Source organism: Falco biarmicus, chromosome W (genome assembly GCF_023638135.1).
Source record: "Falco biarmicus isolate bFalBia1 chromosome W, bFalBia1.pri, whole genome shotgun sequence".
Lineage (NCBI taxonomy): Eukaryota > Metazoa > Chordata > Aves > Falconiformes > Falconidae > Falco > Falco biarmicus.
The window spans coordinates 17,755,592-18,012,793 of NC_079310.1; the positions used below are offsets into that span (position 1 = coordinate 17,755,592).

General features: G+C 37.7%; 1 protein-coding gene and 1 long non-coding RNA gene across 10 annotated transcripts; one reads left to right on the plus strand and one right to left on the minus strand.

The window, feature by feature from the left end:
• Positions 1-11,871: 11,871 nt before the first annotated feature.
• LOC130141959 (nipped-B-like protein) lies at positions 11,872-179,519 on the minus strand. Of its 9 annotated transcripts, none has more exons than XM_056323287.1 (48): positions 179,013-179,517; positions 125,905-126,014; positions 118,757-118,900; positions 115,790-115,955; positions 114,459-114,589; positions 108,963-109,062; positions 105,158-105,309; positions 103,935-104,095; positions 100,671-100,764; positions 88,725-89,357; positions 74,271-75,830; positions 59,314-59,496; positions 55,834-56,031; positions 55,616-55,687; positions 55,439-55,528; positions 54,204-54,307; positions 52,523-52,609; positions 50,078-50,309; positions 49,618-49,769; positions 49,160-49,240; positions 47,992-48,092; positions 44,089-44,227; positions 43,799-43,881; positions 42,641-42,773; positions 40,844-40,987; positions 37,012-37,101; positions 36,573-36,787; positions 36,370-36,472; positions 35,341-35,439; positions 35,092-35,238; positions 33,779-33,913; positions 32,245-32,343; positions 30,991-31,044; positions 29,698-29,806; positions 28,992-29,128; positions 25,999-26,139; positions 25,582-25,675; positions 25,027-25,181; positions 24,722-24,812; positions 21,041-21,214; positions 20,317-20,507; positions 19,427-19,534; positions 17,294-17,494; positions 16,751-16,897; positions 15,039-15,334; positions 14,552-14,726; positions 13,735-13,920; positions 11,872-13,181 (listed from the first exon to the last, which is right to left on the minus strand). In XM_056323287.1, exons 3-48 carry the CDS (start codon positions 118,818-118,820, stop codon positions 12,816-12,818), a joined length of 8,373 nt encoding a protein of 2,790 aa, XP_056179262.1. In that variant the 5' UTR covers positions 118,821-118,900; positions 125,905-126,014; positions 179,013-179,517; the 3' UTR covers positions 11,872-12,815. The 9 variants fall into 9 exon arrangements, with proteins under 9 accessions (XP_056179262.1, XP_056179260.1, XP_056179259.1 ...); XM_056323285.1 differs by lacking the exon at positions 125,905-126,014 and adding an exon at positions 176,045-176,163; XM_056323284.1 differs by lacking the exon at positions 125,905-126,014.
• A 118-nt stretch (positions 179,520-179,637) lies between these two features.
• Positions 179,638-195,365, plus strand: LOC130141999 (uncharacterized). Its single transcript, XR_008819246.1, has 3 exons — positions 179,638-180,223; positions 189,698-189,807; positions 195,249-195,365. It is a non-coding gene; the product is annotated as an uncharacterized LOC130141999 (long non-coding RNA).
• Positions 195,366-257,202: the final 61,837 nt, after the last annotated feature.

The window sequence follows — 257,202 nt, forward strand, 5'->3', positions numbered from 1 at the left end:
CTAAAAGGCTTGTAAGAACTGTATCAGACTCAGACTTTTTTTCTGATGATAGTTACAGCATCACAGTCATTAAATGTTAATGCATATGCTGTGATGCACAAAAATATTCAAAATAATCTAAAAAACTCTCCAGACAAGATTGGAGATAACAAACATGGTAGTTTGATAGCAGTTGAGTTATACAGGTTACCAAGACTGTACCTGCTCCCCTAAAGGGCCTTGTTTGTAAAGAATGCAGACCTTGATAGTAGATCTCTGATGATCAAAATGTTCACATAAGTTTAGGGGGGAGGAAATGCAGAAACAAGGTGTAAGAATTCCATTTATAAAAAGGATGTTGAAGATGTTTGAAGAACCTTTACAGTCTTTCATCACATATCTTATTTCTTAATACACACTTTACTGTTTGGGGTGGTGCAGCACTTGCTTGTTCCTTACTGAGGGGTTGCAGGAATAGGATGGCTCATCCACTTTCTTCAAGCAATGTACCGCCACGTGCTAAAAGAAGAAAAAATTGCAAATGAGCAGTTCATTTAATTTTAACAATGGCGAAGGAAATCCTTTCTTTAACTACTTCCTGATGCATATCATCACAAATCTGTAAAACAAGGGCAGAGACCTCCCAACCACAAGTTCAACGCTAACCTGCTTTGCCTGAGACATGATGGAAGCAGGTGCCTGGGCAGAGCTGCACTACAGAGTCACAGCAGTATGAAAAAAGCACTCCTACACATGGGAATAGGATTGTTAAGACCTTTCTTAACCCCCATGCTCTGACAGACTGAAGAGAAGTTTTTTTCTCTGATGTCTCTGTAAAGATTTTTAGTGGAAATGCAACTATAAATGTATTTACAAATCCCATATTACAATTTAGTTGCCTTATTTTCTTAACTTTTTGGGATCAAAGCTTTTTAAGTCTCTTTTGCAGAGTTGAAATAGAAGTTAATGCTCACACTGAAATGTGAAGGCTTAAGATTCTCAACAAACACCAACATCCAGAAACGGAAACTTTGGAAAACAACACGTTGGTGAATGCCATTTTCCTTCTTTATCCAGCTCACTTTCTTTCTTCCAATTTTGTTTTGAAGTCTACTTCACATTTGCCACCCCCCCACCCTCCCTTTTTTTTTTTTGTCATAGCCTCTTACCTGTTTACATGTGTTCTCCCCTTCACTTGCAGTCTGATATTCCTTTGACAGGTTTCCTCTAGCCTAAGTTTTCCTCTATAATTCTCCCCTCTGCTACTGTCCTCCAATGAGTTCTATAATTGCATATCTTGACAAAATACCTCTCCCTTCTTCTGCCAGTCAAGAAAAGCAACAATTTTCCTTCTTAATCAGATTCTCATGCAAATATGATTTCCACCTGGTAGTTTTCCAATAATCTGATGATTCTTTGGGGCCAGTGAGTATCTAGACCTATAATGATACAAGCAAGACTAAGTTCTGAGGGCAAGAAATAAGAAAGAGCAAAAGTAGGAGATCAAAGCCTAATAAAATCAGAGAAAAAAAAAAAAGAGCAAATGACAAACAATTCCAATAAACCATACATTGTATTTAATCATGTAATGGTCATATTTTTCCCAACCTCCCTCCAGACTTTTACCAGAAACTTGGTAACAGCACTACATGGATCTGTTATAAATTTTACAAGTTACCTGTTTCACACTTTTGTTTACAGGTATGTCTTTGTTACACATCAAATATAGAAATGCTCTTCAACACAGAAACAACAGGCAGAGAATCAAAATATAAAGTAAATTTCCTTGTAACAGCAATTTCCTCATTTGCTAGCACTCCTGGGAAGCAGAAAGTAAATATTTCTCACCTTTCTTGCCTTGATCAGCAATGTTACTTTGATCAGCAATAATTTGGCCTGCATTTGGAAAAGCTTGCACACAAATATTGCATTTAATAACCCATGTCTAATGAACTTTACATAAACATCAATGAATCCAGCCAGGAGTGGGAGAAGCACAGCCTGACACATATGCGCTCTCTCATGTAATTTCTAAGCACTGCAAAACCAAAGTGGATGGAAGAAAGAAACCCAAATTAATCCATTATGCTAACATCTACCTTTCATAAACAGGTAGACAGCTGTTGTAGTTTATGCCCGGCCGGCAACTAAAGTACCACACAGCTGCTTGCTCACTCCCCCCCACCTGCCAAAGGGTGGGGAGGAGATTTGTGAAAAAGGTAAAACTCGTGGGTTGAGATAAGAACAATTTAATAATTGAAATAAAATTAAATATAATAATAATAAAACCAACAACAACAACTGTAATGAAAAGGAGAGAGAGGAATAAAATCCAAAAGGAAAAAAATCAAGCAATGCATAATACAAATGCTCTGCCACCTGCTGACTGATGCCCAGCTAGTCCCTAAGCAGCGATTGGCAGGCCCTGGCCAATCCCCCCAGTTTATATACTCAGCATGACATTCTGTGGTATGGAATATCCCTTTGGCTAGTTTGGGTCACCTGTCCTGGCTGTGTCCATTCCCAATTTATTGTGCCCCAGTCATCTTACTGGCAGGGCCTAAGAAACTTTTGTAAAGTCCTTGACTTAGTATAAACATTATTTAGCAACAAATAAAACCATCATTGTATGTCAACTTTATTCTCATACTAAATCCAAACCACAGCATTCTACCAGCTACTGAAAGGAAAATTAGCTCTATCCCAGCCAAAATCAGGATAATAGCATTGCAATCTCTTTGAAATAATAACATCCCTCTTCATCCAAGAGTAATCCCCAATATACCCCAGGTGAGCCCTGTGTTAAAATTTGCTGTTAAGTGATCAGGAAAGCAATGTTTTAAAAATTGTATCATCATTTTGTTGTATGTTGTGCCAAATAAAAGTGATGCTTGTTTTCAAAAGGGAAGGAAGCAGAGCTGCTCCTTCCAATTAATGAAGGGTTCTGTTGTATCAAGAAAATACACAACCTATCTTTCATCAACTCCAACCTGAAGTAAAAAGTTTTGCTAATGCAACAGCTGATGATCACAACAACTTCAGGACACTTTGTTAGAATGAAAGGCTGCAAATGGAATGTCTTCCAGTTAAGTTGAAAGTAGTTTCCAACAAAGCCACCCTTGAACAAAGACCTCCACATAATGCTGTAAAATGCCACAAGATCTTTGACCAGACTTCTACTCACTAGGTAGACTCTGAGGTAAATGAGTAGAAGTCTGGTATGGGTTGATAGCCCATACCTGAGAAAGCTGTAGATGAAAGACTATGATGATTTTTTCTTTGCCTCCCAGAGTTGTGTTCTTAATGGTAAACTGCCAGGATACTAGGAGCAAAGACCAGTTGAGGGGAAAAACTGCCCACTATTTCACTTTCTTCAGGAAGGACAGCAAAAAGACCTTTCATAACTGGGATTTAATGAAAAAAGATGTACAAATTTATCTCTTGTGCTATGAGGCACATATCTCTTATAAAGGATCTTAAGAGCTTAGCCTTGGGTTTGTTTTGTTTTCATATGGTGACTTGTCATTTCTATTTTATTGAATGCAAAACAATCCAATGTTGTAATGCTCTGAACATAAGCTCTTTTCTGCAAAATGCAGCTAAGACAATCTCCCCCAGCCATGAGTTTCCACAGGTCATTGAGGAACTTTGGGAGAAGAAAAATATGTCCCAGTGATAAGTGGACAGAGAGGGATATAAACCACCATTTCTGTTATTCCCTAACTAGACTAGAGCAGGTTTCTGTAAAGTCAGAATCTTAAAAGGTGTTCATCATCAGCAAGTAAATGTGTGCAGGATCTTGTGTGATGGAGATGGACAATTTTTGCTTAGAAAATCAAGATGCATCCACCTCAGCAATGCTCTGCTAACAAAAATGTTTAGAATTGCCTTAAAACCCTTAACTGTGGGTAGGTGGTGACACTGGTCTTCCTGATGATTGAGATAACCTCTATAATGAAAATAGATTTCAAGTCAACATGGACACAGAAGTGTGATGCAAGGTCAAGGCATCCTTTTGAAGCCAAAAGGAGCTTTTTTTAACACATATGAACAGGTTGGATACTTTATCAGTTGGAGTATTTTGATATTCTGTTGATCATTCTTTTCTGAGAACAACAGTTGGGAGGCAACAGTAGGTGATGCTTTCACATGAGGCATGTCAAGAAAAATGCTCTTCAAAAAAAGTTTCTAGTGCCTCAGGAGCAAACAATGCTCCTCTATATTAAAAATTGTTATCTGTAAAAATATTGTCTTGTGAACCAGTTGAAATAATTCCTCTTTTTTTTCCTGAGAAATGCTGATGTACTTGGATTTCCCTCTGCTATCACACAAGCAAAGGGAGACAGTAGGAACATGGGATGCTGAGATGAATGTAAACACCTCTTCTTCTGACTTGTAACTGGAAAACTAGCAAGTAGGTTTTGGAAGATCTCTTAAAAGGCTTGGCAGAAGTTGTGTACTGGCTTTGGCTACAAGATGAAAGCAAAATAGGAACACTTCTGGCAAAGTCACCAACAGCATGATCCTCAGTGAGAGCAAATATCCCATTGGTCCTACTAGAAAAATTAACAGAGACATTGTCTATCTATGAAAAGAAGAGCAGAGTGCCACATGGCAGCTTGCAGTTGGCTGAACCTTGGACTGGAAAGGCTGACTCCAAATTCAATTTTATTGTACTCTTTGAAAGTGCCATCCATGGTTAGAGATCACCTCTTCCTTTTTCCAAGTGTCTGCTGGAGAGAGATGCAGAGGAAGGATTGAAGGGCAAAAATTAATACTAGCACAGAGTCCTGTTTTCATGAGAGAACTTCTGATTTATATGTCTGTTTTTAACCAAAAGGCTCTGTACATAAGCCAAATAGAGTATGTTATGAAACAGATCAGTTGCAGAAAGTTGCAAATATCAATTAGTTAAGAAAATACATATGGAAATACAGAGGAGGAAAATGTGGGAAATAATAGAATCTATATAATCTCATGTATACTCATTTAGAACAACCTAATAGAAAAATAACAAATGGAGAAAAAGTATTTTAAAAAGAAGGGTTGAATTTTTAGAATGGCTTAAGTGGCACAAGCTACAGCAATTTTTATTTTCTTAAAGCACAGCAACACTTTTTTGGAGTCCCACCTGAAGAAACCTAAATTTCCTTTAGCAATCTTGTAGTGAGACATTGTTGCGACGGAGGGAAGACACAGTCACTCAATATGAGAGATCAGCAGACTTCGTTTATTGTCCCTTACAGTCACCTTTTATGCCTTGTTATAATTAGCTCATACATATTACAAAAGTTAAGCTCATTATTGGTTAGTTGCCTAAATACCAAGCCCGCCCCTAGTTTCTCTTCTGTAGTTATCTGTTCCCACCTGCAACATTCTTTTCCCACCGCGATCTTCCTGTTATTGTGTAACAAGAACAGCCAAGGATAGTGTATTTTTGCTTTACTTCAGATAAGCTGAGAGCGATGTGCATTTTTGTCCAGCCAGCTGGACTATGTCTATGAGACCTTTTTCAGCTAGCCAGTTATCCACAAGACATTTCCATCTAACTCTGAGATTGAAATATCACAGCTTTAAGCATAAGATTATTTTATTGGGTTAAATCATATACATAGACTTAGAAACTTGAATTTAGATAACCTTTCTATAAGAATGACTGGTTGAAACAATTTTTTCTATATTTTGTACTTAATTCCACATATTTGATATCTTAATACATGTTTTTGTCTTTGGTGTCTTTGGTAGGTTCAGTCAGAAAGCTTAAAAAAAAAACCAAAAATGAATGTACAGAAAAAACTTTCTTCCAGGAAGTTTTTTTTTAAAAAAATCAACAAAAAAACAACAAAAAGAGACACCAAAAACAACACCCACAACCAACCAAAGAACCCCAAGGAAACAAAAGAATTAAAACAGAAAGAGGAAAAATATAAAGCTACAAAAGTAAGATGATACTATTTTGACAATCTTTATTCTTTAATATGATAACTTGATTATTAAGGGATTCAGTAATAAAGTGGTACTTAGTAGTCATTGGCTGTCTTTAGCTATACATCTTCAGAAAACGTGTCTCTGTCAGAGCTCTGGCTGAGATATTTAAACTAAGGGACTACTAAAGAGATGTCAAATTATGTGAAAAGGCAGCTTAAGATTCACGGGGCTAGCATCTATGTTTTATTTCCAAAAATCCTGCCACAGTAAATTGAAATAGGTATACTTCACAGGGAACATACAAGGAAAGGTAGGTGCATCTTGTGCTTCCCAGCTCCTCAAAGTTACACTCATACCTTCTGAAGATGAAAGAGTGTGTTTAGCTGTGGAACAAGCTACTTTTAAGATACTACACAGGCTTCAAGAAACTGTACTTGACATTGGAACATGTGCTGAAGTCTGCGCTACAATTTGTAAAATTTTTAAGAAAAAGGAACAAGTATTCATTAATAGCTACTACTCACAGAATAAATACAACCCCGAAACTTGTTTTTGAAATCACATTGCACCACTTTATGTAGGGCAGAATAGGTAAGGAATCAACAGACTACTCTGATCCTCAATTGGAATATTTTTAAATAAGCTAAAATAATGGAATGTGTTGTTTTTTTCCTGATGTATAAAGACACAACAAATAGAAGGAAGGTAAGATCAGAAAATAAAAAGTTGAAAAGGACCTTCTAAGAGAAATACATACCTTGTGATGACCAACTATATGCATCCTCCTAAAAGTATTTAATATGACATTTAAGGAAGTGGCCTGTTTGAGTGGGTTTCTCAGCCACCATTTAAAATTGAAGGTAGGAAAAAATTCCACTAACTATGGAACATCCAGTACTAATCAGGTGCCCAAAGAGTAGGTGTGTAGAAGGCTGTACATGGTTGGTCTGGAAAGTTTGGATCAGCTGACTTGAAGGCTGAACACAGACTTAGTGACAACTGCCCACAATTATTTCACATGGATTTCAATATGAAGGGAAGGAAAGGAATCCTCTCTCTCTCAAGTAGAATAATACCTTCAAAAGAAATTTGCTTTCTAGTTGAGAACATAATAGTCCCCTTTCCTTGTGGTGCTTTGGTTTTAAAATACTACTGATACTTTGAGAACATAGCAGACAGGCCTTTTGGAGGAATAAATTGAGGAATAAATAACTTAAGGAATAAATTTCTGCCTTTCCAGAAATCTCTGACAACTGGGCACATGTTTAATCATATAATCACAGATGCTGATTTTGAAAAAATGAGTTCTAAAACATTTTTTTATTAAAATTCTGAGTTTTCTGACCTGCTACTGAGCTGGTCACAACTGAGAATTTTATAAAATGTGCAACAGCTGTTAGATTGTTAGAAAATACCACTATGTGCATTTTTATTTTTTTTTCCAACCCGTACTTTTGGACAGCAAATAAAAAGAATTGATGAGGAGTGATCCAAATCACAGAGAACTTAGTATTACATGAATCTGACCTGCAGGTTTGAATGTAATTAAGTGGTACTGTTCAGAACTGTAGGGATGCATCAGACATGTTCAAGGCTGACCTTGAAGTTGAAAATCCATCTCCACACAGAACTCTTCAGAATCAAAAAAGTCTCATGAATTTGAAACAAATGCATTTTCTCAAAGAATTACACAGAGTATATTTAGTCTAAGCAGGAAGCACAAACCACTGAATTTCTCCTCTATGCACTTATTTCTGGCTTACAGCAATTTAAGTGCAGTTCAGGTTCTGTATTATTTCTGTACAAGCATAAACCCTAACAAGAGAACCAAACAAGTAAAAGTGATAGAAAGAAGGCTGTTATCCAAAGAAAGTGTAAGTCTTCAGTCTGTGCTTGTGAAGTCAAAATGAGAAATAAACAGATGATAACCTGTATGATTTCTCAAAACTAAATTAACTGTAGTGACAGACTTGGGTTGTTTCCAACAAATTTTGTAGCCCTCTATAATTGGGAAGAGTATTGCAAATAAGAGATAGGTAAAACAAATTCAGAAGTTATTTTGGGGGAAGGTGTAGAAGAATGAAGGCAGGTTAATTAGCATTGATAACATACAGCTGTGGTTGGCTTCAGGAGTGGTGGGTTGGTTGATGTAGATAAGGTGCAGCTGTGGCTGGTTCTGTTAAGTGGTTGAGAGCCAATGAAGAGAGAGCAGCTGAAGAAGAGGCAAGAGGAGAGAGGGCATGTGCTTTGGAGGAGGTGAGGAGAAAACAGCAGAGGGACTGGCATGAAGAGTGTGTTGGTATGAGATGGTAAAAAGACCTTGTTGCAGCTTGATAGTCTGGAGAGTGCTGTGACAGGAAGGGTAAGGAGGAAATACTTTGAAAATGAGCTGATTGACAAAAAAAAGCAGAGGGTGGGGTGGGGGTGGTTTACATCCAAACCTAGTAGTCAAAGAGGTGCCCTGTGTAATGTGGCTTAGTGCTTGCTCATAACTACAGCTTCCAAAAGACAAAGGCTACATTACAAATAACAGCAGCAGCAGTATCCTGTTTAATAGTCAGTCCTCGGGGGAGATAGGGGTGGAAAATCAGCTAAATCACTATTCTAGCTTTTAGGAACTAGAATACTTGTTTTCAAGATAATGTAGCCACATTGAAAGGCTCATTTTTATGTACAGAGATGGAGAAAAGCTCTTTTGAAGTCAAAACAAAAAATTTTTTTAAATAGTCATTGAAATACTTGCCACTCTGTGTCACAAACCATAACTGGGACAGTCAGTTATTTGGTAATGTACTTTCAAAAGGTGTGTTGTAGACTTCCTTGCCTGGACAGATGATGTCACACACTTCTTCAACCACTGCACTGGTATTTGGTTGCCCGAGCTATTGCTGTTCCTCGCAGGATAAACTCGTCCCTCCCACCAACCCTCATGTTAAGGATTTTTTTGAAGAGAATGTTTGGAAGAGACATTTAACATGGTAGCCGCAAGTAGCGCATACAGTTACATGTATACCAATAAAAAAACCCACAACCCTTTCTAATACAGAGAGCTCCAAAATTAGGTGGGAAACCACATTTGAACCATGTAGAAACTATGTAGTTTTCTGACATGTTGAACATAAACTGGCAAGAATTCTCTCAGAATAATTAAAAAAAGGGTTCCCTAGATGCCTTATAGGTGCCCAAGGCATAATTTGAGCATTGTGAGGATAATGAGAAAGTGAACAACAAAGTGCATGTACATTCTAGGACAAAAACTTGCAAGTTTCATTTTGGAATGGGCCAAACTAAATTCTTACAACATTTATTTTAAATACTTTCATGTTTATTTGTATATAACAATAACACCTTAATATTCTGTCAAAGAAGCATGAAATTTAAAACCTCACTACTTAATGTTAAGAACTCACCCTTTACAACTCAGTACTTTAATGATAAGATGTCTCTGAGGGATATGGAAATGCTTGTATGATTATGGTGTGTGTGCTGGTTTTGGGTGGGATAGAGTTCATTTTTTTCATAGTAGCTAGTATGGGGCTATGTTTTGGATTTGTGATGAAATACAGTGTTGATAATGCAGAGATGTTTTTGTTATTGTTGAGCAGTGCTTACACAGAGTCAAGGCCTTTTCTGCTCCTCACTCCACCCCACCAGCAAGTAGGCTGGAGGTGCACAAGAAGTTGGGAGGGGATGCAGTAGGGACAGCTGACCCCAACTGACCAAAGGGATATCACATACCATATGACATCATGCTCAGCAATATAAAGCTGGGGGAAGAAGAAGGGGGGATGTTCTGAGTCATGGCATTTGTCTTCCCGAGTAACCATTATGCGTGATGGAGCCCTGCTTTCCTGGGGATGGCCGAACACCTGGCTGCCCATGGGAGGTAGTGAATGAATTCCTTGTTTTGCTTGTGTGTGTGGCTTTTGCTGTACCTATTAGACTGTCTTTAGCTCAGTCCATGAATTTTCTCACTTCTACCCTTCTGATTCTATACCCCATCCCACTGTGAGGGGAGTGAGGAATCAGCTGCGTGGTGCTTAGTTGCCAGCTGGGGTTAAGCCATGACAGCATGGCTCTTTGGTGAGTGGAAGCAAACTTCTGCCTTGGGCTCTTGCTGTTTCTAGTGTATGAGACTTCTGAGTGTTGGCACATAACAAAAGCATTAGGTGTTTATTTGAGTCCAATTCCGTTAATATCTGTCTGGCGCTCAGAGTTAAAATGTGTTATCTTTACAGTAAGTATCAACTGAACTGATCCATTCATTATCCTGGATCATTATTAACACCTGCGTTTAGGCAGAACATCCTGCTGGTTAACTAGCACCCATGAGTCAGACTCAATTACAAATTTTTTTTTGTCATGAGCCACAAATACATTTAAGATCTACTTCAGTGCTACAAGGTATTTCATGTTAGAGCTAATATGTTGATCACAATCCAATTATTTCACAGTAACAGTATTTTCACTAGCGACACCACAACAGCAAAACAAAGGCTAAAGTTAGACTTAAATATTAAATAGCTTTTTAATGGCCACACCTTGTTAAAATACTTATGCTGAATATTGCCCATGACTACCTTTATAGATTTTAGAGTTGTTAATATAAGTAATAGAGAACTTAAAAAATATAAAAGGGCATTACTTAATAATTAAAAAAATACTTATTTGTAATTAAAGTTTTGACAAAAGTATTGTGACCTTTTATAGTGCATATAATGAAAATATTGAAGAATTAGTCTGTAATTTTACAGTACTGAAATGGAAGATTAAAAATAATTTATTTCTTTTATATTTAGATTGTGGAAGTGTCCATGTTTTCTTAAAGAGTACAATATGGTTAGTGTTAATTCTAAAAGCTTGACAACATCCCTTTGTTAGGTAAGCTACCGCGACAAGTTTCCATGTACAGAACTTGCAATCAAAGGGAGAGAGCAGTAAGAATAAAAAAATTCAGTAGTTATGTGTGGAAAAAAAAATACTACAAAGTTATGTCAATATAAAAAAATAAAATTCTGTTACTGTATCAATTACTGCACTGCAGCACTTATGTACACCCCCCCATTTTGGTTCCAGAGCTACAGGGGTGACTGCTTTTTCTACTTCTCCCTACTTTAAAAATACCTATCTTAGCACAAAATGTGGCTTTTTGTACAATGAAGAAAATACCATGAATGGTGAAAACAAAAAGGTGAGAAAATATTTGTCTTTATAAAAATTCCAGTGGTGAAACAGCAAAAAGGCATTTCCCATGGGAACAATTACTAACTAGATTCTGAGGAGTAGATTAATTAATTCATTCAGTTTAATGTTTTTTCTGTACATGAGTGTATTTTGGAATAATGTTACTATCCCTCACAAATCTAATAATGCATTAGAATTCTGCAAGCTAGTTTCATCAAAAGTCTCCTATCAATAAATTAAACTTGTAAAAGAAAATAAACATAAGAGAAAGTTTTACTTATTGAGGAACACCTGTTTTAGATAAACACATTTGAAAACATAGCAGGGTTTAATATTCCCCTAAAAAGTTTAGTAGTTTTAGATTTTCTGTTTGCAAATCTGCTGCTTTTGTTACTCTCTAGGAAGGCAGACTGCTTATGAAAGGCTTATGGTAAAGCAGTTGAAGCAAATGCTTCTGAAAGCTTTCAATAGCATTTTTTCAATTTACAAAATGTGAAATCATCTTTCAATTAGTAAAACAAAATAGGCTAATATACAAATGTTTTTTTAAAAAAATTCATTTGTGAAGGAATGTAACTTAATTACCCAGATTCATACCCATTCACTCTTCAGATAGTGGTAGCTATCTCCTTTTGACACAAGGCCTCTCTATATTAACCCAGAGAAATGCATGCATGGCCAGATAGCCCAGGCAGAATAGTCATTCAGTTTTCCCAAAATTTAAACTATCATAAATTACCATTTGGACAGCATTAGAAATAAATTGAAGCATACAAGGAATAAACTATAGTTTCTTTTTATATCAAAATGTACTCTTGAAAATGTGTTTGACACAGTGCTAAATCATATAGTTAATACTAAATATTGCAGGATACAATAAAACCCTGGAGTTAACTTGTGTTTACACCCTTTAAGGGATAAAAATAAAAAGATACCAATTATTCAGAAGTCAGCCTATACAAACTGTATAAACAATATTTTATGTCTTGTTTTGAAAACCACTAATATAGTAAATTTTACATAAAAGACTGAAGAATAATATAAATGGATTTAAACAGATCTTTACAATAAGAAATTCAAATGGAAACAGACAAGTAACAAAGTAGTAAAAAAATTTATTGCAGTATTCATTCCACCAGATTTGCTGGGGATCCCTTTTCTCATGTATTATTTTAGGGGTGACCCAATACATCAAAATCTACATTTACAAAAACTGCTCCTGCAAATAGGTCATAGATACTGCATGCTTTTTTCCTTCAACAGAATAAATTATATATCCAGGAGATTCTGCCATTTTACAGCCTGGAAAAACAATGCTTCCCTGGAAACTGGGCTAAGCTAAAGAAAGCCATCCGCTGCTAGGTTAAACTCCAAGAACACTTTATTAAGAACATTAACAGACTAATTTTCAACATTCACTTATTTTTTTAAACAGAAAGGTTTTTTTTTTTCCAAGATATAAACATTTTTTTGTTAAACTATAATACAGTGGGAGTAAAAATGAACTGAGAAGTTTCTGCTGCACAACAGCGAAGGAAGCTCCCACAGAAGTGTTTACCAAACATTTCCTTCTTTTTTCCTGCATCCCAGGTTCCATTCTTACTCTTCATTTAACTGATTTGTTTTTTGTGTGTGTGTGGTTTTTTTTTTTCCCCCATAAAGTTGATATTTCAAGTTTTCCTGTTATTTCAATTCCTGTAAATTTGGCTGCATGTACAAATTCATTAGCTGGAAGTTCCATCCTTGGCAGCATACAGCAATCGTAAAGTCTGTACAACTTTATTAGTCAGCTTATTAGCACTTGTTAGAGCAATTTTTTTGTATATTATGTCTGACTCTTTAATAGTGTCTACCCAAGGCACCAGTTTGCGGCCATCACGGCGCTTAGCCTCAGTCCAGGAGCCACTGTAGGAGCCTGCCATCCACTGAACACTGAAGCCATTGCTGGTTTTCTGTACTACTCTTGCAATTTGTGGTCGGTCTTTGTACTTTGGACAGCAAATAGCGATGACATCCATGACATCAACACTTTCATTCATCTGTGCTGCCAACTCCGTAGAGTCTGAATTTCGTTTTGACCTTCTCAATGACTAAAACATTGGGGGGGAAAAAAGACCAAGTGTTACACAAAAGAACTTTAGTGAAATTATTGCTTTTATTGCTTTTAATCCCTTGACGCCGGGAGTTGGGATTTCCCAGCACACATTCCATTGCCGGCAATGAGACGCACCGCCAGCGCCAAGGGGTTAACATATCCTTGTAAAACCACATACTCTTAATTTGTACCCGTGTCTTTATCTCTTATTGATATATAAAATTATATATACACATAAATCAAAGCTACATAAAAACTTGGCAACAATAAGAAGGATAACACATAGTACATTCCAAAGGAAAATTAATAAATTTTTATAGGGGATAAATCTCATTTTCTAGTTTGGTTGGTTTTTATTGTCTTTTCTGTTAAACTTTCTACAAAAGTTGTATAAATGGTTAAGTAGAGAATCTCTATCTACAAAATGCTTTCTTCCATGTAGATTACATTACTTGGTGTACATTTAATATAATAGACTGACATTTATAAGCACAAAAATAATTTTACGTAATACGCTGCGAAATACGTTGACTCCTCCTCCGCCTCACCCCTGAAGTGCCTCCTCCTCTATCCTCCCCATCACTTTCATCATCCTCTGTCTCAGCTGCATTGTTTTTAGGGCTGCCTCCTCCAAGCAGCGAGGTAATTGCTTTGTTCCGAGCATTTGTGCTAGCTGACACCTCTCCCTCTTCTTCCTCTTCATCAGGATCCAAATGTTCCATAAGGAGCTTGAACTATTAAAAAACCCAAAACACAGATCAGTCCACATTCTAAGTTTTAAAATAGGTATTCATATCACACTACATTAAATAACAAATGAAAAGATAAAGAAACAGAGTAAACCAAATGGCAGACAACTTACAAACTTCAACAGCTTGGGTTCTGTTCTACAAACTTTTTTAACTTTCATTTTCTAGTAGATATGCAAGAGGTTTCTTCCTGTGTTTCCAAAATTGCTCTAGTTAATATTTTAAAGAATTAGGGGGAGGAGAAATGTAAATACACTAGATCTGGTCTCTGTTCCTATGAGGGAAACAGGGATAAAGTGAACAAGTTACACAGTAGAGGTATACAAGATGGATACCAGAAATTAGAAGATACTCTGTAAAAAGCCAAAACCAGGACAAAGATTAATATCCTTTAGTTGAAATTCATTTTTATTGTATTTAAATTTATTAGAAGTCTTTGAAAGATAATCCTGCTAAACATCCTGAAAGGAAACTGAGTTTTCAGTATACCACATAAGATTACCAGGAACTTAACATTTTTAAATGTTCATCCAATACATCAGCATCTACTTTCAGTTTATAGTGTGTTACCTAGTTTGAAAGGATTTCAGATTTTCTGCAGCGCAACTTTACTCACATCTAAGTACTGTTTTACTATACTCCTCTTTACTTCTTCAGTGATCTTGGAATTAGCCATATCGCTCTGCAGAAAATCCAGAGTTTGTTTTGGATGGAAATGAACTCCTGTCTTCCTGTTTATCGCTTTATCATAAACTTTTGCAGATTCAGATGGAGAATATTTCTGAATTTTACTGTTTAAAAAAAACAGAAGAGAAGAGCTTTTAAGGAAAGTCCAAAGCAATTTCAAGGAAAAACTTTTAAAATCTTCAGTCTAAGTAGTTATATTTTAAGCATTCTGTATACAATGGACATCCTGGTAAGAAATAAAATCATTGCTTTTTCTAAGCCAAAGTTTCATTACATTCAACCTATTACATGTTTTTTCTCTTATACAATTCTATTGCTTAAACAACTATTAACAATCAACTTTAAAAAAACCCCACACAACAACTTCCAAACAACTGTCTAGATAACATGATGGCCTATTATCTAAATATCCTTACCTATCAGAGAATCCACAGAGGTTCTTTAAATGCTGTTTCAGCATCAAAAGTAATAATATGCCTTGGGAGACATTTGCAAATTCAATTAAAGGAGCTGAATTTTCTGGTAAACATTTCATCACAGAATTTATATCATTTTCTTCATCAGAATCTGAATCAGAGTCTACTCGTTTCCGTAACCTCCGAGGCTTAGAAGCTTCCTCCTCAATTTCGCTCTCGCTACCACTGTTACTGTCACTCTCGGTCTCCTCATCTGATGAAGGCTTTCTTTCCTTTTTTTTGTTTTTCACCATAGACTGTGAGACAGAGAAGTTAACACATATTCCAAAATTATGGTAAGTACCATCATGTACATTTCTAAAAAAAATCTTTCCAAAAATCATTATTGGCTTAAATTCAGTAGAATTTCCTGATCAATGTTATTAATTTGTAACTTGATATTGAAAGATTAAAATTATTTATGGCAAAAAGATGCTGAATTATAATCCAAGGCCCCCGAAAAAGTGATCCAAAGTCCACATTTTTTTGCAAGGTGGTTAAAGAAGGAACTGAAGCAGTAAGTACTCCACTGGCATGTTATTCTTAAAAGCACTGCTCAAGTTTGTTAGCAGAGACAGTAAAATGCAGTAGAAGGCCAAATACAATGAAACAGGAAGACAATTCCATTTTTGTTTCACCTGAATATAATTTTTTCATGTTACATATATTTCCATAAATACTTTGGTACAGACTAGTCCAAGCTGGTTTTAATCCTTGTCTCTGTTAAAATTCTATGACACTAATTGCACTGCTGACCAGAGAAACCCCCAAGTCATTATATACAGTATTACTAATAATCAGTTCTACTACTTATAAAGCTACAGAATTTCACACTTGTGTTATTACTGCACATAGTATGATTCCTCATAACACAGAACTTAAGATGTCCCAAATAGGATCTCATCCTCTATGTGCTGATGCTACACACTAGTCCCCCATCTGAATAACATGCTGTTTCTTTCTAGCAGATTAAAAACCTACTTTAGTAGGATGAGAATTCAAAGCAGTGTACTTTTCAGGTATCAACTCTGACTTGTACTTACTAGTCAGTCAGATTGGAAATTCTAGAAATGGATTTGTTTCCCAACAGTTTAGACCTTCTACTGTTAAAGTTGTCCAGGAAACAAAGACATTGAAGTCTTTAAGAAACAGAGGCCTTTTTCTTACAGGGTTGTGTACTGCCATAACAACAGATACTATACTGTTATTTGGGTTCTTATATGCTACATTAAGACATATTGCACACTTTTCTTGCAATAAACAACGCATATAAAATCTCCCAGATGACACATGTGCAACTGTCATCAGCTATTTGACAACAAAAGAAACAGCAAACTAGATTATTAAAATTAAACAATCAAACACAATAAACCAATATTTCACTATAATTCTGGGTTCATGTACTTCCCAGATGCATGCAATTAATATTAATTCCAATTAATTTGTCATTCTTTTTTAATAACATAAGCAGCAATGTAAGAAAAGTTTTTAATTAGTGTCTACCAGGTGCAGGCCAGAACAGAAAAGGTTGCTTGTTTTTTAACTACTGGTTACAAAGTAACACTACTGGTCCATATCATAATAATGGTACTGTATTAACTGAAAAATTGACCAAATTATAGAGAAGATATGTTGCTGCCATAATAAATATACTAAAATATAAATATACATACCTCTTTAAATGACTGTAGTAGGTTGCTACCAGAAACTGATAGTGTGATGTCTATATGATGCATTATAAACAGCGGCTCTTCCTGCGTTTGATAAGGAAAACAGGCTAGATTGTCTGCTATGTACAAGAGCATATTCACCTCTGTTTTCTGGAAGTTAAAAAAAAACCCAAAACTACATGTAAATATACATACAAATATCTTAGATTTATACACTTATCCCGTGTTCCTAACAGTCTAGAGCAAAAACATGATCACAAATTTTATTCTACATACCTCCCCAAACCTGCTCTAAACAACATGTATATATGCAAAATTTAGTCATACCTGAAGATACTTTTGCATTATTCTGTACCTTTCTGTACTCAGTTTGGATTGATTGGAAATAATGTAACAAATGCATTCTATTATATAGGTACAAAGCAAACCAAAGTACCTTAAGGAAATAAAGCTTTCAATAATTATGTCATAAAAATACACCGTAAAAGGAGAATTTAAACTTGTAATGCTGTATTTTATTTTTAAGTGAAGGAAAGTGATGCTTACTGCAGTATCATCAAAGAGGTTGAGTAAAGAAATTAGAAACGCTCGTCTGTGTTGACGGTTCCCTCGGATCATGGAGTATAGGTGTGAACACAATGCATTGGATGATTCATCATGTCTAAAACCTCTTACAGGATCCTTTGGGCAAGTATTGATTGCCTGTTGTACCTGATAAGACATCTTCATACCAGCCACTGCTTTCATCTGAAATAGAAAAGTATTTATTTAAACCATTGCTTTTAAACAGTAAAGCTGAAAGTGGAAAATTAAACAAATGCCTGTCAAAAGAAACTGTCAGCTCATGTTTTAGCTTACTTCCTTTTAAGTGGATGCTCATCTGAGGTTTAACTTTCAAACATGCACTGAGGTGGCACTACTACCTTTTGAGTTGGCAAACAAAGACAGAATTTGTGGCAAAGAGCAAAATGTCTTTCACCATAAATTCTGTTAGAACATATAGCTAATCTGTTTACCCACTGCAGCCAGGTATTCCAATTTAAACGATTTTCAAGAATACTGAAATGTTTTCATACACGAACAAAATATTTTACCAAATGTGTATGCTTGATGTCACTTGTGAAACCAACAACTGAGTCCATTAGTACAATAGGACTAAAAAACAGAAAGTGAGGGGTTTTTGCATATATTCTGTAATTTCCAGCTGATTTTACTTACGTCAAGGCTTCTGCTCTAGTTTCAGAACAAACAATCTCTAGCTAGGCTGCATATCCAACTCTCCTCATACCACCTCTGCTTCTGTTCAGTGTAGTTGTCTATTCATCTATACATTGTCCTAAATCCCATCTGCCTACCATAGCAAATTTCATATGCTAGCCTTCACCTACTGGATTAGGTATCTGTTTGGGTTCCACGAACAGTGCAGTGCTCCAATTTCAGTTGAATACAATCAGATTTAGGAAGTCCCACAATGTAGTACACATACTCAACCAAGACTGGGACCTGAAATAAGGAGAGGGTGCTGTAGCTCAATTTCAGATCTTAAGCAGAACTAATGGCACTGTGCCACAAACTCTACAAGTCTTCACTGTGCCCTCAGATTTTTCCTTTCAGCAAGATCCCTCAGTTCTTAACACCTTTCTATGCTTCTGCTTAGATTACAATTTATAAAACCTTGATGCCTTAATATTCTAATACATATACACCAAGGACCTCTACTTTTACAAGCTGTTCTTCTTCCCTAGTCTACTGACACAGGAAAATCATTGCTAAACATTATGAAACAGCTGTCCTTACCTCTTACCAAATAAATGCTCTTGTATACTATTCAGTGAACACAACACTACTGTGAATTAAAAATTAAAGGAATTTTTAGACTGGAAGAGATGCTTCAAATTATTATATACTTTCTATTTCTAAGAAGCAAAATCTCCAAACAGGGGAAAGAGTTGGGATCTTCATTACAGCTACTTATTGTTTATTTGTGTGCTGTTTTTTGGCTGGGATAGAGTTAGTTTTCTTCACAGTAGCTAGTATGGGGCTATGTTTTGGATTTGTGCTGAAAACAGTGTTGATAATGCAGAGATGTTTTAGTTATTGCTGAGCAGTGCTTACACAGAGTCAAGGCCTTTTCTGCTCCTCACCCCACTCCACCAGCAAGTAGGCTGGGGGTGCACAAGAAGTTGGGAGGGGGCACAGCTGGGAGAGCTGACCCCAGCTGACCAAAGGGATCACATACCATATGACATCATGCTCTGCAATATAAAACTGGGGGAAGAAGGAAGGCATGTTCAGAGTGATGGCGTTTGTCTTCCCGAGTAACCGTTATGCATGATGGAGCCCTGCTTTCCTGGAGATGGCTGAACACCTGCCTGCCCATGGGAAGTGGTGAATGAATCCCTTGTTTTGCTTTGCTTGCGTGCACAGCTCTTGTTGTACCTATTAAACTGTCTTTCTCTCAACCCATGAGTTTTCTCACTTTTACCCTTCTGATTCTCTCCCTCATCACACCAGGGCAGGGAGTGAACAAGTGGCTGTGTGGTGCTTAGTTGCTGACTGGGGTTAAACCATGAGAATTTGTTACTTTACATTCCTTTTCTGCAGCTGAGGTCTATTGAAGCGTTAAGTCACCCAAGAACATAACAGTATTTTGTAAAAGCATAAATTAGAATTACTTACGTGAATGAACCCAGCATATTTTTTGTCTATTTCCACCAACTGCTGGTCAGCTTTGTTTCGCATAGAGGGTTCTGGATCTGTGCCCATAGCAATTAAGTATGGCACACACTTGAAAAACAAATGAAATGATTATTCATTGTACTTCCTCTTTCTCACTCTTTGTTCTTCTATTACACTGTTCTTGTTATGTTCTGACTACTGCAGAAACTAGAATAGGAAGCTATATGCAACTTACTACCTGACTACTTTTTTGCAAGCAAACAGTACAAAAATACACAACAGACCAGCACTACAAACGATAGAAGTTGTATGAGGTTTCAGGTAGTATTTCCATTTCTCTAAAACTGTAAAATCAATTCACACTACAATGAAATACCATTAAAAAAAGAAAACACCACTTATGACTGAACATGCACAATGGCTGTGGTATAAACAAATAATTACAAAACTATTATGCAAGCAAAGAATAATGGAGATAACTGAAGTTCTGACATTGACTCTGAATTCCATAGTGTTTGGAGGACATGGGGATTGAGGCGGAGGCAGGCTGACACAGTTTTCAGGATGAAGAATCAAAGAAAATAGCTTGCCATACACCTGAAATTTATAAGTATAACAGAAATATGCTCCAATGTACATTTTTAAGTGCTCTTTAGGCACTGGCTGGGCTTTTACATCTTGATCTAAAGACAAGAAAATACAGCATTTGGAATCTCACTGGGTAAACAACATAAAATAGATTTCAAAATATGCTTTCTGTAAAGGCCCCTTGCTACAATATGAAATTACTATAACACAGCTGAAAGATAAAACTAGAAATGTATCTAGCAAGCATAAAAACCTCCGAAAACCTGAATAACAAAACCTTCCATCATAAAAGCCCACCATACCTGAACAGGATGGATGAGACCTTGGTTTAACGTCAGTGCAATGACATTTAGAGCAAAGTGGCGTACACTGGACTGAGTATGAAAGAAAGCCTCAAGGACCTGTTTGAGATATAGCTGCATGATGGAACTACTCATCCCTGAGGAAATATCACCCATTTCTTTTAGGTCTTCCTGCTTTGCTACTTTTTTCCCTGTAAAAAGGACAACAGCAATAGCACACTCAGCACAGTATAATCATTTACTTTGCCATTACTTGATGTGCACTCATCTTTAAGCTTATACAATACATACACATTCCAGTTGTCTTTAGAATGGGTTTATGATCTCATGAAACAGAGCAGTGATAGCAAATAGACTTCAAAAAACTAGAGACACTACTTTAAAGTCCTGTTCCTCAATAAAGATTTTAATTTTTAAAATATTTCTTATTTTGTATCTGCAAATTAACCTTACAGAAAATTTTGATAAAAACTATTACTACCATCATTACAGCAATTAGGCATTCTGGATTGCTTTCAGGATTTATACACCTTGAAAGTAAATAATAAGCTAAATTTCTCAATATACGTATGTACATAATGAATTTTTGAAAATTATTCTAGAGATACTTTGTGTACAATATTATTGATAACAATCTTATAGTGACTCAGTTCATGTATATAGTAACCGTATGCAAGAAAGTTAGGTTTTGCATGCCTCTAGCACAGAAGAACTCAACACTTACAGTCTCTGTCTGCCTGCTGCATACGTGTATCCTCCTCCTGCAAGTAGGTCTGGAGGTTTTTTAACACCTGGATTTTTAAGTTTACTGAACAGTTCTTATCTGAAAGAATGCTGTTGTACAGAGTCTTCACTTCCTGTTCAAACATTAAACTTGGGTGTTGTATAAATGCAAATCCTAAGGATGAAAAAATAGGAAGCATTCCACATTATTATCTAGAAATTGTATTTCTGCTTTTTAAGTCTTTCTTCAAAATAGAGGTATGAAGTTTATCTCCTCCCAACAGCATAGCTTTTCCTACTACAAGCAGTATTGCTTTTTCGTATGGACATTCTAAGCTTGTAAGGAGGGCTTATATAGCCACAACAGTTTTATTAGCTACGACAGTTCTATTAGCTATGACTCTGATAAAGATGGGGTGCCGACCCAGGGCAGTTGCACTAAGAAGAATTACACAGGTCTGGAGTTATGTCCAGTGTAATGGTCTGCATCTGAATGACTAGGAGATCTCCCAAAAGCAAGGGAGGAACATTGCTAAAAATTACCTATTGCTTTTCTAATACATTTTGAGAAAAACATTCTGTTCAAACTGTGAAGAGTTATTCATATGGAGGCAGAGCAAATGAGGAAAAATTGATAAATACCATGAGTATTAAAAAAATAAAATCTTAAAAGAAAAAAACACATAGTGAACACAGTAAAACAAAATTTATACCTCTTGCTGTCATTATTTATATACCTATTAAGATCTTCTCTTGAAAACTATCTGAAGCATTCCCAAGACTACATCTGTTGGAAGATACACACTATAGAACTGCTTTTAGCTGCATCCCTACCCTTGACAAAGAACTGGTTATTCTTAATCAGGGAAGTCTTTGCTTCATAAAAACTTTGATCTAAATTAGTGACAGTATATATAATTTTAGATCACATATGTAGATTTAGAAGCACTGCTGACATTCTTACAGTGTATCATAAAATAAACAGCAATGGGAACACAACTTCCCAATTTAAACTGTGTTTAACTACTTGATTCATTTTTTATTAAGACTGCGAGAAAAGCAGACACTAAGTATTTTTCACAGCCACAGAAAACTAAGATTCTGAATGAACACAGAAAACATAAACATAATAGAAGAATGGGGGAAAACAAAATAAAAGTATGCAAAAGCAATGTATAAAAGTGGCTGAACAAAAGGAAGACTGAATCAGGTTTTTAAAACTGGCTCTGTGCACACAGAAAAGACAACGTAGGTAAAGGCTAAGTCTAGGGCAAGACCTCAGTGTGTTTAAGATCTCATTTCAGTCTCAAAACAGGAATAGGAGAGAAGACAGGGGAGACTGAGGGGAGAGGTGAAAAAAATTAGTGATGCTCCTCTGAAGTATGTATAATTGTACACTCTATACAGGTGTATATTGATGTTTATAACTTGAACACCTCTAAGAAAATCCAACCCATTTCTTAAGGTTAATTTTAAAAATTAAAAGCATTTGCATGTATGTTTAACAATCCATAACTCTTCCCTTCTTTCATTCACTTAAGAGAGTCTAAAGCAGGAGTCCTCAAACTACGGCCCCCCAGGGTCCTCAATCCGGCCCCCGGTATTTACAGAACCCCCCCGCCAGGGGTTGGGGGGGGGGGGAACCAAGCAGCCGTAGATGACTGCCTGCCCCTTCATCCGCGCCGGCCCCCTGGTTAAAAAGTTTGAGGACCCCTGGTCTAAACCCACCAGTATTCTCAAGGAAATTCTTATTTTTTCCATCTCCTGTAAGCAGGGAAGAAATCTTACTTGGCATAAGAATTTGTCATAGGAGATGAAAAAAGGCATCTGCTGTGTTCTTTTAAGGACTGACTTCACATCTTGGGGCTGCCCTCACACCACTTCTCTTCATACCTTTGTTTTCACTCTCTTAAGAGTAAGCACTGAACTTGGGCGAGTAAGTCATTACCTATTAGATACTTATAGGTTTAGCTAAATTTACTAACAAAATTTTGTATCCTCAATCTGCCTTGCAAGTACACATCTAGAAGAGAAGCATAACCATAATTATTAAAGCTTATGGTTAAGCTTAATCCCTCAAGAGCAGTGACACATCCCAAAACAAAGGCTAAAACTGTTGAGTGTCCTTACTGAAAGGACACACTAATAATTACTGATAGGAAAGCACATGCTCTTCACATGATACCTTCACTGTATATACATGTTGAATTACCTTGTTAGTAATTTTCACCTTATTGCTGCACACAAATGTTGTATGTATTTGAAAACTTGGCTCAATTACCAGCCTGTAAGTTAGAACTTTGCACTGCCTACCACATCTCTGTACATCCAGCAGCAACCCTCAAAGTGCAACCACTACTTAGATGAGATTAATATATAACTGAAAATAGTTGTCTGAGGTTTCATTAAAATACAGACATGCTTATGGGCAGAGGAAAAAAAAAATATATATGAAGAATGCCTACTGATAGCCAGCCCTGTTTTCTCCTCTTCCCCCAAACTGATCACAGTTCAGTCTACAATTTAGAAACATTTTTGATAAATGCAACATTCTCAGCATCCATGAGTAAAGTAATTACGCCTATGGTTAGGAAGACAGTCCCTAACCAATGGGCAATATTCTGTAGAGGACAATTAAATTAGAATGGACTACAGTAAGCATTGTGCATCTTGATACAATGCCTAGAAAAACTTCCAGCTAGTCCAGAACACTGTAGCATTGCTCCTGCAACAGAGGCAACTCTAAAGCCATTAATCCCACTCAGCTGTCTGAAATTGTTTCCTCACAGAATATTAAACCAAGATTCAGTCTCTGTCCTTATCATTGGAGTCCTCCCTAGCTTGAGCTGAAGTAGGATATCTAAAAAACCATCTAAACAGCAATGTAAGGAGACAAATTCTTGTCCATAATTAATCCATACAACGCAACTCACATGTATGCGAGACAGCTTTTGACTAAGCCATAACCATGAACTGAACTCTTCCAGAAACCAAGGCCTATCTGCCCAAACAAGAGTCTCTCACATATACAGTTTTGGTCCTTGAGCAGAAGATGAATGTAATACAAACCACTCAATGGTATTTTATGCACTACTGCAAGTCACTGAGATACCACACTAATGCCTTCAGATAAAGAATCTATTTAAAACTGAAATACTACCAAATTCTCAAGCCAAACTGTAATATTTAGACTATGACATCATCTCAGTGCCTCCTGAAATTTCAGAGTATCCTCCAGTTGGTATAAACTGCCAGAATTCCCTTGACTCCTGTAGAATATCTGCCCCTACACTTAAAATTCTCAAAGTTTTTCCAGCATTTTTTCTAGTTATTCTTTAACCATACCCTGTGGACTGAAAAATGAGATTGAGTTACAACATACTTGCATGTGGGAAAAAAAATAACATCTCCATTACTTCGGAAATCTGATGCTTTTTAAGACTTGGTCACACATCAAAAAAGCATTAGCTGTCAAGAGCATCCAATCTGCTGCAGAATTATGCAACTTCAAAGTATCCCTCTGACTACATTTCTATAGCCAGTTCTCAAATAAGACATGCGGTGAACTTTGATTTAAAATCAAACAAACTCCCCTGCCACTACACAAATAAATGAATTCTTGCTGAAATGCATGGATTTTTACTATAGCAGAATAATAATAAAAACTATCAATATTTCTTACCAAGGCCAATAATGGCTTTTGTCTGTACTTCTTCATCTGAATGCTTTGTAAAATACATCAGCAGTTCAAGTACTTTATCCTTAATGTTAACCTGAGGAAATTAAAATTAAAATAACTATTTGAAGATGAAACAGATGTTTTTAATCTCTTATAAAAAGGAGAAAAACCATGTATTTACAAAAAGCTATATTGTACACATTATGAAAAAATACATAGCTTTGAGGGACTAGAAACAGTGTGCTTGCAAATCAAAGTGGATCATTTAATATACATAAGACACGGAGAGTAAATACAAGTTATTTTACCTTACTGTTGCCCTTAAAATCTTCCTGATCAAAATCAAAATGCCGACACAATGCTCCAACAGTGAAAAGTGATCTAAGGAGTGCTGGTTTATTGGCAGTAAGTACTGTACTGTTGGGGTCTTCTTGGTATTGACTTTTTAATTTCAAAAGTGCACCTACAATAAGATAAAAGTTTTGATCACAGTATTTAATCATGGCGCATCCCCAAGACAAGACTCACAACCAAAACTGAAGTGACAATTATTGTCACAGCGCTCTCCAAACTATCAAGCTGCAACAAGGTCTTTTACCATCTCATACCAACACACTCTTCATGCCAGTCCCTCTGCTGTTTTCTCCTCACCTCCTCCAAAGCACATGCCCTCTCTCCTCTTGCCTCTTCTTCAGCTGCTCTCTCTTCATTGGCTCTCAACCACTTAACAGAACCAGCCACAGCTGCACCTTATCTACATCGGCCAACCCACCGCCCCTGAAGCCAGCCCACAGTTGTATATTATCAATGCTAATTAACCCAGCTTCATTCCTCTACAAATTATATGTTGTGATTTTACTTACCATAGTATCTATTAAAACAGGCCCACACAAATTTATAGTTCTGGGTGACCTTGTTCACAACAGCCCCAAGACAGCTCACACAATGCTGAACAACCTAGGATCAAGAAAGAACAAATGAGTTCTATATTTAGAAGCTAAACCAGATTTTTGTTAAGTTATGTAGGAAAAAGCTATGTAGAACCAAAACTAAAGACCTAAAAGATGTAATGTCCATCTCCTAGACTGCTCTGAAAACCTGCCCAAACTTATACTTGTTAAAATATAACACCACATACAAACACCAGTAAACCAAAAGAACATTGATTTTTCATGGCTCAAAAGTTATTTTCATAATGAAGACAGACTTTCTTTAAGTCTAAACCGTGTATTTCATAATGTGAAATGGAATCAACTGAATAGCAGCAATTAAAAGCTTACCGTCATGCCATATTTGATGATAAGTTTCATGAGGTCTTCCTCAATAGTAGCAAGAAAGGTCTCACTTGGGTGCTCCATTAATGGAACTACAAGTTCTAATATTTTTGCAACATTGCAGATTACCATGAAATCATTCTGGGTCTGAAACAACAGTATTTATAGCACTTAACATTCCTGTCTGTGTTACCTATAAGCCAAGTATTATTATTATTATTCTTATGTAATTATATGTATTAACATTACATAATTAATATTAATACAATACAATTACATAATATTATACAATTATGTATGTTATGTAAGATATTTGGCAAAGATTTAAAAGAATATTTATGTAGTTTACATCTGCTTTTAAATTACATATTATTTTGAAAGCAAGTTCTTGTTCTCTACAGAACTTATAGAAAAAAAATAATCGGTAGAAGCAGAACTTCACCTCCCATCAAGGCTATTGCAGACCTGAAAACTTTTGGTCCTTATAATTTTTTTGAGTCCTACAACAATTCAAAAGGAACTCTTCCTGACACAAGGTGGTGCATCTCACCCCCTCCCCTGGGCCGCTATAGGATCTCAGGAATCCCCAATAGGCCTTAGCCTCTGCATAATGAGTTGGATGGATAAGCATCCCTTGATCATACTAGCAACTTTTTGCCTGGCTGAGGTGGAAAATGGCACTGACTGTATCAGAAACAATTCCTATCTGAATCATAACATCCCCTAACAAGTCTGGGAACATTCCTTATCTGAATCCAAGTGGTATGGTACCACTGTCACTGGAATTTTGAAAAATCCCAGGAATTACTGACTTGGATTGTGGCCAGGACAGAAAATTACTGTTGACTAAAGCCAATCATCTCTGAACCTATAAACAGTGGTCTTAGCGAGGCCCTTCTGAGCTCTCCTGGACCACAGTGGGCTGCAAACAGCATCTCCCTCTGAGTGGGACACCTCTCAGAGTTTGTAAACTCCAAGTTTGCAAAGTTAGGAGGACCACTGCCGAAAACTAACAACAGAGCCTGGGCTGATACCCCCACTCCTCGAGGCTCAACCCTTCACCCGCTGAGAAATGCAAAGGCATTCAATGTGAATATTTCACTGAACTCAAGGGGAACTTTTAATGGGTATACCTTTGTACATTTTTTTATATATATGTGTATATATATACACACACACATCTATTCCTTTGTGCATGTGTGTGTGAATTGATTTAGGTACCTCATAACAAGTATTGCCATTACAAATCCATAGTTAAAGCCACTTTTGTAATTTAAGCAAATCCTATTGATTCACTTTGTAAATGTTAAAAATAGTCAAAGGTTAAGTGCTGCTAGAATCTTATGATTGAACTTAAATTGTGAATAAACCTTAGACATCCTTTAGATATAAACCGTTGTCCAAGTCTGAGACTAGGACTGGATCTAGCCAAACCTAAGCTCTATCAAGGGTACACTTTGAATCTCGTGACTCAACAGGAGGGTCTCTCCTACCCTTTTACATCTTTAGTCTCCATGTAAAGCATTCCAGCTTAATTTTAATTTGATTCTTCTTTGTGTGATTTATCTCTGTAGTAAGTAGTAGAGTGAACCTTGTCACTGAACTTTGTGAAGTCTCACTCCCACAAATTCCTATTAAAACTATTTCACTAATAACTTTGATAATGATTCTTTAAGTGACCTAAACCATTCATAACACGTGCATGCTAGAGAACACACAACACCTGGCAACATGTATTGGCAACAAATGAAGTTGTGCTATGGCTGAATGTGGCTTAAACAAAATAAATAGTAATGTGGATGAATACAGAATTTACAATTAAAATGATTACTGATTTGCATTATCATGACTGTATATGTATTGTAAATGAAGAAGCTATGGAAAACATTTATATATTAAATATACATCTTGCTAGAAATTGACTTTTTTGACAAATCAAGCTCACTAATCACAATAGGATAATTCCCAAATGTTACTATCAAGCTATTTAACATATTTGAGCTGACAGTGGTAATTGTACAATTCATCTCTTAACTGTATAAGTACAAAACTTACGTAATGCACTAAAGAGATGTTGCAGCAAGTAAATAATTAGATAACCCTTTCCTATACTGTTTGATCAGAAGCAGCTCTAAAAGTCTGTTCTAGATGTGCCTAGAGAATGCTCCAGGGCTGAACCTGTAAAGTGCTAGGCTATACCTACAAGCTAAACCAATAACAAGTATTCTCAAGCCTGCCTTTCCCTGAGCATCTGACCTGATGTAACGGATTGCTGCCACCCACACAGCCAAGCTCTTCCTTGAGCCATGGCTGCATGATCCTGCCCTGCTCCTTCTGCTAGATCAGGGGTTCATCACAACCTTCACTGAGCCAACTGTGTTAATAGAAATGGCAGAAAGTGATGCAATATTTCAGAGGAGGGGGGGCGTTTTATCAGAGCAGGGGGTTAAGCATTATAGCTCTCTACCATTTTTGTGAGCTAAACTGTCTTACAGGGGAATACAAAAACACCAAAGCTAGGGAAGGGAGAGGTGAAATGCTGGAGAAGATAGAGCAGGATATTTTCCTTCTGATATATTTGCTATATGTTAGATCACTCTATCTTATGGAACCATACATTTAGTCTTAAGATTCATGTTAAATCTTAACTACTTTTAAGACTGTGACTATAAACCAAAACAATTTTAAGAAATTCTTTCATAACAGGTGAAAAACTAGGCTTTAGTCCTCAAGGGAAAGAGGCAGAACAGGTTTCAGTTTCATTTGACTGTAAAATGTGGAGGTAGAGGGTGAGGAACAGCATCTTAGAAGCTACAGAGCTCATCAAAAGAACCTAATATCTTCAGAAGATATGATGCTCAGGAAATAGAAACACAATTTTTATTTCTCTTTTCCTACCTTCATTTTCATCAAGCATATAAGAGAGCCAATTATTTCCTATCTTAATTATCGGGGGGGAGGGGAGGGGGAAGACTGATTTTCTAATTTTCTCTACTTACACTACATTTAGTAGTCAGGTATGGCTGCATGGTCATGGCATGTTTGACCATTAGCTGGGGCCTGATTTTGCTGAATAAGAACAAAGTGGTTATGCAAGCAACCAATCGACCAGAATTCACACCTTTGTTGTCAGAATCTGCAAAAAAATTAGAAAATACACAAAGTAATGTTTGAGCAATGAAAACATATGACCAAAACATCACATGAATATATCTTTCATAACTTATATTTCAAGACCAATACAGAATATTCTTATTAGATTAGATGCGATCACATACAAATGTTAACACATTACGTTCTCAAAATATGTGATATAAGAAGCATAGATGCTTCAAAGACATCACTAGTTTTTAAGCTACTTACTGTACACAGAAGAGTGGCCCAGCTAATGATTCTTATTACAACTGTAGAACGTATTAATGCAAATAAAGCTTGCCATGTTTGTTTTGGTTTTAGTGATCTAAAAGTTTGAACAATTTATTTTAAAAGTAGTTCTGTTATTGTGGTTAGCTAGGGAAAATTAGGGAAGCTTTATTATTGTACAGTGCTTAAAAGTTCACAATGAACTTAAATGCAAAAATTCATTACCATCAATTTCATAATAGGAATTCTGTAACAGTCACTTTTCACAATAGTAATTTGAACCACAACTGTTACAGTATCACATAAAATTCAAAGGAGCTACTGGGTTGTAAACAATATTACCTGATAAAGATTCCTCATATTTAAGAATGTGCTCAACTAAATTATCAACAAGTTGGGTACAGGCTTTCTTCACAGGTTTATATGAGGCATCCTCTTCTGACTTCAACAGCTATAGCAGATGAAACAGAAAATGATTTAGTATTAAGAGTGCATTCATTTATATTGGATACATGCTGGTTTTATAACAATTACTACAGATACACAAGGAATTTGCACTACAAAAGCAATTAACTTCTCCATAAAAGTTACGTGGTAAAGAAAAATTAAGGGAAGCAAAAAAAAATATAAAATCAAACCAAAATGCAAGATAAGTAAAGAAAAAATAACTGCAACAAAAAGACAAAAGAGAACAGAACAGTTCTACTGATTTTTGCATTGGGATGAAAGCTAACTTTGTGCTTAATGAAATAATGCAGAAAACAATAATGTAGTCATACTTGCCAGCAGTAACTAATAGGAGTTAGAAGGCTTTTTAAAACGCTTAGAAAAAAACAAAAAAAAGCAAATTCAAAAGGAACATTGTTTTTGACACTAAGCAAAAATATAAAACTAAGATGAAACATAGTTCTATGAACATTTCAATCAGTTCATTTAATTGAACCCATACTATAGCTTTTACTTCAGTGCAGGCATTGAGGCACTTTGGTTTACTTGGCTACCTATTTTCATGGCACTCTAGGCTAAAGTAAAATCTTTGGAGACCTCCAATTCCCCCATGCATGCTTTTGTTAATTTTTCTTGAAAATTAACAAGTGCATACAAATTGTAGAGGAGAAAAATAACACAGGCTGAGATATAAACAAAGCAAGCTCATTTATTAGAAAAATCAGAGTAAAATATAATGTAGAAGTAAGCTAAACTCTGAAGATTCACTGCTTCTATAAACTGCATAACAAATATATTTGACATGAAAATACACTTATCTACCATTAACACACACCCCCACAATACACTAGAGGCCTCATTTCAGAATTATCTTCGCTGTGGACTTAATGTTATGTCACTCGTTATTGAAGAGACCATGAAATTAAAAATAAAAATCCAAAAACTCTCCCCAAAACAAAAAGTGAATTATTTTTAAAACAGATCATATTGAAAGAAAGAAAGTAATGTTGGAGACAAAGAAAATTACACCAATGAAGATTTAAAAAAAGCTCAAATGTTTAAAGGGTATGAATTGAATTTGTCTACTGTAAAGGGCTGCTCTTATAGTCTCCCTTCAATGTGTTTTAGTACCAAAAGAAATGTTAAAATTCTTACAATTGCGCCATACATTCAAAATTCATTACTTACATTTTGAAGAAGCTGTTCAAACCAATCATACCCTGTATCTCTACAAGCTGCAACCTAAAAGTAGTTTTGGAATAAACTGGTTAAAAAATGCATCTGAAGAAAAATTACTTCAATACAGATGTCATCTTAAAAGATCAGTAAACATGCATAGATATATTTTCATATACATTCAGTACAATATCTTTGGAGATCAGAAACTGTCTTCTGCATTTGAAAAATAGTTCTCACCATTTAAGCAATCCCAGAATTTGTATCCCATACAACACAAGACCTATCCATTTTACTGGAGATTGTTGGCTCTAGCATAAACCAAATTTTGGTTTCATAGAACATTTTGTACTGATTAAAGCACAAATACAAGCCTGACATAAAAAATGAATGTGTGTATATATATGCATATACATGTTTTAATATAAACCAACTAAGTTTTCACTGGTATCGTATGTCAGGAACAGCTCACAGGTGCTCCAAAATAGAATTGGCTGGAGAACTGAGAATTAAGCTGAAGTCAAATCAACTGACTTCTCAGTCTGGAAAAACGCACGCTACACTACCATTTAGTAAAAATATTGAAAAGCATGATGGAGTTTAAACCCATAATTTTAAGTAGCGAAGTCACTACCTTTATTTGATATTTACACCTTGGTATAATTGATATTAAAATACCTTCTCAGCACAGTGGTTTTACACAACACGTTTTCACTATAAACGTATAAGCATTTTATTTTAAACAAGTGGGTTTTTTGAGACACGTTATTTAATTTGCTGCTCCTAAAAAGTAGATAAAATTATGCAGATACTAGTTTACCTTGAGTGAGAACATGACCCCTGTATTTACTAAAACAGTTTATTAATCTTTCAAAATAAATGTTATCAATTGAGGACATAATTTTTTTTTAAGAGACAACCTCTTAATTAGGCTTAACTATATGCTGCTACTAGCATTTCCTGGAAAATGTTAAATATAACAGAAATTTATTGTGTTTTAACTGAACAAGTGTTTTATATAACCTGAATATAACGTGGTCTCAGTTATGACTGCCAGCAGATTAGTGAGCATTTAAAGTTTCCTACAGCCTGTTCCATCAGATGAATAATTCTAGCATATGTTTCCTGACACTGAATAAAGAAAACCACCTGATAATCAAATTACTTGCATATTTTTTGTATTCTAAAAGACTAGGCAATATTTCAAAGATACTAAAAACATAATCAAATTTTACACACAACTTAATTCAAATTTGCTTAACATACCACGTCAGTGATGTTTAGTATTTTCCTGGTCATTGCTTCTTTATCATGGTGTGGAGTTGGAGTAAACCAGAGCTTCTGGAATGTCTCATTTACTAATTTCTGAAGGGGAAAAAAAAATAGCAGAAATACATAAGCTTATCTTGGCACATAAGTATTATTTCTAATACATCCATACAATAGATTTGTTGATGATACGTGCCATTTTGTAAGAAATTATTCAACGTAAGCGAGACTGTTTTAGAGAATGTTATCTGATACAGACTGAAATCTACTATTACAGCAGTTATATTGGCCTCTAAGCCAGCTTCACTAAAATGATCACTGGGAACTGATACTACAGAAAATTGAGTTACCACTTTTGTGCACTAACTTGCATTCCTTGGGAAAACACAGTACTGTGAGAAGCTGACAACCAAACACAAGATTATAAATTCTACAGCAGAATTAACAGCAACTGTAGATTACTTTGGCATTTTCAGAACAGCTGTGACAAGGTGGGAAAAAGAGAGAAGCCAAGTCTCCCTACCCAAGCATAGGAAGCCTGTTCCCTTCCAATGTTTTTGGATGGAGGAAAAGATGGAATAGAATGAAAGTGAACTAATTATTCCTGAATTACTTATAAAGCATATGGTTGTAAGAAGCTTTCCTCATCCATGGAGACATAAGAAAAAAAATAAAATACATTGCAGATACTGCCTCATCTTTCTGAGGTTGTTGGAAAGGTAAGGGAAAGGAGGAAAGCGAACAAAGTCATCCTCCTTTCCTAGCAGCACCTTGGATCCAGCTGTTCATCCATTTCTTGATTAACAGTCTTCTCAGAAAGCCACTTGGCATTAAGGTATCTCAAGTGGTAAAAACATATGCTGCAGCTTTAAAGTTGCAGATTTCAAATCCCACTGAAAGTGTGATACAGGTATATTCTTAATTACCCAGCAATTTTAAAAATTTTTGCCAAATCAAACATACATCAGTGTCAGGTTTATGTTTCAACACATAATCTTAGTTTTATTCCCTTCTGCATATACATTGCACAAAGAGTAGAATATGATCACATAAGCAACATTTTAGGGGGAATAACTGATTAATTAAACATTCAGAATTAATGCAAAATTAGCACAGATGAATACTTTATAATTTTTATACACAGAACTGGCAAATCTGGCATATACTAACATAAGGTACTTAATTTTTACTTAAATTTTGTTTGCAGAAAGGAGTTTTATATGCCAATTTCATTTGTTAGAAAAGAGAAGTGCCAGAGACAACACTTGTAAGAAAAAAACATCTCTAGACAATAACTTTTTAAAATCTTTTAGTTGTCAGAAAGAACTTGAAGAAAACAGAAGAAAAGAAAGAAAATCAAGTCAGCAATGTAGAAAGCTAAGATATTTGCTCTCAAAAAATAAAAATGAATAAAAATCATAAAGGTTACAAAGGAGCAATGAAATACTTTTTTGATTGTTTTTGTTTTTGGTCAAAATATAGAAACACATTATGACAATTAAAATCCTGAAGGATATATATATCATTCTACCTTAATGCCTTCTTCATCATTGACTCTCCGAATCATTTTCACACACATCTCTGTAATTTTGGGAAATGTTGGTTGTTCAATGCAGATATCCCTAAGTATCTTTATAACTCTTTTTCTGACACTGATACCAGTATCCTGTGAGGAGAAAAGCATTATGCTCTTGAAAACAAATCAGATATATTAATTAATTTATGTATTATATGAATTAATATTTGAAGATCACCCAATCTGACCGGCAAAACGTATTTAGAAAAGGCAGCTAAAATATTCTGGAGTGCATTTATACAAAAGGTAAGCACAGCTTGTACCACTTTATTTGCAGTAATTCTAAAGTTTCTGACTGAGTCCCCAGAACACCGAAATGCTTCCTCCATTTATACCCTCCCATTTAAGAGCTCATGATGGTGCAAATTTATAATTCTACTTCTTAATTCAAGAGCTTACAAGCTAGATGTGATGATGCTTTAGCTACTTTGTTGGAACACAAGACCCTTTGTAGATCTGGACTGTAATACTTCAAAAGCCTTTGGATAAAGCTTATGGATAAGCTACACGCAGCAAATCTTTTCCACTTTCCTAGGCTTCGTCTAAGGAGAAAGGAGTAGCAGCTTCATTTCATATTACCTTATTCAAAACCTGTTTAGTCTGAATGTCAGGATGAACAGCTTTATGCATGCTCATATGCACATCTCCAAAATCTTTCACAAATATGTTTTATCATGTAACTATAGCAAATGAGTAGTATTTGACTAAAAACCTGATGGATGCTAAAAGCTAGTGTTATCTTACAGTTAAATTAACATTGTATTTTATCTGAACATCCAGACAAAACCCACTTTTTATACAAAAACTATATTAAGAAGCCTTTAAAACATAGCACAGAAAACCAAAATAGTTGTATCTTTTTTTTTTTTCTTTTGGATTACAAATGGCAACTTTAGATTACTGTGTTGTAGGTATTTCTTCATCACCCACACTACTGAGCTGCCCTCAGTAACCCACATCTCAGACTTCAGAGATGTGGCAAAATTCCTCATTTCACTTAATTTGTGCCTTAATAAAGGAATCAAAAGGAATATAATCCTGGTTCTGATGCGTTACAACTTTCTATGTATGTTTACCTTTTGACATAACAAAGCCTCGCTGGAAACAAGTGATACACTTTACAAGATTGGTCTTGAAAGCATGATTAAAATAATAAGATATAATTTACTCTTCGGATCATTATTCCATATTATGAAACATAAAAATTCAGTTGAAAACAAATTTTCCAATGACACTTATTTTATCATAAATATCACAAGTCACCATACCAATATTCTTTCAATCAGCATGTCATAATACTGCTCAGCAAGCTGAGGACGACAGAGCACAAATCGGCCGAGCAGCTCCACAGCTGCTTCTCGTACACTAGTAGAGTTATCCATTAATCGTCCATGAACACCTCGTTGCATATCCAGCTAAAAAGAACAAATAAAGCACAGATCAAAAATGAGAAATAAAGATTTTTTCAAGCATGACAAAATAATGCATGTGCATTATGGACATTTCATTTTTTTTACCCTGGCTAGAATACTGGGGTCTACAGCAACAACCTCAGACAAACACTTCATGGCTTTTGTTCGAACAGCAATTGCATTTTCACCAAGTACACGCAGAATCTAATAAGGGAACAAAAACAAAGATTCAATTGCTTTGGGAAGGTAGCAAACAATGTTTAACAGGCAAAAATGTCGCAGAATAACATGCAAATGATTTAACTAAAATAATATCTTTCTACTAAAAATTGTATATATCTTCTCAGACAGTAAAAAGGTGCATGAAAGTGATGTTCCATGGCACTGATAACTGAGTGTGGATATTTACCAGGATTTGCTACATCTCTAAGACTGTCCCAAACAAGATTTACACAGGGTCCATATATTCACTTTAGAGTCACTTCAATTTTAAATTACTTTTGCCATTTGGTTGTGGCTTTCACCGTGGTTCTTTCAACAGGAGAGTTGGATTTGGGCACTATAATTTTAAGAATGGCTCTGTATGCAGATCAATATAAAGTAACACAAACTAAACTAAACTAGTACTGGAGTTCAAACATGTCACCATGCCAACTTGTTAGTGCTTTTCTCCCAGAAAAAGGAAAGAAACCACACTGGTCAAACAGCTTCCAAAGTGATAGTAACATGCACTGCAAGCAACTGACCAAGTTAGCTTGTATTTTCAAATCAAATTAATATCAATTTAATGAGTTAATATTACCAAATGAGCATGCATCTTGCAGAAACTGTAAAAAAGATGTCAACATTTTGTAATTATTCTTTTACTGTGTACATCTAACATAATGATTTTGCCATATACATACATGGACAAATAAAATAATGTATGTACAATATGACATATGAAATGCATGCAAGAAAAAGAAATATAAGCACTTATGTCATCAATACAGAATATGAAAGCATATATGGTGTTATCACGGCCTGTTAAATATCTGTGCTCAACAATGAACAGATATTGCACACTACGGCAAAAGTGTTTAGAATCAGAAACCAACTGTGTTTCACTCAACTAAGAATTCCAGCACAGTTTACCTGTGTCAAATAAATATCGAAGCTCTGGGCAAATGGCCTCATAGAGGCCAAGTAGCGAACAATCAAACATGCGTCTTCATAGTCCACAGTATCAGAATTCATCCTTCAACAAATACAATGTTTTAATTAGGACATGTTTATCTAAAATTATTAAAAATGTCAAATGTATGGTTAATAAAGAAATCAGTGGTGCTGAAACGTACTTTAATGTACTGAACTGAGATGGAGCAGTTTTAATAATGCTGCGAAGAAACATTTTGCGACTTTCTGCTCTATGCATGATTTGTCCTGTGGTCTCAACATCTTTTGCATGATGAGTTCCTTCAGATGAATCCTCATCCTTCTGAGATTTAATTGCTTTCTCTGTCTCCATAGTTGTATCACGGAACCACTGTGCTATATAAAACTTCCGAGAAAACTGGAGAAATACAGCAGGATACACAGAAACCAACAGATATAGAAGAGTGAAATTAACGGCTTTATAATGAGATTGAGTCTAATGCATCAATCATATTTTGGAAAACACAATCAACAGTATATGTTAGTGTGACAATTTAATTGAAGCACTAATATGCTTTTTATTCAGTACATGTTAATGAAATTATTTTTATATACACTTGACATCAGAAAGCTGAAATTTACCACTAATGATGCATCAGTTTCTGTGTTCTCATCTAGGTAATCTAGCAAAGCCTTTTGCAGCTGTTGAATTTCATCTCCTCCTCCTGAAACCTGTCAGAAATAGAAAGATAGCTATAAAATAGACTATTGCACAATGATAATTAGAATCTGAAAATCTGCATGTCCACATATAAAATACACTGAAGTTAATGTTCTGCAATTATCAATACAACTAATAATTTTTTAATCAATTACTTCTAAACTTTATACAGGCTAAACCAAATTAGACTGGCTCCAAAGTCTAAAAAAGATTAACAGCAGAATAAGACTGGTTTTAAAACAGACTGACTCATTTGATTAGTTTTCATTCTAGGATCTTGTGTGAAGACCCTCTGTCCCTGAGGAAAAAAGAAAGGCTGAAATCACATGTAGTAGACTGACACAAAGTTTAACCTATACAAGTCATTGTTAACTCTCTCACCAATATTAAATACTGAAACAGTGACTTCTCAGGTGAACAAGGGATAAAAGGCAAAAAAGGCAAATGAAAATAAATATGAAACACAGTCAACAGTAAAAACATATGGGAAACTTCAAAAAACCCCCACAACTTATCCCTCTGCAAAAATATCCGAGGGATAAAGCATCTATACAGAGAAAGTGCAGCAAGTATGCTCAATCCATCTAGGAAAGAACCTACAGAGGCTGTTCCCAAACACTCCTAAGCACTAAAGAATCATGCTCTCTGAGACTCAACTAAGTTTCTATCAGTCAAAAAGCTTCAGAACAAACACATATTTTATAAAAAATGCTACCTAGTGCATAAAGCCTATCTACAGAATAGGGTAATATTAATTTTCCTGTGAAGCACTTTTAAGATGCACAAAAAGGATTACAGATGAAATATTAATCTGAGAACTAGTTCTGGATACTATACATCAGGCTTGTAAATATCTAAACTGTATGAATGCTAAACCCAGAATGTATTATTTCCAAGAAGCTATTTTATAGGAAATATGTATATTCTGATCTCTTAAATAGTTCTAGCCTATGTAAATTGAACAATGATTTTGTATGTGATCATCAGACAATGTACTTCCCCCCATATAGAGGTTATAGAGAATAAATCAGTATCAATTAGCTTGTTAATAAATCAGAAATAAAATTTCTCAACACCTACAAGGCAGCATAAAACCAAGAACATAAACCACCTTTTTTCCTTAGTATTATACTAAAATATGCAGGTCCTTGCAATTGCTGATGCTACAGCAGAAAAAAGGATTTTTTTTCTTCCAAAATGAATGAGTTTAAGAATTCAAAACATGTTTACAGTGTACATAATACTAATACAGGTTTACTGATATAAATTTGTCACCCTAATATATGTGCAAATTGTGATTTGAACGTCTGACCTTAAGCTATGTTAAATTCTGTGGATAAGAGGCTGAAAAAAAAAGTTGCTTGATGAACCGTAACTGCCTATTTTCAAACAAGTAAGAAAAACTCAGAATAAACAAAAAGAAACTGTGAAGTCTGTAACAAAGCATATTCAATATTGATAATAAAAGTAGAAGAAAAATTTCTGGCTTAAACTTCTTCAGATACAAAACACTTTTCTTTTTCAGCAATAAAACTTCTATCTTAATTTCTGTATGAACAGCAGAGACTGAGAATCTTGTCACAAATGCAGCACATAATATAGCTTGCAAACATCAGCAAGCAGAAAAAGGTCCAGAAGATCGGCACATCAAGAGATAAACTAATGAAAAGCATGCACAAGTGTTCAAATCAATTTGACAATCTATGACAGATTTTATGAAAAAAAATCTACTGTTTAAAAAAACATCAAAAAAGAACAGATTTTCTCCTAAATCTAATTCTATGGTTCATGAGTCCAAACCACAGTAGACAGAGTTATAAGCATTCATCAATCATTGGGGAATATCCTGGCAATGATATCAGAGGGTAGAAGGAAATATCAAGTCTTAAGTATTCAACTCAGCAGGAAAGAAAAATCTGTAGAGGTATAAGTTAATTTCTGAATTAAAACAATAATTTAAGATCATTCCAATGACTAAAGCTGAATAAGTCTACCAATAGGGGATCTTATTTTCTTGCTATTTGAACAACAAAGTGAAGCTTAGCTGTCACGTAAACCTTTCCAAGTAGTTATTTGTTCTTAGGTTACAAATCATTTATAAACAATACACTGTCTACCCTGATGGTACTGTATAGTATACACCTTCCCTAATGTACAGATGGTACTATATACCATCACTGATGTTAAGCTTCCTGAGTAACTGAAAAAATGCCCACAGCAATTTTATTTTCTGCAGATGCCAATGCCTAATTACTGCCTGATCCTATAAAAAAACCAAAACAAATAGAAAAATTCAGGTCACCACTTTTTAGAATATCTTTCAATACTATTATATAACTTCTGGAGATAAGGAGAAAAGAATTCTTCGAAAATATTTCCCTACGAAGAAGTCTAATGTAGAATTGTCAAAATCACTGCCAACAGAGAATTATAACCCCTTAGCATACAGAAGTACAAATTATATTAAGGCATGGACATAAAGATTTGACACTATATGTAGTACAAAATTCTAAATGACAAAAGTTATGGGAAGTATCAGCCTCATAAAAGAGTAGATTAATTTTGATTCTTTCCTTGAATGCCTGTAAATTGCACAAGTTTTTCCTTCAACAAATTTGTAACAGTCGTTATAAAACACATATAATAGATATGGAGTCTTTTCAGGTAAATGAAAGGGAAATTAACTAGACTACTCAACTTCAGATCTAATCATGCTGAGAACAATTAGTAGTTTAGAAAGGAATGTATAGCATCCATAAGAAATGTGCAAGTCCACATTTTTAAAAGGACACATAAGTGCAGGAGGGGGCCTGGAAATCAGGACCATAAAGTGGCAATCAGTTAGCTGAGGGGAATGTGCTTGAGTTTGTCTAGACAACAATTAACATGATACAGAGCATAGGGGAGTGGGGGATGAATGGCGGATGGCGCCAAGAATGGCGCCAAGGAAAGATAACACCTTGCTGTTAATTGCTGGTAGTTAACCACCAATCAGGGATTGCCTAGTATGTAACGCTTAGCTTCAAGAACCAATCTGTTTAAAGTGTGCAGCTTCTGAGAACATATATAAACTCGTGATTGTGTACAATAAATCGACATCTTGCTTGCTACGTCCCGTCTCTTCATTCGCCGCACATAAGACCCAAGATTTTCTCATCATATTATGTACTGAAGAGAGCCCAAATGCATACATTGCTTTGTTAATTGCTGCCACTCTTGCAGATTGGGAGACATTTTGATAAGCAGCATTAGCAGAAATGCAAATATGCATTCTCTAACAAAAGATATTTGCAAGTTCAGTAAAAAACAAAACAAAACAACCCCAACCAATACCAGCTACATCACATAAAAACTAACCTTCCAAGCCTAACAGTTTAACTCTAAAGCTCATGTACGAGTGTCATAAGCTCAATTATCACTTTGCAATAGCAAATGCACATACATACACACACATATATATTTTTAAGGCCTCTTAAGATAGAATCCAACTATCGCTGTTATTTCCTCCATAATGTCACAAGAAAACAGGTTTTACCATTGTATTTAACCACTTAATATGATCACTAGGGAGACAGCGTAAGACAGACATGAATTAACAAATGTGATACTTATAAATTGAGTATATTTGATTCAGAAATCTGAACAGCAATGAAAATTCATTCTCCACAACACCAGTTTTTCACACATCTTTAAAATGTTCAAATTTTTAAATCGATACATCACAATCCAGTTGGCACAGGATCTCTCACACACCTGTTTAAGGATTCTGGCTATAGATCCTCGATCCATTTTGCTAGTGACTGCATCTTTCCTGAGTCTTGCAGCTACAGTTCCAAGATAGTCAAGTGATGCAACTCTTAATGCCATTTCTGTAGATTTGTTACTGAACTGGTGAACCTAAGAAAAGCAGAATAAACTGTTATAAAAAATTATTTATTTATGCAACTGAGTTTCTTTACACAGGACACTGCTTGACCTTATTAAAAATTCCACTTCTATGCTGCATAAAAATATAAAATTTACTATTATGTCACAGATACACGCCTTACTTTACATTAATGTTTTTGCCTTTATTGCGTTGGTCTCTCTACAAATATGCCTGTTATAGTTTTTCTAAAATATGTATTTTATAAAATAAACTGAACATCTAGTAGAGCAGATATCCTTTGCAGTAGCATAGATCTTAAGCACCATAATGCAACTTCCTCATTGATATATAGAAAAGTATAAAGCAAGCTACATTTTATGAGGAACAAGGCCACAAAAAATTTTTCAAGAAACAGCTCAAATTACTGTGTTAATTACATTGTAATACTGAAGAACAACTCTCAAAAAACATGTCAATGAAAAAACTCACATTCTGTAAAATGCCACATTCCATAAGTAAATGTGCTATTACTGGTAAAAGACCAAACTACTTAATTCTCAGGTTCTGTGCTAAAGGAATAGTCCAAAGAAGTATTTAACATGAATAATTACAGCTGTTAGTCTGACTTTATTCCCAATTAATAACTACACTTATTAGATGCTATACCAGGGGTCCTCAAACTACAGCTGTGGGCTGGATACGGCCCCCCAGGGTCCTCAATCCGGCCCCCAGTATTTACAGAACCCCCCCGGCAGGGGTTGGGGGGGGAAACCAAGCAGCCGCAGATGACTGCCTGCCCCTTCATCCGCACTGGCCCCCTGGTTAAAAAGTTTGAGGACCCCTGTGCTATACAATGGCATTTTTTAATGTGGGAAACATCATGGAATAGAAGTGGACTTCCATGAGAAACTGTATACATATGACCTTTACTAAGTTCCATATCAATGATCTTCTGACCTAAATTTTATTTTCTATGCATTACAGAATAATGATGCACGTGAGAAAATCCTAAGATGCTGCATGTGTGTGTCAGCAATCAAAAAGCATTCCTGTAATAGTCTGAGCTGATGTCCTGGTTTCAGCTGGGATAGAGTTAATTTTCTTAGTAGCTAGTACAGTGCTGTGTTTTGGATTTGGTGTGAGAACAATGTTGACAGCACACTGATGGACTTCTCAGTTCCTTGGGCCCTGCCAGCCAGAGGGCTGGAGGGGCACAGGAAATCAGGAGGGGACACAGCCAGGACAGGTGACCCAAGCTAGCCAAAGAGGTATTCCATACCATATGACGTCATGCTGAGTATATAAACTGGGGGAAGAAGAAGGAGGAAGGGGGGACATTTGGCATTATGGCATTTGTCTTCCCGAGTAACCGTTATGCGTGATGGAGCCCTGCTCTCCTGGGGATGGCTGAACCTGCCTGCCCATGGGAAGTGCTGAATGGATTCCTTGCTTTGCTTTGCTTGTGTGCATGGCTTTTGCTTTACCTATTAAATTGTTCTTATCTCAACCCTTGAGTTTTACATTCCTTTCCGATTCTCATCCCCATCCCTCTGGGTGAGGGGGAGTGAGCGAGCGGCTGAGTGGTACTTGGTTGCTGGCCAGGGTTAAACCACAACAGCTGAAATAAACAAGTTTCATTGTATTAAGAAATAATATAATAATTAAGAACAAGAATCCCTTACCAATAGCCTTCCTAATAAGCTAAGTAGCAACTCTGCAGCTGGCCATTCTGGTTTATTGACTGTGGAAAGAAGATCTTGAATGAAGTTCTCAAACAGTGGTCTGTAATCTTCTTCCCCTTGTTTACTGCCACACCTTTTTAAAAGTAAATACATTTTGTAAGTGAATTTAGAGCCATTTAAACTTTTCTTCTGATGCAGACAGAAGTAATCCTATGTTTAACCAGAAAACCAGTTTTATGCGATTCTAAAAAAATATCCAAAATATTAGCAGAAAAATTGTTTTTATCCATTTATGGACAAATAGTTTAAATAGTCATCACTCCAAGTTGCACTGTGAGTAAAGCAGCTAATCCAGGATAGCATAATTTTTCATAAGTTTTTTTTTTATTATTGCTTTGAGTTAAAGTCTGCATTAACTTGGATGGACATAGTAGGTAAAATTCTAAAGCTCAAGCCAGAGTGGGGTATTTAGGAGGTGGTGTGTCCTTAAACCTGGTCTGACTTATCTCAAAGTGATAAGACATCTTAGTATTATGCTCCACAAAAGTTTAAAATCAGAATGTAAAAAAATCAAAAGATAACATACCTAATAGTGTTTCACTTATATGTGGCATTCCTAACTTCAATGATAACAGAAGTATGCAGAGAGAAGGCTAGATGGCTTGTAAATGATTTCTACTGTTAAGCTGAAAGGCTAACATGATAAAAACCTCAGGACTTTATATTACAAGTCCTTTGGTTATTCAGGTGTACTTTCTTTCCCCTGTTGAGCTACTGATATTCCTAACTATCTAAATGAAAGTAATTTTAGGTTTTTTACATCTTTGTCATTCTGATGACTGAAAGAATCTGGTTTCATCACTTAAATATGTACTCATTCTGCTCTTCCATGCTTCAGATGAGTAAAAGACCCCTGATAAAATGATCCTACGTAAACTATCAGACAGATTCTTAAATGTGTAAAGAACTCTCTGCAGAATTTCTGTTCCATAAAAAACATTTGTCCAGACAGGTAGCTGTCCTAGGGATCTATACTGTTATAAGTAACTTTATTAGTAGGCATTTAGCATTACAAAGTGGTTTGATTTGTCTTAAGGTGTGACAGGTTTCATTTGGAGTTGGTTTCATCAATACACTAAAGAATGCAACAGTACTTACTTCTTAAGGAAAATAGAAAGGAAGTTCTGTGCTGTTCTCATGGCTGTTTCGTATGAGTTAGTAATTAGCACATCTTGATCCACCTAAAAATAACAAGATGTATTTGTCTAATATTTTAGCACACACAGAAATATGATTTCTAGATCAGCGCTTCTCAGTCATCAAATAATTACAGCAGACATAAAATTACAAAGCTTAATTACTAGAGCACCATCATAAAATATTATACCTACAAATTCATTCCTGCACACACACACAAAAATTTATAGCTCTCAAAAAAAAAATCTTACTTTTTTGTTTGATTCCTCCTCTGAATTAGAATCTTTTTCTGTTGATGGCAAATGCACCACACACTGAATAAGCTGCAGAACTAGTGCTGTTACCATCTGAATATACATAGGCTCTCCATCAGTGTCACTGCTGTTTAACCTGTTAATAAGAAAATACATCATTAACACTAAAACTAAACTAAAAAGACAAAACAAACCAAAATTTTTTGGTTCTAAATAACATCAGTCTAAAATTATTACCACAGCTAGAAAACTGTTTTCTAGACAGTTATCTAGTCATTTTCTTCCCTCGTATGCAGTGAAAGATTTGGTCTAACAAATCCAGCATTATTCTCAGGCCAAAGATGAATTGAAACAGCCCACAGATGGGCTATTAGAGTATCTCTGAAGTTCAGCAGCTGAAAAATCTACATAAATATTTAATAAATCAAACACCTACATGCTAAGGCACTTACTAATATGCTTATTATAATGCCATATCCATTTCCAAAACAACATTAAAAAAAATAGACTGAACTTGTCCTAACAGTATGTAAAATGTGCAGGACTTTTAAACAAGAGAAAATAGTGACCATGACCTGGACTGACTTCTACAAGAGTTACACCTATGGTAATATCAGGAAGCATAACAGACTATAAACTTCAATATGTAACAGTGTCTTTAAGCTGGTATGACCACAGAATCACAGAATGGTTGGGGTTGGAAGGGACCTCTGGAGACTATCTAGTCCAATCCCCTGCTAAAGCAGGTTCACCTAGAGCAGGTTGCACAGAATTGCATCCAGGTGGGTCTTGAATATCTCCAGAGAAGGAGACTCCACAACCTCTCTTGGCAGCCTGTTCCAGCACTCTGTCACCCTCAAAAACGTTTTTCCTCATACTCAGATGGAACTTCCTGTGTTGCAGTTTGTGCCTGTTGCCTCTTGTCCTGTCACTGGGCACCACTGAAAAGAGCCTGGCCCCATCCTCTTGACACTCGCCCTTAAGATATTTGTAGACATCGATAAGATCCCCTCTCAGTCTTCTCCAGGCTAAACAGGCCCAGCTCCCTCAGCCTTTCCTCATAAGGGAGATGCTCCAGTCCCCTCATCATCTTCATAGCCCTCTGCTGGACCTTCCCCAGTAGTTCCCTGTCTCTCTTGAACTGGGGAGCCCAGAACTGGACACAGTACTCCAGATGCAGCCTCACCAGGGCAGAGTAGAGGGGAAGGATAACCTCCCTCGACCTGCTGGCCACACTCCTCCTAATGTGTCCCAGGATCCCATTGGCCTTCTTGGCCACAAGGACACACGGGCAACTAGCTGTCCACCAGAACTCCCAGGTGCTTCTCTGCAGAGCTGCCTTCCAGCAGGTCAGCCCCAGCCTGTACTGGTGTGTGGTTGTTCCTCCCTAGGTGCAGGACCCTATACTTGCCTTTGTTGACCTTCATTCGGTTCCTCCCTGCCCAACTCTCTAGCCTGTCCAGGTCTCACTGAATGGCAGCACAGGCTTCTGGTGTGTCAGCCACTCCTCCCAGCTTTGTATCATCAGCAAACTTGCTGAGGGCACACTCTGTCCCTTCATCCAGGTCACTGGTGAATAAGTTATAACAAGACTGGACCCAGTACTGACCCCTGGGGAACACCGCTAGCTACAGGCCTCCAGCTAGACTCTGCGCTGCTGATCACAACCCTCTGAGCTCTGCCATTCAGCCACTTCTCCATCCACCTCACTGTCCACTCCTCTAACCTACGCTTCCTGAGCTTACCTATGAGGATGTTATGGGGGACAGTGTCAAAAGCCTTGCTGAGGTCAAGGTAGACAACATCTACTGCTCTCCCCTCATCAACCCAGCCAGTCATTCAGTCACAGAAGGCTATCAGGTTGGTCAGGCATAATTTCCCCTTGGTGAATCCATGTTGACTGTTCCTGATGACCTTCTTTTCCTCCACATGCTTAGAGATGATCACCTCCAGGATGAGCTGTCCCATCACCTTTCGAGGGATGGAGGTGAGGCTGACTGGTCTGTAGTTTCCTGGGTCCTCCTTCTTGACCTTTTTGAAGACAGGAGTGACCTTGGCTTTCCTCCAGTCCTCAGGCACCTCTCCTGTCCTCCTTGACCTTTCAAAGATGATGGAGAGTGGCTTGGCAATAACATCTGCCAGCTCCCTCAGCACTCAGGGGTGCATCCCATCAGGGCCCATGGATTTGTGGGTGTCAAGTTTGCTTTAAGTGATCTCTAATGCAATCCTCCTCGACCAAGGGAATTTCTTCCTTTCTCCAAACTTTCTCTTTTGCCTCCAGAGTCTGGGAAACCTGAGGGCCAGCCTTGGCAGTGAAGACTGAAGCAAAGGCGGCATTCAGTAACTCTGTGTCCTTCATCACTAGGGCACCCACCACATTCAGCAGCAGGCCCACATTTTCCCTAGTCATCCCTTTCCTGCTGATGTAACTGAAGAAGCCCTTCTTGTTGTCCTTGACATACCTTGCCAGATTTTTTTCTAAACAGACCTTAGCCTTCCTCATCACCTCCCTGCATGTTGTGACAACATTCCTATATTCCTCCCAAGTCGCCTGTCCCTTTTTCCACATTTCATAAACTTCCTTCTTCTGTTTGAGGTTTGCCAGAAGCTCCTTGCTCATGAATGAATACACTCTACTTCACATTTCTCCCTTTCCAAGTGATTTAACCTGACAAATAGTACAGCATTTACTACCCATACATACATCGATGCCATTTAAAGTTACCCTTAACAATATGAAAAGGTGATAATCTTTGATATCATTCTCCCCAAATTATCAAAATAATAACTGGGCACAAACCAGATTGCAAATATTATCTTTATGACGTTATCTTTGACTATTTTTACAGAGAAAATATTTTAATATCATATTTTAGGTAAGCTGTACCCTTCATGACTGTAGCCACAGACAGGGAATGTCTTTCAACAGACCAGAGCTAGGAAACTAAAGATAAACAGTGCAGTCATTGTGGCTTTGAGATTTCCATCTGCTAAAGGTCCTAATTCACAGAGGGTATCTACCATTTATGCTCCTATGCATATTACCTTCCTATTTGGTAGATCTCTGATGTCTATAATGAAAACAGTAAGAAATACTAGGAACAAGCACACATGTTAACATTAGGGTTGCTGAATTCAACTTCAAAGTTTCAGTGAATTTCTTTTCCTAGATATTTCCTGTTCATCCACCCTGGATCAGACAACCCATTTCATTGACAATTTGTCTGTCTGGGGAAAGATGTATGCAAGCAAGGAACAAAATCAATGCCAACAACAAATGTTTTAGAATAATTTAAAGTGTCCAACCTCAATTTTAACTGAAATCCAGTTCAGGTCAGGTTCTTTCTCAAATTGAACGTGAACCTATACTATTATTCAGAAGATGCACTGAAATCCACCTGAAGCACTTAAAAGACAGTTAAAGTAAACTGAGTAGTGCCTAAATGAAACTAATTCAAAGGAGTAATAGATTGATTTCCTGGAAAGTGTGCTCTGAGTATGTCCTCAAAGAAATTCAGCCAGAATTTTCCTATTAAGCTTTAGCAATGAAGAAATTGTATGAAATCCATATAAGCAGAACCAAAGAATTATCCAACAAAAAAACTTTGCATGCACACTAACATTAGGCTCATTTACATTTTTAGTGAGACAAATAAGATATTGAAATTATTTTTGTAAGCAGGCATAAATACGATGGCATAAGAAACAGTGATTATTACAAAATACATTTGTCAGGCAATTCTGCTCTCGCTGTAGAGGTTTTGAAATATCAACCTCTAACAAAGTGCAGCTTGTGGAGTCACAGATTTTTAAAAAAGTTAATACTGAAGCCTAAAATCCTACATCTACAAAAATGTAAATGCTACTGTCTACAAACTATCAATTTATGACAGAAATTACCTGAAGTTTCTCAAACTCCTCTTGCTAGTTGGTAGTCTTGCAAGGGAAGTGAAAATTTCTTCTAGTATTAACTGTCTATGTTTTTCATACCTGGAGAACACCTATTTAACAGTTATAGGATTGTTAAAAAATTATTTATTGTTACATACAATATTGCTTGTTAAAAATTATTAAAAAATAATATATAGAAATATACACTTTACATGACATTGAAATTATATTTGATGCATACCTTGGTTTTAATACATTGTTTTTTCAAAGCAAGCATTTCTTTATAAAATACATAAAAACTTTTTCAAATATGGATTTTTAAAAATCTTCAAACAGCAGAAATGTGTAATAGCTCTTAAATATACCATGTTTTAAAAATTTCTGCCAATGGTACAATACACTAAGAAAGTCAAACAGTGTAATGCTAAACTTTCAGACTCCAGTATAGAGCAAAACTCTGTGGTAACATAAATTAAGATGCACACATGTATGGTTTTAGAACACATCTGAGAAACCAGTTTTACCTCATAATCTAAAGTTTAATGTTTTCCTGACATGAAATATTCTTTCAATTTACACATCAGGATTGTAGAGTTTGCCTCTCCTTTTGTTTAGGTAGAATTACTTTTATAAATACTGGAGTACATCATCCTTACAAAGATGGAAAATTTCCACTTGAACAAGCGCATCTGTGTTGCACTGAAGTTTTCCTGAAATAATATTTTATCTGCCCCATGAGTTTTTCACATAGCCACCTCTTCTGAGGAAAAGGACTTCTTCTATTATATAAAAGTATCCTACTAGTTCTAAAGCTTATTCCATTGCATAAATTCAAATCTTAACAAAGGAAATAAGGAAAACCACATTGTTAAGATTTCTTAAGACAAGAAAGGACTGGTAAGAGGATGGGGTTTGTGTTTACACTTTAAAAAACATAAACAAAATTAAGTAAATTCCTTGGCTTAAGTAGGCTATTTCTTCCTATAGAGTCTCTGCAAATTGGAGCTCAGGTAGATTTAATACTGTTTCTAGATTATGATACCAAACTGTAAAAATATTGAAGAATAAAATTAGTTCTAAACTCCAATTCTCTACCAGCAAAAATACAGCTTATGTAAATGCCCTAGTAACTCTCAGAAGTACAGGAACATGAAACTGCAAATTAAAAATTACTTACTGCAGTCACTAATTTGATAGCACATAACTGTAGTTCACTGACATTTTCTACAAAGAAAGGTGTTATTCCCATGGATGATACCTATCAACAGAAAGAAGTTATTGTAAGTATATTTGACTAAAACTGATTTATGCAGTTTCACAAGTAGGTTATTCATTCAGCAGGTAAGGTATCCAATAATATGTATTACTTCATATTATTTGCAAATAAAGTTATTAAAGGATATTTAAATACAATCAGGTTAAACTTTTCTTAAGCGTACAACAAAAGCCATTAAAGATTTGAACATTAAATGTTCTTCTTCAGATTACATACTACACAACAAACTAATCACTGATGTTAATAATTCAAAATTTTGTACTGATTTCATACTTCATGTCATTGAGACAATCACACTTTACAGTCTCTGGGAAAAGAAAACCAAACATTTTCAGACAGAAATTCTTCTGATAACTTACCTGAAGAATAGTTGTATCTGTAAGAAGCTGTATCTCTAGCAACTCTGACAAACTACTGACAATGTCACAAACTTTGTTATACAGCATCACTATAACTCTTTGCTTGTGGGTGGAACACTTAGCACGTTTTGCTTTTGAACTTAAAACACCACCTAGAAAACAAAAAAAATCTTTAATATTTATTTTCAGTTTCACTTACATCAAATATTAAGAAAGATTATCATCTTCCTCAAAAAACGTCCCCAAAACAACTCCATGACAACAGCTTTGTAAATGTAATTGCTTACAGAAGAAAAAGCTATTTAGCAGAATCAGCTGAAAAGCAAAAATTTCATATTTTCATAATTGCTCTGAATTCTGAATCCAAAATTTTAAAAACCATTCTTGAAGTTGGACACCCATATCTGATGGTATGTATGTGACAACAAAATGCTAAATACAAAGCATTTAGCACACTAACCACCATGAGGATCCACTCTGTACACAGGATCATATTGAGGATAGAGAGTGTTCTGCAAATGAAATTTTGTGTATTGAATAACTCTTTCTATTACATCCTCAATATATACAGCCTTAGGCATATTTGGTGATGTCATAATATTGATAGCAGTTAGACAAGCATCAGCAGATTTTGTCACTCTTTCCATAATAAGATCTCTCCATAATCTCTCCTCATCTTCAGTGTCATTGTTCTGTAACAGGCAATAAAAAACAAGATAGTGTAAACAATAAGTCAAATTTCTATCCTTACCAAATAAAAGATAACAGTATTTTAATATATTTACATACACACACACACAAATACAACATTTATGATACAAAAATTGTTTTGGAAATCAACTAATGTTTGTTTTACTAGCAACAGATTTGTAACCCTAAGTTACAAGTCTTCAATATCTCACTGTATTCTTCTGGTAAAACACAAGGAAGCTTTCCAAGTATCACTGGGAAGCACTATGAAGGAAGACTGCCACATTCTCTACTTAATAATGATGTACCTTAATCAAAATCTAAACTCATTCATTTAGAGTTTTGTTCAGTGGCCTATGCACACCAGTTGCTGCTTTGATCAGTCTAATTTTTGCCGCTAGAGGGAATTCTTACACAAAAAGACTGTTAAGTCACACAAAACTCATGAGAATACAACTTTCTCCACAGACTGACTCATTTACTATCAATGGGTTTAAAACAAATATGACCATTTAGATTTAGCACAGGGTATAGAATCTCTGTATTTCTGTGTTTGTACAAGTTATAAAAACAAACATACATGAGGTTAATTATGACCACCCAGCACTACTGAAATATTGTAATAAACCTGTTAATAGCAAAACCAGATGGAATCTTTAATAACTTCTCTGGTACAGAGAAAAAGAATCTTTCCTGCCTGTATAACGGCACAGTTCAACACTTGGCTTTCCTTGTAAAAATAAGGGGTTGGTGAAACCATATCAACTTTTTCCCTTTGGGGTAAGAGAATCTAAAAATATCACAGTGCGTTATATATATGAGAGAGATTGATATTTGAAAAAATCAACATCAGGAGATCACTGTAAATTTCTTGCATAGAATGGCTTTAAATAATTTGTTCCTTACACAAAGGAGGCTTAAAAACCCCCAAAACTCAACACCCCAAAAAACCCCCACAAAACAAAACCCCAAGTAGTTTTAAATCTTTTCTATTTTTTTTTCCTTCATTAATCTTAGAAATAAAAAGAATATGCAAGTGCAATCTGCCTCTGAAAAATATCCTGACATGGAGGTAGGATATTTTCACTGCACTCAGAAAGTAGTAAGCTTACTCCTTAGCAGAGGCTTTCTTTGACATAATGACCTGAATGAATCATGTTTAATGGGTTTAATAAAAATCTAGAACTTGTTTGGTTAAAGATCGCTTCTTTTTTATTTGAAGCTTTGTCTCTGAATTGCAATCACTGGACAATTTCAGTAACTGCTTAATAATCTTGAGTTTAACTACAAAAAAGTTAAAGAAAAATACCCCTTTTGAGGCACTGGCATAAAGACTCAATCATATTGAATTAGAGCAGGTAAACCAGCACCTTCTTTTCACTTATTTTTCATACTGCCAAAGACATTCAGTACTGAAACTTTGAAAACCTAACAAACTATATAGATGAAAATATTTAGGTAGAGGTAATGTGTCTCTGGTTTTCATTTTCAAGTTCAAATTCTTCCTTTCCAATATACATAATTATTCTCTATTTCTGCAGATAAAGGTGTGGGTTTTTTCATTAAATTCAAGAACTCTATTCTTACTAAAATATTGTTTTGACTAGAAAGCATAGAAATAAATAAATATATACAATGCATAATATCACATTTCAGCCTCATAAAAAATCCAAATTCCCACGTAGTTTTAGAAATATCAGACCCCCCCCCCTAAAATTTTAAACTTCCTGTTAATTTTGTTTATGTTGATAACTTCAACTTTGCAGCATAAGAGCAGACCTAAATAAAGCACTAAGTTCTTAATGCTCAGAAGAATATGCTCTACATGAAAGCTGTAACACTTTTTCCATTGTGTAAGGGATCTTTTATGGACACGTAGAAAAGTAGCAAAGAAATGTCCAATGGTGCAAGTTATACCAGTTACCATTAATATTTCAGGATAAAACTATAACATTTAAAATTAAGTCAAAAGACAACTCAATTTCTCCCAATACATGTTATCTATCAGTACTATAGTAAAATATGTTTAGTACTGAAAAAATATAATCAATTGAATTTTACTTCAAATCTTAAAATTTGGCAATCTCTTAATGACATACACATTAAATCAGAAATTCCTTACACACAGAGTATTTGAAACTATCACTATATGGCACTTAAGTGAAGAAAACTGTATTCTACACAATGATGTGAAACGATGTAATTTGAAACTCACATGGTTAAGCAATGTAGAAAGCTTTGATCCATCTTGAATGTTCTTCTCCAAAATATTCAGGACTTTAACTGTTTTATCTGTGGATAGCTAAAACAAGAAACAAAACACATCAAACAACTCTAGGAATGCAATGGCTTCCAAGTTGCTGAAAAAAATGTCCATGAATGAAGGACAGAACATGTTATGTATTCTGACAAAATTAAATTGTAAGTAATCTGAGATAAGGACTGGATCTTGACTTGTATGGTTTCTGACACAGCATGACTGAGAATGCTGACAACAATTAAACTAGTGAAATATGTTTTAAGACTGCAATCAAACTATATTTCCAATCAGCAAAATCCCTATAAACGTATTTAAAACTGCATAGCTGTAATTAATGTTGTACAGTTATACACTTTTGCTTCTAGAAACAGAAATTTACCAAGTCCAAGTATCAATCACAAATTCTAACTGACCATATAGAGCTTTATTAAAAGAAAATCCAAATTCTATGGTCAAGCAGAAATAGAATTCCCTGATACCTGAATGCTCATAAAAAAGAAACATATTCTTAATAACTGTGTTAACTTTGAAAAACTAGCATGTTAAAAAATGTAACTCAAACTCACTTACTGATGTTCTACAGAATTATGATTAAATAATCTGTAGAATATGCTAAACTCCAGGAGAGTAAGTTTCATTCATCCAGATACATACTATTGGTGTTCACCTTTAGAAGCAACAAAACTCCGATTTTATGCATATATGTATGTACGTGTGTGAAAAAAACCCCAGGGGACAGACGTTAAGGGTGAGAACTATCAGGAAAGAGAAACACTCAGGCTGATAACACGTTACAAAGGAAGGTAGGGAGATCGAAGAAAATGCCAGGAAGAATATCTAAATCTTGGATTAAAGAAAACCCTTCAGAGTGATTTGTATAATAAGTGGCTTCACAGATACTTCATAAACATAGTAAGTGGTCGTGAGCAGGCAGAGTAAGAATTTAACACAGGACTGCCCAAAGCCAAGAGTTCTAGGAAGATAAGGAAAGCAAGAGCGTTGTTTCTAGAGGTGTGATACCAACAGTTTGTGCCAACAGAAAGTTCCCTTGAACTGAAGTCAGGAAGAGTACGGCAAAGAAACCACAATATGCAGACTACAGAAAATTACTCTTATTTTCACCTGGGGCATTAAATCTCCTAAGTTTGACAGTACTCTTTGGAGAGAGGAAGGAAGTAGGCAGTTCAGTGTGATGCTGGATGGACATCATATGTTTAGATTGCACTAACAGCATATATCAGAAAGGGTGGATTTTTTTACTTTGTCAGCAGGTTCTGTTTTACTGTGGTTGCTCAGCACTAGCAGTAAGAAGCAAAGGTTGATGTGCTTTTGTGAAAGTAGATTAATTATTTTAGATTTTACGGCTCAGACATGTGTTACCTATTAGCATATAGTGATCTGAGACAGCGTTAACACAGAGAAGGACCATTCAACAAAAATGTCTCAGCTTCAGAGACACTAACAGTTAAGATGCAGCAACTTTTTAAGCACTTCAGCTAGTCAGCAGAAGCACAACTGTTCACAGTACCTGTCACATGCACACCTGAAGAGGGTAGAATATTACAGAGGACACAAGATTTTGTATGTTTAAAAAAATTACATGTTCAAAAAGAGTTTAAAAACTATGAAGGTGTACCTTGTCCATAATGCCCATTGCCTTGATTTTTGCAGATTCACTACCCAACTCACTAAGCTGATGCTTTCCCAGTAGCAATTCCTGTGGAATCTCATCATCATCCCCTTTAAAAAAAAATTAAAACATTAACAATCATATTTCTAATAAGGCTTCAAGGCAACTAGTATTTTACTGTCAATATGAAAAAGCCAAGTGAAGAAAAAGAACTGATTTTCCAAATAGCTAGCATCTAATAGTTCCATCTAATGAAGACTCATGATGACAACTTTTGGTTGTGTTAAAATGACTACTTGTTAAATATGACTGAAATATAGAAAAATCCATTTATTGCAGCTCTTGTGCCATCACCCTCATTACAATAAAACAAATCTTAAATGACTGTAGTCCCAATTCAAAAGTTCAAATCTGGGGAAGGGCAACAGATGAAAAACACATAGAAAATTAAGTACCTTGGGATACACTGCATCTTAATCACATTTACCCTGACAAAAATGCCATGATGTTACAAGACATACAGAAAGAACTAATTACTTCACTTTTAAATCCAAGGTTGTAGACACCATTGCTGTAGTGTTTTGTTTACTATGCTCCTCCCCTTGTTCTAATTTTATGACAAAGATGATAGGAAAAAAATTAATGAATGATCCATTATCCATTTCAATAGAAAGTCATCTTGGTCAACCTGAACTAATTCATCAGACACTTATGCCAAACTGGCTTATTTTCCACTGAAATGGATAAGGAGCATACAGTGATTCAGTGCCTCATCCATCAGTGCATAAGCACTCTGCTGCTGAACTGAATAATCAAGCTCTGTTGGGACAAAGACACAACAGATGCAAAATGATGTTCCTTAAACATTACTGGCAAGAGAACCATCTTACATTAATTACTATTGTTTACAAAGATATGTTTGACAGAAGAGAACACCCTAATGACATCCCAAAGAGGTATCCTTTCCACTCCAGGGGACTATTATTTGTCTCATTGTGATTTATGTCCCTTTTGGATTCTGCAGGGAGGAAGAAGAAAGATGATCTTCCTGTAGCAGCAAGTGAAGTAGAAAGGTAAAGACCTCCACTCAAGGTAGAAGCCATATAAATGCAGCATACCGTAGCATGTATCACAGGCAATTAAATCACAAAGGAGGAAGTCTGAAAATACTGAGATGCAAATTTTTTTCTTTCTTGTGTTTTTAATTGGGGGAAGCATTTTGAAAATTTCTGACATATTACCAAAAGCTGTAAAATCCATGTCTTCTAAATTTTCCAAAATATTCTCTATTGAAGCAGTAAATCTTTTGAAAGTCGAAGAATCCATCATTTCTGGTGAAAAAAAATAAATGTATATATAATTATTTTATATACAAAACAGAAAATACAAACTGTAGAAAATAAATCTTCTAAAATTACCTTCAGGTGTTAGTTTAGGTTCATAAGCTTTCCTCTTCTTTTGTTTTTCTTTTTTCTTCATTTTTCTAGCCACTAATTAAGAGAATAAAGAATTGTTTACATTTCTTATGCTTATATTCAATACTGCAGGTAAAGACGTTTATTTTTAAATGTTTAACATATTTTTAAAAAATGCACTAGTATTATGGAAGAAAATAAAAAATTTAAAACAATGATACCCTCACTGAGACTAGGAGGAGGAGAATAATCATCGATATCAGAGTCATCGGGACTGCGATTACGGTAACGGCCACTACCAGAAGTCCTCCTTCCTTCATGATAATAACCACTTCTCCTATGGTCACCAGAACTTCTTCTGTCATGTTCTTCATACTCCCAAGCTTCATCTCTATCCTTTCTATGTCTTTTACGAGAATCTGGAAATGAAATGCATTTTCATTATAAGTACAAAATTTCTACTTTTAATAGCTCAAAATTATACATTTTCAAGTTAAACACTATTATATAGATGTTCTGTAAAACAAGTGAGTGCTCTAAAACTATCATATAAAATTCTGTTATAGCATTATTCTAACAATCTTTTGAATTACATGAAAACTGTGCCTGAAACTGGCAAAGACACCAGCAAACATTTAAAAATACAAATTTACAGGACGTTTGTCCTTTTAAACAAAGTCAGGGAAGTAGAAAAAAATCAAAATAAGTTTCATCCTTTCATAAGAGAACATTGAGATGATTTCTTCAGTTATCTAAATTGTGACTATTACTGGGTGTCCATGTTCTAGTTCAGTGATTGCTTTGCCCATCTAACACAGCAAGTTCCAATGAGACTTGGTAACCTAGTTGCTTAAAGATATTGTTTTGCCAAGACGACTAAAATTTTGTCTTGATATATATTGCAGGAAATTCAGTGTAAAGGAGAAAGCTGGAGTCACAATTTTGTGCCAGGCAGTGAGGATATACCACAGAAAGTTATTATAACCAGTTTTCAGTCAGGACCAAAAAGCCTTGCAGAACTAAATGTTGAAAAAACGGGATAAGTGTTCTATACAGAAACAGAAACTTGGGGGAAATAAAGGGGGGAGGAATGGAGAGTTCTTTGTTGTTTTCAAAGACAGTCTTGAAGGGAAGAGGGTGCTAAGATGTAATAGAAAAAGGATATGGAGGAGGGGGCAATTTCACCCATGAAAACAGCCAACTCTCCATTATCTAATGTAACAGGATAACTGGGTTAGCAGAGATGTCTAACATGGACTGTGCTGTGAAGATCAAAACGGCTCCAAAACATTACATTCTAGACTACCAGAGTTTATTATTCTTGTGAACTTGCATATAATAGCCCTGACATCTGTGTATCTTTACCAGTCTCCTGAAGTTTAGAGAGGTATGACTGTATATAGGGTGGTTTCTGAGCAAAATGGTTCCAAGCATTCAGACAGAACTGACAAATTCTTTCCACAACCCCAGTTTATTGAGAAGCATAGGAAACATACCAGGATATAGTTATACCTAGTATAGTACCAGGATACGGTTAATAGGCAGCCCAGGCTCAGAACTAATAAAAACAACATTGAACCTGTGGTGATACTAATGCTCTGCACTGCACCCTAGAGGGCTCCCACTTCTGAAAACACAGTGTGAAACTTCTGCACAGAGGTGGACCAAGTGTTTAAGGTAATAACTTAGTTCATGCTTTGAGCTCTTCTGCTTATGAATCAGACTTGCTTCTGGAGGCAGTACAGTCATGTTCATGAGGCCTGAGCTACTAACACTGTCAGTTCTAAAATGGTTGAGAGTTAACTGTGACTGAAGAGCGAGCTTTCTGGGATACACAAAGTGAGCATATTGGAGAAGTCAGTTGGGGGTTTATTGGAAAAGACTTTACATATCTTAACTGATTCTCTTCCTCCCATGAGGCAGTATTTTGTGGAGGTAGATGAAATCTGTCTCCACAGTTTACAAATCATCACTATTAATTTAAGCTCTGTAAGATGAATTCTGACCCCAGCTACATCTTCATGAGAAAAGTAACTTCCAATATAGCATTCCAGCATAAATTTAAATCCACTTGTTACAAATCTTTCATTCTCTTGATCATTTTGTCTCATTTTAACTCAGTTAAGTTCTACAGTATCCTTTAAGAAATATAATTTATTTTTAAACCAGATGTCCTCAATGAATTGTTTAGAATGATGGTCAGATCTCTTGAGTGGTTTAGTGAAACTGGAATCCCTTAAAGCATATAATTACTGAAAGTTTTCCTTAATTTGCTTTATTTCGCATCTAAGAATTTCAACAGTCACTGCGGCTAATAGGTAAATTAAGATCTCTAAGATTCCTGACAATCCTCTCCATTCCCAACCAACTTAAATAATTTTGCTTTACTTATTCTGTTTTTAATTCACTGTTCCATATTATTAACATCACAAACAGATGAAATGATATGGTAAACAGAGAATACAGCATTCAAAATGAAGCAAATCATCTGATTACAAGTTAGCTCAAGATCTCATACTCATGGTCAAAGCAGCATTATTCAGTTATATTTTAAATGAAAAACAAACAAACAAAAGGACATTCTTTTCTGCTTCTTTGATAAAGATCAGAGGTATCACTATTAAAATTTGTATGTCTATGTATATGCATTGCGTATTACTTGGATGAGAACTTGAAACATATTAAAAAAGCAGGACAAATAAATCGTTCTCTTTTGAACCCTAAGAAAGACTAGGAAGCTAAACATTATGTTTTACAACAGCTCAGTAAGATGTTTAGATAAGCAAAGGTGGAAGAGTCTAAACTTGGAAAAAAATCATTATAAGCAAGATGTCTTCTCAGGTTAACAGCGATTAGACACTTCTGTAGTTCTGCATAGGTAACAGCTAAGACGTTACTCAGACTGAACTGATTCACTCCATTTCAATGGAGTTTCTTTTCAGTGTTGGCTAACTGAACTACCATAGAGACAAACTAACTACACACTTATTTGCAAGTAGGAAATCCCTTCCTAACTTAGAGGCATATAACAATTTTTTCACACTTATGAACATTACCTTGACTGCACAGCAAAAGTCTAACTACAAGCTTCCTCTCTTCCTTTGAAATCACTCTTAATTCAGAAACAGTATCATCAGCAAATACTATTTTGTGAAACCACTAACAAAAATTCCAGTTTTCCAAGCAATATACCATGGAAATAATAGAAGAAGAAATATTTTAAGAAACTTCTAGGCACTAATATTCTTAATTTATCATGTTAGAAAAATTCAAGAGGGGTTCCTTTGCTTTTCTTATCAATAAAACTCAGAATAATGTAAAATGTATTTATTGAATTTTTTTCTTTGCATAGCTTTGTGTACAAGTTTTCTGAGCTGCTTTACAGGCTATTTTCTTTAATCTGACTGGCTAAAAATGTTTCATTGCACGACTAAAAAAAAATAAATCTAGGCAGTGGCTTCCCATAAGGTAATTAGGGAAAGAAATTTAACAACTAGCTGCTTTTCATCTTGAGTGACAAATTGAAATCAAGTAATTTTTCTTTTAAAAGAAAGAAAAAAGGTTCTTGGCCAAGTAGTTGTCTGGACAGCAAATTTGTTTTCATATGTTTTAGGGTAGCCAACAACAAAAAAGTATATCTTTTTGTAAAAACAAAATATTAGCTTTCTTTAGGAGTAGGAACAGAACAACGTACTACTTACATTCAAAAGCTTCTTCACTGCCATTGTCTTCATCAGAACTGATTTCAGCATATTTTGGTTTCTCATTAACTGTGCTACGTTTGCGCTTGTTCATTTTCACACGTTCACAAAGCGGCATGGTGGATTCAATTTCTGCCAGGAGCTCAGGAGGCAACTCCTTTAACACTGACTGATCTATGCTACCTATTAATGAAGAGCAAGAAGAGTAAATGTGAACCTGAAGATAATAATAAGGGCCCAAAACTACAGTCCTTTTCCCAGGAACTGCCTACAGTATATCCACTAATAAATAATACCACAGTTAGATATACTTGGATGTATTTGAAATCCCTTTCTAAAGTTGTGTTTATTGTTCACACTGCAATTAGAAATTAACATAATAAATTGTATACACATCTTCAAAAAAATACTTTTTCAGACATATAAGCAAATTCAAATTGGTGAATTTTCTTTGCTCTACTTGCACAAAATTTAGTCTTATTTCGGTTCATCCTCTGAATTCAATAGGCTTTCTAACAGTGTAAGTAAATTAAGGATTCATTATCCCTCATCAGCAGTTCTGTTTATTCTCATTCATATTATTTAGGGTATACAAGACAGCAATCTTCCCTTTTCCAGTAGGTAGAGAATCTGTGGCAGAATCTCTGGGGTCTTATCCCTAAATACAGACCAAATCATTGACATCCCAACCTCTGCCTCAGATTTTTTTCTTTCTTACCTCCTACTACTAGTGTTATAACACAACCCAAATTTTTGCTTGATATTGTTACAAAGCATAGTTGAAAGATTTTTATTTAATATAGACAAACAGCAAGCTAGACCACATCAAGTTTCTTTCCCACAGAGGTAAATAGATATCATCACACAATTCTCATCACATTTTGAAACTACAATTAGGCCCATATGTAGTCAGTATGAAGGAGATTTACAGTCAAAATATTTTACAAGTGACAAAAGGAAACCAAATTAATTCAGAAGTATTTCTTGGGGGTTTATTTGATGTCTTATCTTTATTTATCAAAGAATCTATTGCACAGATTTTAAGATTAATGGACTAAATTGTTAACCTTTTCCAACAACAGAACAAATGCCTTTGTCATAAGCACCTCTCCCTCCTTCCCAAGGCATACTATATTATTTAGATAGAGAGGAAATCACCTGCCAATTGCTACACACACACACACACACACACAAAATCTTCCAAGAAATCCTCTTCTGGATTTCCCATGTTCTAATCCAATCTTAAGTCTCCCCTCTCCTTTAAAACACTTTAACTGGAATTAGAAGAGCCTTAATATGAGAAAATAGTTTCCAGCAACAAAATTTTTAAAAAGTCTTATATATTACTGGTTTCACATATCTCTACATCCATATAAACTGCCTATAAGCAACAAAACTAATGATAAGAAAATTATTTTTCTATAATTCTCAGGTATGTTCAGCAAGTCATCTCATTTAAGTGCAATTTAAAAAAAAGATTTAACTTAAAATATTGGGCTTTACAAACTGAGATAAGGAAATATCTATAAAGTAAAACTGATGGCAAAAGTTGTCCTTGCTTCTCCCATGCTGTGGTCACTCATTTATTTGCTTTAAGTTACCATCCTTTGATAATCACCACCTGCCAATGTTATCTAAATTCTCAATAATGCTTTCAAAAATGCTAGAAAACATTTCACAGTCTGGTTTACCATGGTGCTGTGGAGTTATTATTCTTTGCAGGCTGGGCACTTGACTGAAGATTGGCAGAAGTATGACAGCAATACACACAGATCAGTTCCTCTGTGTGTACCACCAGCTGACTAGATGCCAGCCAGGTCTAATCTGGACGCTGCATAGCCACGTCTGAGCAGTGGTGTCCCCACACTAATACTCCATGTCTCTTTGTATGCCTATACAATGTCTGAAGAGAGTTAGCTTACATTCAGCCCCAGACTAGAGGAAAATTTGCACATACATGTCTTAAGACAATTTCCACAGATGAAATTGCTAGAGGGCCTTAGGTCCTGTTTTTTAAACACATATTCTCAATTTCATGCACTGTTGGTGATTTTATTGAAATCAGCAGGACAAAACACAGAACAAAACCAACAGCAAATCTGGCCAAAGACACTGCAAAAACCAGCTGCAAATAAAGGAGCAAAAGTTGCATTAAGATTCATACAGATGCTTAAAAGCTAGATGTGGTTACACAACAGGAGCATTTTCTACAAATAACTCTTTAAGCCTCTCCTAGTCTACAGTGAAAAGTAGATTTAAAACCAGAATAACTGGTAAGACAGATTGCTTGGAGAGGAAATCAGAAAAGGAAACAAAATCAGTAATGGATTGTATACTTAGCTTGGAAAGAGTTCCGTGACCAAATTCTAATTCAATTAAATTTCAAACTCAATTTCAAAATTATGAATGTTTCATGATGTAGTTTTAAAATTGTGATCATTGCTTTGAGGAACTGTTAGAACAGGATTTGTTCTTTATTTTCCTTATACTGTGCACAAAGAACATCTCAGTAAGATGAAAGGTGATATATTTTAAGTAAGAAAACCCTTTAAAAAAAAACCAAACAAGAAACAAAAATCTCAAGCTACTACTCTCCTACCTCCTAGGAATATCTATTCTTGCTTTCCTTATTGATTTTGTTCCTTGGGTAGAACACTACTCAATCATTAAAAATAAGTCAATTACCATAGTGTTAATTAGACATAAATGAAAAACTAATAATTTAAGTACTTGAAATATTTGGATAAATGACTATTTCCTTCTCAAAAATTCCAAGTTTTCTATGTTCTCCAATGCTAAATTCAACTAATACTTAAACTGCACTCTCTCCTGTTATAGATATTTCAGATGACAGTATAAGCTTCCCTCTTTTTCTTTTATTAGAGAATATGAAAAGCTTTCTTTATTCAAGAAGGGAATAGCAGAAAAGAGAACAAATAGAATTATTGTAAAGTGCTCTATAAGCCATCCATAAAGTTTCTGTTTCTGTCACATTGTTCCCTGGAACAAGTCTGCTGCATGCCCAGTTTCCTTAACTGCTGAGGACTGTAAATAACCAAATTAAAGAGTTTTACTCATGCCGTACAAAGGAGTTAAGCATGACTGCACATGTATGAACAATTCTGATATACATGGAAAAGGACTCCCCATCCTTTCTGAAGAATTTCAAGGATATTATATACTGTGAGACTCTATTCAAGAGCTTGTTAATATTTCTTTTACTTTATTACTTATGTTGAGTCAGAGCAACCCAATCTTCACTAGAAACATCTTACTAAATTCCTTTTTTATAGCTCCATATTTTATAATAAATGTACTATTTATTTTTTCAGGGTAGTAAAGAAATACTTAAGAGAATCCAGTTCACCATAAGAATCCAGTCAACATGGCAACAAACATTAGGTTACAAACCCTATACTAATGCGTTTTCAGTTTACAGGATAGTTTTCAAAAATGCTTAAAAAATACAGAACACAAAAACATTTGAAAGCATCTACAAAACCAGGTAAGATCACCTTCAATTTTTCAATTTCTTTGATAAGTTTACTAAGACCTGGTACCTACTTTCCTGCTTCCACTTGAATCAGTTACGTTCGATTCTAGTTTGCATGGATTTTTAAATAGCAAAGGAGAAAGTAACCTTACTAAAAAATTACTCCACAAGTTAATAAGATTGCCATAGCAAATCAAACTTTCTGAAAAACTGTCCTTGTCAACAGAATAACTCAATTTTTTTTGCAATGCATGTGATCAGCATATACAATATGCCTGAAATGGACTATAGGCGTCAGTGTTCTTCAGACATCACTTACACATATTCTCAAAGCTGCCACAACTATTAAAACAAACAAAAAGACATCACAAGAAAAGTGCCATCATAACCAAATCTTTGTTCCACTGTAAGGAATTACAATGCTGATAAACTCCACATTAGTGAAACTGAAGGGTGAGTCACAGAGTAGCTGTAAGAACAATTTTTCAACAATACATCTTGAAGAACTGCATACATGAACAACCACTTCTTCAGTGCTTTTCCAAACTTATGCAATGCTGTTCATGACTTACTAGTTGCTTGCTGGAGGAAGAACATATGCTTGGTTTTGTTTGATTGCCGTTACCAAAAGGTTTCTTAGAGAAGATATTCAAGAATCTTCAGCTGTTACTGAATATCCACTGACCATCAAGATACTTGTTTCTCACCAAGTAATTCTTGACAATACAATACAGTTAAAAAACAGCCAGAGAATCTTAGTCAGAAATTAATTAGTCTGTAAACCTCCTCCCATATTCTATTTTAATCTGGAAAGCTTTTCAAAGGGTTTTGCCATGTATAGTAGAAAGAGTTCTACAAATGCCTAGTGGATATAGTATTTCCCTTCTTCACGTATGGCTTAAAAGAAAAAGAATGGCAAGGCACAGATCTGATTCAAAGTTCAGCATCACTTTTTGTGCATAACTTGACAGGTGGTTTCAAGTTTGTAGAACAGCCTTTAGCTAATATTTACACAAATCTAATCTTTAGAAGGATCCAAAAATTACTTTGCCTTGAATCTGCAGGTCAAATAGATCTCCCTGATTCAGGCAGATGCATCCATCACCAGAATACCTTCAAGAGAGCTTGAACATAAAAAAAAAACCACCAAAAAATGTAACATCATTATGGACTTTTATTAGATCCATTCAATATGGACAGCACAACTATATTTTGACACAACAGTGTGCTCAAATTAGTTTCACCAGGCTTGATATGGTAACTTCAAACAAGCAGCTATGGAAAAGGGGATGATGCTTGCTGACGCTTAGGTCAGCTTTCCAAGATCAGAGAGGCTGTTCCTGCCATAAAATCAAAGCCAACACTAATAAACTCCGTTATCTTCTCAGCAATGATTTATCTTTACTTTTCAAACTATGGAAAACAGATGTATGGTTTACATTTTGGTGTAATTTTCTATTAACTAACAAGCCATCAAGATTCAAAAATGTTTAGAAACCTGAACTCCAATTTGCTACTTCCATAACTGTAAGAGACATTTAATACAGTGGAAACAATCCATATCAGTTTGCTTATATGGTTACTTTAAAATACTCATGACATCAAAATGGCCTGTTTGCATATACATCTATAGCAACAAATGAACAAGTGCTTGAAGAAAAACTGCCCTGAAGTTCTTTTCAAAACTAAGGTTTATGTTAATGAAGTCTTTTGCATAAATTAGCCTCCCATAAATATTGTCTTTTCCATTTCTGTGTGCTAATACTTTGTAATAAGCAAAACTGCAGTTAATGCAATTTCATACTAGTAATCTCTCTATACACCCTATATTTTAAAATGCAACTTTTTCCAAATATCAAGACATAGAAAAGAACACACAAGGGTCTAAGAGAGAACAGCACCACTTGTTTGGAGTAGGGATATGAATCTTAACTTTGCATTTCTCAGTGTTTAGAAATTTAAGTTTAGCCACTCCCCATATTCTAGAACTTCTACACTAATGAATTGCCACACATATTCATTTTGACATTAAATTTAAAAACTTAACAGATTACAGCTCAATTTTGCCCTCCTCCCTCACTCCTTTTTAAACACAGAAGAAATTAACTGCCTACTGGACTCTTCTTATTTTGCTGATGACTAGCATATCCAGTCTTACTGTTATTCTACAGAGGCCAAGCTCACCTTCCTTATATGTCCTCTCTGAGCATTTGATAGAGGATGTTCCAGTGGTTTCAGGTCTACCTCCCTTATGTATCACGAGCTTACTGTCTAGCTTTCTCAAGTAATGTTGGGTCACTGCTATAACTACACTGATAAAACCTCCTGTGTCAGACATATATACAGGAAGGAAAGCAGTTTCTTTCTGAATTAGCTCAAACAACATTCAAACTTTGTGATAAATCAAATAAAATACACACTCCGTAACAAGAGTGCCTTTTCTTGTTGTTGGATAGCCATGTCATTGTAAGTACAACAGCACAGACTCACAGCTTAATTCTACTACAACCACTCATGCAGATAAGGTTCTATTTCAGATTAAGAACTAAAAGAAAAAAAGAGGGAATAGAAGTACTTCCCTACTTTATAAAGATGCTTGGAAAATAAACACCCTTTTAAAACAGTTAAGTTCTGTTACAGTATAGCGCTCAGGCACTACAGTGCAACGGGCCACATGACTACCTGTGACTGATGAACAGCTTACTGGTTTGTCGTGGTTTAACCCTGGCTGGCAACCAAGCACCACGCAATCACTTGCTCACTCCCCCCTGGTGAGATGGGGGAGAGGATCAGAAGAGTAAAAGTGAGAAAACTCGAGGGTTGGAATAGACAGTTTAATAGGTAAAGCAAAAGCTGCACACGCAAGCAAAGCAAAGCAAAGGAAAGAATTCATTCAGCACTTCCCATGGGCAGGCAGGTGTTCAGCCATCCCCAGGAGAGCAGGGCTCCATCACGCATAACGGTTACTCGGGAAGACAAATGCCATAATGCCAAATGTCCCCCCTTCCTCCTTCTTCCCCCAGTTTATATACTCAGCATGACGTCATATGGTATGGAATACCTCTTTGGCTAGCTTGGGTCACCTGTCCTGGCCGTGTCCCCTCCCAATTTCCTGTGCCCCTCCAGGCCTCTTGCTGGTAGGGCCCAAGGAACTGAAAAGTCCTTGACTTAGTATAAACATCATCCAGCAACAACTAAAACCATCAGTGTCCTATCAACATTGTTCTCACACCAAATCCCAAACACAGCACTGTACTAGCTACTAAGAAGAAAATTAGTTCTATCCCAGCTGAAACCAGGACACAGTTAAAGCTGAAAATTTTCAGCTATCCTTTAATGTGCAAATTTAATTATATCCTTTCCACTGTACTCTTCCTTAAAATGCTCCAGTATGTTCTTTATATCCAAGTTCTTGGTGATCAGTCCCCTTGCCCACCAGCATCACACTCCTCCAAATAATTCTGTGCTCTGGAGAGTTTTAAGAATGGAAGGGGAAAGACAGAGAAATCACAATCCTTTCTTCAAAACTGAATTTAAGGTATGAGGCAAGTACATCTGCTCATAAGACAGAAGTTCCACTTTATCTCAATACCATATCATCAGCTGAAAAACACACCATCAAGATGAATACTGATGAAAATAATTTGAGTAGTCATCCATTTACTTCAGTGGCTTTCCTTTTTCCTCTTCCACTCTCTGCCTTAAAGCTTGTGGAAGGGTATACAGCTACATCCTATAAACAGGATATAACTCCCTATTGAGCCCCTTGGCCTCACCTTTTGACTACATCCATAAAGGGATAACTCCTGAGCTCAGCTCACACACATGCCTGAAAGGGCAGGAGACCAAGATCTGCTCACCACTGCATCCACAGGATTCTCTGCTGCAATGTATTTGGCAGAAGGGAGAGAAGTAGTGTTAGGAAGAAGTATGCCCTATATTGTTCCATAGAATCTGCTTAAACACATCTTTCAAAATCATTTTTCCTCATCTACCTCAATACTGGCATAAAGGCAAGGCTCTTGGCCTCGGGCTAAACAAAAGGAAAGGTTCAGGCTCCCTGGTTATATTCCAGTCCTTAGTTCTGGCCTTGAGAAATGGGACCCAGCCAGGTTGGTGGGTCAGAGAAGAACCTGGATACAGCAACTGAATAATTCCATGATGTAACAGGTCATCATTGCCCACAGCTAAGCAGCAGAGATTCAAAAAATATTTTAGAATAGCAGAAAATACTCTTAGAAGCAAGAAACATTTTTTGACAGAGGGAAGAGATTTCCAAAGAGCACCCCAAAGGATCCAGACAGAGAAGCAAGGAATATACCCAATGCACACTTTCCGAAGATGCCAAGAAGCATGAGAACTTACATTACATCAGTATCAATGATTCCCTCAAGCTATCCGATTGTTGCAGCAACTATAGCCACAAATTATTTTATTCCTTATTGCTATTCACTGACTTCGTCTTTATAAAAATCTATGAAAGGATAGAGCTGTCTAGTTTTGCAAGATACTTCACAAAAAATATAGCAGTACTTAGAGTAAAATGAAGCAAGATTAAGATTGGCAATTAAAATAAATGCAGTGCTGCACAAAGAATCTCACTTATGAATCAGTGTCAGGGGACTGCTTTTGGATTTCACTCTCATTCATTGCTTTTGAACATATGCATTGAAATTTAAGCCAACTCAGTTTACTGTATTAAAAAGGTAAGGTGTTTTGTACAGTTGCAAAACACAGCATGTAATTTTCTGTTAATAATGTTTGGAACCTGAAATTTATGACTGATGTATTTTCCCAGCCATGTATTCTGATTAATTTAAAAACTGAGCCATGGGGCCTCACATAAGAAAAAAGACCTTCATTAAATATAATCAAATTAAACCTCAATTTTTTCTTCTTATAAAAGAAAAACTCCTATATAATCAATACAACCACGATCTTTTCAGAAAACAAGCAAAAGAAATACTATGATTGATATCTGATTTATGACTATAGGCACATCAAGATCTGCTTTTACCTTGCTCTATAATGGAAAGATTCTCAGCCTTTACCACTGAAAATATCACATGAAGCTACTCTTGTTTTGCTTCTTCAAAGTAACTTAATTACATTAACAACAAGAACAAAAAAATGCTGATATTTTAGCTTTTAGTATAAAATACTACAGGAAAGTTGCTCAGAAGATAATTAAACAGTAAGTATATTTAAGGAACTTTTATTTGATGCAAACAACAGTTCAGTAATTTGAAGAATAAAAAAGGTCTCATCCTTTTATGTTCATTGGTAATATTTCTACGGAGCAAAAATAAATCACAAATTTCAAGTAAATAGTTTAAATTTTCTTATACAAAAAGTCACCTAAACCAGTTAAAAATGTCAAGCAACAGAAAAGTTCATTTACCAGAAGCAAACATGAGGCTTTCCCCTATTTGTATTCTGCCAAATTTACCCTTTGTATAGAAGAAAATTAAAACCAAAATTTTTGATCACATATTACTGCACATAAGCCAAGAAATAACATCCATATTTAGATACTTAGACACATGAACAGGTCTGCATTGCATATTGTAATGTCAGACAAATTGCTGGCCCACATTTTTACATATTGCAATGCACTGTCACAAAAATCATTTATGCAAAATAGCTTTAGCCTTTCCCACAAACAAGAGGAACCTGATCAAGCATCCAAGCCCACGAACCAAAGGCAGTTTCAGACTTTCAACAAATTGCTCTGAAAAATTAGGTAATACATTTCTATCACTTACACGTGCCAAAGTAATTTTTCAAAACTGAAGTAATTAAACGATGCACTCCTAAATTTGCAAACAGACAAAGCATACTTCAGATTAACCAAAGTACAATTAAACTAGTAGATTTGATCAAGTTTATTGTTGCTGCTAAGAACTAGATGTGGAACGCGTAAAGTTCACTCTTATTATCCAGAGAAGACTTAAGAACAACTGTGAGAAAGAGAATAAAAATATTTACCTTAGTAGCAAAGAAAAAAATAGGAAATAACTCAAGCAGCTTTGGGGCAAAGCAGTGTGCCGTAAACGTCTCCTATTGTACTGGTAACAGATCAACACAAGAAAGGACACCAGTGTGCAACTGCTGAATTCCTGATGTCTACTAATAGCAGCTTATCCAACATCTACTTCTGAAAAACTAACACCAAAAACTAAGGCCCCTGAGAATACATACAATGCCCACACACATCCCAACATACTTTTTGGGATAGGACATACACACCATGCCTAAAAAAAAATAATATATCCTTGCAAGTAGGAACAATCCATGCTAGAGAACCGAGATCTTCCTAGATTACTGGATTTAACTGGTTGTATACAGTTTGGTTTTGGCTTTTGACTAAACAATGCCTGGAATATTTTTCAAACTATGAACCTGTTCAGTCCAGAAAGGAGAAAAAAAATAATTAGGGCTAAATGGACAAAGTGTATATTAAAATGAATCCTCTGCAAATCCAACATATCTTTAAATACTTCTAACGCCACAAGGGACAGCCAGCTCCACTTCTAGACTAAGTTGAAAAGAGGTAGTCACTAATAAGTAAGAAAAGAGGAAAACCAGGAAGATTGTAGAATTCTCATGAAAGTGATGTTTTTTCTACAAATTCAGTTAAATTCAGTTTAAGAGAAGCTTTAAAGATTTCAGCTGAGAACCACCACAATAAACTCCTTGCTGTAAACCATGAAATATATCCTTTACTACTCTGAAATGTGGCTTAATTTACTAGAGAACTTCAGAGAAAGTTATAACATGCTTGATCCATCTGGCAGTGCATGCACATGCAAGATGTTTAGTGGGTTATTACTCTGACCTTCCCACACGCAAATGCAGTTGCTACCAGGAACTCTAAGACAGTGATTCCAAATTTCAGATTTGTGGAATTACAGACTTTCACATTGGTATCTTTTCAAAAGCACAATCTGTAATAAGCAAGCTGAGTTGCAGTCTTTTCCTGTCCAAAGGAAATATGCTTTTACTCCAGTTATTTCCTTGCAGCACAGCTGCTTGCCCCACTGATTTCAGTGAGTACAACAGTATGTCTGTTTCAGCATCAATAGATTGTTATTTCGGAAATAAATTTGAGCTGAACTCTTAAAGTTTTCTTGATGAGTTAATATCCATAAGCTATTTTTCTCAAAGGTTTGCCAATTTTGTCTTTGTAGAAGTCCTATACATGAAGAATTTAAATATATGCTTAAAATTTATACTACCGTTTTGTCTACAGTTTTCAGCTGTACCAAAAAAGTATTGGTGAGTAGCTCTGTGCTGCCCAGAAGACTGTGAGAAGCATCAGAAGCTGGTTCACTGAGCCAACACAATGTGAATACAGCTTTTCACCCTGGAATACACCCTTTCTCGTCACTCTTACCTAGAAGATGAGAACCTAATTGATTACTCTGCTTCACAAGTGATACTGTTTCCAGCAGTGCTAGAACTCAAAGATAGACCATCATGTTACACAAATGCCATGGAATTTTACATTGCTACAACCTACCACTGACTACAAATTACAGTTATAGGCTCTGAAAGTCATCTGGAATTAAAAACCAAACACACAAGCATAGAACACAGAAAAACTTAGAAGCATTGTTTTAACTCTACCACACAAAAAGATGATTAAGCAGCAGTAAATTTTTTAGTTGCACCTGTAAAAATATGAAGAGGACCTTTGAAGAAATGGCAAATCTTCACTCAAATTTCAGATCACAGCAGCATAGAACACAGTATATTTAGAAAGACTTGTAGTGAGCAATGAAAGCCTGTGTTTAAAGTTGTGTTGTACAGATAATGAAATCCTATAATAACAATTATACAATGAAGGAGTAGCATTCGGCATTAGATTCTGCAGTGAAATTACCACTACTTTTTTTTTAAACAATAAAGTCTTTTTAGGAGATATTTGAAGACCCAAAAGGTGTTTCTGTGCAAGACTTAAAAAACATGCACTCATTTGTCCTAGAACTAAAATCTGCATTATATGTGTGGTGCTTATTTTGGAAAACCAATTCTTCAAATATATTATAAATGACCTCAGACATCTCCTTAACACAGACAGTTACAGTTTCTCTCATTACTCATATCTGTTTCATACTTTAACAAAGTAAAATTTGTCTTGTTCAGAATGCAGTAACTGTAAAACTGGTAACAGCTCCCATCTCAACATAGCTGATCAGTATAGTTATAAGAAGCAGCAGAGAAGGTATTCACTGAAGCTCTGAAAAAAAGAAAAAAAAAAGGATAGCAAACATGACCTCCTCATAGCAGGCACAGACTCGAAGGGAAAAGCTTCATGGATTCCCTAACAACATACAGTGGCATTAAAACCAGAATAAAAGGCATTCACAGATGTTAGAACCAGAAGAAAAAAGTTTTACAATTCATTCTGACCTGGACAAAAAAGGCCACAAAATTTCACCATAAGATCCCTTAACAAAAATACTATGAAAATAACCTTCCATAAATTTCCTCTGAGCTAGAGTGTATCTTTCAGAAAAATGTTCAAGGATCAGGAGAGAGAAAAACGTTGCTTCTTCTTTGTTAATGCCAAAAGGGACTGTTGGGATGGTTCAATCTTAATTGCATACTATGGCTACCTCGTTCATATAATAGCTTAACAAAATTTCAAACCTATCCATAAAGTTTGATTAAAATGTTATTTTGGGTTTTTTTACAGTACAATGCAAGGCTTATCCACGTGTACAATAAAGGTATGATTTTAAAATTTAAAGTTTACTGAAACAATGTAAAAAGTTGTATAGACTTTCAGTATACATAACATTATTTTTAGCTTAAAACAAGTCAATTTTACTGAGCCCATAATGAATGGGCATTAGTGCCTTAAGACAGAATGACTATCTAAATGGTGTTTTGAACTAGTTGAACTAATCCTATTTTAAACTGGATTTCAGATAAGTCACAGCAATGATGTTGTATGTGACAAACCCAGGACATTTTCTTGGGAGAGGGATGTATGAGAAAGGAAAAGCAAAGGACAAGAAATACAAGGAGGTAAAAGAAGGAAAGATAAAGCAAAATATACTAAGCTACATGGAATAAGAGGGATGCAAGAAGTAGTGGAATAATGATGCTAAAAGGCAACACCAGAAAAGATTTGCTACAATCTATTAAGAAAGATAGGATGAACTAAAAGAATGTTTATAAAAATTACATCTCCTAGTGTATGAAAATGTTTATAACTAAAATTGGCACAGAGTAAAGCAGTGAATGCTATTTCTCTCAATTGGAGTGAGGACACTGTGGAAATGACATGAATATTTTCTATTATTAGTCAGTTGTTGAAAAATAGACTTTTGCTTATAAAGAGATATCTTTATGAATTATGAGCCTTTTAAAATACTGGAGTTCGCCTAACTATTTAGCATAAAATATCCTAGGAGGCAGGTTATCAGGAAGTTGGAGAAAAGGATGTAAAACTAAAAATACACATGAAAAATCCAAAGTTCAAAGACACTTTCTCTGAAACGTGCCTGGATGAACACTCAAAACTTGATTTGTAAGAGAAACATAGTTGCAATGCTATTCTTTCCACAAAACTTATTTCTGGTATTGTTATAAGAATCTTATTCTAGATACAATAGCAAAGAGACTGATATCAGATTCAAACATATTTTTTCTCCTGGAAAATATGTCCCAAGTTATTTTAGAATATGTAAGATACATATGATTTCAGAAAACACAAAATACACAAAAACATTGCAGAAAAGTTATAAACCGACTTTAAAATTAATGCACTGCTTGTGTGACAGCTACTAGAGTCATGCCAATCAGATAAGTGTCATTAAAACCTTTACACGTTACTAAAATATACTATATAAATAACCAAATACAATACAGACTACAAAAAAGTCTACTTCAGAAACATTTTAGAAAGCATACATGCACCGTATATGGCTCTCAGGGCTGTAAAAATTGCTAATTTTCTGCACATAGAATCGTGTGAATTCAAAGGCTATCCTTTTGAGACTAGAGCTGAATTCCATCAGAAAGTTTTCAGCATTCCCTATCAAGGACATAGAAGTTTCATCTGAAATCTTTAGAGTGAGCTGACAGCAAAGATGTCATAATTTTATGTCCTACTCTAGATACCTATTATTGATAGAAATGGAAATTTTGCCTGTTGTGAACCTCAAAAAAGGAGAGGGGAAATGTTCATATTTCCAGGATAAAAAAGGATATTTAACAAGGAGGCTAATAGCTTACAAATAAGCATTAGTCATCCTGAATTAAGTCTTTAAGAGTCAATACAATCAGGTTAGCAGATAGAGAAGAGACAGCACAATAAATTTGTTATACAGATATCAACTCTGTACACATGCACATAAACATAATTATATATTCACAAAGATGATTTCTACATCATTTCTTATTAGATCAGCTTTGTAAGAAAACACTTTAATCTTGATTTCACCAGCAATGACATACCTGGAACTGCATTCATAAATAATCCTGTATACAGCTGAAATCCTCTCCCCTGCCACTTTGTCTATTTTTGAGACATGACAGCTCTATAAACATAACTATGTAAGAAATTTAAATGCTAAACATTAAAAAAGGAACCCTGAACAGTCAGTAACATTGATTTCACAATGTGAAATTATCTACTTCAGTCTGAAACCAAAGAAGCCAAAATTATAGCACCAAGAAAAGCAATTTCTAGAAAAAGCGTTAAATCTGCAGAAGTGACAATCAATCAAATATCAAACCTACAAACTATTCTGAATAATTTCCTGTTCGTATTACTAATTTGAAAATACCAGCCCATTGTTTACCAGTTCATTTCCTCTTTCCACATGGAGACAACAATATCTGAATTCTCCTAAAGACAGAACCTTTTTGTAAGCCTATTGTCACACAGCCTAAAGTGTGGAGGCTTCCCAACAGAGTTGTATTTATAGTGTAAGAGGTAGATGGGACTTTATAACTGCCTTATTTCATCATGTCAAAACATCCCTTGGAAAAAACACATTTCATTTCCAATTAAAAATATAAAAGAATCTTAGGGCTTGTATACATAGTATTTCCCACCACTCCAGCTACAATGATTCATTTACAGTAGTACCAGTCCATATACAGACACACTTAAACCAGTTTGAATCACTCATATAGCAGTTATGTTTAACAAGATAAATTACCAGATTAAACTAATGTAGTTGAAGTACAGCTTAAGACTATTTAAGCATTCCCACATTAGGAACTTGCATTGGAGTAAAATCATTTCAGTTACACTGTAGCAATATTTCCAATAACAACAATCCCATAGACAAGTTTCACTTTATTCCCCAAAATAACCATATAAGGAAACATATAAGCTAACTATTAAACATTTGCATTTAATTTCTAACCACAGGAGTAGCAAATCTAAAAGAACAGGAGCATACAAGATATAATGCAATTAACATTAAAAAAAAAATCTTACCTTTATTAGATTTGGATGACTTGTTCTTGTTAGGTTTAAAACAAGAGACCCTTGATTTCTCTTCTCTATCCTTAATAAATTTCTGCACATCATCCAATGAAAGCTTTTGAAGGACAACTACAGGCTTAGCTCCTTTATTTAGATCTTCAACTAGCCCAATCTTCTCTACTTTGCCCTTCTGTTCACCTTTCAATTCAGTTTTCCTTGACTCCTGAGTGACATTGCCATCTTTATCACGCTTGATTTTTGGAATGACAAAATGTTTCAACGCACCAGATCTTGCCCCCAACAAATAACTGGGAAACTCTGCTTTATTGTCAGCATGTACTTTATTACTGTCTACTTTACTCTTATTACCATCTGTCCTTCGTTCATCCTTGCTGTTGGATGATTTAAACCCAGGTTTATCAGGTCTTGATTTACTAGAGTCTCCTTTACTTTCCTGTTTAATGCGAGGGCTGTCAGGTCTTGATTTCTGATCCCCAGAAGAAAACCTTTCCCTTGATTCACCAGACTCATGTCTATGTTTCCTTTCAAATTTCTCCATTTTTGAACCATCAGATTTAATACCATGTTTAGAATCATGTTCAGTTTTGGTTGAGGATCTCAAATATTCAGGCCTTCTAATCTTGGATGGATCTCCTCTGTATCTCTCCAACTCCTCCCTGTCCTCGGGTCTTTGTTTAAGGCTATCATGGTCACGCCTCAGTGTATCAGAAACTGAACGCCCATCAGGCCTTTGTTTTGTTGGATCAGATCTACTTTCAGATTTTATCCTTGAAGGATCAGATTTCACATCTAGTTTATGCCTAGATATTTCAATTTTCTTATCTGACAATGGCTTACTCAAGTCCCTCCTGTTATCATGTCTATGTTTCAGCATTTCAGGCCTGCCTTCACTCTTCTGTTTTGGTGTTTCAGGCCTGCCTTCACTCTTCTGTTTTGGTGTTTCAGGCCTGCCTTCACTCTTCTGTTTTGGCATTTCTGGCTTCTGCCTTATTTCCTGCTTGCCAGTATTTTGTTTTCCCTCATTTTGTTTCATCTCCATTTGCCTGCTCTCATTTTGTTTTGATTCTGTCTGTCTGTCCTCATTGTGTTTCACTTCCATTTGTCTGCTTTCATGTTTAGCTTCTAGCTGTTTGTTCTCATTGTGTTTACTTTCCAACCGCCTGCTCACATTTTGCTGAAATTCCATTGGTCTGTTTTCATTTTGCTGGATATCTGTCTTTTGACCCTCAAAGTCTGATGTTTTCCTAAAAATCTCAGGATGGTTTTCAGGTTTAAATTTAAGAACTCTAACAGTGTCTTCTTGGGAAACACACACAAACCCATCGTTATATTGCTTAATTTCTTCAGGTTTTTTGATGGTGTCCAAATCCTGAGTTACTGTTGCCTGAGAGTCTGCTCTTCCTGCTTGCTGCAGATCAATACTAACCATCAACGCTGGCCTCGCCCCATTTCCTGTAGAACCTGTCTCCTGAGAAGCTGATCTATTTCCTCCAGTAGCACCTCCAGCCTCCTGTGGTTTGTTTTCTTGTTTTCGCTTCTTCAGAGGCTTATCTGCAAATTAAAAGAGAAAAATCACAAATGCTATATATAAAAACAGGTAAATGTCCAAGCAAAAATGTCCATTGCCCTCCACCCTGACCAATTAATCCTCCTCAGCATGTATGTGCACACACAACAAAACTCACTGAATTTAAAAGAATAGAGCTTCTCTAACTAATACTTTTTAATGTATTCAGACTATCATTCATTGTCAGTCTACCACATGTGCCAATTAATCATTAAAAAATACCCTAAAAAACATATGAAATCAAAGTCCTATTAACATTCCCAAGAGAACCATCTATTAAAGCAGCTGCAATACATAACAACCAGAAAAAAAACCCCACCCAAACCAATTTACACTTGAAGGAAGTTTTGAGGAATACTACTATACAGATTCTCTTCTGCAGATTCAGCCTGCTTCATTATACATGAACTAAGCAAGGATCTGCAATGATTAAGACAAAGGTTCTCCCTTACTTGGTTCAGTGCATCAGTTGAACTTCACACATATTGTAGCCAGGGAACACAGGAACAACAATGATTAAAATAACTCCAACACTCCATGCTTCTATTTGAAACAAGGACTATATAAAGAGTTGGAGTCTATACCATAACACATATATATTAAGTGGGGGGCCACTGCACACTTAAAAGCTTGAGTATTTTCCCTTTGCAACCATAATGCTTTTCATGGATGAAATAAAAGGTTCAGTGATAATTTTATGTAGTGTCAAGAGTCTGCAATAACCCTTTCAGTTTACATTGAAAAAAAGAATCATTAAGAGTAGAATACAGAAAAATAAAAAGTGAGCCAACCACACACCCTGTAATTTGGTAGAATTCATAGAAACAAGAAGCACATGGAAATATCAAAAAGAGTATATTCTATTATTTTAAAATACAACCTATTTATACTGCCAACATGGTACTTTAAAATTAATTTCTGCCATGAAACTCAAAAGCCCTACCTGCACTAAGGCTTATATTCTCATTTCTCAACTACTGTTTTGCAATCTGTCAAAAAAACCCAATTATTTTCTCTGTAATCAGGGAATATGATTTTAAGTCTTAAGTAATAACCAAACACAGGTTGGAAATTCTATTGTAGATATGTCATCAAAACATCTAGACCACAAACGCAATATAAGAAAAATAACTTATTTTGTGCCTAGATTTGTGGTGGTTATCACCAGATGCAATGAGCCAGCTCTCTTTTTGGAAGCAGGGGAAGGGTAAAGGAGGATGCGATCAAGGAAAAGGGAATTAAACTCTAAGGAAAAAAAAAACACCCCAACCTCTCAAGTTGTAAACCAGAATTATAACATATGACTTTCAATTTCTTCTATACTTGTAGAAGATTCTTATACAGAAGAATTAAAACTTTGAAGGATCACCTCCAAAATTAACATTAGAACACAGTAACAAGTAGTAACATGGTCAATTCCAGTGATGTGAACAGATTTGTGCTTTCTTTCCATCATTTTCATTCTCAAATTTATTTGTATATCTCTAACTTCCTAAAACTCCAAAATTATGTACAACATTTAATGGCTAGAAGACAGTCAAGACAGATACCATAAACTTCATGCAGAAACTGGTCAACTGCAAATAAGGAATTTTGAAAAGTTCAACAAAAACCTGTAGGAATGCCTGCCAACTTTATGGTAGACATGTAAAGCAAAATACATTTGCTGAATCAAAGGTGCAGCTTTTTAGCATAGTGATATTTGCTTTTTCTGTACAACTACTATTGTTGGATTCATATGAGAACTTATATAGATTAACTTCCCTACACTACTTATTAAAACAAATGTATTTTTTTTAAACCTTCATGCAGTGACAAAAAATCTTTTTCTCACTGTGACTTAGAGGGCTTTGACCTCACTGAGTTTCACGACAGGTCTTAGGAATGGCCATGAAGTAGAAGCTTCCAGACTGATAGATTTCAAATTTGATATTTTTTTTAAACATATACACTAATAAACATACATACACACACATATCACTACCTTATTGCTCAATTAAAACACTTTAAATTTTGAAACACAAATTGAGAAACTTGTGTTCTTAGGAAAAAGTCAGTCAGCTTTTTAATTTTAACCTAGAAACATCAGTCACACTGGAAAAGTCCTGTAAAGTTCTGATGGTGGATCTAACAGTAGCCTTTAAGACATTACTGTTACCAGTTATCTACCCTATTCCTTTAACTGAGGTTATCTCCTCTAGCAGAAGGGAACACACATTCATATTTCCACAAGTGCATTTCAGTGTGCAGTGCATAAGCTTAAGGCACTAGTGAAGATGGTTTGCATTAACCTACCAGAATGAACAAGTCAGCTAAAGAGCCAAACAAATGTTTCCTTCTGCTACCCCTACTATAGGAGCAAGGCCAATGGCCAGGAGCTGTGATGCCTTAAACTGCTGTAGCTGGATCAACCAATACTCACCTTTCAGAGCCCTCGTGCTGAGGGCTCCAAGATTAAAAAACCAAAACAATTCAGGTAGGGTCAATTTTCTCTCTTGAACTTCCATAACTGACCAGGCTCAAAATTGCTGCTCTTCATCATCATCATCCAAAACGTCAAATTGTAAGTTGAGAACATATAAATAGATGATCACATCACAACTTGGGCATATTCCCTCTAAATACGGAGGTTTTGATGCATCTTCTTCATTTCTCTTGACAATCGAGTACTGATATTTTAAAGTAAATTATAGCCACAACCTGTTGACATCTTATCTGAGAAGAAAGGGATGCCTTCAAAGTTTAATTTTCCTAAATGGCAAGGTGATTCCAGATGGAGTTACAGATTACTCACAGATTTCTTCATATTTCCAGTGCCTCTTGATGGCAATCCACAGAACTAGACTTGATCTTTACTGGTTTACCTCTATGAGATTTCTGGATCTAGGACAAAAAAAGCTGGCCCAAGTATATGAAAATATCAGGTTGAACTAGGGCATTAAAGGTAGGATGAGTACACAGTACCACTATCTTCATCGAGTGTAATGGAAAAACTCCACTGAATAAGTACAAAAAATTTTTAGGTTGGCATCATAGCTGCAGAAATATGAAAGGTGAAAGACACCATTGGGCTTCAAGGGCTTTAACAAATCTTGAACTCACTTTGAACTAGATGAGAATAATCAATAGAGTATCAGACAAGTGAGGAAAGAGTAATTAACCTCTGATTACAGATGTCTTGGGTCTTCTCTTTTACAATCAAATATATGCAAGTTTGCATAAAACTGCCTTGTTAAGGCACGAGTCCCAAGACCCCTTAGAGTCTTAACGAACAGATGAACTTAGGAACTTTTACAATATCCATTCAAATCTTTCAAGGCACCAGTATCCAAGCTTCGTCCACTTCATTCCATAGATAGTAGAATTTCTTTTTATTATCAGGATATAGAACTTTGTCAAAATATCAGACTAATATTTTTCTTTCAAATCCTGCAGAATTAGGTTCAAAGCTTGCCACAGTTCTGAACAGGTAGGCTCACAAGCTCTTGAGACCAATAAAGCGTGATCAGGATCTTTTTGTTTCACTCTCTGTAACAGTTTTCGTAATAAAAAGGAATATTTAGTAAGCCACAGAAGAGCTTTCTGACTGTATTAGAGATCAGGTATCCAAGTTTGTTGTTTTCAGTTTCTTTTCTTTGTAGAAACATTATTCACTCCTCCTTCTCCCCCCCCCCCCCCCCCAAGAATGTAGATATATCCAAAACATATCTACATTTTGTTCAATTCCTTGAACAAATTTATGACAGTTCAGGGTACCATCTGATCCCAGTTATTCTCCTATGTATGCATTCTTTTGGCTTGGCAAATCTTCATGGATATTCTCTTTACATTGCAACATGCTCACCAAAAGGCAGTACCTTGGTACTCAAAGCAAGATCATAAGCTACCTTATTCTAAAAAATAGCAGAGATGTTCTGTCAAATTAAATGGGTCACTGTGGCACAAGAAAGAAAATATTACAGGAACCACAAGTTTGAAATGGAAATAAAGGTTAGCTGGATTTCCAAGCAGTTGTGTCTCACCTGTCCTGTTATGAACAGTATTCCTGGAGACAGGTTGTGGCCTTCATCTTTGGAAATATCTGTGTGTCAAAACAATGAGTACTTTCAGATTTAGAAATTAATTACCACAGAACCTTTGTGCAAAAACACATTGCACTGGAATAACCACAGATACCTTCAAAAACATTTCTGCTGAAACTGCAAGTCAATCGTGATTTGAAGAATATCCCTCCTGAAAACGGATATACTTGGAAGTTGAGTAAGTATTAGGGACAGCAGCTGGATGAGGGGAGCTGTATTAAAGAAGTATCTTCGTTCTTCCATTAAATCTGAAATCTTTCCAAAGCAGCAGCCAGAACACCACTAGTGCTGAAGTCTCCGATGTTACTGCTTTCTTGCAAACCCGATGATTGTCTCAAGTCCCAGATTAAACTCTTAAATTAAAACTCTTAAACTCTTAAAACCTATTAAATGAGTATAATAGGATGATAGCCTAAAACCTTCTAGAACTGCCTGTCCTAGCAAACTGAAACGGGCCTTTTGTAAATACCTGTGAAAAGGTAACAAGTCTAAGAACCACATGCATGGTTGCTGAGCTGTTTTAGCAAAATGGTAATACTCAACTCTATTAGCACTGTTTGACAGACTTTAAAATCCAGAGATTTCTGAATAATCTTGAATGATCTCGAAGACGCAACAGATAAATTACCATTTTCCCATTTTCACTTTGTAAGGGATTCAGTTGGAGACCTCATATCCAAGATGGCTAAATGTGAATGTACTGCTGTTCAGAACCACAAAAAAGATTGACCCCCTAATGCTTAATTCTGGATGAACCATTTTGATGACTCCAGTACAAACTTTCATTTTAAAGCACAACAATTAAGAGTTTAATATTTTAAAGCTCTAACACTCTTCAGAGATTATTGGGATATGCCTCTACACATTTGAAATATTGCTTGTTTGCATTATTTAAATCAGCAATGAATAAATCTATACCAAATATACCAGTCCTAAGCAGTTATTACTTATTGTCAAACCTTCCATTTTTGAACATCAAAGACAAGTCAGCCAGAGGCTAATTACAAGCTTATCTTATTTAAGCTATCAGTCAAGACTAGAAATTTTCAACAAATAACACTTAACCATACGCCTAAATAACAAATCTGTTTACTGACAACTGTTTTCTTTTCCTAGTTATTTTTCACAGATCTCTTCAAAGCTGTCCCAATCACCCTGCCCCCCCCCCCAACCGTGTTGTGTAGACCACAAGAATCTAACCCAATCAATATAAACTGGATACAAGGAAGATTTAAAATTACTTTAACGGTACTGATGGGTGACCTATCAATGAAATGAGGGCAAACATCCATTCTTATCTTTCTACTCTTTTGCGAACGTTCAGCATTACTGGCCATGGGAGTTTGCTCTCACCTGACCTCCCCCCAAAACCATATTTCAATAAGCAAAGAATTAAACAACCAAAGAGATCCCTTCCTATCAGTAGAAGAGATTCCCACAGCACTAGCTCCTCCCCTTGAAGGAGAGACTCAGGAAACAAAAGTAAAAATTTTAGTCTCACTGCATGCTCCCTTACAGAAGAAACTAAGTACAGTCAAGATCCTGATATAAGAAGCTTTATAGAACAGAAAATAATTCCAAAGGCTCCAAAGTAGAGACCAGAGGGTTTCCAGCTGCTGCAGTTCAGAGGAAGGCATTGCTGCGAATCTGAACAGTAACAGCTGCTGATTTTTAGCAATCTGTCAAGAGACTTTATCAAACTTCTGGTCACTATGCAAAAAAGAAAGCTCATCAGGAGGGATGTCCAAACTCATTCAGGAAAAATAAAACAACCAACAAAACCAAAAAGACTACAGGAGTCTCTGACATGCCTTAGGGTGTAGCAGAACTCAGAATCTTCATTTTGGTAAAGTTCTGCTTGCTTTCTTAAACAACGTAATCAGCATAACTGGAGAATGAAATATGATCTTACAAATTTTTCTATTTAAGGACGTTTGATAACTCATTATTCCCTGTCAACTACAGTAATACAAAAGAAATATTACACTAGAAAATAACAAGAATTTAACTACAGCAAATTATAATCAAGCATCTCTACTTGTTTAGATACTGGAAGCTGTAATTTAACCTCCATGATTTTAATATTGCTTTTACAAACAATATGATTTCAATTTATTTACAAGATAGATTCTTCTGACACAAATTCTGGGTTTTAACCACGATTGCTTTGTGAAGAATTATAGTTTTGTAAACTCAATTGTTAAAAATCTGAGCAAAACCTGAAATGCAATTACTTTTGAAATACACAGTGCAGCACTTAATTTCACAAGAAAAATGCAACACTAACAGTAGACAATGAAAATTATTTTATGTATCACAGATGAACGTATCAGATTAGTTTCAAAGTCATTTGTAGGAAAAACAAACTTTAGAAATAAGCAAATGACTTAGAAATTTATTGGTGAACACTTTTAACCTCCCTTCCAGGCATTGATTTCATTCTGACATCATATCTTGCATTCAAAAAATATCTTCAATTAACTAGATCCAGTAATGTTTATACGGGATGATAATAAAAAATCTGTGCCATCTTAGGTTGATGTTGGAGTGAACTTATGACTGTGAGCTATAGAAATGTCAGGCTTAAACTGTTAATAAGCTTTATTATACATGCTGTCTCTTTATCAAGTTTTAAATTCATTATAGAGAAGTGGCTTTCCCAGAGCAAAATAAAGTCATTACTGGTTAAGTAATGTAAATCCTCCCATCCATTTAACAGGCACAATCAACGGTATACGCTACATGCAAATTATATTTAATTTTCTAATCTTAGTTTACACAACAGCTAAAACCAAAATACACTTCTTCCCAGACTTCTGGATTTCAGTTTTCTACACCTGCTTACACGAGCAGGTTTCTGCACTACTCTATGTAAAGCACAAGCTGGGATAAATGTGGGAATTTGCCTTCATGTTACACAAGAGCACCAAAAGAAAGTAAACACCATTAAAAATACGTCTACTTTTTTTAAAAAAAATTTCACTCAATCGGTATTTTATTCTTTAAAAAAATATAAAAGAAACTATTTTTTCCTAGATAGATGGAAACATTGCAACACTATTGCAATTTCTCTAGGTAGAAGAATTTCTTCCCCTTTTCTTATAACACATCTGAACACATAAAAAAAAAAAAATCTATAGGAACTAGACCTTGCAAATCTGCTTTTTCTTGGGAAAGCTATGTAAGGTGCCAGTTTCATCCATTACATAACACTAAAACATGCAGACCTAATGAAATTTTGTACACACAAAATACACCATACCTGAATTTACACACTGTCCTACTACATAGATACACAATAATTTATATTTTACAGTGTCTCATTTTGTCTTCTGGTATTAGTGACTGCAATCTCTTGCAAGATTACTATACAAATGACTACACTCATATTTCCATTTTTAAATAAATAAAACCCCTATAACATATTTGGAAATGAATGGTAATATACTGGTCATAATTACACATTCTCTCATTTAATTCATTGGCTACATAAAATTAGATGTAAGCAAACTATTAATTCTTAATAGTGTTGTTCTGTTAGTCTCCTCTCTGGGAGACGGGTAATGGGGAGAAAGGGAGAGGAGCTGGATAAGAACATAAAAGGTAAGATAAAAAGTTTACTTACCTATAACTGTAGTTTTGACTTTTGCTCCAGCAGATTCACACTCGGGATGTGTGTGTCTGCTGCTATGGGCTTGGAATGAACTAAAAAAGGAAGCCCACAACAGGCATCCAAATGCCCCCTAACTAATCCAATTATTGGAAATAAAGTTATTACAGCTTCACTTCTTCCCAATTCAAAGAATCTACAGTAAGATTCCAAAGTGGGTAAAAATGGATCCTCAAAGGTAAAATATATAGGGTAAAAAAACCACAGAAATGAGTAGGTTTTTTCTCATTTAAAAAATGCTTCTAATGCTTTTAAGTTTGAAAAAAAATATTATCTTTCCAATTAAATGGTCAGCGATTAATGATTTCATGACTCTTCTCTCAAACTCCAGAGAACAGTGCCTTTTACAAGTAAAAGCAGAACTCCTTAATCTGTTAAGACAGCTTCATTACATAAAAGTGTCTTTGAAGTATCCTAAAATCTAACAGTGAACACACAATACTATGTATGGAAAAGCTCAAATTAAAGTTTAGCAAATCTGAATAACATAAATAACTAAAGCAATTTGAAAAAGAGTCTCTGAAAAAAGATGGGTTGCTTTCTGTTTTTTCAAGTAGTTTTCAAGGTTATCTTCCCTTTTCCCCTTTCTAGAAGACTTGGAGCTCCTTTTTACATTAATACCTTAAATATTTTTGATTCACAGTATTTGGGGTTTTTAGAAAAGCGTGAAAGATCTTGAGGTAGAAACCTTGAACCTGAAAATTAATTCAGTAGCACGTCTAAATCTTGATGAACAAGAAGAACTTAATGTAATTTCTGGGAAAGGTTTAGACTGAAAGTGACTGACTAGCTTTGAACTACTTGACTATAAACAAAAATAACTCACTTGTATCTGAACAGTGGCAAAGCATGAGTTAATACAAAGAACTGAGGTTAGCAAAATGAACTTTCTCCCTCAACACCTCCCCCCTGCAAGGAAAAAAAGATTCCCGAGAACAACAGAAATTCCTGGGACATAATTTTCTAAAACTCCACAGGATTTCCTGTACTTTCTTGGAGTAGTCAACTTCAGAATGTGAACTAAGCACAGCTCCAGTTAAGTGAACAAAATAGGTTCAGAATATGGGCCTCTGCTTGTTTTGAAAGCATTCAAGAGCACCAAGTAGTACAGAAAATGAGACTACTGACAGTGATTAGAGGAAAGTGTGCGTGAAGCTTCATTATTTCTAATTTCTTTAGAAAGGTATTCTGATGTACCTAAGCAGAGGATGGTTCACTTGTTGACTGTTGTGAAAAAAGATAATCCCTTTCTGTATTAACCCTTCCAAATCACTTTTTTTCAACTCAATCTGAGTACTGATAAACAATAGCTTGATCTGTGATATTACACATCCTTTCAAAAGAGAAGATATGATCTAGTATTGATTGACAACTTGTATCTGATGAGGGTATAGAGGCCATTATGAGGGAGGTTATGGGAACTGAAAACTTGAGGCTTGTCATGTTCCATGGACTTATTTGTTTGTTCTAAAGCTATTAAACATTAACAGATGTATTAGAATGTAACTTTTGGTGCAGAGTGCCTAGATCTCCAAAATCTCCAATTATTCCTTTCACTAACAGATACAGACAAATTACTTGCAAAATTAATCAATACAGAGAGACTTCCGTGATGGAAAAAGTAGAAGAGGAAACGGACTCTTGCCCTTCCACACAGAGGACAAGGACAAAACCAAGTTTTACAAATTTTACATATCTCTATCATGATGAAAAGACCATATAATCCACTTAATCAAAGATCCAAATAGACCAAAAAGAATTATAAAAACAGAGCTCTGAAAAGCACTTAGATATCAAGGTAAAAGGTCTGTATTATAACATTTCTCCTTATGCATATCTGATATATATTAGGTCAATTCTACCAGATTTGCATTAATGACTTTTGCACTAAGAATTCCTTTTTCAGAAAGCTAAAGCATGACAATCAGGTTTCAGAAAGATACACTGCTTTTCAAAGGCAGTGGCACTTCTGCAAAACCCTGTGTTAGTTCCACCTGTGGAATGAAGACTGCCTCCTACTGTGAGAGACTTTGTTTGGTGGAAGCTAAATATTTTAAGAGTTTTGTTAGAATTCGGAATTTATTACAGAAAGTACTATAATTTCCAAAGGACTCTAATCTTCATTTCCACCTGTACCAAACATTATAAAAGGACCTCAGCATTAAAAAAAAAAAAAAAAAAAAAAAGACCTTAGCATTGCCTTAGGCAAGTGTAGTAGTTGGGTAATTTTTAGCAAGAATCTCCCAAAAAACATTGCCTCTCCTCTGTAATAAACATTTCCACCACATTACTGGTTCCGATCCTCAGAAAGAACAAGTCATATCTATTCAAAGCCTTACTGTTAAAAAAGAAGCATCTGAAAACCTCTGATGAAGCATAGTACTGTAGATATTTCATGTCTAAAAAAAAGACAAAATGGACCACTAATCTTCTAGCAAAACCTGAGAACACAATTCTACTCAAAGTAATTTATGGAATACAACAATGCATGCCTATGCAGAAAGTGTAGTGTGACTGTAATATTTATTCCCATGCCTCAATTACAAAAGCAGCAAAGATGCTTTCATGCAGATTTTAGCATGTGCTAGCATCTAGAGCAGGGGTCCTCAAACTTTTTAACCAGGGGGCCGGCGCGGATGAAGGGGCAGACAGTCATCTACGGCTGCTTGGTTTCCCCCCCAACCCCTGGCGGGGGGGTTCTGTAAATACCGGGGGCTGGACTGAGGACCCTGGGGGGCTGTATCCAGCCCACGGGCCGTAGTTTGAGGACCCCTGGTCTAGTGTAAGATCTCTAGAGGGACACACGCTATGCACAGCATCAGCTAGCACTATAGGTCCTGTTCTAATTAGACCAAGTACATGCTACAATCACACTATTTTCTTGACATAATGTGATCTGAAGTTACAGTATATGTACTAAAATGCACAAATGCCAGGCTTTTGCATAAATACAGTAAGCAACTTCACAAAAATGAATTACATATTTAGGAGTTACTGAATATATTTCTAACAGACATATTGCCATAGGAACAATAAAGGAAGTTTCCCCCCCGCAGTCACACCAAACCAAACAGCTATAACTAGAACAATCCCAGATTTTATCAACTTGTAGACACAGTACAAACTTACAAGCAATGGCAAAAACATTACCAAAAAATAAGAACCATATTTCTCCAAGGTAATAGCTTTTCAGGAAATCTGTCCCAAGACTACTAAAAAGCCTTCTTACTCAATACTATTAATTCATGGGTGAAACCTCAGCAGCTAAAGTGAAAAGAGCTGCCACCTAGCACAGGGGCAACTTACCACCAGTGAATAAATGTTGATCATTTGCCCCAACAGAAGGCAGTAACTCTTGTACCTGATCCATAGCAACTGCAGAAACTCAGGAAGAACCGAGACATGGCAGAGGATGCAGGTAGAAGGGAAGCATAATGTTGGAAACCTTATTTGGCAAGATGGTTATTCAGCAGTAGTGAAAGGGAGAAATCACATTCTATAAAAATCACTCCTTTCCCCAAAAGAAACAAATCAGAGTGTGCCTATGGCTATATAATTATGGTAAATAAACTTCAAAACTAATGTTCAACATATCCTGAAAGCCAAAACAAAAGAGAAAATGTTTTAGTCTTGCTCCAAGTGTTTGAAGGGTGCTGTGTACCATCAAAAATACACTGCATTTTTTGAGATGCTTCTCAGCTAAATTGTGCTGGAGAATCTACTCAAAGTATGGGGATACAAGAGTAGCTTTTTAAGTAGTAGGAGACAAACCACAAGCTCTCCATAAATAAATTTAAAATTAGTGGAAGAGATGTAAACAAAGTAACAAATTCCACCATTTCATTATATTAAAATAAAAGGCAGTAGAGATCTCTTTTGAGGTGAGTACCCATTTTCTCTGTATATTCACAATGTTTTCTAACAAGACTTTAGTTAGTTACCAAATAAGAAATACCTAAAAAGTTAATCCTTTTAGTAATCGTAACAAGAATATTTACACACACAAACACAACAATCTTTCTTGCCATCTTTAAAACAGAAAAGAAATAATCTTTGAATAGGGAGAAAACCTGTACTCTCTCTGCTGGTTAAAGATCCAAGCCATATGTAAATTCAGTTGCCTCTACGCAAGTATGTCCAAAATTGACCATTTTTGCTTATGAACTTCCAAAATCAGAATCTGTGCCATTTTCCACTCTGCAAGATTTTTCTTGGGGGTATCTAATTAATTAGCATTATACTATAAAAGACTTTTTTTCCTCAGAAGTTAAAAACCGCAGAGGAAGCTTCTGAGAAACACTTACACATATCACTATCTACTTTATAAACCACATCTTATCTTCAAGATTTACATGTGGGTTTTGCATCCACTTTTGATATTTCTGAAGCCTAAGACCTTCAAACTAGTTAAAAGGACAAGAAAAAAAAAAAAAAAGAAAAACCAAAAAGAGGACAGATTCAATGAAAACAGTTAAGATAACCAGTACAGCTACTGAAGAGCAAACATTTCAGAGTCTCATCTGGTTCTGTGCTAGAGACCATATAGATATATGGCAGTTCTCTAAAACCTTGTAATGACTACATAATAATGAATATCCAGTTGAACAAACATTGGAGAGAACATAGTAGTATATATTACTCAATCATTACAGAGCCTTTAAAAGAATAGATGTGATTTTAGCCTAACACCACCTTCACATTAGTTTCAAATTGGGATATGAATAGAAATGGCATAAAAGAGTTTTCCTGTACATTTTTAAAATTAGGCAACATAGATAATTAATTAATAATTCAACTATCAAAACTTAGTACAAATTTTTACTTATGGCACTGCTACTACTCAAAATAAGAGTAGTTTAAAAAGAATTTTGAAACATAAGAACTTCAGTTTCTATCCATTAAGATCTCAAATAAAGAATATCAAATATTAAAAATAGGCATATATGAGACATTGCAATTCATTGTTGGAGAGAAATGGAGATGAATGTCATCAAATCACCTACACTGAGTAAACAGAATTGAACTATGTGATAACGACAGAAAGGTTTTTATATATATATATGGTTTATATGCATAAATATATTTATATAATATACATAGTGTATACACACACACAATTCTTTTACCTTTGTCTTGCACTTCTTTTGAAAATCGCTCCCTTTCAATAGCTGATTCACGCTCTATCCGCTCAATTTCAGCCAATGCATCCAATTCTACTTCATCATATGATGTTATAGTTCCTTGTTGCGAAACCTGTTGCTGTGTCTGTACCACAGGAGTTTGATGTTGTTTTGCAGCAACTGAAGTGTTCTGTTGTAAAACAGGCACTTGTTGTGCCTGAAGGAAAGCTGTCTGTTCGTGCTGCGGCAAACACTGAGCAGCGTTTAGTGGGTGGTTAACATCCTGTGGAGTAACGGGTGTTTTAGAAGACTGTCCTGGGTACTGCACATTAAAAGGAATATCACCCTCTGACACACTGCTGTTTTCCAAACCAGAAAGCATATCATCCTGCTGGTCCATATCCGAAGATCTTACACGAGAGAGTCTTAATGTAAGCTTAGTGGAGTCCTTGGAAGGAGAACTAATGATATCATACATTGCAGCTTTTTCAGTCTGGTCTTTTTCATCCTTGCCTAACTTCATTTTCTTTTGTTTCTTTTGCTTTCTTTCTGGAGAATCTAACAATATGTCTGGGGGAACATCTCTAGGTGATGAATAAGGTGGAGGCTGAGATTGTTGGATTAAAGGTTGTCTTGATCCTAGAATAATAATTCAGAAAAACTGAACAGTTATGTTGTTCCATGTTTATATAAAAATACACTAAATATAACCTACGTAATTTTAATATGTATTTGTATATTTATCTGAGTTCACAGAAGGTCTAAGTGAGATCGGTAGGAAGCACATCATTCCTAGATCAAGCTGTAATCCAGACAGTTGCAGAGTACTAGGAATTTTAGCTGTCCACTGCAGGTAAAGAAGGGATCATTTTAGAGAAAACAAAACCCCCACAACTAACAAAATAAAAAAATAAAAATAGTACCTGCAGGTTCAGAATATCAACTATTAGAAAATAGTCAATGAAAGCAAGTTGACTACAGAAAAAGGAAATATAAAAAAGATTCTTAATAAGGTCATGATGAAGACTTAATCATCAGTGTATAGGCATTAGCCATTTTAGCCACATATTTTTAAGTAATTAAAAATACATATATATTAAAAAAATCAAAACATACACAACCTCCTCAACTTTGATTCTGACAGTTCATTTTCAACTTTTTTTTATTTATAAACTCATTCCAACCTCCCCCACTCATTGCTATCTAAAAACCACCAATTGTCCTAGAGCATTTTTCTATCACTCTGTCTTATCTCCCCTCTTTTTTTTTTTCTTTTTTTAAACATATTAATTTTTACTTCTACATGCACCCATTTCAGGCTCTGAGTATATCTAGAGAAATTTTTAAAAGAGAACATTTTTTATTTAAAACATTCTCCAATTAATCACATGAATGTTTTTGTTCCTCAAATTAAACCAGCTCCCCATAACTGTTAGCCCAGAAAAGCTTTGAAAAACAGAGCTTTTCAACCGGTCCCAATTATAATTTTGAGCTATAATTTTTGGCTTAAAAAGACATACTGGTGTGTGGAAAAAAATAATAATAATAAAAAAAGCCTACTGGCTGGACCAATAGTGCCAACCTCCTCTTGTTCAAAGCAAACATTTATCTGATCCCATTCATCCACTGGGGAATACTGATCTTCAGAAAGCAGTGACTGAGATTATTATTAGTCATTCTGTTTTAGGTCATCATAGGTCAATACTTCTAACAACACTCAAAACCTAACTGGAATACAAGTCCCCATGTGCTTCATTCAAGATACACCACTAAACAAGAAAGCAGCTTTATTCTGAAGCTTAAATTTCTATCAGATATTTTAAGAAATATTAAGAATCATTAAGCAATATACTGACCTGTAGATGAAACAAAGAATGGATACTTCTAGTAAAACTTCAACTCAAATGAAATGTGTGCCTTTACTGATGACTACTTTGCACAGACTACTTATTTTCTTTCCCTAGTTCATTCTGTGAGAAATCCTATAATCCCTGTATGTAGAGCAGGGTATAAAATGGGTTTATCTTACCCTTTCTTGACCATCAGCAACAACTCCATCCATATTCTGCCAATAAAATCCACAAGGTTGGGAAGCCCTGTTTTGACTCATCCTGATTCTCAAGATCTTTTCACTATTCCATTTCCTCCCCTCAAATTAGATACCACGCTCAATCACTAGTACTGAAGACCCGGCCATACCCTATAAAGATTTCTCACATGCCTTCTACCAGAGGTTCCTATAACTGCGATATCCCCTCTACACACGCTAATTTCTCCTAATAACTATCTTTAGACAATAATTTATAAGACTGTCTCAGTGTAATGCATAGCAAAAACTGTTAGCTACTAATTTATTTTAAGGAAATGACTACCACTCACTGGAAATACAGTCTGCATTTTTATTTCTACAAATATTAGAGGCAGCTCAAAACTTTTCAAAGAGATCTTACTGACATTTTCGTCTTGAATTATCTCTTAACTGCATACTTCTTAAGTTGCAACAATAGAATATTTAATGTTTTTCACAGTTGCGCTTCAAATAGAGGGAAGAGATTTGATTCTCCCTTGTCCTAAACTTTTAAGTAAATTTGACAAAATTGTTCTGATTTGTATTCATTCGGTATTTCTCATGCTGAAAAATAACACTGCAGCAACAGATAAGGTGGGTTTTTTTTATCTTTGGGTAAACTGGAGGAAGTCAGAAGGATTTCAGCTCATTCCATTGAACGTACTTAGAGCCCAGTAAAAGAAAAAACAAAAGTTAAGATTTCCTCCTCAGCAGCAGCACCACAAATAGCTATTTGAAAGTATGTTCCTCCTGAAAGGAGTTGATAATAAGGCCTATAAGTTGCATTTTAAGAGTACATGTTCTGGCAATAACTTCACATATTTTCAAGATGTCTAATGATGGCTAAGCCTCTGGCAACAAAGGGGCTTAGAAGCTACAATACCTATACACTGAGGTGAAAAGAAATTGAAAAAGATGAAGCATCCTGTAACAGTTTAATTCTACCACAGACATTAACAGTTTTGAACAGGTATCCCACACTGAACATGTACCATGTTCTGCTGGATGCTTAGACTTCAGACATAACATCACCCATTATACAGAGAGAGTTGTGCCTATTACTGTTGAAGTCAGTCTGGAATATTTCCTATGGGAAAAGGCTTGAGCCTTGAGAACAAAGCTCTTACAAGACTTGCTGATAACAGAAAAAATGTTTTTTATGGAAAGAATACACAGACAGACAAAACATGATCTGTTTGCTTAACTAGTCAAGATTCCAAGGTTGAAAAGTTTTGTTCTACAAAATGCTGTCAATATAGTAAATCATACAGTGATCTTCAGAAATTATCTTTGGGAATGAACTGAATTTCAGAATACTCTTTTAGAACAGAGAAATATGTAGACAGATTTTGAGTCTAAATCTAGAACTGTGCGGTAATTCAGGAAAAAATAACTGACTTTCTGTAGTTGATCTTCCACAGTATCAGTAAAATAACTGTCCAAACTCTTTGTATGGCAGGGATATGTAAAACTTGTGAGATAAAAAGTGATTCTCTACTGATTTGAGAAGGTCATTGTATCATTACTGAACAGGAAACACTGATGATCATCCAGATAATGCCAAATGTAGTCACGATGCAGGTAACATCATAGGAAATAAGGCCTCTACAGAGAACAAACACACCCATTAACAAGACCTCCACAATCTTTCATTAACAGTCATCCTGACCACCTATGATAATCCTGGAACTAGTTCTCTATACCAATTAGTTTTCCTACTGATTCCTAATAGTAGATGGCACTGAGTACAGAAGTTTTATCAACTGCTGTAGCAATTCTTAAACATTATTTTTTCTGTAACTCTTGACTGATTTCTTATCGTATCCTTTATAATGCAAACTATAACATGCATTGCATTGACAGTAAGTTAGCCTTCTTAAAAACATATAGTTTCAAAAAAACTTCCTGTTTACAATGGAATAGCTTCGCTTGCTCATTGTACATCAGTAACTCAGGTAGCAAACAAATAAGCTTCTGTCCAGGAGATTGCACATATCAACAACATCTAAATCTTACAGCTTCTGTCTGCACACTTTATAACTTTGCCACAATACTCTGCGCAGAGCTGTAAGAGAAACCCCTCCTTACCCTCTCAGATACCTTTACAGAATAGCTATGAGGCCCTGGGTATGGTAGACAAAACATATAATGAGATAGAAGGAACCTATGCAAATACTCTCACCAAGATCAGATCAACCAACCCCTTGCAACAAGACCTGCATAAAGACTAGTGCTGAAAAGAAACAACAGCAAGTTATGGTCATTAGTGACTCCCTCCTATGCAGAACAAAAGCACCCATTGCAGACTGGACCCTTTTTTCAGGGAAGTTTTCTGCCTCCCTGGGGCCTGAATTAGGGATGTCACAAGATGACTGAAGAGATTAGTACAGCCTTCGAACTATTACCTACTCCTGCTCTTTCATGTGTGTACTGATGATGTCACAACAAAAAGTCTAAAGTCAATCAAAAGAGATTACAGGGCCCTGAGAAAAATGCTAAAAAAATCAGGAGCACAAGTAGTGTTTTCCTTGATCCTCCCAATACTGGGGAAAGACCATGACTGCAGGAACAGTGACTTTTCATTTGCAGATACTGAAAGTGTAGGGGACCAGCTGTATCAGTTGAATTTTCACAAGTCCATGGGGCCTGATGGGATTCATCCCAGAGTACTGAAGAAGCTAGCAGAAGTTATGACAGGACCCCTCTCAATCATCTGCCAAAGGTCTTGGTAGTCTGGGGAGGTCCCCGCTGACTGGAAGCTAGCCAACGTTATTCCAATTTACAAGAAGGCTACATCTGGCTGGCGACCAGTCATGAGCAGTGTTCCTCAGGGCTCAATTCTAGGGCCAGCTCTGTTCAATATATTTATCAGTGATCTGAATGCAGGAGTTGAATGCACCGTTAGCAAGTTTGCTGATGATACAGAACTGGGAGGTGCTGTTGACTCTCTCAAAGGACAAGAGGCCTTGCAGGGGGATCTGGATAGATTGGAACATTCGGCAAACATAAGTGGCATGAAATTTAACAAGTCCAAATGCCAGATTCTGCACCTGGGATGGAGTAACACTAGGCACAAGTATAAATTGGGAAAGGAGTGGTTGGAGAGCAGCCCTGCAGAAAGGGATCTAGGGATGGTGGTTGGCAGTAGGCTCAATATGAGTCAGCAGTGTGCCCTGGCAGCCAAGAGGGAAAACCACATTCTGGGGTGCATCAAACACAGCATAACCAGCCAGTCAAAAGAGGTGATTATCCTGCTGTATTCATCATTGGTGCGGCCTCACCTTGAGTACTGTGTGCAGTTCAGGGCCACACAATTGAAGAAGGATACAAATGTACTTGAATCCGTCCAGAGGAAGGCAACAAAGGTGGTGAAAGGGCTGGAAGGCATGTCCTATGAGGAGCGGCTAAGGACTTTGGGCTTGTCTAGTTTGGAGAAAAGGAGGCTGAGGGGTGACCTCATTGCTCTCTACAGCTTCCTGAGGAGGGGAAGTGGAGAGGGAGGTGCTGAGCTCTTCTCCCTGGGATCCAGTGATAGCATGCATGGGAATGGTTCAAAGCTGCAAGAGGGGAGGTTCAGACTTGACATTAGGAAGCATGTCTTAACCGTGAAGGTGGTCAGACACTGGAACAGGCTTCCTAGAGAGGTGGTTGATGCCCCAAGCCTGTCAGTGTTCAAGAGGTATTTGGACAATGCCCTTAACATGCTTTAACTTTTGGTCAGCCCTGAATTGGTCAGGCAGTTGAACCAGATGATTGTTGTAGGTCCCTTTCCAATTGAAATATTCTATTCTACTCACATCTTATTTAAACATTCATGATACTTTCTCTGAGCCTCTTCAGAGCAAAGACCACTCGCCTTTTAAAGCTGATGCACTGAAGTCCCACCACTGGTCACATTCTTTGTTGTGTTCCACATGGTTAAAAAACAACTATTAATGTTACCAGGTACTTAGGATTCACATATTTTAAAGAATTGTTCATTTTCCACTTGCACAATAACGACGAGTTCAAAAGGGTCACTTGAAATAGTATCTCCATATTCCTTTAAATCCCTTGCAAGTAAAGGTTCCCAGATCTCAAAAGAAAGTCTTTAACCCATGCTACATGCTCTTTTGCACGAAGTATTGATCCCTATGCATGAAAGCTGGAAAAATACTACTAGTGAACAAATGAAGACTGATGGGTAATACTTGGTTCATAGCACACTGTAGAGAAACATCAGGAACATTCAAGTGCTATGCCTTTTTAAATCTATAGCAAAGTGATCCTTGAGACCATTATTTAAGTGGGTATCAAACTATTGTTCATCAAACCTGGACACAGCATTCCAGACTTTTTACTGAAATTATTTTTTGAAAGAGAGGCTTTAATGAATGCATATTTTCTATGTGTGGATTATCAGACTTCACATCTGAGTAATTATTCTGAAAATAAGTCCTTGAAGGCAGAAGATGGAGAAGACTACTAGAGTATCCATACTGCACTCATACTGATGTTTGTCTGGAAAAAGCTGAGAACCTGGTGATGCCAGATCCTGAGGAACATTCACACACTATTGCCAAATATTTTAAGAGGCCACAAGTTAAAATGTGTAAATGGAGAAGTCTTTTTTTATTATTTATTTAGTATGATCCTATTTACTACCTTCACATAAATCAAGTGTTTTCATGAAAATGGGATCAGACAAATTCACCCTGGAACCCTGGCTAAAGCTATCTTAGAATTGATAAGAATAATTTCAAGAATCTGTGTCTACAGCAGATTCAAAAAGGGAGAACTAGTCCCTTTAAAAGGATGATAAAGGACTGCCCAGAGTATTATATATAGTCTGTATGATTTAAGTACATACTAGAAGAACAATTTCTCTATAATGATTAAGATATAACAAAGAGGTAGTATTCCAAAGTGATTTTGTTAAGAATATGCATCATCAAATCAAAACAATTTTATTCTGTAAAGCAATAGGTCTTGTGGATTAAGGAGAACTGAGTGTTATGCCTGGACTATAGCATGGCTTTTTATATAGCTTCTCATAACAATTTCATTAACAAGCTGAGAAAGTATGGTCTAGGCAAAAATACCACAAGATTGCAGTATACCCTGTTGCAAAACTGTGTTCAGAGTATCAGTTGTTCTTGGTAAAAATGGATGAACGGAACATAGGTGAACAAGTGCAGCTTTCCAGAGCACTGTCTTGAGGATAGTAGTATAAAATATTTATCATTAATAACCTTTCATGTAACAGAATTAGAGAGTATTTTATTAATCTAAAGATCATAATGAGCTTTTGGTGTCAAGTGTTTGAGACCCACAACTGCTTTTAAAAAAATGAATCAAAATTTACAGTTTTTTTCACTAACTGGAATAACCTTCTGAAACAAAAAATATTCAGTAAGCAGCAGCACAAACTTTTTATTCAGCTGAGAAAGAGCAATTGTAACAACACGAGAGGAAGATAGATAAGCTCTATAGAAAGACAGCAATATGTTTATAACAGCTTGCAACACAAATCTAAGTTATCACCAAACAGCAGCTACATTCATATATGACAGTAGTATAATACAAGGTCACCTACAGTACTTTTCTGACTACTCATCCTTCTAAGTCTTCAAATAGTTGTATCACAACTTCAGGCCGTACAACATCAAGACAAATGCAGACCAATTAGAATTCAAATAAAAACAGAGACAAAAAAAAGCTCAGAAATTATTACTTATGTAAAGATGATAGAAAGAAACCATGCTGTTCAGTCTGTAGAAAGATTAGTGCAAGACACAATAACATTCTTTGATATGTGACTGCTATAAATAAAAATAAATAAATTGTGAATTGTTCTTCCTTGCCCACTGGAAAGAAGTCAAATAGTGTCATGTCTAACTGCAACAAAAATTATTCAGGCTAAGCATCAGAAGAAAAGCTTTCTAGCACTAAGAATGTGAACAGGTTGCATGGCAAGAGTAAGGAAACTCGATTACTGACATTTTAACAACAACAAAAAAAAGATGGCAGTTATTGGGATACTGGTACAGCTCATCCAACATGAGGGTAAGAAGATGGGAAGCCCCCAAGCCATTTCCTGCTGTATTTTCTAAAATCACAGAATCTTCCTCTGGAAATCTTCCCAAGTTTTGTACTAGATATAAAGAAATTATTACTTATTTTGATTAACAAACTATATTGACATTCATTTTCAAAGAGCATAGCTTAAAATTCAAACTTAAAAGGAATAGCATATGAGACAAAGAACATACATTTAGGAGGTTTTTCAGGACAGATTGTATTCACTTTCCACATACTCTTTCAATAATTTTCAGGGAAGAGTCCCACCATTTTTCTCCAGAGCTTCAAATGCCTCATGAAAAACCTAAGCTAGAACAGCCAAAGCTGAGAACTGCTGTATTCAGAAGAATCCCTGCATAAAAAGTTAAGACTTGAAGAAAGAAAAAGGAATTAATGTTTATTTTGGCCCTGTCAGAAAATATTTTGGAATAAATTTCTTCCACCTTTCTTTTGAAGGAGAGAGGGTGAGATGATAATTTTTCTTAACAAGTACCTTTGAAAGCACTGAAGTTTGTACTACAGATTTGAGAAGATTCCTAATTCTTCTTACTACCCTCTATATGTTCAAAGACCAAGTGTAGAAGAATGTCTCTGGAGGAGTCCTATAAATTCCTAAGAACATAAAAGTAATCTTTCCAAATTATTCAGAAAATAATCAAGTACCCATTAACAATCTCCGGAGGGAATATAACTTATTCTGGAAAAGAGTGCAAAATTATATGGTATCCTAAGGGTTATCGCTATTCCTTACAGATGTTTTCCCAGGAGTTTAGGAAACTATAGAAACAGGACTGTAAATATATGAAACACTTCTATTTGGAAAGCAATGGACTAAAAACATTGTGGAAGACTTTCCTTTCTCCATCTTTAGAAGTTGTCCTAAGTTAAAAAAACAATCATCTGATTCCATAGTGGGAAAGTAGAACAAATAGATAAAGGATTTTGATGAGTAATTGATCTTGGATAATGGATACCACAGAATATTTTGAGCTAAACAGAAGGAAAATACTTCATGTTAATTCTTCATAGATGAATTCATAGACATGTATTTTCTACGAAAGCCGATGAAGTAACAGATGACAACATGAAAGCAAAGCCACTATTCTGTTTGCATAGCTAAAAATATAAAATTTATATAAAAAAGAAAGGATAAAGACCAGCCTTATGGAAAAAACTTCAGCTGCCCTGGTACCTTTACTGGAACAGAAGCAAGGCAAAAATTTCTGTAACAGAGAAATTTTACTCCACTGAGTGAATAACAAACCAAAAGAACAAATATAATTTCTGTCATCTCTCAAATATTTGTCTGAGTTGCAAACAAAACTACTTCTTCCTCATTCAGATTCTGTCAATCAGACAGCTATCATTCAATCTTAAAGTAATTCAAGGCTGTACAATCACATTCTCCAAGTCTCCAGAAGTCCTTGCTACTTCCATGTCAGAAGTACAGAAACACAGTCTGTACCCATACCTTCGGTAATTGCCTCACATTTCTATGTTATATAAGAAAACTTAGATATTATAACATCCTTCTTGTGACCTTTCTCTGGATTGGTGATGTCTAGTGCCATTCTTTCTGTCCTCCCAAATAATTAAATATTTTGCCAAATTTTATTATCAAAGTTTGCAACTTGTCATCCAAACTTTCAAGGTCTAATAAGAGTAGCAACAAAAAGCTCAGTGTAGATACTTGCTGTTTGTTCACCACTGGAAAATTTATCAGCTTAACCAATTGCTTTCACTCCAAATCATAGGCCAAAAACTGTCAGGGATCACATATTCTAAGTAACACTGTAATTATCTACACCTCTTCAATATATTTCTAAAATGCAAGATTAGTGGAAGTAAATGTCTGGCAAGATTCTTGCAGTATCAAGAAATGGTTCTCTCAGTCAGAGTTCATTAATATCTTTAAGAAGGCAAAATGGTAGCACCATTAGTAACAGTATTTCAGTTGTGTGCTTTATCAATGAGAAAAGTAAGGCTAACATACAGGTAAATAAATCAAAAAACTCCTCTTTGTGCTAATGTTGAAATGTTACAATCCAAATTGTACAATCACAGATTGTTTTCAGTTTCTGAAAAGGTATCCCTTCAAAATGGGTTCTGAGACAACCAATTGAAACAGCAGCAACTTTAACCAAAAAAATAATTAAAATATTCTTCTGGCTGAAGTGGTAATCATATATGAGTGGAAGTAGCTTAGATTCACAATGCTGTTAAACTAATAAGCTCAACAAACATGGATTTTGTGTACTGAGTTAAAGACAACCAACCACATTTAGTCTTCGCCATTTAGACAAGTCTTACAAACAAGTCCTTTAGCACAAAGCCTCCTAAAATACTGATGCTGTTGGCATGCTATACATGTCCTTCTCGCTTGCATTTGAGTCACATTTCTTCTATCACCATTGAACACAGTATATGCCTACAGAAGATGAACCACTTACATCATTTAGCAGTCACAGGATCGCAGGATAATTCAGTTAAGAAGGGACCCTCAGGAGATCTTTAGCTGATCCTCACACTCAAAAAGCAGGGTGAACAAGGCCACATTATGCAGGGCTTTATCTAGCTTGGTCTTGAAAACCTCCAAGGAGGGAAAATGTACAGATTCTCTGGGCTTTTCCAATGTTTGACTGCCCTGATAGCAAAAAAGTTTTTCCTTATACCTAGTCAGAACTTCCCATTTCAAGTCCAGTCTCTCATCCTTCCTGTACAACACTATAAAAAGCCTGACTCAAGTGTTCCTGATAATCTCCTCATAGGTATGAGGAGACTGCTTTATGGTCATGTCTGTCCATTGTGTGTCATCCCATCCATCCTGCTGCCCCCCCCCCCCCCCCCCCTTTTATCCAGGCTGCACAAACCAAATACACTCACCTTCTCTAGAATCTCCCCCATCTCCTGTTCTACCTCTCCACCTAACCCAGGGGTCCTCAAACTACGGCCGCAGGCTGGATACGGCCCCCCAGGGTCCTCAATCCAGCCCCCAGTATTTACGGAACCCCCCCGCCGGGGGTTGGGGGGGGAAACCAAGCAGCCACAGATGACTGCCTGCCCCTTCATCCGTGCCGGCCTCCTGACCTAACCTGACCATCGAGAAAGACTTTATTTTGTTTCAGGACTAAAGAGAAGAAAGTACTGTTGCATCTTTTGACTACTGTCATGTAAATACATAAACACTGAAAACCTAAACTAACAGGAATATGCCCAAACCCCTACCTTGCTAAGTCTCATGTATCTCAGTCATTGCTTCTTAGGGATAATATTAAAAACAGCAGTATACATTCCAGATTTTAGCATAAAGAATTATTTTCTCAGTGGACTGACAGTTCACCCTATTCCTTCTGCACAGCTAAGGTTTTCAGGCTTCATTTACGCTACATCTATTGTATTAATTAAACTACTTTTATTTTCCCATTCTTGAAATTTGATGATTGCAATCAAGACAAACATTGCATTTTAAAACACTTTTGAGCTGGTTAAGCGTTTATTACTCATAATGCCGCCTTTAAACCATTTCTTATATAGAGCAACTGAAACCATTCTTATAAAGAATTTAATCCTCATACTGAAAAGGATTTAAATTTTTACTGTCATGCATGAATTTGAGCTTTGTTTTGAAGTATGATTAATCAATTTTTGGACCTTCAGAAATTTCTTCTGGATCAGGGCTCAAAATAATTTTGTAACCAAAACTTAATGACATACTATTTAGTACTACAGGAATACACAAGTTGGGAGAAATAAATACCTCTGTAAACTCTCTGTTCTTTGAAATTGGAAAAAAAATACATTGATATGTATGACTGCTAGACTACCTTTAAGTGTTCCGTCGCTTCCAGTTGGAGAACAGACTGACTGTGGTGACCTCAAGGAAAAAGATGCAGCATTCCTTATTGAAGGATCACCATCCTAAAGTGACAATGATAAAAAAATAACATTATGAACATGAATACTTGATAAAGACTGAAATTAGTACGTATACTGATAAAATGGACTGAATAAAGAAGCATACAACAAATATTAGAAAAATAATTATTTATATTAAAATCTTTGTAATTTAGACTGCTATTAGACTATTATATAGGCAACATTCCAGAGCACAGCCTTAAGAAGAATCTAGAATCAGAACATGCACACAAAAATAAATCTAGGTCTTCTAGCTAAATAAGCTCTTTTGGTCAACATTAAGATTCCATTTAGATTTTTTGCTATATGCACTCATAGTAAAGAGCTGAAAAACAGGAAAATGAACTCTATACAATACCAACTGGAAAAAATTGAGTATAAAAAGTAGGTTGTTTTTTTTTAAAACAAACTCGCCATTTTTTCACTTAACCTACCCTTAAAGTTTATTAGAATGCTATCTTACAGTTAAGTAAACTAAGACTTTGTATTTATAACCTCCAGCATACACACATCAGGACTGAACAAAATCTGTAGCACCCCCATTGCAGCAGCTGAGAAAAGTGGATGGCAATTACACACTCCCTCTGACAATGTTCAAACGGCCAATTTCCACATGCACAGCAGTAGACTAGCTACCATACACGTTATACCTTGTGAAGGTGTAGTTCATATTACTTAGGAAAAAGGAAAAAAGTTTTATATTTATGGACTGAAGGTGCTTACAAGGTAAATAATATAAATCCATAAGAAACCACATTTCATCATCCATAGGCACTTACAAAACAATTCTATTTGATTGGGGGTTTTCCCCTCCCACAGCAAAATGAATCTAAAACTCATGCTGTGCTATTAATTACACTTATTTTTGCAACAGCACTTGCAAAAAGACTTATTGCCTCACATGAGGAAAGCCTCATGCGCAAAGAAATATAACATTCAGATTCAATGCAATAAAAAGAACTATACCTTAAACGCACATGTGTTTTATTATTGCAAGTCAAAATGAATTAATTTCCTGATGTATGAGTTACTCATTTATTTAGTACATTGAAATTATGGAGCTATTTTTTTTTTTCAAAACTGACTTATCTTTGAATTGTAATAAATCTCAAAACCCCAAAAAATGGGGGGGGAGCTTAGTAACTTCTGAACATATATGTTTTATTAGGATGGGCGAGGTCCTCTACCCATGATTACCAAGGACACAGGCAAAGGCACCTTTTGTTAGATTAACTAAACAGACTATCTAGGTAGATGATCTATGATCTTTCAGGTACACATGCCATTCCTACCGTAGCTGACAAATTTTCAGAAGTACTCATTTACTGTCTCCTAGTTCAGAACTTCTAATAATGAAATGTAGGCATGTAGGCACGAACTTATATTCTAGGAATGTTTTCAAGTTTATCAAAAAATGGGTATATGTGCAGTGAGCCTTCAAGGGTATATACTTGCTGATTTTGTAAAATAATATATTGCAAATACACAATATCCTGTAACTATTCATAATTTTTAAAGCAAAAAATTCCTAAGAAAAATATTAAACATTTTAAGTTTTATGATATAATAATCCTCATTCATAGCTATCTATGCCAAAAGTGACATTGCTTCTGAAAAGGATGCAGCTTTATGTTTAAGCTTATTATTCACACATAGATGCAAAACTTTAATTAATCCAAATTATTCAAACTGTTTTCTCCATGATAGCTATTAAAATCAGCTTTAAAAGGTGTAATTACTTTTTACATTCAGTATTTCTCCAATCAAACCAAACAATGATGGCATGTTTTATGTTTTCATAGTCTGCCAGTTTTGAATGAGCTTCATTTTTAAGTTCTCATGAACTAGGATGTGGTTGCAATGTTTGGATCACAAAATTAGGGGTGAATATTTTTAAATACTTCCTCTTTAAACACTGTGAAATAAATTATCCTAATACTAAAGTTTTCCAAAAATCTTGTCTTAAAAACCCCCAAGATTCTCTTGAAAGTGTACCTTTAACATAGCTGGGGGATATAACATGTACACTTAGTGCCAAGAAAAGCTTCTTATTTAGAAGAATTAGCATTGCTGAAGCAGAGACTGAGAAAAACATCTGATGATTGTGTATTATGATAGATTCCTTCATTACAAAGCTTTCTTAAGATACTACTTCTTAGCTAATATTTTTAATGAGAATAATTCTTGCATAAAAAAAAAAGATGACTAATAAAACTAATAACGCTCTTGGAGTTCCAGTGTATTAATCCTGGTAAGGGATTTAGGGAGTCTGGTGTTAACAGTACACCTGTGGAATACAACACTTCATTTTTGCTTCCACAAGCTAATTTAGGATGACACACACACATGAAAAAAAGGCCTGCTTGCCAGCAGGTTTTAATGAAGTTTTATAACTACTGTTATGCCTACTGTTGTAGGCACCACTATGACTACGCTGTTCAAAGAGCTAAAGTCAAAAAATAAAAATGAAAATTAAGTGCTCTCCCCTTTAGAGCTGTTAGGAGACTATGTGCCAAACTTGTAAAGAATCCCAATATGCTTCATTCACAGGGTGTGATGCTCATTAAGAAGAAAATTAAGAAGTTCACAAAGCTGTAGGAGAAAGTTGCTGGTTTTTTCCTTTAGAATCAAGATTCCAGAAAGAATTTTTCCGACATGAACTAATCACTATGAAAAAATCATCTTATAAAGAAACCAGGCCATAAAAGCACATAATAAACCAGTAATAAACAGCATCAAAAGGAATTTTTGCCTTCAACAACACTACTATATTACCCAATAGGTTATTCAAATATGTCAAGTCTAATTGACAGTTATGGTAATCTTCATAAAGACAACTATATACCTCTTTAGAATCTAGTATTGTTTGCATCAACATATTGCTACAATAATTGCAGAGACACTACCATTTCTTTAAAATAAACTGAAATATGAGTAAAACTTTTTTACTTTTCATAATTTCATCAGAATCAATGTTACAAACTGTTCCAAAGAGAGATCTAGAAAAAAAAAACAAAACTCACACATTAAAGTCGCACAGTTGAGTATACACATCTGAAACCTAAATATATTTTCAGTGGTTTTATTCATCAACAACATAGTAAAATATCTGACTTCTAAAACAGCTAAACACATATTTGCTTTATCATCATAAACTGGTCTAGGTAACATACATCACTACTTAGCCTGTTCACCATCTGTAGGTAGTCTTCATTTGAGTCATGTCTAGAATTATCAGTATGATGATTAGCTGAATTTCCAGACAACTGACTTGAAACTTTATTTTCATGGAGATTCCTCATCCCAGCTGTGACAATGGGACTGGATACTGAAGCTGAAAAAAACAAAACAAAAAACCCTCAAACCTATATTGATATAATCACACATTTGTTAACTCTGAAAAATTTCACAGAAAACATCATAAGAATGGATATTAACGACTTGGATGTAAGAGGTCTGGAATCTGAACAGGAATCCAACTGTCTTGATTGAATTCTTTTGCCACAAATACCTTGAATAAAATTAGATATCTAAGATTTTAATTTTAGAGGGGATTTAAAACCTAAATTCCATGTACAGATTAGCCAAGGTTCTCTCCATGTCTATCCTAATTACAGTCAGTATCATATTCTTATAGCTTACAGAAAACTTTATTTTCCTCTATATAATTTGTATTTGCTACTCTTAGTAACTTCCAAGTTATTCATGAGACACACAACATTATATACAAAATAGCTATATAAATTCTAAGCACATTGCTAAACTTTAAAAACAGATGACTTAAAAGAATCCAATGAGAATTCCACTTACAAAAAAAAAATAAGCCTAGATATGTAATAGTGTTTATGTTGATCAAAACTGTTTTTACAAAAGGGAAGAACAAAGAAATCCATTCATTCTGAAGGTCATCTTTGCCAGTTACTAGCATACTTTGAGCATAATTCTAGCCAACATTGTCTAGTCTATACTACAAAGGTTTGGTAAGGCTAAATAAGATGGCAGCAAATCTTACATTACACTGGCAAAAATTAGGTTTTTACTAGTACAGATAAACAATTGCCATAGCTAACAAATAAAAGATTTTGGTTTGGTTTTATTTTTCTATTGTCATGTATATGTAACAACTATGCAAAATCAGTTTACATAGGGGAGGAGCAGTGTAACATAAACCTATATTTCACTATTTCTTCTTCCCTTTTTTTTTTAAAAAAAAAGTATACACTACCACTCTGTACAATTTGGAAAACAAAGCTTAAACATACCCCCAAAATTCCCTATCAACTCATGATTTGCATTAAGCATGTGACTCCTTCAAAGAAATTAGAGCTATGAAACATGCACATGAAGGTAAAGCTGACATGAGATAGGAGAATAAAAACAAACATCATAGACTCACCTTGCTGCATCTGAGGATGGGGTGTATAACTTGGAGGATGTGAATATGGCATATATCCTGCAGGACTTTGAGGAGCATATGGACTAGGCACTGGACTGTTCTGCTGTGCCAAAAATCTGTTACCAGAGCTTGTCTGTGGTGGCACAAACCGGCTAAAAGTAAAATTTTAGAAGTTTTTAAAAGTTGGAAATTTAGACAAATTTCTTATTTCTTTCGGAATATTATACCTGTGGAACATTGTAACTCCTGTGAGAGACAAAATTTGAACACAATCAAGAAACCCCTTCAAAACCAATATTTTAAGCTGTCAATACCTTCCAAACTTCAATTATTACTTCAGAACCACAGCTTGGGTACTGCATTAGTAAAAGTAAAGAACAGAATAAAAAGCATTCATAAGACCTCCACCTAGGGAAACAATAACAAATAATTATTAAAGTAAGATCTGCAGATTTACTAAAACAAGATATGCAATTTCCAAAAGTTAGTCCTAGAAGTTTGAATGAAAGTGACATCTAAGGTTTAATTATCATGTAACAACTAGCTCGCTAGGATTAACAAGAAGCCATCTACTCTAAATATGATTTTTCCAGTAAGATTTCAAAGAACTTCATCTAACAGAACTATATTGCTAAGATACAGGAATGTGATAGGCGGTCAGGTAGGACCTGACCCAAAGTCCACTGAATACAAATTATTCTTTCACTGGCTTTATCTTAGACTTATCCTAAAGATAGGAAGCCATAAAAATAAAACAGGTGTAGAGGGATTTTTAAAGGACCGAGGACATATGTTACCATTGTCCAGGTTGGACAACCCAGGCCTGTTAGTTGAAGCTGCAGAGCAGCTTTGAAGTGTCCTGGGAACAAGCAGCGTGAGAAAGAAAACAAGCTGTTTCAGAGTAAGATTGGGAAGAGACTAAAACGATTTGTTTAAAACTATTTGGCTGTAGCCAAAAAAAAAAAAAAATATATTGTGGAAATTGCAGGAGTAAACATGTTTGAGTGGTGAACTTGGTTTATGGTCTTGATGAATTTTTTACCCATTGGCCAAAGTATTTTTGACATCTTGCCTAGGACAAACATATGGGTGACATGGGCAAATATCACGGGAGTAACAGACTTTTGTCTAAGTCTGCAACAGGCAGACAACCCCTTTAGAACTTGTTTAATTGGTATTCCCCTGCAAGAGAATGAAACAAAAGTTGATGGGTTTTGGAATGTTAAAACAGTGGATCCGACTTCCAATCAGAATGGTACATGTATGAGTCCAAATGGGCAATATGTTTGGCCTTCTATGCGTAATGCAGCGTGGCAGAAGACGGTTATTGAGAATTTAAATCAGCCACATCATTTACCTTTGCAGGAGCTAGTCCTATTGGCTAGCGTTGTACCTGTTGAATATGTTAATGTAACTGCAACTGGTATGGCAGACTGTACCCACATGTCATCACCACTTCAGCCCGTGAATGGCACTGGAGTAATTTGGTTTGGTGACCCGTGGCAGTTATGGCTAACACGTCCAGGTGAACGGGGGTTTTATACAGGGTTTCAAAATCTAACCGGTTCACCTATTTGGTGAGAATTGAAAACTGGGGGTTTCCATATAGATGTATCAGGGGTTATCAGTTGCCACCAGGAGTCTTTCTGATATGTGGGGACAGAGCGTGGCCAGGGATTCCTTTGTATCCTGTTGGTGGACCATGTTATTTAGGGCGTTTGACTTTGTTTGCTCCACATATGAAAGACTTATTGAAATTGACTCAACAATCTCACAGATCACGGAGGACACTGCGCACCTTTGATGAAACATGTAATGACCGAGTCTATCTACATTCCGTAACAGCAAATGTCCTAGCCTCCATATTTATGCCGGGGGCAATGGCAGCATCAAATGCTAAGAATATACGAAGGTTAGCGTGCTGGGGAGAGAAACAATTTAATCTTACGTCAAAGATTTTAAAGTTCATTATTGCTTGATGTAGATAATGTTAGGCATGATACGTTACAGAACAGAGCTGCAATAGATTTTTTTGTTATTAGCACATGGACACGGTTGTGAGGATTTTGAAGGGATGTGTTTTGTGAACCTTTCCGATCATTCCATATCGATGCACAAGAAGTTGTCACAACTGCAGGGAAACATGAAGCTTATTCTTGCTGATGACAATCCCTTCGATGAATGGTTGAGAGGATTGGGCATAACAGGATGGTTAAAGACATTATTGATGGAAGGAATATGCTTTGTTATAATCATTGTTGCAATGTTTTTAATTTTTTAGCTGTTTATTTTCTTGTGTGAAGAAAGGTTTAATATCTATTGTGAATCAGACATGGGTTGTCCAAAAAGAAAAAGGATGATAGGTAGAGGGATTTTTAAAGGCCCAAGGACATATGTTACCATTGTCCGGGTTGGACAACTCAGGCCTGTTAGTTGAAGCTGCAGAGCAACTTTGAATTGTCCTGGGAACAAGCAGTGTGAGAAAGAAAACAAGCTGTGCACAAACAAGAAGCCAGGTGCAGAGCAAGTCCTGGGAACTGCGAAATCAACACACTCTCATCGGCACACTCTGATAAGACACCTGCAGCATGCTCACCGATCAGTGACACGGACCCCCACGTGGCCAGAGACTTTTATCCAATCACCTTTGTGTAAAGTCTTGTGAGCGGTCGGTTTAAGTTATAAATATGACCTGTTTGTTTAATAAAGTGAGCACGGCATGTAGCCATATTGGTGTGATTGTCGTGACTTGGCCGACCCTCTTCGAATAGGCTTGTGACGATAAATGTACATTATAACCTACATTCTTATATGAGCTTTTAAAAATAAAAATAAACCAAATACTTCAGAAAGTACAATATATGCTTTCACAACCCTCAGTTCTAGATAGCAACTCTGTGAAGGTAAGCTTCCATAGAAAGAAATAGCAAAGTATATGTATATAACACAAGGATTTCAAGACGACTTAGCACATTGTAATATTCACAATTGAAAAAAAACCACCCACCTTCTTCAATATCACTTTTAGATATAAAAGTAAGAAAGCGTACTTTTTTGTGCAGATACCAAGCATTTCATTTGCCAAGACAATTACACTAACTTGAAGTGAAAAAAGTTTATTTTAATAATGATATCTAATAACTGGAGATGAAATCTGTTAAAGCCCAGTAATTGGGTTGAAACTACATGCAGAACTCTTTCCTTTAGTCCAGAGTTTTTTATTATATTTAAATAGGCCTGGATTATAGGTACATCTTAATTGCCAACACTCAAAGTTTAAAATAGAATCAGAAAGTTGATGAGGAAGCTGCTGGAACTGTGGCCCAAATTACTGGGCCTATGGTTCTCTGAGTGGCCTATTGTATAACTGTTACAGCAGTACTCCATGCTTTTACAAGCCTTCTTTCCCACCCTCCTGTCACATTGGTACTGTTATACATGCTGGAACACAGCCTCTTCTCTCCTATCTTCCCGCCACCAGACTCAGCCTCTGCCACAGGTAAAGAACAGCTAGAGGGGTGGCAGGAGGCAGGGGGATTCCTTAAGTAGGAAAGAAAGTTTGACAAAAATTATGTGAAGGAGAGAGAGCAGGGAATCATGACTAGTCAGAACACAAAGATTAACTTGCTAACAAAAAGATGTTTCTTTGGCAGCTGAAGAAACTCACCCTGCTGTCAGACAAATGCAAAATTTGTCTTGACACCGATCATCTTCCATTCACATACTTGCAACAAGAATTGACTATCATTGTAGGAAGAATTTGCAGTTCGCTGCCCATCCCACCCCATTTGAAAGAAAACATTACCTGGAAGGGCTATGTGAGATAGTGGTTTGTTGATAACTGGAAGATGCAGGACTACCTCGCATGGAATTCTGAGAAATATTAAACTGGGACATCATCATCCCTATTAAGAAGAAGATAGCAGCATTACTTTACACGCACTTCCTTTTTAATCAATGAAGTCTCTTATTTCAGAAATTATTATATACAAGGAAATTATAAACTTTACAGACATTAACATCTTCTACCTACAACTGTTAGAAAACATTAAAAAAAGATGAAGTCCATGTAAAGTGTCCATTTTACACCATGACATAAAAAGAGTGTTCCCTAAAGCAGTATTAATTCAGTTATAAATATCAACAGTAGTTCCTTTCTCTGTTCCTTAGCCAAAAACCTGCTAGTAAACAGAAACATTTCATAACAGGATGTATACTTTTACACCTCAGACTGGTGTGTACAATACTCATCATGCCAATAAGTAAAAGATTTGAAAACTTCACAAGTCAGAAGAACACAGAAAACTTATCTCCCATTTTAGAGCAAGTACAGAAAACAATCATCTCAGACTGCATGGTTGAAGATATTTTCCCTGCTCCAATAATGCCTTAGTGGTTCCTTTCTACCTAGGGAGGACAGCTTTCTATTCAACCTCCACCAAGCTTATAAGGAATGTTATCAAAGAAGGTGCTAAAATATTTTCAATTGCAAAGAACCACCAATATCCCACCTGTAGACTCCCAACAGCCTGTAGATTCCCACAATCAGCCTTTGGAAATTCAGGAGTTTTATTAGATGGCAAGCCACAAGTACCAATATGCTTGAAACTAACTTACATCTTTATTAGGGATAATTTAAAGGAATCTTTTTTTTTTTTCCTTCCTCTTTGATACATGTATAAAGAATTTCCTAACCACCACATGACACTGGAAGTTGAAGAGGTGCAGGTACACAAAAACTTATATGACTTTTAACCAGGTGATTTTAATGACAGAGTTGAATGTCTTGCAACTAAAACAGCATCAGAATTCATGTGCGCACTGCAGCCTGGGAAGCCATAGCAAGTGATCCACAGCCATGGGTAAAAGCACATCAGTAATGCAAATATTTTAAACCAAAGGTTAGATAGAAGGCTGACAGTAATCCCCAATCCAGAGTGTTTGGGAGCCATCAGTCCTTTAATTACTATCACTGATTTCAATTACTGCAATATTCACACAAGCAAAGCTAGTTTCAGAAATCCTCCCTCTCTTTCCCTCTCCCCAGCAGGTAAGAGATGGGATAATCCCCCAGGAATGCAGCCATTACTACCTCCCTGTAGGTATGAAGTGCTGCTTTCCAAGTACATTAGCACAGGAAAACTAGCCCAGAGCAGGCGTAAAAGTCCCATGTTGTGATGGGGAGGAATCAAATCAGAGACCTCCATAGTTCAGTACAGAGGAAAATTCATTGTCACAAACAACAGAAGAGGACTCCTCAACTCCTGCAAAATTTGTTTAAATGAACACTTTTGCCTTGCATAGAAGGCAAGTGAGGAGGAAACTCCAGGGGTTTTGTGTTGGAGGCACCACCTGGCATGCCCACTGTCTGCTCGCCTCTTAGTCACTCTCGTCACAACTAGGTAGTAGTTAGTCAAACTACTAGCCCTTATCATTCATGTACAGAAAGCTGACAGAATGTGCCCATATGAGTATGAAAAAACACACACACCCCAAAAAAAAAAAACAACACAAAAAGCCCCCACCACAACAGTGTCTCCAAAGTTTCAAGACAGATAACAAGTCTGCCTAGTAACAATGTAACAATGTAATGAGGAAGGTGTAAAAATAAGCCCCAAACATTTAGTCTAAAAAGGAGCTGAAAATAGTCTGAGGCCATTAATGTCAAAATATCTTTTTGTACGTTTTTTACGTTGTTGTCATATCACTAAGCAGCAGACTTATGGCTCCACTGTACATTTCCATACCTTAAAATACTTAAGGATTTCTTTTAAATGCAACTTTAATTTTGATTGTTGGTAATGTTCAGTTTTGAGAGAACATCATCCTAATAATAATATTCCTAGAATTAGTTTCCTTAACACATACTCCCAGTCTTGACTATAATTTATTTTTGCTTGGAAAAAAGCAACACACATAAATCTATTTTAGCATTCCTACTAAATGCCAAAGAACAAACCACGTGAAAGCACAGCTCAGGATCACAGAAAGTCCTGTATGGTTAAACTGTATTACAGCATCACACATGCTTAAGCTAGGACTGCTCACCAACAGGTTATTTTTCAGTTAAATATACACTCTTATTGAAAGCATACATCTACAAAGTTTTTCCCTTTTACAGACATGTACACTTGAATGCTTGTATAAATGAAAAAAATTATTGAAGTAATTGATGTTTATGGAAAGATGTATAAGATTTTAATCCTCAAAAAATGCACAAGTTGCAATAAAGTGAATTTTAAGTCTTTTCTGCACCCTAAGCTATGCTATGAATACTAACCTATTGCAATACATTATTTTAGCTGATCTTCCAACACATATCTGCTGAAAGCCAAAGCCAAAGTGTTGAGAGAGAAAAGAGGAAAAAATATTATGAAAAACTAAATAATATCTTAATTTTAAATAAAGAAATCCACTTCACTCATACACTATAAGATGCAAGACAGATGTAGTTGAAAGATGGCACCCAGAACTTCCTCTATCATCTGATGAAAAAAGTCTAAAATAAAACTAATATGCTGCCCTTGTACAAAGTTAGGCCTGATGCCTGGTGATGTGATTCAGTCTGTTCAGACAACCCAGTAACAGAAAACGGTCTGAAAAAATCTAACTAAAAATCTAATCTGTATGAAGACTGTTTCAACAATGTGACTATTATCAAAAGACAGGGAATAATACTTTGAACACAGCTGCTACATTACCTGAAATGAAATATGCCAGCAATTTTTTGGAAGTGGAGGTGGCAGGGGAGGGTGTGAGCCCAGGACACAAAGAAGCATCCACATAATACATCTTTCTTGTACTATTTGTTCATCATAACTAAAACCAATTCTCACTCTAAACTTAATGATGAGCTACAAATCAATATGATCTTGGGAAAAAAAGAAAAACATCAGCACAGCATTCTGCTTGTGCTTTACCTTATATTCACAACTATCCAAAACATAACATTTAGCTTTCTAAAGATGCCTTTATTTCCGGACAAACTGTACTGTACCAAAAATTTTTTCCACGTTTAATGTAATTCTTTAGTCAGATGGTCTTTCTGTTCTTATATTAGAAAAGACAACTGGGAGAAATGAATATGAGTTCAGTTCGTCCATACTAATGCTGGAACTCAAGGGATCATGGTGCAGGGGCCCACCCCAGGCTGAGTCCCACAGGGGGTCCCCGCTGCCTTCATTCCTTCTCAATTCTGGGCATTACAGAAATACTGGATCACAGTACCCAGCACTGAATTCACTACATGCTGGACTCAAAAAAACACAGAAGGACAAAATTCAGAAGGAAGACAGTAAGGAAAGCAGAAGAGATTAATTTGAAATACTAGAATAGAGTCTAAATTTCATTCTTCTAGCTGGCAAAATGCATTACATAAGTTTTCTACCAAACCCCCAATTGTTCTACAAATCATGACTCTATAGATATTACAAAATCTGCTCAGAAAGCAGAAGAAAACCCAAATTTTTCTGCCAGAACACATCAGTATATCCCCCATTGGCCTTGGGGGTCTGAATGGGATGGATTAACAGCTAATAAGGCCACCACAATTTGCCAGTATCTAGCTTCAAAATCTTCCTATTTCCAGGTAAGAGCCTTTTTCCATAGAAAGTAAAGTCACACTTTGCCTAGCTTTTCCAAACATTCATTCCAGGGTTGTCTTCCTCTCAAAATACTTGGTCTACAGCTATGCTTTTCCCCCACCCCCCTTTCTTTCAATTTTTCTGATTTCACATTTACATTGCAATGTTTGCACTGGTACAAGTATTCAGAATTACGTAAACCAATGTTAAATAGTCAAGGAAGTTTTAAAGTCTGATCTCTTCTGGTTCTCTGAAACCACTTTAATAACTTTATTAAAATTACATCAACTATTCTTTTAATTTTCCTGTTGAATTGTTTTTATTTCTATACTAGCACCTTCCTTCAAGCATAGGCCAAAGCACATTTATTAAAGACAGAAGTGTTTTTATTTCATTAAGGATTATTTTTAACCTATTGAATCAAGCTGTAAAGTCTTTCCCCTCTGAAGCACAGAATTCACAAAAATTAGAAAGAAATTAACTCACTTTACCTTCTTTCTTTCAAAAGCCTCTGCTGGAACAATAATTTCAAAAACAATGTCTCCCTTTTGCACTTGCAAAAAAATATTTTACTCTACAAAACTGGTGGAAAACTCCGATTCAAGTGTATGTTCTTTGTGGAATCACTCTGCAAAAACTGGCAGGACAGTCACAACTCTTCCCACAGCTGGAAAAATCATACTCTGTCATGGCTACCACCAAATCTAGAATCTAGAGACTGTTTTCAGAGCTTAAATTTCAGTATATATGTATCAATGAGCTAAAAAATATTTAGCACTGCATTTTATTTTTTCATTCCAGGAAATTTCTGCATTCTTTCAAGGAAGATTATGTGTTCTGTCCTTAGCAAGTTCTTTTCAAATATTGTATGGCTTTTTACTCACTAGCCTAGGTGAACAAACTTAATAATCTCATTTTATTATTTTTCCCCTCCAAAACCACCCTACGCTTTCTATCCCCTGTGGACTCTGGTAACACTTCTATCTATATCTCTACAATACTAGCAAAACTTAATCTTCACACTGCGAAAACAGTAGAAATTCTCTTACTCATTTCATAGTTTAGTATTTAAAGAAAAGATTTCAGGTGCATATAAGAAATCTCCAGATCTACAAGTAGAATCTGATTAATCCTTTGCTCAGTCTCTCTCATTCTCCAGTTTTGCTATCCAGCAGTATATCTCCCTGAACCTCAGAAAAGAATCAGCTATTGAAACAGTAAAATCTGCATGACATCACAAATTGCTGAGGAATGGCAAGGAGGAGCTGTTAAGTATGGTTCATTCAACCTTATTCCTTAACCCAGAACTATTAAGAACTCGCACTACAATGATATGCTATAATTGTACAGATTTTCAGTAAGATCAAGACATATTTTCCCAACTTCAATTATTTACTAAGACAAACATATGAACCTAGCCATAAAGAAATTCAAATTAATTTACTTTAAAATAAAATCCAATCACTCATCCTAGAAATTAAATTTTGTAGTGAAATTAAATATTATTTTTTACCAAAATACCCAGTAGATTTTATTTCTATGCTAATTCTAATGTAATCACTCTTAGAAGATGTCAACATACATAGCTTTACGTCACTATCAAATACAAGGTAAGGCATAATCACAGTTGTGCTCCATATATATTTGTGGTTAGTATCAGTCCCCTAAACTTATAGAACAACATAAAAGACAATCAATAAATAATCAAAAATCCTTACCACTTTGTACTCCATATCTGTTTTGCATGCTTTTCTCCCTGAAAACATTAGGATTCCTTGTCAGGATAGCCTGCAGCAAAACTGGTATATCTCCCTCTGGATCATCACTGCCAAGGTTATCTTTTAGTTCTCTGGAATTGTGGAAGCAAGCAAATAAAGAAGCAAATGCATTTTCAAGTTTTAAGAAACCATGAGTCAAATAAAAAAAAAACACCAACAAACCCAAACCAAACAAAAAAACACCTGACCGAAACCAAACCAAACTACAATTTACTGTTAAAATATAGAAAAAACAAAGTCTGCAAAGTCCTGTTCCCTGATTCTATTCCCTCCCCCTCCTCCCCCCATTTAAGGAATGGAAAATAGGTATTCCTACTAGCCTTCAAAATTATTTTCTGTTAGTAAGCACTTAATTATAATATTCTGAAACTGACAGCCATGTATATATATAAGTTTTTTATGCCTACTTTTGCATCATGATATTCTCCATAAAAGAAAAATGCTTTGGCATTACTGTAGGTGTGAAAATAAGATATGCATGAATGTATAACATTCAGGTTGCAGCCCAACACTTTGAGAATCTTCTATTTTAAAAAGAAAATTTGGCATATCTTTGACATAATGGTATTCCCTTTGAACCATCAAAAATGTAATGGATTTCCATAAATGCATCCACGCTTTCACTTATTGTTTGCTTTGAGGTCTTTTAAAAGCTACTTCCATTTAATCAAAACAATTGATTGTAACATGTAGGAAAAAGACAGGGCTGTCAACATAAGACAATTCAAAGGACATCAGGGAAAAATGGAGGAAAAAAATCCCAACAAAACCTACACCAAAAAAACCCCCACAAAACCCCAAAATATATATTAACAAAAAGAGACTACATGAGCATACTTTTTGGCTCAAATCTTAAGTTCAATATCTAATCAGAACTGACATGGGTCTTATGTGGGTGTCTCAAAAAAGTATCTTTTTGTGGAATACTGGGTATATAATTTGTCTATGTGCACTATTATCCACAGTCAAACACAAATTACTATTGCACAATCAATACCACAAAGTCTGCATTCCTAACTAGCAAGAAAGGAACAAGCAGTAGATCTATTAAAAAAAAAGTTTAATTATGCATAAGGGCTGTCGGACAACTACCACCACTCTGACTGAAACAATTGACTCTTATACAGCAGTAATCTGCTAAACTAGTCTAATAAAAAAACCCTGCACATTCTACTTTTCAGATTTGTACAAATACCCTTCTCAATTAGGTTCATTTTAATTTCAAGGAATAAGGATGTTGATCTGATATAGTTGAAGTTCAAAATACATACATATGATCTGTTGACACCTGATTGAGACTGTGGACAAGCTGTGAAACCAGATTTTCATCCCTGCAAGTCAGAAGGCAGTTCACCTCTTCAGCTATCCGTCCATTGAAAAGCAGGCTTTTTGTTGTTGTAGCAGGTAAAGGTGATGGAAGAGGCAGCTGGTTCAAAACTGTTATCAGAAAACAGAAAGGAGTTCAGAATCATTTCATGAAACACAAGCATACAAAGATGGACACCTTACTCCCTCATGTGATTAAGAAGAAAACCTGACAGCTACATTTGAAATACAGGAAATATTTCTGGATTTCTTTTAAATCATGAACACACACACACACACACACACAAAGGCTGGACTCTTTTAAACAAAGTAATACAGTCAAGTCCATAAGTTATATTACTATAAATATTTAACTGTGCTAAGGCAAGTGTTACGAATAAAAACATACTTTTGAACATTCCAGAAAACTGAGTTATTTAACGTTATGGCAGCTTTCTCTTGGAGCTGAAAGCATTGATAAATGGAAGGAATGAAATGCAAAATCCTTGTAGCTGCATGTAGTACTGTAAGTGTATTTATCATATACTTTAAGTTTTCTACTCTGACCATCGTATTTAATTAGTGATCCCATTTTGTATGGTGAGGGTAGATTAAAAAAAAAAACCAACAAAAAAAACACACAATAAAAAACCCCACAAACAAAACCAACCCTCCCCCCCAACAAAACAATAAAAATACACCAAAAAATCTAAACAACCCAACAACCAATTTAAGTCACTAATTAAATTCTCAGTTTATTCTTCTCTTGTTGTATTCGTTTTTACGTAAGTAGTCTTCTCAAGAAAAGACTAATATTGTTGGTTGGAATGATTACTACAGCATCAATTCAGTCAATATACCTATTCACAAATCTCAGCAAAAAGATTTAATGAAAACACCTATCACAATATTTCAGATTATAAATGAGCATAATATACTTTCAGAGGACATTCTTAGGTCTACAGGCATAACAAGGAAGTGTACCGAATAAGAAGCCTTGACGAGATGATTTGTCAGGGCTAAAGAGACAAGAGCGAGTCAGAAGAGGCCAAAAAGCCTGCTACATAGGAAAGATACTTTCATGGGCCCATGAAAACAAGCTGACTCTGACTTCAAGTTCCCAGGCTAATTACATTAGTTGATTGAATATCTTCAGAAAAAAAAGCAGCTGTGAAATACTCTCTTGGCTCTTTTATATTTTGCAATACTTAAAAAATAAAGGGGGGGGGGGGGGGCGGAAAATTCCAGGTTTTTTCCTCCTCTATACAATGTATATCATTAATGTATTTAAAAATAAACTGAAATTCAAATAGAAGCATATAATATATTAAAATAGCTAGCCTAGCTTTCATTACTTTCATTAGATTACCTTGAATGTGCCTTGAAACTTGGAAAAATTTGCAAGATCAACAAAACATATTTATTAAAACAGTATAAATTCAGCTAGTTAACTGAGCCTACTACTCTACTGCCTCTACTCATTGTGTCCTCCATGTTTTTAGGGCAACAGGACTTGTCCATTCCAGTACCTTCTTTTCACAGAGAGAGAAATAAGGTGAAGCAGTGATGAGCCTTTCTCTTTCACCTACTTCTGAGTTTCTAAACATCAGATAAATACAACAGATAAAGAAGCAAATGTACCTAATACAAGAACTAATCCCACCAAAGGTAGTTCAGTGTTTCAAAAAACTCTTTTCACCAGGAGTCTGACCAGTTACTTCTAGTTAAGTATTTTGAGTTCTTTAGAACCTTACCTGCAAATACTTAGTGCTGGAAAACTGCCCATTCCCAGAAACTTATGATTTGCATCCTGATGGCCCATTATTAGACACACATAATGATACATATATACACATGTAAATATATAAGCAGCATTTTCCAATTTAATATTTCAGAATACCAGAAAGACATAAAAAATTGGGTTTTTTTTCCTCTTGAATACATCTGCTTTTTTACTGTAGCCAATTAAATTCAATTGCTGGGTATATACTTTCAGTGTCTCTTGGAAAGTCTCCAAATTTCAACAGTATAATAATAAAAACAAGAGCTCAGAAGAATCACTCTGTTTACTAAGTCCAATTATCCTCAGACAGACAACTGAGCTATAAACTCTTGCTTACACTTTATAAACAGGATGCATCTTTGTCCCAGCTTCTTTTATTGGAGTGGCTGTTCTAGGATCTCATTATAGTAATGATAACTCTTCTCTTAATTTCCACGAGATATTTATTTTTGGTCAGATTATAACCATTTGGTTTTCATCAGTATCAGCTTTTTATTTAAATAGTTCTCCTTTCCTTGTATTATGTCTTCCTGACATATTTAAAGACAGTGCACACACCTCATCTGCTCCTTTTGTAGGCTGAACAGCCAAGAAAGAAGCCACATAAGTTCAGCTACTTATTTCCATTCTAGCAGCCATTCTTTGCACCTATTAGAGCAACTTTTTGTACTTTGTCCAAAACTAAGGAACAAGGTTTCAAGTATATTCAGCATATTCCACAACTCTCTCTAGCTGAACATCAGTCTAATCTTCTCTCTCTCTTCAGTGAAGACAATGAAATGCATGTTTTAGAGAAATATTTTATCGTGTATATGTTTTTCTTTATTTGTGGGATATCCAGATATGTTACTGAATGATATTCCAAATAAACAATGAATTCCTATATTTTATGTTTTGGGTTTACTTAAGGGTTGTTTGGGTTTTTTTAATCTACATTTTGTTTCATATTTAAATAAGCATATTTTGTTTGAATATATTTTTCAAATTTGAGCAATGACAAAATTAACATTTTTGATACCAAATCTGATTTTGAACAGATTTACTTTTAAAGACTTTAAAAATAAAACTATTTTTAGTATTTTGGAAATGCAGATATTTACTGAAGAGGTAGAAGGGAACACAGCAAAGACAAAATAAGAGGAGTACTTACGGTCTGTAAGACTAGCAATCCCTGCAAGAGTAGTGATGGGAACATGAGGCATATCCCCATTCATCCTGAAGTTCTGGGATGGTAGCGCCTACACAAATATTTTAGTTCAGGTGCCAGCTATCATTACTTCCCATCTCCCAAGCACTAAAAAAAAAGAACCAAAACAAAACACAAAAAAAACACACAACACAAAACCAAATTAAAATTCTTGGCTTACTTAAAAGAATTTTAAATTCAATAACATAAATGAAACACAGACCATAACCTCAGCTGCATACTGAGTAAATTTTGTCAAAAGTGGGTAGAACAATGTAGAATTTAAATATCAAATTGCATTAAGCAATCAGAAGGCAAGCTTTTGGTCTCAGAGGCAGAGCCCTTCACCAAAAGAGATGCAAGATAAGGCAATCAATAGAAAATTTACTGAGGTTATATGGCACCAACTCAAAAACTGGTAACAAAACTTTTGTCGGTTCATACTGCAGTGGTCAGCTCTTAATCCATAACCAGTTAAAGTAATTAGCTGCTATATTCACTTCCCAGCTTTGGAGAAGGAAATATTTTTCATATAAGAAGCTAGCAAAACCAAAAGGAATAATTTACAGATGCAAAAGTTAAGTATTACACAAAGCAACAAATACATCAATCTTAGTATATTTTAAAAGTAGTAACTATTTTAAAATGTATCTGAAAATATCTCTTTAAACACACTCTCATCAAACCACTACCAGGAACTGTTTCACCCACTCCACAGAAAGAAAAGGTTTAGTCACCACTGAACTAGTTCATTTATTTCCTGTAAAACAGCACAGTTTATATTCATCTACTGAAAAAGAATTTGTTAATCCAGTTTTCACTAACTATAAAAGATCTCAATTGTAAGGAAGTCAACACTATTAAAAAATAAAAAAATAAAACCAACCAAAACAAACCCTCACCAAAAACTCCCCCCAAAAGATCATCACAATAATTTCAACTGCAGTTCCAAAACAACAAAAATTTACATAGATCACAACATTACAATCAACTATCATTATACTAACAAAATGACAGAAATTGAGCATGATCTTTTCTGAGAACAAACAAAATACAGGAAAGGAACTTGACATATATAAATTTACCTATTATAGACAGGCTCCTGTGTTAACATTTTGCAAAATAGTAAAAAGACCTTCCGTCAGCATTTATGTTGTCTACTGAAGACTCTGAAATCGTGATTTGCTTGCACTTACTTTACAATTCAACATTTTTGCAAATTACATATACAATACATATCAAAAGATCACTGTCATTGCCTTAGTAACTTTTATCTCATTCTTTCTTATGCCACATCAATAACAATATATAGGACACCACTGCTAACATATATTTACAGATTCCAAGCAAGACAAGGAAACAAAGTTTTCATGAACCACTGAAGTTCACTTTTGAAAGTTTCCCTATCTACATACATACAACTAAATTCTTGGGGGGGGGGGGGGGGGGGGGGGGAAGATGGCGGACACAGAGGGAGACAACTAAGCTTTCCAAGATGGGACGTGGTTGCTCTCTCTAAGGCAGTCAAAAAAGGTTACAAAAGAAAAATGCTACAGGGCAATGCTAACACAAAAATAAATGAAGGCCATGAACGCAAGGAAGAAGAAAATCAGAACAGAGCTTCCCACCATCAGAGCACCCGCTTTCTGGAACAGCCTTCCATTAGGAGTAGCAGCATAGATAAGCAACACCATTACTTTAAAAATAGATCATACAGATGTTACAGAAGGCACAGGATGTGGTTGCCTGCACCAGCTGGGAACCAAAGCACAGTGATTTAAGTCTGTTTCTTACACTAGGAAATTTTTGTAAGTATGATGATGTGGGTAAACAAATGAGAGTAAACAAAAGACAAAGAGACTGATGAAATTAAGCGATGGGACTAGTTTGTACAATAAACACAAAATGAAAAAAAGTACATGGAAATATACAGGTCCAAATATTACATCTGTTGTGTATTGAGAGGAAAACTGCATCTGTCATACAACTAGCAAATGAGGTGGAATTCAATTCCAGAACTAGAGACTGAGGTCCAGTGAAACTAGAAATAGAATTTGATGTCACTGAAAACATTACTAAACTCACTCATTCAGGGAATTCAAAATATCAAGCAGTTTGGGGGAAAAAAATGACAGCTCCAGACAAGATACATTCTTTCATACAAAACATCAGAACAGCATGCATCAATTAACGGCTTCACTGACAGACAATTTTTCTTGTGTTTTAGCTTTGTTTTTTCATTCAACTGTAATGAATTAAAAGTAATACATTGTAGCAGCTCACAATTAGTCAAGAGGAATAAACATTTATCAGTATTTACAAAATGTTACATTATCAGCTTTGTACAGTAGCTATTACCAATACAGCATTTCTACCTCTAGGTTGAAAAAAAAGACTTAGCTAACATTGCTAACTGAATTAAGAAAATCAAAGAACTGCTGCATTGGAAAGCTTTTAAGGAATGTAAAATATAACAGTTCAAATGGAGAAGTAAAAATACAATTTACATATACACAGAGGAGGTCTTGCATATTCAGTATTTATGTATTTAAACTCTTACTGCTTTATAAGAAACAATGCATATTGTAAAAGATAAACCAGGGACGAAGAAACTACAGCACACAAAGGAAATGATAGAAAAAAACCACTAGTAAAAGGAAAACAGTGAAAGACAGTCTATTCAAGGGAGGAAAGATGGTGTGAGGTGCTGGACTGTTGCATCTTGAAGACAGTTCTGATTCTATCACTGCTGCCCTGGTAGAGTTTCATCAAAATTCATTCCTCATTAATGTGGCAATTGGAAGGAAGTCAGGTTCAGATCTCCAAATTCAGAATGGCACAGACAAGCACCACAAGGCACCCAGTGCAATGATGGGCATATGGAAATAATAATGTACAATACTGTATAACAATTAACATCACACAATTCCATTAATTGGCTATTTTCGCCCAGAATCAAATCCCCTTGAGGCACACATCTAATTTCCCCATCCTCCCGTGTTACCTACCAAGCACTCCCACATCCTTAAGCAAAAGTCATCCCATAAATGGGTTTACCTTTGCCTGAGGCAGAAATAACCCAGACCCTTCCCCAGAATATTTTTAATGTGCACTACAGAAACTTTATCCCCTTCTGCAGTACATATAATCTTTGACTGGGCAGGGCCAGCTCAGCTGGCAGATCCTCTGGAGTTGACTAACAAGGTGGCTTTTCCTAAATATGTATCCCAATGCTTGAAAGTTCCACCACCCGTTGCTTTCAGTGTAGTCTTTAACAGTCCGTTACATCGTTCAATTTTCCCAGAGGCAGGTGCATGACAGGGGATGTGATATACCCACTCAATGCCATGCTCTTTGGCCCAGGTGTCTATGAGATTGTTTCCTAAATGAGTTCTGTTGTCTAATTCAATTATTTCTGGGGTGCCATGTTGCCACAAGACCTGTATTTCAAGGCCCAGGAGAGTGTTTTGGGCAGTGGCATGGGATATGTTTCCAACCATCCAAGGGTTGTTTCCACCATTGTAAGCACATGGTGCTTGCCTTGGCGGGTCTGTGGGAGTGTGATATAGTCAATCTGCCAGGGCTCCCCAGATTTATATTTCCGCCATCGTCCTCCATACCAGAGAGGCTTTAACCGCTTGGCTTGCTTAACTGCAGCACGTTTCACATTCATGGATTACCTGTGTGATAGTTTCCATGGTCAAGTCCACCCCTTGATCCCAGGCCCATCTATATGTTGCATCTTGTCCTTGATGGCCTGAGGTGTCATGTGCCCACCAGGCTATGAATAAATCACCCTTATATTGCCAATCCAAATCTACCTGAGCCACTTCAGTCCTAGCTGTTTAATCTACCTGCTGGTTGTTTTGCTATTCTTCAGTGGCCTGACTCTTGGGTACATGAGCATCTACATGACTTACCTTTAAAACCAAGTTCACCACCCAAGCAGCAATATCTTGCCACAATGCAGCAGCCCAGATGGCCTTGCCTCTGCATTGCCAATTACTCTGCTTCCATTGCCGTAACCACCCCCACAGGGCATTTGCCACCATCCATGACTGAGTACAAAGGTAAAGCATTGGCCATCTTTCTCATTCTGCAACGTCTAAAGCCAGCTGGATAGCTTTCACTTCTGCAAACTGGCTCGATTCACCTTCTCCTTCAGCAGTTTCTGCGACTTGTCGTAGGGGACTCCATACAGCCACTTTCCACCTCCGATGCTTTCCTACAATACGGCAGGACCCATCAGTAAACAAGGCATATTGCTTACCATGTTCTGGCAGTTCATTATACAAAGGGGCTTCTTCAGCACATGCCACCTCTTCCTCTGGTGACATCCAAAAATCTTTACCTTCTGGCCAGTCCATAATAATTTCCAAAACTCCTGGGGGATTGGGGTTTCCTATCCATTCTTGTGTAATCAGTGAGATCCACTTACTCCATGTAGCATCAGTTGTGTGATGTGTAGAAGAAACCCTCCCTTTAAACATCCAGCCCAGCACTGGTAACCAGGGTGCCAAGAACTACTGCTTGAACTATCTCCTGTTTAATCTGTTCAAAGGCTTGTGGTTGCTCAGGGCCCCATTGGAAATCATTCTTCTTCCGGGTCGCTTGACAGAGACAGCTTACAATCAGACTGTAGTTTGGAATGTGCATTCTCCAATAACCCACAATGCCTAAGAAAGCCTGAGTTTCTTTCTTATAAGTTGGCAGAGACAGGGCTGTTATTTTGTTGATCACATCCATTGGGATTGCATGACGTCCATCTTGCCATTTTATTCCCAAAAGCTGGATCTCCTGTGCAGGTCCCTTGACCTTACTTTGGTTTATGGCAAAACCGGCTTTCAGAAGGATTTGGACTATTTTCTCCTCTTTCTCAAAAACAACTTCTGCTGTATCACCCCATACGATGATGTCATCAATGTATTGCAGATGTTCTGGAGCTCCACCCTGTTCTAGTGCGGCCTGGATCAGTCCATGGCAGATGGCAGGGCTGTGTTTCCACCCCTGGGGCAGTCGATTCCAGGTGTATTGCATGCCTCTCCAAGTGAAGGCAAACTGCGGCCTGCACTCCGCAGCCAAAGGGATTGAGGAAAACACATTTGCAATATCAGTGGTGGCATACCACTTGGCTGCCTTTGTTTGCAGCTCATATTGAAGTTCTAGCATGTCTGCTACAGCAGCAAGCAAAGGTGGCGTGACTTCATTCAGGCTACGATAGCCCACTGTTAGTCTCCATTCTCCATTAGACTTTCGCACTGGCCATATGGGGCTATCAAAGGGTGAGGGGGTCCTGCTGATCACTCCTTGGCTATCCAGTCAATGAATCAGCTTACGGATGGGAATCAGGGAGTTGCAATTGGTGCAATATTGCCAATGGTGCACTGTTGTGTACAGTGATCAGCACCTGTTGTTCTCTGACCTTCAGCAACCCCACAACAGAAGGGTCCTCTGAAAGACCAGGCAAGGTAGACAGTTGCTTAATTTCCCCCCAGCCCCAAGGCAGCTATACCAAAGGCCCACCGGTACCCTTCTGGGTCCTTGAAATACCCTCTCCTAAGATAGTCTATGCCAGGGATGCACAGAGCCTCTGGGCCAGTCACAATGGGGTGCTTTTCCCACTCATTCCCAGTCAGGCTTATTTCAGCCTCCAGTACAGTTAGCCGTTGAGATCCCCCGTCACTCCAGAAAAACTAATGGGTTCCACCCATGTATAGCTTGATAGCATTAGAATACACTGTGCACAAGTATGTACTTGTACTCCTCTGGACCTGACGTGCCAGGCTATCAAATCCACACAGTCCAGTAAACCTGGTTGTCCCTCTCTTCCACCTGGCTGGAGGCAGGGCCCCTCTAGTCCTGGTCATAGGATTCCCTACCACAGCAGCAAGCAGTGCAGAGGGGCCATCACGTGGAGCAGTTGCAGTCCAGCCCATTTGCGTCTTGTGAAAACAGATTAGAGCCCCTTCTCACAGGATCAGGAGTAACGTCATCCCTTCCATTCTGTCTGGGAAACTGCCCATTGGAGACTGGAGCAGCAGCCTTCCTGGAAGACTCCCTATTTGTGATTGGTTTTCCTTGTAATTCACGTACCTGTGGCCTCCAGGACTGAGGTAGGTTTTCCATCTCACCTCCTCATGTCCCCTCCACGGTCCCACAGGTAAAACCACAGGGTACCCTGTAGTGTGTACCTCCTATGTTCTCCCTCTCCAGCAGAAGGGCGCTTACTGTTAATAGCCGAGATATAGGTCCCTACAGGTGGGGAGTAGGATCTATCCTTGTTGAGTTGCTGGACCAGTTCCTGGACAGCCCAGATGAGGGAGGTAGAGATGTTATTTTCATATGCCCAGAATCGGTGAGCCATTTCATCCGCTGTCAGTGGCGCTGCATCTCTCCAGCTCATTACTGCCAATGAGTTGATATATATGACGATGGCGCACTCCATAGAAAATTCTGCCACACGGGTCACGTGCACGGGACTTTGTCAGGATCTGTGGGTAACTGTGCGTTGTCCTGGTCATAATAAATCATCTCTTTCATGGCTAGCTCCCTCAGGTACTGGATATCTCTATTGCAGTCCACTTGCCTGGGCAACATCTAATATCCTCCTTTTATTTTTTTAAAAGCATCCTATTAAATAGAATACTTTAAATACAGTTATGTTTTATTTAGATTATGAAATCTTTGGTTAGAATGAAAATACTTTAAAAAGTGGGTTTAATTTCTTATATGTTAAGTAGGATTGTATTGATATAACTGCAGCACCACGATCAAAGTTGATTTCTGCAGCTGCAAAAGGCAAACCAGTACAACTCATTTATTAGCTACTTTATAATTTAGGTAAGCAGTGGACTTTTTTTAAAACAGCAAACATGCCAGTATAAATTTAAGAAGCCTTGCCTCATAGCCAGTTTCAAGCTTCCACATTTTGCAATAAACCACTTTTCTTGGTAGATACTACATTAAGCTCTTCTAGTAATCAGTCCATAAACTGTCCAAAAATAAAATAATAAAATATTTAATGAGGGAGAGAGGCAGAAAGAGAATGAATTAATATCCTCTAGTTCTCATTCAAATAAGATACTGTGACTGAGTACATCATACAGACTTACCCACAAGAGGGCAGATTTCTGGTTTTCATACCAGAGCTGCAAGTTTGATACAGTGACAGTACTTGTGTTACAAGTTTCCAGAACAAAATGCTTTAATACCTAAAAAAATACTAAGAAAGGAGATATGGTTGCCAAAACATAATCTAACACTTAATTTACATGGAAAAAAAGAAGCATACACATTCACAATATAAAGCACCTTAATACTAATTCAATCTCAGAAAAAGTCAGTACTGGAAGTGAACAGTAATTAAATCACTGATGCAGCTGCCTAAGGTGAAAATAGTGATGTATGAGTAACTTGAACAACTGGGGGGGGACACACATCAGAAAAGCAGAAGACTCATTGTTAACGATAAAAGCCCATGAAAACACATCAGCATTTATAAAACCAGTAAAGTTCACAGCATATAAAGAATAGTTTCACCGTCTACAATAATGGCTACAAAAAAATATGTTTGAAAATAGAGATAAAGAAATCCCAGAAGCATAAAACCAGATGAAATTCAGTGTACTAGTGAAATCCATATGTTTGGTTCATAAAGTGACCAGCCAGCAGAATCCGAGTGATGCTGACAAAGCAAGTGAAAAATTTAAAATTTTGAGATAATAATTATTTAGTATGATTCTTAAACCAGTATTAGCATGATGCGTTTTCCTAAAACTATTCCAATAGTAGCTGCTCAAATCACTACAAACTACAACCACTGTAAGAAAAGAAACCTTAGTGAAAAGTACTGTAACTGGGCCAAGTATAAGTTGCTTCTGAATATGAAGCAACCTTTAGAAAAAAAAGTTTTAGAGCAACCAGCTTCTTCCTCTGTGGATACTGCTGCATTCCTTTGGTCTCTGCTGTTTTGATGGTTTATTCGGTAACCATGACACTGATGCCTCTGTTGCCCATGTGTTAGTAGTGGCAATGACACCACAGTAAATATCAAGAGAAACCCCAGTAAAGGTGATGAAAGCATACACAGTACGAGATGTCTGTGGATTCAAGGAAAGATGCCCCCTACTGCAGGAGCACACACAGTTTTCTACCACAGTAAACTAACATAAAGCATAATTGTGCTTTGCACCTGTCATAAGTCTTCCTGAGGGAGGAAAGGAATTGATGCAATCAGACCATCACAAAAAAAAAAAAAAAAAAAAAAAAAACACAACACACAACACACCAAAAAATACCCCAAAACCAAACCAACCAAAAAAAAAAAAAAAAAAAGAAAACCACCACACCACCACTACATCAACAAAAAACATCACACACGCACACAACAAAAAACCCAAAACAAAGAAAAAAAAAAAACCAGACTAAGCCATGTGCAGAAAGCAGATACCTACAGGTAGTATGCAGCTTCCCTGATCTATACCACATGAATGTCTAGCAGGAAATGTTTACCTTTCTTGCTACCTTTCAATCATAAACCATGAAAATTCATTAGAACACAGTTTCCTGAAAAGAAGGAATAGGTCCCCAAGTCCCCAACACTATTAGTACCTTTTCTTTTAAAGCCATTTCCATCTCGTAAGCACAGGAAGCTCTTCCTTTTTATTTTATATAAAAATTAAAAAGCACTTATAAAACAGCGTTCTCTACTTAAAAATTAACATCTCAAATGTTTAATTCAGGTGCCTAAGCACTAAGAACTCTTAAAATGTGGCCATATCAAGTCCTTCATACACAAAAGACATTTAAGCATCCAATAAAAGCCTATCCATTAGGGCAACAGTGTCCCAAAAGTTTGCAGAAAACCAAATTATATTTACAAAGTGTTGCAATGATCAACAAGTGGAGATTATTTCAGCCAGAGAGGAAAATGCAAATCTCAGAATTACTGATTTTCAAGGAAAATGCCCAATGCATCAATAAAATTGGAAGCAGTCATGATATTAAAGCATAGCAGAGAAAATCAAATATAAAGGGAAAACCTCAAGCTATTTCAGTAGTTCATACATTTATTTGCCATCTGTGCTACATATTCCACATGCAACTTCTATTGCAACAAAGAAAGTACATTCATAATTATGGTCTTTTTGGTGAGCACAGCCCTTTTGCTTGCTCAGGCACACAAGCAGTGGCTGATATTACAGTTCATTTTATTGGAAGAAAATAGCTAAGAGATGTGTAGAAGAGCAACAGCAATTAAAAGGGTTTGGTAGGTCAGCTCTGTCAAATGGAGAGCACTTTAGGTTGCAACACATCTTTGTTAACAAAATAGTTGTGACAGGTATGAGAAAGGAAGTAGTAACTTCTGGGGTTTTTTTTTAACTGTTTCTTGAATGTCTCATTCATGTTAGCTGGTAGTAGTGTTACCCTTTTCTAAAAACAACTGTGTACTAACATTACTTATATTTTAAAGACTTCTCTTTAATTAGGTTGACTCTTAACCAGGCTGAAAACTTAGTGACTAAACACTAGACCAAAATCTATTTAAATTCAGGAGTCTTTTCCAACTTTTAATCTTGCACTTCTGTCCTTTAACTCTCTCAGATGATTCATAACCTTTATAAAACAAAACTGGGAAGAAATATAGCTCTTGAGGCAGTAGCTGATTTTGCACAAGTCTTGCAGTCACACTATTTTTGCCTCTTTTTTGTCTTTGAAAAACAATTAAAATACCTCTAAGCTTCTCTAATACACACTAAGAAAACAGATGCACAACTATAACATTTCTTTAGAGATCCACAATAAATGCCAATGGAAAACTGTATATAAACAAATTTAGTGTGTTACATTTCAAAAGCAGCTCACTGCCTTTTTATATTGGAATTAATATTGATCTGTGATATATTATTCCATTTTGTCCTAATCTTGTTGCCTGTTCTTCAACTTAAGGTCCATGCACATCTAAGAGAGATGCTGTACAGCACTGTAGGTGGTTAAGATGCTTTTCTTCTGGATTGGTGTATTATTCCCCCTCATCCCCTCACCATGATTATGTAATTCCTCCATCCAAAGGCTCTAGACAGCCCTCTGTAACATACCTAGTTTCCTCCCCTCACATCAAATCCACTCCCACACCTCTGAGCTGCTAGATAGAAGAGAGACAGCAGATGCTGCAGCCACTTACTCAATGGGGACATGAGCATCTCCTCTATCCAACAACAAATTGTCACAAACTAAATGGTTGAGACTTTCACCCCCTGTAAAATAACTGAAATTAGCTGTTATTTCCAAAATTATTAGACAGACTTACAGATAAACAAGTGCCATGATCATTAGACAGAAAATCATCAAATAAATCAATGTTTTTACTATGTACAGAAACATATAGTTTTGTTTGTACTGCCCTATTGTACACATTTGCATAATTACTGGTAATGCAATTATTTTTGTAATTTTATAGCATTCACTACCCAAATTTATTCTGTTTGGTTCATTTTACAAGAGGTAGTTTATATTGCTCATACAACATACAGGTAACATATACTCTCTCTAAAGGAAAGTATGCTGACATTATTTTTAAAAAAATCCCAAAATAATCAATGGAATTTAACATTTTAATTAAGTTTACTAACATCTTGCAAAACCATACTGCTTGGAAAGATTAAACACGAGCAAAAGTAACTTTGAAAAAATGTAGTGTTAGTGTCTAAAATAAAGTAATTGTGTAAGATACTTCAAACATGAAAAAATTCATCTCTTGATAACTGATTTTAGTTAGCATTTATATTCTAAAATTCAGGAGATCACATAAAATATTTCATGCACTATCCTATTTAGCAATCCTAAAAATGTAGGAGTTCCATGACTTTGTGACTACAAAAGTATGATTAGTATCAGAAGTCCCTGACTCTTTACTTTATAGAATTTTATTTTTTTCTGTTATCTTCCAGGTAGTCATTCCCATTAACATTATAAATAAAGATATTATCAACAAGCATGTAAAACAATATCACTAGTCATCCAAGATATTCCTTTTTTCCAACTGCGCACACAGTCTGGTGACTAAAGGCTTTTCAACATATAAATATTAAAGTCAGCTAAACTTTTGGAGCACAGTGAACTCAAAGACATAGTGTAGGAAACAAATGGAGACTACAGCTGGGAAACCACACATATTCAAAGTTATTAATAAACCCTGAAGCATACAGTACACAACATCTAGAGGTATTATGTTGGAACTAATGTTAAAAAAGTTCAAATGATGACCATCTCACCACAAGCAACTAGGGCTAGATGGCAACAATCAGGTCTGGGGAAGGATTCATACAATTACTTAGGAAAGTGTCCTATGCCATACTGAACTTCTGCTGCTACTGCTGGTTCTCCCACCATCTGCAGCACAAATGTGATAATAATTTATTAAGCTCGCAAACCATGCTGAAAAGAGGGACGCTTCCAAAAAAAACATTTCTCTAAAGCAGTATTCTCTTTCACCTTACTGGTAATCTTCCATATTCTACTCTTGACAGGCTGCAGATGTCACAAATCTAAACCAAAGCTACCTGGCAATTGCAATTGGTTTGCAAAGCTGCTCAGAGGCTATGATCACTTCAGTCAAGCTTAAACTTCCCAACTTTCAAATTTTCCAAAATTACCAGTGTCACAGCATAAACAAATGTTCCATCAATAACAATGAGATGGCATCTCAAAATTATGATGGCCATACACAAAAAGGCTTGGGGATTTTTGACATTTGATCTGTCCATGTTTAACACTCAGCTCACCTCCACTGGATACTGCAGGAATAATTCTACAAGACATCAAGCCCAGCAGCAATACAAAGGAATATGGAATAGCTGTTTAACAGTGAAAGCATTGTTGAAGTAATAATTTGGAGCAAAACAGCAGCTAAAAATTTGTGTGGAAAGGACTACCACAAACCAGTTAGTAGAAAGCAAGTACAATGAAGAACATTACTTTGAAGAAAATATCTTTATGCATAGAAATTCCCTAAAACACTAATCTGTTGGTTTGGGGGGGGTGGGGGGGTGTGTTTTTTGTGTTGGTTGGTGGTTTTGTTTTGTGGTTGTTTTTTTTAAACACAGATTTAACCATCTCAAATCAGGTGGACATTTTCTTCAAATTAGAGTTCAACACAATTGAATTTTAGTGGGATAAAACCAACTGAATTCAAGCTACTAATTCTGAATGAGAATATCAATTCAAGTGTTTAATGTAGCTCAACTAAACCACTTTAAATTCAGTTCTTTAATTTACATTAAAAGCTTTAAGTACCTTTACATAGACAAGGTTTGAGTAATCCCTTTATTCCTAATTACTTGGACAAAGTCAGTCACACATCTTGAAAGAGTTCAGCTGAACACAAATAATATGCCTGTGATCTAGCTTCAATTTTGATTTTCCAAGAAAAAGGGAAAATTTCAGGTACAACATTGGAAGTTTCTATCTTAACTTCTGGTATAAACTTATCAATCAGAATAAAAGTGGGTAGAACAAATAAAAGAAAACAGAAGATTTGTTATGACATTTCAAGATTGATCCATTGTTAATCTAGAGGGAGAACAATGTGAAAACCAAGGCATATCACTGGAGATCAAGTAAAAACACTGCAGGTCATATAAAGAGATTAGATTGTGGATGATCAATACTAGAAATTATTTTCACTGAAAAGAGCAAAGCAGGACCAGAATCCATGACACAAAAAGGTTAGAAACCTTCCCACTGAGGAACTGTGCTAAAAAGTTTTCACTTCATTTGCAGACTATTTTGAAAAAACACAGAACAGGGCACTTCTATAATGGCTACCTCCTCCTTCCATAGCAATTCCAGAAGGCATAAGGTTAGAGGAGACAAAGGCAGCCAAAGAGCTTATAGAACAGTCTACAAAACACTGTGATTACCAACCAAACAAGTTATCCTTCACTGCCCTTTTTCCCCCATCCAAGATTATTTGTTGGGTTTTTTTTAAAATTTCATGCCTTTTTATTCTAGTCTGGTTTTGTTCTGTTCCTTTAGGACTATATTTTGCCAGCCGTCTTTCACAATCCCCAATTACGGGGCTGAGTCACAGAGTTATAGAAAGCAGCAGCTCAGTCCCTCAGACAGGAGGGCATGCACACACATGCATGTGCACATATAGAGACTGGGGAAGAAGACGGAAGAATGAGTTTAGATACATGCAATCAGTAACTACAACTGGGAATCCTGTCCTCTTATAAAATAGGGCTTCTGATGACTCAGTGGACAGCACAAAGACAAATGAGTCAAAAAGAACAGTTACATTTCCCAAAACTTTTACAAACACAGCTTTTAGGTGACTGAAGGCACAACACACAACTTTACTTTTTCCTGACCTGCCTTTCTCCTGCTCCAACTACTTATAATTTTCCTCATGTCCATGATTATTAATCTCATTTCTCCATAAAACATGGTCTGCCCATGCAGATACTTATGTAGAGCTCTCCTTTTCCGTATGCAACACAAGGAACAGCAGAAAACAAGTCACTTGAATTTCGACAGGTCTAAAAATTACCATTAAGCTAACACCGCAACTCTTCTCCACTGCACTGAACAATGTCTTTTAGTACCAATGAGGTAGTCTGTAGCAACAAATACTAAAGACATTGCATATACTCGTTTTCCCTTCTCTCCCCCTCCCTTTGAGGGTGAAGGAAGGAATAGAGGACTACTAACACGCACATGCATCCATGATTTTGCATATCTCACTACTTTTCTCCCCTCCCCCCCCCAAAAAAAAATAATCACAGAATGGTTGAGGTAGGAAGTAACCTCTGGATGTCATCTTGTCCAACCTCCTGCTTAAGCAGGGACACCAAGATCAGGCTGCCCAGAAACTGGGGAAAAAAAATAATAAAATAAAAAAACCCTGTGTACTCAAACTGACTACATATTTTCTTTAGCAGTAATCTTTATTATACACGACATATAACTACCTGACTTGCTCTATAACAAAATTAATCCAAAGACAATTCAGCTGTTTAGACAACATACTTTATTAAACTGAGGAAGAAAGTATTTCCCAAAATCTGAGGCTCCCTATTCCAAAGATAAAAGTGTAAACAAGCCACTGAGCAACATTACATCAACAAAAAATTTTCAACAGTTGCAGAATATTTTTTCAACTCCTCCTCTAAAAGTAGAGATTTTCTCCATTTTAAAGAAAAATATGAGACTTTTAGATTACAAAGACCCCAAGAAAAGCTGCATCTAACATCTCTAATCTAGACATTGACAATAACAAAGCAAAAACTTTCCCTGAAGTTCACCACACTAACCTTTTTAGACCAAGTTACAATTAACATGTAATCACATTCCAAGAATACATAAAGTTATAAATTATTACAAGGTAAAAAAGCATCAGTAATCCAGAAATTGCACTAAATTCTGCAAAAAAATCTACACTCAAGTTTACTTGTTTCCCAAAGGTATTCCACGTTGTAGTTTTTACTTTGGGCTTTTATTCCTATTTATGTATTACTTTGATGGAAGACAGAAGGAAGAGAGTTGACATGTACAGAGAACAGTTATATTTAAAAAAAAAAAAAATCCCTTTTACTGTAAGAAAGAACAAAACCAAAAAAACTAACACAAACCAGCAGAAGGTTTTTAAATGTATCTTGCAAAAAGAAACAGGTAACTCAACGTCTCCAACTGGAATGGTCTTTTTAAACAAAATTAGAAGTATCCATAATAATAGGCATTTCTTCCTATGTGGTCAGTGGAAACAACAAAGTCATCACTATTCTATTCACACATTCATGGAACTTGAAAAGATTCAGCTTCCAGCTTTAAGTGCCAGTACTCAATATGAGCCACAGGCTACCTATTCTTGCTTTGAGAAATATGCAGACCTTTGGTTAAATAAACTCTCTGCAACCAGATTAAGTGGATGAACTGGAAACACTGGATCCAAGTATCAAACTTTTCTACTTCCTCAATTAGACTGTAGCTACAGTTTAGAACAACCACTACAGTTATTCAACCAGGATGAAAACCAAGTATGTTAATCCCTAAAGAATACATCTCCAGCCAAAGCCATGCCCTTTCTAATTGGAGAAGAAAAAAAAAAGAAAAAAATACTAAAATAGTTGTGTACTATACTAAATTGTCAGTCTGCATAACAATAGTTAAAATATAGAAAACTTCTGTTTTGTTAATTTTTTAATATACCTGCAGAGTTTTACTTATGATTAAACTACCCTGAATAGTACTACAAAGCTGAGCCTTAAACATAATGTGACATTACCATTACAAGATGCTATCAATCACTATTTAATCAAAGCTAACTACTTCATCTGCTATTTCCATTGTACTTTCCTCCTGTTTCTCTTCTTTTGGAGAATATGCAATACAGTTTGCAAACATGAAATTAGAATAAAAGTAGTAAAATCTTAACAATGCCCACAACTTTGCTATGAACGGTAAGAGAAATTAAGAGCACCAATAAGACTGAACCATCTCCAATGAGGTGCACCGTTTGATAAAGATGAAAATCTACCTGTTAATAAGATTTCTCCTTTTCTGGTGACCCTTCTCTAAGATCAAAAAATACAATGCCTTTGAACTGCTGAAGCAGCCATTAACACTCAACATACAGATTCCCAAGCAAAATGTTTGCTTCTCAAGCCTTAAAGGAACAAAACATTTTGGCCAATTGCTCAATTGTTCCAAAGTACCTTTTACTGCATTGTGACACATCTGAAACTTCTTTGTTGGTTTCAAAGCAATGGTCACCGCTTTTGCAACTATTTTAGAAATGTATGTGGCTGCTTGTAATTACCATCTGACTTCCTTTACTGGCTTCCCTCAATTCAATTCAGTCTTCCAGCAGGACTTTGCAAGCAAGTACCTTCTCCCAAGGGAAATTATCGTTATCTGTCACACAAAACTTGAGAGTGCATGATCCAAAGCTTGAATGATAGTGAAAAGTGCATCCTAGTTTTAAATAAATAAATAAATAAGTATCAACAACTAAAAAAACCCCAATCAACAACAAAAAAACCACACATACACAAAACCAACTTCTTAAGATATTGGTTCTCAGAAATACCTTTACTAAACTTCAGTTCCTCTTGGAAGAAAGTTTTTCAGAATCACTCCTCACCACAGATTTTGAAACTAGAAGGAAAAAAGACTGGGACTTGCTATGCTCTTGAGCTGATTCCAAGTTCTTAGAGTAGAAGGCAAATTTTGGTATCTAGCTTTCACAAAGCATGCAAAACCTCTTATGCAAGTGCTATTTCAGTGTCCAGGATATTATGTCAGACAAGCAATCTTGGAAAGCTGTAAGCAGTCAATTGTTCCCATAAAATGTTCATTATGATTTCCTACCTCTTTTGAAGTAAATTTAGTAAGAAAGACCAAACTGCTTATTATAACATAATAGACAAAAATGGTTTCCAATATTAAAAGAAAGTTGAATTCCACTGCATATCATACAAGAATAAACTCTAGCTGGAAATCAATTTGAGATAATAATTTGAGGAAACTGGAAAGGTTCACACTATGAGTCTCCAAAATGATAATTCCCTCTGTAGTCATTTAGGGCATAGCTCTACTTTGAAAAGCATTTAGGAGACCTAGCTTATCTTCTTTTTTTCCCCAAACCAAGAATGACTATTACTTACTATATCAGTAAGTAAAGAAAATTAGAGAGCATAGCCCTTTATAGAGCAGATTTTCATCAAATATTAAGCTCCAATGAAATATAATAACACAAGTTTCAGTAGTTCAATAGCAATGGGGGGTTTTAGCATTGCAACTTTTCTCAGTTTTCATAGAATCATAGTGTGATTTAGGTTGGAAGGGACCTTAAAGATCATCTAGTTCCAACCTCCTGCCATCAGCAGGCACACCTTCCACTAGACCAGGTTGCTCAAAGCCACATCCAACCTGGCCTTGAACACTTCCAGGGATGGGGCATCTACAACTTCTCTGGGCAACCTGTTCCAGCATCTCACCACCCTCACAGTAAAGAATTTCTTCCTAATATCTCATCTAAATCTACTCTCTTTCAGTTTAAACCCATCACCCCTTGTCCTATTGCTACAGGCCCTACTAAAAAGTCTGTCCCCATCTTTCTTATAAGCCCCCTTTAAGTATTGAAAGGCTCCATGGAGCCTTCTCTTCTTCAGGATGAAGCAGCCCAACTTTCTCAGCCTGTCTTCATAGGAGAGGTGCTCCAGCCCTCTGATCATCTTTGTGGCCCTCCTCTGGACTTGCTCCAGCAGGTACACGTCCTTCTTATGTTGCGGGCCCCAAAGCTGAACACAGTACTCCAGGTGGAGTCTCATGAGAACAGAGTACAGGGAGAAAGTCACCTCCCTCAACCTGCTGGCCATGCTTCTTTTGATGCAACCCAGGATACAGTTGGCTTTCTGGGCTGCAAGCAAACATTATCAAGCCAATGTTGAGCTTTTCATCCACCAGTAATCCCAAATCCTCCTCCTCAGGGCTGCTCTCAATCCATTCTCTGCCCAGCCTGTATTGATACTGGGGGTTACCCTGACCCAGGTGCAGGACCTTGCACTTGGCCCTGTTGAACCTCATGAGATTCACATGGGCCCACCTCTCTAGCCTGTCAAGGTCCCTCTGGATGGCATCCCTTCCCTCCAGCATGTCGACTGCACCACTCAGCTCGTTGTCATTGGCAAACTTGCTGAGGGTGCACTCGATCCCACTGTCCACATCCCCGACAAAGATGTTGAACAGCACCGGTCCCAGTACAGAACCCTGAGGAATGCCGCTCATCACCAGTCTCCGCTTGGACACTGAGCTGTTGACCACAACTTTTCAAGTGCAACCATCCATCCAATTCCTTATTCACCGAGTGGTCCACCCATCAAATCCATGTCTCTCCAGTTTAGAGACAAGGATGTCATGCAGGACAGTATCAAAAGCTTTGCACAAGTCCAGGTAGATGACATCGGTCACTCTTCCCTCATCTGTCAATGCTGTAACCCCATCATAGAAGGTCACCAAATTTGTCAGGCAAGATTTGCCCTTAGTGAAGCCATGTTGACTGTCGCCAATCACCTCCTTATTTTCCGTGTGCCATAACATAGTTTCCAGGAGGATATGCTCCATGATCTTGCCGGGCACAGAAGTAAGACTGACTGGTCTGTAGTTTCCCAGGTCTTCCTTATTTCCCTTTTAAAAATGGGGGTTACGTTTCTCCTTTCTATTCCATGTGAATTTCACCGGACTGCCACGACTTTTCAAATAAGATGGAGTGCGGCTTAGCCACTTCATCCGCCAGTTCCCTCAGGACTCATGGATGCATCTCATCAGGTCCCATGTTTTTTTCCTCTGTGGCAGAAAGCAGTTATCACAATTTCCACTAAAAGATCTAAAAACTTTCAAGTTGATTCTTTAAATCAAAATCTCATTAAAGCAACTTTTGATAGATGCTATTGACTCAGCAGGATTCAATGGAAACAGGCGGTCAGCAACAATTTAATTATGATGATAAGAATATTCTTTGTAATAATGTGGTTTATATGCTCACACTGCACAAGCAGCTCTAAAGCAGAAACAGACAAAACCAAGCCCCCAATAACTTATTGAATACCTAATGGCTTTCCAAGGAAAAATAAGGAGTGAAAAAGACATTTTTAATTAGTAAAATCAGCACATATGAAAGGACATAATTTTTTTTAAAAAACACCACATCCCATAAAGCTTCCTATATATGTTAACACAAGAGCCTTAAAAGTAAAGGGGTAATAAAGTATCTAGGCAATAAATTGTCATTTCTGAAATGTATGTGGGACAAGACGCAGATTTTGCATTTCCTAGAAGTAAAATATATGTGAAAGATAAGTTATTGAAATCAGGAAGTAATGCCATAAAAGAATTCTGTAATAGATAGCTGGCAAGTGCCAGCTGTAACATGTACAACATGAGTATGTTTTTCTTTAAGGGAGTTACATATGAAAAAAAAAATATCATAGAATGGTTAAGGTTGGAAGGGACGTCTGGAGGCCATCTAGTCTTATCCCCCTCCTCAGAGCAGGGTCAGCTACAGCAGGTTGCTCAGGGCTGTCTCCTGTTAGATTTTTAATAACTCCAAGCATGGAAACTCCACAATCCCCTATATTCCAATATTTGACCACCCTTAGAGCCAAACAGCTTCTTGTCTAAATGGGATTTCTTGCATTTCAGTTTTACAGAATCATAGAATCATTTAGGTTGGAAAAGAACTTTGAGATCATAAAGTGCAACTGTTAACCCAGGACTGTCAAGGCCATTGCTAAACCATGTCCCTAAGCACCACACCTACATGTTTTTTAAACGCCTCCAGGGATGGTGATTCCACCACCTCCCTGGGCAGCCTGTTCCAGTGCTTGACCACCCTTTCAGGGAACACATTTTTCCTTATATTCAGTCTAAATCTCTCCTGGCGTAACTTGAGGTAGTTTCCTCTTGTCCTGTCATTTGTTATCTGGGAGAAGAGACCGACCCTCACCTGCCTGAAACCTCCTTTCAGGTAGCTGTAGAGAACAATTAAGGTCCCCCCTGAGCATCCTCTTCTCCAGACCAAACAACCCCAGTTCCCTCAGCCGCTCCTCATGACACTTGTGCTCCAGACCCTTCACCAGCTTCGTTGCCCTTCTCTGGGCACACTCCAGCACCTCTACATCCCCCTTGACGTGAGGGGCCCAAAACTGAACACAGTATTCAAGGTGGGGCCTCACCAGTGCCCAGTACAGGCGGACAATCACTTCCCTTGTCCTGATGGCCACACTGTTTCTGATAGCATGCTGGTGTGTACTGGCCTCCTTGGCCACCTGGGCACACTGCTGGCTCATGTTCAGCCAGGTGTCAATCAGCACCCCCAGGTCCTGTTCTGCCAGGCAGCTTTCCAGCTATTCTTCCCCAAGCCTGTAGCATTGCGTGGGGTTGTGGCCCAAGTGCAGGACCCAGCACTTCTTGTTGAACCTCATAAAACTGGCCTCAGCCCATCAATCCAGCCTGTCCAGCTCCCTCCATAGAGGCCACTGTCTCTTGCCCTGCTACTGGACACCACTGAGAAGAGTCTGGTTCCATCTTCTTTACTGCCTTCCCATTGGGTATCTTATCAACACATTGATAGCGTCCCCCTGAACCATCTCTGCCCCAGCTCTCTCAGCCTCTCCTCAAATACTAAATGCTCCGATCCCTTAACAATCTTCATGGCCCTTTGTTGGACTCGCTTTAGTATGTCCATGTTTGTCTTGTGCTGGGGAGCCCAGAACTGAACCCAGCACTCCAGATGTGTCTTATCACTCACAAATGGAACAGAAGAATTACCTCCGTTGACCTCCTGGCAACACTATTCTTATTGAAGCACGGGATTCTATTTGCTACCCTTTGCAACAGGGAACATTGCTGGCTTATGTTCAACCCTATATCCACAAGGACCCCCAGGTCCTTTTTTGCCAACCTGCTTCTCAGCTGGTTGTCCCCCAGGCTGTACTGTTGCATGGAGTTATCCACCTCCGGGGTGCAGAAATTGGTACCTCCCTTTGTTGAACTGACTGATGTTTCCATGTGCCCAGTTCTCCAGCATGTTGAGGTCCCTCTGAATAGCAGCACACTGATCTGGTGTATCAGCACTCCTCCCCATTTTGTCAGCAAACTTGCTGAGTGCACTCTGTCCCATCATCCAGATCATTAATGAAGATGCTAAACAGTCCTGGCCCCGGTGTCAACCTGACTGGCTTCCAGCTGCACTTCATGCCACTGTTAACAATGATTCGAGTCCAGCAGTTCAGCTAGTTTTTGATCCACCTCACTGTCCACTTATCTAATCTGTACTTTATTGATTTGTCTACGAGGATGTTATGGAATACAGTGTTGAAAGCCTTATTAAAGTAAAACATGAACATGCCCTCATCCATCCACGCTGCTAGTCATCTCATCATAAAAGGTTATCAGGCTTATTAAGCATGATCTCCCCTCCACAAATCTATGCTGACTACTCCTGATCACTTTCCTGTGCTCCATGTGTTTGGAAGCAGTTTGCAGGATTACTTGATGCAACAACTTCCCAGGGATCGAGGTGAGGTTGATTGGCTTTTAATTTTCCAGATCCTCCCTCTTGCCCTTCCTGAAATACGGGCGACATTCATTTTCAGTTCTCTGATGCCTCCCTCTATCACCTTGATCTTTCAAAGACTATTGAGAGTAGCCTCACAACAACATTGGCCATATCCCTCAGCACTCATGAATGCATCTCACCAGATTGCATGGACTTGTGCATGTCCAGTTTGTTTAAATGTTCCCTAGCATGATCCTCCTTGACCAAGGGTAAGTCTTCATTGCTTTGGACTTTCCCACTAGCCTCAGTGCCTGGGATTCCTGCAGGCCAGTCTTACCAGTTAAGACTAAAGTGAAGAAAACAGTGAGTACTTCATCCTCTTTCACGTCCTTTGTCACCAGGTCCCTATTCCCATTCAGCAGTGGGGCCTCATTTTCCTTTATCTTCTTTTTGCTGCTGATGTACTTGTAGAAACCCTTCTTGTTGCCCTCAGTTTCACAACACAGCTCCAAATAGGATGAGGCTTCTCTAACCCCATCCCTGCATGCTCAGGCATCCCTGCATGCTCTTAGGTCACCTGATCCTGCTTACACTTCTGTATTTCCTTTTTATATTTGAGTTTTTGTCAGGTCTCCATGCAGACCTCCTGCTACCTTTGCTTGACTTCCTGCATGTCAGGATGGACCATTTTTGAGCTGGGAAAAGGTGATCCTTGAAAAATCAACCATCTTTCCTGGATCTCTCTTCTCTCCAGGGCTGTACCCCAAGAGATTATTCCAAGCAGAGCCCTGAACAAGCCAAAGTCTGCTCTCCTAAGTCCATGGTTACAATCTTGCTATTTGCCTTGCTCACTTCCTCTCAGGATCCTGAACTCCACCATCTCATATTGCTGCAGCCAAGCCTGCCCTAACCTATATCCCCAACCAGTTCTCCCTTGTTTGTAAATACAAGGTCCAACACAGCATTTCGCTCATCAGCTAGTCAGTCACCTGTGTCTGGAAGTTGTCAGTAAACTGTAGAAACCTCCTGAATTACTTGTGCCCTACTATGGTGTCCCTCCAGGAGATACCAGGGTGGTAAAGTCCTCCACGAAGACCAGGGCCTAGGAATGCAAGAATTCTTCTAGTTGTCTAAAGGATTCCTCAACTAGTACTTCTTCCTGACTTTTTAAATCCAAGAATTACGTAGACATGAAAAAGCATTACTACAGATGGTGATATTGAGTGTATAACTTACAACAGATGTCAAATTGTATCTAGAATGACCTGTAAGAGACTTTATAATAGAAACGGGTGATGAAGAAGAGGGAGGCAGTTAAATTAAATCCTAGATTCTATGCATAATATAAAACATCTAAATATATTTATAGCCTTTAAATAAGAACAGCACTGATGAGTCCTGTACAGAAATATCAGGAAATTGAAAACATCTCCAGGTACAGAAGAATTTAGATTACTATCTGAATTTCACACCATCATTAGTCTTGACAAGAACTGTAAGAGTTTCCCACTTAGCACATTTTATTGTCAAATATAGGAGCCCATCCAAAATACAGGAGCTGTTTCAAGCAGTGTGATTAACGACAAGGATTTGGTGGCATTCGTCTGATAGTTTTGAGAGGACTCAAAGATCAAACTGAAAAGTGCAAGTGATCAAGAACAGGTCTCTTAAGGGATGCATAGCGGTCAAAACTGCATAGCTCTTTCAAAAAGGCACTAAATGACCTTCTGAATTTTATACTCCCAAGTCCTACTTTCAGTATCTGAAAAAGTAGTTTAAATGCCCATTAAACCATAAAACCAATAAATATGCAACTAGGATATTAAGAAACCAAGCTCCACAAAACTCATGAAGAATTCAAGTCATGGCATTTTAACTTCAAGAATTATGTAAGCATGAGAAGTATGATTACAGATAGTGCTTGTGAATATATCATTTACATACAACTGATTTCAAATGATTTCTAGAACAATCTGTAAGAGACTTTGTAATAGAAACTGGTGACCAGCAAAGGGAGACAAATAAAAGCTGATTAAGGCACAAAAACTGAAGAAAGAGCAAATGATCAGAGCTTAGCAGACACTCATCAGGAACTCAGCAATACTTTTAAAGGCATTATCAAAACCTGCCACACATTGCTGAAAGAAAGCTTAGAAATAACTAGATTAATAGGATATGGAAAACTTAGAATAATTAAAACTCTCATTGTATGTACAAAGAGGAGCTTCACAGTGTGACTTTGCAAATTAGGCCCAGTCCTGGGGCCCTTTGTACTGATAAGGTGGACCTGGGATGCTCTGTGTGCCGATAAGATGACACTCGCATGCGAACATCTGTGCCTTGAGATAGGAAAACTGGTTCTGTCCTGGTTAGTGGTTTGGAAGAAACTCAAGACACGACTGAGTCTGCGCAAAGAGTGAAGGTGAAAAGTTCAGAGCGAGGGAGACTACTAAGCCTTCATCCTCAACGACCCCCACAACCACCACCAGGAGACAGTGCGCAAGCGCAAACAGGAGGAAACTTATGTTAATGACTTCTCGGTAGACTAATTATCCTAGCCCAACCTATTCTCGGGCATCTATTGAATATGTATGAATGTATACTTTAAATCACATGTGCACAAAGTCGGGGCAGCAGGTGCTTTTGGAATTATCCACCCTGATGCCCGCCAGTGAATTAAACATACCTGCTTTATAACCTATCCTGAGTTATTCTGCATGTCATTGCTACCTTTACTACATCATTCAATATTAAACGTCTTTCCAAAACTAGAAAACTAGCAGAATAAGAGATGGAGATCAATACAAAAGAATAATAAAAGTCAGAAGGACTCTAAGTTATTTCTATAAACTAATGTTTAGGGGGTTAAAGTGAGGAAGAAATGGCCTATCCTTCACTGATAAATTTTATGTTTCCCTCTTTCATGGTCCACTGCTGAAGATTGCAGAACTTCCCAATCTGTCTTTAACTAGTACCAATAAATACAAACTAGGGAAGAGAAATACATCATGACAAAATGTTTCATTTTTTTTAAAAAGAGCAAATAAGTTGTCAGAAAGTAATGTTTTCATCCAATTACTTCTTTAATCAGCATTTAAGCTTTTAGCTATAAAAAGCAGCATGATTTCCTACTTCAACTTCTGTTAAGAGCACATTTTTTTTTACATATTTTATATCGGTTCACTGACAGAATACATCAGTAAAATCTGCACCTTTACTAGGACCACCGAGAAAACAACATACATATATGAATTCATAAGAAATGTGTCTGCAAAAGTTTCTAGTGCATACTCCATCTTAGTAAACTACATGACAAATTAATATCTCCTTATCTGAAATACTGCTTTCCATTTGGAAATCTAATTGCACAAAGCAAAGAAAGAAAAAGGCCAAAATAAACAGTTATAACCATAAGGAGAAATTTAGTATAGATAGAGAGTGTGTCGCTAAATAAGCCTTTGCAGAGGTAACCACTTAGATAAAAAGTGAAACGCAGCTGGGAATTGCAATATGCTTATTCCATAAGAAGAAAAAGGCTTAATTAAAAGGGTTAAAAGCTAATAGTGTTGCCTTGATTCATTATTAAACTAGAAAAGCAAATATTACATATTACTGAATTAAAGGAACCAAGAATAAAAAGGTCATATAGTTGCATTTAAAGTTGTAATTTTTTTAGTGTTATTTCACATAATTTCATTTCAAGAATTACTAGATCATAAATTCATTGTTAAATGACTGCTAGGGTACAGCAACATATTACAACAAATTTTTAAAACTTGAAGGATAAATACATACTGAAATACTCCACCCCCAAAATAGAAACTTCCACCTTCCCTGAAAATTATTTTAAAAAAATGTCTCTTGAACAATCAGCTGTAATAGGAACAGATTCACTGGTCCACAGAATAATTTCGGTATAGCTGCTAGAACTACTCACCACTAGTCAGGACCTTTCATAACTGTCTAACACACACTTCAGCAGCAAAGTAGTAGCGAGGGTAGTACTCTTACAGAAAAGAGCCAGAAAATAAGTTTAAAAACTGAAAAAAAAAAAAACCAAAACCCCAACCCTACAAGAATACCCTACCATCCATCACCTCTTTATCTGCTGTTTTATACTTGCATCCCCAATTGTTTAATATCTTGTTCTACTAATAATTATCTGTTTCTATAGATAATACTGCCTGTATGGTAACGCTATCAGAAAGAAATTATGAGACAAATTAAAATAGTACATGGAATAAACTACGTGGCTTCTTCTGAGGTAGACAACCATTGTATCATTATAGCTATTACAGGAGCTAAACTTGATGACCTGGGTAACCCCCACCCAATCCTATATCACCCTAATTTCTTGGAGAAATTACAGGGGGCAAAAGATATTTTTCCTTGACTAATCATAACAAATCACACAGTCGTCATACAAATCAACATTTTAAAGGCAACTTTAAGAATGTCTCTCTGTCCTCCACCCCTGTTTCAAGTATGAAACTTGCATACCGTATACGGATTTTCCAAACATCCATGAGGGACAGGGAAAGCATTGTGAATGATAACAGCAGCCTAGCAGGATTATGTAATGCAAAAGGTTATAGGGAACACTGCTATACCAGGGATCAGAGTATATTCAGAAAAGCACAGGATGCTGTAGGGCTCTGTTGGGTGCACACTACCAGAGAGCAATAAAATTCAGAATTTCCATGTTGCATGCTAAAGATGCGTGAAAATCATATTCACGCTCCCCCATCTACTGCCACCACACACACCCCAATAAAAGGTTTTCAACCTCACATTTAGAGTGCACTGAATCACAGAACTAAACATATATAGCTGGAATAAATGAAGTCACTAACATCTATATGCAGGGTTAGACATCAAGAGCTTTAGATATTCTATCCCTTCCAGTACAGGAGGATTTTTGATGGAGAGGTGGAAAGGCTTTACCTATATACATGAACACTCTAGAGTAGCATTTGAGCTGGAATTGTATCTGCCCATTGTATCTGTGTACTGACTATTGGAGAATGCATGCTTACACGACCAGCTTGAGGTTTTGCTTACACATATTTTCCACAAAGGGCTTAGTTTTGCAGGAAGAAAAATTAAAAAAAAAAAAAAACAAAAAAAAAAAACCACACCCCAAAAGACAACACAGCACCAAAAAGGGCTCAGTTCCTTCCTAGTGACCTGAAAGTGGCGACTCCTCACACTAAGCAATCCACCCAGTATCACCCGAATAGGAGTCTACACGTCTAACCTCCAACCAAAGGGTTAGCTATCTCATTTAAATTGCTAAAGTTTTGTTTCTACTGTAGATTTTAAAAAAAAAAAATATTAAAAAAATCTAAACTAAAACTTAAAATCTAAACCCTTAGAAGAGGTAATATTTTAAACAGTCAAAACAAATCCGTAGCAGGGGAAAAAAAAAACAAAACACCAAAAACAAAGAGTGCAAATAGCAACTGGAATAATGAACCTCTCTGCAACTAAATGACTGTTACTTAGGAAATGCTTGAAAGTTTCAGATATTGTTATGAGGTGAGCTCATGCCTTCTAAACCTGCATCTAATGAAGAGCCTCAAACTGCCTCATCTTTTGGGGACTTCTGGCATTGATTTCAGAAATGGAAATGGGTATATGACAAGGGATAATTGTTTTAAACCAAAAGAGGACAGATTCAGACTAGATATAAGGAAGACATTTTTTTACAAGGGTGGTGAAACACTGGAACAGGTTGCCCAGAGAGGTGATAGATGCCCCATCCCTGGAAAGATTCAAGGTAGGGTTGGATGGGGCTCTGAGCAACCTGATCTAGTTGAAGATGTCCCTGCTCATGGCGGGGGGGGTGGGTGGACTAGAAGATCTTTAAGGTCCCTTACAAACCAAACCATTCTGTGAATCTATTATTATATAGAGATAGTGATGGAAGACATGCATTCACCATCAGTTTTTCATATTAATTATTTTTATTTAACTTCAGAAGTTAACTGGAATCATGCTAATTTCTTCCTGTGTTCTTCTCTCAAAAGTGTTGCAACCCTGTGTTAGATAAAACCGCATGAGAATAAGCTAAGCGTAGGCCATGACAAAACACATGTTACCTAAACTATATTCAGCTGAAGTTTTTTCTGGCCAACAACTACAGAGAAAATGAGCTTCTTTCCAGAAGCCACTACCATGTTGACATCAAATGATTAAGGGAATGATTAATAAAATCAAATGTATTGTTAGAAGTTTGACTTTAGGACAATTGAAACTAATGAGTTGTTAATGGTTAATTCAAGATATAAGTATATCCTGCTAAGCGCTTCGTTAAGCACCAATAAATCCATTGTCCAAAAGAGCAACTTCAAAAGAAAGCACCCCTACAAGACAGATGAGCTGACTGGAAGTCGACCATGAGGAATGAGCTCAGCAAAAACTAGGGGAAAGGTAATTCCAGAGGGAGATCGTGACCACCACTCAAGAAATCCCCCCAGACCCAAAAAGAAGTTGAGACCGAGTATGTGAACTAATTAACGAGTATGTGAACTAATTAACGTGAGAAGAGAGAGAATTACTTGACAAATAGGAAACCGAATGCTAAGTAATGAAGGAGTTTAGTAACTTGTAACCAATGAAGGCTGATGTCTTTGCTTGCTGAACTGTATAAATAGTGTAAAGTTTAGACAATTGGGGAGCTAGGCATTTGTGGGTGACCACCTAGCTCCCTACTTTGTGCAAATTAGAATAAAGAAACAAATACCTTGACTAGGTGTGCGAATTGGCACTACACACAGAGTAACAAGTCTGCCTAAGGGACAACAATGTCACTACAAACACACTTGCATAGGTCCATGTAAGCCTATTAAAAACATCTCTACACATATACAGCATAACATCTTCCAGCAACTATCTTCCCTTCCTTGTGCCTGTACCGCACATCACAGCTCTTCAAAACATCAGCATGTGACTGAGGGAAAATATTCACATACACTTTCTATAGTTCTGATTCAGAAAACTTGATGACTCCAAATGATTTTTTTTAATTAAGACTTTAGATAAAGAGATAAGCAAAAAAATTGCAGTAGGTATCATAGAGGAAAGAAAACTGTCTCCTAAATACAATCTAAGGTGTCTTCAAATGCACATAGAAAGTATTCTAAAAGAAAATAACCCATTACAAGGTGTAGTCTTCTACTTCTGTCAGTTCATGAAGTTCTACTTGACTTCAAAGTTCTCACAATTTCCTTTTTTGTTAAAGAATGACATCACAATTACCAGACATAATCCAGAGGCATCCAGGCTTAGTATGTATTCTTCCTTTGCTCTACACAGGGAATCAACAATGCAAACTTCGTCAAGATAGCAAAGCCACATATATAAAAGAACATGTAGTGAGCAGAAACACTATCTACAAAGGCTTGCCATAAGGAGACTAGGAGAAAAAAAAAAGCATAAAGCAAAAAAGGAATCAAAGCCACTATTTTAAATTTTAAAATTCCTACTTAATCCATCTAAAACAGGAATTTTTGCTTAAAGAGAGATGGTATTTAGTTGGTGAACTACTACAGTTTCTTAATTGTTGAACAAAATTTAATGGGTAATCTGAAAGAAGTAACAGTAACCTTTTAAAGATCATTTGAAAAAAATAATTCATCCATGATTCATCTGATAAAGAATGTCTTATAAGAGGGGAAACTGAGTGCCTCCTCAGGTTTGATGCTGATCAACTTGTAGAATGAAGCTTACTATATCTTTCAGGTATCAATTATCTACAGATTAACAAAGTGTTAAACCCTTCCATCATCTTCTGAAGAGATAATCCCCAGAATCTTGTTTTAATAAATGCCTATCCTAAAAATCACAGCACTGGCTCCTTCTCTGGGTATGGGTAAAGCCATCAAATATAGTTTAAATGGGTTTAAAAATAAATAAATGTTTGTACGTATTAAGTTGTCAAGATAAAAACCTGCATGATTCTCTGACACTTATTTTGCACACTGTCTACTGGTTTCAATTATAATTCTGTCTCAGTAAGTGAAACAAATACTGGCCCATGCAAAACTGAAACATATGATAGTTCTGTGGTTGTATAGTTTTGTTTCAGGGTTAAGCTAACTACTCAGTAATCCAAGATTAAATTTTAAATGATAGCTACAGAGCTTCTGCATGCAAAGAATTATACTCTCAACTGCTGAACTGCTGCTTTGTACTACCTGTACAGATACTGAGACAAACTAATATTTTCTTTTTACCTGTGGAAAAAACTGAATATTATACAAGTTATTCTGTGTTCAGCAATACTTTGCACAATTTGTAAGAAACTACAGCACTGACCAATAACCAACACAGACTGATAATTTTGTTTTTCCTCTTTACCAGATGTTTGAGGACTAAACAAAAAGCAATCAAACTTTTAGACCCTATAACGCTGGTTCTCATTTGTCCCTCTTAGCTTTCACAATTGTTGCAGCTACTTCTAAAGGCCTATCCCCTCAGCTCCATCTCTGTAGACTGAATTTTGTTTCCATGTAGAAACTCCCTCAAGAAGCAACTGTTATTATCTTGAGAATGTTTGGTTTAGTTTTGCACACACTTCTTTCGTTTTAAAAGATTTTAGTAACTTTAAATAAATTTTAAGTAAACCAGTAACATAATATTTTAAAACAGTAAATAATATAACATTTAAAGACAATAAATCAAGTAAACTAGATTTAATCCTCTCACCATCTCACGTTGGGCGCCAAAACAGGACTGTTGTGGTTTAACCCCAGCTAGCGACTAAGCACCACACAGCCACTTGCTCTCTCACTCCCCCCTTGCTCTGAGGGATGAGGAGGAGAATTGGGGGGGGCGAGAAGGCAAAACTCATGGGTTGAGATAAAAAACGAAGTTACTTGGTCTGGATTGCTCATAATATGTCCATTTTCTTCTAGCCACTCCACAGAGAAGAATAAAATCCAAAGAGGGAAAAAAAAACCAAAAAAACCCATAAGTGATGTGCAATACAACTGCTCGCCACCCACTGACTGATGCCCAGCCAGTCCCCAAGCAGCATTCGGCAGGCCCCGGCCAACTCCCCCCAGTTTATATACTGAGCATGGCATTCTATGGTATGGAATTTCCCTTTGGCTGTTTTGGGTCAGCTGTCCTGGCTATGCTCCCTCCAGCTTCTTGTGCCACTCCAGCCCTCTCACTGGCAGGGCCTGAGAAACTGAAAAGTCCTTGACTTAGTATAAACATTACCTAGCAGCAACTAAAAACATCAGTGTCCTATCAACATTATTCTCATACTAAATCCAAAAGACAGCACTGCACCAGCTACCGAGAAGAAAAAATACTCTATCCTAGCTGAAACTAGGACACCAAGGAAACTAATGCAACTCAAGATTTTACAAGCTGGGAGGAATTTATGGTGGAAAAAAAAATAAATAAAAAGACTAAACATGCATGCTTTGACTATACAATTAGAAGTCATTGGCAATAGAAATTTTCAGTCCATATCCCAGACAGAATAAAAACTATTAGAAGTTATATATATGATCAAAGCAGTTTAGGGTATCAGTAAAACATACAAAGTCATGCTACCCAGATTATTATTTTTTAAAAAATATGAGTTCGTAACATTGTTGCAATTTAAATTTTCTAAGATAACTAAAGAAAGATTTTAAGAATATAGCGCAGCATTATCACATTGGAAATGGAAACACAATGCAGCATTTCCAATTCTACCTTACACGACAGCTAAAGCAGATTTAAACCATGGATGGCACGGATAATAATGACAGTGGTGAGTATCTACCAAGGATTCTTGAAGATTTTTAATGTGAGGGGAGCTACTGCTGGAGAACCCACAGTTTAAGACACCTGCTCCTCCTCAACGTCAGCTATTGTACTCCTCCATTGTACAGTCAACTCATCTTTCAACCTTCACCTTAGAAGTGCCACAAAATTCACTTTTGCTCAAGCAGAGTGCTGGGAAGTTTTTAACATAATGAAAACCTGAAGCACTTGCTTTTTGCAACAAACTACACACAGAGTAGGAGAGAAAGACAGGCAAGTCAAGGCAGTTTACCTCATAAATAACCCTTTGCTATCAATGAAAACTGATAGTACTCACTTCCACAGGTATAAAGGAGAATGGACTTTTTATAATTGTAATACCCATTTAAAGAGTTTAATACAAAAAGTCATGAATTTGAGCAGAACTCTGTAAAAGAAGTAACCAGAATAATGGAAATGAATGTCTTCATAATTTGGGTCAGAAATGTTTCTCCATTATAGACTCAATTTTATTCCAGACTAGAAGGGATTTTTTTATTTATTTTTTTTTTTTTTTTAGATTTTTAGGAAGAAAGCATATAAGAATTTAAAAACTGTATTTCAGCTCTGTAAAACTGCTTTAGGTGGGGAGGAGGGAACACATGACTGTTTTGCTATTTAAGTGTACCTCCTGGTAACAAAGTAGCCTAAAAGTGCAAGGTTTGCCCTCTCAAAGTGGTGTCCCGGTATTGCTAGAACAGTTTAAAACCATCTAACACTTAAGCCTGTAATCTGACAATCCTGGCACACTTCATAGAGTCCAAATATTTTGCCAGGGATGGAAAAAAGCAAGGCATTATCATCAGAAGCCTATGACCCAAAGACAGAGTCTGCTTCTCTCCCTGGTACTGGGAGATACAAAGAATAAAACAAGCTGTTCCACACGCAGCCGAACTAAGGAGAACTTGTTTCATGCAGCTTTGTACCTTACCTTCACACTAATTTGAACGTCACCCTTTAACCCTTATCTATCTAGAGATACTATATATAGACACACAACATCCTACTCCTAATTCGGTGCTACATGGATGCTGGTCAATGCTATAAAACATTATAACTGATTTCTTTCTAAGATAACAGGGCAGAGAAGGACTAATTAGGGCTTATACCACATTCAGCCAAGACAGTCTTCATGAAGTCTGCAATAACAAATTGTCTTAAGACTTGCACCCCTCTTCCAGATACAGCTGATAATGGCAGAGAAGGTTCAGAATTTGGTACGATTGTTTCTGTAAGAAATCAAGCTAAAGAATCACACAGTACTCATGATCTTTAAGGGACATTGATAGATAGGGAAATACTACAGAAAGTGGCATGCAATAGTCAGCAAGTTGAACATACCAGCAATTTAACTCAGTGGTGACTTATCAAAACCCTGATTCAAAAGAACAGGGCTCATGATGAAATGCTCTTGCAATTTAGCAAGTCATGAAAATGAAGGTGGTATAACCAATAGTAACCTAAAATGTTGAAGTAATATAATTAAAGTCTCATTCAACCCCTATTCATTTGTAGCTTTACTTCACGGATACAACTGAATCTGCTTGCATGAACTTCTAAATTTTGCAAACCTAGAAATTTTGTTGTTTCACATGAATTTTATAAACTTCAAGAACTTAAGTATTTATCTTTTTGTAACTGCCAGACTTAAAAGTTTTTCTTCCAAACCAGTTCCAAGTAATTTCCAACTAATCAAAAAAACTTGGTGGGGAGGGAGCATAACAGAAGCAGTTAATACTTCAAAGTTTTCATGCTTTTTCTACTGCCAGGGGCAGAAATTGTGTACTGCTGACTACATATGGTTCATACAAATTGAGTAATACTATCTGAAACTTTCATTATACTAACACCATGTAAAGAATAACAATACAGCCAAGTATCATGATGCTATTCACTCTATTTAGGAAGTTGTTGGGATGGAATTGGAGAAGTGTCTTCCACTCCTCAGCCGAGGAGCTCTGACCTTGCTGGGGAAAGAAAGGAAGATTCATCAACAAATCCTTTGCCTTTGTTATAGGACTACAGTCCAAGGTGGCAATAAAACTAGTGTTCTCCGATTTTCATAGAATATAGGTTTCTCTATCATAAACAACCCATTCTTTAGCTCCCAGCATTTGGACTAAAATCATAGCAAAAGAATGGGGCTCCAAATTGAGCTAGAAAGACTGTGGTTCCTTTTTTGGCTATCAATTCATTTGCTGTATGATTTTTGACCTAGTCAAATTCACCTCTTGGTGCTTCAATTTTTCTTCTGTCTTTATCCCTTTTATCTACATTTCTTCAAATTTGAACAGAAACAGAACGGCACACCTGTTCAAGGCTCTAGGCACTTCTGCCATAAGTTAAACAGGAAACAGAACACTGAACAGCCTCCCTCATCCCCTCTACACACATTTCTAAAACCTATCACGGTCATTCACAAAAGCATTCACAAACAAATGTCCCCTCTGAAAAGTCATGAGGGCAGACAAACTATTTTGGACTAGAAATGGAACAGACAAGCCTATTCCTTTGAAAGAAAGAAATGCACCTTAGCAACAAAAATAGTTTTTGGTAAAGAGAACAAATAATACAATATGCATTTAGAAAGTAAGTTTTCCAAAGCAGGGTCTTAACTACATTTTTGTGAATCACATAGCACAATGCCATTCTCTTATCTCAAACAAATAGCTCCTATAGCAGTATGATTACAATCAACACCACCATTTATTGTGTTCTTTTCAAAGAAAAAGCAACATGCAAAGCAAGCAGGTTTGTCTTTTCAAGTGTCCACCTAGAACCCCAACATCAAATCAGGTTCTTCCTTTCAAGCACACTTCTTTAGGTTCTGCATTACACTTGCACAAATCCCTCAATGAAAACAGTTCAACACTATAAATGTTTGTTTCATTTCCACCATAAGATATCCAAAAACCTTAATCTTATTAGCACCAATGGTTTTACATATGAATAGTAAATTCAAATTGAGCAAAGAGAGGGGAACAACTTTATCTCATTTTCTAGTAAGAGCAATGACTCTACATTCCCAAGAGAAAAGAACAGAAACTGTAGCTATCAATGTAAAAATATAATGTTCAGAATACAATTTAGAAATTCATCTGAATAAATTAGTTACTTTATAAAGTTCCTTTTCAAAGAGGTACAGCCTAAAACTACCAGGAGCTGGAGGTGTAACAGTAATTCCCTCACACTGAATAAGGCTAAATATATCAGTTCTGTAATGTAATTTTCAGGTTCTTGTAACTTTCATTATTTACAGATTTTATCATTTTCACATTAAATACATAAGAAATTATTAAACAATTTATCACACTTTATCAATAATATCACATAAAGTATTTCAAGCATTTAATAATTTCATCAACTTCTCTTCCTTAACTAGTTAAGCATTTTGCCTTCATCATTCTTATTGGAAGGTAATTCTGTTATCTTTCTTCTGCATTTTAGAGCTTTATATCAATTTCCAGACTAGAATTATTCAGACTCAGCTTATATTCCCTTTTTCTTCCATCATCTTTGCCTGTAGTTCCTCTCCTTTACAAATGTGAGCCCTTCCAGAATATTTAGAGAACTCATTTGTACTATCCCTCAGCAACCCCCTAAGGATGGAGCTGTAGAACACAAGCAGTTCACAGATTTGACAAATTTAACAGCAGGAGCATCACTACAAAAAAAACCTAAAAAAACAAAAACATACACCCCAAGAAAACCTAAAAAATAAAAACTACCCAACACCCCCCCCTTTCCCACCCCCCACAAAAAAAACAAACAGGAAAAAACCCAAAAAACATCCAAATCCCCACAAAAAAAAAATAATCAAAAACCAAAAACAACCCACCACCACCAAACATGGTCACAAGCTCATCTTCAGAATTGTTGTACGAATAGATGAAATAGAGTATCACTCAGTAAACACTCAGCTAATTAGACAGAAGCCACGTAAACAAATTAGTTCAGACTGCTGCACAGTAAGTTATTTTGTAAGAGGAAACTCAGCATAAGTTTTCCCAATCTTCTAACCTCTACATTTGATACCATTTGATTATTTTTTTTCCTGAGCACAAAGGAACCACACACAGATGTCATCTCATGCATATACTCTGATATTTAAATATCTCTACACAGATATATCTCTCCTGATTGATTCAAAAACCACATATGCTTTTTAATAGTCTCATTTTACTGATGACTAACTAGGTATTTTGTAATAATATTAATATACATGGATCTTAGCTTTTCACCTGGGTATGACAGAGGAAGCGTATCTGCTTAAAGCAGAAATTGTATAATAAATCTCTAAATGTATCAATATTTGGCACTTAAATTTCATTCTACTTCTATTTCTGCCGCTTTCAAGTAATCAATTTTTTCCTGACAAGTATTCCCATCCTTCCTTGAACTGACAATAGCTAGCAAATTTAAATCCTCAAGCGATATATTTTTTTTTTAAACTGGATTTATTAATAAGCCATGAATAAACAGCTTTTAGATCCATCTTCAGAACTTGTATTTACTATTAACAATCTTTTAACATTTAAGACTTTTTTTTTTACAATAAGAGTGCATTCCTTCTTGCACTTACCTACAAAATGAGATCCTATACCAGCATCTAATTTTTCAGTAGTTAAGACAATAATATAATTTGATCTTTTCTAAAGAACATTTTAAGTATCACTACTGTGAAAGAATACAGTTAAAGCTATAGAACAGTCTCTATCCACAAAAAAAGTCCATCCATAGGAAAAGATGATAAAGAATAAAAATTTTACTTAGTAATTGAACTTGTAATTATGATTGGCTTGAGTAACACCTCTGTACAAGATACTTCAGTACAACTATCCCCACTCTTTCTTTCATCATTTAAACATAGAATTTCAAAAACTGGATATGGAAATACAGTACATTAGATACAGAAATTTGAAAATACATTTTAAAAACTACCTTTTAGATAAACATCTTAGTCTAACAAATATTTCATTTCATTAAATCCACAAGGTACCATATAACTCATCTTAGACGGCAGTTATTCTCCTAAACATTGTGCTTAAATGAAACTATGTTCACACTTGGATTATACTGAATATGTCAGCCAGGTAAGATTTAACTGGTCCTGTATTTTAACACTGCTTTCTCTCAATAACTCCTGTTGCTACACAAGCATAGATAATCATAAACAGAAGTTAACCACAAAATCATAGATCTATGTAGGCTTAGAGGGATCTCTGGACCAACCCTCTCCTCAAAGTAGGAGTAACTTGAAAGTTATATCAAGTTTCTAAAGGCCTTACCAGTCAAGTTCTTAATATCTCCAAGGATGGAGATTCATTGTGAATTTTTTCTCCCTTAAATCCAATCAGTATTTCCCTTACTGCAACAGCAGCTGTTGCTTCTTTTGTTGTGCACCTCAAAGAAGCCTGTCTTAATCTTCTATATAAACACTCATTAGCTAAAGGCAGCATTTCAATCCCTCTTAGCTTTCTCTTCACCAGAGTAAACAAACCCAGCTACCTTAGATTCTTCTACATATCATGCTCCAGTCCCCTAACAATCTTAGTGGCCGTCTGTCACACTCCCTCCAGTTTGTCAGCGTTTGGTTTTGTGCCTTTTTTTTAAAAAAAAAAAAAAAAAAATATGAGTGTCATTTACGTTCTGGTTTCAGATCAATTTTGTCCTCACAGGCAACAGCATACTTTGTTGTTACGACTGTCTTCTACGCATTCCGAGCCCACCTTTTCATTAATCTTGTCCCTTCAACCAGCTTCCATTTCTACCCCACTATGTTACAGCTAGAAGACTTTGCAGGTTTTTTTCCTCACTTGATGTTACATATCACTTACACACTTTGTCTCACAACATGCTCCATTCCATCTCCTCCATACTGACAAATAAGGCCAGCTCCCTCTACCATTAGGCCTCTTCACACTGACAGAACAAAGCCTTTAGGTGTTTTCCGTATACAAAGTACATTTCCTAGATTAACCACAAGTCCTTTGCATTCTCCACCCTGAAATCTCTTGTGAACAAAATTCTCCTTGAAAAGCATGGAAAACTTGTTGATTGTCATACACAAAGTAAAACTTGTATATCCTTATGTATATAAGATTGTAAACATAACTGTATTTATCTACTTCATGTACCCACAAATTATCCTATCTTTCCGGAAACTGAAAGGCTATTGCAACTTCTAGTTTAGAAGGCAGCTACACAGCTAAGGTAATGAGCTACACTCACCATTTTTGAAAACTGCTTATTTCAGGAATGGATTTCATTATTTTCCTGATGAAATCACTGAATGAGTTTTAGTTTGGTACAAGAACCGTAGTCATCAAGATTTTCTCTATCCACATATTGCCAGTATTCTGGCTTAGGGCTGCTCTTCAGGCTACTGTGCATCAGCTCAACTATGGTAACTGCATATGACTTCCTGCAGCTTTGCAAACAATATCTAGTAAAAGTGCAAATATGCCTCTGTCAATATACAAAAACATTATGCTAGCATACTTTGACAGTGGAAGTTTAGTCCTAGAAAACATCTGCCTTATACATCAGGAAGCTATTTCATTTACTTTTACATTAACATGGTAATTTTGATAAAATATTATAGAATCATAAAATATCTCAAGTTGGAAGGAACCTATAAGAATCAATCATCAAGTCCAGCTCCCTGCTCCTCGCAGGGCTACCCAAAATTAAGCCATATGATTAAGAGCATCGTCCAGATGCTCCTTGAACTCTGACAGGCTTGGAACTGTGACCACTTCCCTGGGGAGCCTGTTCCAGTGACCAACCACCCTCTCAATGAAGAACCTTTTCTTAGTGTCCAATCTGAACTTCCCCTGACGCAGCTTCATTCCATTTCCTCGTGTCCTATTGCTGGTCACCAGAGAGAGGAGATCAGCACCTCCCCCTCTGCTGTCCCCCTTGAGGAAGTTGTAGACTGCGAAGAGGTCACCCCTCAGCCTTCTCTAAGCTGAACAAGCCAAGTGACCTCAGCCACTCCTCATAAGTCTTGCCCTCGAGGCCTTTCACCATCTTGGTCACCCTGCTCTGGACACACTCTAGCAATTTGTTGTCCTTCTTATACTGAGGCACCCAAAACTGCACACAGTACTCGAGGTGGGGCCGCACCAGTGCGGTGTAGATTGGGACAATCACCTCCCTTGACTGGCTAGCTATGCTGTGCTCAATGCACCCCAGGGCACGGTTGGCCCTTTTGGCTGCCAGGGCACACTGTTGACTCATATTCAACTTGCCATCAACCCAAACCCCCAGATCTCTTTCTGCAGGACTGTTCTCCAGCCTCTTGTCCAACAATTTGTATGTACAACCAGGATTACCTCATGCCAGGTGGAGAATCCAGCACTTGCTCTTGTTAAATTTCACACGGTTGGTGATTGCCCAGCTCTCTAGTCTATCCAGATCTCTCTGTAAGGCCTCTCTACCCTTGAGGGAGTCCACAGCACCTCCTAGTTTAGTATTGTCAGCAAACTTACTTAATGTACATTTGACTCCTGAGTCCAGATCATTTATGAAAACATTAAAAAGCACTGGCCCTAAAATACATACCTTACATTTTAAGTTTGGATTAAATATGAGATGCAGGTGTCTGAATCACCCCACTGTTATTTTTAATTTAGACCACTCACAATATAAATTAAAATTGTATTATGTACATAAACAGAAAAACTAGAGCAAAAAGTAGCATGATCAGTTGACAAAAGTTAATCCCATGACTTTCTCTTAAGTTAATGCATCAGGAAACTGGAGGACTAAATAGAAATTAATATATTAAAAAAAAAATAAGTACAGGACAACCCAAGAATCAGAGATACCGAGTGAAAGTAATAGCACTAAAGGTGCTGACATAAAGCACAGGGTAAAGTTCCATGTAACAGCTGAACTGTTTCAGTGGCTCACTGTCACTGAAAGCTATTGCTCCCACAACACTCTCCAATTCATTATTCATTTCAATGAGAAAGGATGATAAGTTAACAAATAGGAGGATAAGAATGAGATGACCTAATCTTATCCTGAAAGAAGGCACTCAAGAAGAAATCTATATTTTAAGTTTCTAATGCAATTAAGAGTTGGATTGAGAAACAGGAGAGAAGCACTAATCATTTCTTTATCTCCCTTTGCTGCCTCCTGTGTGTTTTCAACCACTAAAACAAAATCAAATATGCCTCCTTTCCTACTACTGTTGCTACTGGCAACTTTTCAAAAACATTATTTTGCAAAAATCTTCCCTCAAATTCAAGTATTTATATCTTACTGCTTTCCTTTCCTCTCAGTTCAACTCATTAGCCAGGTTTCCTTCCACGCTGTCCCCATTGCTTCATGCAAAGATCAAGAAAAACTATTACTACTGAAACAGCAAGAAAAAACAGGATTAATCCTGCTCCTTTTGCTCCCTCAGGACAGGAGGGCAACACTGTAGTGTATTCAATATAAGTATTAGTAGAAAGAGTGGCGAGAAAAGTGCTTTGAGAGCACTGATGTGCTGAATTCTTCTGTCCAGCCTGTCAATATTTCCAAATTCTTAAATATTACACAGTTAATTTAAACTTGAGATGTGTACATGACCCCAGATGTATATGGGCAAAAAGCTACAAAGAAAAAAAATTACAGAGAAAGGTCATGGAAACTTTATCATCAATGATAAAGATTACCATCTTAACAAAAGGCCTCTCATCTCCAACTACTACAGAGACTATCTGGTGATCTGAAGTAAATAATTTTTTTTGTTTCACCTGTTGCTATCATCTTATCAAGAGTTGGTCACTTCAAAACACTCACATCCAAATGTTTAGTCCACTGTTAAACACCCTATTGGTCCCACGTACCAGAAAAAAGCCTTCAGCTATTCTAGACCAATCCTAGGGTTACCTGTACCTCTAGCAGGATAATTATATAATGACAAGCATCAATATGTCAAAAATCACGTGCAAGAACAATGTAAAATAAGCTGGATTTAAAATAACACTATATATGATATCCACATCAAAATAAACACATACAATTACTATTAACATCCGCTATTCTAATTGACTTAAGTCACTGAAGGCTTTCTAACATGCTGTTCTGCAGAATTCACAAAAATCTTACCTTACACCTTTTGCAATACAGCAGCATAACACTAGCAAACTCTGACCATTTTCACTGGTACTACTGTAGAGAAAAGACATTTAAGGCCTCACCAAGTTACTACAATTTCTATTTTTATACTGGACAAGTTACCCATGGTAGCCTCTGGAGAGCCAAACTAACATACTCAAATTCCAGCTGATGTTTCAACTTGCCAACAAACTCATAGCAGCTCATTGGAAGTTTTGCTCTACTGAATAGACTGAGGGAAAACAACTTACAGCTGACCTCTAAAACATCTATATATATATATATGTAGATAGTTAACCCATTATGTAACATTGTTTAGACAGCACTCAATATATAGCATTACTTTGAATTTAATCCTCACTGTCCACTGAAAATAGCTCATTTTGTACAGGTTCCTATTTCAGATATTAAGGGCGAGGTCTTCTCTAACTTGAATTCTATTTAGTGGACAGCTTGACCTTCAACTCCAAATTATGCATCCATGCCTTCAAAGCAGTAACAGCTTCTGGTTGAAGCTTCAGGAATACTTTGGCAATGCCTCCAACACTGTCAGATAATAACCTTCAAAAAGCTTAATGACCCAAGATGATTTATGATTAATGAACAGCAGCACTAATAAATGCTAGAAAATAAGTAGCCCTTTTATAAAGGGGCCCAGGCTTAAGTAGCAGTATTTCTCAGAAATATATATGGGTCTTGTAGACCTGTTCACTGGCCTGTCAAGGAGCAGAAAGTTGTCTGGGTTCTAAAAGGTAGTAGGCAAAGATGTTTCATCAACATAACTTGTGGTGGACAGGGAGAGACATTTGTCATTAATCCCCAGGTAGTTCTTTCCAGCTTTTAGCAAAAAAAAATTATACTTGAATTCTGTACATGCCTTATTCCTTGTTCACAATGACAACATCCTTAAACCACATTCTCCATCTTTTTGGAAATTACCATCACAAGATTAAATGTATGATCAAATTTACTAAAGAACAAGCATTTTCAAATTCCCTCATTTCTAATACAGTTTGGTTTTGTTGCTTTTCTTCCCCTTGATTACAAAGGGATAATTTTGAACAGAACATGCAATCTGAAAGTTGTAATACTAAAATATGAAAAAAACTTTGATTCTTACCATTCATTAAAGAAAAAAAATAGAAGAGAAATATTGTACATGAAAAATGTCATGGTATTAAAAATTCTAAGTGCATCGAGTAACAGCAAAATACTGGAAACAATTCTTAAAGCAAGGTTCTCCCAAGCCAATAAGGGGAAGCCTTAGAGGAAAAGACATCACCATCTTAATCAGGGCAGTAAAAGACAAAAAAACCCCAACACACACAAAAAAAGGAAATGTAAACATAAGAATGACAGGAAAAGCCAGGGAGGTATGCTAAATAATTAATATACATACATAAAGGAAAACTTAATATTTCAAGGTTTGGGGCTGGTTGTCTGTTTACTCTTATACTTTTTTTTTTTCCTTCACAGAATTTTCCTTATATTCTCCATCCAAAATTGTCAAAGCCATAAGCCACACTAGTGTCAGAAATAAGAATAACTATTTCAAGTAAACAATGTATTCCTAGGTTTGTCACTCCACACAAATAGCTAAGTGATACCACTTTTAACAAATGACAGAGAAATCTGAATTGAGTGACTGCACTCTAACTTGAAAGACAGCAGCCTGTCCACACTAAAAATTACCATTTAATTAAACATCATTAGCAGACATCACTCAAAATAGGCTCATGTTCTAAATAGGAAGGGAGAAATATATCATCCAGAATGGATTCTTCAGTCAATATGTAAGGAATGCATGCAGCAGCACTATGACAGATTTTTAATCTACTTTCTAAAGAATGTCCTTTCCAGGGATATAAATTAAATGGCAGCGTTAAGGAGGGTTCTTAACACAAAAAGTAAATAAAACTGGATAGAGAGGTTTCATTAATCAATTTTAAATAAAAGCATTTTTCCTTACTTTTCCAGTTCTAGAGAGCCAGAAGATCATAGCCCTGTATATCAACTATTTCTCACTACAATTCAAAAGTTTTGAATATACTAAATTTATACAATATGAAAAACTTTCAAAACTCCTGCTCTACCTACTGTGGAAAAAGCATTACTGTTCAGGTAAACAAATTGACTAAACAAAGTAACTACTCAATAATTTAGGATAGGGTGTGCACCAACTAAGCATGGTCACCCTGTACTGGTTCTGGCTGGGTTAGAGTTAATTTTCTTCATTGTAGCTTGTATGGGGCCATGTTTTGGATTTGTGCTGAATACACTGTTGATAACACACCAATGTTTTCATTACTGCTGAATAGTGCTTAGACTGAAGGTCTTTTCTTTCTGCTCCTCGCACTGCCCCACCAGCAAGTAGACTGGTGGTGCACAGAAGTTGTGAGGCGACACAGCTGGGACAGCTGACCCCAACTGACCGAAGGGATGTTCCATACCGTATGACATCATGCTCAGCAATACAAGGGGGGAGATTGGCAGGGGGCCACTGCTTAGGGACCGGCTGGGCATCGGATGGGTCAGTTAGTGGTGAGCAAAAGCTTACATTAATGGGTTTTATGCTCTCCAAGTACATATACTACTTTTTTTAGGCTTAAGGAAATTTAGACATAGCAGTCTTGAAGATAGAAAGCTGTAAAACCATGCAACCGCTGCCCTGTCATATGAACCTGACAAAACAAGCACAATAGGTAGGTTTAGAGATGACAGGTTGTCATGGTTTAACACCAGCCAGAAACTAAATACCATTTAAGTACTCATTTACTCACTCTCCCTTCCCCCCCAACCCCCGAAGAGGCATTGAGAGAAGAATTAGGAAAAGGTAAAACCCATGGGTTGAGATAAGAACAGTTAATAACTGAAATAAGGTATATTATTTTAATAATAGTCATGAAAAGGGAGATAACAAAAACAGAGGAATAAACCCCATGAAAAACAAGTGACACACAATACTATTGCTCACCACCTGCTGACAGATACCCAGCCGGTCCCCCAGAAGCAATCAGCCCCCTCCCTGCAATTTATACACTGAACATGACATTCTATGGTATGGAATATTCCTTTAGCTAATTCAGGTCAGCTGTCCTGCCTACGCTCCCTCCAAGCTTCTTGTACACCTGCTCATTAGCACATCACAGGAAACTGAAGAGTCATTGATTTAGAGTAAGCACTGCTCAGCAACAACTAAAACATCAGTGTGTTATCAACATTATTCTCATACTAAAACCAAAACACAGCACTGTACCAGATACTAAGAATAAAAATAACTCTATCCCAGCTGAAACCAGGACAGTAGCCACCACTTATTCCATCCCATTTACATCATGTTCAAGTCCCACACTTTCCAATACATCCCATCCAAACAACATCACCTTCCATGACATTTGATATAAACACACAGATATTATTCCCTTACTCTACAGGCCATCCCTACAAAATGCCCGTTAAGTACATTTAGCCTCGAACTTTGGGCTCCATCTGTAGTAAACAGTCATTCAGAACAGTTCTGATTCCACCAAACCTGCACTTTCCCAGTTTCATCAAAGTTCATTCTTTATTAATCTGGGTGATTTTTACTGTAACACCCTTGATATTGCATATATCTGCACAGAAGTAACAACATACATTCTTATATAGCAACTAAAACCACACAACTTAACTCTTGGGCTATTCTCACTCAAAATCAAATCCCCTTGAGGTACACATCAGACTTCCCCACCCTCCAGCATTACCCACCAAGTGCGTCCAGACCCTTAAGTAAAAGCAATCTGATGAATGCCCTTGCCTTTGCCAGAGGCAGGAATAGCACAAATGTTTCCCAACCATAATTTTTTACATCCACTACAGGAACTTTATCCCCTTCTACAGCACATAATATTTTTAATTGGGCAGGGCCAGGTCAACTGGCAAGAGCCTCTGGTGTTGACTAAAGACGTGGCTTTTGCTAAATGTGTATCCCAATGTTTGACAGTCCCACTACCCATTGCTTTCAGTGTAGTCTTTAGCAGTCCATTACATCACTCAATTTTCCCAGAGTCTGGTGGATGATGGGGAATGTGACATATCCACAATGCAGCAGCCCAGATGGCCTTGCCTCTGCATTGCCAATTACTCTGCTTCCATTGCCGTAACCACCCCCACAGGGCATTTGCCACCATCCATGACTGAGTACAAAGGTAAAGCATTGGCCATCTTTCTCATTCTGCAACGTCTAAAGCCAGCTGGATAGCTTTCACTTCTGCAAACTGGCTCGATTCACCTTCTCCTTCAGCAGTTTCTGCGACTTGTCGTAGGGGACTCCATACAGCCACTTTCCACCTCCGATGCTTTCCTACAATACGGCAGGACCCATCAGTAAACAAGGCATATTGCTTACCATGTTCTGGCAGTTCATTATACAAAGGGGCTTCTTCAGCACATGCCACCTCTTCCTCTGGTGACATCCAAAAATCTTTACCTTCTGGCCAGTCCATAATAATTTCCAAAACTCCTGGGGGATTGGGGTTTCCTATCCATTCTTGTGTAATCAGTGAGATCCACTTACTCCATGTAGCATCAGTTGTGTGATGTGTAGAAGAAACCCTCCCTTTAAACATCCAGCCCAGCACTGGTAACCAGGGTGCCAAGAACTACTGCTTGAACTATCTCCTGTTTAATCTGTTCAAAGGCTTGTGGTTGCTCAGGGCCCCATTGGAAATCATTCTTCTTCCGGGTCGCTTGACAGAGACAGCTTACAATCAGACTGTAGTTTGGAATGTGCATTCTCCAATAACCCACAATGCCTAAGAAAGCCTGAGTTTCTTTCTTATAAGTTGGCAGAGACAGGGCTGTTATTTTGTTGATCACATCCATTGGGATTGCATGACGTCCATCTTGCCATTTTATTCCCAAAAGCTGGATCTCCTGTGCAGGTCCCTTGACCTTACTTTGGTTTATGGCAAAACCGGCTTTCAGAAGGATTTGGACTATTTTCTCCTCTTTCTCAAAAACAACTTCTGCTGTATCACCCCATACGATGATGTCATCAATGTATTGCAGATGTTCTGGAGCTCCACCCTGTTCTAGTGCGGCCTGGATCAGTCCATGGCAGATGGCAGGGCTGTGTTTCCACCCCTGGGGCAGTCGATTCCAGGTGTATTGCATGCCTCTCCAAGTGAAGGCAAACTGCGGCCTGCACTCCGCAGCCAAAGGGATTGAGGAAAACACATTTGCAATATCAGTGGTGGCATACCACTTGGCTGCCTTTGTTTGCAGCTCATATTGAAGTTCTAGCATGTCTGCTACAGCAGCAAGCAAAGGTGGCGTGACTTCATTCAGGCTACGATAGCCCACTGTTAGTCTCCATTCTCCATTAGACTTTCGCACTGGCCATATGGGGCTATCAAAGGGTGAGGGGGTCCTGCTGATCACTCCTTGGCTATCCAGTCAATGAATCAGCTTACGGATGGGAATCAGGGAGTTGCAATTGGTGCAATATTGCCAATGGTGCACTGTTGTGTACAGTGATCAGCACCTGTTGTTCTCTGACCTTCAGCAACCCCACAACAGAAGGGTCCTCTGAAAGACCAGGCAAGGTAGACAGTTGCTTAATTTCCCCCCAGCCCCAAGGCAGCTATACCAAAGGCCCACCGGTACCCTTCTGGGTCCTTGAAATACCCTCTCCTAAGATAGTCTATGCCAGGGATGCACAGAGCCTCTGGGCCAGTCACAATGGGGTGCTTTTCCCACTCATTCCCAGTCAGGCTTATTTCAGCCTCCAGTACAGTTAGCCGTTGAGATCCCCCGTCACTCCAGAAAAACTAATGGGTTCCACCCATGTATAGCTTGATAGCATTAGAATACACTGTGCACAAGTATGTACTTGTACTCCTCTGGACCTGACGTGCCAGGCTATCAAATCCACACAGTCCAGTAAACCTGGTTGTCCCTCTCTTCCACCTGGCTGGAGGCAGGGCCCCTCTAGTCCTGGTCATAGGATTCCCTACCACAGCAGCAAGCAGTGCAGAGGGGCCATCACGTGGAGCAGTTGCAGTCCAGCCCATTTGCGTCTTGTGAAAACAGATTAGAGCCCCTTCTCACAGGATCAGGAGTAACGTCATCCCTTCCATTCTGTCTGGGAAACTGCCCATTGGAGACTGGAGCAGCAGCCTTCCTGGAAGACTCCCTATTTGTGATTGGTTTTCCTTGTAATTCACGTACCTGTGGCCTCCAGGACTGAGGTAGGTTTTCCATCTCACCTCCTCATGTCCCCTCCACGGTCCCACAGGTAAAACCACAGGGTACCCTGTAGTGTGTACCTCCTATGTTCTCCCTCTCCAGCAGAAGGGCGCTTACTGTTAATAGCCGAGATATAGGTCCCTACAGGTGGGGAGTAGGATCTATCCTTGTTGAGTTGCTGGACCAGTTCCTGGACAGCCCAGATGAGGGAGGTAGAGATGTTATTTTCATATGCCCAGAATCGGTGAGCCATTTCATCCGCTGTCAGTGGCGCTGCATCTCTCCAGCTCATTACTGCCAATGAGTTGATATATATGACGATGGCGCACTCCATAGAAAATTCTGCCACACGGGTCACGTGCACGGGACTTTGTCAGGATCTGTGGGTAACTGTGCGTTGTCCTGGTCATAATAAATCATCTCTTTCATGGCTAGCTCCCTCAGGTACTGGATATCTCTATTGCAGTCCACTTGCCTGGGCAACATCTAATATCCTCCTTGAAGGCATACCTTTCCTTTCAGGCTTGACAGGAGTCACCTCCAAAGACTGAGGACTTGTGCCCCTCTTCCAGTGGCCTTGTCAATGCCCCCTTCTCTAGAAAAGTGATCCCAGCTGCTTGGCTTCCCTACCTTCCAATTCCAATCTATTAGTCCCATTATCCCAGCATCGAAGCAGTCGGGTGATAACGTGCTCACCTGGATGACGTCTAAAATCTTTTTGCCTATCCGACAGCTCATTCAGGGATAGGGATCGAGTGGTTACCTCTTGTTCTGGCTCTTCCTCCTGTTCCTATGATGGCCCCTGCTTCGCCCTCCTTTACTTAATGAGCTTGACTTTTGTGTCCATTTCTTCTTGTGTATAGGGGCGACTGATACTTACATGGGTTGGTCCTCTGGTTCAGGTGCATCACCCATCACAGGGGGTTGGGAGCAGCCACACTGCCTGTTAGCTGGGTCCGAGTAGTCTCAAATTGTTGCTTAACCCTAAACAAGACCTGAACAACATTCATGTTTCATAGCTACAGGACCATACTGGTTTCAATATCCCAAGGATATTCAAAATTCTCAGATACTTCTGTGATTAGACTGGAGTAGAAGGGGGAGATGTCTCTTCCGTCAGTTGGCTCTCCAAGGAGGAAAGACGAAAAGCATAATTATTAATCGTTCACATTAGATGACTCCCAAAGTACAGAGGTGACAGCAATGCTGAGTACACAGACCAGATTTGTCTTGCAACCAGCAATTCTATCATAAGTCTGTGTTACACAGTATAACAAAATGATAACCTTAGCCCAGCCCTCAGAGGTGATAAAGAACACAACAGGAACATATACTCCAAGTAAGGTGTTACCCATCATAACTCTGAGAACAAGCAAAACAACTCTGAGAGCAAATAAGTCAACCTACAGATGTTCTGCTTACCTTCTATGTACTTTATTCTCCGGGCACTTCAAATTACTACCGTCTTCTTTTCCTAAGAATCTAAAACTCACTGCTGTGGAAGAGGGGGCTAATTATAGCCATCAATTACTCTGAGGCTTTAATACAAAGCTTTCTACTGCAGAATTCAGACAGCACTATTGTCCCTGCTGTTGCTAAGGCAAAGTTGAACTGTGGCCCATATGCTACAAATACATTAACAGCCACAACTTGACCATGCCAATAAACCAAATCAGTAAAACTGAAGACTAGATTACTCAAGTCATGCTTAATTTTTTAGTTTTAATAGAATGTACACAACTGCATGCTGAGCACTTGATTTCTGTAATTTCTTCAACTGCAACAATTTGCAATGAAGTATCCCTGTTTGCTAGCAAAGGGATGGATTTTAAAATGCAGGAAAGTTATATTTGAAGTGTCACAAAGTTTTAAAGATTTTGAAAAAACATAAAACCCCACTGAAATGGGATTATCATTACTATATATTTTAATTACTTAAAAATTAAACATTTCAAAATATCCTAAGTGTTATATATTTCAGGTCATCCTGTTATGAGCAAAACAGTTATAGCCGTTTGCCTACCATCATTCACCGACATGAAAATGAGTATGTACAAAGATGTGAAACACAGCACTGATATATATGTGCGTATGTATATATATATAAAAAAAAAAACACAGAGCAGTACCTCCAAGGGAAAACTAAAGCTTATCTTTGCAGTCTTCCCTGGGATGCAAGTGATATACAACCACCTTTTAGAGAGGTAGCTCAATCTTTCTAGTGTGAAACATTACCATTATTTCACAAGTCAGGCTCATTTGGGAGAAGATTCTCAGTAGCTTTGCTACTGTAGAAGGAATAAAATCAACTTGCTTTTTTTCCAAATTGTAAATTACCACAAAGGAGACCCAGAGACTACACATCTTTATGGGAATATTCTGGCAATACAGAATCATTAAAAATGAAGCATGATACCCTTCTAGTTTCTATTCATATGCCATTCAAACAGAGACCAGAAGCAACAGAAATAGATCAAGCCTCAACTACCTTAAACTTGCATCAAGACTGATACATACACTCAAGTAGCAATAAGGAGTAGCTAGTTTTCAGTTCCCTGTATTTCCTTTTTTCATTTGACTCTGAGGCACCTATATGGGTAGGGGCACTATCTTTTGCTAACTATTCACCCAGGCTTTCAAACTACTGGATTCCTGTCCTGTTTTCCTGTCCTGTTTTCCAATAGCATAATATCTAACTTACCACCAGCCTCTGTGATAAAACATACAACAGAAGAGCAACTAAGTAGCAGCAATAAGGAAAAGATCTGTTCCTGTAACAACAGGCTGTTTACCTCCTCAAAAAAAAAAAAAAAAAAGTCTTTACATTAAACTCACAGGACATGATCCAGGGACACATCTCAATTCATAATCCTTTTTTTCTCCTTAGCAGTTGCCATGGGAGACCATAAATTAAAGCAGAACCACAAGTAGCCCTCCCAGGCCACACATTTGACATAACTGTCTGCATGCTTTAGCACACATGATCATATTTATATCCAAGACAAATTTATACTGATAGTATTCTGTATAGTACTGAACTGCTATTTCACATTATCCAATATTCATTTACATTTGTCTTTTCCAGGTTTGTATTACAAAGAACTTGAGCTCCCCCCACTGCTAATTATTCCTAATGTTTACTCACAGCAAACATCCTTTTCTAGATCTTCTTGGCTGTCAAGTAGGTGTTTCTTATTTCTAAAAGTTTTTAAGGCAAGTTTTCAAACATGACTGTCATTTCAGTGAAAAAGTATCTGGATTGTTACCCAATCATTCATTCATATATAAAATATATATGCACCTTTTACACAGATAATAAAAATTATCTCAAGTTATCTGAAGCTAATTAACATCAACATATCACTGATGGAGTATATTCATAAGCTACATGATCACTGAATTTATTAAACTATTGTTCAGAATTCAGAAAGTTATTGGAAAGAAATCACAAGTTGAAGCCTACCACTACATCTTGGCAATTAGCACTCCAGGCCACAACCCACCCCACCCCACAAAATACAAACATCTAACTCACAACAATTCATAAAATGCTTAACAATAATTTGGGTTTTCTCATAATCAACCACAAGAACAATGCTAAGTAACCATGACAGAATCATTAAATCTTGACAGGGTAAATCTAATCCACAAAATTATTATATATTATTTAAAGAAAAACAAAAATGCTTCTTAGTCTCGTGTGCACCATTTTATAAACACTGAGTTCAGTGAATAAATATTTTACTATATTTTAATGCCCTAAGATTTACAGACTAACCTAGAGTCCAACTGAAATTCCAACTTATTTCAGGAAGCAAATATGTTGGTATATATCAGTTTCAAGTAATTATACCTATGTAAACCCACTGAAGGCAATGCATTTGCAGAAGTATAATTTTAAAGCACTAACACACAACTCCACTAATGAACCTGTATGCAACTTTATTTACAGAACATTTGTCATAGCCACGCACATGAAACTAAACAGAATTCTTTGCCAAGGTAAAATCATTTTACTAATAAAGCCTCTAAGGTCTGTACAGCAAATTTAACTTTTTATCAGTGACTATAGAAATAGCATCAGTTTAAACTACATCCATCTTCTAATTTCTCTGTGGTTTTCATTACAAAATAGCATAAGCATGTAAGCTTCGTGGTCATAAAACAGATGAGGGTTTTTTGTTCTTAAAATAGTTATCTGCTTATATCTATAACAAGCTTTATGATATCTTGTAACAGGATGTCAAAATTCGTGTATTTTACAATGAGGTATTTTACCCCTTTTTATTGTCCTTCCCAAAACATTTGTTCAAATTTACACTTATATCAGTAATTAGGTGCAGGTAGAAGACCTTCAACATTTTTGATTCAGACAATATCATTCTCTCCCAAAATTCACATAGGGTTACACAGAGTCTCAGCCACATTTGGGCAAGTTGATTAGCCCAGACTCTCAAGTTACAGTGCATCAGCTGACTTGCAATAATTGCACACATACACTTAGCCTGTGAAAAATGCAAACTGATTCAGCCTGCCTTAGCCAGCAGTGAAACATGGTTAAATTAAATCAAGTTATGTACAATTGCCACCAGCTACCTATCTACAATTGAGCATTCACTGTAGCTGAGCATGCAATAACTTGTTGAGTCCTGGCAATTTGGAGTTATGTTGAATCCTCATAAGTCCATCTACAGAGCTTTCTATAAGACTTTTGATAAATAATTAGCCAATAGATGCGATTAAGAATTTGCTTAATCCCATGATATCATGTCTACTTTGAGCCTAGAAAAAGGATTTGTCAAGAATAATCAAACAGAATAGGAATTCTCTCTTTCTGTAAATGAAGTCTACTAATTCAATATAATTATTTAACATGTCACTAAATTAAATAAGTAGCTTTCATTATTCTTCCTCCAAAATGCAGGCTAAGATTACAGTGTGATATGAAAACTGAAAATATTTACCTTGCAGTATTATGATGGCTTGTTCATATAATGATATTTAGAAAGTTATAGTTTAAAAAATTTTGTCTGTATTTTAGAAATTGCAATAGAAATGGTATATTTTCCATAGTAGAATTATTAAACATTACATCACGCTAGATCGAACCAGAAAGAATTACTACAGTGAGTAAATATGCAGAGCCATAACTCTAAATAGTCTTTTATAAGCAACCTTAAAGTGCAGTGTGTTCCTACAACTAAGCCATTAGCCACCCAAATTATCAGCAGGAAAGTTCACCTACAGCTTTGCTTCAGTGTATGCCAGAACTGCCACAACTGCCACTATTTTTGTAGAACTAAGCAGCTCAACACCTGTTTTAAACCTAAGCCTGAGCAAGATCCTCAGAGTAGGAAAGTCCAGTCATATACACATGCTTTGAACATGCCTAACACACAAAACTGAGTACTTCACACTGCATACTAGCTGCTGCCTCTATTCCATCACTCAAAATCTCAGCAGGACAGAGGAAGGGCACTTGCTCAGGATATCAGACACCCAGATTCTAACATCCTCCTCAGTAGCAGGAGGTTCAAACATGCATTTGTCACTATCCATTAGAGTCCTTGATTGGCTCTAAGATTTTTACAGGGTAGCAAGCATTCCCTTCTCTTGTTGAAGGAGTACTACATAACATTGCAAAGAGAATTAATTAGAACGGGGAAAAAAACCTGAAAGATAGAATATGATTATCAAATAATTTAAACTCTCTTTCAGGAGGTAAAAATTTCTTCAATGTTTTCTATTGACTAACCAATATGGATCACTTACTGAGCACCACAGGAGTTGTGAGTTCCATTTTGCATACTCACACATCTCAAACTAGCGATTAACACTTAGGGGCTGACCTGTTCAACAGCAGTATCACAACAATGAAGTCCCTTTTTGATCTCACTCCAATTCCTTTTTTATTACGTAGAAATCAAGATTACAAATTTTAGTTACTGCACTGTGACAGCTGGTTTACAAGGCAATGCCTAAAACAATATATTAAATGCATTTCCATATGTTAAAATTCATATAATTTAAAATTATGTTGAAGATCTGACTTTTTAAAAGCCCTCTAAAACAGAGCATTCAACATAGAAAAAGTAATGTTTGAGTATTTGTTGATACCAAATTTTCTGTGTATCAACTCAAAGCTTTCTAGACTTCTACCAGAAATTCCATACCCCCGGCTGAAAAATCACATTTGCAAAGTCAACCAAAACTTAATAAAGATCCCTTGCACTCAAGAATTCTGACACAGTCTTTGGATTATATAATTGCGTAACATTCTCCTCTCACCCCTGGGCCCAATCTTCATTCAGCCTACAGGAAGGATCTGCTCTGGAAACGAATCAGAGGCTATTCATAAGGCTGTATGGTCTGTTGTATACATGACTCTCCAACTTCAAGTAAAAATGAAAGAGAAGCATGAAGTGAAAGAGGCTGCATATGAGATAGCAGGAAACAAAAATGCCGCTCTTGGGAATCTGATTCTATTTCTATTACTATATTTCTGTGTTCCTTTCTTCCTGCATGCTCTGAAGCCAAATTTGAAGAAGCACTGATTAGTCATTTATAACCAAATTAACAAAATCTGTTATATTATCATCACACACATTATGATAGAAAAAAAGTCAAGTTAATTTAAAATTCAAGCCCTACAGTTGCTCCAGTTGGACTTCCAAAGTTATAAAGACTAATTTTGCATCTCAGTTCCCAACCTGCATGATTACATACTCTCCCTCAAAAATATTAAACAAGCAAGTATTTGTGAAGCATTCCAATATCATAATACACATCACAGAAAAGCCCATGAGGAAATTAAGAATTCTGTCTCTGGAGCAGGGTTTAATGATGTGAAGTGATTAAGGTACACATTGAACACCAAAGAGAAACCAAAATATCTAATCATAAAAGACAGGACTGGAAGTAATCTCAAGAGTCTATCCCTTTCCCCAAGGCAGGATCAACAATATCTAAAGCTAATCCTAGGATGTGTTAGTATAACCTGGTTTTTTGTATTTGGGGGTGTGTGTGTGTGGAGTTGGGTTTTTTTGTTTGGTTGATTTTATAATTTTTTTTTTTAAATCTCTATTCATTCCACATAGTCAGTGAAATAGGCATCCTGCTGTAGGAAGAAACAGTGACAGAGTTAAAGACTACCACAATGCATCCACAAAGATGCCAAATGCAGACTACACAAGTAATCTGAACTACAGAATTCCCTACAGCAGGGGTCCTCAAACTTTTTAACCAGGGGGCCAGGGCGGATGAAGGGGCAGGCAGTCATCTACGGCTGCTTGGTTTCCCCCACCAACCCCCAGCGGGGGGGTTCTGTAAATACCGGGGGCCGGGTTGAGGACCCTGGGGGGCTGTATCCAGCCCACGGGCCGTAGTTTGAGGACCCCTGCCCTACAGTTTGCTCTCACAAGTACAAGTATTCCACATTTCTGAGCTTTTTTTTTTTTAACTATGCGATTTCCTGGGTGAGTGGGGAAGACAATTCAAACAACAAAATCCTGTGTGTGAAATAATGCTTCTTTGCCCAGCCAATCCTTGTTTCGTACAAATGGCTTGAGAAGCCATTTGTTCTTCCCCTCTCTGGTCTCTCTCAGTACATACTTCCCACCCATTCCCATGCCTAAACTGTTTCCCTTGACTGCACACCCAATTCCAGAGTACCTTTCTGTCTCAGTTTCTTGCTAAGGCTGTTTCACAGCTCTTCCTGTATTCTTCACTAAGGACACTTATCTGCCCCACCAGCTCTGTTATCCAGTCCTCTCAGTTCAGCCATTACTTCCTTAGGAACTCCAAGCTCCTACCCTCCTCCAAATTCCTGCCCTTCAAATTCCCATTCCCTCCCCATTTGTATAAGTCTGGTTCCAGTCCACCACTCTTCTCCATGTGCTCACCCTTCCAGCCATCTGCAACCTCAGTTCTTGTCTTTTCCACATTCAAATGAATCGGCACGGTGGATAAACAGGGAATGGACACCAGAGAACTAAGAGTCTGTACCACATCTCGCTGCTTAGAACCACACTTATTAGGAAGGTTCTGTTGCACATGAAAATTTTTTCAACTTTAATGTCTACAATCAGATAAGTCAGCTACTTTTTCACCAAGTTATATACATCACCTATACAAAACAAGCAGGGAGCAACATGCATTCTTGAAGTTGACTAACAATTCTGTTAAGCAACTGAAGTGTTGCTTATAACTGCCAAATTTTAATAGGATACACTTAAGCTTTTCTATGTTAAAGATTATACCTCAACAAGAGTTTTTAAGGAACCTGCCAAGAGGAATCAATCATCACCGAGAATGCTAGTAGAAGAAAATTCATTTCCTATTATTTAAAAAAAATAAAAAAGCAAGCTTATTTTTACAGAAAACTTTATCACAAGGAAAGAAAGAAAGAAAGAAAAATTCTACCTGTTCCGTAACATACCCACAGCCTCTGGGTCATGCCTAGAGCATAGGATTAGAACATAAAAAGCCATACAGGGGAAGAAAAGCTCAAGAACCTCTCTACCTGATACAGATCAGGCATTTGAACCTGGACTTCTGATATCCCAAAAGCAATGTTCTGGCTAGGAACACACTTACTACACCTCTGAACAGTCTTGCTTTCTTAACAGCTGTACAGCAGCTGGACAACAGACTGACATCACAGTTAAATGGTCTGACACCTAGGTTGCAGAGGTTTCCATTCAACCAGTTTACGTCAACTATAACAATCATCAATTTAAGAGGCAGAGTTTTATCCCTAACAGCCAATAACCAATGCTTAGGATACTTTCCAGGGTTACTAGATCCTGCTGGAAGTTAACAGAGTAATATTTCGAATCTGTCTCCAATATTGTAGACAAACCATTTAATTACTTGCAGGATTTGGGTTATTATCTAGTTGTCTCTGTTCTTCCTTATAAATTTTAAGAGATTTTGATTTCTTCCTAATATGGAGGATGATTCTTTTTGATTTTTCAGGACAGGAAATCTATTCTTGTCCAGCTCTCAGCATAATCAAGACAGCTGAAACTGAACAGATGCTTAAGGCCATCAGCAAACCCCCATTCTATACTACTTAGGAATCCACCATGAGAAACAATGAGCCCAGTACGTTGAAATGCAGGGCGCTCAACCACAAATCAAGTCAAAACAATGTTATGAACTTTTAAGTGCTGTAAAGTAACTTGAAAAATCTCAAGAATAAAGCATGTCAAATTACACAAGATTTATAAGCAATTTACAAACTCACTATTTGACTCACTTTCAGTCTTCCATCTGTAAAATGGAAATAACATTTTACAGACGTACAAAAAAAAAAATCTCTAATGTCTGTGAAGTGCAGGTATGTATTTTGAGATAATTCCAACAAATGAATAGATGAAAACACTTCAGCATTCCTGAAAGATATGGATGGTATACAGTAGATAAAGCAGTAAGCTGCACACTGAATGACAAAGAAAAACAAATATATCAGCTAGGCTATATCAGTATACCAGTCAGCTACTATTTCCCAGGCACTGAATTGGGGCCACGAGGGTAAGGGGGAAATACAGTAGTGTAGTTAAAGGCCCAGCATATGGAGAAGAGGGCTGGATTACACTCTTTCCTGCAATCTCAGTCTGCTGTTTCCTTATCCAAGTCCCTGACATTGCAGCCTAGTGTTTTCTAACAGTGTTCCTGTAAAATGCATTGCATGTCTACACATACACACTCCCAAAAGAAACAAAGTGCTTCAAATCAAGCCACAGCAATAATCTTTATATGGGTAGATATTTTCATTTTTCAGAATTTTGAGATCTCCAATTGGAAAACCACTTAGAGCCAACTGATACACATATTAAAAGCAATAAAAATAAAATTTTCTAGAATTTTTCCCTGACTTAAATATGAAAAATGTTCTTCAGTGTTTATTTGTATGAACTAAGTAGTCACCTTCAAGTACGTATCAACAACTGTGTTCAATTTGACTGGAATTCTTTTTAGTTTCTACATACAGTTGAGCCAAAATCCTTTCTCCTCTCCCTTTTGCTAGTGAGATTTTTCCGTAGTGAAAAGTAGGGACAGGAAGTGAGACACAAATCATAGGTCCCCCACAATCTCCTCAAACACAATTTCTTCACTCCTGGTGTGCAGTAGATATCAATATAAAGCATTCCTCTCCCATGTACTTCGGAGGTCAGAATCAGCCATAAAGCGTGCATGTAACACTAATAAACTTAAACCACAAATATAGATGAATTATATTAGAAGTTTTTAGCATACAAGCCTTTAACAGTTGTAATTTCAAAAGGTCTTCCTTTTTTGATTATTAAAAAGGATCATTATTAACAATAATACACACATAACCAATTTCAAGCATTTCCTTGTAGGCATCTCTGTGCAACTGAGTGCTCATTACTGCTAATGATTCAAAATCAGAAGCTAACTTAACCTGTACTACTTCTAATAAAGGCATATGAAAGACTGAAAAAAAGCAGTATCATCTTGAAATGGACAGTTTTTTCAAGTGTTAAATATTTCTAGTGAAATATTTTGTGACCCTAAATAGTTGTTCTAACACTGGATAATCCACCACAAACCTACCAGACACCAAACTAAATATCAAAACTCATTTTTCCAATTAAGTATGCTCATAATTGTTGTCAAAATGTCCACACATCAATGAATATTATGTACTCAGAAAGCAGAAATTTCTGAATGTGAATACTTAATTTTTCCTACATATAGATATAAAGAATAGAAGTATATTTTTCCTTCTAGTTACTAGCAATTGTCCACTAACTTTGCATTTCTTGTGCAACAGGATGTAAATGTTAATATAAATTTAATATCATTAACAATTTTTATTATAATACATACATAAAACTGTAACAGGAAATTTGGTATACCAACTCCTGGCTCAAATCAATTCAGACTGACTATCTTTCATCTAGTATCCTTCAAAATATAGTTTATATTATAGAGGAATATATACATGAAAAATTTAGAATTAAGGCTGTATTACCTTAAATCATCATATAAATACAACAAAAAACCATAGTCATTACCTTGGGTTAGAACCATCTATTGCCTTGATTCTGCAAGTCATATGAACATTAACATACATAGTCTCAAACATGCAATGAGGTTGCACCAGGGTACATGTACTCTTATGTAGAACAGGGATCTGTAAATGGGTTTAAGTGGTTAATTTTGCTTCTCTGATCCTGTTCTGTTCCCCCTATAAGTGTAAAAAATGTTTTTTAAAAAAGTATAAACAGTTTTAAAAGATAGCAAAGGCTAAAAAAAAAAGAAATAAAACCTGTACACAGGAAAAATTCAATATATACAAGGTAGTCAAAAGCACAAAATAAAAGATAACAAGAAGAAAATATTTTCCTCTTCCAGTTAAAATAATTGTTACAACTAATGCCTCAAGAATAATTTTTTATTTCTAGAACATGAATAAAATAACTACATCCTCCTTAAGCAGCTAGCTCTTGTGATAAACAAGTGGACCAGTATAAACTAAAGGGGTGGAGCGTAAGGAAAAAAAAAAGAAAAAAAAAGAACGAAAGTCCTGCTTCACACACACACACTCTTAAATGTGCTAAAAATACAGTCTAAACCAAAAGTCATCTTATAAACGTTTCCACATTAAGTATTTCTGTATGCTAAATATAATTTTCAAGATAAATTTACAACTACATAAACTGTGATAATTGATAATGCAACTAATTCAGGATTAACCACATGGCTCTGAAGAACAAAATCAAAAAAACTCATTACAAATAAGCAGCATCTTAAGTTTCCCTCTATAAATACACCTATTTTTCATACCAAAAAAAGTGCATGCTTTCTCGATTTAAAGGGGGGGAATTAAAAAAAAAAAAAAAAAGAACATGTTGTAAACACAATCCTGGCAAGATAAACTTGACAGGAACTGCATAACTACAGTAGCTTATTTCCTGCTTTTATGTGGTATGTTTAAAGCAAACCCCCTTATATGAAAAATAAGTCAGGGAAGTTCACTACTGTTAGCTTAAACCCATTTTTGTTAAAATGAGAGCAGTTTTACACAGACGACAAAAGAAACGCTAGAGTTCACGTCACTTCCTGATGATAAAAACTACCCAAGAACTACAACTACTTCTGCACAGCCCTTTCCTGTAAAGCAGAGTTACACTGGGCCTCTACGAATGCTACGGACCAAAAGAAAACAGCAATTCAGCTACACGCAGAGATAGGGACAGTTAGAGACAACTAACAGCTCCCTCTGCAATTCACAAAGTTTAAGGTAAAAAGCTGCTTTTTCGAAGCCTAAATGGTTCCTCTCCACGCACATAGGCCTGAGGCCCTGTTGCAAACAGTGTCTAACAGGACCAGGCAGCACAAAGGCAGGAATGGGAGGTTAGTGGGAGGGAGGGAGGCCGGGATTGGGGCTCAGCAGGATCTTCAGGCTTTTTAAAATTCAAACTGCTCCCTGACCAATACAAATCACCAACACACTACTGACTGCTACACGGATTTACAGCATTAAAAATACACTTCTATGTGACAGCTATATTAACTTCCGAGTTAATATTCAGAGGGCACTCTGAGATATGATAGCACAGTTTATAAGACTCTAAACAAAATATACCAGAAAGTTACTTTATTAGATACATTAACCACTTATTACAACAGATCTACCTGCAGAACCAAAAAGCCTACTGAAAAAGACAAATTATGTAGTTTCCTTTCTATATGAAAGAAGAAACTTAGTATCTTAAAATTTCACTCAATTATGTAGCTTCTGTAGGCATATTTTTATTAGTTCACAGGGTGTTTGTTTTAAAGCGACCCCCATTTTTAATAACACTCTCTACCTCTACCACACGGTAAACCCAAGATTTACTTTACTGTAAATTAGCTACCATTTAAAGACCTGACACTTAATCAACCATCATTTACAAAACACATTTGACCTGTTAAAATGACACCTAACTACATATTCAAATATCATGCACACAAACAGCTAATAACAAGCTCAGGATAATAATAAGCTCAGTGATACGGCCTGACAAGAAAGGATGACACTTTTTAAGATTCCTCACTTTTCACTTAATTTACTCTTGATTCTCAAGTACTTAGGGTAAGATCTCATCTTCACCTTGGTCCCTGAAATATCATAAACATCACACTTTACACACGATCCCCTCTCCCCTTTTCTGTTTGTTAAGAGTATAAAATAGTATTTCATCTGAATTCAGTACATATTCCTGTAACATATACAGCACATGAAAACCAGGATTGTGTGGAGTACCTGACACAATATGCTTGCCTATCTGTATTTCCTGGGTCTGCAGGTGTCTGTGTTGTCAATCATTCCATAAGCACTAGTTTTATGCTATAAATATATTAAGTGATTAACACATTAATCAATCGCTATATTAGTTAAAGATTAAAGCTCTGCACGTTATAAATCCATGTGCATTCGAACTTTTGAATGTTCAGAACAGAGTTGGTAAAAAAGCAACAGTAAAGAGAGGTGGTATTTCAGTTTCTGGGTATTTACATTGTTTCTCTTCCCCTATTCCTCCACTTTACTCCTCCACTTCAGAGGGCCGTCTGAGCTAGGACTTTCTTTCCTTGCCCTGGGGAAGCTGTAAATATGACAAAAGGATCAGTGCACGTTTGCGGCTAATTGTATTGTTTCCTCCTCCTGCTCCTCTCCGGGTTGAGGCCTACTACTGAGAAGCCGCTTCGCCTTTCTAATCCCCGAGCTGGAGTAAAGGCGCTGGCCGGCGGGCCTGCGCTCTCTACTGGGCCTAGGCTTCCCGGCAGCCCGGGAAGAACCAATCTCCTCCACCAAACCCGAGCGAGCAGGAAGGAGGGCTGCGAAATAAACACCTCTGGTTGCCACTCATTCTCCTCTACCCCAGATAACAGCTAATCCCCTCCGCTCCCGGCAGTGCTGGGCCGTCTGGATTGGGAGGCCCAGCCCGCTGCTGGAGAGGGCAGGGAGGAGAAGGGGAGACAAGGAAGGGGGATTACCTGAGCAAATCGGCGTTTGAATCCAACGAGAATGCGAAAGAAGGGGAGAGAAATCCGCCCCCTCCCTCCTTAGAGGAGCTGCCGCCGCTGCTAGGCCGCCGCCGCGGAGCAGGAGGAGGAGGAGGAGGGGAGATAATATAACAACAATAATCCGGGCCGGGAGGGGGGCTGGTTCCTCTTCCGTCTCCTCCTCGGTGCAGCAAACATGTAGAGCCGGGAGGTGAGCAGACGAAACAAATCCCTTCCCCCTGAGCCTGCTTCACAACATCAACATGAGCTGGACCGAACCGGTTCCGAGACACACTCCAAGCCGCAGGGAGGTAGCCAAGAGGAGGGGAGCTGCCAAGGGGCCGCCGTTCCCTCCGTATATGCGAGCGTAGGAGGGTGGGGGAGGTAGCAGCCTGGGCACAGTGAGTTGATACCAAGCGGGGTTAAGTGCAGGGGGTAGGGTGGGGAGAAGAGAGGGAGAAGAAGGAGAAAAAGAAGGAACAGGAGAAAGGAAAGGAAAGGATCCTCTGTGTGTGCCTCTCGCTCCCTTCTCAGAACAAAATGCCGACCGGAAGTGCCGCTGCAGGAATGACTCCCTCCACCGGCGCCAAACACCAACAGCCTCCCCCTTCCCTCCGCTACTCTCTTCTCACTCGCTCAACCAGTGTTGCTTCCGCTGTTGCTACTGCTCTGCTCCACGTCGTTCCCCTCCCAGCTCTGCTGCAGCTGGAGTAGATCTCTTCGCCTCGCCGCAGCGGGTACAACCAAGGCTCCGCTACATGGCTTCCCCACCCCTTCGGCTGCTGCTTGAGTTTGTCTTCCCCCCCCCCCCCCCCGTGTGGAAGAAGACTGGAGTTTATGCTTAGGCCTGCGCTGAAAGGAAGGCAGCCAGTGATTTGTAATGAAGTAACCATTGAAAAAAGCACGTGTTTTGGGCTTTATTTTTGCCTTCCTTAAGGATGGTGGGGAGGAGAACTAAAAAATGCCGTCTTGCAGGAGGCAGACTTAAAAAAAGCATCTTAAAATGAACCCACAAAGGTGGCAGTCCTGTCGTCTCGTGTGTCCATCCTCCCGCCCCAGCGGGTGAGATGTGTCAGACCCGGCTGGACACTTGCTGGAGTTAGTGTTACTGCTAATGTCCATCTCTGCGGGTGTAAATAGGCCGCGTCGCAGGAACTGAAACACCCGATGCTGGAAACGTTGCTGGGGCGAGGAATCTCCAGGTGGGCGTACCGAAACGAGCATGGGGGGGAATGCTGATATTTAAATTCGGGGCCCTTTGCTGGAGGCTGGTGCTCTCCACCACCACCGCTAGATTTACTGGAAATATTTTAATTTTGGGTTGTGATGGAGTGTTTGATGAAAGTGAATGTCCTAGTCTGAAAGATTTTCTGATTTTCCTCTGTGTAGGTAAACTGTGAATAATAATAGAATGGGATAATATCATTTATATCTGATGAATCAACTATGTATTTTCCTATTTATATAGTTTTGCTCCTCAGTACTTGGACAAAAATCCTTTGATTTTCAGAGGAAGCCTTCCTTGTCTGTGGACTTCAGGATTCAGCCATACATTTGGACACAGCCAGCTTTAAATATTCTGTAACATATAAACACACCCTTTCAGCTTTGGATGGATATTATTTGCACAGAGGGATAATATCTCACACCAATGCACTTGAATTTTTCCAAGTCTTAGGATTTCCTGAATAGTTCTCTGTCTTTAATACAGATTTAAAATGCCTTTCTCAAGCTTAAAAGACTATTAAATTTATAATGTTGGATGAATCAAAGTTCATTTTACAAGTGTATGTGGTTTTGTTTGAAAGTACAGAAATGAAGACAGCACTGGAGAATATGGTAATTCAGTACTGGAAATACAAATATTTAATGGGTACATGCTCATGTAAGTTTAATGGAGACAGAGTAAACTGGGCTCTGAAATAAATGTATTATATACCTTTGTTCCAAGTTCATATAAAAGGTTTATTCATTCACAACTTAATTATTCATTTGAAATAGATATTGGTGTAGTAAACTAAGTATGTTCATAAGTCTTTGTGCTTAATTTAATACAGTGCAACTCTGTAAGTCAAGGGGGAAATATTTATCTTCTTTTGGTAACAAACTAAAGTTTAATAAACTACCTATTTAAGAATTCACATACGCATATTTATGTGGACATGTACACCTATGAATTCAAAGGAAAATATGATTCAAAAATGACAAAGTTGGTCTAGGAATACTACTTCAGTCTACTTCTGATTGTTACCAATTCATGTTGATGGAGTCTTCATGTGATTTTAGTAACTTATTTATATAGTGATTTTTTTCTTAATTGGTGATTTAGGGTGTAAATAAAATGTAAATACTGAAATTTTGCTTTTCAAATGCCATGTGTCTTCCATATGAAATATGGTTTAGCCAGTACAAACATCATGGTAAGACACAACACATATTTGACTACTTTGTTTCTGTTGGAATTTTCCAGTGAGAATGTCACTGGACCATTTTATGCTTTTAAAATCCCATTCAACTAAAAGAATTTGTAGAAATGGCTGTTTTGTCTGAGTACTATGATGTTTTACCTGCACAAGAAAACAACTAATTTAAGTCATTAGTTGTTTTAGAAGGTGTTGTAACACACATGAGCAAATCAGGACATTTTTTTAAGGGAAATTAAATACTTAAATATGTTTTATTCCATTAGATATTACTGTAATCTACTTTTTTAAAGGAAAGTGCAAATTCTTCAGTTGCATTCAGACAAGTGGTTCCTTGTATTCCTTTTGTCTTCAAAGGTCTACTAACAAAGATTTATTGCAGAATGAAAACTCACTATGTTCCTAAAAAGATATTTTAGTATGCATGGGGTTCATCTTGTTATGCCTGAAATGCCCAGAAAAAGGGATAAAAACAAGTATTTCATAATATTACTGGAAAGCATATCAAAAGATAATTTAAATCTTATGTCTGTTCCAGATCTTAGTCATGGGGTAGAGGTGGTCCTAATCTGTATGGGAGGAGTTATGCAGTCATACAACCATGACTGTGGCACACTTAAGGAGCATATGCTGCACTAAACAAAGCTGATGGCTATGCAAATGCAAAGCTCTCTGAATTCCCCTGATAAATCCACGCCTATGTAGCCCTGAAAATGAACTGCAAGATTCAGGGTAAAGCTTTAGAACCTAATCCTGCTCCCTTTGATGTCAAGGGAGAATGTTTCTTTTGCCCTAAACAAATGACTGGGCTCCCATAAATCTAAGGTGTTTGCACAGTCAGTTATTCTGAGACTAATTTCTTGTTCTTCAAAGAATCAATAATTCAGTAGTTTTAGTGTAACTTTAAAAGGCAGGAATTGGAGATCTCCATGCAGACAGTACTGGTTTTAAAATGTATTTCTCAAGCAATTTTCACAAAAAAATACGTTGTTGTAGGTACCTCTCTTGCTGCTGTTTGAAACTGTGTACTGAGATAAAAAGCTTTCTAGTTATACAATATGCATGTATACACTGTTGAAAATACTGGAGGCCTCTTTGCCCTTTTCATTCTGATGTTAATTTCCCTGACAGCTACATGTTGTCATTTAGCTTCATAAATTCTGGACAGCATGTAATATTACTGTAAAAACACACCTGACACCAATGTTTTCTTAGCGGTTGCTTGTTGTCATTAATTTTTTTTCTATAGAATGAATGAAAAATGTATTGTGCTTTTCCATTTTTGATTCTGTAAGGGCTGGTATAACATAAAGGTGCTTGTCATTTTAAGTTGTTAATGGGATGAACAAACATTGTTATATTTACCTGTTAGTAATTTACAGGTAGTATGTATTTCTGGGCAGAATTTTAAATAAATGTGATGTCTCAGTAAAATATTTAGAAATTAGCATTATGATGGTGTTGCGACGGAGGGAAGACACAGTCACTCAATATGAGTGATCAGCAGACTTCGTTTATTGTCTCTTACAGTCACCTTTTATGCCTTGTTATAATTAGCTCATACATATTACAAAAGTTAAGCTCATTATTGGTTAGTTGCCTAAATACCAAGCCCGCCCCTAGTTTCTCTTCTGTAGTTTTCTGTTCCCACCTGCAACATTCTTTTCCCACCGAAATCTTCCTGTTATTGTGTAACAAGGACAGCCAAAGACAGTGTATTTTGCTTTACTTCAGATAAGCTGAGAGCGATGTGCATTTTTGTCCAGCCAGCTGGACTATGTCTATGTGACCCTTTTCAGCTAGCCAGTTATCCACAATTCCCCCATCTTTATTTTGGGCGACATGGGCCTGGTTGACCATTTTCAATAACAGCGTTTTAACACAGGAAAATACACAGCCAACTTATAAAATCTCAGTTCAGAAGTATAATTCCTGAAATACTTGAAAAATAAAGTTAGCTTGAAGCTTTAATTTAGATGCTCTTTCTGTTCCAGTGATATAAAAAGTTTAAAAACTTCAAAGGTAATTTTAAAGTTCTGAACATGGACTAATGCAAGCTCAAAACCCCAAAAGAAACCAAACTGATGTTTGACTAGGAATATTTGCAAATATTTTAGTGGAAAATCCCTGACCATTAACAATTTTCTGTCCAAATAACAACTACCCTTATGCAACCAACCAGTCCCTACATTTTCTGAAGAATACCTCATTGATATCAAAGAATTAACAAAGGGGAAAAATTAGTTCTAAGCTATATACATTCATAAGGGGATTTTTCAATAGTTACGTACAGATTTACACACTAAGCCATAATGGCTTGTAGGTGATACACACAAGAAGAGTACGTTGCTTATCTGTCTGAATGTCTATGCTAAATTTGACAACTGTGCCACAAGCCAAGCCTACATGGGTGCTGTGTGTTATGCACGTTCCTTAACAAACAGAAGTATAATAGACAAATTCCCAAGATCTAGTCCCCAACCTAATTATATTATTTTGTAGCCAATTAAGGAAAATAACACAAATGTGCATATCTACATGTGCACACACCTTTTAGTTCAGAACCAATCTGTGATAAAAGGCCTTAGCCTTATGGCATCATCGAATCTTAACGAGTACAGTAATTAAAAATGCAGTCTTACTGTAAGTGCGATTTATGCTGACATTCCCTCAAATGCTACACGTGAGTATTTCTCACTCAACTGCCTCAAGTTAAAATAGTAGTATTTGTTAATATGTATTAAAAAATCATTAATTCTCTACAATAGCAGTTGACTTCCATAACACTATGTAAGCAAAAGAGGCTTAAGATGGGTTTTCTGAATACTAACAATTTATTTTAGACTGTCTAAACTCAGCCCTTGAAAGATTTCACTCTGCCAGACGTAGAAACACTGTTGCACTCCAGTTGTGATATCCCTTTTCCCAAGTTGTCACATGCACATCTCGCTCAAGCAACATTATTGTTAAAGTTTCTCTCTGCTACATAAAAGCATGTTGCACTTGTAGATATAAAAGACAGCACCCTTACTTAGATTATTACCTTATTACCTCATAACTCTTAGTATACCTTGTATCTCTGATTTCATCACTTCAAAAATTCACCAGAAGCAGATAAAACCACAGCCTCAGACTAAACTACACCTTAACTGCTGATTCAAATAAAGGCATTCTCTTCAGATATGCCTAATGCTTACAAATAATTTTGGCTGGTTTTGATCAAAAAACTATTATTACAATAATGATCAAAAATAATAATCCCGTTTGCAAAATGCCTTTAAGCCAGCCTCCTAGTCCCAACCAATTTCCACATTCAGAATACAGCATAAATACAGAATACAGCATAAATTATCTCCATCAAGGCAAAAAGGCTTCTCGTTAAACACAGAGATGTTTGCTAGTTCAAGGCAGAAACCCATTTCTTGTAGGGGACATCTGAAGCACCTTTTTTTTTTTTGGTAGGTTTGTAATGAATTCCGTATTTTTCCTTGAGAAGCTTAAGCTGTGCCTCTTGTTTCAGGAGTGTTTCCAACTCTGAGTTGTCGACTAGGTCCGTATTTCCCAAACATATCATACATTTCCTCCGCTGTGATTTTATACGGCAGGTTCCGAATATAAAGGGTCCGATTGATCCCTTGGGACAGCCGGATGTTAGCTCGCTTGGCCGCTTGCATCGCCATGGCGCCGATCGGAGGGGGGGGGGGGGGATGGTGCCGCCTTGGAGAGAAACCGCGGCCGGGAAGGGGCCTGCCGGGCCGCGCGCCGCCGCTCGCCGCTGCCGCGGGGGACCCAGATGCTATCCCATACGCTAATAACCCGAGGAATTCCTTTTTACAATCTATGTCCCGAACGCTCCGCTTTTCTAAAAAGCATATGAGCGAATCGTACGTCGCTTGTCTCTCCATACCTTCGTCAGCGCTGTTGCAGCCTTTGCGAGACTTCGGCGACGCGTGGCCGGCGGGACCCTCTGTAGGTGCTCCCGGGCGCGGGGACTGTGCCCTTCCGCCTCCTGCGCTGCTTTCAGGACCGGTACCCGAATCTCCGTCGAACCGTGGCTCGCAGGTTCAGCCCTCTCTAGGGTCCCTGTTCGGGCGCCATTTGTCGCGACGGAGGGAAGACACAGTCGCTCAATATGAGTGATCAGCAGACTTCGTTTATTGTGCCTTTTATGCCTTGTTATAATTAGCTCATACATATTACAAAAGTTAAGCTCATTATTGGTTAGTTGCCTAAATATCAAGCCTGCCCCTAGTTTCTCTTCTGTAGTTTTCTGTTCCCACCTGCAACATTCTTTTCCCACCGAAATCTTCCTGTTATTGTGTAACAAGGACAGCCAAAGACAGTGTATTTTGCTTTACTTCAGATAAGCTGAGCGCGATGTGCATTTTTGTCCAGCCAGCTGGACTATGTCTATGAGACCTTTTTCAGCTAGCCAGTTATCCACCTGATGGTATATTTTTAATTTTTAAAAAAATAATTGAAAGTAACTCAGCTTATTATCTGAATGTAATATAGTAATGCAATCATATAGCTATCATCCTAAATTTAATTATTCAAATGATTGGGAGTCTGGTGTTAAGGCTGAACTACAACAGCGAGTAGGAAGAATGTAATGCTGAATGCTGTATGGCAGGTAAGATAAAGTTATGCTCTTTGCATTGACTTTAGTTCAAAGGAGTAAATAATAGCACCATGCAATTAATTCACTATGGAATATTCATTGTGAGAAGTAAGCAACCTAATATCAGATGAGGCCTTCAGTGGTACAGGTAAAATAAAAAACTAAGGAAGCCTGCATATTGAGTAGTAAAATATTTGTATAGGTACTTGCTCTAAGTTTAGAACTTGATGGTGACTACTGATTTTATTTTATTTTTTTTTCTGGTAAGACAGATGGAGGTTTGTGTTTGTTGGTTTGGGTGTTTTATTCTAATTATTTAGCATAATTTACCAACAAGAATTTCATATGGAATGAAATAATACTATTTCATCTTTTAATTTTTTCTTAAGTGACAAACTTGCACTGTCTCTACTGTGTTAAGAATATGCTTCTGTTTCTATGAAGAAGGGATATGGATTCTATGGCAAATATGTCTTTTAAAATGTATACTTGTTATATATGGAGGAAAAATATTGAAGACAAAGCTCTAGTATTTTCATTTGAATGTTACAGTCAGTTTTTGATTATGCAAGGCAAAAATTTAAAACACAGATAATATATGTAATTTAGATTATAAAATATAGATAACAATAAAATACATTATATAACAGAAAAAGAGGTCAGTGATAGAATACTCTGCTGGACAAGTAGATTGTCCCAGTATTGTTAGGGCTGTAAGAACAGACATAATAACAGTTATTTTTGTAGGGAAGATAAATGATCAGTTATACATTGTCATTGAAAGAAATCTGAAATCTGGCTAAAGATGCTCTTTAGGCTCTTTTCTGTGGATTCACTATTGGTGAACTTCAGAAAGAAAGCAGGTACCGTTCCTGCTATAACTTCCTGAACTTCCCACAATTTTTTTTTTCTTTAATCTGAGCCTCATATGACTTTATCCTCTCAAAAGTCTTTTTTTGGACGGGCACTGGGAAAGCAACTTACCATCATGTTTTATAACAGAGATATAGAACTGCATGTCAGTTACATAACAAATCCTGTGCAATTTCATACAAGAGATGTGAGGGCTGCTATGGATTATTTTGAGAGATTACGATAAACACATTCAGGCATTTAATTTTTTTTTTTAACTTTTTAAGGTGTAAAGGTAAATTGATGCAGTTTCATGGGCCAGCAAGTTAATGTGGACATTCATCTTCTGACAAAGGACAGAAATTAAAAATTGGCCTGATGGACTGTTGTATTTGGTGCAAGCTGAAAGCCACACTTTTATGGATTAAAGAAATCTGAGAACATCATATCATGCTTAAAATGCCTTGCCATGCCCTTTTTAACGATCTTGCCAGTAAAAAATGATTTGAGACAGAGAGATGATTATCTAAATCATGTATGTTAAAAGCTTCTTGGGCTTAGGCCTTTAAAAACTGCTTCTTTGAAAGAAAGCAGAACTTTTCCATTCTTCAGATACTGAAGTGTTATCCATATCAGCCAAAAGATTCAATGGCTACATATAAGCTATTAGGTTAAACATGTCTGGGATTGTTCTCTGGCACTGAGATTGGTAACCATACAATGTTTTATGCCTTTATTATTAAACCCTTTTATTCTTCAAAACAGGATAGTCACATGCATCTACTGCCCATTGGGAATGGTTCCTGACTCACACTAACTCCCAAACCGTGCCCAGGAATTGTTTAGGAAAGTACTAGCTGGCATGCTTTTAGCCTGTGCCAAGGTCTGTTCGAACATTTTAATACACAGTTTTTAGACAAATTATTTCCAGTGCCTGTGAATGTTTTATGGTGGTTTCATTTACATTGCATTTTATAGATACACCTAATGCAGTCTCCTTGGAGCAATTAGCCAAAAGGAAGGTAAGAAAGAGAGAACTGTGGTCCTCTACCTAGAGATAAATCACATTCATATTTCCAATTAATTCTTTATTGAAGCAATTAATCACCTATTTTTTTTATCCAGAAACCTGACAAAAGAATGTTGATTGGAATTTGGCTATCAAGTTAGATTTTTGTTCATATGAAGACATTTTAGAAAGTCCTTTATGGTGGCTAAAACAGCCTTCTAACTTGCAACAGATGTCCCTCTTTCTTTTAGACATCCTTATGAAAAAAAAATTATAGTGAGAAAAGGAACAGGAAGCATACATTGTGCAATAAAATTAAATAAACACAAGTAACTTTTGCACTCCTTTAAATTATGGCTAACATAATGAAAATAATTTCTAAAATGTAATTTATTTTAAGATAAAAATGGAAAAGGAGTAAGGATAAATAAAACATCTTATCTTGTTGTTACGGTAACCTGGGATAGTTTCTTTCTCCCCATAGGAGTATGTAGAGTCCCAAGCACATTTTATTTCATTGTCACGGTAACCCAGGATAGTTTGCTTACCCACCCCACCCATCTGCACATACCCCTGCATGGGTGCCAATGAGGGTGGCTAGCTGCAGATCTCAGAATTCAAACACCACCCGCATTACATCAGCTACTTTGCTAATAAGCAAAACAAGTGTCCTGGTTTCAGCTGGGATGGAGTTAATTTTCTTCTTAGTAGCTAGTACAGTGCTGTGTTTTGGCTCTTGGTATATAAACTTGGAGGGTTAACTGGGGGGGATTGTTGCTCAGGGACTGGCTGGGCATTGGTCAGCAGGTGGTGAGCAGTTGTACTGTGCATTGCTTGTTTTCCTTTCTCCCTTTTCCTTTGCGTTTTACCCTTCCCCCCCCTTTTCCGTTATAATTGTTATTATTGTTCTTTTTTTTGTTCTGTTAAAATTATAAAATTGTTCTTATCTCAACCCTCAAGTTTTACATTCCTTTCTGATTCTCTTCCCCACCCCTCCGGGTGGGGGGGAGTGAGCAAGTGGCTGTGTGATGCTTGGTTGTCGGTTGGGGTTAAACCACGGTAACAAGACATTGCATATATATGATATGCTAATAAGCACACGTTTTATTATCCACCCCTGAGGTGCTTTTCCTTTGAGCTTCACTTCCTAGTAGGGCTCCACTGCATAGGGTCCTTATTTGATTAGTGATGGTGTCCCAGGGGCTCCCACAGTGGTAACCATACACTTTCATTAAAGCCAAAGTTTTCAGTTGCTGAGTGTTGTGCCTCATCCCTGAGGGATCTGCACCTGCTTTTTGCTCATAACACCATAACTTTAAAATCAAGTCAAAATGATCTATTTATGAAAAATGTCCTTTTCTGCATCATGATATATTTAAATTCTAGTTTTTTGTAGAGGAATGAAGCTGGGTTAATTAACATTGATAACATACAGTTGTGGGCTGGCTTCAGGGGTGTGTGTGTGAGAGAGAGAGAGAGACCTGGATGAGGAGAGAGGAGGAGAAGGCAGCAGAGGCAAGAAGCTGAGGGACTGGCCTGAAGAGTATGAAGAAACAGCATGAACAGTAGATGGACCTTAGAAACCTTGTGGGGGATTGGTGGCTGTGCCGGGGCAAGGTGTGCTAACTACTTATTGAAGTTAACTTGGTATGTGATGGTAAAAGACCTTGTTGCAGCTGGCTAGTTTTGAGAGTGCTGCAAAAGTTTTTGATGTTTAAATTTCTTTATTTGTTCTCCCGCTGTTTTAAAATACCTATATGACTTCCCTCAGGTTCCTTAAATGTAATTCATCTTTGAAGAGAAGAACAGCATAGAAAATCTTGTCCTAAGATTTGGAGAAATAACGGGATTAAGCATGAGCAGTTTTCTTAAAGGTTATAGGTAAGCGGAAATTGTTTACAAATCTTGACTATAATGAAAGAACACTAGCATGCACAGCGTTGTTAATTAATGTTAATTTATAGGTTTTAGTTACTATTGAACATTTTGTAGGTTTGCCAACTTTATCTACTGTATTCCCAGTAAAGATTGCATTCCAGTGCAAGTACTGATATGAAAGACAATATAGTCACTCTCTTAAGGAGGCTGTAATATGTATACCTGTGCTTTTGGTAGTATGTTTTCCATGCAGAGTTCAATGTATTAAGATGGTCTCTTAGCCATAATGTTAGATAAAACATATTACAGCTAATTATCATAGACAGTGCTTCTTAAAATTGCTAAAAAATTAAAATTGCTTAAAAGTAGTTAAACTTTCTGGAACAAGAACAGCCTCCACGAGAACATGGGTACATGTCACCACCCAAAAAAAGGCACATATGGGCAGCACATATTTTATTGAATATTTTGAAGTTAGATGTGTGAGAAAAAAAACCCAAAAATGCCATAGGAACAGATGCAGAGAAGGCACAGAAACTCATACACAGGTCTGAGCAATCACTGGGAGCATAGCTCTAAGGAAAATGGAGCAAGAGAGATTCAAGATGACTGTCAAGCAAAAAGGACTTGAGACTGAGTGAAATTTTCCCATGGTTTCAGAGGAAAAGAATGTATGCACAATCATTAGAAATAGAGTGCATCAAAATATCTGATGCCATCATATATTTTTTCTGACAGAGGCAATCCACTAGCCATTCAAGTCAAAGCACATAAGAATACGTTTCCATTTTTAAAGACAGTTGCCTTCTAAATAGATCCATAAATTACAATAACCTGGCAGCACTCAAAATATGAATTTTCCTGACAGGATAATATATGCATATGCCCCTTTAAATATTTTTTTAATACTTTCATTTGCTAGAGTTTCCTGAAGTTACTAGTTACTTTCATACCTTCCATGGTTCCACTGCTGTTTCCCCTCATTTCCAGACTACACTAGTGATTGCTCTCTTCTGGTCAAAGCGCTTGTTTCTCTTGCATTTTCTTGGGTAATATTTATATTTTCTCTGCCATTAGACTGTGTTTTCCCTAATGTTTTAGATTGTTTCCTTCTCACTTGCTTCCAAATATAGAGGCAGCATATAAAAGCCCTTACTTGCCTTCTTTTCCTATTTTGACTGTTCTTCATTGGCAAAAATAATCCAAAATATAAATCTCTACCTGTTCCTCTTAAAGAATCCACTGGCTTAAAAAAGGTTCTCTCTATAAGCAATGATCTTGCTGTTTTATTTTTTCTTGTAATAATGTTTACAAACTAGTCAAATGCCCATAGAGGCAAAAGAATAATTTATTATGTCTTTGAGTAGGTGTTTTGCTGACTGACTGGCTACCAAGCAAAAATGGATTCCAAATCAAATATAAAAATAAATGTAGTTTATTATATTGTAATATAATAAAGGAAGATAGTATGCAATATGATAAAAGGAAACAGTACTAGTTATTATGCACAATATGATAGAAGAGCAATATGAGCAAAGCATCACATCCTTACTGCAAAGCATTACAGCGATTAAGAAAAGGATACATGGCCAATTACCACCTTAATAACATCATCCTGACCCCCACTTTGGCTGGGAAGCCCCATTGCAGCCAGTGCCAGGAGTCTCTTGGTAACTGGGAAGTTCCTATATGGTGCATCCACCTGTAGATGAGGCTTCTGGCCCAGTCCTGGAGCTTGCCCGCCTTTATACTCAGCAAAAAAAAAAAAAAACAACCCAGCTTACATACCTAGCGTTTGCAAACTTTTAAGTTTAGGCTAAGTGCAGGTGTACGCTATCTCATGATCCATAAGGTCCACACACATCAGGGACATTGGCCAGACATCCAAGCGTGGTTGAGTTACTGTCATGACACAGCTGCACACAGTATTTTTTGTCTGGATGGTCCTGCTCACATCCTGCCTGTTCAGGGGGCTTAGGACAAGCACCACCTGTTGGATCCATTAAATGTGATTTATAGTTGCCCTTGAACTCACTGTCCAAGTTAAACAATTCCTAATTAAATACATGATCAAAGACTTTTTCATAAGCAGTAATCAATCATTATTTAATAAACTTTCATCGCAGAAGGTGAATGTAAAATTTGTTTTGGTGGATATCCTATTTTAATACTATAGAAAAGGTATTTGTGTTGAATAACATTTGGATAAAAAAGTCAGTTAAATAAGGAATACTCTTGGTAAAGAGATTAATTGTAAAACCCATGCTATAAAATTGATGTTTAAAATATAGTGTACCATAAGAAATACTTATATGAAAATATTGTTTCAGAAAAATTGTTATATATGTGCAGACTTGAAAATATGATCTTTCAATTTTCAGTTTTTTCACAGCTAATTTCAGAAACTTCATTTAGACTATAGAGTGTAAATGTTTCATTTCTTTTTTTTTAATTTAAAATATAAATGTGCTGTGTTTATGACTGACTGTTAAGAGCTTAGCATATTACTTATGCTATGAAAACTTGGATGTTTCCATGTAATCTTCAGAAGTACTAAAGTTGACTGTCTAGTCTAGGGGCATGTTGAGTTGTACAGGCTATGTATTTTGATGTTAACATCATCTGAGTTTTCCTTAATAATGCAGTTTCATGAAAAATTGGTCATCTAAACAAGTACTAATAGAAGTTTGGGGATTTTGTTTTGCTTTTAAAATCTAGATTAATAAAGGTAAATGTAGCTTTTTCTAGTCCATTTAAATTTTGAATGCAAGGCATTGGTCTTTATTTTACAGTTAGTCACATCATAATCTTATAGTCCCCTTATTTTCTAAATCTTCTCATTAATACCAGCTAGAGCTTGAAAAGAGAAAAACGCTTAGTGTCCCTATATTGTTGATGATTAACTCAAAAATATAACATGGTCTATAGGGGCAGGAGTGTCACATATTTTATAGCCTGTGAGGCTTTGTTTCATTATCATGAACATTGTGTTACACAGCACTCTGATGACCTTCATAGTGTTATGAAGTTAGTATAAAACTGCATAACTGTTGAACATTCACAATCTATCAAACTGATTATCCTTAGCAGTTAGTTACATCTTTTTTCCTCCTTCTCACTCCTTTAATAATCTTCCCTCCCAACAATAAAAACAAATGTGTATTTTTAAATGAAGATTTTTCTTACAAGGCCTTGTAACAGCTTTGCCCTCTTCTAAAAGCAGTTCAGAGATGTCTATATGACTTATTTATGGCTGATGCTCTTCACATGTAATAAATATAATTTCTCTGATTCCCCAAAATTTCATTTGAAATGCTATATACTGATGCCGAAATGCTATATACTGATGCCAAAATGCCTGAAATCAAAAATTTCACATGTAATTTCAGGGAAGTTATAGACCTGTAATAATCAGGCTATAGGAATACAACTACATGTTTCAGTAGCTGTAGAATAATAACTAATTATTGCCTTTAGGAATGTTTTCTTTTCATCTGCAAAAATTTAAAGGACAAATTCTTACAACCATGTATGTGCCAAGCAAAAAGTTGTGGTACTATTAATCTAATAGGTTTCATCCAGCATACATACTTCCCTTTGGCTGCAAAAGCATATGGCAACTTTTTCTTAATTAAATACTATGTTTGGTTATTTGTTAATGTAGAGCTCAAGAAAGGTTCAGGATTGCTTAGTGCACTGAAGTCCTTATTTATCCACAAAAAAACCCCCCACAAATAGTGCCAGAACAATGATTAATGCAGACTTCCTGGTGATGTTTCACTGGTGTGCCCCAGAGGGATCACAGTTGTTATAATGTAGTTCAATCTCTTCTTTCTCTTTAGTATATGGAGTCTCCATACATACCATGTTATCACAGTATTATTGCTTATACTACTCAGGTACTTAGGTGTAATTGGGTAGTCAATAAATGTTCTTATTAATTATATAGAAGAAACTATCACATTAAAAAAATTAATTGGACTTTCCAAAGACAATACCCCTCCTATTCACCTCATTTTATGCTCCTAATTTGTTTATTCTGTGTGGTTTTGGTTTGCTTTTAAGTTTCAGAGTTTCTCAGAGGAAGTGAGACTGGCATTTTAAAGTTGCTTGGGAAGCACTGCACATGCTTATGATTCTACAGAAATATTTTTAGTATGATGGAAAGCTCTCATGTTTATCACTGATAGCTGCTCCTACACCAGCTACTTCATGAACATTTTAAGTGCCCTCAGTTTCTTGTCATCTAGGTGCAGATCAAAGAACCCAGTTCCTCACTTTCTTGAGAAATTTTTATTATGGGCCTCTAAATCAAAGACACCACAGTATAATCACTTAATAGCAAAAAGTATTTTTTGTATACACTGACATTTTAAATTATTCTTAAAGAACACAATATATCAAATACTCCAATACATTAGTGTAATCAGATGCCTGGAGAAGTACTCAATGGCTGAGCATGTTCCTGAGAACTGCCTGTGGTGGGTCTCACCCAGCCTCCGGTTCTTTAAAACGCTTTGTATGAAATCTGGTCGAGTTACTTGCATTTATGCTCAGGACTTCCGTTAGCCAAGCCTATTTGTTACACCTACTGAGCAGATTTTGGCTCAGTACGTCAGATTATGACTGAAGAAGTCACTGGACTCTTAACTGAGCGGCAGCCCGGGCTGACCCCGTGGTGGCCGCTGCCTGCGCCTTTGTCACTCCAAACCCCACCTCCCATCGCTGCTTCCCTGCTCTCCCTTTTTTCTCTCCTCCCAGTCCTGCTCATATAAATGAGACTGTTATGAGCAGCCACAGCGCCAGTGAGGAGGGAAACACTGGTGATGCTGGAAGGAGAAATAAAAGTGGATCTAAAAGCTCCTAAAACACCCAGCCAACCCCAAACACGCTACCGGAGTGCCACCTCGCCTCCTCCCTCAAACCAGGCGCCTGAGTGGAACTTGCCCACGCAGGAGAAAGGAGAGAGGTGCCCTCAAGATTTTACCTCAGGTTCACCTCTTTTAATTCATAGATCTCCTCCTCATGCTTTATAATGACTGTTTATCGCTCTCCTTTTGAAATTTTATCTTTAATTTTATAGCGAATAATTAATAGCATGGAAGTAGATTTCCCCCTCTCCAGGTAATGGAACAGTCCGCTGGGTTCCTCGGCACCGACACTCAACTTTTAATTCCTTTTCTGCCAAATCCCAATCCTCCCTTGTAGAAGGTTCTTTCTTTCAGAGACTTGGATCCTGCCTCAAGCTCTGTCACACTTAAACATCACAGACAGGTCAAGGTTGTAGGAACTTTCGCATATGGGCAGTGTAAAAACTCAAGATGGACTTAAATGCCATCAGGTAAAGTCATCCATTGTGTTTTCTTCTTAATAAGTGTTGTGGAGATATGTATCAATGCTTAAGTATTGATTGGGTGAACGGATTTTTTTCTTTCTTTTTTAAGTTTTGAAGTGGAAAACTTTGTTGACCCTGTGGCATACCTGCCACCCCAGATCAGCAATCTCCTCATCCCTTGAGGACATACGTTGCCCTCGGTCAGCGGAAAACATTTGCTCCTTTCAGAAACATTTTTTTCTTCCTCTTGAGCAATAACTGGAGACATGGATGTGTCCTGACCTGAGAACTGGGGTCCTAACCTCCATTTCTCAATTTAAGCACTTAAGTGTATGGTAAGATGTTATAGGTTTTGATATACGGTCTTTCTCAGTTAGAATTGCAGAGGAATTAAAGAAAACTGTAGTAAATGTACTTACTTTTTAAAATAATATAATGTGAGGGGTCATTTAGATAAAATTTTCTGTTTCTTCAACTAATCCTCCATTTCTCTATTCCTGCTTCCCCTCAACTTCAAGTGGTAGTTCAATCCCTCAGAAAACTTCAGTTATTCTAAATAAGGCATATAAAAAATTATCAACTTTTCAGTTCTCAGCCTCTTCAGTTTATTGGCTGTACTGAATTCTAAAAACCCTGTTTCCCTTCCTCGGATTGTCTCCTGGGTTCATAGCACTGGAGATCTGTAATTTTCCCTGACCTTAATGGCTGCAATTAAATGTTTCTCTTTCAGTATTTTCCCTCTCTGACATCTTTGCTGGAACAAGGTTCCTTCTTTGGACCACTCTTTTTCTTCCCATTCTCTTTTGTTCTCTAATTCCTAAAGGATACTGTTCTGAACCATACTGAACTGTACAGTAAGAGACATTTACATTTTGTAGGAAGAAAGGGAGGTATATAGCTTAAAGTAAATGCAGAAGAAAACTGTTGCTTTTACTCCAAGTTATTAAGGTTATTAGGCATGTCTTGGTAGCAGGGAACATGTGGAAAGAGTTCTGGTAGAAGTTCTGCAAGAAGTTCGTGTCACCTGTGCTAGTGCAGGAGAGCTTTTTCTAGAAGCCTCTTAAGTTGTATGAGTGGATGTATGAATTGCAGTTCTTAGAGTGCTTAAGGCCATGCAAGGTGAGTTACTTCTACTGGTGTCTGACAATTCATGAATGCTGGTATTACATTTCCTATAACAAACTAGGCATTAGAATATTTAAATTTATTACAGCTGTATAACTTCTTGTTTGAAAAGTGTTTTGCACATTTGGTTTATATTTCAACATTAGGCCTAGTTTTCTAATCTAGAAAGCACACATGGTATACAATTGCAAACATAACCCTTAAAAGTAAAAAGAGAAAGAAACCATTTTGCAAAATAACAATAAATTGCAAGATTTTGTTTAATACAACACATATAAGAAATGTCTACTTTTGCTTAGAGAATTTGTGCAAGTTTTAAATAAAAGGGTAAACAAGGGTACTGTATTCACTCAGTAAATGTTGTTGTTTGGTTCTCTTCAGTCAAATGTAGAGCTTTCCTTTTCATATGAGGAAGTGTTGGGAGCACTGGGGACTTTTGAAGTTCTGGTTGATTCCATTGACCTCCTGTTCTCCTCTCCAGTTAGACTCTAGAAAGGACGACTTTTCTCTCACACTACAGCCTCACAGATGGCTATGATTCTGGGGGGTGGGGGTGGGGGGGGTGGGGGGGTGTGTGTGTGAGAGAGAGAGAGAAAATCTACAGCTTGTTTTTCTTCCTTCAGAAATAAACGACAATAATATAAAACCAGTCTTTCAGAACACCCATAAACCTTTTCTTGTAAAAGGTACCTTGGCCACCTTTGGCCTTGGTTGATATTTAAGGTTGCAAAAAAGCATTGGTATGGACAGTGCTTTAAACTGAATTCCCCTCATGGCATCTGTCAGCTTCTGCCTAGTTTTCATGTCAAGAAATTCAGTGTTAGGATTATATTTACAAGAAATTTAGGTATGGAAATACATAGCTAGGTCAGAAAAGTAACTCTAAACTCTATATTGACACATGAAGAGAGAAATGACACCCTTTAATAGTTTAAATCTAGTTTGGAAGCACATACACTAAAATATCCTAGCCCATGTAAAATTTTCTGAATTATTACCATGTCCCTCTAATGTCTCTGAAAATATCAATAAATCTTTTAAATTTTAGCCCTATTTGATATAAAATTTGTCCTGACATCCATTTTTTTCTTTACCACTTTGTTAGAGTTATTGCTTTAAAGCTGCAAAAAGGGAAATAAGTGTTACAAATCTTCCCCTGTTCTTTGAATTTTTATCCCAAAGACATGTTTTTCCATAGTGTCTTACTCTTGTCCTTGTTTCAGGGGTTGAGCAAATTATGTCCAGTTGTTTTATTTCCCTAAAATAATCATGCCAGTTTTGTGGCTTGTTATTTTACAAGAAACCTCAATTATTTGTTGTAAATGTTTACTCTCAATAATAGCTAGGGAAGTTTCTAATTTTTAATCTCCATGCATGGAATTTATGGCATTCAAAAATACTCTGCTTCTGTCCAAAATGGTAAGAGGTTAAAAAAGGTGATGTACTCAGAGCTGTTGGGCTGGATTTTTTTAACATCTCTGATCTAATGTTCAGTTCAGTCTCCTATCTGAGAGTTATTTGATGTCAGGATATCAAGATTCAGATAAAGCAGGTAATGTGAAATCCATCAGTTAGGGCATTCTGTCAAGAACCTGATTTCATACTTATGAAGTTCAGATAAGTTATGTGCACGTCTGTGGAAAGACAGGAACTGTGCGTATTTCCAAGCACTGTTCACAGGAGCAGAGTCAATAGAAGGTAATCGCTCCAACTGCCAGCCCACAGCCACTGCACGGCCCTCCAGCACTTCCTGTTTCTTTCCCACTAGATGGTGATAGAGGAAAAGCTCCGGCTTCCCTATTTGAGGGACAGCAGGTTAATCTCTGGGCTAGCAAAAAGCAATACACTCACTCATGCATGGTCTCTTAGATATAAGCGGACAGTTAAAAATACTTTCAAACAAATTTCTTTCCTGTTTTGAGGAAGTGCAGTCTATGATGAGATTATAAAGAAGGATGAGCTTGCTCAAGAGAGAGGAGGTATTTGAGTCTGAATAATAAAATAATGTGTAGATATGTGTGGTGATAATACTAATGTGCAAAACTTATTAGGACACTTTGGAGGAAGATATATTTTAGAAATTTGACATTCTAAATGGCATCAATCATAATCTTTTGCCTAACTAAAAAATAATGGTTTAATTCAGCACAGCAATCTATCAATCCATACAGCATGAATGATTGTGTGGAAGGGCCTTAGTTATGTCAGAGAGAGCAGTGTGTGGAACTGCTTGTTGTACGTGGACTTAGGTATGTAAAGACAGAAGCAGAAACTGAAGCTATGAATATATTTAGAAAGACAGGTATTTATAACAAAAAATGCATGGTATAAACATTAGGAAGCTGGATGTTACAGAGCTGTGAGAAAGTAATGGTACATATGGAAAGTAACTGGTAGCAATTCAAAGCCTTACGCTTCTTTCTCACATGTGGAACTTCAGTTTCTTTAAAATAGACAAAAATCCTCTTCACTTGAGCAGTTTTAGAAGTGTAGGCTGCATATAAAAGATTTACTCCACAGCTCTTATTCCCCAGTAGTTTTCCTCCTTCCTCTGGTCCTCTACATGTTATCTACATGCTTACTCTCAAGGCCTGGTACTTCTAAAAGGCTGTTGGTTATCTGAGGTGCAGGCTACACCCCTAAAAATATAATATGGTATATAGGAGCACTGAATAATAAAATTAGTTTGGAAAGCTTGGGTTTTGGGCCAGAAAGATAATCTTGCATCTAAGTAAATCATCTAAGTAGAGGAGAAATCTTTAAATATAGGCTGAAATTTGGAACTTATCCTAGTCAAAAGGCACTTTCACCATGGTTGTCTTCTGAGACAAGGATATAATTCTTAACATTTTCTGAAAAAATAAATCTGAGAAATTTTATAAGCCACGGGCAAGAACATCTGAGATGTTACTCTGCAGTAGTTCAGTGTCTCTAAAATAGGGAGTCAGGTTTTATTCCTACTTTGATTTGCTCTGGTTGAAAAAGAAATCTGAATCCTGTCAACCAAATGATGGAGACATTAATTTCCCTTTCTATCTCATAAGGCCTCATGAATAGCTAATATTTATGCTGTTACATCTGTGGTTTATATAATATTTCTGTTTATAATATTGTTTGTAGCAATATATACTAAATTTGTAAAATAGTTTAAGCTTGAACTGAATATTTTAATAATTAAACAATAGGTAACGCTAAATTCGACATGCCATGCAACTTAAAAAAATTAAAAGTAGAGAGAAAACTAGAATTAACTATATGCCACAAAGTTACTATTTTTGTGGTATTGTAATCACTTAAAATTAGGTTATCTGAAAGACTTGTTTAGAAAGTAGAACAGACTTTATAATATCTTAGTTTTCATTATCTTGCCTACAGAAAAATTAAAAACATCTGAAAAGGTTCTACAGAAATGTTTACACTTTCATCATACTGTTATCTGAAAATCAGTGCATTTATAATTTCAGAATTGGGCATACACACAGAATTACTGCTATTTTAATTAATGTTTTCTATGGATAACACTTTATCTGTGATTCTAACCCAGACTGTAAAAGGTTCATTAATTATTAGTAAGTTAGAAGTTTATATGGAGAGGCTAAATTAATTGCTCAGAGTTGATAACTAATCAAACAATAGCTTTACTCCCTGCACTGGAAAATTTAAACTGGGCTTTGCAGTTCCTTGTCAGCATCTAGTTTTTTCTGAAATATTAGCAATTGTTGAAAACATCCTGGTACAAGTTGTTGCTATCAGAAATAGGCAGGAAGTGAGACACTTTAGGAACGAAGAGATTTGCCAGTATGGATTGTTTTATGTTTATTAACATCAGGTACCAACACATCCTGTCTGAACCTTACCAGTTCAGACCACCCTTTTGACTTCCTTGAGGAGGTGCCTTGATGTTATCCTTCATCCCATCCTACCATATCTCTTATGATTGTAAATATGTTCTCTTCACAACTTTGACAACTATTACCTCATTTTTACAGGCAGTAAAATGCCTTTTTCTAGAGAAATCTACAAGCATTTATTAGTATTGCCCTGAGCAGGACCAGATGACATGGTGATAACACCTACATCCTTCCTCCACTGTTAGAAACACCAATAGAGCTGCATTAGTGGAAGGAAAACAACAAACAATCAAAAAATCCCATACAGACATTTATTTAAGGTTGTGGCATATATTTGCTGGAATTTCTATGTACAATTTCATTTCCCCTCTTACCTTGACTGATAGCTACTGATGTCAGCTACTGCAGAATGGTCCTGTCCACCTTCTTACTCTGGGAACAGGTATATTTTTAGCACACTTTTCTAATGCCCTACTTAGTTCCCACAGTCATTTCTGTTTCTAATCCAAAGGTTTTTTTCATTTTTACAATATGCTATAGTCTTTCATTTGAGAAATAGTAATTCAAGAAACTGCTAGATACCCTCCATTAAAAAAAAACAGGTAAAATTAACATTCCACAGTCTTATCACTGAACGATTTTTGGAACCACAGTTTTAGACATCAGATTTTCAAATTTGAAACAGACAATGTAGCAAAAAAAGTGGAAAAGCAGATAAGTTAACAAAGTGGTAAAGCAACAGTATTTTAAAAAGCAATGTTGAGCAAATAAGTGGGTTTTCCATCTTTTAATTGTGTTACCTGCTGCCAAATTTGAGCTTGTGCCAGGAGCTAGCTGACATTTGAAAATATATTTGGTATCATGTAAGAAAAGGTATAGGAGTATTCTGTATATTAAGAATGAGGGAGAGTTGGATCTGGGAACACCATGTGTAATGGAAAAATTAAGAACTGAGATATACCTAGAGTGGTCCAAAAGAATTGTGAAACATGATTTGTCTCTAAAAAGCCAAGTTCACGCTTCCCCCTATGCCAATATTTATCCACATGTCCATTATTTGTATGTTTTAGTATTGTTTCTACCAATTTGCCTTCTGTGAACATCAGACTTTCTAGGCTGTGGTTCCAGATGTACTGGGAAAATCATTAATAATAATTTTATCTGATGATGATTGTGTTGTGATATGGAATTATGTGAGTTTTACAAGATGAAAAAAGAAAAAATGTTTAGAACTTAATCTTGAAATAAAGCAGGTAACAATTTCAATTACAGTGATGAAAATAATGACTGTACACAAAATTTTACAGAAATGCACTGAGAACCAAGCCTTAGTGAACTGCATTTAGTGGCAAACTTATTAATCAACACAATGTTTAAAATTGTGGTTATGTATCATGACAGGTATAAATACTGCCACTCAGAACTAATAACCAGTTTATGCTCTTCTATAATGTGATTTAAGTTCTGATTTTTAAGATTGGCAAATGCGAATTGTACTTTCTTAATGAGTTCTTACCAATTCCATAAATATAACTATGAATTACTTTTTCTCATACTGTGGCTATTCTGTTTTACATATAGCTATTTGTATGAATGAACAAGTTCCCTGTCATGTTTCTTTCATAATCATTTTTTAAAATCAATTAATAGAATCTAATAATATATTGATTATACGGTGATAAACATACACATATTCTTTATTTCCATTTTGAACCAAATCACTTATTTACTAGTACTTTTGGGTACCCTTGAAGTACTAAATTTTTCCATTAAAAAAGAAATGGATTGCACTGCAGATAGAGATGTCTGTAAAATAACTGTCATAGCCTCTCTGTGATCCTGCTGAACTGGCCACTGGAGAGAGGACATCCATTGTTTCAGACCCAGTCGCTGTTGTCTGTTGTACAGTGTTACTGTAAAGCTTGGAATTTTCTTCCCAGCAGCATTTTGGCTTGGGCAATTTCAAAAATCTGGGACCTACATAATATCGGATTTCTACTACATTGAGCTTTGTGAATGAGAGCCACATTCATGCTACAGTGATTCACTTGTGTCTCATTTTCAACCCTTTATGTGTGTCGTGGTTTAACCCCGACTGGCAACCAAGCACCACGCAGCTGCTTGCTCACTCCCCCCCACCCAGAGGGATGGGAAAGAGGATCGGAAAGGAATGTAAAACTCCAGGGTTGAGATAAGAACAATTTATTTGGTAAAGCAAAAGCCATGCATGCAAGCAAAACAAAGCAATGAATTCATTCACCACTTCCCATGGGCAGGCAGGTGTTCGGCCATCCCCAGGAAAGCAGGGCTCCGTCACATGTAACAGTTACTCGGGAAGACAAATGCCATAATGCCAAATGTCCCCACCTTCCTTCTTCTTCCCCCAGTTTATATACTCAGCGTGACGTCATATGGTATGGAATACCTCTTTGGCTAGCTTGGGTCACCTGTCCTGGCTGTGTCCCCTCCCAGTGTCCTGTGCCTCCCGAGCCCTCTGGCTGGCAGGGCCCAAGAAACTGAAAAGTCCTTGACTCTAGTACAAACATTGCCCAGCAACAACTAAAAACATCAGTATCCCATCAGCATTGTTCTCCCATCACAGCCAAAACACAGTACTGCGCTAACTACCAAGAAGAAAATTAACTCTATCCCAGCCGAAACCAGGACAATGTTTCTTCTAGTCCTTTAAAATTAGATTCCCCTCTGTCCTTTCATTGCTTCGTGCCACTATTGGCACTATGAACATCTCTTCCTTAACTCATGGGGTCTGGCTGTCTCATTCCTTTCAGCTAATTTCCAGTTTTCTAGGCTGAAGTATAGAATCTCTTTTCTAATCCTCATTCTTGATCATTAAAAATTCTAGCAAGTTTGTATGAAAGCGTATTCATGTTGTTGTTTATAACAGTTTGTCGTGGTTTAACCCTAACCAGTATTTAAGTACCATGCAGCTATTCACTCACTCCCCCCTCACCTAGAGGGATGAGGAGAATTGGAAAGGAATGTAAAAATCAAGGGTTGAGGTCAGAACAATTTAATAATTGAAATTGAATAAAAATGAAAGAAAAATAATAACAATAATAGTTATAATAAGAAGGGAGGTGAAAAATAAAATCTAGAGGGAAAGGAAGAAAGAAAACAAGTGATGCACAAATGCAACTGCTCACCACCTGCTGACCGATGCCCAGCCAGTCCCCGAGCAACAATCTGCCCTCCCTGGCTAAACCCCCAGATATATATACCAAGCATGACATCCCATGGTATGGAATACCTCTTTGGTTAGTTCAGATCAGTTGACCTGGCTGTGTCCCCTCCCAATTCCTTGTGCCCCTCCAGCCCTCTGGCTGGCAAGGCCTGAGAAACTGAAAAGTCCTTGACTTAGTATAAACATCACCCAGCAACAACTAAAAACATCAGTGTGCTATCAACATTGTTCTCACATCAGAGCCAAAACACAGCACTGTACTAGCTCCTAAGAAGAAAATTAACTCCATCCGAGCTGAAACCAGGACACAGTTACTTGTTAGTACAGAACACCAGCAATCTTTACTGACAAATATGAAAGTGAGAGAACAACTCCCTCACCCAAAATAGTTTACAGTTTAGATACACAGTCAAGTGAAAAAGGACTAAATGAGAAAGAATGGGAAAGTAGAACAACTGAGCAGTTCAGTTAAATTCTTATGTGTTTGTTCCCTGTTTTTTCTTTGTAGGTTTTTCTTGTTTGGTTGCGGGGTTTTTTTGTTTTGAGGTTTTTTGCTTAGAAGATTAAAAATACAGAGTATTTCGTTTTCTCTTACTAGTTTGTGAACATTTCTTTGTGAGGGGATCTGACATATGTGGGCCTTTAAGGCTATAATCAAGATATTAAAGAGGAAAAAAATCCTCTTTTTTCTATTGGAGAATTTAAAAGGTTTATGTAGCAAAAGAGAATCAAATATATTTAGCAAGCTTTTATTTTGATTTTGGAGGACTATAATCTATTGATGTTAGCACCCCAGACAAATCTTATTTCTACAGACTATTAGAACATTCAAACTTGGGAGGGGAGCAACAGTTACTTTAGTGTTCACTATGAGATTTTAATTTTTCAAGTAAACTTACTCTTTCAAATATCTTTTTTAGGATTCTTGTACACTCCTAAATTATGTCAGTGTAGTAGCATAGGGATGTGGCAATGCGGAAGATCACATGTAGTGACAGAAATGTAGGAACTAAGTAGAAAACCGCCCACGAAGGGGCTGGCTCTGCTACTAGTATATAAGTGCCTGTGTCTTTCAAAAAACTGCCATTTTGCCTTCCTCTCTATGAGAGTCTGAGTGCTGATGGTCCCTCAGGTGCTGCGCTGAGGTTTGGACATGTCATGAGCTACAACAAGTGGTGACCCCGACGTGATCCTGGGAGGCAGCGCGCTGGACGACGCTGGACCTCCGGAGGGGCGATGAAGCTGGAAAAAGATGTTGATGTTGATTTCGTGGTACGGGTATTGAAAAAATGGGTGAAGGAGGCGGGGGGAAAATGCCCGTGGAAAGATATAACGGAAATCATCCTATGGATGAAGGGCAGAGGGTTGATTGTTAACCCGCAAGATATTATGCATTGTGAACTGTGGGAAAATTTTGAACAAGAAATTTGGGAATCTGAGAAAATGGGCACGATGGTGTGGGGTTCAACCTGGGGTAAGATATGTCGTGCTATGAACAAAAAATGTGAAGGGGCTCAAATATGGGCTGCGGCAGGAGCATCTGTATTTGGTACGGAGCGTCCTCGGCTCCCGGGAATAAATCAGGAAGCGCAGGTGGGCACTTCATTAGCAGGGGACTCTAAACCTCCTAGTCCTCCTCCTAGTCCACCGGGTAATTTACCGGACAGTCCACTGTCACAAAGAAAGGCGGGATGCTATCCGGTAGAAGATAAGAATGCAAAGTGGGATCAAAAGAACTTATACCCAACAGATGACCTGGCAAATTTACTGCGGAGATTAAAAGTTGAGGAACAAAAACTACAGGAAAGGGATAAGGCAAAAGAAAGTAGTGTGCGGGAGGCTATTAGGCAAGGCGAAGACAGATTGCGCAGAATAGACAAAGCAGGGGACAACACCCAAACATGGCGCTGGCGAGAACAGCCGCCGAGTTATTTGGACGTGCCAACCCTCCCTTCATCTAGTTCAGATGAAGAGGAGGATTCAAAAAACTGTGATAACGCAGCCAGCAATGAACTACCTGATGCAGACTGGTTGCCTAAATACATCAGCCCAATGGGGGGAGGAAATTGTAGAATTGTACGGAACAGAGACAGTGGGTTGTTTTGACATTGATGTGCAGTTTTGGCCTTGCTTTGATGATGTGCAGCTGAGATCCTGTAGCAAAGAGTTAAATAACTCTGGGGGAGTATGAGAAGAAACTAGGATGAGACAGAAACAAAGGAGGAATGTGATCTCACCTCTAGAAGATAAGGAAACAGCATGAACAGTAGAGAGTAGCCTGTAGTGAACAGCGCTAAGGAAAGCATTGTATGAATTTGGCTGTTAACTCAAACTGTATTCATAAGCAGCTTGCTGAGTTGAGAAAAAATGTACAGGTCATAAAGATTGAGAACGGGTTAACGGACTGGCTACAGAGTTTAGGAATTACTGGATGGTTAAAAGATTTGTTTCTGCATGGGATAACGGTATTAATTGCCATTGTAATCTTTTTAATAATATTGGGCTGTGTGTGGAATTGCTTTATGAGAATTATGAACATAATAATAAAAGGGGTCTGGATCGCTCAAAAACAAAAAGGGGGATTTGTGGAATGGCTGGAAGACAACGGACATATCACGAGCAATCCAGACCAAGTAACTGTGTTGTAATAGCAGGCCGAGCAGGCCGAAACTGTAACAAGCTGCAAGTGTTGTGAAGGACATATGCAAGGCCAAGGGAGACAAAGAAACTGTATTCGCAGAGAGATAAGAGAGTTGGACAGAAAGAAGAGAAAGAACAGGATGCCTGCACAAGGGGGGAGCAGCGTGTGGGCGCCGCACCGGGACCAATCATAGGGGAGATGGAAGCGTGTGAACGAGTAGTTTTAACCTATCACCTTTTAAATAACAAAGCCTGCGTAGCGTGTGTATTTTTAGCTGGGGGTATAAATTGGTGTGAGTCTATTAATAAAGTGGCACTAACTCAAAAAAAAAAAAAAAAAGGGGAATTAAGGGAATGACCCCAGAGGCACGATTAGAGAAAGCATGTTATGTTTTGAACTTTCTGAAAATCTCTGTCGACCATGTGGTGCCTCCCACTGTGCGACATTTTGTGTCAATTGGTGACAAGCAGCAAAAGTATGAAGGTGTTTTAGCACGCATGAAAGACCTTCGTACCGGGCATTGGTCAGGACCGCATGAATTGTTAACTTGGGGGAGAGGTTATGCTTGTGTTTCTACAGATGGAAGGTCCGTGATGGATACCTGCTTGCTGTGTGCGGCCTGAGCTTAGTGTGCCGGATCGTGGGAGCGCTGCTGCCGCCAGTCAACCCAACAACTAATGTGTGGCCTCCTTACTGAACCAGTCCTTGTTTGGTGTGCCCTTCCTTGAAACTGACTTGCAGACAATGTTGCAAAAAAGTGAATGTATGTGGGGAATGAAGAATCTTACTGAAAGTCTTGGTATTTTCGATAATTGATTACCTCTGTATAATGTTAACCCAAAAGAAGTTGATATTGTTTGCACTTTAAATGTTGATAGTTGTCTTTATGTAGATGCTAATGTAGTGGAAAGCTATGATGGGACCATGACACCCACATAAGTCAACACGTGAACATGCTGATAAGCATAATGCATTTAAACGCAGTATAACTTTGGATGAAGCATGTAATGATGTAGTTGATTTATGGAACTGATGGGAACGTATTGCAGCGGTTCTTCTCTTATCCAAACTAACAACAGGGAAAGCATTAAAGAGTTAAATCACCTTGTTTGTTAGGCAGTTAAGAATGTGAGTCAAATTTGCCACCATTATATACAAAACAGAGCAACTATTGGCTTTTTGTTGTTGGTTCAAGGACATGGCTGTGAGGATTTTGATGGTATGTGCTGCGTGGATTTTAGGCGCCCCATTGCAGCAACATGTTAACAAAATCTGAGAAAATGTCAGCCTTTTGGGCATCCGTTCACTCAATTGGCAGTATTGTTTGTTTGCCTTGGTTGCTGTCATGTTTGCAAGGGCCCTGCAGAACATGACAAACCTGGTACTAGCTGGTCAAAAAACAAAAAGGGGGAATTGTTGGGGTCTGCAGTGGGTCTGCAGACAAGTTAGTTGAGTTCAAAGACAGCCACAAATTGTCAGTTATGTAAACAGGATGTGAAGAATCGGAACTTAGAACCGCAGCATACAGGCACCTACAGCAACAGCAAATAGCAAGCAAGAAGGACACAAAAACGTATCAGGGTCTAACACCTGCACTGTCTAAGATATATAAATAGTTTGTATAATCAATAAAGGCCATTTTGTCTGAAAGAAAAAAAAAAAAAGTTCACATCCACGCGGGACTTGTTTACGTTAACCTTCGCCCTGTGTTCAAGTTCTATATTGATGGTGTTGCCTCCTGGCCATTTACGGCCTCCTTCAGGTTTTGCACTCCGTGCACACGTGCCCCCACCACCCCCCATGCGTTCATTTTCTGGCTGGTAGCTTCAGGATTTAAATTAATGACGTGCAATATCTTGTCAAATGACCGGTGGGCATGAATGCCAGCAGAAATGCCAGAGGAGCAACGTTTGACCGATTGATGGGCACAGGAGCCTTTGCGACACAGCAGGCACAAACACACTTTGCGTGGCAGAATACTATGAGCAACAACACAGGCTGCGAAATCTGCATTTGTTGTGGTGAGTCAATACGAGCGCGCAAAAGAACCATGGATGACCATTAAACAAAAGTTAAATGAACCATTTTTAGATTTTGCAGACAGGCTTCAGCGGGCGATAGCTAATTCTAACCTGCCACCAGCTACTCATGATGCGGTATTGACAGAGGCTTTGTGTAGTAATGCTAACCCGATTGCACAAGGTATTTTGCAGACTCTGTCATCGTCGACACTGTTACCTCGTTTATTGCGAACAGTTGCACTTCAGGAGAAAGCAGGTCCATCAGGAACACCAACCCCGCTGGTGCAAGTCGTAACCACATAGACGTGTCATCACTGTGGACAACCTGGTCACATTAAACGGAAAAGGAGGGATCTGAAGTTTTTAGCACTGCTACTGGTTTGCGTGTCCTTGGTCAACGGTGATCGCCCGTACAACTGGACACTGATACAACTTCAAGAATCGCAAATACTACAATCTATAGTGACTCCGGGTGCTCCCTCCTTCAATGTCACGGTCTGTCAGCTGATGGGCCCAGATCTACTGGATGGTTGGCGAGCCCCGAACTGTGCTAGTAACAGTAGCAGATGGGACATTGGGGGTAGGAATACATATTGGTGCCCAAGTTCAAATCCCGGTAGGAGTTATTATAATTCCCCTGGTTATTTTTATTGTGCCTACTGGGGCTGCGAAACTATTGCCATGGTGTGGACCCCGAGTCAACCTGATAGATTTCTTATGGTAACGTGGGGTCCCTTTGGCTGTAAGACCCCTTCTAAAACTGATGGTGGGACGGTATGGCACTGTGGGAATTGTAGGTACCTCTAGATAAACGTCACTAACCCGTCCGATCTAGCTTGGTTTATTGGCAAAACTTGGGGAGTAATGCTTTGGACATTAGGTACTGATAGGGACACCCTTATTAAAATCACAAAAGAAACCTCACAGTACACCCCTCAACCTCAACCCCTAGGCCCCAACGTAGTAATCTCATGGCTTCTACCCCCACAGACCCGCGCCCCTGACTCAACTTCCAAAGCGATTAAAGGTACAATTCGTGTCCCTCAAAGGACTCATACCGAAAGCCCTGACCCTTATCCCCTTTGGTCCATGATGTAGACGATGTATTTCACCTTGAATGAATCTAATCCAAACCTAACTAACCCCTGTTGGTTCTGCTATGACAGCAAACCCCCGTTTTATGAAGGTATTGCTTGGAATGGCACCTATAATTTCTCTACGGTGGATAACCCCGGTTCATGTAAGTGGGAGACATCTAATATTGGCCTCATGATGTTAGCGATTGGGGGGGGGGGGGGAACCTGTCTGGGCCGGGTGAAAAGAAGCTGGGTCTCGTTGTGTGCTTATAACATCTCAACAGTCCTTTAGTGGAAACGTCAAATGGGTTATTCCCGGAGAAGGAGGGTGGTGGATTTGTTCCAGGAAGGGCCTCGTACCGTGTGTTATCACTTGAACCTTTTAATAACATCACTGATTTTTGTATCCAAGTCTTAGTTATGCCAAGGATTCTGTATCATCCCTCGGAGGACATATATGCACACTGGGAAAAACAACCACCACCTGTCCGGGTCAAGAGGGAGCCGATAACGTGCATAATGGTCGCAACCCTCATGGCACTTGGAATCACCGGAACGGCGACTGGCGCCAACTCCCTAGTTCAACAACGGAACGGCTGGACCTCCTTGCATGCAGCAGTTGATGAGGATTTAGAAAGACTTGAACGATCTATCTCGGCCCTAGAGAAATGCCTATCCTCATTATCAGAGGTGGTCCTACAGAATAGGCGGGGCCTAGACCTTCTTTTCTTACAACAAGGAGGCCTTTGTGCAGCCCTACAGGAAGAGTGCTGTTTTATGCGGACCACATGGGCATAGTTAGAGATTCACTAGTGAAATTGCGTGAGGGTTTGTTACAGCGTAAACGAGAACATGAGGCACAGCAAGCATGGTATGAAACCTGGTTTAATCAATCACCCTGGCTAACTGTTGGAAGAAGGGTTTGCCGGAGTCAAGAAGACGCTCAATATGAGTTATGCATCTTGCTCAACTTTATTAGTTTCTAACACTACTTATATAGAACCGATGCACATGCATATTCGTAAAGCAGAAATATAATTGGTTAGTAGTCTCTAAACGCACGCGGTTCTCACACCCCTAATTATCATGACTAAAATAAGCATTCTATCCATGTAGCTAATTGTGTTGCTATGCTTCAGCCTTGTAGTTTGTTACTCCCTATATTCCCATACCGCTCCCTATCTTTCTTGGCCCTGCACCTGCTTTCCCAGCAGCTGTATCTTGTTACAGCCACGGCCTGTTGGCACAACATAATTATTCAGTCTCAGGATTCAAGAATAGCTCAAGGCTACCTTTCTTGTTAACTTCAGCACAGCAACTTCAGCACAATTCTAATTGCAGGCCTATTCTAATACCAGGCCTGGATTGTGCAGATCTTCAGAGATTCTAAGGCCACGCTTCTGCAGCCATTCTTCTACAATTCCCCCTTTTTTCTTTTGCAGAAGCCAGGCCTGATTGGTTATGTTAAAAACTACTCTCTTTAAACAAGAAAAACACAGCTAAAAACTAAAAGCATCACAATAATGATTATAACAAAGCGTATTCCTTCCATCAATAACGTCTTTAACCATCCTGTTATGCCCAATCCTCTCAACCATTCATCAAAGGGATTATCATCAGCAAGAATATGCTTCATGTTTCCCTGCAGTTGTGGCAACTTCTCGTGGATAGATATGGAATGATCGGAAAGGTTCACACAACACATCCCTTCAAAATCCTCACAACCGTGTCCATGTGCTAATAACAAAAAATCTATTGCAGCTCTGTTCTGTAACGTATCATGCCTAACACTATCTACATCAAGCGATAAAGATCTTAAAATCTGTGATGTAAGATTAAATTGCTTCTCTCTCCAACACGCTAACCTTCGTATATTCTTAGTGTTTAATGCAGTCATTGCTCCCGGCATAAATATGGAGGCTAGGACATTTGCTGTTACAGACTGCAGATCGACTCAGTCATTACATGTTTCATCAAAGGTGTGCAGTGCCCCCCGTGATCTGTGAGATTGTTGAGTCAATTTTAATAAGTCTTTCATATGTGGAGCAAACAAAGTCAAATGCCCTAAATAACACGGTCCACCAACAGGATACAAAGGAATCCCTGGCCACGCTCTGTCCCCACATATCAGAAAGACTCCTGGTGGCAACTGATAACCCCTGATACATCTATATGGAAACCCCCAGTTTTCAATTCTCCCCAAATAGGTGAACCGGTTAGATTTTGAAACCCTGTATAAAACCCCCGTTCACCTGGACGTGTTAGCCATAACTGCCACAGGTCACCAAACCAAATTACTCCAGTGCCATTCACGGGTTGAAGTGGTGATGACATGTGGGTACAGTCTGCCATACCAGTTGCAGTTACATTAACATATTCAACAGGTACAACGCTAGCCAATAGGTCTAACTCCTGCAAAGGTAAATGATGCGGCTGATTTAAATTCTCAATAACCGTCTTCTGCCACGCTGCATTACGCACAGAAGGCCAAACATATTGCCCATTCAGACTCATACATTTACCATTCTGATTGGAAGTCAGATTCACTGTTTTAACATTCCAAAACCCATCAACATTTGTTTCATTCTCTTGCAGGGGAATACCAATTAAACAAGTTCTAAAGGGGTTGTCTGCCTGTTGCAGACTTAAACAAAAGTCTGTTACTCCCGTGATATTTGCCCACGTCACCCATATGTTTGACCTAGGCAAGATGTCAAAAATATTTTGGCCAATGGGTAAAAAATTCAAGACCGTAAACCAAGTCCACATGTTTACTCTTGCAATTTCCACCTTTTTTTTTTTGTTTTTGGGGGTTTTTTGGGGGTTTTTGTTTGGGGTTTTTTTGTTTACATTCCACCCCACAAATCTGTGCTTTCACAGATTCTGATGATGTGTACTGTCTCCAATCAGCATGGTATTACACTAGTCGTATGCTTTCTCTTGCTTCATGCCCGGTTACCAATCAAACACATACACTCTTTACTCCATTTACATTTTAGCTTTGGCTTACAGAACCGTTTTACCCCACATAGCATACACTGGCACAATACCCGCGGGTTACATCCCTTACAACATAGACAGTTTATTCCGTCTGCTCGCTCTGAGTCTTCTCTTCCATCTTCTGATCTGGAAATACAGGTCGCACAAACTTGCTAGGGACCCATATTGGTCCTTTATCTGTGGAGATACAAAAATAACCTCTACCGATAAATAACACCGGATTAGGTCCTTCCCATACACCTGAAGCCATATTTTTATACAGAACATTCAAACCAGGAACTGTAGTTGTTTGGTTCCCTCACGCTGTTTGGTGATGTATAACAACAGGTGGTCCCTCTCTGTCCTCCGTAAGGGAGAGATAGTTTAAGGTAAACAACACCTTAGTCAACCGTTTAGTTACATCTGTGTCCTGCGATACTTTCTGTCTCTGAAGATAATCCTTCAGGGTACGGTTTGCCCTTTCAACAACTGCTTGCCCCGTTGGGGAGTGAGGAATCCCTTTAACGTGTTTAATTCCCCAAGCTGTCATAAACGTAGCGACCCGTTGACTACTATACGCTGGACCATTGTCTGTCTTTATTTCTACAGGTCCTCCCATGACAGCAAACCAAGACATTAAGTGTCTCTCCACATGTAATGCCTTTTCACCGGTTTGTGCAGTGGCCCATATAAAATGAGAATAGGTGTCAGTTGTGACATGCACATACTTAAGCTTCCCAAAGTCAGGTACATGTGTTACATCCATTTGCCAAACCTGAAGTGCCTTCAGACCTTTTGGGTTAGTGCCCACCCCTAAACCAGGTCCATGATGACTACATTGAGGACAGGAGGGAACAATACCCTTTGCATCTGCTATGGGTATTTGATACTGTCGATGTAAAGACTTTGCATTTTGATGAAACATCTCATGGCTGTTACGAGCTTTTTCGAACTTATTTGTTGGAGGAGTTATTGCCAGACAGCTGACTGCTTCATCAGCTCTAGCATTACCTTCGCCCAAACCAACGGTCCACTGATGACTTCTAATATGCATAATACAAATTCATGTTTTCTCTGTCGAAGAGTACTACGCAGTTGTAGATACATTTCACCAAGATGTTGGTCCTTTGTCTCTCTCAACAAGGCATCTTCAATGCGCTGTACTACACCAACTACGTACAATGAGTCTGATACTATGTTTACAGGTGTATTGTTCCAGCTTCCCAATGCCCAACACACTGTTTTCAGTTCTAAGGTTTGAAGGTTGTCCCGTGGTTCACCGGTGATCACGTGTTTCTGCCACTGATTATCGGATTGCCAAACACACGCAGCCTTCTTCATCTTTCGTCCTGCATCTGTGAACACCGTTGGCCCTTCAACAGGTCTTTTTGAGCATAACGGTCTCGCAATCCACTGGTAATGTTCTAACATTTTCCAGAGAGGTCCTTTTGGCCGGTTGTTGTGTACAACACCTGTATAGCCCATCAAGGCTCCCTGTATGGCTGTTGAATGTCTCAGGAGCCACTCATAATCATCACCACGGACTGGAATACTGATATCTGCCAGTTCAGTCCCATCAATTTCAACAATCCTGTCTCTTCCTTTTCTCACCAAGGCCGCTACTGCTTCAGGATGACTTAAAATATGATGTCTTGGTTGCAATGGCAAAAACAACCGCTCTAAAACGATCGCCGTATTTTCCCCCATTTTCTTTTGCCATTGCAAAATAAGGGCAAAAGGTGAAGTGGCAACATTACAAACCAAAAAAGATAACGGATGATTCGCCATTTGGCGACCACACTGTTACCGAAATCTCGGAATGAAGAACTTATCGACACCAATGTGATGTAGATAAGCCGACACTTCTTTATTGACGGCCGGGTGCGTGAGTGAGTCCTCTCACGATCAACACACACCAGGTCCCATAATCAGATTCCATATATAGAACTTATTCATACATATTCATTAAATATTCATACATAATCATAACATTTCCCATAAATCATTAACATATTCTCCTCCCATATCCGATTCTGCACAATAAAGCTTAGAAAGATCTAGAAATGGGTCTGGGGTACGATTTGGGTAGGTGGTATATGAGTCGGTGGTCGCGATCTCCCCCTGCCGGAATTACCTTTTACTAAAGTTCACGGTTTCTTGGCAGGTAACTACAAGCTGTTCCAGTCGATTCTCCCCAGTTTCCATTAATCCTACATTCTGACATCTCAATATACTTTCTATATACAGAAGACTAGTTAGATACAAAGAAACCCTTCAAACCCTAAATTATTACTTAAGTTTCAACAATGATTCCAACCCATTCTTCTGGCCTTAGTACAAAATGTACAAAGGGTCTCACAACTGCTTTTACTAAATAATCATAACTTTCTTCAAAATATATTTTTATCCTCCTATATTTCTATTCTATAAAATAACCCTATAAAATAAGATAATCAAACAAATAAAATCAATTGATTTCAACTTTTTAACAAATTGACAACATTTCCCCCCTTTGAAAGTGTTGAAAACCATTATTTCAATACTTTCACACTATTTACATGTCATTTGTTTCAACATATTTTGGTGGTGGGCTGTGTCTTGGTGGACTACTAGGCACTTCTCTCATAATCATACGATTGACAGCAATCCTATTGATAAACTGCTTTTTCAAACATACATATACTAACATGATCATCAAAAAGACAATCAATAACAAAAACAAAGTTTTGATTATGGATTGTATCCAAGAGCTCAAGTTCCATCCTAATTTGTTAAAATTTTCCCAAGCCAATCTTCTGACATATCCTTTTGAATTGTTTCAGTTTCTTTTTCAATTTTCCTAATAGGTCTAGATCATGTTCCACATCCTGAGTGACATTTGGAATGTGGACACAACAGTGGTCCAGTTTATCCTTGAGCTACCCACATACTCCATGTTCTTTAAATAGGAACATATCTAGTGCCATTCTATTTTATAAAGTCATTCTGGAGGTCGCCTGTAATTATATGTTCAATTCCTTAAACCCCTTTTTAGTAACGTTTGCTAATTTTTCTACTTGACCAGTTAACTTATAAAGCCATGCTCTGTTTCTATATAAAGCTATAAGATTTAAAAATGATTCAAGTGCCCAACCAGTTTTCACTCCTATAAATGGTTCATTCCAAATATCATCATTTATCTCAGATCTCTTTATTCGTTTCAATTCTAAATTCTCTAAGGATCCTTTAAATGGTGATTTCTTCCAAATTGGACACAATGTTGACATGCCTAAAATAATTTGTTTCACTTTACCATCTAATAATAGATGAGTTGTCCAGGTTCCATCACTCAATGCCCAAATTAAATGTCCAAGACTTTGAATAGTAGCTTTTCTGCAACTAAACAAAGTTCCTCTTCTGACTGTAAAAGTGCTGGTTAAATTGTGAGTATTCTTAAGACCTCGACAAAAACAACCATATTTCAAAACAACAGCCAACAGAGGAATTCTTTGGATTATTAAGTCTGCATTACTGCAATCATATACTTTTTCACATTTCCACCATGGCATTATTTTATCTTCCTTCTCTCCCAATGAAGTTGACCTATCATTGACCCAGGGTAATACTGAAAAAACTTTTCCCTCCCATATAAAACACCAAGGAGTTTCTGCCATATACTGAAAATGGGAATATAAGGTCATAGACCAAACTGAATCCCAAACTATTTCCTTTTCCTGTAGGGTTCGATTCTTTTTCTCACATTTCGTCTCGGTTACCCATACACTGGTGTTTGTTGTAGCCATTTTAGGATAATAACACCATCCTTTGTTCCCTACATCTCCCTCTAATCCCGGTTTAGCTACAAATCGTCCTTTACATTCCCACATAGTTGAATATACTGGTGATTCTTCTCCAACTTTAACCTTTTGCAATTCCCAAGTTTCCTAGGTTCTTGTTTACAATCCATCGTCTCATTTTCATATTCTAATTTGGTCATATTCATGGTTAAGATTCCTCATGGAATAGATTCACCTACTGCCCTCGGTATTGGTAAACAAGCAGTGATCTGCGTGACGTTTTGTAAATTGGCAAATTCTTTAATCAGTCCTACCATCAAATTTTCCTCAGCCATTTGTTTGGAAATGTCAATCATTTGTTCTGTTTCTACTTGTCTTTTGTTCCTGTCCACCAAGTCAGCCCATGATCCTGTCAACACAATCAACCAACATAAAATCCACAAAACAATTATGATCTGATACAAAAAATTAGACATGTTTCAAAGTCAATTTTAAAGTCTTTGGGTCACGGTTGATAATCTTCCATGGAACAGGTGCTTTCTTCACTCGGGTATAATGGATCCAAGCTTCCGACTCTGCTATTCTGATAGCTGTAAAAGTGGTTAACAGTACTTGGAAAGGTCCTTTCCAACGTTCCTGCAAAGGTTCAGAGGTCCAGGTTTTCACATAGACATAGTCCCCTGGTTGGAAATCATACACTGAATTTTCCTAGAATAAAGTCTATTCCAAATTACTACACTCCAAATTGCAGCCAAAGTTTTCCTTAAAAAAAGCAAATAGTTATACACATCTTGTTTTCCTTTTACATATATGTTTAGATTTGGTTCTGGAGACTCATGTTTTTCCATATAATAATTCATAAAAACTGACTGAGGTTCCACTCTTTGGCTATACCCTGATTCATAATAATGCCAATAAAAGCACCTGAGGCCACTTTAAACTGGTTTCTTGACAAATTTTACTTATTTGTCGTTTCAAAGTTTGATTCATCCTTTCCGCTTTCCCACTAGATTGTGGTCTCCAAGACGCATGTAAATCCCAATTAATACCCAATACTTTGCTAACACTTTGGACTACTTCAGCAACAAAGTGTGGACCTCTGTCAGAGGAAATTCCAATAGGAACTCCAAATCTCGGAATTATTTCCTGTAATAACCACTTCACCACCTCTTTTGCTTGTGTAGTGCGACAGGGAAGGGCTTCTGGCCATCCTGTAAAAGTATCAACCCCTACCAGAATGTACCGATACCCATTTTGTCTGGGTAATTCTGAAAAATCTACTTGCCAATAATCTCCAGGTTCTACACCAGATTTCAGTCTACCCATTTGAACCCTTTTCTTAATCATTGGATTATTTTTCAAACATACTTCCCACTTTGCAGTTATCATTTTAGCTATTCCCAACATCTTAACTGATACCACTTGTTTTCGTAAGGATGTTACTAAAGCTTCTGCCCCCCAGTGACATTCTTGGTGCTTTGTTTGAATTATCTCTCTCATTAAAAGAGGTGGAATTACTACCTGTCCATTAGGAGTTATCCACCATCCAGCTAAGTTTTTCTTAGCATTTAATAACTGACCTAATTTGTCATCTTCCTCTGAATATCTCGGTTTTTCCCTAGGAAGGGTTACTGTTTTAAAAAAAATTATTGCCATTTGCGATGCTTGTTTCTTTGCTACCTTTTTTGCTGTTTTATCAGCTAAATTATTTCCAACTATTCTTTTTATATTTCCAATCTAATGTGCTTTACAGTGCATGATTGCTACTTGACCCGGCTTTTGAACTGCTTGCAATAATCATAAAATTTCTGTTTGATGCTTAATGTTTGATCCCTGAGAGGACAATAACCCCCTCTCTTTCCACAAAGCTCCATGGACATGCACTACCCCAAAGGCATATTTTGAATCAGTCCAGATATTTACTCTCTTGTCTTTGCTTAGTTCTAAGGCTCGAATTAAAGCGATGAGTTCCGCCTTTTGGGCTGATGTGGTACTCGCCAATGCTCCTGCTTCTATAACTGTAGTCTCTGTTGTTACCGCATATCCAGCGTATGGGACTCCTTGTTCCATAAAGCTGCTTCCATCAGTATACAATTCCCAGTCTGGTCGCTCCAATGGCACATCCTTCAGATCTTCACGACTGGAATAAACATACTCGATGGTAGTCAAGCAATCATGTTCCAGTCGTCCTTCTTCCTGTATGGAACTTAAAAACACTGCAGGATTTACCAGGTTAGTTGTCTTTAGAATCACATCATCTTGTTCAGTCAATACCACCTGGTATTTCATCATTCGGCTGGGGGACAGCCAATGTCCCCCCTTCTGTTCTAGGACAGTTATCACCATGTGTGGGACATAGACTGTTATTGTTCTTCCCAAAGTCAATTTCCGAGCTTCTTGTATGAGCATCACTGTTGCGGCCAGTGCTCGAAGGCAGTTTGGCCACCCTTTACTCACTGTGTCCAGTTGTTTAGAGAAATATCCGACTGGTCGTTTCCAGCTTCCTATCCTCTGGGTTAACACGCCCAGTGCAAGGTGTTGTCTTTCATGTACAAACAGCTGGAAATCTTTGGTTAGATCCGGCAGTCCCAAGGCAGGTGCAGACATTAAGGCACGTTTCAACTCTACAAAAGCCTTTTGTTGTTGTGGGCCCCATACAAAGGGAGAATTCTTTTGGGCCTCGTACAGCGGTTTAGCTATTAGCCCATAGTTCATGATCCAAAGGCGACACCACCCAGTCATTCCCAGAAATGCTCTGAGTTCATGAATATTTCTCGGCTCAGGTATACTACAAATAGCTTCTTTGCGATCTTTTCCTAATTGCCGTTGTCCTTTTGAAATCTCAAAGCCCAGATATATCACAGTTTGGCAGGCTATCTGGGCTTTCTTCCTGGACACTTTGTATCCATTTAGTCCCGGGAAATTCAAGAGATCAATAGTCACCTGTATACAGGTAAGTCTTTCTTCTGCAACAATCAATATGTCATCCACATATTGTAAGAGTAAATGCCCAGGTCTTGATTTATCCTGTTTCCAGATTTCAAGTTCTTTAGCTAATTGATTTCCAAAACTAGTTGGACTGTTTTTAAATCCTTGGGGTAATCTAGTCCATGTCAGCTGCATCTTTCGCCCGGTTTGAGGATTTTCCCATTCAAAAGCAAACAGTTTTCTGGTTTCCTTTTCCAAAGGTATACAAAAGAAAGCATCTTTTAAATCAAGCACTGTAAACCACTGATAATTCTCCCTTAACGCTGTTAACAGTGTATAAGGGTTTGCTACTACAGGATAAATATCCTTAACTATTTGATTTACTGCTCTCAAGTCTTGTACCAGTCTATATTCACCCGAAGGTTTTCTGACTGGTAAAATAGGAGTATTATACTCAGATTCACATTCTTCCAAAATTTTATACTCCAAAAAAATTTATCAATCAACTTCTTTAATTCCTTTCTCACTTCTGGTTTAATTGGATATTGTTTAATTCTCACTGTTCCTGCGCCTTCCTTCAAATCTATTTTAACCGGTTCTGCTAGTTTCGATTTACCAGGAATATTTGTTTCCCATACAGTAGGGATCACTGCCAAATCCACCTCCGGTGGAATTTCTTGTTCCTTTACCTTTTCTTGTATCATCAGGATTTCTCCCGGTTTTGACTCAGGAATTTTCAAGAAAAGTTCTCCTTCGTCAAAACAATCTGTACATTTAATTTGGATAACAAATCTCTTCCTAAGAAGGGTATCGGACATTCTGGTACATACAAAAATTCATGTGTAATTATCTTATTTCCAAATTTCAAATCCAGGGGTTGCAAGAATGGCCTGTTTTTGTTCCAAGTTTTCCTTTACAGGTATTTAATAAAAAAAAATGTTGCTCCTGTATCCACTCCCAACCTCACAATTTAAACAACATTTTTTCCACTTTCTTATTATCAAAAGTTATAGCCATTACCAAATTATCTCTAATAGTTAGCTTACATTCATCCTGCCAATCCTTTCTTTGTCTTAAATAAAAAACAAATCCACATCTGGCATTTTATTCCATTTCCCTTCTCTTTTACAATACAGCATTAACTACAAAATAGTGTTATAATTCAGTGTCCCATTCGTGGGCCACTTTTCCTGATCATCCAATATATACAAAGGCCACCAATTATTACAATACTCAAATTATTACAATACTCAATCATCTGGCTCTTTTACAGATCAACCTATAAATTTCCCCAATGTGCCAATAAACATCCCAAAAAAGAATTTTTCGGGATTTTATCATTTAACACAAGATTACCCAAGCTTTTACTTTTAAACAACCGAGTTAACTTAGATGCCATGATATGATCTCTTCCGTACAATACACAATTATTCAACTCTGTCACTCCGATCCGCGGATACACACTCCACACTCGCTTTCATGCTCAATTGCACGTCTCACCCTTACAGCCACACTCACACTTTCCCACAGTTACTTTAAACAAACATATAACACAATATTATACCTCTTAATTTTCTTCTTAATACACAAACACAAAACAACAAAAACAAAAGCTTCTTCTAACTTCTTGTTAGAGGCACTACCTTAGAGAACACTATAGCATATAGTTTCTCTTGTTTCCACTTTTGTCCAACCCTGCAATAGCTTTCGCTTATGTCTTACGGGCAGACGCCTAGGCTTCCACTTCCACAAGGATCCTTTTAGTCCAACCCTGCGCAGCTTTCACCGCGTCTGACAGGCAGACTTACTCAGTGAGACTCAAACTCACTGGTGGGTCTCCAACCCACTCCTTACCATACACTTATTATAGTGGGACTCCTACCCACTTCCTCTAGTGCACTTACTTACTACAATCAAAAAAAGAAGTGTCTTACCAAATATCCAGGGAACGTCGTGAAGAGCCTTACGGATCGGGGATCGATGGGTGTCCCCGAGAAATCCTTGGTGCCGGCTGGAACCGATCAGGTCCCCGACTCCTCCGGTCTCCTTCAGCGAGGTCCCATCTGGGTCGCCAAAACTGTTACCGAAATCTCGGAATGAAGAACTTATCGACACCAATGTGATGTAGATAAGCCAACACTTCTTTATTGACGGCCGGGTGCGTGAGCGAGTCCTCTCACGATCAACACACACCAGGTCCCAAAATCAGATTCCATATATAGAACTTATTCATACATATTCATTAAATATTCATACATAATCATAACATTTCCCATAAATCATTAACATATTCTCCTCCCATATCCGATTCTGCACAATAAAGCTTAGAAAGATCTAGAAATGGGTCTGGGGTACGATTTGGGTAGGTGGTATATGAGTCGGTGGTCGCGATCTCCCCCTGCCGGAATTACCTTTTACTAAAGTTCACGGTTTCTTGGCAGGTAACTACAAGCTGTTCCAGTCGATTCTCCCCAGTTTCCATTAATCCTACATTCTGACATCTCAATATACTTTCTATATACAGAAGACTAGTTAGATACAAAGAAACCCTTCAAACCCTAAATTATTACTTAAGTTTCAACAATGATTCCAACCCATTCTTCTGGCCTTAGTACAAAATGTACAAAGGGTCTCACAACTGCTTTTACTAAATAATCATAACTTTCTTCAAAATATATTTTTATCCTCCTATATTTCTATTCTATAAAATAACCCTATAAAATAAGATAATCAAACAAATAAAATCAATTGATTTCAACTTTTTAACAAATCGACAACACCAGCAAGTCTGAATCTTGCGGGACACAACTTTCAGGGCAGCCCGCTGTTCTGGTGAACAAGTTTGAGGACTGTTGGCTTTGGTGCCATGCAACCAGGATTGGAACAGTTGCAAATCATCGTTAGTGAGTCTCTTTGTGTGTCATTAGGGTGTAAGGGAATCGTGAAAAAGACAGAACAGTCTTTCAAGTCTATCACAACAATTTGCCAAATCTGTGGGATCATCATAAAAGGTGGAAGAGCAGGTTGCAACACTCCCATCGCTAAAATCTGATCATTAATCTTCCATAAATCATGTCCCAGTTATGTGCATCAAGATTATTAATCAGTACTGGACAAGCTAACCAGCTAATCACCTGCCAATCACCCTCCAAAATAGCATCACAAATAACACCAGATCAACACTGTAGAATTGGATCTTTTCTAGCGGTCAGCATCGGTGGGGTAGTTGGGCTAACTGGAGGAACTACAGTAATCGAAGTAGTAGGCAGGTTCATTTCAACTCCCTTTTCCAGTTTTCTTAATTTATCTGTTACCTCCTGTAAGGATTTCTCTGTAGTGTTTATCACAAGGTTTCTCCCTGCCTTCCTCCTCAAATTCGTGCGATGATGTTTCAGGAAGAGGAAGATATGGCATCGGATGGTGCTTTTGCCCCCCCTGATTTGACCTACGAGCTGTCGCCACCCTCCGTTTTGGCCTTGCTCCACCCACAGCTCCGATTGGTGCAGCAGGACTCGCTGCTCCTCCTTCCTGGGGAGGCTCAATCGCCTCTTCCGGGTCTGGCTCAGTTACAACAGACCCCCGAGGAGTAACTTTCGGTTTGTCCGCTGTCTTTTCTAAAAACTCCTGTACTGCTGAGCACGCAGAGGCTGACATACCCTTCAAAGGACGAGTATGCCCAACTCCGAAAAATTTAGCCAAGACAGAAGGCTTAGGTGAATCACCCTTCAGCTCTATTAGCTTTTCTACCACATCTCCCCCCAACGCTTCTATAGCTGCTGCCGCTACTTTCTTTTCTGCCTTTATAGTTTCCAGAGTGTTAATTATAGACCGCCACGTAGCTTCTAACGCTTTAGCCTCTTTGCCTTCTTTACCTCCCTCAATCGTAGTATCCCAGAGGCAATTTCCCACTTCTCTCTTTTCCGTAGTACTAAAAAATAATGTGGGCCCGGGAATCTTATCCTTTTTTCCTGCCCAGCGATTTAAAGCCTCCACTTCTGTTTCTTTAGTGCTCTCACCTCTCTTAAAGAGGATACTAGTTAAAAGTTTAATTGTCGCGTCTAATTCCATTGCAGTCTGCAGGAGCGGGCTGGAAACTAGGACCACGCGTGGCAATCAGTTAGCTGAGGGGAATGTGCTCGAGCTTGTCTAGACAACAATTAACATGATGAGGCATGTTTGCAGAGCACAGGGGAGTGGGAGATGGATGGCGCCAAGGAAAGGCAACACCTTGCGGTTAATTGCTGGTAGTTAACCACCAATCAGGGATTGCCTAGGATGCAATGCTTAGCTTCAAGAACCAATCTGTTTAAAACGCGCAGCTTCTGAAAGTGTATAAAAACGCGTGCTTCTGTACAATAAATTGACATTTGCTTGCATCAAGCTGCGTCCTGTCTCTTCATTCGCCGCAAATTGGTGACCCCGACGTGATGCGTTTAAGGATCTAACGTGAAGGGCTCTCGAATCGCCTATCTGAGCGACATGCAGCGAATCCCACAGAACTTTGAATGATCTGCTGAAAGGAAGCAGGAGCTGGCCATAAATCCCTCCGGAGTTGAGAGGTGAGCTGTGGGAAATCCGTAATGGGGAATCAGGCTTCGTCCCCAGAAAGAGACGTATATGGACTCATAAAGGGTCTTCTAGTCAGATCAGGGAGTCCGTGCCTCAGTCTCCTCAAATGGTGACCCCTGTGGTGGTGTTCCCAAGCCTTGGAAGAATAAGGACGGAAAAAAGACAGCTCGTGGAAGAGGGCTGCGTTCCGGAGGAGACGGCTTGGCTGAACGATCGTCTTGCTGTCTGGACCAGGCGGACAACCTAAACCCCCAGGATAACGCCTGTATTTATCGAGACAGGTGAGCAGCCAAGAAACTTTAGAGACTTTGAAAGAATGAAAGTGTGTACATACAGCAGCCAATTGTATGATGCTGCCGCGGAGGGGAACTCCGTGTCGGGAATGCATTTAACATCTTGGTGGCAAATTCTGACTACTCTTTGCCAAGTGTGGACTAATTCTACTAACGGTGCTAAACCAGAGGAGGCTGTAAATTCCACCGACAGCGCGACTCTTCTCAAGACACCGTCAGCGATGGCGATTCCGTCCACACCTCCTCTGCCCCCAAAGCTTCTGTCACTGATTGCAGCGACCCTCACAACACAGGACCAAGTACGGGAACAGGACAACTCGGACAATGATTCCATTGACACTGATAAACCTTTTGATCCAGGTCCTATAGATCTGGAAAAGGAGCTAGACCTTTCCCCCACCCCCTCGTCTCTCCTGATGCATTGATTGTATTTTTGGGGAGGGTGAAAGGGAGTCTGAGGGATTGGTGACAGGAATGCAAGTGGGAAACACTTCAGTGATGGGTTTTGGGAGTCGCTAGGGCATGTTCAGTATTTTGTCAGACAAATCAACCTGCAGAGTGGCAGCCTGTGCAATACAAGGCTGTTACAGAGTTAAGCAAAGCAGTGCGGGAAGGGAGGATTCATAATACATTTGCTATGTCCCTTCTTGAAGTGATGGCAGAGCCTTATACACTCACACTGCATGATTGGAAGTTATTGCTTTGTATGGTACTAACTGATACAGTATATGATGTGGTTATCTGATTTTTGTGAGCTATGTGTAGTGGCCTTGACTGAAAACCTTAATCGGGGAATTGCTGTTAACTATGAGCAGTTAGCTGGAGCAATTAACTGTGCCGATTCTGTGACTCAGGCAAGGTATCCCAGGGACAACTGTTTGCAAATGAATGAGATGGCTATTAAGGCAGTCAGGATGCAAGAGTCTTGCCACAGTCTTGCAGGGTCCTAGAGAGTCACTAATTTTAATACTAACTTTATTGATTGGCTTCAGAATATTTTGCAACAAGTCAAACTTCAGGTAGCTCAAGGGTTGCTTTTAAAACAACTAGCTGTGATAATGTCAATGAAAATTGTAAACGGGCAACTTTCACAATCGCAACCCCAACATGTGTCAAATGATTGTAACGCAGAACTCACAGCAGACTGTAATTCTCAGGCTGAGTTCTGGAATGCAGCATAACACATTTTTGCTTCTTTAATCTCTTCTGTAAGAATAGTACACGCTCTTAACTTGCTTAGTAAATTAGGCTGCTAGCTTGCTAAACAAAGTAATACTACAAATACTGTTCTTTTTTTTCTGGCTTATTAACAGATGTTGATTCTGTCCATCATATGTTGCTACAGAACCGAGTTGCTATTGATTTTTATTATTAGCACAGGGACACAAGTGTGAAGACTTTGATAGGATGTGTTACGTGAATCTGAGTGACCACTGTGAATTAATTTACAAAAGTATACAAAACTCAAAAGCCTTAAAACAAAGATCTGCAACAGAGCCAGGGGCGGGATGCCTTTGGTCTCTTCTCACAGCTGGGAAACTTTGGGCCATGACTCAAAAGTATTACAGGATTTATTATAATTATCTTTAACCACCTTATTGATGTTTGCCTTATGTCTCCCATACCTTTTTTTCCTGTATTCAGTGTTAAGTTGATTGTAACATAAATCAGGTCATGGTCACCCAGCTACACACAACCTTTGCCTTGTCGCAATTAACAAGCAAAAAAGAGGAGGATAGAGAATGTCTGAAGAGAGATGTAGGAGAGGAAACTGGAGAATATTTGACCTAACAAGAGATGAGAGAACAGCTGGGTATTGTGAAGGAGACTAGGAAAGATAAACATGGTTATCTAGTGTTTAATAGGTGTCTGCATGCTTGTAGTGATATATAGCTATGTAACTACATGAACGATTTCTGCCCTGAGCCTGGTGGAGCATACAGCTGCGGTTTGTGTCCTGGCTCAGAGATGTAAATAGGGGCTTCTCTGTTATGGTAAAAGTGTTTCTCTTTGCATAAAAAAGAGAGGGAATGAAGGTGTGAGAAACTATGGACTAGGGTATTGTTTATTAAGATTTATGTTAAGCCCAATGTAAAGGTCGGACAGCAAAAGATATGAAATCGCTTATGCAAACTAAAACAGCCACCAGATACCGCTTGTGCAAGATAAGATAACCACCAGATGTCCAGGAACCGACAGAAACAGGACAAACAACCCCATATAAGGACATATGAGTGAGGGGTCAACTATGGGACAAAGGAGGAAGACTTCTTACTTCGGCCTCAACGACCACCAGGAGGCAGAAAACGACCCCCTAACAACAACTGAAGCATGCGCAGAGTACCTCCACTACTTCATGAACACGGAAGTAAAGATGTATAAAAAGGGACTGTTTGAACTGCTCAGTACGGCAGTTGGCGGAGCGCAGACTCCCCTGCCGTCCAGCGCTGGTTTTGCTCATATTCTACTTGCTATAATTAATAAAATTTAATTGGATTATGATCCGTTGTGGTCTCAATTTATAACAATTCCTGGTGCCGTGACTCGGATAAGGAACGGTGGGCTTCCGTCCTCCGGGGAGGCGCCCCGCGACAATCCGCGGCCCCGCGACCGACAGCCTACCTCAACCTTACCGACGAACCTAAATTCTAGAATAATGAGCAAAGGAGAAACCGGTAAAATCCCATAAAATTCTGTGCACGGGAGTCCGGACGAAGACGCAGGACGCGTAAGTATATTGCGAATTTGTTCGCGGGTTTGCCGTTCGGGCGGGATTGGGTTTCCTGGAATATAACGAGTGAGAGGTTCGATATACTGAACCAAGCGAGTGTGGACTCTTAAGTACTGCGTCTCCCATCTCCCGTGAGGGACTGGGCCAGGAACAAGGGGAGCGAGTGAGTGTATGTTTGTGGATATTCCAGAAGATGGGGGCGAAGGGCAGCAAGCCTTCGACTCCCATGGGAAGGGTACCCACTGTACCTAAGAATACCCCTCTGGCATATATCTTAGACAATTGGAGATATTTCCCTGGAACCCTAGGGAAAGATAAGCAGAAGATGATAGAATATTGTACTAAGATATGGGGAGGGAAGAAGATTTCTAAAAATGTCTTTTGGCCAGTCTATGGGTCAGAAGAAGATTGGGTAAGACAGCAATTAAACCTCTGGGTTAATAATAAAAAAAAAAAAACCTTAACCCGGAGGAGAGTCAATATGCGGAAGTGTGGCTAGAAAGACCAGGAGCTAGACTTTACCCGCTGAATGAAGTAAAAATTAAACAAAGGAAAAAGAAGGAAGAGTTAGACGAAACCCTTCTAACCCCCCCTCCTTACATTCCTCCTCCTGCTCCCGCAGCCCCTCCAGAGGTCCCCAGAGCGCCCACTCCCCCACCAGAGTCGGAACAAGGGTCTCCCCCTCCTCCTAGACACGTAACTAGAAGTCAAAAAGGGGCAGCTCAGATATACCCCCTAAGGGTAATACCCATGGGGGGACCTCAACCTGTGATTGGATATATTTCCGTACCCCTAAACTCGGCTGACCTACGAGATTTTAAAAGAATCGAGATGGGAAACTTAATTGAGGACCCACTCGGAGTGGCAGAAAGATTAAATCAATTTTTGGGACCAAACCTTTATACTTGGGATGAGATGTAATCTATCCTTGGTCAATTATTTACTACCGAGGAAAGAGATATGATTAGACAAGCAGGAATGAGACTGTGGGATGCTCAACATGCCCAGGGACCTCAAGCAGATATTAAATGGCCACTTCAAAAACCTAATTGGGATAATCAGGATCCGGTGCATAGAACTCATATGCAGGACCTGAGAACTATAGTAATTCAGGGGATTAGAGAAGCAGTACCCCGTGGCCAGCATATCAATAAAGCATTTAATGAAATGCAAAAGAAAGATGAAAGCCCTACTGAGTGGCTGGAACGACTGAGGAAAGCCCTTCAGCTGTACTCTGGGGTAAATCCAGACAACCCTTTAGGGTAAGCACTCCTCAAAACTCAGTTTGTGGCAAAATCATGGGAAGATATCAGAAAGAAGATTGAAAAGTTAGAAGACTGGCAGAATAGAGGGTTGGATGAATTATTGAGGGAAGCTCAGAAAGTCTACGTAAGGCGGGAAGAAGAGAGCAGCAAGCGACAAGTAAAAATGATGGTAGCAGCGGTCAGAGAGGATCGCAAAGGGCGGACTGGTGAACACAGGTCTGCTGGAACGAAACAAGGGAACATAGTAGTAAAGAAGGAACAGGGATGTTGTTTTTACTGTGGAAAGAAGGGACATATAAAGAAGAATTGCAGAGAAAGGATCAGGGATGAGGAAATATTGAAAATGGAATAGGAGAGTCAGGGGCTTTATATCTTAGGGGACCGGAGTCATCATGAGCCCTTGATAAAATTAAAAATAGGTCCCCATAAACAAGGGTTCACCCTTTTAGTAGACACTGGAGCTGAGAAATCGACTATTAGGCAAATACCTGAGGGATGTAAAGCTTCCCCTGAAAAAAAGTACAAGTAATTGGGGCAAAAGGAGAACCCTTTAAAGTAAGCAAAATCAAAAATGTGGTATTCGAAACTGAAAATAAATTTGGAATGGGTGAACTCTTGCTCGTCCCTGAAGCAGAATTTAATCTGTTAGGACGAGATTTAATTGTTGAATTGCAATTAGAAATTAAAATAAAAAATCAAGAGCTAACGGTGTCTGCTTATCCTTTGACCGTGGATGATCAAAAACAAATTAACCCCGATGTCTGGTACTCTCCGGACACAATTAGTAGACTGGAAATCCCACCGATTAAAATCCAAATTTCCGAACCCCACATACCTGTGAGGGTAAGGCAATATCCCATAACCCTAGAAGGACGGAGAGGATTAAAACCAGAAATTGATCGATTGTTAGCACAAGGAATCTTAGAGCCTTGTATGTCACCCTTTAACACTCCCATTCTGCCTGTAAAGAAACCAAATGGGAAATACCGGCTCGTACATGATTTAAGGGAAATAAACAAAAGAACTATCACCCGGTTCCCTGTAGTAGCAAATCCATACACACTGCTAAGCAAGCTAGGACCCCATAACTCCTGGTATAGTGTGGCTGATTTAAAGGATGCCTTTTGGGCCTGTCCACTGGCAGAAGAATGCCGTGATTATTTTGCCTTTGAATGGGAAGACATAGAGACAGGCCGTAGACAGCAATTGAGATGGACCGTGCTCCCCCAAGGGTTCACTGAGTCCCCTAATCTGTTTGGACAGGCCCTGGAAGAGCTCTTAAAAGAATACCAGGTACAAACGGGAAACGTGCTGTTACAGTATGTAGATGATCTGCTCATAGCAGGGAATAATAAGGAGGATGTAAAAAAAGAAAGCATTCGACTCCTAAACTTTCTTGCACAAAAGGGACTACGGGTATCACAAGAAAAGTTACAATTTGTGGAGGAAAAAGTGAAATGTTCGGGGCATTATTTGTTTAACGGCAAGAAGATATTGGATCCAGAGCGCATTAAAGGAATTCTGGAATTACCTATGCCTGTCACTAAGAGGCAAATTCGGCAGGCATTAGGGCTATTTGGGTATTGTAGGCAATGGATAGAGAACTACAGCTTTAAAGTTAAATTCTTATATGAACAACTGTCTAAAGACAAAATACCCAAGTGGACCCCTCAGGATCAAGAGCAGTTTGCCAGTCTCAAAAGGGAGCTAAGTCAAGCACCGGTTTTAAGTCTCCCAGATTTAAAGCGGCCATTCCATTTATTCGTTAACATACATGAAGGAACAGCATTCGGAGTATTAACTCAGGAATGGGCCGGACAAAAGAAACCGGTGGCATACTTATCAAAGCTGTGGGACCCTGTGAGCAGGGGATGGCCGAGTTGTTTACAAATCATTGTTGCTGCTGCCTTATTACTTGAAGAAACGAATCGTATTACCTTTAATGGAGAAGTTGTCCTATATGCGCCTCATAATATAAGGGGGGTGCTTCAACAAAAAGCAGAAAAATGGCTTACAGATAGCCGACTATTAAAGTATGAGGGAATACTCATAGAATCTCCAAAACTATCCCTAAGGACTATCGGAGCGGTTAACCCTGCAGAATTTCTATACCCAGGGGAAAGTACTGAGTTAGTACATGATTGTCTTCAAACGATTGAACAACAAACACGAATTCGACCAGACCTAGAAGAAGAGGAATTACAACATGGAGAAATATTTTTCATAGATGGGTCATCTCGAATAGTGGAAGAAACAGCTGTCCGGACTGCTGAGCGTGGATGGAGTCATGCCAGTCGCATTAAAGGCCCAGTGACGAGACCCCACTGGAAAGTAATCAGTACTCCAGGTGACACCAAGATAACCCTGAAAAGATAACGTAATGATAGAGACTTTATTTGATTATTTTGCCGCATTACCTTTTGGTATAAAGTGTGTATTGCTGTTTATATTTGCTATAATTATTTCTTTTTTATCTATTATATATGGAAGCGTACAAAGTGTGTTGAAGGAAATTGCTAAACTTATGCAACCACACAATATTGAATATAGAAGATATGCTGATGTAAATAATATATGTACTCTAGATATACGAATTAGGTGTAATAATTTGAACTGCAATTGTTATCCATTTGCTTGTTTCAGGTGTAAGGTATGCCAGGATAAATGGTGGACACACTGTGAATGTAGATACCCTCCGATAGGAGTTTACACACAGTGTTGGAAAAATCCAAAGAACTCTCACTGAGTGGAAATTAAAACAATTAGAGTCTAAACAAGAAATTATTTGAGAATCCCATGAGTGGTGGGAAATTTTTGCCAAAGGAATAAACCCTCAATATTATTGTTACCACTCCAACGAACCAGTCCCCTTTATAGCTGAAATCTTGGCTATAAAGTGCAGAAGGGAAGTACTAACCGTGTTTTGCTTTGCCCCATTAGTTAAAGCTGCAAAGTGGGAAGCCTATGTAAACAGGCAGAAAGCCCGAAACAGCTGTTCTCCTGAAGAATTCCCTTGCTGCCGAGAAGATGGTACACCCCGTGGCTCGAAGCAACCGAGTCGACGGGCAAGGCAGAGGAGAAACAAACTGTGGAGAAAAGAACCAGAACAATGGGACACAAAAGCAACAATGGCCGAACTTCCCCAGGACTGGTAAAAATATACTTAAATTGGCAAAATTGACAGACACCCTTTTTCCTGTTATGCCGTTAGTTCTGTTATTGATAATAACCCAAGCAGATGGAAACCCTCATGAGCCAATGAGCTGGAAATTATTGCAATTAGATACAAGCCAAGTCGTTGGTGAATTTCAAGGACCTGGCAGCCCAACATTCAACGTAACTCCATGTCAACTAATCGGGCAATTCACTCCTGTATGCAAAAGACAAGGATGGCAAGGTAATAAAAGTTCAACTTATTTTTGTCCTGCCTCTAATCCAGGGAAAGAATACTGTAATTACCCTGGACATTATTATTGCGCATACTGGGGATGTGAAACAATGGCCCTAGAATGGGGAATTAATAATGATAAATATTTGAAAATTAGTTGGGGACCCCAAGGCTGTAACCCACCTTCATATACTTACAATGGATATATATTAGGGGGACAATACTCGTCAAACTGTCAATATCTGGAAATAAATATATCAAGTCCTACAGATGATAGTTGGTTAGTAGGAAAGATGTGGGGAGTTAGAATCAGAGAACCAGGGCCAGACCGAGGGGGTTTTATTAAAGTAATAAAGGAAAAGCTTCCACACGATCCCTTACCAGTAGGACCAAACCTGGTCCTGAATCCACCCACTTCCTCTGAAAAAAGGTTGCCCCCGTAATTGTTGTAACCCCTTCTCCAGACTCCCTTTCGGAAACAACTAATGACACTGTGACTGAATTTTCTTTATCCAGGGATCTAGAGTTGTCAGAATCCAAAAACCCCTTATGGAATCTAATGCAAGCCTCTTATCGTGCCCTTAATGAAAGCAAACCAAATTTAACTGAGGAATGCTGGTTATGTTATAATGTTAAACCACCATATTTTGAGGCAATTGGAAAACCAGGTAGGATTCAATGGTCTAATGGTTCAAATCCACGAGAATGCCCATGGGATGACCAGAGGAACCATACACAAGGAATTACTATTCAATTAGTAACAGGTCAAGGAAAATGTATAGGTACAGTGCCCGAAAAGTATCAGCCTTTGTGCAACCGAACAGTCACTAACACCAATATAGAGAAACACAAGAATCAAGCTGACAAATGGGCTATCCCGACACCAGGAGCTAAATGGGTTTGTTCAGACATTGGAGTAACGCCTTGCCTATCCCTAAACGTGTTTAATCAATCTCAGTTTTGTGTACAGGTGATTATTGTTCCTCGTCTGATCTATCACACCTCCGAGGAGGTGTTACGCCACTTTGAAGAAGACCTGAATAGACAAAAACGAGAGCCAATTACAGTGGTAACCCTAGCTACACTGCTGATAGCGGGCGGAGTTGGAGCAGGTACAGGCATAGCCTCCCTAGTAAAAGGTCAGGAATTACAAAGTTTGCAGATGGCTGTAGATGAGGATTTAGCAAAAATAGAACAATCTATCCAAAATTTAGCCACTTCAGTAAAGTCTTTATCAGAAGTAGTGCTGCAAAATAGAAGAGGATTAGATCTATTGTTCTTAAAGGAAGGAGGGTTATGTGTAGCTCTCAATGAAGAATGTTGTTCTTTTGCTGACCATACGGGAGTAGTCCAGGACACCATGTCTGAACTCCGGAAAAGGTTAGATCAACGTAAGAAGGATCGTGAGGCGGGCAGGTCATGGTATGAAAACTGGTTTAATGTTTCACCTTGGCTAACCACTTTGTTGTCCGCTTTAGCAGGACCGCTTATCATGTTGATTTTGGGACTTATATTTGGGCCTTGTATATTACGCTATATTTTACACTTTATTAAAGAACGGTTTGACATAGCTAAACTGCTTATTTTAACTACGAGGTCTGGGGCAAAATATAAGAGTGTATCTATTAATGAGGATGAAGATTGTTGTGAATGCGTTATGCCACGTGAGAACTATGCCTATTGTAATTGTGAGGTATTACCTTGTGAGTGTTATGATAAATGTTGGGATTGTGGAAAAAGGTTTGCTTGCAGTGCCGAGAATGAAAGTAGCGTCTAATAAACAATAATAGGATAAAAAGAAAAAGGGGGGATTGTGAGAAACTATGGACTAGGGTATTGTTTATTAAGATTTATGTTAAGCCCAATGTAAAGGTCGGACAGCAAAAGATATGAAATCGCTTATGCAAACTAAAACAGCCACCAGATACCGCTTGTGCAAGATAAGATAACCACCAGATGTCCAGGAACCGACAGAAACAGGACAAACAACCCCATATAAGGACATATGAGTGAGGGGTCAACTATGGGACAAAGGAGGAAGACTTCTTACTTCGGCCTCAACGACCACCAGGAGGCAGAAAACGACCCCCTAACAACAACTGAAGCATGCGCAGAGTACCTCCACTACTTCATGAACACAGAAGTAAAGATGTATAAAAAGGGACTGTTTGAACTGCTCAGTACGGCAGTTGGCGGAGCGCAGACTCCCCTGCCGTCCAGCGCTGGTTTTGCTCATATTCTACTTGCTATAATTAATAAAATTTAATTGGATTATGATCCGTTGTGGTCTCAATTTATAACAAAGGGAATGACCCCAGAGGTATGTTCAGAGAAGGCATGCGATGTTTCGAACTTTTTGACTGAACCAGTTCTTGTTTGGTGTGCCCTTCCACCTATGTATAATGTTAATCTAAAAGAAGCTGATATTGTTTACACTTTGTCGATAATTGTCTTTCTGTAGATGCTAATGTAGTAGGAGGCTATGATGGGAACGTGTCGCAGCGGTTCTTCTCTTATCCGGAGTAACAGCAGGGAAAGCATTAAAGAGTTAAATCACCTTGTTTGTTAGGCAGTTAAGAATGTGGGTCAAAATTGCCACTGCTTTTTGTTGTTGGTTCAAGGACATGGCTGTGAGGATTTTGATGGTATGTGCTGCGTGGATTTTAGGCGCCCCATTGCAGCAACATGTTAACAAAATCTGAGAAAATTTCAGCCTTTTTGGCATCCATTCACTCAATTGGCAGTATTGTTTGTTTGCCTTGGTTGCTGTCATGTTTGCAAGGGCCCTGCAGAACATGGCAAACCTGGTACTAGCTGTTCAAAAACAAAAAGGGGAAATTGTAAAACTGTACGGAACAAAGACAGTGGGTTATTTTGACATTGATAATATGTCTTAGTTGGTTTTTTATTTGTTCTATTACTTGTGCCTTGTTTTTGCTCGGTTTCAGGGGTTCTTTTGTGCAACAGGAAGGGGGAGATGCAGGAGCGGGCTGGAAACTAGGACCACGCATGGCAATCAGTTAGCTGAGGGGAATGTGCTCGAGCTTGTCTAGACAACAATTAACATGATGGGGCATGTTTGCAGAGCACGGGGGAGTGGGAGACGGATGGCGCCAAGGATGGCGCCAAGGAAAGGTAACCCCTTGCTGTTAATTGCTGGTAGTTAACCACCAATCAGGGATTGCCTAGTATGCAGTGCTTAGCTTCAAGAACCAATCTGTTTAAAACGCGCAGCTTCTGAAAGTGTATAAAAACGCGTGCTTCTGTACAATAAATTGACATTTGCTTGCATCAAGCTGCGTCCCGTCTCTTCATTCGCCGCAGCAGTCTTCCTTAGTGCTCCCCCCTCTCTCAGAGAGGGTATCGGCGGAGAGCCCTGCCACGTCTTTTTTGTCGCGCTCTTCCTTAGTGCTATCCCCTCTCTCAGTGAGGATATCAGTGGAGAGCCCTGCCGCGTTTTATTTGACGCAGTCTTACCTCCGGCGGAGGTGCGATCTGCAGCTCTACACCGAACTATGGACTCCGCTTTTCTCCTTCCAGGTTCCGCCCGCTTCCGACCTCCAGCTCCCAAATTGAACAACTTCCCTTCAGGTCCGATGCACGGAGACTTCCACATTTAAGCGAACAGCATTTAAGTGAACAGCATTTAAGCGAATAAATGTGTCCCTGTTTGGGTACCAGACAAAGAGGGTCCCCTGTGGAGAGTCGACCAAGTCACGATAATCACATCAATATGGCTACATGTCACGCTCACTTTATTAAACAAACAGGTCATAATTATAACTTAAACTGACCGCTCACACGACTTTACACACAGGTGATTGGATAAAAGTCTCTGGCCACGTGGGGGTCCGCGTCGCTGATCGGTGAGCATGCTGCAGGTGCCTGATCAGAGTGTGCCGATGAGAGTGTGTTGATTCCGCCATTCCCATGACTTGCTCTGCACCTGGCTTCTTGTTTGTGCACAGCTTGTTTTCTTTCTCACACTGCTTGTTCCCAGGACAATTCAAAGTTGCTCTGCAGTTTCAACTAACAGGCCTGGGTTGTCCAACCCGGACAATGGTAACATATGTCCTCTGTCCTTTAAAAATCCCTCTACATCACAGGAAAGGGTAAAAACAGTTTACAATTGTCTTAAAGCATCATATGCAGCCTGTGCTATGCTCCAAATGGATAAGACTGCAGATACTAGGTCCATGGCCAGGACATATCCAAAAATGTTTCAATTTAGGGTAGTTTCCATACCAAGACTTTTATGTAATCACATCAAAATAATGAAGTAAGCTCCCCCCCACTAAAATCTCAGGGAAAGTTAATGGTGCAAAGACTGCCTGCTCTCCTGCAAAGATGAATCACTCAGTGGGCATAGTACAGCCTCATCTGGACCAAAGAAGTTTAATCTACATACTGCATGCCTGCAGTGATGAACAGCCCTCAGAATTTGGAAGAACTATGTGGTGTGTCTTACCCAGGAAAAAGGCTTATTATAAAATTGGGTTGTTACATTTTAGTAGCTGCTACAGAGAGTGTGATTCCACTCTGATCAACAAAAATGCTTATTAAATGATAACATAGTGCTTTAATTTCTGTTTCACTGGCTATAAGTGCATATCCTGCTAGGGAATCTTATAGATTGAAATGTGGATTTTCAGATAAATTTCTTGCTCACAATTCTGTGACTATATCATTTTCCTAAGTTTCCCTAGGACTCTGAGTAATTATTGCTTCAGATGTACTGTACTATTATTACCAGATCATATTATTTACCTCCTAAAATGTTCATAAATGATTCATTGAACAAGACATAAAAATATATTAAAATGAACAATACATGAAAATAACATTCAAATTAAGTTGCACTTTCCACAAAAGATACATTCTAATTTGTATCAGTAAGTTAAATATTGTACTAAAACAGTAATTAAAGGAAATCTCAGAAAGAAACAATGAGCTTAAAAGGTTTTCATGTTTAGCTGTAAATGATCTTAAGGGGAATTAAATGAAAGCATAAGAAGTCTTTTGAAATTGTACCAGACAGTCCATTCATTGTACCTGATATTTTAGAATTGCAGGTCTATAATAGAGCTTCAAAATATTTTCTTTCCGAAGGTAACAACATCATAATAATATAAATATATTTTCACGCTGTGATAGGTATTTGGTGGTAGGCTAATAATGACATTGCCATAGCTTGACCTTTTCCTGGCATTATTGAGCTGTTGAAAAATTTTGCATCTAAGATTTGCATCAGACATTTTCTCATTTTGAAAATGTTCTATTACCCTTAATAATTTATTTATTTATTTACATGGATGATTTGGTTTAGTGTTACAGGTTTTCCATGTTTAAAAAAACATGCTAATATTTTGAGCTGTTTGGAAGCCTAGTCAGTAAAGTACCCTTTTGTTCAGTGAGAACAAAAACAAAATAAGCAGATAAAAACTAACTGTCCAAGATTAATTAAATTCAATTTAATAGGAATAGGACTGAGTTTGTTTTATTTACAAACTACCATGTCAAATAATCTCTTCTAGTATGGTATACTTACACAAAAAGTATCAAAATAAAGAGGTGAAGCTGGAAATCTTATTACTTAATCAAGATTATGATCTGTTTGTCCTAACAGTGATTTCATAGGATAAATTTCATAATTGAAATATGAATATAGAATGGTAAACCTTATTAGGAAGAACAGACGGAAGAAGAGGAATAAGATATTATCCCATATATTGAGGGATACATGCTTGCTCTGAGAGGCAGAATCTGTCAGGAGATAAACCTGTTCAAAGTCCATAGTGGCAATAAAAGGGAAGAATAACAAAGGTGCTTTCATGGTTAGCCCAATATAGAACATCAATCCAAAGTGATGAGATAATTTCAGACTAGGCTTAACTTTGGTAGAAGTACAGTATGTAGCAGGATGCAAAGTATGAACAAGTTATTGGAATGTATTGGCCAGATTTTTGTTTCAGACAGTAAGAAGGAAAACAGGGTGAAGTGCATCTGAGAGTAAAATCATAGGTATAGAGTTATTTGAGAATTTGAAGGTGAAAAGCAACATTAGTGATTGTGGTCATGAAATTCTAGAATTTATGATTCCTAGGAAGAGAATGAAAATACCATTAGTAAACAAAATCCCATAGGAAAGGATTGTAATGGAAAAAGGAGCTTAGGAATGCCAGCAGGTACTTAGAAAAAGTATATTAAGGGCATAAATGAGAAATATTTCAAAGTGAGGGAGGTTGGAATAATCAAATGCAAAATGCAGGGTGGAGAATGACAAATCTGTAGAGAAAGATCAGAGAGTACTAGTAGCTATCCTGAATATCTGTCAGCACTATCATGCTACTGTCCAATAATCAAGCCAATATTTAGATGCCTAAATAAGAATATCTTCAGTAAGATATATGAAGTAATATGTCCACTGTATTTGAAATTGATAAAGCCTAAACTGGAGTGTTTTGTTCAGTTTTGATCACTGTATTTCAAGAAAGTTGTGGACAACTGGAGAAAACCTACAAAGGATCAATGAGAATAGCCTGCTGGAAAACATGACCTAACAACTTTGAATGAATTCAGGTTGTTCAGCCAAAGGAAGGATGGCTTGAGGAAGCTTTCAGAACTGTGTTAAAATATGCAAAGTGTATCTGAAAATGGCAAGGGGAACACCAATGTTTGCTCTGGATGGGACAAGAAATCACAGCTCAGTTCGCAGGAAGGAAGATTTAATTAAGCATTAGAGAAAAAAAATCCAACATTTTCACACTGTGGTAGTTAAATACTGGAGTAGATGGCCTGGTGAGATTGTAGAATCTCTGTCACTGAAGGTTTAAGGACAGGTGCTGTGAATAGTTTAGATCTTGTCTTTGGGCAAGAGAATGGACTAAATGAGTTTCCTTTCAACTCTTTATGATTTTTAGTTTTTATACATACTTTACAGAATGAAGTCAGCTGTGAGAAGAATTTACAGAGTAGTGGCAAGGTAAATAAACATAGTTTTTGTCTGAATGATTATCTTCTATTAATGCAGGTTAAGATTTACATTGTGATTTTAAAAGCACAAGACCTGCGTTTTTAGGTTCCAGCTGGAATGTGTTTGCAAGAAAGAATATAAACAAATTTATTCTCCTTAATGAGACATTGATGATGAACATGTTTTTTGTGGCCTATATGAATGTATTTTCTCCAAGTAACATGTAGATCCACAGTAATATAAGGAAGGTAAAGCCAGAATTCTTTCTCAAGGATGACTGATTTGATGTAGTCTTTTTATTTAAAACCCTTCAGATTATACCTATCTTGAAAAAATTTATTTCTAATGAATCTGCATTAGTCAACAGCTGCAGAGCATCACTTGTAAATCTGATTCCTTGGCCACTGCAGTGGCTGTCTTGAGGCTGGTCTTGACTGTGGTACTACATTTAAAATATCAAACTGTATTAAATGAAATTTAAAGTATGGAGCTGCAGTCAAGAAGCTCTTTGGCCGTTAACACTATGCACATTAGTGAATAATAAATTTTATTGCCTTTTAACTTTTTTTTTCCACAGACTACAGCAACTCATAGATGACACAGGTCCTTCTCAAGTTGAAAAAAGTAAGGCGTTTGCTATCAAAAATTGCCTTTGATTTACTGATTGATACTTTCTGCTTTATTATTATATTTACTTTGTTATTAATGAGCTACATTTCATATGTTATAAGAGTGATGTGGTAGCTGTGATGGTTTAAGGATATAAGCAAACCTGGAATTGTCCAAGGTAATTATAGGTTGTAGATTTTAAATCCAGTGGTGATGGATAATGATGACTTTCCTGCATAAGCATTGGAAGTAGCTTCTACTGGTTAGTCTTTCTTTTCTTGTGTGTGTTGGGTGGATTCTATTTCAAATAACACATTTCAGTGTCTTCTGTGTTTTATATGTATTATGGTTGTGGTATAGTTTTGCTCTGTGTATTTGATGCATTTGCTTGATTAATCATTCAGGGATGATAAGGGGCCTGACCTAAGATCCAATACTGTCAGTAAGAATTTCCTATGCACTTAAAAGGAAATAGAGCTAAGTTGTGAAGAAGTTAGCATGGCTTTCATGAGCAGCTATTATTCCAAAAAGCTATTACAATTTTGCTCTTACGTTGTATAACACAGTGTTCTGGTTATGGCTGAGATAGAGTTAATTTTCTTCTTGGTGGTGTGTTGGATTTGGTGTGGGAACAGTGTTAATAGCAAATCAATGTTTTTGGTTGTTGATGGGTAGTGCTTGAACTGGGAAGGGGACACAGCCAGGTCAGCTGACCTGAACGAGCCAAAGAGGTATTCCATACCATGGGACGTCATGCTTGGTATATAAATTGGGAGGGGGTTGACCAGGGCTGCCAATCATTGCTTGGGGACTGGCTGGGCATCGCTCAGTGGGTGATGAGCAGTTGTATTGTACATCACTAGTTTTCTTTTCTCCCTTCCCTTTGGATTTCATTCCTCTCCCCTTCTCCTTCCTTTTCATTATAGCTGTTATTATTATTATTGGTTTTGTTTTATTTCATTTATTAAATTGTTCTTTTCTCAACCCTCGAGTTTTACATTCCTTTCCAGTCCTCCTCACCCCTATGGGTGAGGGGGGAGTGAGCGAGCGGCTGCATGGTATTTAATTACTGGTAAGGGTTAAACTACGACAGTAACAGAAAGATTGTAGGGACAGCAGGAAAGGAAAATTAGCCAACACTGAGAGCAATATACAAACACTGTATATTTATGGCTCCAAGTGTAGAAATTTTCCAGTCAATGAATCAATTGTCATCTAAATGGTGCTGACCTGAGGTGAGCTATGCATGTCCCACAGCAGTCAGTACGACTGTTCAAATAGCTCAAGCTTGAGTTTATATATCTCTCTGGACTACACTTCAAATCAGAAAATAATTCAGAAACATGTCAATAAATGGACCAGGAGTACAAACAGCAGGACCAGGAACACAGAAGATATCAGCTGCTTTTTCATTTAGGAACCAAATTCTTAAAATGTTATGTTGCTTCCCCCAAGGCTACCTAATTTTGAAATCCTGTTTTTATAATAAATAAATCCAAAACTAGGAGCACTTCCCTGCTAATTTAAATGCTTGGATTTCATACAGAAAATTTCTCATTCAGAGGTAATGATATTTTGAAGCTATTACAAAGATGTTGCAAATGCTTCACCTGCCCAACCAGTATATATTTTCCCAGCTTTTGTACTGTACACTTATGAACATTTTTATGACTATTTTTCTTCAGTGCCAACAAGAGCCATATGCCTTTTTTAGTTGCAAATGGCAGCCTTAATTTTTACCTGTGCTTGCTTAAATCCCACAATGAAGAGGAAAGGATGGAAGGGGAATGGAAATATTTATTCTAGAGACACTAAGTAACAAAAATTAGATGTAGATTACAGTTAGCATTCAGACATCTTGACAACATCCACTGCACAAACAAAAGTATGTGCTGGATTCTACAAATTAACAGAGCTGAGAAGCAGCCTGAATACCAAACGGCATGAATTTGCATTTAGAGTTCAAAGTGTAGCCATGCTGTGAATGTGTATTAGGGACTTACTCGGGAAAGAAAGGCAGATAAATTCCAGCATTGTTACCTTCTTGCCAGCAGATAAGTCTGAGACATATTTTATAGGAGAGCTCAGTCCTTCCTTGTTGGGTTTTTGTTTGTCATGCACACATGGATCCCACATAATGAACGTGATGTCTAGTACTCTGAACAGCAATATTATATTAAAACTACCCAGTCTTCACTGTTTAAATGGCACCTCTTCCTTAGTGAAGGACCTTCTCTCACTGAGGTATTCTTCCTTCTCTGGCTGAAAAGACCATGGTTCCCCAGATTTCCCTAATCCACTTTGATCCTGGCAGGTCTGCTAGCTTCCCCACCTTCTCTGTGGTTGAGCAAGATCACTTTCCCTTGTTTCTAATGTTCTCTCACTGGATATGGTGTACACATCCTCCCTTTCTTCTTTTGCTTTCATTACTAAGTTAAATAATGAAAATCATAAATCTCAGTCTGAACTTTACTATACCTCAGGTTTGACAGGACAGCTTCATTTCTGACCTTTCTGCCTATGCTTTAGGGACAGTCTATCCATTATGCTTCTGAGACAGTCTGACTTCTACACTGAGTCAGCAGGATGGCTCTTTTATCAATCAAGTACCTCCAAAGAGCAAATTTGCTGTATGGCAGCTTGTGGATCATCTCTGCCTGCAAACGGTCTCCTACAGACCAAAGTTCAGTGGTCATGCTGCAAGCCAAGTAAAATATAGACCCTTTGCTCTGTTCAGAAAACAGAGAATGGCTGTAATTAGGCAGCTGAAAATTTCTTTACTAAGTATGACTGAATGAAGAGGCATGACAGGAATGAAGTACAGGCCAAAGAAGATTATAGTGATGACATTAGTTTGCAGAAGAATATCCTACATTTGACTGGCACAGCTTTCTGCTCCCATTAATAATTTTTTGAGCTGCAATATGCTCTTAGATCTAAGTTGTTTCTCAAATCACAAGTGGCATTAATTGTTTCCACATATCTTGGCATCTCTTGTAGGCTTCTCCTCTCATTATAGAGCTCCCTCAGTTCCCCATGCCTCTGGCTTCTGGATTGAACCACTTCAGGTGATTCTGCATGGAACGCATTTTAAGACACTAAAGAGAGAAATCCACAAAGGACATGACTGAATGTTTATTAGTTGAGGGTTTATAAGGAGCAGAAGTTACACCAATTTTTCAACTGGTTGTGCCTGCTACAATGATTTCCTCTTTGCTTCCATGCTGAAGGTCTGGTCTATACAGTCTTAGAGATGTTCTAAAGAGCTCACCTATCTGTCACTGACCTACATGACAATTAAGGTCAGATAGTACCTTAAGATACTTAATTTCCTATTCAGACACATAAGGATACTGTTATTTATTTATCCTCCACAAAAGACCTCCACTTACAGTATAAGCTTCTTCTAAATTGATTCACAGGGTTTGTTGATATCTAAACTCAATGAAAGACCTCTTTTTTGTTCCTCAGGAGGTCATCTTTTGCAGATACTGGATCAGGAATTGTTTTGGGGAAGACTGTTCTCTTTTTTCTTTTGACTGTAGAAAAGGACAAATATATGTATGATTTATTTAAATTTCTATACCTTTTCCTGAAACAAAGAAAAAATACATTTTATAAAATTATTAAGGAAAATTATTTTCAAATTAGAAGCTGATAACACTTTTTAAATGTAGTGGAAATTATTTGAATTTTATATCTTTTAGGGTCTCTTGGAGCAACTAAGTTTCAGTGTGCAACATTCCAGCAGATTTTATGTTGCTTTTATTACTCTGCATGACATTCTTTTGCAGACTGATAGTATCTGTTCTAGGTGCCTATGTTTAATTAAAAGAATAATAATTAACTAAAAAAAATACTCCTATGCATTTTCAGTACTGAGCAGAAAGACAAAGAGGAAAAGAGAGACATCTGCACACATAAAACCACCTGTTACCCTGACCATATCTGACAATCTGAAGTTTGGTACCTCAGTCTTCATACCAGGAGCACCTGGGAAACCTGAACTATCCCCTTTAGTCATCGAGCATCTTGATTCAGGTTTGAGTGATGCCTGCTAGCTGTCACACAGAGCAGCATGGATCTCCTCAGTCAAAATGACCAAAGTAACAGAAAGAGAGCCCTAATGGAGAGCACTTGCATGCAAATGACTGTCTGGAGCACAGGGTAACACCAGGACTCATCTTTAAAAATGCACACTATTTAGTCTGCATAATATGCAAAATTATGATTCAGCTGTCACAGTCATTGATTGGATAGCTTGTTACAGTTCAGAGGACTTTATAAAGTCGGTGATGCAATCATCTTTGGCACAACAGATAAAAACATCTCCTGCCTAAATATTATAGCCTATCAATAAACAATGCTTCTATTAGTCCACTGAGTGCAATGGCTTCTGAGTAGTTATGGCCTTCCAAGTTATTGATCTGCAAACCAAATGTTCTCAAAGTGGACTTTGACACAATTGACTGTAGCAAGTGCTGCTTATCAGCTTGAGAGTTATTAGTTTCCTAAGTAGAAGGAGATATTCTGATTTTGCCTAAGTCACTCAGAGGCCCTAATTCTGCCATTAACTTCTGTTAGAGTAGTTGATTTCTGTTTAAATTTGGCAAGGGCTTGAGAGGGTGTTTGATGTAGAAACAGGAGATATCTCTGCTCTGCCTTCCTGCATCTCACTCTGCTGACTCATTTCCATCCTCTATACCTTAATTTGTAAACTAAGTACAAGCATCCCAAGATTTTTAAGGCCAAAGGAACCGTTACATTAAGCCCGGTGATTTGTGTTTGACTAAGCATATCTTCTACATAATTAATTATATAATTTTATTCATCATCCTCTAAGATCTATGGATGATAAATGCTATATAAGAGCTATTGTAATTATTGAAAAATTCTATTAAATAAAGGAAGATTTAAATTAACTGCAAGTCCTTGATGTTGTCTTCTCTTTTAACTCACTAGCATTTTATTTTAATACCTCTGGAGTTAAGTGTCTTTTTGAATACAGAGGTATATAGGATTTGGGTCCTGACGGAGGTGTATGGCCAGCAGAGTAATGCAAATTAAGAACTATGTTTATAATAATGTGAAGTATTACAAATTGAACAGCAGCTATCAATTTTTCAGATATTCTCATACTTTTCTATCAAATTCTCCAGAAAATTTGAGGATTTTTTTTTCAAGTATTAAGTTTACTGTTAATCTAATAATAGTAAACAAAATTTTTATTTTCATAGTTTCTTATTCTCATGTCTTTAATGAAAAAAATGGTCCCCTATTTCTTCTAGAAGGTCTAAAGGTCAGTTTGACATCCAATTATATTACCAAGCCTGTGAAGACAGGCCCATTTCTCAGCTCAGCTTCTGAAATTTTCTCCTGTGTGATTCATTTTACAGCAGTAAATGTTCCATATAGCTGTAATCATAGTAAATTAGTTGCTGTTTTTTTTCTCTTATTTATCTCCCTTGAAAAATGTTGATGGAATAGTCATGCTCTAAGAGGTGGCTTAGAATCTCTATGATATCTTTAAGAATAATTCATTTTATTATATATTTTGTTTGAAACTAGCTAAGATCCAGATTCTTCCATCCTTCATCATGAATGCCATTGGAGTCATATATCCTAATAAAATGATGTTTAGTTGGGAGCTAATTAGAGGAACAGGAAGTTCATTCAAAATTTTTTCAGCTCGTGCTGTAACTTCAGAATTTTTTAACTGAGACACCTGTGTTTCTATAGCAACTTCTTTCAACCTTTTTTCTGCAGGAGAGAGACAGGGGAGAAGGAGAGAGAACAACAAAATATTGAATTTAAAGTTATGCATGCCTTATATCTCCCTAATTTTCATACTTTAGAGGTAATAAGCAAACTTACAGTTTGGCAGGATTTAAAGCATCAGTATCAGATTGTAATGTTCTATGAGGATGTCTTAGCACTCTATCATAGGTGATAAATTTTCTTTGTGCTACTTAAAATTAGCAGTTTTATATCTAACCAGGTCACAGAATGATTTAGCAAACTCATATAGAATACAATAGCACCTAGAAATTAATCCTACTAAATAAATTGATGAGCATTCATTATAGATTATATTACTATTGATGTAGCTTATGAAATAGAAAGAAACAAAAAAACCCAGGAGAAGCTATTGAAATATATAAATAAAAGCTGATGAGTGTTAACCACTCCTCAGAGCTTCTTTAATTATCTCAAGTTGAGACTGATGAAAGAGGATCTGAGAAATTCCAAAAAGCAGCTCAATGAATAAAGACTATGGAACACTTTGTAAATGATTCAATCACTTAGGTCCTGACTCCTAGTCCTTATCTACTCATCAAAAGCAAACAACTTCAAAGAACCAAGCAACACTGAACTGACAGACTCTTTGGTATTATCTATATACAGTGGCCAAGGCCTTTGTATAGCGTCATTGATTTCAGTGGAACTAAGCCAATTTACACTAATTGAGGATTTGGTCTGATATGGCTGTTATAAAGCTAGTGAAGAAAAAATGAAGTTTCCATTAAGTAACTCCAGATTATCTTCTCTGATCACTATGGAAGAAAGGAGTATATGTTTCTTTCAATGTTGTGTTTGTAACTGCATTGTCAAACAATCTGTAGAAGATGCTAATGATGCCATAATACTTGCATTTTGGTAAAATTACCTCACTCTAACTACAATGAAAGAGACAACACTGGTAGGAAAGCTTAACAATGAACTCCTGTCTCTCCAGTCAAGTTTGAGAGTGTTTAGTTTGCACTGCAGCTCAGCGTGGCAAGGATGTATATTATTAGAAATTTTTCATGTGGTCTGTATTCCCACCTGTGAACACCTGGTGGGACTTCCTGATCACAGCATTGTCTTAGTTTAGGATGAGAACTTCAGCACCAATGATTCAGTGTTGTTTCCAGTAAATAATCATCAGAACCTGAGCTTACTCCTACCCTTTGCATCTGTGTGTTTTCCCTAAGGGTGTCAGATCTCTCACATATCAGATATCTCCACTCTTAGTAGTGAAACAAGTTTCTAATGCTAGCAGGCATGGCAGCTTCTCTCTTAATTGTTGAGAGATTGTTATCCTAAGTCAAGTGTTGGGAATGAGTCACTTCACAATGAAATAAAATGTTTACATATCTCTTTAATCATACTGTTTTCATTTATGTTATACCTTCTGCTTTGTTTTGGTCCTTGTAGCTCTATGCTATACAAGTAAAAACCACCAAAAAGACACTCTCCTCAGAGATTAAAAATACGTGATAGAAGCAGCTGAATGCATTTATTTTGTACTACAGGTCAAGGTAATTTATTTACATTCATTGTTCAGTATTACTGAAGCTTTGCCCACTCCTCTATTCAGAGTTTTCTTTGTCTCCTTTAAAATTCAGTGACTGCTCTCATATTGCCTCAAGTGCTTGGAAAAATATCACTTCCCATATGGAAGGATTCTCCTCGTCTCTCTCAAAACACACCTTAAATCTTACCTCTTTTCCCTAGAGTGATAGGAAAAGAGCCATTTATATTCTGGTTTGCAAAAGGCAACTAGCTTTTAGGAGAGAAGAGACTGCCATTTCCACACAAACCCGACTCCTTAAGAAGAATTGTATTGTTCTCAGTTTCACACCTTGCAGTTGGAAGGAGTCAAAGTAAGGATATTAACATTGGTTAAAATATTTTTTTCTGCCCTATATATTTCTCAATAATGTGTAAGACTCGCTGCACAGCCTGTGTAAATGCAGGGTAGCTGCAATCACAAAGATAAATACACACACTCAGGTGCCTCTTTGAAGCTCTGCAGTTTCTGTTATTGTTCTTCATCCAGGTATACCTCTTTGTTTCAAGTCTGCAGGAAACATAACACTTAACCTCATGGAAGGATTCTGTATTGCATCTCCTGTTTTGAAGTGGAAGGCTATAGTGACTCTTTAGTTTCAGGTCCCACAGCCAGTTTCCCTCTGGCAGGCTGACAGCATTCTTTCCATCTGGAACCTTCAGAGGTTAATAATATCTGAATCTCACATTCATTTCCAATATGCCTATCCATATCTCAATACAATTTTGTTTTTACTCCTCCTGTTTACAATAAAAATGCACATAAAGCTTCCGTAAATATATTAATAACATGTTATGTGGAGCACATTATACCATAAAATCACAGCAATCAGATGAGAAAATACAGGAAGGAGTATAGAGTAGAAGAAGATAAGAGGAAGAGGAGGAGAAAATGCTTCAGTTATGAATGCAAGACAAAAGCAGTCATGTCTATAATTAAATTAATCTTCCATTAACTTGTCATCTATACAGTGTTTTCTCATATAATGTAGTTTCATTTAATGTTGTGATCTCTTCTTCCAGGCTTTTTTCTGATTTCCAGTATCTTAATATTTTTCCACTCATAAAGCTTATAGCTATCTATGCTGGATATTGACATGACATCAATTACACCTGTTTTACACTCAAAACAACTTTTTACAACTTGAAACACTTTTCTTCCAGAGTTCTCCATTCTTCATATTCTTGCTGCAGGAATCTCTTACTCCCCTATCTGACAACTGAAGACTCTCCAAAGACTCTCCCTTCTGACTTCTCTGTTTGTAACACAGGCCTTGATCCAAAAAAGTAAAAATAAATACAGTGTATCATGAATAAGTGAAAGTACATGGAGTCAGATATGTACATTGGTTTCCACTGAATCAGACCTTACAGTATTGTGTGAATAATCAAGACATTATTGCATAGATATTTGTATTCTTCACCAAAATTCAAAAGCACAAATTGCACAAATTGACTGTTCTGAAAATCTGACCCTAATCTCAAGTGTATATTTCAATGTTCAATTTATCAGATTTTCATAACAGAATATAGCACTTGTTACTGGTAGTGTCATTCTGCAGGTATTTTTGTTCTCATGAATCTCTAATCTCTAGTTCTCAATTTTGCACTGAGGTAATTAAAAGAGATGAGTTAAAAATGTGAAAATTATTTTCATTATTAGAACTCATAAAAACTAGTAGATTGAAACAACTGATTTTTCCTGTTGCTCCTAAAATATTTTAACTATATATTCTAATTACATCTGACATGCATTCAACTATCTAAATCCATATTGTCCTGTTCAGACTTCAAATGAATCATGAAATCTTTATCATGCTAGTAAAGAATGAAGAATTGTACTTGAAAACAATGACAGTCCTATATATTTACTAATTCTTTATTAGCATACATCCAATATGAGATAGACCTGAGAATTATTCTGTTAAATATAGCTTACAGCACTGTGGAGATCTGTATCATTCCACTGGAAAAAGCAGGAATGCAAAGTAGTCCTTTCCACCCTCAGCTAAAAAAAGGCTGCAATTCTACTTGGCATTTTCATGAGCTGCCCAAGGCAGGGAGAACTCCTGAGCCATTCTTTCCTCTGCTCATATGTAAAAGAGAACCTAGCTCCAAGCAAGCACCTGAAGATGTGGTTCCCTAAGAAAGGTACTTTGCCTTCATTATAACTGGTAGAAAGAAGCAACTTCCAGTCGTCTTTTTACTCTTAAAGAAAATTAACTAGGTCAATGTTTAAAATAAAATCAATGGTGTCTTTGAAATGAAATAACAAATAGAATAAAATGTTGTTAGACCTTCCTTAAAGAAATTCCTATTTTTTCCTAAAAGCATATGTGGTTTTGCTCTGATAAAGTTCAGTTCTTCTCACCTGCAAAAAAACAAATCACCTAAGACTCAAGAGAAGCTTGTAACTGTACAGAGGAAGCTATGTCTATGAATTATCTCAGATCTATTCCTATAGAATAGTCTATTAGTATCGAGCAGGATGTTTAAATACTTTCCAATTTCCCTCATAACAGGTTTATCTATCAAGAATACATTTTATCTATTTCATTATTCACTCTTGTGATGAAACTGTCTTCCTCTCTTATCACAAATGACCTGCAAATATCCAGGCTGGTCAGTGGTGATCAACAGCATGTCACTTCATTGTGTGCAGATGGCAACAGTATCTGGAAGCAGAAATTTTGCTGCAAACTCTCATGAGAGTAGCATATTAAAATATTGCCTTTGTGGAGGGTCAATGTGGATATGGTAGGCCACTTATCATTTAAATAAATATTGACATACTTAAAGGTTTTAAATATGTCAACATTTAATTTACAAAATGATAGGGGAGTGTGTAATATGTATATACTGGTACTATAACACACCATGGCTGTGAGAAATAAAAACCAGCAGTTGATGCCCCATGTGTAGAAACAATATCTTATTTCTGTAGCTGTTCTGTGTGCATTGTTCTATTTTTCTAAACAACTTTAACCATGAAAATCTGTAGGATACACTTAAATTATTCAAAACACAGAAATGCTTCCCCACCCTGCTATCATAGTATCACAGTATCCACAAGGAAGGCATCAGGCAAAGAATGAACTTCAAGAACATTAGCATTTTCTAATAAACAGTTGAAAAAGGAGGAGGAAAATGAAGTTGACACTTCTGAAGTGCAAACATAACAAAAGGGAGAGTTGCCATATTCAAACACTATTGTTGCAAAAAAATGTGAGTACAAGTATTTGCACTGAGTACCTTATAGCCCAGAATAAAGTCTCTATGTTCTTTCACTGAATTTTCTTCACTACAGTATAGATGTCATTTAAATAAATAAAAAATGGTATTTTCATCTTTAAAGAAAAAAAAAAAGACAAACAAAAGGCGTTACAAATGACAATAGATCTTGCTGGCTACCATGTATCTCACTATGGTCAGATATATCTGTGGATAAAACACTTACCCTAAATAAAGCCAAAATTGGGTACTGAAAGGATGACTTTGGTGTTCACAAAATCCTCTGAACAAGACCTTGACAATAAAAATGACCTTCTTGTTTGTGAGGAATATCTCACTACTGTAAATGTAGCACTAGACTAGTGGTAATTCTAATAGTACATTTTTAACACAGTAACTTGCAAGTCAGACTGATTTCCTGAATCTTTCACAAGAGACTGGGTGTGTCTGTTCAGAAGAGTGCAAAATTAAATTGTAATGAATAATTAGCAACACACCTTGAGAACAGAGAATCCTCTTTTCCAGTGATACAGTCGTTTTCCAAGTCTTATTATCAGAAGGGATAAGAAACCATTAAAGAAACCAGACCAATAAACCCAAGCCATTCATTGCTACAGAAAGTTTCTGACTTTTCTATCTAAATCTGATGGAAAATAAGTCATTTGTGAATGTAACATAGCCTTACAACAAATTCCTGGGAATTGTGAAATATGGATACTACTTTGTAAAGAATGCCATTGTAGGGAGCCAAAGAGGGTCCCCTGTGGAGAGTCAGCCAAGTCACGACAATCACACCAATATGGCTACATGTGGTCCCTCTCTACCCTCCGTAAGGGAGAGATAGTTTAAGGTAAACAACACCTTAGTCAACCGTTTAGTTACATCTGTGTCCTGCGATACTTTCTGTCTCTGAAGATAATCCTTCAGGGTACGGTTTGCCCTTTCAACAACTGCTTGCCCCGTTGGGGAGTGAGGAATCCCTTTAACGTGTTTAATTCCCCAAGCTGTCATAAACGTAGCGACCCGTTGACTACTATACGCTGGACCATTGTCTGTCTTTATTTCTACAGGTCCTCCCATGACAGCAAACCAAGACATTAAGTGTCTCTCCACATGTAATGCCTTTTCACCGGTTTGTGCAGTGGCCCATATAAAATGAGAATAGGTGTCAGTTGTGACATGCACATACTTAAGCTTCCCAAAGTCAGGTACATGTGTTACATCCATTTGCCAAACCTGAAGTGCCTTCAGACCTTTTGGGTTAGTGCCCACCCCTAAACCAGGTCCATGATGACTACATTGAGGACAGGAGCGGACAATACCCTTTGCATCTACTATGGGTATTTGATACTGTCGATGTAAAGACTTTGCATTTTGATGAAACATCTCGTGGCTGTTACGAGCTTTTTCGAACTTATTTGTTGGAGGAGTTATTGCCAGACAGCTGACTGCTTCATCAGCTCTAGCATTACCTTCGCCCAAACCAACAGTCCACTGATGACTTCTAATATGCATAATACAAATTCATGTTTTCTCTGTCGAAGAGTACTAAGCAGTTGTAGAAACATTTCACCAAGATGTTGGCTCTTTGTCTCTCTCAACAAGGCATCTTCAATGCGCTGTACTACACCAACTACGTACAATGAGTCTGATACTATGTTTACAGGTGTATTGTATTTTTCCAGCTTCCCAATGCCCAACACACTGTTTTCAGTTCTAAGGTTTGAAGGTTGTCCCGTGGTTCACCGGTGATCACGTGTTTCTGCCACTGATTATCGGATTGCCAAACACACGCAGCCTTCTTCATCATTCGTCCTGCATCTGTGAACACTGTTGACTCTTCAACTGGCCTTTTTGAGCATAACGGTCTCGCAATCCACTGGTAATGTTCTAACATTTTCCAGAGAGGTCCTTTTGGCCGGTTGTTGTGTACAAGACCTGTATAGCCCATCAAGGCTCCCTGTATGGCTGTTGAATGTCTCAGAAGCCATTCATAATCATCACCACGGACTGGAATACTGATATCTGCCAGTTCAGTCCCATCAATTTCAACAATCCTGTCTCTTCCTTTTCTCACCAAGGCCGCTACTGCTTCAGGATGACTTAAAATATGATGTCTTGGTTGCAATGGCAAAAACAACCGCTCTAAAACGATCGCCGTATTTTCCCCCTTTTTCTTTTGCCATTGCAAAATAAGGGCAAAAGGTGAAGTGGCAACATTACAAACCAAAAAAGATAACGGATGATTCGCCATTTGGCGACCACACCAGCAAGTCTGAATCTTGCGGGACACAACTTTCAGGGCAGCCCGCTGTTCTGGTGAACAAGTTTGAGGACTGTTGGCTTTGGTGCCATGCAACCAGGATTGGAACAGTTGCAAATCATCGTTAGTGAGTCTCTTTGTGTGTCATTAGGGTGTAAGGGAATCGTGAAAAAGACAGAACAGTCTTTCAAGTCTATCACAACAATTTGCCAAATCTGTGGGATCATCATAAAAGGTGGAAGAACAGGTTGCAACACTCCCATCGCGAAAATCTGATCATTAATCTTCCATAAATCATGTCCCAGTTATGTGCATCAAGATTATTAATCAGTACTGGACAAGCTAACCAGCTAATCACCTGCCAGTCACCCTCCAAAATAGCATCACGAATAACACCAGACCAACACTGTAGAATTGGATCTTTTCTAGCGGTCAGCATCGGTGGGGTAGTTGGGCTAACTGGAGGAACTACGGGTATTGGAGTAGTAGGCAGGTTCATTTTAACTCCCTTTTCCAGTTTTCTTAATTTATCTGTTACCTCCTGTATGGATTTCCCTGTATTGTTATCACAAAGTTTCTCCCCGCCTTCCTCCTCAAATTCGTGCGATGATGTTTCAGGAAGAGGAGGATACATCATCCAACGGCGCTTTTGCCCGCCCTGATGTGACCTACGAGCTGTGGGCACCCGCCGTTTCGGCCTTGCTCCACCCACGGCTCCAATTGGTGCAGCAGGACTCGCTGCTCCTCCTTCCTGGGGAGGCTCAATCGCCTCTTCCGGGTCTGGCTCAGTTACAGCAGACTCCCGAGGAGGAACTTCCGGTTTGTCCGCTGTCTTATCTAAAAGCTCCTGCACTATTGAACACGCAGAGGCTGACATACCCTTCCTAGGACGAGTATGCCCAACTCCGAAAAGTGTAGCCAAGAGAGAAGGCTTAGGTGAATCACCCTTCTGCTCCACCGGCTTTTCTACCACATCTCCCCCCAACGCTTCTATGGTTGCCGCCGCTACTTTTTTTTCCGCCTTCATAGTTTCCAGAGTGTTAACTATCGACCGCCACGTAGCTCCTAACGCTTTAGCTTCTTTTCCTTCTTTGCCTCCCTCGATCGTAGTGTCCCAGACGCAATTTCCCACTTCTCTCCATTCCGCAATACTAAACAATAACGCGGGCTCGGGGATCTTACTCTTTTTTGGTGCCCAGCGAACTAATGTCTCCATTTCTGTCTCTTTAACGCCCTCCCCTCTCCCAAGGAGGATGCCAGTTAACGGTTTAATTGCCGCATCTAATTCCATCGCGGTCTTCTCAGAGCTCCCCCCTCTCACAGAAAGGGTATCAGCGGGGAGCCCCGCCGCACTCCTCGTCGCGGCCTTCCGTAGTGCCCCGCCCCCCCCCGCCCGAGAGGAATTTAGCGGAGAGTCCTGCCGCGATTTACTTTACGCGGTTTTACCGCCGGCGGAGGTGCGATCTGCAGCTCTACACCGAACTCTGGACTCCGCTTTTCGCCTTCCAGGTTCCGCCCGCCTCCGACCTCCAGCTCCCTAATCGGACAACGTCCCTTCGGGTCCGATGCACGGAGACTGCCGCATTTAAGCGAACAGCATTTAAGCTAAACCGCATTTAAGCGACTAAATGGGTCCCTGTTCGGGCGCCAGAGGAAGAGAGTCCCCCGTGGAGAGTCAGCCAAGTCACGACAATCACACCAATATGGCTACATGCCGTGCTCACTTTATTAAACAAACAGGTCATATTTATAACTTAAACCGACCGCTCACACGACTCTACACCCAGGTGATTGGATAAAAGTCTCTGGTCACGCAGGTGTCCGTGTCACTGATCGGTGAGCATGCTGCAGGCACCTGATCAGAGTGTGCCGATGAGAGTGTGTTGATTTCGCGGTTCCCAGGACTTGCTCTGCACCTGGCTTCTTGTTTGTGCACAGCTTGTTTTCTTTCTCCCACTGCTTGTTCCCAGGACAATTCAAAGTTGCTCTGCAGCTTGAACTAACAGGCCTGGGTTGTCCAACCCGGACAATGGTAACATATGTCCTCGGGCCTTTAAAAATCCCTCTACAAGTATCCATCACAGACCTTCATCTGTAGAAACACAAGCATAACCTCTCCCCCAAGTTAACAATTCATGCTGTCCCGACCAATGCCTGGTACGACACCTTCATGCTTTCTCTAATCGTGCCTCTGGGGTCATTCCCTTCATTCCCTTTTTTTTTTTAAGTTAGTGCCACTTTATTAATAGACTCACACCAATGTGTAACCCAGCTAAAAATACACACACTTACGCAGACTTTGTTATTTAAAAGTTGATAGGTTAAAACTTCCATCTCATCCTAGTTTCTACTCATACTCCCTTAGTTATTTAACGCTTTGCTTGCAGGATGTCAGCTGCACATCATTCAAAGCAAGGCCAAAACTGCACATCAATGTCAAAACAACCCACTGCTCTGTTCCATACAATTCTACAATTCCTTTTTTTTTTTTTAACAGCAAAATACATTTCAACCACTGTAATACAGTAGAGTATAGACAGCTTTTCTGCGTGACAGAACACAGTCACCCTGTACTGAGAAACAGTTTTTTGCAAGTCCTGTGCTACTTTCCAAGCAAATGGTGTGTGAACATGAGGTATTACCAGCAGCCGCATCTCCCAATACAATAGGACATGTGTGCGGTGCATCGGTGGAAGGAGTAGGAAGATCAAGGAGCGGTCCGCCTATCTGTTCTACTAAATCCCAGTTCCCGTCTCTTAATGCCCCATCTCTTACAGCCTGCCAAAATCGCCGAGGGTCGCGCATCATTACTGTACCACTGGAAACTGGATTTTTACCACCTTCGACCTTCTTCATTGCCTGTGACTGATAACGTTGTCGTAGCTGGACCCGAATCCGGGTTTTCGGCATTTCCATCCTGCGCAGGCAGGGCCGGAGCCGAGGGGGCGGGCGGGGGGGGGCGGAGCAGAGGGGGGAAGGAGTGTGGGCTGGGGGGAGTCAGGGGGGCTGGGATCGGTCCACCGAGGTTTCTGCTTGCCGTCCTTGTCCTCGGAATCGGTATCAAGTATAAGTCGATGCAGTTGGACAGATTTAGGGGATTCGGGGCATTGGGGAGTGGCGTCTGGTAAGGGACACAGTCTCTCCCCCTCCCCCACCCCCTCATCCTCTTGTCTGTGTTCTGGAGGGGGATACAGGGGAGGTTTGAACGATGTACCCTCATTCGCATTTTGCTGACTTTTTAAGCTCTCACTCGCGTCTTGCAGACTCTGCAAGTCTCCACTCGCATCTTGCTGATCCTGCAAGCCCCCAGTCACATTTTGCTGATTTTTCAAGCCCTCATTCGCATTTTGCTGATTTTGCAAGCCCCCATTTGCGTCTTGTGGATTCTTGAAGCCCCCTACAACATGTCTAAGCAGTCCCCAGGTAAGCAAAAACCCGGACGCCTCTTTGTCCCCTTTCTCCAGAGCTTCTGACAGTGTTGATCCTAAATTGTCCCAGGTCCACACACTAAGAGCAGTCGCTGGGGACATTTCCACTCCATGTATTTTGGCCCACAATAACATATTTTTTAACCGAAGCCCATCTAAAGTAATTCCACGCTTCTCTAATACTAATTTCCACATTGATAGCACCATGGTATCTTCTTTAGATAACTTAGTCCCCATGTTGTCCCTGGTGGCTCACCTTACCGGTGTCACTTTCTCCCGGGATCTGGCAGCCACTCTCTGTGCTATTCCGCTTCACCAGGCTCCGCCTCCCCAGCAACCCGCTGGTCACAGTCTCAGGATCGCTCCTGACACCCCTTACCGGGGTCACATCGGCACAGTCTCAGGGTCTCTTTTTGATACCCTTTACTGGGATCACATCGGCACGTCGGGGTCACCAACTATGGTGACACAAGTCGAGGCGGACTGAAAAAAACACTATGTCTGTGTGGCTGGGTTCGGACAAAAAATGGCCTTTATTGTTTATACAAACTATTTATATATCTTAGACAGTGCAGGTGTTAGACCCTGATACGTTTTTGTGTTCTTGCTTGCTATTTTCTGTTGCTGTAGGTGCCCGTATGCTGCGGTTCTAAGTTCTGGTTCTTCACATCCTGTTTACAGACCTGACAATTTGTGGCTGTCTTAAAGATACATGGCTAAGTCTTTGAGGTCAACTAACTTATCTGCAGACCCGCTGCAGACCCCAACAGGCTGCCTTTGTTTGCAGTTCATATTGAAGTTCTAGCTTGTCTGCTACAGCAGCACTCAAAGGCGGCGTGACTTCATTCAGGCTACGATAGCCCACTGTTAGTCTCCATTCTCCATTAGACTTTCGTACTGGCCATATCATATGGGGCTCTCTAGTCAGTGAATCAGCTTATGGATGGGAATCAAGGAGTCTCAGTTGGTGCGATATTGCTGCTGGTGTACTGTTGAAGTAGCGATCGGCACCTATTGCTTTTTTACTTTCAGTAACCCCACAACAAATGGGTCTTCTGAAGGGCCAGGCACAGTAGAAAGCTGCTTAATTTCCTTCATTTCCATGGCAGCTATACCAAAAGCCCACTGATACCCTTCTGGGTCCTTGAAATACCCTCTCCTAAGATAGTTTATGCTAGGGGTTCTCAAACTACGGCCCGTGGGCTGGATACAGCCCCCTAGGGTCCTCAATCCGGCCCCCGGTATTTACAGAACCCCCCCCACACTGGGGGTTGGGGGGGGGAAACCAAGCAGCCGCAGATGACTGCCTGCCAATTCATCCATGCAGCGGCCCCCTGTTTAAAAAGTTTGAGGACCCCTGGTCTATGCCAAGGATGCACAGAGACTCTGGGCCAGTCACAATGGGGTGCTTTTGTCACTCATCCCCAGTCAGGCTTATTTCAGCCTCCAATACGGTTAGCTATTGAGATCCCCCCTATCGCTCCAGAAATACTAATTGGTTCTGCCCCCTCATAGCTTGATGGCATTAAAGTACACTGTCCACCTGTATCTACTAGAGCTTTATATTCCTGTGGGTCTGATGTGCCAAGCCAATGCATCCACACAGTCCAGCAAACCCTGTTATCCCTTTCCTCCACCTGGCTGGAGTCAGGGTCCCTCTAATCCTAGTTATAGGGTTCTCCAGCAGGATGGGAATTGGTGTGAAGCAATTGTATCAAGGAGTAATTCTGTCCACTTATGTGTTGCCAGAATGGGTTAGAATTCCTTTTCACAGGATCAAGAGTAAAGTCAGCCCTATCACTCTGTCTGGGAAACTGCCCATTGGAGACTGGAGCAGCAGCCTTCCTGGAAGACTCCCCATTTGTGATTGTTTTTCCTTGTAGTTCACGCACCTGTGCTTCCAGGGTTGAGGTAGGTTTTTCATCCCACCTCCTCATGTCCTCTTCGTGGTCTCGCAGGTAGAACCACAGAGTACCCTGTGGTGTGTATTTTCTATATTCTCCCTCCCAAACAGTAGGGCATCTATGGTTGATAGTTGAGATGCAGGTCTGTACAGGTGGAGAGTGGGATATAGCCTCTTCAAGTTGCTGGACCAGCTTCTCCACAGCTGAGATGACGGAGGTAGAGATGCTATCTTTGTAGTCCCAGAGATGATGAACCACTTCACTGTTGGTGCTGTGTTGTCTTTCTAACCCATTACTGCCAATGAGTTGGCATATGATGATGGTGTGCTCTGTATCAATTTCCACCACATGGGTCATGTGCGTAGAACTTCATTGGGATCCATCAATGACCTTGGATTGTCCTAGTCATAATCAATCATGTCTTTCACAGCTAATCCCCTCAGGTACTGGATACCTTTGCAGTCCACTTGCCTGGGCA

Coding starts and splice junctions, on each gene's coding strand:
- LOC130141959 (XM_056323284.1), bottom strand. CDS start 118,820: ATGAATGGGGATATGCCTCATGTTCCCATCACTACTCTTGCAGGGATT. Junction 56,032..59,313: donor CAGTGAAGAAGCTTTTGAAT/GTAAGTAGTACG, acceptor TTTCATTTCCAG/ATTCTCGTAAAAGACATAGA. Junction 50,310..52,522: donor TTTCTACATTGCTTAACCAT/GTGAGTTTCAAA, acceptor TGCCTGTTACAG/AACAATGACACTGAAGATGA.